The 288,358-nt window shown below is 39.5% G+C and overlaps 1 protein-coding gene across 9 annotated transcripts; it reads right to left on the reverse strand.

Moving 5' to 3' along the window:
* Positions 1–19,857: 19,857 nt before the first annotated feature.
* dock4b (dedicator of cytokinesis 4b) lies at positions 19,858–242,040 on the reverse strand. 9 transcript variants are annotated; one of them, XM_041780988.1, is made up of 54 exons: positions 241,986–242,040; positions 241,674–241,908; positions 178,486–178,569; positions 173,309–173,349; positions 169,897–169,952; positions 169,717–169,813; positions 169,021–169,169; positions 161,060–161,144; positions 148,768–148,919; positions 140,213–140,294; positions 140,017–140,077; positions 139,774–139,906; positions 134,853–134,941; positions 126,353–126,478; positions 120,687–120,811; positions 119,959–120,121; positions 116,909–117,015; positions 113,551–113,704; positions 111,172–111,269; positions 110,951–111,034; positions 107,165–107,265; positions 106,190–106,271; positions 102,542–102,712; positions 97,547–97,739; positions 96,863–96,999; positions 90,656–90,790; positions 90,088–90,186; positions 84,764–84,858; positions 84,031–84,106; positions 83,336–83,436; positions 83,065–83,123; positions 81,914–82,062; positions 80,699–80,784; positions 78,228–78,254; positions 77,736–77,831; positions 77,580–77,640; positions 72,970–73,063; positions 69,893–70,041; positions 68,248–68,334; positions 68,020–68,124; positions 67,614–67,755; positions 60,906–61,072; positions 58,330–58,416; positions 54,509–54,685; positions 51,904–51,987; positions 50,295–50,414; positions 49,784–49,905; positions 48,766–48,877; positions 43,409–43,490; positions 39,783–39,892; positions 32,925–32,997; positions 28,075–28,191; positions 27,326–27,390; positions 19,858–22,439 (listed from the first exon to the last, which is right to left on the reverse strand). In XM_041780988.1, the coding sequence occupies exons 2-54, from the start codon at positions 241,708–241,710 to the stop codon at positions 21,993–21,995; spliced, it is 5,931 nt and encodes a 1,976-aa protein (XP_041636922.1). In that variant the 5' UTR covers positions 241,711–241,908; positions 241,986–242,040; the 3' UTR covers positions 19,858–21,992. The 9 variants fall into 9 exon arrangements, with proteins under 9 accessions (XP_041636922.1, XP_041636920.1, XP_041636919.1 ...); XM_041780986.1 differs by having other exon boundaries at positions 43,409–43,514; XM_041780985.1 differs by having other exon boundaries at positions 27,326–27,387; positions 169,021–169,199.
* Between the last annotated feature and the right edge of the window lie 46,318 nt (positions 242,041–288,358).

Below are 288,358 nucleotides of genomic sequence, written 5' to 3' on the forward strand. Positions count from 1 at the left end.
AGAAAGATGCGTTTATACTTCAGGATACCTGGTGTTTTCTCTGTTTTGGTTTTTAGGCACATTTTCTGTACGTACTATTATTCTGTTCATATATTCCACTACTTTAGTGAAGCTAAGACTTTGGTAAACCTATTTCAAACACCAAAAAAATCGCCCACATAAGCGAAGGTGTGCTTTCACAAGATTCAAACATTTTCAAAATCATGAATTTGGACATCCAGGACAAAAATGGGCCTCATTATGCATAAAGGCAGAGATTGCTCTGATCATTCTGATATAAAACACCTGGGTATCATGTTATTTTCAAGTACCTTGAAAAGATGAATTAAAAAATTATGTAAAACTTGAGGAAATACCCCTAGACCTCAGAGGGTTAAGCAATGTACAGAGCAGATATGAAAAGACTGAGAGCCTTTAATAAAACAAAGTTGGGAGCAGAGAAATAAAGTCTGTAAAATCCAGAACATATTAGGACTGAATGATTTGCAAAATCAATCTGTGTTTTTTCCCTCGATATTGTGATTTAATATGCATGTTATTCTCCTCATCTATGGGTTGTTCAATGAGCACGGTGCTTAACAAATTTATCAGACCACCCTAACCCTAACCAAAGTAAGGTTTATGCCACAGCTGCCTTAAATTAACAGCATTGGTAATTACCAAAATCATTTTTGACGTTTCTGCAATGGTTAATACACCAATATGTAGAAGCTCTTTAACCCAAATCATATTTTTAATGCTAAAATATAATTATTATTGTTATCCATGAATTTTCAAATGTACTGATTTACAAAAAACTGAACAAATAGTAAAGCACATTAATACTTCTTGATTAATATGTCAAATTATAGTTATTTACTTGCATTCCTGAACAGAAAAAATAATCTTAGTGGTTGAATGCTATGCTTGATTCATTTCTGACTTCTCAGAGAAGTCCAGTGAGCCGGCTCAAATGTGGATGAATTCAGTTTGAAATTCCTCATTCCTGTTCAAAATGGTAAAATGTGGAGAGCTCACTGAAAATGAAAGAGTCCGCATTAAAGCACTTCATGATGCTGGATGGTCCTGACACAAATATGACAGGTGGTCTAATAAATTTGTTAAGCACTGAATATATTAATTACACATACATATATATATTTATTGTATCATTAATAGTAATTTAATTACATATAATTCTATATTATAACTTGCACTATATTAGATCAAATAAACTGGGGATAAACAATTAAAAATTTTTGTTCTAATTGCAAATTTGATTTAAATTGCCATATTGAAGGGGATTTTGATGTTTTCATTTTATTTACGAAAAAAGTCAACATAAACATGAAAAGTAGGATTTTTGTATCAATTCTTAAACATACACTCGAATGTTTGCATAATGTGTAGAGCATAACATCTCTGCTGCTGCAAAACAAAATTTCATTAAACTGGTATTTTGACACAGAAATATTATACTGTCTGTGATGTAAAAATTGCAGCAGGCCATATTGCGATTAATATAATTTGGGATTAATTTCCCAGCCGTAATAACTACCCTGGTGTATAAGTAAAAAGGTAGAGATCATGAATAAGTTGGGAAAGATTCCAGATGGTATAGGCATTTACAGTTATAAGCCCTTTTCGCACGGGATTCATATCACCTTGGGACCTCTGGCAAGTTGCAATAATTGCTTGGGATGTCTGTCTTTTTAATCCCATGCAAATCGACCAATTTGCAGAGTAAAAATTCAGGCCAAATGACCTTCTTTAGCACACACAGAGGTCCACATGTAATACTAATGTGGTGCAAATCAGCATCGCTTAATTTAGGGTGGCAATTACCTGTTTTTTCATGGCCTGTGTTGCTTTTTCTGGTTGAAATGTTAACCTAAATTTATTGCCAAACCTGAATACTCTCCACTACTTGTTAAGGCAACAAAATAAACATTTTGTTAATTGCTGTCTGTTCCAAAAGATAAAGCACTTCCCTATTCTCCTAACGGGTGCGCCGTGCCATGACTAGCACAAAAGTCAGGGATGCCAAAAAAGAATGGACATGAAAAGTGTTTCTCAAATTGGTTGAACACAAACTCCAAAAGCTTTTTGGATGTTAGTAAATTTGAGTACAAAACAGACTGCACTTATGCCATGCAAATGCACCATAACAAACATCAGGGGGTCATTCATAAATTACCAGAGGTCCACAGGTAATACTAATCCTGTGCGAACAGTGGTTTAGTCTGTTATATAATATAGAAAACTAGAGAACGAGACATTTTTAAGGGTAAAACTAATACAGGAATAAACTTTCTTTGGATTGAAAATCTTGAGTCCAAGAAAGTTTAAAACTTTCAGTAAAATCGGACTCTTGCAACATTACATTTGAAAAAGGCAGAGAAGATGACGCAGGTCTCAGCAGGACTCCAAAAGAAAACCTTCTTGGCAGACTCTGCAGAGTCTTCACATGTCTGTAAAAAACCTGATTAGAGAGCTGCAGCTTGTTCAAAACACTTCCAGACTTCACTAAAAATCAAGAAAGTAGAGCACAACACCCTAGATCTTTGAACAGGACTCTGTGAGTCATATAACAGATTTTCAAATGTTGCTATTGATTTATGAATCTCTGAATGATAGAGAGCAGAAATACATTTATGAATGGCTTTTATGCCGGGAATTATGCGGGCCTCTTGTCTTTGTCCTCAGACAATTCTATCAACTCTCCTCCCAGCCACCAAAAAAAGGAACAATGGGTTATTTTGAACTACATGAGAGAAAGGTTAAGCATTCAAACAGTTTTTTTTCCACATGCTTTTGCTCTTTTGTTGTTTTCAAACATCTACCCAGTCTTTTATTTCTTTTTCAATTGTTTTGCTTCTGCAAGTCTTGTCTGAAGCATTTTGAATTGCCCTGTTTTGAGTGATTCACCAGTGATGTCTGCAATCACAATTAAAGGTGTGTTATACCTGCATACACCTTTAACATACCACTTCACACACACATAATAAACTGTAAGCATTCAAATCTGCAGGGTTTTTTTTGCATAATAATCTAAAAAACATTAAAAAAATGTCCAAAAATGCCTACTGCACATGTGATAAATCTCCCACAAATGTAATTACAGTTACTTTGCATTGTTTATTATGTTCGAGGGAAAGTAAAAAACTCTGACTTTTAAAAATTCTAATTGTTTCCCACGAATGTGTTGTAGCCATTTTACAACTGTCTGTGGGGTCCAGTCAGCTTAAGCTCAGGTCACATTAAAAAAAACCTAGCCGTGGCCTTTTTTTGTTTGTTTGCCTCAAACAGAAAGTAGTTCAACAGTCTTGAAACACTTGTAGAGCCATGAATCTCAGCAGAGTGGATTAAAATGTGTCAATATGTCAAAACACTTGTTCTGTGTCAGCTATAGCTCAAGTCACATTAAAAAAATAGCCATGGCAATTTTTTGTTCGCCATGAAACAGGAAGTAGTTTTTACAGTCTAATAACACTGAGAGAGCCACAAATCTTTGCAGAGTGGATTGAAATGTGTCAATATGTCAAAACTGAGCTTTGTGTCAGCTATAGCTCAAAACAAATCTCAACAGACCAATCAGAGCAACTAAACATGTGACATAGCAGCTATCGAGCTGCGCGTATGCAGCTACGGGGAATAATGCGAAACATGGCAACTATAGACATGTAAGTACTCGACTTTTGTCGTTTTTGAAAAGAAAACAATTCACTGCTGTTCTTTGTTTTTTGTTCCGATAAAACTTACGCTTTAGCAGCATCTAAGCTTGTCTACGTCACGACTCTGCTGTGCCTGAGAGTACTGCCCCTCATCGGGCCCAAACAGTTCAGATGGGAGTTTAACAAGATGGATTCGCCAGTGAGAAACAAGGAAACGGGCGTATTCATCTGCTTTGCAAGGTTAATGAATCTTAGCAGAGTGGATTAAAATGTGTCCAAACAGTACTCTGAGGAAATTATAAGTAACACACAGAAAAAACTGTTCACCAAGCCAGTTTTACTGTTTTACAATAAGTCAAAGACTGAAGTCCTCCTTGAAAAAGAGATCTCTGATCTCAGTGGGACAAACCTGGCTAAACAGAGGTTGAATAACGAAAATAAATAAAATCATCCAAAAACTGAAGACCATTTCACTCAGAATGAAGTTAAAATTAGACTTTGGTAGGCAAAATAAACTCAAAAATGTTTAACCATGTGATATCAACTCTCCAGTTTTTGCTGTTTTGGTATGTGGTGTGAAAATATAGAGTATAGTATAAGAGTACTGTACTCAAGTAAAAGTATAGTTACTCTGGATAAAACTTAGTAGAAGTAAAAGTCCTGATTTAAAAATGTGTTCAGAAAGTTCAAGTACCCCAAACAATACTCAATTACAGTTATTAGAGTGGATGTATATAGTTACATTCCACCCCTGGTTACTACATAGCTTACTGTTTGCTTACCACTTGTATGCCCAAACAATGATCTATTACAACAGAGTATCAGAGACACTCTGAGAAAAAAGAAATGGGGGGGGGGGGGGGGATGACAGGCCAGGGGCACATATTTATGCTAAAAAAGCCTGAAAAAGTTTATTTTGCAAAACATGTGACCTTCAAATGTACCTGAACCCTGGATCAGAATTTTTGAGATTATAAAGCCCTAAAGTTTAAATCCAACAACCGTCTTCAGTTTGGTGTCTTGTAAACTTTTGACTTTACACTGTCATAAAAATATGATTTAAAAGTTAGACATTTGTAAGTTTCTAATGTCAAAATGAAGTCTTTTTAAACTCTGAAATTTAATTTTTTATTTATTATTATTATCATTATTATTATTATTATTATTATTTTAAATTCCTGACTTTTAAAACTCTGAAATGTTGTAAATGTAAGACTTAATAATCTATTTTTTTTTTTATTCCCACCCAAATTTTGACCTTTTTGATCAGAAATCAACAGATTCTCCTTTTATTTTAATCTTTTAGGTTGGCCCCTATATGCCTTCTTACATTATGTTTCTGATATATATATTTTTTTTTCAAATATGAACATCTATTTTTGACATCATCAGAGTAGACAAGATCTTTGGCACCCCCCTAGGAGTCCCTGAACTAAAGGATAATATGATAGTAGCACCAAGCAGCATTTGTTAAGTGTTTTCTGACGTACAATTTAAAATTTGGCCACTGGTAGCAATTATTAGCCACAATTTACAAAAAGAACAAGGAAAAACTAAGCAATAAAATACAAATACATTTCCATATGGAGCTCATTCATGCTATGTTGTTAAATGTTGTCAACATAAGAACTATTGGCTGAGGTTTAACATTCAGCAGATGTCCTGGAGCATCATTGAATGAGTGACTTACAGAACACGTGAGCTCACAACCTTCACTTTCATTTTCCAGTTTCATCCCAGCTCTCGTTCTCCCTGTCTTTTGTTTAGTTTTTCCCCATCCAAATGGGATAAAAAGTTAATAGAGGAGAAGAACCTCGGGGAGCAGATGAGAAAACAGTCGTCACGATGCAAGCCACATACGATTTGATGACATGACCAGAAAAATCAATAGGAATTCATTGTGAGACGCCCCCTCAGAGCTTCAGTGCCAGAACAAAAGAACAATTCAGTGCTGTCTCGCTGAAGCGGTAATAGCCCAGTAAAATCATTCTCCTGCAGGAATCAAACCATGCGTGCTCAAAGCAGTGCATTATCCTTTCCGTGGCTTACCCTCCTCGCCGCCAGCCTCCCCTTCATCACAGACCCGGGCGCTAAGTTCTGACAGCGTTAGCTTTTGAAACTCCATTTACAATTTGAGGGCAGTGGAAAAAACAAGACGTGAAATGAAAAGTTTGCAAAAAAAAAAAAAAAAAGGCACAGAAACAAAGCTTTGGTGCTGTTCTTTTGGCAGCGAGATAGCAGCTTTTGTTGAACTCTGCAGAAGAAGTCTTAACCTCTTTGTAAGGTCAAGGGAGATAAAAGCAGCTGCTGTTGGCTCTGATATCAAGACATGAATGATGGGTTTATGCACTAGAAATACCATTATTATAAACTAATACATCTAGAATATGTCCACTATGTACAGTATTGAACTAAAACATATTTAAAACAAAGAAACCACATTTTTCCATGCTTTCAAATGCTGAGCTGTTCACTTCCACCTCTGACTCATAACTGCCCTAGACCTCAGTGTCACTCAGACTGTTTAATCTGCATCTTCTCATGTAGTTTCTAACAGTATTTTATATTCCATGGTGGTGCCGGTGCCTTCCTCAGTCAAGCTGAATGCTGCAGCAAAATGTGCAAAGCTGCATCTCCCACAGTTCAACATATGCTTTCTACTGGCTCAAATCCCGGGTTAACTTCCAACATGCTCTTTACTTTCTATTTTACTAATAACTAGGTCAAAATTGCAATGTCAGCTGAAATTGCGTGGGGGTTCTGAGAGCTGAATTGTGGAAGAACTGATGAAAGTAGCCAAAAACACAAAAATAGCTGAAAATAGCATAAAAATAGCATAAAAATAGCATAAAAGTAGCTGAAAATAGCATTCCATAGCTCAAAAAAGATAAAAAAAAAAAATTGCTGAAAGTAGCCTAAAAAAAGCTGAAAATAGCATAAAAAAAGCTAATTTTGGCCTAACAGTAGCTGAAAATTGCATGCAGTTGATGAAAAAGCACAGAAATAAATAGGTGAAAGTAGCATTAAAATAATAATATTTTAAAAACTATAAAATTTTGAAATGAGAAAAGTCATAGCAGTCGAATGAAAAAGAAACTGAATTTTTTAAAGTTTAAACAGTGTTGATACGATCAAGTATGAAAGAGGAGATAGCTGGTGCGTAAGAAGAAAAATAAACAAAATGGCTGACGCGAATATCAATTAAGTGGATGCTCAGCAACACCACTATTCATAAATAGTAACTGATAGCAGATCACTGATGTGGCATACCTTACATACAGATCAGGGGTGTCAAAATGAAGGCTTGGGGGTCAAATCCGGCCCCTGGTACTGCTAAATCCGTCCTGCAAGATCATTTCATATTTCTATGTTAATAAGCCTACTGGTATGACGTTTTCTGATTTCTGCCAGTATAGAAATGTAAACTTAACCATGATGATTTAAAATATCCTTGTGAAGTCATAAAAATTTGAAAAAGGAAAAATAGCTAGATTTAAAAAGTCAGGAACATGGGAATAAAATTTATTTGTGTTAACATTTCCTTAATTTCTATTTTACATCTCACGCTCAATTTAGGATTTTGATTTTTCAATTCATAATCTTGACTTTTTGTCTCATATTTTGAAATTTAGATTCACAATTTAAAATTTAAACTCGTATTCTGAACTTTAAAACTCATGATTTTGAATTTTATCTCATATTTTGACCCTAAGAATAACAATTCTATTTTTAATGTGCTGCTGTCTGTCTTGGCCAGGACACTCTTGCAGATGAGATTTTTAATCTCAATGAAGTTTTTTCCTGGTTAAATAAAGTCAAAAAAAAAAGAAAAAAAGAAAAGAAATTTAAACTCACAATTTGCCCTATAACAGCACAATTTTGAATTTTATTTCATATTTTGACCTTGATTCACTTTTTTTTTTTTAACCTTTACACATCATGATTTCAACTTCTATCTCACATATTTGCCTTTTCATTTGTTTGTTAGTTTGTGAGCAACATAACCCAAAAAGTTGTGGACGGATTTTGATGAAATTTTCAGGAAATGTCAGAAATGGCATAAGGAAGAACTGATTAGATTTAGGTCTGCGCTGTTACCACTTTACACCAGGAGATGGCAGACATGAGTAACTTCAATCCCAGCAGCATTTTGGGTGTGTTTCTATTCAAAGTTTTGAGTTTATAGAGTTTGAAAGATGCACGCCCAGTTGAGGAGATGAGTCGGATCGTAACTGAGAGAAAGACAGCGAATTGTAGCAAGAATACTCACAATGCTGGGAGGAATAGAGGAATATTAACCCTCTGCCATGACTTCCAGTTGTCCAGTGAGACCATGGGTGCATCTGATGGCACGCGTAGCGAAGCAAAGGCTTTGCCTCACTGTGTTTCCACCCCACCAGGGAGGGAGTAATCGCAAATGCTGTGGTGGGGGGCAGATGGGGACGAATCCAGGAATTTTTTTAAAGGAATCTTCACTATTGGGAGATAGGGCTGATGGCCAAGGTCTGCACTCTCCGAGTGCTTTTCTATTTTTGACTTTAAATCTTGTGTTTTTACCTTTAAACTCATAAATTTTACCTTTTATCTATGATTTTGAGTGTTTTAACTTATTAGACTTTTGTGAAAACATCTCAAAATCATCTATCATCAGTGCTTCTTCTCTTTCCCCATAATTTATCACAGAGTAGACCTAAATTCAGAATCCGGCCCCTGTGGTGACTGAGTTTGACACCCTCTACCTTTACAAGCGTCCCAGGGCTGCCTGCTGAGAAGCATCCCCACAGCATGATGCAGCAGCCACCATGCTTTACAGTGAGGTTGGTGTGTTTGTGGTGATGTGCCAAATATAGCATCTTGTATGATGGCCAAAAAGCTCCATTTTGGTCTCATCACACCAAAGAACTTTCTTCCACTTGACCATGGAGTCTCCCACATGCCTTTAAGCAAACTCTTGTCCAGATTTAATGAGTTCTTCAACAGTGTCTTTCTCTTTGCCACTCTCCCATAAAGCTTTGACTGGTGAAGAACCCGGCCAGCAGTTGTTGTCTGCAGTCTTTCCCATCTCAGCTGCTGAAGCTTGTAACTCCTTCAGAGTAGTCATAGGTGTCTTGGTGGTCTCTCTCATTAGTGTTCTTTTGTTTCATGGTGTAATGGTAGCCAGGAATACTGATTATCCTGTGACTGGACCTAAAACAATCAAAACCACCTGCAGAAAATGTTCAACAAATATTGTAGACCAAAGTGACAATATGTTTCGTCTCACTTAGAGGGTCGGTAGGTTGAATAGCAAGAGCAAGAGTGACAGGTAACCACTGGGTCTCAGCTCAGACATTTACTCATTAGCATGTAAGGCAATGGAGAGACCACTTGCACGTAAGCAAACTCAGCAGCACTCGCAGTTACTTGTCACAAGAATCCAGAGCTCCCTTTGCTTACACCAGCATACAGTTTTATTCAATTAAAAGTTACTGAAGAGGGAAAACAGAGTCATAAGAGCCAGTGAGCCAGCTGAAAATCAGTCAGAGAACTCATTTGATGCTCAATTATCCTGGCCTGTAGCAGAGTTTACTCAAAACACTCAGTTGTAGCTCTCATATTGTCTAATAACTGTCTGACAAGATTTGCTTTAATGCAGTGATACTCAACGTGTGGCCCTGGAGCCACATGTGGCTCTTTTGTGATTATTTGTGGCTCATTTTTGTCTTAACTTTAAATATTATTCCTCCAGAAAACCTTAAAAAAAGGGAAACTTGTTTGCCGTTTTCACCATTTTTGCCACTTTAAACTAATTTAAGCTATCTTTTGCCAATAAACACCCCTTTTTTCCTATTTTTATGGCTATTTTGCAACTTCTTTTTGCCACTTTTCCCCATTTTTGCCCTATATTTAGCATTTCTTGCCACTTTTTGTCCAAATAAGCTACCTTTTGCCATTAATACCACTTGTTTCCTTTTTTCCAAAATTTTTGCCTCTTCTTTTTGCCACTTTCTTCCCATTTTTGCCTGTTTTCACCACTTTTTTTTTGCCACTTTTTGCCCATTTAAACTACCTTTTGCCATTACATACCACTTGTTTCCTATTTTGTTGCCCATTTTTACCACTATTGACTGCATTTCGCCCAATTTGGTCACTTTTCACTCATTTTTTTGGCACGATTTTGCCACTTTTTGACCATTTTTGCCACCTTTAACTTCTCTTTATTGCTACTTCAAGCCATTTTTCCACTTTTCACCACTTAGACTGTGGCTCTTGCAAAGGTATTTTTCAACGATTTGGCTCTTTGGTTGAGCAGAGTTGAGTAACACTGCTTTAATGTGAAACACTTTTTTTTTTAGGGTTTAAGACGGGACTGAGCAGCAAATAAGCAGCAAAACTTCACAATAATAGACTTCTTTGCTTCCTGGCTTCTTTGAAAGTTGGCACAGTCCTTCTGTTCATCAAACCTGCTGTACGTGACTCAAATTTACCACATCTCCTATATGCAGGGCCTCTGATCAGCACTAAGATACAGAGGTAGGACAAAGACACTGTTTTGCTAGTCACAAGTAAGTCTCAAGTCTTTGGTCCTACGGTCTAGGAAAGGATGTCAAACTCAATCACAGAAGGGGCCGGATTCTGAACTAAGGTCTTACCTAAGGGCCTAACAGGGTCCAGATTAAACCAAACTGTCAACCTCATTTTCACCTGTAATACATTATAGGGAAAAAATAAGCACTGATTATAAATGATTTTGAGATTTAAAAAGCCAAAAGGCTCAAAATCTGAGGTAAAAAGTCAGAATTGTTAGTGCAAAAGATCCAAACACAAAATTAAATATTAATATCATGCTTTTAAAAGGCAAATATATATAGATAAAAAAAGTCTTAATCATATTTTTAAGGCCAAAATATAACTTGAAATTTAAAACTGTGAACCTAAAAGGTCAACATATGAGATAAATAATCAATTTTATATAGAAAAAGCCAAAATATAAGATGAAAAAATCCAAATAATAATCTGACAACGTCAAAATATGAGATAAAAATCAAAATAATAAATTGAAAAAGCCTAAATATTAGCTAAAAGTCCAAATACTAAATGTGAAAGGTCAAAATATGGGGAAAAAAGTCCAAATATTAGATTGAAGTCATAATTGTGCTATGCAAAATTGAAAATATGAAATAGAAACAGTTTTATCTTATTATTTCTACTCTTTATATTTTTCATATTTTTCTGACTTGATGGTATTTGATATAATCAAAGTTAAATTTACATTTTTATACTGAAGGAATTCTGGCCTCATATTTTAGGGCCAGTTAAAGAATATGATGTTATCGTGCAGGCTGGGTATAACTGTACCATGTGCTGGATTTAGCCCCCGGGCCTTGAGTTTGACACCCGTGGTCTAGGACAAGTCCCAAATAAAGATAGGAAACTTTCCCTTTAACTTAAACTAACTTAACTTCAGTGCTGTAGCTCTGTCACTGGTCTTCTAACGCTAAGTAGGGCCATACATGCTAAGCTGTAAAGGTAGCACCATGTATAATGTGTAATTATTCACTGTTTACTAATTTTGTTATTGGTGTATTTGTCAGCTGGACATTTTGGCTGTTAATATTCCGTCAAAGATCGGTTGACTTGAGTCCAAATCAGCGACTGGAGCAAACATCTCTGCAAAATATCATCGACTCCTTTCATCATAAATCATCTGATTTGATTTGCAAACCATCCACCATGGTGAAAATTGGGTTGAGGTTGAATGCAGACACATTTTAAAAAAACTCCAATCATCTAAAGGGAAATTTGTGCCATTTATTATGGACCTGTTCCCAATATCCAATCCTGCCCCAGTTATGTCACTCTCCTGTCATGGGAATTCCCCTCTAAGCTAACTACAGTGTGTTATTTCTTCAGCTACTCCAGCCAAAGTGGTTTATTTCATGGTGTCAGAGGTTAACTCTTCCTCTGCCCTCACCGTACCATCCTCGCTGCCCTTATGCAACCCGAGCTCTGTTTAGCTCAACAGCAAACCCCTATAGTGACTTTGCTTGAAATCTCACCTAACCTTATGTTTATTCATGTGTGTAGGAGATACAAGAACGGCCTCTTCACAGCTGAGCCAGCCAGGCAGAACTGAGGCGATCACCCAAGAGAGCGGAGACGGCGAGAGCCCAACATTTAATTTAATACACACCCCACAGAGAACGAGAGCGAGCGGGCGACAGCGAGAGGTTAGATAAGGGCAAGAGAGTACCTTTTAGCATGGCTGGCCTGATGCAAGACTCTGTGCAGCTGCCCTCCGGTCCTGCCGTGCAGACTTCTTAACCGTGAGGTCCAGAGTGGAAGCAGGGATCGGGAAGTCTTGGTGGGCACGGAAAGCTCAGTAAACAGGGTTGCCATTTGCTGACCTTCGGAGGATGACTCACTGGAAAGGATAGGGGCGTATGGTAATGAGGGAAGTGCAGCAGTGTGGTTCAAGGGCTGGATGAGAGTCTCAAGAGGCTTTCAGCTACAGCAATGCCTGCAAAAGAAAGTAAAGACTTTTCATTATTTTGGGATAAAATGCTGTCAAAGGCAGGGTAAATGTATTGAACAGAAGTTCCTGCAACTCCACGATTTCATTTTTTTTTTAGCATTTCAGACTTACACAAGCCTTTCAAATCAAACTAATATACAGAGCCTATGACAAGTATCCACCCACTTAGACTTTTTTGACAGAAAAGCCTCTTTAATGTCGAGGTGAAAACAGATTTCTACAAAGTAATAAAACTGAATGAAAACATGCAAGGTAAAATGAAAGAATGTGTCTCAAGTGACTGTAGTATAAAGACACCTGTGTCTGGTAGGTCCAATGACTGGTTAATCCATATTCATGGCCATGGGCGTAGCACAGGGGGGAAAAAGGGTACTGATTACGCGGGCCCACAGTAGGGAGGGGCCCTTGAATGAATAGAATAGAGTGCAATGAATAGAGTGGTTTTTATTTCTTTTTATTTAGTAATTAGTGTCATTATTGAATCGAAAGCAGTTAAAAATTATTTTAAAAATAAAATAAATTCAACCATAGTAAAAATATTGTTCATGTATGGGGAAATTATGTTTGAAAAATACTAAAAATGATGCAATATTTGTTGCTTGACTTGCCAAATAAGGAGGCACTGTGTAATATTCTTTCTGGGGTCCTAAAATCCCAAGCTACACACCTGTTCCTGGCTACCGTTGCACCACAAAGAGAAAAGAACACTCAAAGCAACTCAGAGAAAAGGTTATTGAAAAGTATAAGTCAGGGGATGCAGACAAAAACATTTCCAAGGCTCTGAACATCCCCTGTAGTTTAGTCAAATACATCATCATGAAATGGAAGGAGTGTGGCACGTTTGTAAATCCGCCTAGATCAGGCCGTCCTCACAAACTGAGTGAGCGTGCAAGAAGCAGGCTGGTGAGAGAGGCCACCAAGACACCTATGACTACTCTGAAGGAGTTACAAGCTTTTTTCACCAAAGGTTTCTTCACCAGTCAGAGCTTTATGGGTGAATTGCGAAGAGAAAGACACTGCTGAAGAAAACTCAGATCCAATCTGGACTAGAGTTCACCAAAAGGCATGTGGGAGACTCCATGGTCAAGTGGAAGAAAGTTCCTTTGCCAAATATGTTTGGCACATCACCACAAACATATCATCCTCACTGTGAAGCACGTTGGTGGAAGCATCATGCTGTGGGGGAGCTTCTCAGCATCCTATTCATTCTGCAAGAGAAGTGTGACAGAGGAGATTGATTTTTCAAGAAAGATGACCTGAAGCATACGGCATAAGCTACAAATAAATGGTTTGAATGTCCTGGAGTGGCTGAGTCAAAGTCAAGGCCTCAATCCTGTGCAACCTGACAGAGCTTTAGCACTTTTGCAAAGAAGAATGGAGTAAAATTGCAGCATTCAGATGTTTGAGCCTGATTGAGATCTGTTGATTTGATTTATAACATCAATAAGAGGGTAAAACATCCAATGTGCAATACTTTTGTGCTGATTTAAAACAATCTGCAGTACAAAATCCTCACTCTGATCTGAACTGAGGTTTGCCTGATGCAATGCATCGCGGCTCTTTAGTGAGTAAAGCTGCTCAAACAGATCTATTGGAGTTAAAGTGTGCAAACTTCCCTCATTTCCCTTTATTTAAATCACAAACCCTACACTTCACCTTCCTGCAGCGGCTTGGAAAAATTCCGCAGATTGTTTCTTCCAAGACAACAGATTCACACACAGGTATGCACTTAGAAACGCACACACCTGCATCTCCCTGATCCCTTTTTGTCTTCGGCATACAAAGCATCTTGAAACTAGCAGTCAACTCCCCGTTCAGCTGAGGCAATAGTTCTCCTCTGAGGACACAGAAGTCAAAAAATTAAACTTCACTCATCGTGCCATTAAAAACAACCTGGAGTATTTGAAGCTGTCAGGTGAAAATCCCCCCATAAGCTGCCGAACACAAACAGAGCAGATATAGGGGAGTGGAGCAGAAAGATAAAACACACCATCTTTTCTTGCGAGTTTCTCTTTGAAACTTCACTTCAGTGTGCCTCTGAGATGGAGGTGCTTTGCTCCCTGCAGAGCTGCTCCAGCTTCTCTTCTCCCTGGAGAGATTTGCAGAGCGAGACAAACACCTTGGGTTTCTCTGCGGCTGTGTGTTCTCCAAAATTCGCCCCAGGCAATTTTAAATTAATACCTAGCGCTGCCTTTCCCCTGATAATTATGTATCATCACCCATGAATGCTATAAACGAATGATGTTTAGTGCTTTAATAATGGGGCTAAAGCGTTCTGCATAGCTCGTGCTGAATATAATGAATGCAGCATCTTCAGGCATGTGCTGAGCGTCTCCACAATTACAGGCTGCTCTGCAGGTTCACAATATTTACATGTTATTACCCAGCTCGGCTTCCTTTTGTTGTAAGGAAGCTATCTGTGCCCCACAAATGTGAAATGTCAACGCCTTGGATCAGCAGGAGTGTGCTGCCAGCTTAACTCTCTCCTGTCCTTTAACCAGGACAGGCTTTGTTTGCTGATGCTACAAGCTGAAAGCAGCTCTTCTCTAAATAATAGGCAGACTGACAAGCCCGGTGAGGTTTGTAACCGGCGACGATTCTCCCAGGCTCAGAGAATGGCGGAGGCAGGTCTCTGGTTGATGCCGTATGCGCCCTCTGCTGCAGGGAATCCATTTTCTGACATGATAATTGCTGTCAAATTACAGCCAGCCACCAACAATCATGATGAGCGCTGGCAGGTGAAGTGGGCTCCCAATGAGAAACACACAAAATGTTTACAGGCTAAGGGAGGGGATGCACGACGGGAACGCACATCAAACAATTTACAATTGCTCAAGGTCCTCCGGTCAAGCCGCACAGCTCCGGCAACACACGAGTGTTGTTCTGATTATAGAGCAAGCGCAGCCTTCAGTTCATCTGTGGGGGCGGAGTAATTAGATGCTTTGTGATGAACAGGGAACTCGCTCCCTCGTGTGAATGTGTCATCTATTATCACACACCAGTAACTCATCTACAGCCTCTGAACTCCATGTGCCAAGGCGAGATTTCTTCAGGCGTTAACGCTTCGCACGACTGTGGATGCCCAACCATTTGAGCAGATTAACAATGGAGCCGATTACATCATTATGTAAACTGTCAATCTGAATGACATTTGGAATAAGAGGAGTGGAATTTACAATTACATCCCTGCCATTGTTTCTAGTAAGACAGTCTTAAAGATACAGTTCCTATAAAAGAGGATGTTAAAACCTTTCATTAAATTATTTTTAAATCAGTCATGGTCAAAATAATTTGACTTAATGATGGTCCAGTCACTGGTTAATCAGTATTCATGGCTACCATTACACCATGAAGACAAAAGAACACTCCAAGCAACTCAGAGAAAAGGTTACAGAGAAGTATAAGTCAGGGGATGGAGACAAAAACTTTCCAATGCACTGAACATCCTCCAGAGTTCAGTTTAATCCATCATGAAGAAATGGAAGGATTTACATGGGTAAATCTGCCTAGATCAGACCGTCCTCACAAACTGAGTGGGCGTGCAAGAAGGAGACAAGTGAGAGAGAGTCCACCAAGACACATATGACTACTCTGAAGGAGTTCCAAGCTTCAGCAGCTGGGATGGGATGGGAGAGACTGCAGACAACAACTGTTGGCCGGGTTCTTCACCAGTCAAAGCTTTATGGAAGAGTGGCAAAGAGAAAGACACTGTTGAGGAAAACTCAGATTAAATCTGGACTAGAGTTTGCTTAAAGGTATGTGGGACGCTTCAAGATCAAGAGGAAGAACGTTCTTTGGTCTAAAGAGACAAAATGGTGCTTTTTGGCCATCAGACAAGACATCACAACAAACACAGCACCCCCACTGTAAAGCACGATGGTGGCAGCATCATGCTGTGGGGTGCTTCTCAACATACGGGCCTGGGAGGCTTTTAAAGGTAGAGGGTATTTCAGCTTTGTCTTTTTGCTAACTACAGTTTTAAACTTCTGTTTTCACTTTGTCATGATGGGGTTCTGTCGTATTAAAGTGGATAATGGTGGAAAGAGGTCCTGTAGGGGAATTCCTCAGAGTTAGCCTGGAAGAGAATTCGATGCTAGCTGTAGCCTGGAGGGCAAATCACAACTATAAGGTAAAAATGACAGACCTTACCTGTTCAGTGGGTTAAAATCTTCTCATTCATCCTAAAAAGAATCAAAAGAATAACTGGATAATTATTAGAATCAGGATAAAACATTAATAAATTCTGATATAACTAGATCAAAATTGCAATTTCAGCTAAAATTGTGCGGGGATGCTGAGAGCTGAATTGTGGAAGAATCGCTGAAAATAGCCAAAAGCACAGAAATAGCTGAAAATAGCATAGAAATAGCATAAAAGTAGCTGAATATGGCATTCAATCACTGAAAAAGCATAGAAATAGCTGAAAATAGCAGGAAATGGCTATATTTTAAAAATGAGAAAAGTCGTAGCAGTCGAATGATGAAGAAACTGAAGTTTTTAAAGTTTAAATGGTGTCGATACGACAAAGTATGAAGGAGGAGATATCCGGCGTGGAAGAATAATAAACAAAATGGCCGACGTGAAATATGGAGTTTTATTTCAAAAATTTAACACCAAAGCTTAAGCTTACTTTTCTTTTTAAGTAGACATAGTGACACTGCTGCACAATTACCACCAAAACAACTCTTCTTCTTCTCTGAATTGTGGTAAATTGATTTGGTTGTGAACCAGTATAACAATCATTCACAAACGAGTATTTTACATGTCACAGGTTAAATACAGAATTATATGTTGCCTGTTGCTCCTTTCCTATCCTCTCGTATCCACAGAAAACAGCACTTCATTGTCACTCTAGTCCAAATCCCTCTTTTAATCTTTGTTTTGGCTTTGGGTAGAGTTACTATCCCTGTAGAAGCCCGCAGACCCACACAGCTGATCAGGGGAGAACAGCAAGCTGAGGCGGAAGAAGACAGAATGCTGAAAGTTGCAGTGAAAGTAGAGCCCAATATATGAAGTGCTTTGTGTTTTATGACATTAGCATGTGAACAAACATATTGTCATGGCCCATATTTATGTAAAACTCCTCAAACTACACGGATTGAACATACCCATTTATAGTCAATATGCTGGAAGGTTCTCTGAGCTCGTAATAATTAAAGGACTTTCACATAAATCCCTGCAGGCTAATGCCACTGCTATAGCCAACTCATACGACCCTACTTCAAAAATCCCAAAATACCCCTTTAAGGCTGGGTTGAAGACAAAGCAAGTCAACCCAGTCATCCTTTTCTCCAGCTGCTTTTTCCAGCTCCTTCTGGGGGATACCAGGGTGTTCCCCAGCCAGATGGTACCAAAATCCTCCAGTCAGGTTCTGTGTTTACCCTGGGGTCTCCTTCCAAGAAAGAAGATCCTGTCCTCCAATAAATTTGAACCACTTTGAGCCTTTTCTGGCAGCCATCTTTAATCTGATTCGAGCAAAATCAAAGTTCCCTTGCAGCCTCTTCTAATCCTGAAATGATGCATGCATTTTTAATCTGAATAAATATTATTTCAGACCTGATGTGTGGAGAAAAAACCCTGGAATTTATAATAAAGGAGACATTCAAAGTCATATCAAACCTCTGCTGATGTAGAAATGTGTCAGTGAGTCCGTTTGTATTACATAGGGCAGTTTATTGAACTTGTAAATGTGTTAGGCGTCATTATGCATGACCTTAGTTTTTCTACACTCACAAAACCATAAAAGTTTGAACATTTATAATAATTTGCTGCTTCAACATTACATTCAAAGCTGTAAATTGTTATAGCTACATTTTGTTAAAAACACCATATTTACATTAATTGTAATACACAAATGTAATATTTGGCATACTTACATTAATCTCATCATATAATTTACATGTTCTCAAGTACTGATTAATGTGAATATTTAATCTCAAAAATTCACAACAAATCAAAAAGTAAATTAACCGTACAAAAATGAAACATACAAACGATACTAAAGCTAATCCCATCCCCGTCAAAAAAAAAAGTGGCACATTGTTTAAGATTGATGAATACTTTATGCAAAAATGTTCTCTATTTTACAAAACAATGTGAAATCTGCCTACACTTACTTCACTGCAGCAACACAATGTGGTTGAACTGAGCCGCTATTTATAGAGCAGTCAACCCACATCCATCTTTTTTAAACACTTAGTAAATCTCAGCTGTACAAATATTCCACAATTAGTTGTAAATATTTCTGCAATAGAGCGTCAGTCCTCGTGTTTTAATGTGACTGCTCGTCTGATTACTGCTTTGTCAAATAGAGAGTTTGTAGTAACAGTACTGGTCATCAAACACGTCTTATTGTGCTTTAGTTAGATTTGTTCGGCAGATTACATGTGAAGAAGGACTTTTTGGGTTGGAGAATGTTTGATCTGATGAGCATTTCTACACTCACAGTTAAAAAAAGAAGTCTTTACAGCACATGGTACATTTTCCTTTGGCACAATACTTAGTAAGCACGCCCCCTAAATATCTGTAGTCATGTACATCATGCAGGAAAGAGGAGCTGTGTTCACATAAATGGTCAATATCCAGTCTCTTAGCTTGTGATTGCACCATTTTAGGTAGCACTTTATTTCAGTGGGCTCCTATTACCCAGTAATTTTATAAGTGTAATTATGTAATAATTTCTCAGGAATAAGGTGGTAATTACCTAGTAATAAGTTGGCTGGCATTTTAACTAGTAATAACTAAGAAATATGGTAATTTTAAAGAAGCATTAAGCTAGTAAAAATGCATTAATTCTCAGGTAATTCCTTGCAATATTGTGGCAATTCTCTGGTAAATAGGTGGTATTTACCGTAAATCTAACCCCCTAATCCTAACTCTATCCTGAATCGATTTTGATATTTTAGATTTTCTAAAATTTTATCAATTAACCCTGACATAAGGGAGCTCCTTTAAACCACTTTTATCTTATGCATATTGATAAAATATGTGAGACTGATTTTTTTCTGAATTACAGCACTTATCAGTTACATTTCTAATCATTTATTTAACTCACTAAAGGTTTTATCTTTCTGGATTTGATCATGTTGTTTTAGCTTAAATAAATAAATACAAGCTCCTAATTTCACCACGTGTTTTCTTATAAAACATTTCAAAGTTTGTTGTGTTTGACCTGAATGACTTATTTTTATGTTTTAGCACTTTACTTCCAAGCATTTATTTTATCTTGTGTTTCTTATTATTTTAGCACTTACATTTTTTTATTAACTAATCCTATGTAGCATTTTTTAAAATTATTTGTAGCTTCACACATCAAATCAAGACAGTTATGATAAAAGCTTATTTATTAAACATGATCTGATAATTAAGGTATTTATTTGATTATTTCTTTTATTTTCAAATCATACATAAATGAACCTCAGGTCATTTCTTCAGAGTCCTTGGGTGTCTTGAGTATTTTGATAATAAAATAAAGTTCATGTTGAGTAGACCAGCAATCATAATTTTCAACCAATTTTTAAAAAACTGTCATGGTTTTAAAGCAGTTTTTAGTATTTTTAAGTTCCCAAGAGACCATGCCCCTTGCAGCGCTCTTATCATAGTGCTTTGCTTTCACCCTACCCTAACCCCCTAACCCTAACCCCCTAACCCTAACCCCCCAACCCTAACCCCCTAACCCTAACCCCCCTAACCATGACCCTAAAAATTACTTTGAAATTATTCAGGAAGGACTCACTTTAATGTAGCAGGCCAAAATAAAGAAATTAACTGGCAGAGAGACACCAGAAATTTTGTACACTATAACAATGGTTAGGGTTAGAGTTGGGTTAGGGTTATAGCAGTGGTTCTCAACTGGTGGGTCGGGACCCAAAAGTGGGTCGCGGGGCAGTTTTCAGTGGGTCATGACTGGGTGTCTGAAAACAAAAGTCCTTATTGGACATGCATTGATACCTTTTATTTTACTCTGTTTTACTCAAAATTGGGTAAATTTAGATGCTTGGTAAATATTTCAAACAATTTATCTCCATCAAAATATTTATCTCCTCTACTAGCAATGAATGGACTAACTTATAACTTTTCCATGATAATGAAGCAATTTCACAAGTTTTCTGAAAAACTGGCAACAATTGACACAAATGATGGGGAAAGAGGCTAAAAAATTTGTCAGTTTGTCCCTTTTCTTTTTTAATATCAGGCGTTTTGGTCCAGTCATGCTCCAAACTACAACATATTCAATTAACTAAACACGCATTGTTGAAAGTTTTTTGGAAACCTGGGTCACGATCTGTCGTAAGATAGACTAATGGGTCCTGAGGCTGGACCATTGAGAACCACTGGGTTAGAGGATTTGAGTAAGTACCACCTAATAACCAGAGATTTGCCACAATCTCACTGGGGGTTCCTTGATAATGAAAACATTATTACTAGTGGTGTAAAGATAAACTGATCCGGATCAGTTAACCAATCTTTACGTCAAAGGTCTGAGTGCATCGGTCCGTGGAGTACTGGATCGGTAAAAAATGCACCATGAATCTGTCTAAGCACCGGTGTTAACGTTAGAGATCGTTTCACTGAGGCTCTGCTGCTCTTATCAAACCTCGTTTCGCCATGCTTTGGTTCAGCGCCTCTAATCTCACACAACTCACAGTAACCTCTGACCTTTGAATAGGTTATGTTAGCTGTACGTATTCACACTAGGTAGCTGGATGTGTTGCACTGATCAAAAGTCTGCCAGTTACTGCTCTCCACTTCAGAAATCAATTCATATGGACTTAAAATGAAGGAAGGAAAACTTTGAAATGTCTGCCCTTCTGTAAGCTTTGGAGAGATTCAGACAATTGATTATGACTGGGTAAATACTTCCTTAATATTACCGACTTATTTCTTGGTACAATACCAACCTATTCCCTCAGTAATCACCACCTTATTCTTAAAAAAATTGCTAGATAAGTTCCACTTATTATTATATACTAAGTAAATAAGTACTACCCGAGTTTTTCTTGTTTGTTTGGTCCAGGCATGGCATTTTCTTTATCAATAGGGGCAGTTTTTGGTAAGCGTAAAATCTCAGAGGCTAAAAGGGTAGAAGAGTGTTTTTTGAGGTGGTAATTCCCCTAAAACCCTCTCTGTTTTATGAATTTCCTAGTTTAAAACCAAATGCAATTGGCCGCCATTCTTACCACGTCAAATCTGAACTTTTCATCATATAAAATGCCTAAAGTGTTATTTATTTAACTAGAGTTTTTAAAAGCTTTTAAAATGCTTTGCCACTTTCTTTGTGCCATTGCTTGTGTGGATATGACTATAGGAACACAACCTTGTCTCCTAGACTTCACTGAAATGCATACTCGAGGCCTCTAGCACCTTTTAGCCAAACATTTTACAAAATGTACAGAGTTAAAAAAAAATCGTGCAAGACTCACGGATAAAAGACTCTGTTTCCAATACTTAAGGCAAAAACAATTCTCATATATACCAATATACATATATTTCAGATTATTACATCTATCAAAACGGTGTTTTTCTAGAGTGTTCTGGTAAACATATGCTGTGATTGACTGTGGTGACTGTAATGTACATACTAGAGCTAAAAGTGCAGAATGACCAAGTCAGAGTCAATGCCCTCTAGCAAATACAAAACGAAATGTCCATTATTTGACAGTTTCCTCTGTTTATTTTTACCGCCTGTTCATCTGTAGGCCTGTGTCTTTTATGGGAGTGTGGGTTTAGACATGCCACCAAAAAAACAAGTGTGTGCCCAGTAGAAAAGTGCAAAATACGCCAGTGTGTTTCTTCAAGCTCCAGATGTGGACCCAAATCAGCACCTATAGCTGGGACACCTTCCTGGGCAGAGGTCTGGGTCTGGGGACTCGAGGGTCAGCTGTCCCGTCCAGCTTCATGCTGCCTGTGCGGAGCTGGTGAGGCTTGGGTGGCAGCGCCGGAGGGTCCACCTGTGGGGGGATGGAGAGGCTGTGGGGCAGCGGCACAGGCCTGCGTGGGTTGTTCCTCTCGTACACGCTGTAAGGAGGTGGGGTCTTGTTCTCCCGGCGGATCGGCTCGTCCGAGCTGCTGGAGACGGAGTTTGGTAAGGTGGTGGGCGGGTGGGGCGGGTGGTCACCAGCGGGCAGCTCTGTTCCAGAGGCTTCAGACACGCTGCAGCGGCTCAGGGAGGAGATGCCGCTGCTGTAGCTGCCGGAGAGGACGGGGGAGTTGGAGACCAGGCTGGCTGACTGGCACTCGGTGGGCGAGGGGGTGAAGGGTGGCACTGTGGTCTACAAGAAGAGAGAAAATAAAAAATCATTACAAGTCCTCATGTCTAGTGTCTGAATTTAATATTGTTCTGATGTATTGTATAAGGGGAAAGCATTTTAGAGCTTTGCCATTACTCTTAGAAATGGTCAAGTCAAACAAAATAAATTAAAGAGTCACTGTTTTCCTGATGGATTAATCAATAGAGAATCATCTGCACAGCTTAGAAAATAAGTGTTTTCAACAACTTTTATTGGTTTATTTTTTCTGCAGTGATCCTGAAGTCCACAATAGGTGTACTTGTTCCTCATCTTTTTACTTAAACCCCCCTACTTCTGCTCCCAAGGACACAAAAAAGTGACAAATTACAGTTGAAATTTGATATAAATGTACACCTTTGTTATTTTAGCTAGAATAAGAAGTGTGCCTTACTGAGCAGCCTGATATTTTAGAGTGAGGAAACACTTTATCACTGATAAGTGGAGATGTTAATTAGTCAATCATAAAGACAATAAATCAGTAGAGGCCATCAGGAGACTGGATGATCCTTCAGAAAATGATCTGTTGTTAAAAAGGCTTTGGATCCCGTGCTTATATACTAGCGTTTGGCAGTTAATAGCAAATTAGATTAAATTGCAATATTGCCTGCTGCAACTTACAAATTGCAGAAGATGCGATGTTTCTTTAACTTGAAATGTGTCAAAATACCAGTTTAATGCATTCATTTTTTTGCAGGAGCACACATTTTGTGCACATTATGCAAACATTCAAATGTCCATTTTTTTTTTTTAAGAATCTTCCTTTTTTGGTTTTTATGCACATGTTTCTAACTCCAAACTAGAACACAGAGGTGTTTTTATGCTCTGGATGAATACGACTTGAAAACATCGACCAAATGGGCAGAGAAAAAAGAAAAACTTTTAACTAGTTGTTGAATTACTGAGTACATAACAAACATAAGGCAGTTTGTACTGTGCACATTAAAAAAATAAAATCCATACAGTAAGACAAAATCATGCACAATGCACATTAAATGCCAATTTGATGTGTGTTGTCTCTTTCCCTTAATAATGTTCAGTATTAAACAATTACAAAAACAATACTGGTCTCCAAATCAACTACAGGCTAATTGACTCAGCTAAGCAGCTTTGTACAATGAATACCAGTGGGTTTATTTCCTATGTTCTCTCATTTGGTAGAGTTTGAAACTTAAAGTTTTCAAAGCCAATTTAAATTGGCATGCATGAAAACAACATTGCATGGTGTTATTTTTTGCAAAGCTGCTGTCTTGAAGGTACAATACAGGCTCAAAATGGCTATCTTGCAGGCTGCACTTGCAAGGAGTTGACACGAGCAGGAGCGCTCATTGTTCTAATGCGTTTCCCCTCCCAAAGTCTCTCTCTGACTATTGGTTCTATGTGTGACGAGTCAATGGTTATGCCTCCTATACAAGACAGTCAAGGTGATAATCAAGAGAGAAAAGAGGATGGACAGAAAGCGGTTGTTTTATGGAGGAATTTTACATAAGGAAGGAAAGCAGGAAGGGGACTCCTCATTATGTAAAATGTATTTATGAAACTGAAACAGTGGTTAATACAGCTTATGAAATGGAGTTTTTTTTTTTTTATCAAATACAGTCCTCAATTCAAAACAAAAGGAAGAAGATGTGGGAGAAGCTTAGCACCGCCTCTCTATTTATGTCATTGTTTTGATTGAGAGCCCGTGGCTGCAGAATTTACATACTATGCGTTTAAGTACAGGAAGCACTGTCATGGAAATAATGCCGCCATATTTCATCCATCCTCCGTTCTGCTGCTCCCAACATGTGAGCCGTCTCAGCCATACACTGCCCATAAATACTTAAAAGGCGGCTCAGTGAACAGATTGAGCCAAACTGTCCCTGTGCACCCAGACGAAAAAATACAATATGCTGCTCAAAAATCTGATCACTCAACAAAAAATGTTTTTCTAAGCAATTACACTGTGCTGCCATTAGAACTGTGAAATTTTAATTGGATGTAGTGGAGTATACAATTGATCAGTAAGGTTGTATCGTTCATGCTAGACGGGGCACGCACAAAGAGAGGTAGCCATTTGAGATGCATGATTGGACAAACCTTTTTACATTTATGGTGAGAATGATTAAAACGTGTGTCGTGACCCAGTTTTACAGCTTAATATGACTTCAACCTCTGGAGATGAGTAAAAGCAGCCCTGTCAGACTGGCACCATGTGTTTTTTTTTATTTTTTTTTTTCTGCAGGTTGTTTGTTGTCCTAGGGATGGTGGTCTGGTAATAAGCCTCTGGCTGCACTGTCTGATGTGTGTTTGACGTGTGTGTGTGTTCAAGCGGCAGATAATGGGGCCTCCTGTAGGTCCGCAGAGGCCCCGTCTCTAGCTGTGCCGTGATGGGCAGCTTGGTACTTTCGCTCCAGGGCTCTTCTTTTGCCACAAACACACTCACACATGGACGTGGCAACATGCACACACCTGACTGCACGTAGAAATCTGATTGACAGAGCATGCTGAGCACCAAGCTGTCACTCACACTTTACTCTTCTTGTTCTCTCTCTCCCTTTCCCTCCATTCTCACTTCACATGCCCAGACCACACAAAAAAAACCCCACAAATCTTGCTAGCTGTCACACGTAAAAAGACATCACACTCGCAACAGAGCAGGAAGCTTAGCAATGTTACTTGTGACAAGTCAACAAAGAAGATGATTGTTAGCAGGAGATGAGCAACAGTTCAGCGGAGTTTCAAAAACAACTTTTTAGCCTCATTAAAAACTCACTAGGCGCTTAGTTAACCTCTCCCAGACCTCTGCCGCTTCTGCAGACTGGTGTTAACAACTAAGAGGCTCATTAACAATAAATGAGAGCTTGGAGACAACGCAAGCGTAATGAGTTTAAGTGTAAATAAATGGAAAAATGGATGTTAGAAATAGTGTCTATAAAAATGATGAGCCCCCTTGGATAGTTTACTCTATTACTGATTTTACAAATCAATCATGATGAATCAAATTTGGCTTTTATGTCAAAGTGAAAACAGATTTCTACAAACTGACTGCATAAATATTCACCCCCTTCAAGTCGGTATTTAGTAGAGTCACCTTTGGCTGCAATCACAGCAATGAGTCTGAGTGGATAGGTCTCAATCAGGCTTACACATCTGGACACTGTTAATTTAACTCCATTCTTTTTTGCAAAACTGCGCAAGCTCTGTTAGGTTGCACAGCAATCAGGTGTGAACAGCCCGCTTCAAGTCCAGCCAAAAACATTGCTACCAGATTGAGGTCTGGGCTTTGACTCAGCCACTCCAGAGCATTCACCTTGTTGTCTTTAAACCATTTCTGTGTAGCTTTTGCTGTATGCTTCTGGTCATTGTCGTGCTGGAAAATAAATCTTCTCCCAAGCCGCAGATCTCTTGCAGACTGAATAAGATTGTCCAGGATTTTCCTATAATTTGCCATGAAATATTTCTTTTACCCATCACCTTTACAAGCCTTCCAGGGCCGGCTCCTGAGAAGCACCCCCACAGCATGATGCTGCCACCACCATGCGTCACAGTATTTGGTGTTTTTACCACAGTAATATGGTGTCTTGTCTGAAGGCCAAAAAGCACCATTGTGGTCTCGTCTGACCAAAGAACTTTCTTCCACTTGACCATGGAGTCTCTCACATGCCTTTTATCAAACTCTAGTCTAGATTTATTCTGAATCTTCTCTTTGACTGGTGAAGAACCCGGGCAACCATTCCTGTATGCAGGGTCTCTCCCATCTCAGCTACTGAAGCTTGGAACTCCTTCAGAGTAGTCATAGGTGTCTTGGTGGCTTCTCTCACTGGTCTCCTTGCTCGGTCACTCAGATTGTGAGGATGGTCTGATCTAGGCAGATTTACACATGTGCCATATTCCTTCATTTCTGCACGACTCAACTCTAGGGGATGTTCAGTGCCTTGGAAATGTTTTTGTATCCATCCCCTGACTTATATTTTTCAGTAACCTTTTCTCTGAGTCACTTGGAGTGTTGGTTTGTCTTCAAGGTGTAATGGTAGCCAGGAATACTGATTAACTAGTGACTGGACCTTCCAGACACAGGTGTCTTTATACAACAATCACTTAAGACAAATTCACTGTTATCAGGTGATCCCACTTTCGCTAATTGTTAGACTACTAGCACCAGTTGTCTAGACCTCTGTTGAATTAGGTCAGTCACTTTAAAGGGGTGATTATTTATGCTGTCACCTGCCTTATCTGACATTTTTTTTTATCAGTTGACACTATTTTGAAGAAATCTGTTCTTATTTTGACATTAAGGTGTTTTTTTGTCCAAAAGACAGTGTCCAAAAGGGGACATTGTCCAAAAAGGGGGGAATACTTTATTATAGGCACTGTATTTATACCTGCATTTAAGCTTCCAGTAACATGTCTGAATTCTTTAAAAGGTGGTCTTAATTTTAAATGTTTAAACTACAGCATGAGCACATGCAGCTAACCTAAATTAACACATCTTACTCTGCTCTTTGTCAGGCAGGCCAGGTGACATCCTCTCTAATCTTGGATTGTGGACACCGGTCTGCGTTAAGCAGTTCTACATTTAGCCACAATGGTTGCCCTCCAGCAAGTATCATTTTGGCTCTTCTTTTGGGACCACTGTGTCATAGAAACTACAAAATCAGCAGCAGCGGAGCTGTACGCAGCTTCACTGAACAGTAATGCGAAAGCTCCCAGGCTTTAGGTTTGACACAGACGAGGATAAAGACCCTGGAGCTGGCCGGTGAGACGTTAGCAGCACAGGATGAAAGCCCCGAGGCTGTCACAAAGCAAGGTCAGGCTGTCTCAGGAAAAGAAGAAAAGGAGAAAAAAGTCCCTAAAACTCAGAGGAAAAGAGTGACAGAGAGGGAACCAACCTTTTGCGGCGATCTGGATGCGGAGACAGGGGACTGTGACCTCATGTTTTTAGCTGAAGAGCCTGCTGACAACCAGATGAGAGAGAGGGAAGAAAGGAAAAGAGGGCAAATTCAAATTAGGGGAGCATTTTCTTCCATTCACCGTGATGACACAGAATGAGTCATGCAAACATACACACACACAGAGCTGAGAGGGGCCTGTGGCTTAAAGCATCAATGAGTCAAATAAGCCCTGATGTTGTGCAGGTCCTTTAGGCCGCCTTAAGCTGTTTCTACATCCAACAGCTGCTACGGCTTTATGCAATGAGGGCAGGAAAAAGTGAGGGGAAGAAAAACACACTCCATCTGCTTATTGCGCTAGTGGGCTGCACAATATATCATAAGGCATCAGGGAATAAGTCAAGTCTGTAAATAAGTGAATAAGTACGGTTCGGGTTGATGGAAGAGGATACTGCTGGTGAGATGTAATGGCATGCTTTTCCCAAGGTATTTTTAAACTCTTCAATAGCAGGGCTAAAACATCTCATTGCAAAAATAGCAGCATTTAAAGCCAGTAAGTACAGAAATATAACCGTTAACACATAAGAGGATGATATTAGGTGCAGAAAGCAAAGCCACAGTAGCTAAGAGCCTCAGAGAGAGAAAAAAAAAGTCACACTAGGAGGTGGAGAAGCACCAGGTGTCAAAAGCCAGAGAGGAAAATTAGTACCATTCTTCATCTGGAAATACACTGGGATTGTCGAGTTTACCTGAGTATGGCGGCCTAGGAGGAACAGGAGGGCATAGCAATTTCCCGACAGAGTCAGAGAAGGATGGAGCGCCCTCTTTGACACTGTCGAGGCTCCAGCTACTGGGTGTGGGTCTCACTTTCAGCACACAAGAAACATGACAAGTCACTTGAGAGGTTATGGGATCACACGGCACAAGACATCATGGGGAACACGGTGGGATCATGCATGTGTAATGGATGGTGCAATTACTAGAAACACATTGGAAATGGTTGGTTCTACATCAGAAAAACAAGATTATGCCTGGCATGGAGTGTAGGATTTGTTTCGTCATTAAAAGGGCCTGAAAATGTGATTTCTCAGTCAGGACAGTAGAAACGTGTGTGCATGAGTATATCAACAAGAACTTTGCAGCGCTGGGATCTTAGGACAGTTGGTATGTTGATTGGTCATTGTCACTCAACTCTGATTAAAAAATAAATAAATAAATATACAGCTCCTACAAGGGCAAATTGAATAAGTTTTGCATTATAAATACAAAACTATTCAGCTACCTGACCATTGTACCAACAAGGACTGTAATATTCAAATACATGTACTTTAATATAGAGTTGGTCCCCTTTCTCAGCTATAACAGACATCACTCTTCTTGGAAGGCTTTCCACAAGATTTTTCGAGCGTTATTGTGCCCATTCATTGAGGTCTTCGCCTGCATGGCTGTAATGCTGTTGTTCCTAAATGCTTCCATTTCCCAATAATATCACTTAAGAGTTGACTGTGACGTATCCAGCAGGGATAAAATTTCATGGATCGTCTTGCTGCATAGCGGCTTCAATCACTGAGCTCTTCAGAATGACCCAATTTGTATCACAAAAGTTTGCAAATGGAAACTTCATGGCTGAGTTGCTGTTGCTCCCAAATGCTTCCACTTTCTAATAACTGTTTTCAAATGAAGACTGCATGACTAGGTGCTTAATTTTGTACACCTTTGGCAACAAATCTGATCAAAACACCTGAATTCAGTAAAAAAACAGGAGTGGCTGAATACTTTTGTCCATATGGTGTATGCAATTTCTGGTATTTTCTTCTTTCTTTCTTTTATAAATTAATATAAATACTTGATCTGTGAAGTTGAAGGGTTTTTCAGTGTTTTTTTATAATTACATGCAGGCTTTGCAATGCTCCTCTATACTAACAAATGACCTCCTCGACTTTAATGCCACTTATACTGTCTTATTCTAACCTCTTGTTATAAAAATTACACCAAGAGAACCTGAAGTTTCTTGATATCAGATGACTGTTTGCTTGTCTGCAGATTAATTTTGTTCTTAAGTAGATATTTTATTGCTCCTCAGAAAAAGTATCATGAGCTAACATTGCACTGATTACATATATAAGTTAAGATCTGAGGACAGTCAGCTAGGGAAGAGGTGATATCAGTAGATGGATGAGGAAAGTGTGTACCAATTATAAGTGAAAAATGTCAGGTTATACAGCTTATATTTAAAGGTACAATGTGTTGAGTTCTCCAGCTGGCGTGTCTACATTAATTACTAAATGACAAAACCACCGCTATATATATTTTTAGTAAAGTACTTGCATTGCCTCACATATTTCCAACAGTTTACAAAGTCAGAGAAAATCTTAATTTCTACAGTTATTAGCAGTCCTTTTTTTTTCTTTTTTACAGTGACCTTCATAACAGCTTTTCTTCCTCATTATGTGCAGTGCAGTGAGCAGCAAGTCCACACATCATCTTTGTGACTGTTTTGACTGAGAGCCCCCTGGCGATGGAATTTATATATGATGCATTTAAAACTTTAGCAAGTTCGTTCGTTTTTGTAGAACTACCATGTTATTTATTGTTTTTTATTTCCTATGTTGTAAATATTCAAATTTAGGTTGGTTCATTTATCTTCTGTCTACTCCAAATATCTATCAATCCTTGCCTGACAGGTCCTGATAATCATCTTTAAGGCCTGCAGCAGGAAAATTTTACTTGTTGATTTTCTTGAAAACAGCTATTTGACATGGATGCACTATATGGACAAAAGTATGTGGCCACACCTCTTATTTACTGAATTCAGGTGTTTCAATCAGGTGTATAAAATCAAACACCTAGCGGTGCAGTCTCCATTAACAAACATTTGATACAAAATAAGTCCTTCTGAAAAGCTCAGGGACTCCAAGTGTGGTACTGTGATGGACACCACCTTTGCAATAAAATAGTTCGGGAAATTTCATCCCTGATGGATAGTCCACAGTCAACTGTAAGTGATATTATTAGAAAGTGGAAGCATTCAGGAGCAACAGTTGAAGCAGATGACAATGTAAAATCACAGACAGAGGTCAAAGACTGTTAGGGTGCATGGTGCATAGAGCACACTGTCACCGAACTGTGGAGCATTGACCAATCACGCATCTCTGATTTGCAGTTGGATGGGTGAGTCTGGGTTTGGCGGATGCCAGGAGAGCTTAACCTGCCTGGCTCTACTGTGCCAACTGTGAAGTTTGGTGGAGGAGGGATAATGGTATGGGGCCATTTTCCAGGGTTTGGACTTGGCCTTTATCTCTAGTGAAGGCCAACCTTAATGCTTAGAATAACAAGACATTCCAGACAACGCTATATGCTTCCAACTGTATTACAACAGTTTGGTGAATCATGTAGAAAGTCTTCCAAGGAGAGTGGAGACTGTGGCTGCAAATGGGGACCAGCTCCATATTAAAGTACAGCACATGTATTTGAATGCAATGCCATTACAGTCCCTGTTGGTGTAATGGTCAGGAAGCCAAATAATTCTGTCCATGTAGTTTTTATTTAGATATCAACATCTAATTTGAAGACACTCAACAAGTTAAGTTTTCTCTGTGCATTGTTTGATATTTGGAATTATTATTACAAGCAATTCAGGCTTTTTTCCTTTTAAATATTGAAATATGATGTTTATTATTTGGACTTTTATGGCTAAATGTGGCTTTAATTGGATGTATAAGTAGGCCTGTCAGCATTAATTATGATTAATTGAGGTTCATAATGTGTGATATTTTTGTAATTAATTTCATGCTTTATTGCCCCTTTCAGCACACTCAGTTGACAAGTCAGGAGTCATCTGAACAGTCTTTTATCAAACATTTACCTTTTTTGGGTTCCTTTTTTCCATTTCAATCCATAACAAGTTCCTTTTTCTGTAGTTTAAGTCATGTAATAGTTTTTAATCAACCTATAGTTCCTTAATGTCTTTCAAAATAAAAGCAGATGTGTATCCAAACGACAGGAAGTCAATTAGCCTTAGTCTAAGGAGTGCACAAAAACAATATGATACAGTTTTAAGTGCAAATTAGTAGGATTTACAAATGGGAAAATTAATCACAATTTGGAATTTTGATCGCTTGAAATCTGACAGTGACTTAAATCTAGATTTTTGCAGTTCAAAATAACCGTTCTAAACTAAAGGGTGAATAGAAAATGTGTAATAACAGTGACTTTTTTTATGTGGAGGCAGCATACTGTCTCTGAAGGTAGATTTTACACTTTGTCTGAGGTCTTTTATACGTCTCAAGATTAATAGGTCACATCATTTCATCTCACAAGTCCCCACCGCGAGTGTAAGAGCTGCTTCACATGCAGACTGGTCCTTCAAAGTTAAATGTAATCAGACACTGTGCTGGAATCACAGTCGGGGTGATTTGGCAGGTCAGGGAGGAGAAAGTGGAACAGCAACTGAAGAGTCACAGAAATCTTTTTGACATTGTCATTTCACAAAGACAGAATCTTGAGTGTTACATTTAACAGCTCTATATTTGATATCTGGGATCATAATATCAGCTTCAATTAAAGACAATGTGACAGATGACACTTTTACACAATCGCAGGCTTTGTGTTAATTCTGGCACCTTCAGTTACTGCCGCATGCATAAAAGGTGTCATGTCACCATATTGTACGAGTTCATCTATCTCTCGCTGCATTAGTTACCGATCACACTCGAATCACATGGAGAGGTGTGCGTTTGTGTGTGAGGAATTGCAAGGAAGCTATCACTTCTGCAATGCCGTATTTTAAGGTGTTGCTTACACAATCTTGTGAAATTACTTCACAAAGTGTTATCTTTTATGGCCGCGCAGAAGTTCAGGGAAAGTTTTTAACTTTCATAGTCATGCTGCATTTTTAAATTTATCTTTGGGGGTTGTCTACACTTAATTCACAAGCTTATCTCTTCAAGAAAATGCAAAAATGTGGCATTTAACTCCGGTATATGCTGAGACAAAACCATAAAATAAGGGCTTAACTAATAAATATGCAGTAATTCATATAAATGTCACACATCCATCAGCACTGCAGGAAATGTACATGCCATTTCGGTGCATTTTCTACAATGAGGGAGGCATAAAAGCTGCAATCTAGGCATTGTGTCTGGAGAAAAATGGACCTGCCATAGATGTGTTCATTCTTTGTGTTTCCTTCTGAGCGTTCAGAGTTAAAAAGGAACATGCTTCACATCACTTTGGTCAAACTGTCACACAAACTACGAATAAATGACACACTTGATGGTGCCGTATGTGCAGAAGAGTAAGAGAAAATGTGCCTGTTACTTCAGCAGCACACCCTGCATCACTCCTCCTCATTTAAGTTGGAATTTATTCAATTTTTCCTCAAGAGTCACGGCATGCTGGGGACTTTTAATGTGAAATTAGGGTAAAGCTTTTTGAATAGCGCCAGGAAGCACATAAAAGTAATCTAAACGTACACCTTAGAATAGATTTAATGAAAAGCATTTAGTGTTATTATTCAGCAGGAGGGGACTCCCTGCCATGAGAGTACACTTAAAGGGTTTTTGAGTGAGTGCAGAATCAGCTAAACATAGTGTTTTACCTTTCTCCGGTGCTGAAAGGTTGGGGTCACTCCTTGGTAAAGTGGTATCTCCTATCTGATGAGGAGGAGCTCTCTGCACACAGAAAAAAGCTCCAAATTAATATCAAATACATGTCCAGAATGAAACAGTGCATCTGAGATAACAAAGGTAAATGCCAGCTGTGGTGGAATAATTGAATATCGGATGGTTAAAATAAATATCAGAGAGTGAAATCCAAGAGGAATTCAACAGAATAGACACAGGCAGCTTTAGAGTCAGACAGACACAGACAGAGAGGAGGAGAGTTGAATGTGTAACAACCTTTATGTCGAGCTGCAGGGTGATATTTGAAAAAGTGCAGGAACACTCCTTCACCTAGTGCTCTTTTCATGCAGTGTTGTTGCTCTAATTACATGAAACGATGCAAGTCTTTAATGTTTCTAATTCCCCATTAGCAGCTAGCTTGAGCGCTGTCTGTTGGAAATAATTCCATGATTTTGTTTAGATCCAATGCAAACGGGTTATCAAAAACAAATGGATGGCACTAGAAGCGTTAGAAGAGATGAAAGGCTGTGGAAATCAAACAATATTTTTCTGTTACAGTAGCTTTGTCACTGAAGATGGAGTGTGTGATTGCGTTATGTGCTGCCCTTCAGATGGAGAGAAAACTGTAATATCTTGCTGTTTGTTGGCTCTTGATCTTGTTGTGGCTAGAGAGTCTTTTCTATTTTGTCTACTGAAAATGATGCAACTGACTAATGGAACTACTGCTCTTGTACTGAACTACAAAAAGCCCCAGCTAGGACAGAAGTTTACCATGTCAGATAGATGTGCTGCCATACATTAAGCTGCCCCAGTATGCTCCTTAAAGTACTCCTTTTCTTTTTAAAAGGAGCTAAAGATGTAAATATAAAAATTTTCATTTTTTCTAAGTAAGTTTGCTGAGTTTATTAGGATGCACCTATGCATCTGTTTAGCATCAGTATCAGACTGTTGCACATATCAACTGTATGGAAAAAAGCTGGCGCTATAGCTACACCAGGCTAATCATTTCATCGGCAGCCATTGTTCACCTGCTTGCAATACAGTCAAACCTCAACTACCAACAACAGTGTTTCCACCAAGAAAAGCATACAGTGTGGTTGTTTTCTCTTCTTTTAACCCACTAAGCTATTTTTAACCTTTTTGTCTCGCCTTGACTTATTGTCTTTAAAAGCTAAGACTTTTTGCACAGACTTGTTCTCTTATCTCTTGGGGACCAAAAAGTGAAAAAAAAAATAATTCTGTGTGAAAAAGTCTTCAAAATATTCAACCAAAAAAGTCATTGCATTTTTTTTTAAATTGGCTAATTATGAGCCATTATTCAAAGCAGATCCTGTCCACAGAGATGAAGAGGGATAAATCTCAGGATCCCTGTCTGAGTCATTCAGGCTCTCTTCTTCGGTTTCTAATGGTGTATACACATGCGCTGTTTGGCAAAGCATGACGTGAAGAAGGAACAACCTGCCATTGGTTGCCACAGCCCATGTGATGTCTGTTGTGGGAACCCAAAAGGGTGGCTAATGCTAAGCTAGAGGAAGAAACTGTCAAAATATGGATAAAAAGATATTCAACATCAGAGTTACTGGCGTGGATTTAATCTTTAAATGCCATGGAAAGCCACCCAAATTCCAGGCTTGCTAGAAAAGCTACCATAAGGCCAATGAAGGCATAGATAGCATCATTAGAATGATTAAACAGAGGGCTTCCAGAGGAAAAAAGAAAGTAAGTGGCTATGATTTCTGGTTTAAAAGTTATGTAGCCATTTATAGGATGTGCCTCTTCTTGCCTTTTAGCTATAGCTACATCTGTTCTAATCTCTTCACTGGCAGCCATTGTTTTAGGGGTCAGGTATGGGAGATATATGCCAGTTTGGCACTCCACTGCATCACCCTTGGTCCTACATAGATCTGGCCTCCCGATGGTCATAGTCCAGGCCTGTGCCAGGCCCATGCACCTTCCTCACCGGGTATCATCCCATCTGACTCCTCTACACCACACACAGCATCCCAACCAGCCCACCAGGTCCTTGGCACTCAGTATCTGGTGAGCTGGATCAGGAAAGTGTACTATGTGCCTGCAAAAGCACAGCTACCAGTCCTGTATTAAGCAGCTGACCGAGTACAAACAGTTTTGGTTTGAAGTTTTCCAAGATGTGCCCACCTGATGACAGACATGGAATCTGGAAATACAACTGCTTTGCACAATATTATCCCTGTTGGCAAACATTATCACTCTTAATGAGGCAGAAAAGCCTCCAAAAAGGGCTAAACCACAATTTTACAAAGTATAACAGTCAATGCACTGACGATCCTTTACAGTACTCTACAGAACCCTGTTGCATTCACATGAGCAAACAGGACTTGACTCTGTTTTTCTGAATTAACCAGATGATTATCTCAGAATTACCAGCTACCTTTTTGGAAAAAATAAAATTCTGCTCTCAGCTGATCCTGGAGAAACACCGCCTCTTCCTGCAGATCAAAACATGCTTCCTGAACAGCCGCGAAGGTGCCTGAGCAGAGTTGACAAACTACTTACAACACCATATGTTCCTTAAAGACATGAGTATCTCCCAAACAAAAATAAACCTGGATCAGACTAAAGAGTCGGGTTACCTCGAACAACCTGCAACAGAGCTTCTGCTGGGATTTTAGGGAGATAAATTCAGAAAGCCTCTTTTTTTCTCAGGTGAATGCACATGCTTCTGTAGAAGCCTACCCTCTCTATTTAAGCTATCTAAATTAACGTGCATCTCCTGTCCCATTTCTTTCTTATTTGGTTCATATTTGTTCAACTCCTACTATGCGATGTTGGATTATTTTACAGCTGTCTTTCACGTCCCCAAAAACTGTTTTCTTTTGCATTCTTCTGAGCTTTTATTGTTTTCATGTTCTGACGCAGTAAATAAAAAATTCGAAGCCACCAAATATCTATAAACAGTGCATTCAGAAAGTATTCAGACCCCCTTCACTTTTTTCAGTTTTGTTATGTTGCAGCCTGATGCTACAGTTGTTTAATTTCATTTTTTGCCTTATTTATTCTACAATCAGAATTTTTCTTTCTTTTAAATTGATATAAAAAAAAATGAATTATTACACTGATATAAGTATTCAGACCCTTTAGTCAGTACTCAGTTGTAGCACACTTGGCAGCAAATACAGCCTCAGACCTTTTTGAATAAGATATGATCACCTGAATCAAGGGATTTTCTGCCACTCTTCTTTGCAAATCCTATCAGACTCAGTCAGGTTGGATGGGAACTGTCAGTGGACACTCATTTTCAGCTCTCTCCAGGGATGTTAAGTGGGGTTCAAGTCAGGGCTCTGGTTGGGCCACTCTAGGTCATCCACAGAGTTACCCCTAAGTCACTCCTGTGTTGTCTTGGCTGTGTGCTTACAGCAATCGGAACATTTGAAGGAGAACCTCCAGCCCAGTCTGAGGTGTTGAGTGCTGAAGGACAGGTTTTCATTGAGGATATCTCTGTGCTTTGCTTTCCCTCAACCTTAACCAGTCTCCCAGTCCCTGCTGCTGAAAAACACCCCCACAACACGATGCTGCCACCACCACGCTTCAGTTTTGGGATGGTATTGGAGTCCTTCAGGTGCTTTTGTTTTTGCAAACTAAAGCATGCTTTCATGTGTTTTGCAATGAAGTGAGGCTTCTGTCTGGCCACTCTGCCACAAAGCCCAGGTTGGCGGAGGGCTGCAGTGATGGTTGTCCTTCTGGAACTTTGTCCCATCTCCACACAGGGTCTCTGGAGCTCAGTCAGAGTGACCATCAGGTTCTTGGTCTCCTCTCTCACTAAGACCCTTCTCCCTTGATTGCTCAGTTTGGTTGGGCGACCAGCTCTTGAACGAGTCCAGACTTTTGTAGCCTTCCTAAAATCTCTGCCTTACAACAATCCTGTCTATGAGCTCTGCAAGCAGTTCTTGGTTTTTGCTCTGATATGCATTGTCAGCTGTGAGGCCTTCTATAAAGAGGTGTGTGCCTTTCCAAATCATGCCTAATCAATAAAATGGACCACAGGTGGAATCCAGTGAAGGCGGAGAAACATCTCAGTAAAGACTGAGAGAAATGGGAGGAACCTGAGCTACATTTGAGGTGTTATTTCTCCTTAATGAATTTGCCAAAAATTGTAAAATTCTGTTTCACTTTTCCATTATGGGGTACTTGGTGTCGATTAATGAGAGTAAGAGTGGATTTAAACTGTATCACTGTTTCAAAGCAGCGAAGAAGAGCAGTGTTCTGCCAATGGAGTCTATAACCTTAGCCAAAGCTAGTAAAATATCAGCCCTCAGTTATTTATATTTACTAGTTAAATGCAGCTTTTTAGAAATTTAGGGTTTAGCTTAGCTTAAGTTCCAAAGTTTTTTGGCAGGAAAAGGGTGGTTTAAGCCAGCCTATGGAGCCAAGCTCAACAGTGGAAAAATTATTCAGTAATTGAAGCATATTGCAGCAGTCTAAGTATACATACTGGTAGGAGAAAAATGGTAATAAGACAGTCTCCCTTCTTGTGGACTGCTGCAGTATTGCTCAATAGACATGCCTGTAAGGAAGGATGTGTCAGAAATGACTAGATTCTGTTATCTCAATCACACTACACACGGTTGGAAGACGCATGGAGCCAAATAAGCATGACTGAAGCTAACCAACCATCTGCAAGGGCTGCAAATAAGACAAAAAATGTCTGTTCTTCGTCCATTATTCTCTTAAATAGCACACCCAGGGCCGAATGTCCATCTGCTTACAGTAAACAGTTGAAAAGTGGAAGGAAAAACGTTTTCCTCGTTCTGTTTACTCATGTCAAAAAAAATTTCCTTTGATGCGATTCTCAAAGTTAACTTAGCGACAGAGAATGTTTTTTTTTCTGGATACCATTACATACAGAAGGTACAGAAATTCTGTTTCAGGTTTTGTCTGCTACGTTGGCATGAAGAAGCTCTAATTACTGAAAAATCCATGAGTTTGGCATCTGTTGCCAGAAGGATGAAATGGTGTGCTATCAAACTCTTCTTTGTTGTTCTTTGAAGGAACAAAACACAGCCACACTGTTGCTAAATGTACCACCAATCTTTTCAGCGTGGTAATGGTTGGTTTTTGTTGACAATCAGGAATAGTTGGAAAAAAAATTCAAACTTGGTGAGTGGATTTTTCATGCCAAATTTCACCCTAGGAGTCATGATTACCTTCTCCAAATACAAATGTTCTTACTCTAGAGAGCAATGACGGCCTCGGGGAACAACTCTTCTGTGTTTTATCTCTAAAATTGTGCAGAAATACATGTGTATTTAACTGAAGGAGTTCTCCGAAATGACTTGGTCATAATGCAGCGCTGCATTTTATAACTCCAATTCCAAAAAAAGTTGGGTTGCTGTTTAAAATGTAAAAAAAACAAAAACAAAAAACAAAACAAAACAAAAAAGAAAGAAAGAATACAATGAATCACAAATCTCATAAACCCATATTTTACTCACAAAAGAACATAACCAACATATCAGATGTTGAAACCCAGAAATTTTCAACTTTCTGAAAAATATTAGCTCATGTTGGATTTGATAGCAGCGCCACTTCTCAAAAAGTTTGGACGGGGCAACAGAAGGCTGGAAAAGTAAGTGGTATGGATGAATAACAGCTGGAGGAGGGTTTTGCAACTATTCAGGTTAGCTGTCAACAGGTTAGCAACATGACTTGGCATAAAAGAAGCATCTTAGAGAGGCAGAGTCTCTCTGAGGTAAAAATGGGCAAATGTTCACCAAAAACTGCGTCACAAAAATTGTGGAACAATTTCAGAAAAATGTTCCCTGTTGACTTTGGATATCTCAAGGTCTAAAGTCCATTATTTCATTAAAAGATCAAGAGAATCTAGAGAAATCTCTGTGAGCAAGGGACAAGGCTGAAGGTCAATACTGGTGACCCCCAGGCTGCACTGCATTAAAAACAGGTATGATTCTGTTCTGGAAATCACTGCAGGGACTCAGGAACACTTATTGGTCGAAACAGTTCACTGTGCCATCCAAAAATGTAAGTGAAAGCTGTGTCATGCAAAGAAGAAGCCGTAAGTGAACATGATCAAGCAAAACTGCCATCTTCTCTGGGTCAAATCTCACTTAAAAATGGACTGAGGCAAAATGGAAAACTGTACTGTGGTCACAAGAATCAAAACTTGAAACTCTTTTGGAAAGCACAGGGGAGAGGGACCATCTAGCTTGTTATCAGCACACAGTTCAAAAGCCTGCATCTCTGATGGTATGGGGTTGCATTAGTGCCTATGGCGTGGGCAGCGTACGCATCTGGAAAGTCTCTATTAATGCTGGAAAGTAGATGAAGGTTTTATCAGCAAAGGAATGCTAGGCCACATCTATCACAACAGCATGGCTTCACTGTAGAAGAGTCTGGGTTCTGAACTGGCCTGCCTGCAGCCCAGACCTTCCAACAATTTCTAAAAAATTTGGAGCATCATAAACAAAATCCAGCAAAGATGACCCAGGACTCTTGAGCAGCAATAATCCTACATGAGAACAGAACGGGACAGCATTCCTCTCCCAAAACTTCAGTATCTAGGCCCTGTCCCATCTTTTATGAGATGTGCTGCTGTCATCAAATTCAAAACGAGCTAATCATTTTCATGAAATGAACCCAAATGTGTGAATAAAATATGAGTTTATGAGATTGAAAATCATTGCGTTCGGTTTTATTGACATTTTACACAGCGCCCCAACTTTTTTGGAATCGGGGTTGTATTTGGCAGATAAGCTAGGATCCATACTGCTCTGGAAGCTGTGCTATTTCCTCTACCATACTACAGTGCATTTGTGAATCACAGTGAGTGTTTTCACCTGTGCAGGGTCCAGGGGGTTGGGAAAAATGGCGCTGACCGGCCTCTCTCGTGGCGACAGACAGGCGTTTTCCCTGGAATGTTTGTGTTTCTCTGCCATCTGTGGTGAACCTAGAACAGAGCGTGTGAGGAGTTAAAGCAGTAACATACTCGGACACATAAACACACAAGAGCATGTGCAGCACATAAAGGACTGTATAGCAGTAAGGTGTTAGACTATTACCCACAAACACTGGCAATCAGGAAAGACCAATCTCTCATTCTCCCTGCAAGCCTCTCTGCTGTTCTTTCAGCCACTTTCAGCTGGGCTGCACAACATGATAAATGGCCTGCTTGTTTGAACACACACACACACACATAAACCTCTCTCACCCCCCCACCATCTCGGTTGGACTGGACAATCCCAACAGACAAAGAACACGTGTATCACACGCTCGGAGATAAACAAAAAAGCCCACACATGAACGCATAAAACACCTCACTCACTCTATTTCCACTGCACTTCCCTTCATGTGGTGTTAGTCACTGTATAGATCTCGATCCATTAGCCAATGTGATACCACTTGGAAGCTGATCATATGAGTATGAGATACCCATCGCTGGCTCTCATTCAGATAAAACACTAGCCATAATTCTCCCATGGCTTTATGGGTAGACAGAGGCCACTTTTATAAGGGCGCCGCCTTCTGCCAGCTGCCTGCCAAAGGGGAGTGTATCTGCTTCCATAAAAGTCTTCATATATTCTTACTTTTTTTATGATGTGCATCAGGTTTGGCGAACGAGAGATAAGCATACAGATGGGGAAGGCATTAGGTATTCACACTCCCCCGTGAAGGAGAAGCTCAAGCTATTGGGGGATACTCCATAGAGCTGTAATCGTCTCTTACTCGCTCTTGCTCCGTGTTTCTTTCAGCAGCGTTTGTCTCCACGTCTCAGCCAATTTCATTTTTCATCCTAGCTCATTTTGTATTCCCTCTATTTTTCCGTCTCTCTCGCTCCTTGTTCCTCTCTCGCTCCTTGTTCCTCTCCCGCGTGTCCCTAGCTGTCGTCTAACCCCGCTAACCTCGCCTCAACAGGATCCAGAGAACACCTTGTCGCTGAGAAGGTCACAGGATGGGTCCCCATGTCAGGTGTCTGGCTGAAGTGCTGTCCGCTTCACTTTGGATTGAATTATCAGCTAAGGGGCAACAGTTTGAAGCTTTGGAAAATGAGGCTCTCTAAGGCAGTGTTTCTCAACTGGGTCTCTGGGATCAAACATTTCTCCAGAGTAAAAAATCTGAGCCCAAATTTGGAATATTTTCAATCAATCAATCAATCAGTTCATTAAGATAGAGATAGAGCAATCTGGACCTCAGATGGTAACAAAAGTAAGAGAAAAAAAAACACTCATGCAGAAAAATTTGGTAATAATGTGTGACTATGATAATACATGATGTTAATGCAATTTGCAAGCATGATTGGGATATAATACATAAATGGTATCATGAGTCTACCTGCTTGGTTATCAAGGAAAATGCAGAAAATGATAAAAGTTTAGAAGTGTTTATGTCTTAACTCAAAACATATAGATATTAAGCAGCATAAAAAATACACAACTGGAACTTTTAAGTGTACTGCTTTCAAAAAAAAAAATTTTTTCAAACTAAAGTAATTCCTCCTCTGAAAATAAAGGTACTTCTACAAAGTGCAACATTGTTACTTTCGTAAAATTATAGGCCTTTCTGCAGGTAATTTTGGACCCTTCTACTATTAGTATAATAATAAATGCAGCCTTTTATGCAATTATGTAATTGTGCAGCCACATCATAATAACCATGCAGCACTAAAAGAGGCAGCAGAAAATATTCCAGGAAACTATCAGAGAAGATCTATGAAAGTTTCTGAGAAAAAATCCATCCTAAAAACAAGTACAAAAAAAGCTTCCAGAAAATTTCCCTATTTTCAAAAGAAAATTCATGAAATCTAATTAGCAATTTTCAGGAGAAGATGGTAACAGTTCCCAGGAAAAGTCCTCATAATTACTGGTTCATTTTCTTTAGATTTAATTTTTGAGAAAATGCCCTAAAAAATGCTGCAAACCAAATTTTATGATCGTTTTAGGAACACTATCTTAACATTACTCAATGTTACAGAGAAATTCCTCAGATATTTCAGATAAAATCACAATAACCATTCATGTAAATTTATGCTTAAATCTGTGAAGCACTTTGTGTTTCACTTCTGCTGTCAAAAACTTTCATGAAAACAAAACAAATCTGGAAAACTTTAATTTAATTTAATCAGATTCACTAAAAGACTGAGCAATTTGGACCTTAGATGGTTAAAAGGTGACAGAATAGAGAGACTGCAGAACACATCTCCAAGTTACCAGGAAAATTTTCAGAGAAGGTTCATGAAAGTTTTTGGAGAAAATTCCTGGATAAGTTTCAAGTAAGTTCCCCAGAGATTCCCCAACATTTCAAATGAAAATTCATGAAATCTAGCTCGAAGAAGACTGATGAAAGCTCCTGGGAAAAAAAAAACCTTCATAATTACTGGTAAAACTCTGTAGATTTACAAGAAAAGTCCCAGAAAAGAATTCAGAAAGTTTCTAGGAAAATGAGCACAAAATGCTGCAAAAAATTGGGGAAAATTAGATGATTTTTGGGGAATAAGACAATTTGTTGCCTTTAACCCTTTAAAGCCGATTACTCAAATGAAAGCCAGAAAATTTTATTTTATTTTATTTTTTTTACTTAGATATTATTTAACCTTCTACCAAAATCTAAAAAAAAAGGCAAAAACATTTCACATGATTTTACATTTCTGGCAATTGATAGTCCACTGGAGGAAATTTTTATGATTTATTAGATAGTATAGATTATGTTTTTATGGAAATATTTGATCACGTTGATTGGACAGAGGTCTCACAAAATCTTGTATCAAATATGATGCAATTTGCTTCAAAGGATTAAATTTCACAGAGAATATTCCCCAGACATTTCAGGTAAATTCATAACAATCATTCCTAAATAATTTAGGGGGGAAAATCTGTAAGTAATTTTGATTTCCTTTCTGCTGTCAAAAACTTAAAACCAAAAAATATTGGTGCTTAAATTTTTGAATATTTTCAATCAATTAATCAGATTCCTTATGTTAAAGATGGAACAATTTAGACCTCAGGTCTAAAGTGACAGAACGAAGACACAGCAGAAAATATCCCAAAGTTTCCAGGATAAAATTTTGAAAGATTCCAGGAAGGTTCCTGAAAATTCCCTAATGTTTCCAATGAAAATTGCTAGAATAAACTAGCAATTTTCTGGAGAAGATTAACGAAAGTTCTTTGGGAAAAAAAAAAAGTCTCACAATTACTTGTTAATTTCCTTAAATTTACAGGAAAAGTCCCAGAGAAGATAACAAAAAGTTTCTGCGAAAATGCCCAAAAATTCTGCAAAAAATGTGGGGAATTCTATGATCTTTTTGGGGATAAAACCACAAGTTTACTCAAAAGTTCACAGAAAAATTTCCTCAGATATTTCAGGTAAGATAATGCATCACAGACTCTTAGACTCAATATTTTCCTTGCAAACATTCGCAACCCACTTTCTGGTCTGAACCCACCACGGCTTTAAAGGTGTGTAATCTCACCTCTGGCACTGGAGGGGGCAGAGCTGGTGACGTTGGGAGAGGCAGAGTGGTTGGAGCTGAGGCTCGAGGTAGACGGGCTGGGCTGTAGGGGGGAACACAGCAAGAACTACATCATCATTAAGCAAAACAACATTTCTGAATCGCTTTATCCATCATACACAGTGATAGAATATCTGTCAGTCTTAATATTTGGGGTACAGTCTGTTTCCGTCCAAAGCTGCTCTGTGAAGAATTGTTTCTCGTGGCTCAGGAGAATCGTGCGTCATTCTGATGTCATACGTTTGGTGTCTCACCAAATAAAAAAAAAAAGGAGAAAGTCATTTGGTGACAGCATCTATTTTTGATTCTTCCCCTGGGAGACTTTAAAGTGGCTCCAAATCATAAGAAACTTTATTTTTTCTCCTGCCATGTTCCAGATGAGTAGAAAACACAGCACTAAGGTGCTAAGGCCTTGATTTTTTCTTACAGTAGGCTTAATATAAAAAGCATATGGCGTCATTAGCAGATATTCTTTATTGATTTTTATGTGTGCATTGTAAATATGACGCCACGGCTTGAAGCTGGTTGACACTGTTTAGCATAAAGAGTGGAATCATGGAGCGAGCTGGTCAAGGTTACATAACCACCCGACACACATCTACCAATTAAAGCTCACTGTTTCACACATATCTTGAAGTTTGATTGACAGAAGTGCAACAACATATTTAAAATACGTCTTATAATGTGCTTCTCTTAGCCCTGGGCACTGATTTCAAGAGTCTCAGCCTGAAATCTAAAATGACCTTGACAGAAGCTTAAAGCTACACAGATGCTACTGACAGCTACCGTTTACTGTATGCACACTTATCAAACTCATCAATTGGATGTCCTTGGATGTTTAAAGACTCTTGTGCTGTCTTTCTTGACTGCCGCCGTTTCTATTGTCAGTGTGTTTACATCCTTTGCTTCAGCACTGCTAAAGCATTGATGAGCCACTGCCCTGTGTCTTTACATTGGGGTTTGCATCAACATAAAGAGCAAGTTAGAATGAACATAGCTGCATTTAATCACTACAAACTAGTTGCACTGATAACTGCAGTACTGTGCATAACTTTTAGGCATGTTTGGGCCAAAAATGGCAGCTGAAGTGAGGTGCAGATGTGGCCAGTAAGCTGCCTGAGGGCACCGTTTGGCGGGAAGGAGGTTTGACACAACCCAGGTCGTGCTCTGGATGTTGCATATTACCAGGGGCATGGGGAAATATCCATCTTTTAATTTTCTACACTTCTTATCCCGTTTAGGGTCATGGAGGGCTGGAGCCTATCCCAGCTGTCATGAGGACAGCCAGTCAATCACACTCACATTTACAGGCAATTTAGAGTCACCAACTATCCTAACCCACACATGCTCAGGGAGGACATGCAAACTCTGCAAAGAAACCTTCTTGCTGTGAGGCAAAAGTGCAAACCTCTGTATGGCCCTGCAGCCCTATGTGAAAATGATCTGCTGAATAACTAACAAAGAGGAGTAATGGGTGGCAAGTAAGCAAAGTGTAGGGTACTGTCTGGGTAGCGGGGCTGCCATGAGCCCCTTGCTTTGCTGGGATGTCTTAAGGGCCCAAAAACTGCTGGCGGTCTCTAGGCATATTACCAAGGTTAAAAAGCCCCGGACAAAAGAGATGCCGTCGAGCTTGACCTTGGCTGGCAAGCGACACGTGTCAACGTGTAGTGCGCTGCATCGGTCTCCTAAAACTTCGGCACATGTCTGTGCATTTTTTAACCCTTTAAACCTACAGGATTGCCTGTGCTCCATTTGCACATCTACTTTCAACCGTGGGTAGAATTGTAACCAAATGAGATAGAGCGATAATTCTTTTTGCATATAAAACCGGAGGAGTAACACTAACATATCACCCAGTCAGTGTGTTCCAGAGTACTGTTGCCTTCTAGAAATATCCTTCCTTCTTTTGCAGAAATGTAGTACAAAGCGCACACATCATAAAACAATATAATGTAATATAATCCGGGCTATAAATGTGTTGTTTTTCTTGCAGGTCACGAGTCGCACTTGTTATTGTTCCAACATGGTCTTCTACATACACATGTATGCTCAAAAGTATCCGGCACACATAGAGATTTGATTTCACTACTGTAAATAGTTTATTTCTTCTATAGATGCTGCCTTTTTTGCAAATTGAGCACAATTTCATTTTATTTTTGTTTTCTCCATAGTTTATAAAGATGAGGGTATTTCAAAAATGAAGTTATGAACATACTCAAAATATTTTTTTGTAGTTTGTAATGATCTTGTGCAACTTACAATCACAATTTTGAAGAATACAGCTATAAAATCTCTGTATTTAGAAAAAAAGTGTAAAAAAACAAAAATGTTTTTCATTTTTCTTGTGGTTTTTGCTCTTTTGAGCAGTTCAATTTGTTACTATAGACTTATCACATACTTGTCATTACTATTTGGATTCTAAGGGTTTGTACTGATGTACAGCCAATTCAAATACTCCAAAAAATGGCACTACAGCATGTAAAAATGTAAAGATATGCTCTGGCAGACTTGTTCTATGGTAGGTCATAAAGGGTTTTAAACAAATGCTCATGATGTATACATTTTCAATTTTACATGTGAGATTATTTCATGAATCCACTGGAGATGATGATGATAAAATGGCATCAACGAATCACTCAGAGTGGACAAAGTTCTGATTCTATTCTTGTTCTCTTCTCAACATTAATGAATATGTTGTGTCTTCTATCATACAGGGGGACTCCTCGAGACATAAAAGCTTGTATAATGCTCATTTCCTGCTTTTTTTTTTCCTTCCAAAGTTTCAGTTTGTAACAATTGTTAGAGCTACTAAGAACCACAGGTTCTCCCTAGTGTCCTGTATATCGTTGTCCGGAATAAAGTTACATAAAGTCATTTTAAAAAGGAAAAATCTTCTCTCCTCCAGTCAGCTCTTGTTCAAATGCCTTAAATTATAGTGAGAGCCCATCACATCAATGTAAGCTTGTTTTTTTTTCCCTCTTGACTGTAAAAACAGGCGAGCCATCTTTTTCTAAATTTGCTGTGCTACAGCAGCTTCTGAATGGTGCTTAACCTGGCAGTCTGATTGCTGCTACCTATTAACATGTAAGCTCTGATGTAAATTATAAGGCTCTCATTGTGTTGGGTGGGCAGTGTAAAGCATCAGCTCATATTCATTTGTTATTTCAGAGAAGATTGATAAATGGTTTAATTACACAATATTTTACAGAGCTTTTAGCCACAATGTGTGAATTTCTTCAGAGTAATCTAAATTGAGGTCAAATTGATAGGTTAAATGAATAAATCTGTAGCATTATGATTCACATTCAAGGTCAGCAAAAACAGTAACACAAATCTGATTATTGCAGGCAATCGGTAATGCCCATTAACTAAATTTCTGCTATATCCATTAAAATAAAGAAGTGGGTCTTTAACATTTAGGATTTGTTTCAGTAGAAGGGCAGTGGTTTAAACTAAAGTGCATATCAAAAAGCATTCATCCCTTTGGAAGTTTTACCCTTTAATCTATTCTATAAATCAGTGGTGGTCAATATAATTTGGCTTTTTTGACAAAGCGAAAACAGATCTCCACAAAGTAATGTCAATTAACTGCACAATTATTCACCCCCTTCAAGTAAGTATTCAGTAGAAGCTTCTTTGGCTGCACTCACAGGACCGAGTCTGTGTGGATAGGTCGTTACAGGCTTGCACATCTGGACAATTTTACTCCATTCTTCTTTGCAACACTGCTCAAGTTCTGTCAGGTTGAAGGGGAACAGCCCTTTTCGAGTCCAACCACAAATTCTCTATTGGACTGAGGTCTGGGCTTTGACTTGGCCTCTCTTGAACATTCAGTTTGTTGTCTTTAAACCATTTCTGTGTAGCTTCACTGTATGCTTCAGGTCATTGTCTGACAAGAAATAAAATCTTCTCCCAATCCGTAGTCATCTTGCAGACTGGATAAGATTGTCTCCCAGGAGTTTCTTTGTTTTTCAGCATTCATTTCACCCTCTACCTTTACAAGCCTTCCAGGGCCAGCTGCTGAGAAGCATCCCAAACGCATGATGCTGCCACCACTGTGCTTCACAGGGGATGGTGTGTTTCTGATGATGCTTGTCTGATGGCCCAAAAGCTCCATTTTGGTCTCATCACACCAAAGAACTTTCTCCACTATGACCATGGAGTCTCCCACATGCCTTTCGGTGAACTCTAGTCCAGATTTAATCTGAGTTTCTTAAACAGTGTCTTTCTCTTTGCCACTCTCCCATTAAGCTTTGACTGGTGAAGAACCTGGCCAACAGTTGTTGTCTGCAGAGTCTTTCCCATCTCAGCTGCTGAAGCTCCTTCAGAGTAGTCATAGGTGTCTTGGTGGACTCTCTCACTAGTCTGCTTCTTGCACACTCACTCAGTTTGTGAGGATGGTCGGATCTAGGCAGATTTACTCATGTGCCATATTCCTTCACTTCTTGATGATGGATTTAACTGAACTCTGGGGGATGTTCAGAGTCTTGGAAATATTTTTGTCTCCATCCCCTGACTTATACATTTCAGCAACCTTCTCAGAGTTGCTTGGAGTGTTTCTTTGTTTTCATGGTGTAATGGTAGCCAGGATACTGATTAAGCAGTGACTGGACCTTCCAGATATGGTTGTCTTTATACTAAAACCACTTGAGACACATTCACTGCACTCAGGCGATCACCATTTCACTAACTGTGAGACTACTTGTGCTCAAATTGGATGGACCTTTGTTAAATTAGGTCATTTACTTTAAAGGGGCTGAATATTTATGCAGTCGCTTGTTTGACATTATATATTTTTACTTCATTGACATTTCATTTTGGAAAACGGTTTCTCTTTGATTTTAAAAAAGCTAAATTATATTGACCATGATTGATCATCCACTGAATCAAAGCTACCATATCAAATGTTATATACTGATAAATTCAGTCAGATTCCCTGAAAACAGCCTTCTTCCTTTGAAGTTTTTGTTATTCCAGGTCTGCCAGGTGCTGCAGACAGCTTGCCAGGAGTTGTCGGCAGCTTTCTGAATTGGCCAAATCTAGTTTAGATTACTGCCCAACCCCAGCAAGCTCCCTGGATGGACTGCACAAAGCATTGTGTCTTTATTTGATATAATCTAGCCAATTTGCTTGGCCAGAGTTAGCTCCAAACAAACAGGGACAGCCAGAGAGAAAAAAGTGTCAGGGTTAAAGGAGATTAAAATATAATGCAGGGAAATCTGTAGGGAGCAGGAGAGCAATGAGTGATGTCGGCTACTGCCAAAAGAGCATTTGTGTTGCTTATATTTGTCTATATAGGAGATAGAGAGGAAGATTACCTGCATGTTGAAGACTTCATCTGAACTTTCAGACTGCCCTGTGATATTACTGACTTCATTGGAGGCCTGAGACGACAGAGAGGACGAGGAGTAGCGGTTCACTGCAGGATAGCTGGGGGAACTGAAAGTGAAATAAAGACGGAGAGATTGTCATAGTGGCTTTGGCTTAAGGGAGATGGGTTGTTCTATTTAGTTTCTTTAGCTTTTTTCGGAGGTCGCACTCACCAAAAGATTCCAGCAGGAGCCCGACAAAAGGCCAGCAGCGATGAAAAAGACAAACAGAAATGGAAAATGTCAGATTTTAAGAAGATTATCAATGCGGCAATCGTAGCAGAAACTTGTCTGAAGAAAGACAAAAGTTTAAAAGAAAGGTTAGATAGAATCACAAAAGGGTTTAGAGCAAAAGACTTAAAGCAAAAATGTTTAGAAATATATGTAGCCTGGTTATATGTTTGCAACACAGTTGAAAAAACATAAATCAAAACTCTGGACGCAAAATGTCACTGTGAGATTGAGGTGATGTGTGCGTCCCTGTCCTTCCGTGTGGCTGTGCCCCCTGGGATCGCGCTTTGGAGGCAGAATGTCACAGGTAGACAGAGTGGCAGGGTCACTGAGCACATCAAAACATGCACACACCTTCACGCACACAGATTCTGTCTGGTGGCCAAGGCAGCGGACACACAAAAATATCCCTGTGGATGCCGGCCAGCCAGCCAGCCAGCAAGCCGCCCCCACTTTTTGTATGGCCAGACGGAGCCACACTGTCGCAGAACGGAAGAAGGGAGAGAGCAGAAGCATAAAGTGTGGTGTCCGAGGTGAGGTGGGGACAGGAGGATGTGAAAAAATGGAGGCAATATGAAGGGAGTGGTCTGCTGCGAAGGGCAGAGCATCAAAAAAATGAAGATGAGGCAGCAGTAAAAGTGGAAAAAATTTGCTTTTTAAGTGCTTCTTCTATTTCTAAAATATAAGACAAAAAGGGGTAAGATAGATCAATAAGAGACAGGAAAATGACCATTACCTCCGCCTTGTAACCCCTCTGCCACCGTCAGGGCTGATGATGTTTGGCACCGAGTTCCTGCATGTTCGTGGGCTCCCGTTGGTGAAGTGCACTGGGCTTGCGCGCACATAAGCAGGAAACTCCTGGGGTTTTAAATTGGAGAAGAGGTAGTGTACATGATTAAACGCTTCTTTGTGCCAGCATGAGGTGCATAAATAAAATGCTAAAATATACAGAAGAATGAAGTGTGTTTAATGAGGCATGGCTTTCTCCTTCAAGGACCGACGGGGGTCATTCAGTTGGAAGTCTAAAACACAGTGGTCGGTTTCTGTTGTTTCAAAGTGAGGGAGAGACTTTGCTAGGACTTAATGATTTGAGGAATCATTAACGCAAGTGTTTTTGTTTTAATCTTAATCAACTGGCTGTCATTACTTCTGCTTAACTTCCTATCTAAGTCCCTCATTGATCCACAAATATGAAGCAAATGGAAGTCTTTATTTAGAGTCTATCAGTATGTCTTAATGTAGCTTACCTGTATACCCAGACTGGATTTCATCAGATGGAACTGGTCCACTAGCTTCTTATGGAGAGGTCTCATGTCCTGGGGGACAAACTTTTCATGCACAGCGAGGCCGTACTCCAAAATGTGTGCCTGCAACAACAAAACTAGTTGACACATCTATCAATCTTCAGGTTAAAATCTGATAATAATCAGGGCATTCAGTGCATTCAAAAGTATTCAGACTCCTTCAGTTTTTTCCATCATGACACTCCTGGGTTGTCTTGGCCGTGTGCTTAGGGTCATTGTCATGTTGGAAGGTGAACCTTCGGCCCAGTCTGGGGTTCTGAGTGTTGCGGAACAGGTTTTCATTTAGGATATCTCTGTATTTTGTTACATTCAGCTTTCCCTCAACCCTAACCAGTCTCCCAGTCCCTGCTGCTGAAAAGCACCCCCACAGCATGATGCTACCACCACTGTGCTTCACTGTTAGGATGGTATCAGACAGGTGATGAGCATTGCCTGGTTCCTTCAGGACATAATGTTTAGAATTGAGGCCAAACAGTTCAATTTTGGTTTCATCAGACCTGAGAATCTTGTTTCTCACAGTCTGAGAGTCTTTCAGGTGCTTTTTTGCAAACTACAAGTGAGCTTTTATGTGTTTTGCACCGAGGAGAGGCTTCCATCTAGCCACTCTGCCATGAAGCCTAGATCAGTGAAGGGCCCTCAGGATCTCTGAAGCTCAGACTGTGTGACCATTGGGTTCTTGGTCACCTCTCTTACTAACGTCAATCTCCCCTGATTGCTCAGTTAGGCCAGGCAACCAGCTCTTGGAAGAGTCCTGGTTGTGCCAAACTTGTGCCATTTGAGAACTGTGGAAGCCACTGAGCTCTTGGGAACCTTCAGTGCAGGAGAATTGTTTTTTTCGCCATCCCCAGATCTGTGCCTGTCGACAATCTTGTCTCTGAGCTTTGCCATCAGTTCTTTAATCCTCATGGCTTGGTTTTTGCTCTGATATGCACTGTCAGCTGTTCTACAGAGACCTTTTGAAATCCTGTCCAAGTAGTTTCACTCAACATCGTGGGACTCCAGTCAAGGTGTAGAAACATCTCAGCAACGAGTAAGGGAAATTTGGAGGCACCTGAGCTAAATTTCAACTTGTATCCATCCTTTGACTTATACGTTTCAATAACCTTTTCCCTGCTTTGAGTGTTCCTTTGTCTTCATGGTGTAATGGTAGCCATGAATACTAATTAACCTGTGACTGGACCTTCCAGACGTGGCTGTCTTTATACTACAGTCACTTGAGACACATTTACTGCACTCTGATCCCCATTCCACTAACTGTGAGCCTACTAGCACAAATTGGCTGGACCTCTGTTGAATTCGGTCAAAGAAATAAGGTGAATATTTACACAGTCACTTATTTTGCATTACATATTTAAGTGTTATTGACATGACTATGTACTAATCTGTTTTCACTTTAACATTAAAATAATGTAATGCAATTTTATTTGTCAAAAAAGCCCAAATATATTGACCATGATTGTTTTATAAAATCAACAAAAGGAGCTGAACACCTCTACAGGCACTGACTGCATATGGGCATACTCCAGCTTAATGTCCTCCTTGCTTTACAAACCTGCTCAAACATGAGCTCTCTCAGTCGCCCAATCTTCTCACCGTCCTCCGGGTGATTCATAATATAGTCCTTCACGAAAAAGGCCTGCGTGGAGACAAAATGCAGAACATCTGTTATGCACACACCAGGAGTTTGAAGCAGTCGGCTTTCTGCACTGCGGTGTTACCTGGTTCCCCTGCTGGGCTGACACACTGAATTAGCGTCCACATGTTTTTGTTGAATCCCTTAAAATAACATTCACCGGCAAACACCAAACACGGTAAACTATCATCCAGCTTTAACGGAGCGTAATACTCTTGGCTGGGATTTATGTGTTGTGATATTAATATCAAGTTCAGGGACCAGAATGAAAAAAATACACAATGGATAAAAATAGACAAAACACTCAGCCAAATGGATGTAAGTAAGCAGAATGAAAGGATTGGTTTAACTTTGATTTAGAAGCCTATTTGGTCTCAGATTGTAAAAGCTTTTGTAAAAATCTCATTTATTCGAGCTGCTCTTTCTTGTTATAGATTAAGTCTTTCTCTAAAACATAATACCTCTTCATTATGGCAAACAAACTGTTTTTTTATTCCAGATATTTCCTCAAAAATGCCATTTAAAGGAAAGGCAGATCAGATTTAAAACTGCCCCTGTCAGCTTTGAAGAGTGATAACCACTTTTTTTCTGTGGCATCCATGTATTTAACGTCAGTTCCGTGTTGTTTACAATACCATCAACACTTGTGATGCGCCTACAGATTATACTAAATCCTTTTCAATCAGCCTCAGTGTACACAAAGAGGAGAGACGATAAAAGACCCGGCTCATAATCTGCTTTCAAATCTGCCACAGAGGGAAACGCAAAAAATAAAAAGGTAAGTAAGGGGGAGTAGACAGTAAAAGCTCCGTAGGGTTCTCAGCTGTTTATCTCCAAAGAGACAGAAGCAGATGCAGCAGGGGGAGAGAAGATGCTCAACTCAAACGTGACACACAAACACACAGACATAGATTCCTTTGATGTGAGCATGCTATCATGACATGCAGACAAAACAACTATCAATAGGGATTGCATTTAATAGAGAAATGGTTGCATTAAAAGTTGCTCTTCATGCTGCAGCACAAAGATTGCAAAACTAAAAATACAAAAGCTTCTTTAACATGAATCTTCCAAAAAAAGCTGCAAAAATAATCAATAATCCTCCACCAGTGATGGAAATTCCTTGTTGGGCTGCAGGGAGTAAGATCTTGCAATGATGCGGCTCAGTTAATGATTAAAACGAAGTCCAATTAGAGATGGAACGGCTGAAGGGGAGGGGGGTATAAATCAGACGGCATCCCCCCCTCAAGGGTTCTGACTCAAACTAAAGCAATAAATCTGAATATTAATAATGACAATTTCTTCTTCATTTGTAGCCCAGCAAAGCGCCACAGCTGTCAATCGGCATTATGCTGGGAAATTAATAGATTTATGGCGGCTTTCGTCGGGGCTGCTGCATGCGATATTCTGCCATGAAAAATGGGGTGTCGATATCAGTGGCTGTTTGTTTGCTGCAGAATGAGAGCCATCTGTGTCCACTGCATGCAGAATAATTGGAATATGTGTCGCTTTCTGCACTGTTTGATATGAAAATGCAAAGCAGAGAGGAAAATGTTTTAAGCAAGAGAAATGCCACAACATATATTTAAGGTTGCCAACAGTGTATACAAATAAAAGGCTGCTCTGTGAGTTTATTGGAGCAGAAAAACATTACATATGCTTTCAACAAATAATGGCAGCAAAAGGGGAAGAACTTGAGCGCCCCTTTCTTTTGTCGCCATACCTTGAACCTTAATAATCCACTTCAAAACTGAGGCATGCTCTTCTGCACAAAGCTAATAAACCCTTATAAACACACATGCAGTGTATTTCTGCACATACACACATGCATGCCTGCACAAAAGTGAGCATGCACCCACACATAAGTGCTCTGGCTAGAAAAGAGCGGTTGCTATGCGACACAGAGCGAGTCCTCCAGTTTGTTGAGGGTAAAACCATTTTTCTTGAGTAGATTTGTAGATGTCTTTTCTCTCATTTAAGCCCCTCCTTGTTACAAATTGTGCTATCCTGCAATAAGGAGAAGCTTCTAGAGATCAGAATCCCTCTTCCAATCTGTGTCCATGTCAAAGAATAATAAAGCAGCTGCATAAACACTCCCATCTCATTCATTCAGCCATTATTAGCCATCCAGCTCTCTATAATCCTTCCTCCCACTCCTCTATGTGCCATTTTTTGACCTGACCCCTCTTTCTCCCTACATCCATCCTTCCATCCATTGACCCAACCCTCCATCCATCCGCCTTCCATTTCGTTTTCCTGTTTCCATCCCCTCCCTCTCTCCCATCATCTACCCGTTCCATCCATCCACATTATCTGTCAAACCTTCACCCGACCGTTTCACACATCCATCCATCTGCTCCTCCCTCCGCAAAACGCTCCCTGTCCATACATCTCCCCCTATGCTCTAACCCACCTTCATGCATCATTAGGAAATCCATATGTCTTCGCTCCTGCACTCCTGCATCGGTCTCTAAACACCCTCCACCCTCGCCCTCCCACTTCCCATCTATCCATGCGTGCGTACCTCTTGGTAGCGGGCCAGCCCCCCGTTGACTGCGGCGTCGATGACCCCGTTGAGGCACATGGTGAGGGGGTTGATGTTCTGCATCTGCCGGCTCTGACACTGTGTGATCAATGTGCGGAGCTGCAAGTTCTTGTTCTCGATCACCTCGATGGCGTTCTCCAGCGGGCTCACCTCCACCTGGGGAAAGGGACGATGGAGAAAAATGACAGGGGGCATTTTTTTTCAGCTCTATAGGAAGTTTTTCGACATTTGAAGGCTAGATGAAGGTAAAAGATGTGGGCGAGTTGAAAAGAAGTTGGCATTTATCAGAGGTACAAAAAATGCTACTGAGGTGCATTATTGGAAATGTAGGATCTTTTAATTTTTGATGGGATCTTCCCTCCTTTGATGCTTTGATTTTGACCATTCTTGAATTTTTAATGCAGCTCTCCTTGTTCGTACAACTTTGTGGAAGCAAAAAACTACATGTCTGAAGGAACTATCACTTATTTTTCTTTTTTTTATGTCAATCAATTTCTTTGTTTTATTTTACTGATCCTTTGAATGTTACAGGGATCTGATGAAATTGGTGTCCTTTGTTACTTGCTTTATTTTATTTTTTAAAGGAAAACATAAGGAGATTTCTATAACTGTTTTTATTCCTAGGTTATTTTGTGTAATATTTGAAGACATTTTCCACTGATAATTAATTTTCAGTCACGGAGAAATAAAGAAATTGGGATACTGGCTGTAAACAGAACCAGTGTTTAATTTCCAGCCGGGCGCATTTACATTTGCTTTTAGTAAACAGGTTTGAAGTAATGGTTAATGCCTGACGAGGTGTCCAGTTATCAGGGATTAATGGACGACGTGGAGGCCTGAAACATCCGACGCTGCCTCCAGTCCATTCATCCCTGATGAATGGACATCTCATCAGGCATTAACCCGCTTATAACATGGCCACTTACAAAAGAAAATAGTTATTGAAACAACTTATTTATCATTTTATATATTTTGCGATCAAAGTGGGAAGTTTCACTGAAGCAGCAATTCCATTTCCCTAGCAACAGGAAGAGTTGACTAATAACTGGAATAATCATTCCAATCCCATAATGTTCTTTGGGAATGTAAAAACATTAACTACTTCAGTAAATAGGGCCGGCCATAGATTAAAAGCTGTAACGATACAAAAAAAGTAGTCCGCTCAGCGCACTTTCTCCACAGATTAATCAATGAAAAGGCATGAAGATGAGGGAGACGGCGAGTTGTCCGGGATCAGACTGTTAACCTGTAAGTTAACATGGACAGTTGGTCGTTTTTAGCCCACCAGCTCTGTTTGAACAAATAGAATAAAACCTCCTTTGCAGATTGAAAAAAATCTTTTTATAATAACCATTATTACAACAGTGTATTAGCGCCACTCTAGAAAAGAAAATTAGAAAGAGGTTCTGTTAATTTTCAAGAAAAGTGTTGAACTTCTCAAGTTCAAAAAGTTGATAATGTAAAAGAAAGCCCCCCCAGTAAGTCATAAATGTGTGAACCAAAATGTAGAATTTTTGAGATTATGAAGTCAAAAAAACAAAAATCCGACCACTGTTTTCAAATTGGTTACCTGTAAATTTTGACTCTACACTTCTGAAGACTAATCATTTTGATAGCTTGAAATTTTTGAGTCTCGAATGCCAAAATTTCAGATTTGTTGAACTAACAAATTTTCAGTTTTTTTTCTTACAAATTAATGGCTTTTTAAAATCTGAAATTCTGAGTTTGTTTTCTTGCAAATAAATGACTTTATAATCTCAAAAAAATCTGTTTTCCCCAAACATTTTCAAACATCACCAGATGAAGTTTGAGAAATCTCATGGCGTTAATAACACCCCGGACCAAAGTCTGACACTAAGGAAGAGGAGACTCACGTCCTGATTGTGGACGGCTTTCTGTTTACATCTTTGACCCTTCGATCGACGTGCTGAACCAACGTTACTTTATTTCTATCCTGTACAAAGAATGCAAAAAGAGGGGATGCTCTAGGAACTACACGGTGCCAGATCCAACCGATGGCCAGGTCTGGCCCATGTATTTGAAAGACAAGTACATCCCTCATCTTCTTTATTTTTTAAAAATGTGTTTAATACACGCTGTCACACATTATGTTTCTAATTAGAGCTGAACAATTTGGGAAAATAATCTGTGATTTTTTTCTCAGATATTGCGATTGCGATTAAATATGCAATTATTTTTAGGATCCTCATCTTATATATAATTCAACAAAATTAAGCTTAAACCATTCTTTATTATAACCAACATATTATTAGAAAAAATATCTAATTGGGATTTTGGCTCATATGGCAAATTTGAAATCGATTGCTATACTAAAAGGGATAATAATTTTTTTATCTATTTATCTTATTCTCATTTTGATCAAGAAAATCATATACACAAACAGGAAAAGTAGGATTTTAGTCAACTATTCTGAAAAAAAGACACTTGTATGCATGCAAAATGTGTAGGGCATGAAATCTCTGCTGCGAAAAATTTTATCAAACTGGTATTTTGACACATTTCAGGGTTAAAAACTATTGCACTGTCTGCGATTTGTAAATTGCAACAGGCCATATTGCAATTTAATCTAATTTGCAATGAACTGCCCAGCCCTATATCTCATCATGATTTGACAAAAATATATATCGCTGTCAATCACCATTTTTCATTATTTTAATTTTTTACATAAATTAGTGCTATTAGTCACCCTTTCCATCTGTCAGTGGGTTTTAGCCAATTTTAAAGTGATAAAAGATGCTCCCTATGACCATTCAGTGTTAAATTAATAAAAAGATAGAGGTTTTTGCCTGATTCCAGGGATATTTACATTTTAGTTTGAGAATGCAGAGCAGGCAGGGCCCCACGCACCTCCTGGGATCCTTGTTGCCCCCTAGAGGACCCTGGACCCCAGGTTGGGAACCACTGTTTTAAGTAAACATCTCAAATTTGTTATCTTAAAGTGGCCAATGTGCACATCTAGTAGACTCATATAACTTTATATTTCATCTGGATTTATGTTCTTTCTTCCCAGTGAATGTGGAAAAACAAAATAACGGTGACTTAATATATAAAGTGATACACTCTCTTGTTGTAAACACACAATTAGTTTGTAGTGACTGTAGCGTGTGGTTTCAAATGCATACCATAATTCTTCCATCCTGCATTTCTGCCACTCCTTATTTTCTCATTTCTACTTCTGCCTATTTCTTCCTCCTTTCTCACACAAAGCCTAATCCTCTCACTAATAGAGCTTTTGCTGGTTCTGTATTTTATATGCTATTGCACTGCACAAAGCATAGTAGAATAACACTGGCTTTCAAATCCACAATTTCACACCACACTCAGCAGCTATGCGCTGAAGAATATGTGCTTAGACCAAAAGAGGCAGACATTGTGTTATGTTTTTGCATACGCTGGACAAAACAGTATTTGAATTCCTCCCACTCTGCATGAGAAGATCCAAGTCTGAAAGATTTAAAGGGATTTATTTGACAGTGATTTCAGGCTTAAAACAGGGAGCAGGTACTGGTAGAAATTGTCTAATATTTTCTGCAACATTGGACATGTTGGTAATCAAAGTAAGGCCCTATCAAATAAAGGAAACAAAATACATCCAATAGCCTGAAACCCATGACCCTGATCATTACTGTTCAAAGTAATGACTAGGATCAATACTCTGGTATTGGATGGCAGGGCTTTAGACTGCAACGGCAAAATAAAAGCATATTACAGTGTCCCCTCTGAGGGAAGAGTGTTAGCTGCTGGTATGTCTTCATGCTTATTTCATCAGTCACACTCACCAGCTCTCTCTTCTCCACTTCAAACCAGCGGGAGATGCCTGGAAGACTCTGCACCAAAGTCAGGGTTGTCCTCTCCACCCACAGGCTCTGCATTAACAAACATCAAGCCACGAGTATTAGCTGATTGCAGAACGCACTTAAAGAAAAATCCATAGCTACTTATGCACACATGCACTTTATCTCTGGCAGACAGTATACAATTTAATTAGCGCTACATAGTTTGAGATGAGAAAAAAAAAACAAAAAACATGTTGAGTACACCTACTGCCAAACACCCACTTGTAGGTGTAGGTTAGATGTCATTCCTTATATTTCCTATCATCATTCATGTTCCACCACTTACACTGTCAGGAAGCGTGCTTGTCAATACGCCAACATCCTGCAAGGTCAAACTGACAGCGTGTAAACTATGGAAACTGTAGCACTCGCTGCAGGCTATTAACATAATAGATCAACTGCAGTGGAGCACCTGCAGCTACTGATGTAGAAAATATAAAGAAAACATTAAGAATTCAGTATTTAAGCAGTTTAATTGCTTTATTTTTAGGAAGCAATCTTTCTTTTAAAGCTCTGGTGAGGGCATTTTGGTTTGAGTTGATTTGGCGCCCCCTGTGGACAAATCAGTAAATATTATGGCTTGTCTTGTGCTCGCGTAAGTATTGTACTAGCGAACAAATGTCATCTAATTTTGGTTAAAATACGAAATGCACCACTCACATTGCATTTTTGCTACAAAAATTGTACTAAAAGGATGTTTAGCAGTATGCTGAATGACACAGCTAACTTTTCTTGTCTCACTCTCCCTGCATCACTGACTGTTTTTATTTTAAATATTTGAACGATTTGTCTTATTTTCGCAGATTGTTTATCGATATACTGTGTTTATTAATTGGTGTATAATGCTCGCGGTTCATCTGATTTTTTTCTTTAAAGTTAAAATGTTGATTTTTTAACACAAAATTGCTTATTTCTCTAAAACGTGACAAGCCATGGTGCTAAATATTGATTTCAAAAAATATCCTGGTGAATTATTCTGCAGAGAGAGGGGAAAAGGTGCAGACATGAGGGAGTGAGTATGAACATGGACAGAGACCTCTTGATGCTTACTTTACAGCCATCATGTTGTTGCCATCGCTGTTTTCTGGAAACGCCTTAAAAAACCATAACTCCTCTCTTTGTGGATTAATTCACATCTTCTTCTTTTCTTAAAATACTTAGGTGTAATGCTGTTAACTGTAACATTGGCAAGCATTATACACAAAGAATGATCTGAGTTGTATAACGCCGGCTACAAAATGAAGATTGGACAAAGACCTCTCATTAAAATCAGACTTCAAGACTTCATAAGGCCTTAAATTTCAATATCCAATTTAAGACTTGTCAAGGCTCAGTGTGAACCCTGTTAAAATAAACTACACCTTTATCCTTGTAATAAATAAGAGCCTTACTACAGTTCTATGTGTTGCCTTCAGCTAAATGCTAAACCCAGCATGCTAGCCTCTGAAAATCATTATGTTATTACTTTTGAACTCTCTCTGGACATTCTGTTTTCTGCAGGGCATTTGAGGATAAATGCACCGATACAGCAGAGTTTAATTTATCTCCAAGCTCAGTCTGGATCCTTTAGTCTTGCTCAAGGACACTCCAGACGAGCAGATGAGCACTGACATGTGATATTGATCCTGGGTCCTGAGGTTGAAGCAGGGTCTTCCGACACACTACAAAACCCCGATGCCCTTTATTGATTTCCTGCTTTTTAAGGCCAAGAAAAACCCACCTGAACACCTCTTTGGAAAAAAAAGAGAGACATGTATTACCGTTTAAGAGCTGGAAGTTGAAAGGAAGATGTGACAGAAATGAAAGTCTTGACCTTTTCTGTGGGTTTTTTTTTTTTCAGCAGTTCACAACTTTTGTCTGCTTTTGGAGCAGTTCTCCTTCCTACTTTATTATGACTGATTACACTACATCCTGGCTGCTGCACGCTCATGTCCCCATGCAGAAGTTTACCATCCCTAATATGCTCACTTGAGGCCAGAGATAACCAGCTCTGCAGTAAATGTAATATGATTAAATTTGTCCAAATAGCTTTGATGGAGCTGAAATGAAATGACTGCATGTAGCGAGTATATATGTGTTAATACTGAATATTTATGAGCAGAATATCAGGGTCTATTTGGTGTATGTGTTTAGAGTGCGTGCAGCGCGTGTATAATTAGTGATACAGAGGTCATGATGAATAAAACATGGGCTACACACAGACTTCTACCTGAGTGCAGGAGAAAAATAAAGCTGTTTTACAATGATCTGCAGAGAAAAAATGCTAATGATCATCGATAGATTACTTCGAATCCTGACATATTAAAATAAAAGTACTTTTTTAACGGCACGTGCTGCAGTGCAGAATTTTAAGTTCATGATTTCAATGATTAGTTTCAAAAAATCTACAAATTTATAGAGCAGCAAAAGGAAAAACTGGAATGGCTGCATGGGATTTTCTGCAATAAATTACCATCTTATCATGCCAATATGCTGCATTTATGTCTTGGATCAGTTTTAGCTGAGTCTTTTTGCCCTACCTTGAACTCATTCTCCTTGTCTTTGGTACCCTTGTGAAAGGGCCGGTCGTATCTGAACCTCCAGATATGATTGAACTTGTAGAAGCTTTTGATGTTGTCAGGCACTCCATCTCTCTGCAGCACATCCTGACTCTCTGGGATGGGCGTCACGGCGTAGATCTGCAGGTCTGGAGGCAACGGAAGTTAAGGGAAGTGCAGTGGAGTGACAAGAGAAAGCACTAAAGGAGAGGAGAATTCTTCAATGACCTGAAAGGACGTGAGAAATCAAAGGTATACTGACACAGAAGACAAGGAAACACGAGAGCAGGGGTCAACAGGATGATGAAGGCTCAGTTTTTGGACTGAAACATCCCAAATCTTTAAAAATATGGTGCCACTTATTTCTCTTTGTTTAGGATCAGAGCAGAATCCTGTACGTTGCCAGCTAGTTTGACTTTTTGTCTCCTCTATTTTTGACTTGTACACGAGCACATCCAAAAACATCTCACACACCACAATCAACACAATCAATGCGCTAAAACCACAAAAGAGGAAACAAAAGAACAAAACAAGAAAGGAGCCAAAGAAAAGAAAAAGTCTTTCATGAGGGAAACAACAAAACAAAACTTGTCACTGTGAGCAAAGGAAGGGGAAAGAGGAACGACTCAGTGTTGTTGTGCGCCGCTCATCATCAGACTCACAACAGCAACTGTACACACATTGGTATGCACAACTGCTCGCGACAAGGATGTAAAGATGGGTGAGCATTCTGAGAGACTCCATGGAGTAGCATCATCAGACACAGCAGTGAGCTAATTGATTCAAACCATCCCTGTCCTTGTTGAGTGGGGAAGCACACGTCAAATCACACATCAACATACTGAGATATCAGATCGATAAACCAGAAAGCAAAGATGCTTTCTAATGTGCCAAAGACTTTTCATCCCAGTATCTTGCTTAAGACAAAAGGCTTCTTACATATCGTTGTCTGTATTTCTTCTCAAGTCTACTGAATTAAAAGGCTGAGGGAGATTAGTCAGCAAAGATGTATAGCCCGCACTGGATGATCACTGGTATCTTTTTTATGTAAAACATGTGCTAGATAGCCAAAAATGAAAAGATAACCCGTAGGCTACCATTGTTGTTAACACTGCAGTGCATGCTGGGAAGTGACATTCTTTTCATGTAGCCTGGTTAACTTCTGGCAAATACTGCCAATTACCTAGTTTTACATGCTGTCTCTTAACCTCCTCAGTCCCTGCATGAACATAAAGGATCATTACATTTAGGCTTCTCTACCACATGATAATCATCTCTGCTAACAGAATCTTTAAAAATAATTGTCCAGAGGGTCCATTAAGGGTTAAGTAGCTTGCCTGAAGAATTTTCTGTGAAATTCTTGTGAATATTTTAGTAAACATGGTTGGATATTTCAGGGAATTTGCTCAGAAATTTTTTTAAACCTACACAAGGAAATGGGAATTTGTGCAATGCACTTAGATGCTTGGGGCATTTTCCTCAAAACTTGTTGGTATTTTCATGGAAATTAAGGAAATGTATTTGGAATTTTTGGAATTTTTTTAACTTTTGTTCGGGAAATGTTCTTGCAAATTGTTAGGTAGTTTCATGGAACTTTAGGAAATGTATTTGTATTTATTGGAACATTCTTTCGACTTTTTGTGGGGGGGGGGGGATTTGCTTTGAAATTTGTAGTTATTTTTATGGGAATTCAGGAAATGTATTTGTAAATTTGATGTTTTGGGGTATATTCATGAAATTTTGGAAAACGTATTAAGATATTTGCAAATTTTATTTGATTTTTGTTCAGTAAGGGGGTTACATTTTAATTTGTAGGTATATTAATGGAAATTTAGGAAATGTATTTGAATTTTATTTAAATCTTTTGGAGAAATTTGCGAATGTTTTTCATGGAAATTAAGAATATTAATTTTAAATTTTGGGGGGAATTTTATTTTAATTTCTTGGGGAAATTTGCTTTGAAATTTAAAGGTATTTTCATGGAAATTAAGGACATCCATTTGTAATTTATGGTTATTTTATTAGATTTTTTTTGGGAATTTTAAGGTATATCCGAGGACATCTAGGAAATGTATCTTTTTTTTTTATATTAGGGGGGATTTGATTTGAAATGTCTCTGTAGTTTCATTGAATCTGATGTTTTTATTATTATTATTACTATTATTATTTTTATTTACCGAGGAAATTTGCCATCAATTGTTTTTTTCTTCCATGGAAATTTATTGTAAATTTGGGTGAATCTGACCTAAGGGGGGTCCTGTAAAATCCTGAAAATTTATGGAAATTTCAGGGAATATGCATTGTATGTTGAAGTGAATTTGAATGTTTTCCTGGAATTCAGGGAATTTTTGCACACTTTTGAAATTATAATACATTTTTTTGGGGAGATTTGCAAAATGTTTCAGGAAATTTTATGCAGTTTTTAAAGGGACCATTTTATTGAAATGGGTAGGCTTTATAAAAAAGATTTTACTGAAACATTTAAGAATTGGCTGAAAAATTTTGGGTAGTTTTTATGGTATAATAATGGTATGTTTAAGAATTTTCACAGACATTTTAGTTCATTTTTATTTGAAATTGTTGTGATTCTTTTGTGTATTTTGGAATAGAAAATGTTCAATAAATCCAAAAGTTTTAGTGGAACTTTTGTTCATGTTTGGGCTTAACAAGTTCTTGTGTTCCATCTGTGGACTTTGTTTTTGGCAAAAACTATTTCCTGTTCAAAGATGAGGCTGAGCTTTTAAACTAAGCAGGTCCTACTGATCCCAAATAAGAGGGAGAAACTGAAAATAAACTAGAAACAAATGCTCTTTCTGTGAAGGCTACATCTTAGTGCATTATTGGTGTCAATAAATGTTGTGAATTTTGCAATTACCAGCAAGCATTAATCAGTGCATGAATAATGCAGCAGCATTAGGTAACCAATGTTTCATAATGTGAGTCTCTGATCATATAAGAATAAAACAAAGGAAATAAAGACATAAAGGACAGTATAATTAATGCACAGATTGTGCTCAGTCTCATTATCATTTCATGTTTTAATGGTAATTGAAGGTAAATGGGCCTCTGTGTTTATTTGCATATGAAGTGGGAAAGTGCTCAGGTGATCACTGGAGACAACCAGAGATACGGTAATCTAGCCAGGAATGAATAGCCGTGCTTAGAGCTATGAAGATATGACCATCAACGACACACCACTTCTATCAGGTGGTGCTCCAGCTCCTCACCTCTTTGATTATATTCACTCATATGTACACTGTTAGTGACTTCTTCCTTATTGCGCTCTTCACCAACACTTCGATTAAGTTAAAAAGGCTTAACGGATGACGATCATGTAGGGAAAGAGTCAGGGGAAAATAATGAAGCAGTCAGGAAACGTCACCACCCAGCATGCACTGCAGTGTAAACAACAGTGGCAGCCTACAGTTAATTATTTCACATTTCCTTAAAATATAGATATCTAGATTGTGTTTTTGTACAACATTCATATTAAAGAAATTGAACATAATTGTTAAAAGTCTGTTTAATTTACTGTATAATCACCTGATGAGCCTTGTGTGCAAAAGTGTCTGTTAATAGAGGTTTCTGACAGAAAAACTTGACAAATAGAATATCCATTTATGATGCACTGCAGCTGAATGTGTGATCACAATGGGTCAAAATTTTCCCTTCAACTTTATCTGAATTTTTTCTTGGCAGACCCAAAAACAGGCAGCAGTGATGATGTTTAACTCTGCAGCTGATGTGCAAGCACTGCAATCTTTATGCACGTTATGAAGCACATAGCTATCCTCATTTGGGTGAACTACCTGCTCTAGGAGACATGTAAATAAGGGACACAGGAAGATTTCAGGGGCAAGTTGCCTGAAACATATTTAAAGAAAAAAGCTTTAAATGGATAACTGTATTTCAACAATACAGTCTATAAAGCTGCACAGCTCTTTTTTACTTCCAGACATCTTCTATACTAAATCTTCTGCTATGTAATGGTAACATTCAAAACCAATGCTATCAGTTAGCATTGTATGGCAACTAGGGCTATCGAGATTAACCCCATTAATCATAATTTACTATGATCTGCAATTAGTGCATTAATTCTTTATAATCCTGAATTAATCTCATGCTTTGTTATCCATTTCAACAAACTTTGGTTAATCTTTGTCAGCGTCTCTCTGCAGGCACGGTGAAGTAAAATTAGTCCACAACAGCTCACAGAAAGCTCAGTACACAAGTCGCTTATTTCTTTTCAAGCCATAAGTTATTTTTTCCAAGGCTAAGTCTTCGATTTATCTATAAATGCAGGTCAGCATCCTAATAAGTCCATTATCCTCAGCTATGGACAAAAATGACACATTAACAGTTTTAAGTGCAGAACAGTGAAATTTTTGAATGTGTAAAAAAGGGTGTGAATGACTGCAATTAACTACAGAAATCCTGAGATTAATCACAATTACAAATTTCAATCTTTTTACAGCCCTATTCGCAAAATATCCTCAAAGAAACAATTCAATGCTCTGCTATTCTTCTGAATGCTGTCAGCACTCTTCTACTCAGAAATGTTCAGTAATGGAAGGGCCATCACAAATTTCCTGTGCTTTTGAAAACACAACACCAAGAGCTGGAGCTTTGTAACCTGACACACCAGATGGATGTGTGAAGCACATCCATCTGGGAAAAGGCAGAGGATTTGGAAGAAACTCGGAGTGTGAGTGGATGAACGTTCTGTGTGTCACATCTTTACAGGCCAATCAGAGCAACAAAACACGTGACGGAGCCGCTATCGAGGTGCGCGTGTGCAGTTACCGAGGAATAACGGCAACCATGACAATCTCTTTTAGTTGAGAATGCTTAAAAAATAAATAAACAAAACATAAATTTGGTAACATTTTCAACCAAAAGCAGCCATAAGTAAAACAGAGAGCGCACCGTGTTAACTGCCTAAATATATTATCTCCATAGCTGAGATGGAAAATAACTAATTACACTGACTCATGTTAGGGGAACTGAGTATTTTTTGGGGGTACTCGTACTTGTAACTTGTACTCTTGTCCACACAATAGAGAGAATTATTCCACATCACACTGTAAGTAACTCCTAAGTAGATACTAAAGCTGGGAAACTGATTGAAATTTAGATTTAATCGCAATATGTCCAGGCGGGATTTTCAAATTGCAGAAGTTGTAAAATGTATGTGTATAAAAAATGTTTAATACAATTTTTTGCTTCAGAGATACTATGCTCTACACATCATGCAAACATTTAAGCATCAATTTCTGCTAGAATAGTCTGCAAAAATGTAAGAACTTTTTTTTGTAAATGTTTTTCTTATCTAAAATGAGAATGAAATAGAAAGCTGATCCCTACAACTCAACAATTCACACTGCATCTGTAATATGAGAAAAAAAATCACAGTTAGATATATTTTTCAGACTTGTTTAGTCCTTGTTTTTATATTGAATGCTTAGAAGGCTTAAAGTTAAACAAATCAGTCAATTTACTACGGTGATCCAAGTAGATAAACAAAGATTTGTGATGCATATTGATTCATGCATCATGTTATGTCATTCTTACATATAGGCCTGACCTACAGGAAAGAACTAGTTAAGTTAAATCTATTTCATATTGTGCTGGTTATCAGATAGAATGATTTATTGCTTGTGTTTGCTGTAAAACACACAATTACATTTTCAATCACAAAATTGAAAAAAATGCAATTATTACTATTATTAATCAGTACTTAAAGGAAACTTTGAATTTAATACTTTTTTTGTACTTTAATAGATTTAAAGATCAGTACTTTTACTTTTTTCCAGTGAATTTTAACCTGAATAACTCTACTTTTACTGAGTAGAATAGTCTAGTTTGCTTCTTACCAAAAGATTGCTAGCCATTTTTGCAATTTAGACAATTTGAAGGAGTTTCTAACAATTTCTGTCAAATAAAAAACAAGCATTTAACGGTGCCTATGAATGCTATTTTAATTGCCCTTTATCATAATAGGTATTGATTTTGGTTTATTTAATTTTTCTGGTATGACATCTACATTCAAATATAATAGAAGTGCTTCATTCAGCTTCTAGTCCAGTGTTTTCTTATGTTGCTCTGCTTTCAAACATCCAGTTTACCCACTGTCCCTTACACTGGTGGAATTATCTTTACGAGTCTTTCAGCTTTTACATAACTCACTGCTGCATGTAAAGATCATCAATTTAGCTGTAGCAACCCAGATGACAGTCAACATTTCTCCTCATCTGGAGACTAGAAAGCAAAAGGATGGTGCTGTGAGTGAATCATTACACTGTGAAAAAATTCACTGTGAGAATCGAGTGCTTTGGTTTGTGTCTCTGCATATGGATGAGGGTATCTGGTTTGATTGTTTTCTTGTGTGAGATTCTGCATACTCCAGGTAATATGAAATATATTGAGTGTGTGCACTTTCCTGTAAATGTGCCTTTGATAATGACAAGAAAGAGATGAGGCGAGAAAAAGATGGAGTCACTGTGCGTGGAAGAGCGTACCTCATTACAGGCAATTTTTGTGTATGTAAACACAAAGAATGCTGTGTGACAGCTCATGTTTGTGTGCAAATGTGCATGTGTACTGTGCCGCTGTTGTTTTCGTTGCACTTTTTTCTGATTAGAATGCATGCTCTCCACCTGTGTGCGAGTATTTTGCATCTCTAAAGGATACACTGAGCCTCTGCCTGGTATATGGTCTGATCGGGCTGGTTGACGTGCTGCATGGCGATGGCGTGGGGGAACTCGTTAAGCATCCGCTGCTGGAAAGCTTCCAGCCTCTCGTAGTCATGGCCGCGGCACACAAACTCCTTATTCTGCAGAGGCAGGAAAGCATGGAATTAGTTTGACATCTAGTGGTCGCACGCTGCAGCTGCAGCCTCCACTGCAAACCTTTACCAAGGACAGCTCATGTTACATCATTAAATGGCATTGAATAAGAGTTGCTGAATGTCACCTCACAATGGAGGAGTCTTATGTAAGAAAAGTTCATTCTTCCCGCAGGTCTGTTTCTTCTTTGTAGAGGTTATTCTTTTCAACTTAATATTCATGACACAAGGGGAATATGGAGATGTCTTTACCCGTAGGAAGAAAGGAAACTTCTTGCCGTAGAAACCCACTCGGAAGAATTCAGGTTCTAGTCTCTGCTGGTCCATGATCTTGTCGTAGAGAGAGGCTTCCATCATCTGAGGATTGGAATAATAAACCAACTATGTTATGCAAAATATTTAAAAGCAGATTATTTAGTGAGTGCATGACAAAATCATGTCACAATTCTGTGCATTGACTGTTAAATGTGCAGAACTCACCCTCATCTTGCTCAGGTTCCTGTAGTCATAATAAGACTCATACTGGTCAGCCAGCTCTCTGCACAGGATAATCCCATTCTCCCAACACTGAAATAGAAATACTCATTTTCATTCTTCTGATCTCTGATTTTTAGTGAGGAAAATATAATTTCAGGGAATATATGTGAGACAGAATCAATATCCCTAATCAGTAAAACTGATTTAATGCTCTGCAGTGCTGCTGAACAACTCTCTCTCCCCACTAGGGGGCACTGGTGAGTCAACAATATCAAGAAAGCTCTCCATGCAGGTACATGCAGCACCCAGCCATCTTGCTAATTAAATGAAAAGCTTTCCTTTCCTGCTGCCTTCAAGTCCCCGCGCGGCAGCGCTGGCAGATGGCAAAGCTCATGAATGTGAAGGAAAATTGGACTATGAGTAACGAGTGGAGCAGTTTTAATGATTCCGTAGAGCTATCTTTTTTTCTTCTGGGATGATGAAGTTTTATTTTAGTGGGTGTGAGTGATTTGGAGGGCTTCCATGATGCCACTTTTCAGTGAAAGTGCAGAATGAGGGCAGAGGTAGTTAGGATAAAGAGTGGAGCAGATCAGTGGGAGGAATAAAGAAAAACACAAGTGAAGCAAATCCTGCCAGTCTTAGTGTTTATTCTCAGCTGAAGCCCTAAACTGATTCACAGATGCAAGTCACGCTTCACCTGTCAGTCTCCCCACTATCATGCCCTGCAATATTTCTTATAGGAGTGAAGCAGGACGATACAGATCCCCCTTTAATTACAGCCGCCGGCTTTTCATCTGATTAAACCGAGGAGGTGTTGATGCCTCGAGCCGGTGTCACAGTTCACAACAGGAAGATATTAAATGTCTGACCGCCAGTGACATATATTTCTGCTTTTTCTTCTTAAAGGATTTAATTTGTCACATCTGCACAAAAGAAGCAGCCCTGTAATCTTCCATCCTGTTGCTTCTTTCAGCTCACTATGTGAGTGCACTTCTCCATGAGAGTTAAAGTCATGTATTATTGAGGAGATTTTAGTGATTAATATAGCTGCATGAACTTTGGTTACTCTAGAATATGCATGAGAAGCTGACATGGTGTTTCAGTATGGTAAAAAGTTTTCTCGATGGAGCTAGAGTGCGCTATCGCTGCCAGAGAGGAGTGATGCATTCACTGGCAGTAAGCAGTGTTAAGAAGCCATTAGTCCATCTGGTTTTAAAGCTCATGTCTGAAGTGTTACTCTGAGCTGGCGTCATTAAAAACAGAGCTGTTCCTTCGATTACTTTCCCGTAGCACAATATGATCAAGGAGGGAGAAGCTTTGTTTTGCAACAATGCTTCTTAACATAAAACAATTAAAAGTTCCTAGCTTTGGGGTGCCAGCGGTCTAGCTGTTATATCTGTTGGCCCCATGTAGAGAGGCTGTTGTCCTCGAAGCGGGAGGTTCATATTCTAATCAATCAATCCCCCCTCCAAAAATGAACCTTTTTGGTAGCAATTGATAGTAAAAACCCTATATGTTTTTAAATATACAGAATACACCCGTGAAATTAGTGCCAAAGCAGTGAGCAATACACTATCTCAAAAGAGGAATCCATGTTTAAAATGTTGCAAAATAAAAGGATGAAATCGTGTAAAGATTTTGCTTTTACCTTCCCCCGGTCAAAGTTCTGGATGATGGTAAGATGCAGATACTCTTTCCTCTGCCACTCACTCTGCATGGGGTAGTTGAGAAACTCTCTGAGCGGCCTGTCTGACCATTCTAATAACTCGTCATACAGCAGCAGGGTGTAAGAAGCCTCTGCAAACAAGCAACAGATCACACATGAAAGAGCAGCAGGAGAAGCAGGAAATACAGGTGCATCTCAATAATTTACAATATCCCAGAAAAACTGATTTTTACAGCACCTCAACTCTAAAGTGAAACTCATATATTCCATTGATTCATTACACACAGAGTGAAAAATTTAGTGTTTGATTCTTTCAGTCGTAATGATCATGGCTTATAGCTTACAAAAAGCCAAAGTTCAGTATCTCATGAAATTAGATTACTGTTAAAAAGTTCAACATTGTAAACTAATGGTGTCACACCAAAACATCTGATAAGGTTTCTGAGCCTTTAAACCAGGGTTATCAATTACACATTCAACTGGGCCAAATTTTAAAATCAAGAAATGTAGCCGGGCCAGACATTTTTGGCGCCCAGTAAGCAGCTGGTAATGCCAAATTTCAGACCATACAGATCAATTTGATGAAAAGGATGCACTTTTTATTCATAGTCTCCCTTTTAAATTTGGCAACATGACAAAAGCACAACAAAGAGTGCATGAAAACACAACAACAGAGCTGTATTCTAACAGCCTGAGGTAGCAGAAAGGTTTTTTCACTTGAATAAAAATAAAATAACTGGAAAGAAAAAAAATTAAATTCTGTAAACAATGATTTTGGTCACATCTTACCCAGGCAAATCTTAAAGTGCAGAAAAACTAAATTTTCACAGTTGTAGCTACAGTTGAAAAGGACATGTTTTATACTCTGTATCTTGGGGTTACTTCTGTCAGCATTGCTGGCTACGCTTCAAAACAAACGCAGTGCATCGTAGGTAGACTGTTGCTAGGCTACATGGAGTGTTGCTTTCACTGTCTGAAGTACTGTGGGAATTTATGAAAACTTGTGAAACAGGTTGCCCTCTGCATCTGTTGCATGACCACAGGCTGGGCCACTTGGGGGTTGGTTCTGGGCCGCATGTGGCTCCTGGGCCGCTAATTGAATAGGCCTGCTCTGAACCATTGGTTGCAAATATTGACTTGAACCATGATTAAGAAGTTATTTCATAGTTTATACAAAGGTGTTTAGATACTTTTTAGGGTTTTATCTGTGAAATAGTTAAAATCTATGATGTTTTTTTGGCATCAGTGTGTCACTTTTTCTTCTCTCTTGGGTCCTTTGGGGGACTGCTCTTCTTAGGTGCATATGACAGGGGGGCTCCAAGGACAAATGGTTGGAAAACACTGCTTTAAATGGTCTCTCAGTCTGGATTAGTGGGATACAGTATCATAGAACCAGAGGGTAAGCCACAAAAGGTGAGTATCCAAAGTTGCTGGCTGTTCACAGAGTGCTGTATCCAACCATATGAACAGAAAGTTGAGTGGAAAGTTGAAAAGGTGTGGTAGCCTTGAGAAGGGAAGACTGTCAAGCAAAACCCATTCAAGAATTAGGGAGAATTTCACAAGGAGCGGACATATCAAATGAGGAAATATGATTTTTATGTATTAATTCCATAGAAAACAAACTAAAACTGTGAGAACTTCAGTGGAAAATAAATTATTCTGAAATGACCCAAAACTGGGCAATAAGTGGCAAAATGGGTTAAAAGTATTAAAAACAGTGGCAAAACTTGGTATTAATTGGAAAAAAACATGTCAGAAATAGACTAATACTGACTAGAAGGTGTCTAAACTAGGTTAAACATCCAAAAGACAGCTCATATGGATTACAAGGGCAAAAGCTGGTGAGCATCTGTTATAAATGGCAAAAATGCTTAGAAAAAAGTGGCAAAAGCATGCTAAAAAAGTGGCACAATTTAACTATTTAAACATGAGACCCAATAAAAGACAGACTTTTCAGCTCCAAAACAAAGTATCTGTTAGCCAGGATGCTAGCACCAATGCTACTGGTGCAACACACATAGATGAATATCATCATAAATCACAACTGTGATCACAAATCACAACCAGAGACAACATCAAAGGTGTAGAGAAAGCACTGGACTGTTGTTCATTGATCCGAAGTCCTGGTTTCAAATGAAAGTCAATTTTGCATTTCATTTGGAAATCCAGGTCTCAGAGTCTAGAGGAAGAGATGATTGGCACAGAATCCAAAGTGCTTGAGGTCCAGTGTAAAGTTTCCACAGTCAGTGATGGTTTGAGGAGCCATGTCTACTGCTGGTGCTGGTCCACTATGTTTTCTGAAGTCTAAAGCCAACTCAGCCATTTACCAGGAAATGTTTGAGCACTTCATGCTTCCCTCTGCTGGCCAGCTTTATAAGGATGCTGATTTCATTTTCCAGTAGGACTTGGCACCTGCCCACACTGCCATAAGTCCCAATACCTGGTTTAAGGACCATGCTTGACTGGCCAGCAAACTTGCTGAACCTAAACCCCGTAGAGAATGTCTGAAGAATGTCAAGAGGAAGCTGAGAGACACCAGACTCAAAAATACAGGCGAGCTGAAGGATGCTATCAAAGCAACCGGGCTTCCTAACACCTTAGCAGTGCTTCAGGCTGATCGCCTTGCCACGCCAAACTGATGCAGTAATCTATGCAAAGGAGCTACAACCAAGAATTGAATGCATATAAATGAACATCCTTTCCACAAGGCTAACATTTCTGTATTAAAAGTCCTATTTTATTGGTTTTATGAAATATTCTTATTTTTTGAGAGACAGAATGTTTAGTTTTCATAAGCCATAAATTCAAATAAAGACTTTAAATATTCCACTCTGTGTGTAATCAATCTATGTAACATACGAGTTCCACTTTTTGAATTGAACTACTAAAATAAATAAACTTTTCTAGGATATTCTAATTCATTGAGATGCACCTGCATTGTGCATCAAATGTGTAGCAGAATGAATGAAAATGTGTATAAACAATGTATGTAAGACCAGTATAATGTTTAAAATTTGTTAACACCCACAACCTTACAAACTTCATTCCTTTAGGCGTACCTGTGTAGTTTTGTGCTTTCAAGTGCAGGTCGTAGAGTTTGTGAATGTAGCGGATGTACATCTCCTCTTTGTTCAGCTCCGTTTTGTAGAAGTTCTGGCAGAAGAAGTGGGTGTTTCGGTGGCCAGAGATCATCACAGAAGAGAGAGGGGGAGGATGAAGGAGGGAGGGATAATAAAATTCACGGAGCAAGTTAGAGATGCAAATGACAGGCAATATTAAAAAGTAACAGACTGCTCTATGGAGAGGTGAAACGTTATATTTTAGCTGGAGATTTGCAGTGACTCCTGATCCATCTGCCTACACAACCAGGTGCTCTTACAGATGGCTGCTGTTATGTAAGGAAACCTAGTGGGCAGAAGAACTGAAAAATTCAACAAGTAGAAAATAAAAGGAAAAATACACTTTTTATGTCTGAATGAGTCTCACTTTGACCTAGAGTATACAAGCATGAGCTAACCATTGTCAAACAAAAAGGCTGATTGGGTATTCAGCAATTTCCCTCAAAAAATTAAGCCTGTTAAATTACTTATGATGGCTGAAACTGAAGAAATTAAAAGCAAACATGCTCTGTTCTGCTATTTTCAGATAACACATCATCAAGAAAATGAGGGAAAGTCCATAAGACTTGAAGCTAAAGCAAATTAAAGACAGAAAAATCATTCATGGTCTGTACTTCAATGTCTTAAAAAGCAAACTCAAGACCTACCTTTTAAGTCTGGCTTTTGCCTGAATTTAATCTACTCATCTTAATGTGTTTTAGTAATTTAAGTTTTATTTTATTCAGTTTTAACTTCAGAATGATCTTTTAGTGGGTTATCCTCTTGTTTTATCATTTCCCCCCCAAGTTTTTTTTAAGTGTTCTATTTCTCTATTTGAGCATACGGCTTTAAGTTACCTTTTAGTGTTTTAATTCTCATTACAGCACCCTTCTATTATTTATGTTTATTTCATTTTAATTTTATTTGATGATATTTTATTCTACACTTTAACCTAACCTCTAGAGTTTACTCATTTTAAACCTTTAAGATGGCGTTTCCTCGGTGCGTACTGGATACAAACATTTCCTGTTCTTATGGATTCTTTCATTTATGATGCATTTTGCCAATACTGTGTATGGATTGCAGGGTGGGTGGGTTAGAGGGTTGGGTGGAGTGGGTTTGGGTCGCATTTCCTTTTATCTTTTTTTAATTATCTGTTTGTAAAGCATTTTGTGCTACATTGTCTTGTATGAAAAGTTCTATATAAATAAAGTTTGACTGATTGATACTTCATTGGCTAAATTGGTTAAATACTGCAAAAGGGGTGAGTCAAACAAACTGAAACCCTTGTTAAATTCTCAAAATGTAAAGGTACAATTTATCTTTTGGGAAACAAATTCGCTTAATTTCTTGCCAAGAGAGCAGCAACTGCAGCTAAGAGTCATCAAATACATCAGATCTCGTTTGTTTACTTTGATAGTATGTAAAGAGCAAGTTATAGCTGCATGTGAGTTTAGGGTGCCATGTACTTTATGGTTCAAGCTTGATTTCAAGTACTAAGGCAGGTAAAAATGGGGTTAGCATTTGGAGCTCACTTTTATTTCCAAGGTAATGTCTTTTATTTAGTTCAGAAAATAAATTTTTGCTCTTTGCTGGACTTCCACATAAAAGAATGGTTTAACTACTTTAGAGGTACAACACTCATAGAGAGTTGATCAGATTTATTTCATAAGGCATGGGTATTCACTGGGATTTTCTTTCATAGCTCTTTTTCTTAAACAGATGTAGATTTAGACAGAAACTTAAACTTTGCATTATCCCTTTTGTCTTGTAAAGCTGTTTACTTGTTCTTCAGCAATCGGGGATGACGCTGCAATGGAAGCATGCCTAGGTGTCTCTTTAAAAGTTGATCCCTGTGCCGTCCTTCATAAGACTCATTAAAACAAAGGTTAAACTACATGCTTTAAGCACTATTATAGCCCAGTCTGATAGATGTGGGGTTCAGGACCCATCAGCTCCAAAAATTCAGCCATTTCTTTGAGAAGCGTGTCATAGTGAATGACAATCAAGGAAAGGTTTGTTGAGCTCTGGAAATAAAATCCCTGACTTTATAATGCTTTGTTGAAGGACTACCACAGGAATAGCAGATCATACTTCAGCACCTCATTGAGTTACTGCTGTAAGCATTTGCATCAACTAGTGTATATCCATTTAAATGTTAAGACAGAAAACAGTTTAGCTGTAACTGCAGTTTGATTGTTTACATTCTTCTTTGTGGTTGCTATCTTGCCTGGTCAAAGCAAGGCTAAACAACACCAGCTGATGATGTCTGCACTGAAGAAGAGGAGTTCATTGTTGTCACCTCAGAAGCAACAACGCAGTTGCAGCTCAGGTCTGAGACATTGTTTGCATTTTAAGTACTCACTGTTAGGCAGGAGAACCCTGAACGCACTCCTCCCTTTTGCAACATCCTACCTGTGTGAGTTTTTTTTTTTTCTGCTAGACAAAATACAGATCAAAGCTGGACATCGAAAATGACCTGAAAGCGTCAGTCTCACAGCTGCATCCAAGACTCAAGAAGACATGTAGGTTAAACAAGCCCGCAGTAGTCACTGAAACTATTGCAGGACACAAGACGTAAATCTTAAAAGATTTTAACTAAGTTTTAGTTTTAGGGAATCGTTCATCTTCAGAGAGTCAGATTTTTAAAACTCTGTTTGAGGTGATGATTGTTGTTATTTCTTCAAAGTTTTGAGGTTTTATGTGACTGACATTTTTACACATAGATGTATTCGGCAAGGGCTATGGGGGCCTGGAAATATTTTCATCTGCCTAAGGGACGCCTGGCAGAAAAATCCTAACCCTGCTGTGTAAAATGTAAGAATTACAACTGATTTGTTTGGCAAGAAATCTATTCAGATTAGAAATAGAAATTATAACAATTATTTGTTTTATAGGCAACTGGACATTTCAGGCTTTCTTAAATCTCTTTTTAAGTCTCGTGAACAGTAGCCGAAGAAGAGAGCAGTTTATCTGCGCCTTATACCAGTGTATCACCGTCTGCCCCTGAGTCTTATAGTTACAATAGCCTTTGTATTATTATAATAATAGCCTATGTTAGTAATAATACCTGAAGCTGAGGTATCACATCAACTCTTCTCAGTAGGCTGGCTTCATTCTGTTTGATGCAACTTCTTTAAATAGCAAAAACACACACACACATATATATATATACCCCCAAATTCAGATCTGATCATGTTTTTTAAACCCAAATGTAAAGAATATTGATCATATTTTAAACTGAACATGAAGAATTATGATAATATAAATATACAAGTTATATATAAGGGACATATAAATTAAATGTTTGCTTATCAGCTGGAGATGTAATATTGCTGTTACCTGCATCAGGGATTTTCTTCCACACGCTGTGTTTCGGATTCACTTCAATGTCATTTTTTTAGGCTTAAAATCAACAAATATTTAATTTTCTTTTACTTCTCTGACTTGAGGACTGAAACCACAATAGAGAGAGCAGGTATTTATGCTCTATTACGTATCTCCATGCAGTAAACTCTGGGGGCAAGGTTGGTTTAACTGCTAATTTACAGGGGCATGTTATAGGGCTGGGCAATTAATCGCAAATTAGATTAAATCACAATATGGCCTGCTGCAATTTTCAATTCGCAGAAGGTGTAATATTTCTTCAACCTGAAATTTGTGTCTAAATACCAGTTTAAAACGTTTTTACAGCAGAGACGTTATGCATTATATATTATGCAATCATTCTAGTGGCATATTTTAAGAATAGTGTACAAAAAAAATCCTATTTTCTCTATTTTTTTTGTTTGTTTTTCTTGTTATATATGAGAATTATATTAAAATTATCATTCCCTTTAAAACATTAGTTCATATCCAATTTGCCTAATGAGTCAAAATCATTACAATTACATATTTTTTCAAAATTGCCCAGCCAAAGTTTTTGTTGGAAAATACATGAGATGAGGAACTTCAGACCTAACCGCATATTAAATCACCATCACAACACTGGGTAAAAAAATTGCAATTAGATTAGTTCCCAAATCGTTCAGCCCTAGCATGTTATTTAAACGACGACTGTTTTAAGCCACTGCAGGTTTTGCAGCCGCTCAGTTGTACGTTGTGATTGACCAGATATGCACGTTTTATAAATCACATGTGGGCGCTGTTGTAAGAGGATTTCTACACCCAAATCTACGCTGGTTACACAAGTTTGATAAATGAGTGCCAGTGAGACCTCATCTATGTCTCTAAATAGTGCAAAAACTCCCCTTTAATCTGCCTAAGTTGATTCAGAAGCTGTACTTTCCATCTCCTTCTATGCTTCCTCTCTTTTCTTCTTGCAGTATAATCAACAGCTGCTTGTAATATGCTCAGCTGATATGGTTTCCTGCACACAATCAAGCAGGAAATGTGGCAACAGGACAGAACTGGCATAAATACGGGATAGCTGAGTAGCATTTTGGTGGAGAATCACAGAGCACAATGGACACACCAATGCAAAAATATGTGGTGTTAACAACAGTGTAGGCCACTATAGTGATGACTCTATGCAGAAGCTTAAACCAGGCCTAAGAGTCCTGATTACTCACCAGTAAACTGACAGTACATCCAATCTTTTTCCCATCAACCTCTCCGAGCTTCATACAGTCTCTGAAACATCATCAAAGAAAGTGTTAAGGAGATTTGGGGACCGAATTTGGATAAAGCATGTATGCATGTTTCTAAGAGGATACACTTTCACTTGCCTGTAGTCCAGCAATCGCTCCATTAGCCGAGTGACGGTTGCAATCAGAGAGATGCCGCTCTCCCTCCACGTCTCTCTCTCAATCTTCTTTAGCAGGCTGCAGGACGAGATACAGAGATGTAAGGATCAAAAGAGACAGGAGGAAAGAAGAGCACATGGGAAAGGAAAGGTGGCAAGGAGGGGGAGGGAAAAAGAAGAAGAAATTACTGCAAAAGAAAAGGAGGTGAAGCAAAGAGGAAATTAATCCCAGTCACACTTTTTATCACCTATGCTTGTTCGCCTGCCTGTGAGAGCTGGCACAATAAAATACCCACAGAATATCACAAAGGCTGCCCTAAATAATTTTTTTTTTGGAATTGATTGGTTATCTCGACTGGGCCGGGAGGAGAAGACAAAACACACCAAACACAGCGAGACAAGCAGCTTTTTGCCCTTGCCGCCGTTTCCCCTCACACAGACGACACAGAGAGAACAAAGAGGAAGAGCGTCTTACCTAGGGTACGGACCAAACAGAGGAATTCTACTCCAGGCGGGAAGCATAGGCGGAATAAATTAATATTAATACGATTAATATCAGCACACACACACACACAGGTTAGTTTTAGGGGTTAGTGGAGTTAGTAGCAGGAAAATAAATCAAGGAACAGAATCAAAACAATCAATTAAGCAAGAAAGGAGAAAAACGGCTAAAACTGTAAACATTAACTCCAATTTGTATTCTGCCTTTTCTACATGTTGCTATTTTCATTATTGTGATAAATGTTAATTTCATATTGCACATTTTTAGTATGTTGTGTTAATAATATGCAACGATACAGACTATTTTTAACATGTAAATGATAGGAAGAATGATTGACTATGAAACACAAGAAGGACAATTACAGTTTAGTCTGTGGAACAGAATTTCCCCCCTTCCTGATTTCTCTTTTGTTTGCATATTTGCCACACTTAAATGTTTAAGAACACCAAACAAACGTAACAGATAACCTGAGTAAAAATGAAATTCTGGTTTCAAATGATGATTTGATTTATTTATGAAAAAAGCAATCCAACCCTACCTGGCCTATGTGGAAAAAGTTATTACCCCATCTTGTAAATCATGAGTTATTTTGGAAAGCTGAGTTCAATTTTCCTAGCCACACTCAGCCCTGAATTCTGCCAGACCTGTTGAATCCAGAATTCCCTTCAATAGAACCTATCTGACAAAATGGAGTAGATTAAAAAATCTCCATGGAGCCACGGTGAGAGCCATTGTCAACAAATGGGGAAAACTTGGAACAGTGGTGAACCTTCCCAGGAGTGGCTGGGCTACCAAGATGGCTCCCAGAGCACATTAACTACCCATCCAGGAGGTCACAAAAGAACCCAAACAGCATCTAAAGACCTGCCCTCCAGCGAACCATGGTGAGTGCCAGTAACCACGAATGGAGAAAACTTTGAACTGTGGTGAACCTCGCAGGAGTGGTTGGCCTACCAAGATGACTTCAAGAGCACATCGACTACTCATCCAGGAGGTCCCAGAAGAACCCAGAACATTTAAAGACCTTCAAGTCTCCCTTGACTCAAGTTAAGGTCAGTGTTCATGGTTCAACGATGAGATAGAGACTGGGGAAAAATGGCATCCATGGGAGAGTTCCAAGGCCAAAGCCATTACCGACCAAAAAGAACACAAAGTCATGTCTCACATTGGAATAAAAGCATCCTGATAATCCCCAAGACTTTTGGGAAATCTGTGGACTGACATGACAGAAGTTGGACTTTTTGGAAGGAGTGTGTAGTGTGATTAAGCTGCTTTGCTGCTTCAGGACCCAGACAACCTGCTGTAATTGATGGCACTATGGATCTTGCTCTCTACCAGAAAATCCTGATGAGAGTTTCCAACCAAGCTAAAGTGCACTTAGGTTATGGAAAAGGGTAATGATCTGAAACACACCAGCAAGTCCATCTCTGAACAGCTTAAAAAAAGAAGGTTTAGGAGCAGCCAAATCAGGAGATCTGGACTTAAATCTGATCGATAGTTTGTCTTTGTCTAAAATAAAATAAGTTTGATGATCTGAAACATTTAAGTGTGACAAATATGCAACACAGAACATAAATCAGGAAGGGGGTAGATGCTTTCTCACAGCACTGTATGTATATTGATAAATACTTATCAAGATCACACTTGGATTCACATTTATGTTATAGACATACAGTGTGAATGTGAATCACAATTAGAATCAATTAATTACAATGTCTTTGGACTCCACATATAGTTAGTTTTTGTCAAAAGGAGTGTAAACACAAGCACGGAGAATACACACGCGCTAACACAAACATAAAGAGTGAATTATCAGCATGCAAGAAACACAGAAGGGGCGAAAAGACAAGGAGCGGCCAAACAGGAAGTGTGAGTGAAGATAAAGGTGACTCAACACTGATGACTTACCTTTTACTATAATTGAACAATACAAATACACCCTTTACTGTTCTTTTATGCTCAGACAACACTTAGTGAACATTTTCCTCACCATCAGCCTGATTTTAACACTTTTTACAGTGATTCTTAGCTGCCTTTGAGCATTAAGGCTTTTTGTTGTGTTCTTGGGTTTCAGTGTTAAAAGCTCAATTTCAAAAGACGAACACTCAGACACTCCACTTATATAAAAATGGATAAAACAGCTATTTACTCAGAAAACAACCTGCAAGTCGATTTTCGCCTTGTGTGGGCTGCATCATTTAGGTCATTGAGACAGCTTTTTTGTCTGCCAGAAGAAGTGTCTGAACATCCTGATCAAGCCTTCCTATTCAGTCCTTTAATGTAAAGCTTTCTGTAGCTCTTGAGAGGATAAAGTTACATAACTGACTGGGCTATTGGCCTCATCTGCTTTCCTTTAAAAACTAGAGTTATTAAGACAAGTCAAAGTAATAATCCACCTGTCTTTGTATTTTGCATTATTTATGCAGTGCTGTTCTCTGACTCACATGCTGTTGAAGAGCTCCCTGTACGTCTCGTCTCCTTTGCCCTCCGACATCAGGCTGTCGAGCTTGTCGATCAGTTTGGCCTCCACCTGTCACAGAAAAACATTTAATTTTCAAAGAAATGGCAAATATAATTCTTAAAATGAATGTCAGAAAGAGCAGCAAGTGTAAAAGGAAGATAAAAATATACGAAGCTTCAGAGCAATTGAGGACCACCAGCAACGGAGAAGGACAAGCCAAGGGACTTGTCAGGGGATAGTTTTAAAAACATGGTAACCACATCCATATAAATACGTGACTGCATAAATATTCACCTCCTTTAATGTGACTGACACAGTTCAACAGAGGTCCAGTCATTTGGTGCAAGTAGTCAAATAATTTGTGAAATAGGGGTCACCTGAGTGCACTGAATGTGTCTCAAGTGACTCTGGTTAATAAGTATTCATGGCTACCATTACACCATAAAGACAAAAGAACACTCCAAGTCAGGGGATGGACACAAAAAAAATAAAAAATCCAAGCCATTGAACATCCCCTGAAGTTCAGTTAAATCCATCATCCAGAAATAAAAGGAATATGGCAAATGTGTAAATCTGCCTAGATCAGGCCGTCCTCACAACTGGGCGAGCGTGCAAGAAGGAGACTAGTGAGCAAGGCCACCAAGACAACTATGACTACTCTGAAGGAGTTACAAGCTTCAGCAGCTGAGATAGGAGAGACTCTGCATATGACAACTGTTGGCCAGGTTTTTCACCAGTCAAGGCATCATGGGAGAGTGGCAAGAGAAAGCCACTGTTGAAGAAAATCCAGATTACATCTAGACTAGATTCCACCAAAGGACATGTGGGAGACACCAAGGTTAAGTCGAAAAGAGTTGTTAGGTCTGAGGAGACCAGAATGGTGCTTTTTGGCCATCAGACAAGACGCTAAATCACTGCACATCACCACAAACACACCATCCTCAATGTGAAGCACAGTGGTGGCAGCATCATGCTGTGGGGATGCTTCTCAGCAGACAGTTATGGGACACAGATGGCCTTGTTGTTGCATCCCATGTAGGCAGCTTATTTCCTGCATGTCTCTCCCCCACACTCTCACCACTGTTTCTGATTCTGTCCGCTGTCTGCCTCTCTAAATAAAGGCATAAAAATCCCCCAAAATCTTTCTTAAAATGTGCAGTGAAGTATGAGTTTCAGTAAAGTAAATCTGTTTTCTTACCTGCTTGAAATTGCCGCTGCGCCTCTGCTCCCAGTCCATCATGTCATGGAAGATGGGGATCATGACATTCCTCAGATCAGGCTGAGGCACCAGTGTCACCTCCAGGAACGGACCAATCATGGCCGGGATGAAGTTCAGCTTGTGCTCTCCTGGAGGAGAGATGGAGGTCAGAGGAGAGGTGAGGCTTTCACTTTATACCTGAACACAGCAGATTGTTTCTGTCTGAGGCAATTTGGACAACTGGAGAGAAGTCTGGGCTCTGGCAAATTCTACTGCACTCACACCCGGGCTTAACCATGTGTTTAATAAAGCACCCAAGCATAATAAAGTGACTCAGTAGTGGATTTTAAATTCACTAGAACTGGAGATTAAAACACAAAGTTAGTCAATCACAGACTCAGACTGTGCTAAAGTACAAAAGCATCCACACAAACAGAAAGAGGCTACCAGCTGGCTACCATGGTAACAAATACTTCTCTAGTTCAGAGGGGACTGCTGAGTGTTATTTTAGTTTCCATCAGTACAAAGAAATACTGAAGAATTTATCAGCCTTTAGTTTCTCTGACGTATGTGCAGCATACAAACTGAGAGCACAGCTTGTGCATCAAAACAGAAATAAAAATAGAGACATTTATGAGCTTGCTTTCATCGTGCTGGTAGAGAAATGTACTGCTGGGATGGAAGAGAGCAAGCAGTACATTGATTTGTACCAACACTCAGAATCAGATAGGATATAAGTCAATGTCAGGGTAAATAAATGCAGTCTTCAAAATTTCCTGACATGGTCCGGATGAACACAAAAGGCTAGTGTTCATCCAAATGTTAGTGTAAATTCTACGCAGTGTTTTGCAAATGAAACCCCTGAAAATGTCCTGAAAATATCAGGAAAGTCATGTATGCAAAGAGCTGAAATAGGAGTGCCAGTGGCTTAATGATAATGTCTGTTTTCCCCAACATAAAGAGGCTGTCATCCATGATGCAGCCTATTTTAAAGGCCAGCTGTGGCTCCTCTCCCTCATGTTAGTCCCAATCTTGCCTTTATTCTCTCCACCTCTCCCCAGAACTAAATTGGCATCAAATCCCCAAAACATATCTTATAAAAATGACTTAAACAGACTATTCATAGTGAGACACTGGTGTTAAGGTCTTACCTAAATTCTGCCACATACTGAAGATCTCACAGCCCATCATCACCCTCATGTCTCCATACCTGCACGATAAAACATCAGGGTTAGAAATGAGCACTCGCTGCAGGCAAAATAGAGAAGCTGCACAGAATAGCATGTTAAGTTCTTCTCTGCGTTGCCTATTTTTCACTTTCCATGCTACTGCAGCAGGATGGAATAGCACACAGCTCCTTAGAGATCATCCTAACACTTTCAGCAAAGAACAGCCAGTGTACACGTGAATTTTAAAACTCACTTTTCCAGTATCTTCTTCCTTTTGGAGGGGGAGAAGGACTCCAGCTGAAGACACGGCTGGTTGATGAATATTACAGACAGATAGAAGTATGAATCCCACACCTGAAAAACAACATGGAAAAATGATAAACACACTGCTACTACTGCAGTTTTCAGGGATACAGACAAAAAATCTGGTGTAGTTTCAGTGGGTTGTGTGGTATTTTTATTTCATACAGCTAAACAAAAGTGAAGTTAAGATTAGCAGATATTAAATTATGCTTAAAAATCTTGAACATCCTTCTAAGAGTATTATCTAAACACATTAACAAATGAAACTTGGATCAACACTAATATAAAACAGGGAACAGTAAATCCTTACCCTAATTAAATTAACTCCTCTTTTTAAGAGTTCTTACTGCTGTGCTAATACTTTTTTAGCTTTCAGCTAATTTAAAAATCAGCTGTAATCCCCTGTTTAATGGTATTATCTTTGTATTATGCTTCTGTATCTGTGGAAGCGTTTCAAAAGTGTAATAAATAAGTCATTGATATGTACTATGAATAAGGATCTGCCTGTTTGCTTGTTTGTGCATTTTGGTGCACTTCAGCAGCTGCTGCCTTTTAGAAGTGAGACCGTTTGATTGTCTGGCATCTTTGCTGCATTGTTGTTTGGCTCAGATGTACACAAACACAGACGCACAACATTCTTCCTACCTTGTAGTCAAACTTGTCATTGAGGAAGTTTTTCCTCAGAGCGTCAGAAAGGTAGAGGACGGTTGTGATGATGACACTTCAGAAAGCAGAGACGGAGAGAAAAAGTTGAAGAGGGTTATTTTTCTTGCCTTGGATGAAAATGCACCATTTACCTCTTTTCAAATGATCCATTTATGGAGTACTGTGTGAATAAATATTTAAAGTGGTGAAGCAGAATGATTTGTGATGATTACTTCTATATTTTTGTTCTTGCAGGCCAAATACAAAATACCAGAAGTGAACCAAACATGCAAGAAAGTGAAGTAATTATCTTCCTCTGACTCATTAGATAGACGTTTTTATACATCAGGCCACCCATGGGCAGAATTTGATTGTGTTCTCATAAGTGACTCGGAGCAGGAGCCTTGGGTTTAATGAGAGTGCTACATCAAAAACACCTTAATCCAGAATTAATATGATAAAGAGATATCCCCGTGGATCACTGATGGAACTTAATGACATTTTAGGAGACTTAAAATAGACAGAGAACACCGTCCATCGAGAAAACAACACTATGTGTACACTTTAAGCAGATTAAAGCTCTTTGTTTGAACAAACTGGGAAGCTATTGTTAAGAATAGCTCCTCCAGGGGGTTCCAAAGTCTGTCTGAGACTTTGCTCCATGCCTTGGTCCCAGATGTACCTAATATTTTTAATTTCATCCATGTTTTGCTGAGTCATACTGATGTCTTACTTGTTTGTAACCAACCGCATCACAGTCCAGTCTTTGGGAAACATTTCTGGTCGGATTAGGATCCTGAAGACAGTGAAGATCTGAAGAAGAAAGTCCTGAAACAAAAAAGGAAATGAATACATAGTGATGTTAAAATGTGTCTGTATCAAAACAAATACAGCTTGAATCGCTTAATGACAAGTTTTTAACCCTATTAAGAAGAGTTAAAGGATTATTCAGGGGTGTTCATGTGCATGTACCCTCAACTGGCTCAAGCAAACACATTTTTACAAGTCGTATTTTGCAATTTAGGAGAGTGTTAACTACAAGATTTTGGTGTTTTTGAGCAGGTGTTACAGACAACAACAAACGGACATACAACACCTTCTGAGTAAGAAATGACAGTGGTGGGATTCGAACCCACAACTGCTGAGAGACTGGAGCCTTAATCCAGCACCTTAGACCACTCAGCCATACTATCCTCAGGAGTATACGACACCCTATAGGATAATTAGAGTATGGTAGGAGAGACTGGATCATGGCGAGGCACCATAGTCTATGAAATCAATAGGAAACACTGTAAAATATTCACATATTTATGAGACACTGCTTCCAAAAAAATGGTTTTCATGACATCAGAGCTTTTAGAGTGGCAAAAAATTTGCTGGAGGCGACCACCTCGTTATTCTACATGCAGGAAAAAACCCTTTTATTGGTAAAGAACAGGTTTTAATTGAATTTAATTGAAGGATAATGCAATCAAATACTGTGAACACTTAGTCTCTCTCCATGGTGCTGAATATTTTGTTCTGTTTTACCTTGTGCTCGTGTAATAAAGGTACTTAAATAAAACCATGACAACAGTCCTTCTCAGATAAGTAACCTTCAGCTTACAAGAGCATTTTATCTGCCTACTCATCCCTAAACTCAGCAGGTTGATATTTCTCACTGAGATGAACTCATGGCCTTATTAACTTTCTCTGGCTCTCTGAGTCTGTTTCCATCTTTCTGCTCCTCTTCATTATGCATCCTACGGTATCACTGCTGACCTTGCACAAATGTATGCACGCAGAGGACACAAACAGTAGCAGGTACAGTCTATAAACATGTTTTTCAGAAATCTCTGCAAGCACAGCTGGTGAGTCACTTTGAAAGTGGAAAGTTTTTGGGAAACTATTTAGAAAAAGGCTGAGAAAGAAGCAGAGACAGGGAGGCAGAGAGCATGAGCAAGGACTTGAGGAGGGAAAAACAAATGTTGTAGAGAAAACACTGATTAGAATATCAAATTAGATTGTACATTGATGCCAGTACTTCTCTATATTGCTACTCAATATTTGAATATCATAGCAATGCACACAAAGAAAAAAAAATAACCAAATATGCTTGAAAAATAATGAATATAGTAAATATTGACAGGGTGCAAATGTAATCTAAGTTTTGCAAACACATCACTTTGTAACTCCCACTCTTCATATTTACATTTTTGTATCTGTGGGTCTTCCACTCAAACATTTTCACTAGTTAAACTGAACAAAACTAGACAGCAAATTCAAGCAGCAATCTGATTTCAGTTAGGTGTTCTCTGGTGCCCACCAAAGGTCTCTGATATCCTTTTTCCACCAAGCCGGTTCCAGGGAGGATTCAAAGCCGGTGCTTAGACTAGCAGCACTTCTTTCCTTTTCTATAGCCAAATAATTGGCTCTGCGGCAAAAAAATACAGTTTCAGCATGGCAGCAAATCCTTGCTGGACCAAGTGAAGGAACCGGTTTAAGATCAGGGCTGTGTGCTTACTTAAAGTCCCTGTTCAGTGATTAAAAATATCTGTATTTTACAGTTTGTTTAATGACAGGTGGCTGTGTTCTTAACCACCAGACCAAATATTAGTCATGAAAAATATCTCTTAAGTATATATAAAGAAAGATCATGAAAAATTAGGCGTTTGAATGCACCAAAGCACACCCAGTTATGAAAAATAAAATTGTCTCTCAAAAAAAAAAAAAAAAATTGCTACAACCTAAATGGAAAAAGGTACAGTTTCATATTCTCATCCTGTATCCAACACTTCAGGTATTCCTTACTTCTCATTATATATTAATTTTGATGTTACGGTATGTTTCTCAGTTGTTTATGCGATGCGTTTGTTAAGCTGCTGCTAAAACACTTCCTTTTCTTATGTTGCTCTTCAAAATAAAAGTCTTTAATGATTAGAATTGGAGGCTTTTACTGTAACAGAGTTAGCAGGAAAAGAACGTGTCAATTGTTGGTTACTTGACTGAACTTTAGCAGACTGGAGCTGAGAGGTGGGATTGAATTGTTGCTGCTTTGAGAGAGACAAAGCCACAGCCTGCTTCAGCAAATCATTCCGACTAATCACAAGTGAAATATAGATTAAAACACATCTTCAGCAGGTAACATGTTTGTTCCCACTGCCCCTTGTTGAAGTAAAAAATAGACAAGCACTCCAGCAATTAGATGGTCTCTTGACCTTACGGTGACTAGTGCATGGCTGACCCGTAGACCAACGTGGCAAGTAGTTTTGGCCCAGTGATCGGATTTTGTTGTAGCTTTAGGGGAGGCAAGATAATTCAAACAGCACCTGTTTACAACATGGGGCGCTACATTTTTTCCCTGCTCAAAATAAACCAAGCTGCAAAAGTGGTGAAAAACATTCTGTATCAGGTCTACATCCAAAATACAGTCACACAAAGAACTGGGTGTTTTGATACGTTTACAGCAACCCAATTCCAACACACCTAGTTTTGACCAAAGACTGTAAAGAATGAGCTTGACTTCCTGTCAGCTGAGCTTGCACTAAATCTATCCTTTTGGTTGACAGGTAGCGTCTGCCTGTCAAGTTATCTGTCAATCAAATGAGATGCGCCAATCAGTGCACAGTGAGGTTTATCCTTAACATAATTAAAACAATTGTGGTACAAAAAAATTCACCCCCAGTACATAGTGTGCACATGAAGACATTAGCTAATGAGACATGCTTCGTTTTTTGAACCAGGCTGTGAAACAGTTTATTTCTAGAGTGAAAAAACAGCTTTTTAACATGTGTTGTGTACGTGACTTCTGGTGTTTCTGCAGCCAACCTCAAATGGACACTTGCCGTATTGCAATTTTTGCACTTCCGCATTGGCTTCATTTTTCAGGACAGGAGATTGCTGCTTGGTTTTGTTACAAATTTTGGATTTTATTTACAGGGACTTTAAAGTTGCAAGCGTATAAAACCAGCTTTAAGATCAACAAGGAAATAACTATTTGGCGTTAGGTGGATTTATCTTTTTGATTGTATGCAAGCTTGAGACATAAGTCAGGTGAAATGACCTTACGCCCCTGGTGAAGCTGCTCTAGCCTAAAATTATGTCTCAGTTTGTCAATAAAATCCACAGGAACGTACACTCTGCCGTCAGATTGCTGGTGTTTTCTTCTCTTCCATCTCTAGGCCTCAGTCATTAGCTCTTCTCACAAATGTTCCTCTAAACTAGGAATGGGCGATATCCTATCGTTTGCGATATACCGCGAAAAAAAACTTTCCACGATGAGAAAACAGCCTTTAACGAAAATAACGATAAACTATGGTTGATAACGTATGTGTCTGCGATTGTCGTGCACACATACGTCATCAACTGTGCCGCATTCGTAACTCACATGCAGAAACATAACAAACATGGCCGAAGGCGGAGATGAAACGGAGGATGAGTTTGTTAAACGAGGAGCTACCTCTATTATCTGTAAATAGTTTGATTAGAGGAAATCAGACGTGGAGCAGACAATGGTCATTTGCACAGTGCGCTTTATTTTACGATCCCCTATTCCTCCATTTTACAGCCGCAGAAATTATGCACGGTCCCACAGTTTATACGAGGAAATAACGGAACGCTTAGTCTAACATTTAGAAAGATGTGAGTAATAAACTCGCATCTCATGTAGATTTCCTATAAGGTTAGCAATATATAACATTTACAACAACATAGAATGTACATGATATGATAGATAACATGATGCAAGTTTATTTTGTTAGGTGCATAGGTGTCTTTAGTACACACCTTACAGACAGACAGACCGACAGAAGTGTATGATGGAGGGACAGATAAACACCAAACTGTATTATATCTGAAAACGTGATTATAACTACTACTACCACATTATAAGCTTCCGTCTTATTATACATCATGGACTTAATCAAACTTAGTTAAAAATAATTTATCAAATTTACTTATTCTTATTTTTATCAATTTAACAACAGAAGTTTTAACTTGGACTTGCATTGAGTGACTTATCTCTGTAAAAGCAAACATGGTGGAGCCTGGCAGCTCTGCTCCACTGAAGGACCCTCCAGACTTAAAAGAGGATATCAGACTGTATTTTACATTTAAACACTAAAGATAGAGGCAAACTGGACAAAAAAGACCATATCCTGGAATGGCCATATGGAGGTAAAATAGTGCTGTAAATACTTCTAGTTTAGGGTCAATTTTTAATGCTGACACTTAAATTTTTAATAATCTGCCAAGTTGGAACATTATTTGTACTATTTCCAACTAAATTTCTCTTTGAATCTCTTAAATGTAGAAGCAACATAGTTTTTTTATTTTTTACTAAAATATCCCTACATTAATAGATATCTATTTATATAAATATAGAAATATTTATATATCTATATTTATATATGTAGCTGGTGTAGTTAAGCAGCCAATTTGATACATATTTCCTAGTCAGAAAGGTTGTGTTGAATGGTGCTATTTTTTATCGTGATTTATATCGTTATCGCAATAAATACAGCAAAATATCGTGACAATTTTTTTAGTCCATATTGCCCATCCCTACTCTGAACCTACCCAGAAAACTCCTGACATGCTTGTCCACCTGTTCCTCAAAGCAGGAAGCAGTTATGTGCAAGTGTGGATAGGGTTACTGCATGAAAAATTACAGAGATAAGGCTAACTGTCTCTCTTTAGCTAAAAGATAATGTGCCATTCACTAATACCCACTTCTCACAAAAGAGCCATGAAAGCAGGTGACTGGGCCTGTGAAACTGGCCATTCTCCCTGTTCTAAGTGCTTATACTGTTGGAATGACTTTGAAACTACTTTGTAAAGTCGAAAAGTTGCATATTGTTGCTTAAATTTTGATATTTGCCTAGTTTATGTATAATTTATGAGACACAGGCTCAATTGTTAGTGATCTGGCTTTGTGTGGTACAGCTTGTGCCATTAAAAGCATACATAACCACTGCTACTGAGTTAATTTTCAGAATATATTTGGAAGTAGAGCACAAAATGAGGCACTGCCTGGGACTAACAAATATATACAGAGAGAAATAGAACTGTTGCTCTCACCCTCAGGTTGTCTTTGCTGTTGAACGCCTGCAGCAGCTGCTGGTAGTGTCTGTCGCTCATCTGTCGCAGGAGGGCCAACAAACACGCTACAAACTCTCCCTGACAGGACAAAAACACAAGAAGGGAGGAAGAGAAGGATGTGTTTAGTGACTAATAATGCTGTTTTACATATCAGGGGCTGTCCTGAGGAAATTAGTTTAGAAAAATGAACTCTGATGCTACAGGAGGAGGAAAAATAAGTACTTTTTTTATCTGGTTCACATAAAGCCTTTTCTTAACCTGTTCTGGTGATTAGCAGAGCTCGATTACACAAAGAACAACCCCTCGCCTTCAACAAAGTGATGACACTGATGATCTCATTATCATCCAACTCACCGTTCCTATTTAGTGCTGTGCTGTATCATAAATCTTAATTATTGCCATTAATGTTAATAATGTTAGTCAAATTAGGGCCGCCATTGCAGCAACCTAATTTAAAATCTATAATTACTCTTGCACATCTTGTTAACTCCCAAAACAGTTTGCATTGAAAAGCACACAGACACAGTGCACAAGGTAGAACACATACAGTGACATCCTGAAACTGCAGTCTCATACTGGGGCCGGCAGGCTGGGGCCTGTTGCTGATTTCCAGGATTGTCCGCAGTAAAACTCCCAGCAGGCTCTCGACGATTAGCTCCACCTCCTCAGAGACCATGGGCTCCTGCACGAAAGAGGTAACACTCATGAATCACAGCATTTCACTTTATTAACATGTACGAGGAAAGAAGAGCCTCTTCTAAAAGGGTCATCCTTGAAATTCAAGTTGTAAGACTTTTATTCAGCAATTTGCATCTTTTTTTGTGTTTCTTCTGCCAACCTTGAACCATGATAGACAGCCGACGTCAAAAGATCCAACGTATGCATCCTGCACCCTTTGATTATACTGTTTTAATGAGTCTTAACCCTCAAGTTTGAGAACTTTTAAAAGTTTCAAGGCTAAGTGCCACATTTTGAAACTCTTAATTCACAGGGAAGGAGGAGAATTGAAAAAGAATAAAAGAAGGTGAAATACAAAGGAAAGGGAGACAGATAAAGATTAAAAGCAACTCAGAGAGAGTGGAGGATAAACTGATGGATGTGTGTGTTTGTGTGCGTGCATCTCCCAGCAGTCTCTACCGCTGACAAGACAGACAGGTCTTGGACAGAGCGATAATGAGAAGGAGCCTCAGACTGGCACACTGGCTGCCACTGCTGTCACTTCCCTTTGCATGCAGTGCCAGTCTCTGTGTATGTGTGTATTGTCTGTATGTGCGTGTCCTACTGGGCGCCTTTACCACTAGCTGCCCCTCTGGCACACACAGTTCAAGCCAGGCAGCCCGAGATACAACACACAAACACAGGCGCAGAGCTCCAAGTGACTGCCACCTCAACAATGCCCACTGCTTAATTGATGGGACTCATTACTGGACCGCACGGCTGCCAACATCTCGTTACCAAGACTAATTGACCATACACACACAATAAAGCAATCTGCTATTGCAATGTATTGGCAAAGAAATTGCCTTTAGACTGATTCCTCCAGCATTCACTTCCTTTTAAGTTATTTTCTGGTTATTATGTTGGTAATTCTCTTCTACAGGCTTGTAGAATAGCAACAATAATTCATATTAACTCTGCAAGATGATGTGAGAAAATCCCTACTGAGGGGAAAATGGATTGAGGTTAAAAACTAATGAGCAATAATCAATGTGAAAAGACATGTAGGCTTTGGCATGTAACATATCCCTTTTCTGATTAGACAGTCATATTTTTATATATTTTATATATATATATGCATGTCAAATGATTAAAATTTAACCATAATAAAACTCAGAATTTCTATTGATTGCAAATTTTTTTTTTTTTTTTTTTTTTTTGCTGCATCCAAAACTGCACTATTTTGCATTTTAAACTTTAAAAAATCAAACTATGTGTAATGACTCAAGACCAGCATTTATTCTGGGTTTAACTGGGTTGATTAAAAAACAAATAAATAAAACAACACTACTTAAGCTAGGAAAACTAAACTTTTTATGGATTAAGAAAGGAAAATTAAATAACCATAAAACAGTGAAATGTATGCTAATATAAAATGCAGATGATTTTTGACTTGTCCACTGAGCTGTCTGTGAGTTTTTAAACTAAAATGAGACATTAAGAGGGAGTGGTGGACTTATTTTACACGAGGATTAACTGAAGTGTTCTGAAAAAGGACAATAAAGCATGCAGTTAATGAAATCTATGGACCTTAATGGCGATTTAATGCAGCCCTAGTTTAAATTTTGTTTAACGGTGTCCCAACTTTGTATGCTGCTATGTAAACAAACATGCCTTGCCTTGTGTGTTTAATGATCATAATAATGACAATAACAATAATATCTTTGATTTAAATATTTAACATTAAGATGCCAATATGGCAAACAAGCAACTATGAATTTATGCATTTAGACAGGAAACATCTTTGCCAAAGTACTGAGGAGGAAAATCAGCAATTCTTTAAGTCCTAAAGCAGCAGACAACAATTTAAAATTGTACTAAATTATCTACAGCCAGTGCTGAACACTAAATTATCATGTCATATCAAACACAGGGCAGAAAAATGATACATCCAGGCAGACTTTACAGACAATAAAAGTGCACTTCATGTAGAAGTTTAATTCATGCTTCACAACGCTGAACGATGGACAATGACTAAGACAAGGCTTAAATATTTGTTTGGCTTTAACAACTCTGAATAAGCTTAAAGTTTCATGTCTAATAAATTACCATTTTTGATTATCTAATGTTATTGTAAAAGCAGTTACAATGCTAGCGGTAACTCCAAACAGTTGAATGTTGGATGGCTCGTTCATCAAACTTTTAAACTGCTACTATTAAAAATCTCATTTTGCTATTAAATGTATCATTTTTTACGCCTTGCATTTCTAGAGCTTTATCTTACTTGTATTTCTCCCTCTTCTTTGCTACTTTACTGTTTTTACTGGCTCTCGTTCTGTTTCTCTTATCAAATCTGATTGCCTTTACTCTCCTTTTACTGTTTTTATTTCTCTTGTTGTTTTTATCTCTTTATGTCTCTTTAACTGCTTACTCCTTACATTTTGGTCCTCTTGGTCTCAGCTTGTAGCTGGGTTTCTGTGTTGCCTGAGTTCCTACTGTTTTAATAATGCCTGCGCTTTAATGATGTCTATGATATCATGGTTTGGACATTTACGCTCTGTTGTCTTAGTTTATCATCATGTTCTTTTGTTCAGGTTCTTGAACTGTTTGGGTTCTGTTTATGTTTCTGGGTGTCATTGTTCTGATGTCTCTGTCTTTTGTTTGGGTTTAGTTGCTTTGTTCTTGCTGCTACAAAGCACTATGTAAACCCTTGTTTATAAAAGTGCTATACAAATAAAGTAATTATATAATTACTGCTCCAAGTAATCTGTGCAATAACTATTTATATGTATAATCTGCACAGATGGTTATATGTATATATTTGTGCATGTATATATGTGTATGTAGGTGTTCATATAAATACACTATATCACTAAAAGTATTTGCTCACCTGCCTTGACTCACATATGAACTTCAGTGACATCCCATTCTTAATCCATAGGGTTTAATATGACATCAGTCCACCCTTTGCAGCTATAACAGCTTCAACTCTTCTGGGAAGGCTTTCCACAAGGTTTAGGAGAGTGTTTATGGGAATTTTTGACCATTCTTCCAGAAACACATTTGTGAGGTCACACACTGATGTTGGACAAGAAGGCCTGGCTCTCAGTCTCCACTCTAATTCATCCCCAAAGGTGTTCTATCGGGTTGAGGTCCGGACTCTGTGCAGGCCAGTCAAGTTCATCCACACCAAACTCTCTCATCCATGTCTTTATGGACCTTGCTTTGTGCACTGGTGCACAGTCATGTTGGAACAGGAAGGGGCCATCCCCAAACTGTTCCCACAAAGTTGGGGGCTGAAAAACAAGCCCACACCATAATCCCCCCTCCACCAAACTTTACCCTTTGCACAATACAGTCAGACAAGTGCCGTTCTCCTGGCAACCGTCAAACCCAGACTCGTCCATCAGATTGCCAGATGGAGAAGCGTGATTTCTCACTCCAGAGAATGTGTTTCCACTGCTCTAGAGTCCAGTGGCGGCGTGCTTTACACCACTGCATCCGATGCTTTGCATTGCACTTGGTGATGTATGGCTTGGATGCAGCTGCTCGGCCATGGAAACCTCATGGAAAACTCTCTACACACTGTTCTTGAGCTAATCTGAAGGCCACATGAAGTTTGGAGGTCTGTAGCCATTGACTCTGCAGAAAGTTGTCAATCTCTGCTCACCATGTGCCTCAGAATCCGCTGACCCCGCTCCGTCATTTTACGTGGCCTACCACTTGGTGGCTGAGTTGCTGTCATTCCCAATCGCTTCCACTTTGTTCTAATCCCACTGACAGTTGACTGTGGAATATTTAGGAGCGAGGAAATTTCACCACTGGACTTGTTGCACAGGTGGCATCCTATCACAGTACCACGCTGGAATTCACTGAGCTCCTGAGAGTGACCCATGTTTTCACAAATGTTTGTAGAAACAGTCTGCATGCCTAGGTGCTTGATTTTATACACCTGTGGCCATGGAAGTGACTGGAACACCTGATTACAATTATTTGGATGGGTGAGTGAATACTTTTGGCAATATAGTGTATCTCCACTATACCCAATCTGTACTATGTCTAACCTGTAAAAACACAAATGTATAAATACTATCTATAATTTGTAAGCCGATATTTTATATTCCATATTTTTGTATTCATAAATGCTCTTGTAACACTACTTTTAATTGTCCTTTATTTCTATTGTGTTATTGTCACCAATGGCCTGCTTCGTCTACACTACTTTTTGCTGCTGTGAATTGGACTTTCCCTTTGTGGAGAAGAAATATCTTAGGAATATCTTTTCTTATTACAATTATTATTATGATTAAAAAAACTATGCATAAAACAACCACCAGGGCAGCTTCATGACAAAACTGTGTAACATTAATGTTTGATTTCACACAGATGTGTCTGCTTTTCCTGAATAATTTCAGACTCATGGCCTCTCTTGATATTAATATCAATGTCTTAATACTTTTAACAATGCCTTCCATAGGTATATGATGTGGTCAGCTTGTTGGATAAAGTAGTCAGGAAATTGCAAGGATCCAACACTTACTTCCCTGCAATCTGTTAGGTTTTAAAGCAACAATTTGTGGTGGAAATTATTATTAGGTGAGGAAGACAGAGCTAATCATAAATTAAAAATTTAGCTACTTCATTGTCAGGATTCACATTGTCACACAACATGGCCTGCTATTTCTCACATGAGGATTTAAAAAATGAGTAGTTTTACATAAAAGACAACTGTCACGAGAGAATTGTGTTTTCCAATTCAAAAATGTATTATAATAATTGTAGCATTTAGCATGTAGCATGTAGCAAACCTATGACTTTGATTTTACATAACAGCATAACACCAAGTATGTGAGACATTTGTTTGAAGTTTATATTGCTTAGAAACATTTAAATCTTATTATTGCTTTAAGCTGATAGATTGTTGAAATAAATCGAAATACAGAATCATTTGTTATTCAAACGACACTTGTGGAAAGCACCGCTGTAATGCAATTCTGAAAATAACTCATACTTTCAATACATGTCCTTAGATTGTGCATGGTTAAATCTAACCCATTGTGCAGAGCCATTGTAGCAGCAGCTTCTCAGCTGGTCTTTAAAGCTTTTACATTTCCTCATAGCACACAATGTCAGGATGAAGTGTGGGAGCATTGTGAAGGTCATTAGGCTTTGAGCCCTTTGTTTTGTAAATGGGCATGTGTTATATCAATACAAAATCACTGTATTGTAGACTTAATAAGTGAGAAAAAGGACGGACCAGGTCCTTTCATAGCATAAATAATTCATTCAAGTCTACATGAAAAATAGTTTAGCAACATGGTTTGTATCTTATGTCGCAAATAAAGAAGTAATCCAAAAATGCATTCAAAGATTAGTCAACTATGAGCAAAATCTGACCAATCAGACTATACTTTATAAATCTGCAGACAGGGACAGTCTAAATCAGGGGTGTCAAACTCAATCACAGCAGGGGCTGGATTCTGGATTCAGGTCTAACCTGAGGGCCGAACAGGGTCACCTTAAATAAATAATAAATAATAATAAATAAATATGGAATTAAAACACATATAAATTCATTTTCCCACATTCCCTTTTATCCAAATATTTTTAGTCCGTACTTTTTCAGATTTTATAAATTAACAAGGATAACTTGAATCATCAAGGATAAGTTCACATTTTTATACTTAAGGAAATCTGCATACTGATGGGCCAGTTATAACAGAATTATCATATGATCTTGTGGGCCAGATTAAACTGTTCCACCGGCTGGATTTGGCCCCTGGGCCTTGAGTTTGACACCCCTGGTCTGAATGGTTACTAAAGAGACTTTGGTATTCATTAAAGTCTGTTTAATAACCAGTTAAAAACTCCTCATACTTCCCTTGAGTATAGAGCTTAATGAAATGCTGGTAGGAGGATTTTTCACCACTGACAGAGCAAAACTAGCTTTTTCCTTTCTGTATCTTGTTTTAAAGCATAACTCACTGGTTCCAGATAAACGATACAAATATGTGTATTAATCTTCTTATTGAACTTTTAATGATTCCACAGGATTTCTGCATCTCTAGGAATGAGTTGGACGGAGCTCTCCACTCACCGCGGTGCCGTTTTCCTCCTTCTTGATGAGCGACAGCATGCTGGTGAGGATGCGTGCACACATGACCAGGTCTCTCTGCTCCTGCATGTGCGCCTGGAGGACCCGGAGCACCACTGGCAGCAGGATGCACCGTGACTCTGCAACACGTACACCCACATCAAACCACACATCAAAGAAATGGAAATAAACAGTAAGAATCCTAACAGGAGCAATGTCACTTTAATATGATAAAATGTATCTGGGTGTTAGCCTTTATTTTTTACTTTAATACAGTGTGCATGAGGGATGTGTTCTTCTCTGCATGCAGCCTTTAGCAGCAATTATAAATTAAACAGTGACAGTAAATTGCTTTAGTGTACCTCCCTTTAAAACACAGATTTAATGACATGGAGTCAGCTTCACTGCAGGAGCACAAACCAGTAGTATGATATGGACTAATAGCCCGTTTGGACATAATGGATGCAAACATACAGCGTACTGAATCCTGTCTGTATAAAGGATATGAATATAATTGTTTGCTTCCCTCTGTTCTGTTTATTTTTCTTGTGTGTTTATACTCTGTATGCAAAGCTTTTTGTGTTCTTTGCTCACAGATTCTTCCATGTTTGGTTAACAAGCTTTAATTGTGCATTCAAATCAAATTGAATATCATCTGTGCATGTGTTTGTGTGTCTCCATCTTAACCTGGGTTTATGTAAAGCTGGTCCTCCACTGTTTTGGCAATGCACTGCAGTTTGACAGCCTCCAGGGGGCAGTCGGCGTGAACAGTGGTTGGCAGGCTGCCCAGTGTCTCCCTGACAAAGCCGGCCACCTCTCGCACTGTGAAGATCTTCAATAGCTCTCCGTAAACTGACGGGAATGTCCTCAGGAACACCGCCTAGGCAGATCAGGGCGGTGTTTAATCATTCAGAGGCTAAATCGAACAGACACTATGAATCCATTATCTTATCTTTGAACAGCTGAGAGCGTTCAAGATGCAAAGTAGACTGAGCAGAGCTTCTAAAGGCATAGAGCTGCATGTTTTAAACACTTCACATGCTGTAATTTCAATGAATTTTTCACTTCATCTGTGTATTAATCTTAAAAGGGGCCACAGCTGAAAAAAAATAATTTTACCAACTCACTATGACTCTCATACTTTCTTTCATAATCAAACATTTTGAACTCAAGTACAGAGGGATTATGTGGAAGGCGACTCCAGTGGGATTGCCGTCTGTTGCTTGGTTTTTACTTCTCTATCTGGTGCCATTTATTCATGTCAAGTTCTGTCAGGGTCTGGCGGCACGACTGAAAAATGATGATTACAAAAATTTTAGCGAGATGAGTCACAGCATCATTTTTCTTCTGTTTACCTTCATTTTTTCAGAAAAGCCTGACAGAGGATAGAAGCCAATTTTCAGCACTGCTTTGTATCACTGTCACAGGCTTTTTACTTTTGATAAAAGAAAAGTTCAAGTTGAGGAACAAGAAGATCCATCGTTCTGCTAATTGGCGGTAATTTAGAAGGTTTCCCTGCTTTATTGAGCCTATTAACAAAGGTGGGAATAAATCATAAGCACTGACCTCAAGTAAAGCAGCTACTCTGATTAAACTTTGCTCCAGCAGAAGTAAAGTTGATTGTCTAAAACTCCACTAAAGCAAAAATAAAAAGTGATTTGTACACTATAATTACTAAGTAACAAGCAGTTGTTTTTATGTCTGCTGGGGTTGAACAATTATATCCGTGCAGTGCACAATCTAAAGACAAATACAAACCTCCAACCAGGCAAATAAAGGGGACATATTTTACCCTTTTAAGATAAGTTTATATTGTTCTCAGAGGTCCCTAAAACATGCCTGTGAAGTTTGTTGCTGAAAAAACACTCCAGTATTGGATTTTTGCATGTCTAAAAACCCCTCTGTTTCAGCCCTGCTCAGAACGAGCAGTTTCCGTGTCTGTGGCTTTAAATGTTAACGAGCTGTCTGACTCCGCCCCTGACCACACCCCTCTCAGGGAATGAATGCGGCTTAATTGATGTGGCTCTTTTGATCCTCTTAGAGGAAGATCAGGAGGGGAGGGGGGGCGGTCAGCCTGCTCCACATCTATGGCATTATGTTTAAGTGCGTGTCTGCTCCTCATCCTCGCTGCTCTTCTATCGTTTAACAATAAATAGAGCACGTCTGTATCACATGCTTCTGTGTTGCACTTACTAAGCACTCATCTAAACAGACTTTTCATTTAAATAAATCTAAATTCTAAAAAATAAACATTGAAAAACGTATTAATCCTCAGAATGGAGACGTCAAGATACAAGAGTTGGGAAGTTAAATATGACACTGACACGACTGAAAGGGATTGAATGAATGGGCCATTGTTTGGTTTGGGAAAGGATAACAGATTATTTAGCTGCACTCAAATATATAAGGTCATCACAATGGAGTCTAATCGCCAAAGACTTTGCACATTTCTCTTTCATTAAATTAGTGAAATAAATCATTGCTAAACTAAGTCTTAAGTCTCTTCTGATTGAAATATAGTTTAATAAAATTACCGTTAGAGTGACACGCAGGGGCAAGCTTTGAGAGAATGCACAAAGGCTTGGGTAGGGTCAGGCCAGAATTTGAAGCCTGTTCTAAGCTAAGTTTAACTTTTAAGTTCAAATATTTAACCATGCTTAGCATCAGCAGGTATCCTGTTTTGTTCAGGGTTCTATCTATGCTCCAGCTAGTACTGAGCAACAAATTAGCCAATACTGGCAAGTTAAATGTACACACGTGGACAAAATTGTTGGTACCCCTCTGTTAATGAAAGAAAAACCCACAATGGTCACAGAAATAACGTGAATCTGACAAAAGTGATAATAAATAAAAATTCAATGAAATTTAACCAATAAAAATCAGATATTGCTTTTGAATTGTGGTTCAACAGAATTACTTTAAAAAACAAACTCATGAAACAGGCGTTGACAAAAATGATGGTACCCTTAACTTAATATTTTGTTGCACAACCTTTTGAGGCAATCACTGCAATCAAATGATTTCTGTAACTTTCAGTGAGACTTCTGCACCTCTCAGCAGGTATTTTGGCCCACTCCTCATGAGCAAACTGCTCCAGTTGTCTCAGGTTTGAAGGGTGCCTTCTCCAGATGGCATGTTTCAGCTCCTTCCACAGATGTTCAATAGGATTTGGATCTGGGCTCATAAAAGGCCACTTCAGAATGGTCCAACGTTTTGCTCTTAGCCATTCTTGGGTGTTTTTAGCTGTATGTTTTGGGTCAGTATCCTGTTGCAAGACCCATGACCTGCGACTGAGACCAAGCTTTCTGACACTGGGCTGCACATTTCTCTCTAGAATACCTAGATAGTCTTGAGATTTCATTCACAGTAGGGACAGTGTTCTTCTCTTGGTATGCTTCATTTTTGCGTCTGTGAACACAGAGCTGATGTGCCTTGCCAAAAAGTTCCAGTTTTGTCTCGTCTGTCCATAGGACATTCTCCCAGAAGCTTTGTGGCTTGTCAACATGCAGTTTGGCAAATTCCAGTCTTGCTTTTTTATGATTTGTTTTCAACAGTGGTGTCCTCCTTGGTCGTCTCCCATGAAGTCCACTTTGGCTCAAACAACGACGGATGGTGCGATCTGACAATGAAGTACCTAGACCTTGGAATTCACCTTCAATGTCTTTGGAGGTTGTTCTGGGCTCTTTTGTTACCATTCGTATTATCCATCTCTTCGATTTGTCATCAATTTTCCTCCTGCGGCCACGTCCAGGGAGGTTGGCTACAGTCCCGTGGATCTTAAATTTCTGAATAATATGTGCAACTGTAGTCAGAGGAACATCAAGCTGCTTGGAGATGGTCTTATAGCCTTTACCTTTAACATGTTTGTCTATAATTTTCTTTCTAATCTCCTGAGACAACTCTCTCCTTCGCTTCCTCTGGTCCATGTTTAGTGTGGTTCACACCATGTCACCAAACAGCACAGTGACTACTTGTCACCCCTTAAATAGGCCGACTGACTGATTACTAATTGCTAATTACAGATTGCTAATTAGAAGACACACCTTGGTTGAACATGTCCCTATGGTCACATTATTTTCAATCTTTTCTGGGGGTACCATCATTTTTGTCCAGGCCTGTTTCAGGAGTTTGTTTTTTTAAATAATTCTGTTGAACCACGATTCAAAAGCAATGTCTGATTTTCATCGGTTAATTTTCATTGAATTTTTATTTATTATTACTTTTGTCAGATTCAAGTTATTTCTGTGACCATTGTGGGTTTTTCTTTCATTAACAAAGGGGTACCAACAATTTTGTCTACGTGTGTAGTTGATGGGAAGCTTAGAGCTTCTTTTTGCCTCGGTATTTGTTTTTCAAATTCAGTTATTGATGCTTTTATTTATTGCAAATACAATACTTCTTCTATAACATATTTAAGTAAAAGTAAATATTGGTTTCAGATAGATTTGTTATTTTCCACCCCTGTCTATTACTCACTAAAAGCATCAATACTTAAATTGTAATGAAAATGGGAAAATAAAGAACAAAATCTTTAGTTTCACACAAGTTAAGGGGATAAAATGTTTATATGTATTACAAGAAATCTCTCTCTCCCTGCATAACTCACCCTAAAGAAAATCTACCTGTAAAGAAATCCTAGCATATATTTAGGTACTGCTTATTAAAGATCTATGGTATTAAAGAACAATCTCCAACAGGCTGCACGTGCTAAATTATGCATTCATTGGCATTGCTGTACTAGCAGGTAACTTCACCCACATGCTGCAGATTAACTGAGATTAGCATGAGCCTGGCGTGCATCTCTCCGCAGCTATTGTTGTGTTGAGAATACAGATCAGTCCGGCCTCAGGAGTCAGCAGAGGGATGAAGTGGAGCTTTTTCAGACAGCGTGGAGAGGCCACGGCTGGAATAGTTAATGTTACCCTCGCTCTTCTGGTGTCAAAATGAGGTGAAATTTTTACACAGTGACCGAAAGAGACTGCAGGGTTTTAAACAAAAAGTGCCGGTTTTGACATCTCAACTCATTCTGTCAGTCTCTGGGGGAATAATTGTTCACCTGAGCTGTGGGAGGAAAAACCTAATGTAGTAATTGAAAAGATGGTAGAGGGGAACAGACGCTTAAGGTTCACATGGGAGTAAAAACAAGGTAAGAAATTATTCAAGAGAATGAATACACATAGGCGTTACACGCAGGGTTTGTCTGACTTGAGCACTGAAAGCGAGCTGGATTTTATCGATTAAAAGGCTACAAGACCCTAACAGACTTAAAAGGAGCGACTGGGTAAATGAGACAAATGAGAACCCACTAAAAAGACAAAACAAGAGGGAACAAGGAGCAGACAGAAGTTATACAGGTGTTCTAGAGGGAAAAACAGCCAGTTATTTCCTTGGATGAGTAAAAAAATCGACACACAACCAGCTGTTTCTGGTGTGTAATTAGGATTTTAGCTTATTTGTTTTGGTCTTGTTTGAAAACAGCGGAGGCGGCTACCCCACTGTGCAGATCTCCCAGCGGAAAAAGAAAAAGCTGCCACAAAAATTTCTATTCCAGCTCCAGACCCCCCGGCAGCATGAAATTCAATTACAGACAATTTCTCACCTATCACAGCTACATTAAGAGGAGTCCTTGAGATAGAAAACAACACGATTTACACACAGACGTGACTGTAGAGGCGCACATACCTGTGTTTGTGCGACGGGGCTGGTGCCTTTGTTTTCCTGCGAGAGGAAGAAGCGGATGGACATGAAGAGCTCGTGGATACAAACTCGGAACTCCTCCTCATTCTGGCCTCCAGTGGCTAATGAGAAGAGGCGGCGAGACTGGATGATGTACTTGAAGATGTACTCGGTGGCCTGGAGAGAGACAAAGAAGATCCATCATTTATTATCTGTCTGGTGAGGACAAAGTGATGGAAGCTGATCTAAAGTGTCATTTTGACCTCAGACAAAGTTCATCTTTAATGTTATGATGGGTGTTTCTGCAGTAAAAAATATGGGAACACTTCTTCATTTTTCAGCTGGATACTAGAGAAATTGTGCTACCCTCAAATCTGGAACACAAGTCTTACAAATATACAGTAAAAATGCAACTATTTTAGGAGGGAAAGAGGGCCAAACCATTTACTTGTGTGGAGATTTCTACAGTAGCAAGGGAAGCCAACAACCTTCTGTATCAGTGCATCTGTGTAGCTCTTTTAGTACCATTAGTATGCTGCTATGTAGAGATTTTTATCCTTGCACCTGCTGCTGAGCTCTAAGCCTGGGAGGAAATACTGATAATTGTGAAGTACAGATCCTCAGACCACCTCCAGTGGTCTTTTACTGTCTTTAACTGAGGAGTCTTTTCAGTCAATTCGTCACTCTAAAGAGTTAAATTGATCAAAAGTGTCTAACTGTGGGTGTCAGAGGTCCCAGTGGTTAGGTTGTACCCCATGTGTGCAAGAGGATCTGGCAGCAGACCTCTACAGAGGTTATGGAAAGTGGCTATTTTTCACAAAAGAAGAATGCCATAAATAAAAACCTAAAATTTACTGGGGGGATAAATCAAAATTCAACACAATAAGCTACGGAAAACCCAAAGAGGGTTATGGTTAGTCACCCAAACCCCAATGGTTAGGGTTACGGTAAGTGGGAGGGGGATAAAATTAAAAATAACACACCACAAACCAAGCAAAAACCCAACAAGGGTTAGTATGTTACTTCCTGCCCCACGGTGGAGGTTGCCCCATTGAAGAAGTCTGCGACAGTTGAGCCGAAAACGCCCTACAATAGAGGTCTGCAGCCAGATACCTACGCCTGTGACTCATTTCCCATGTCTTCTTCTGCTATCTTTAAAAAGTATACAACTTTCTTCCTTTAAATGCAGGATTCTGACTTAATGAGTGAGAAAAGCTGTCAAAAAGTGGCACCACCAGCCTGGTCTGCGTTGCTATACATCCCAGTAAGTTTTGGACACTTACAATACATAATGAACCCCATGGAGGCTGTACCACCCTTAGTATGCAAACATTTCCCTGATCTGTTTACACATTTTTATTAACTTTAATAAGGCTTGGTAGGCTGTGAAACTGAACTACCCTTCTGAGATAAAGTGTCTGAATCTGAGTATGAACCCGTCCTCTCTTGAGCCTTTCCTTAAACCCTCTGCAAAAAATCTCAGGGCGATAGTAGTCAAAAACGGACCAGCAGAGGGATTTATTTGTTGCTAGCCAAGCCTCTATTATTGGTTTACAGCTTGTCTTTTACATAAATATGACCACGTTTTAGGCGCTTTTTTAGGGTTGGGTATTGTTTGTTTTTTTCCAATACCGGTGTTAAATTGATACTTTTTAAATGGTACTGGTGCCCAAAGCGATACTTTTAGGAGGAAAAAAAAAACCAGCCCTTCTGACAGCCCTGAGGTCAAAGGTGAAGCTCAGGGTAGCATCTACATCAGAGCTCTGGAACGATCTCCCCCTACACATTTGGCTAGGGCAGATAGTTCCCCCACACTGCCTGTCTTTAAACAAACCTAAAACACAAGTTAAGACTCTGGTTTTTGACTCTGTGAGAAAAATGGCTTTTTGATCCTGTCTTCTGCCTCTATGTCTTAATATTCAACATTATTATTTTTGTTAAATTTCCTGTTGTTTATAAATTGGCACTGTGTTTCATTGTACCTTTTATTGTTCGGCACTTTGGTCAACTATTTGTTGTTTTAAATGTGCTTTTAAATACTTTTGGACTGGACTGGCTGGAGCATGGGGGGAAATTCAGGCTTCGTGCCCTTGATTATGATGCTGGCATCACTTTGTTCATAGAGGCACATGGCTCTGAAATTCTGAACTGCTACATTAGACTCACCAGTATATAAGACACAGCCCAATATTGAAATGGGAAAAGAAGGAAAAGTGTGTCATACACACTGGATTAAGGTAACTCTTTCTCCAAAGTGTCTCACCTCATTTAAAGCTACTGGGGGGTGGCACCTCCTGCAGAAAAAGTTAATGTCTAATCTTTTCCCTTACATGTGTATGTAGTGTTTGATGACTGAAAACTTCTGATCTTTCTTTGTGATGAATGTCTAACGTGCGACTCAAAATGAATATCAGGCATAGAATCTTTTCTGAAAGGCTTTCAGGAGTGCTTTATACTCTTTCTTTGAGATCTACCCTCTAGGGAGAGGTTTTAGGCACTAGCACAAACTATTCAGGAAAAAAAAAAACTCTCCTTTCTTGATAGTCTGGTTGCTTTTTGTTGCTTGCATGGATGCTTCAGTGTTGATTTCACTCAGTTTCATAACCAGCTAAAAACCCACAAGAGCAATTAGTAAATATGGCAAACATTTAACAGCTCTAGTTTCTCAAATGTGAGGATTTTCATATCTATTTGTTCTGATATTTACAAGACAGCCCTATTTTTACATAAATTCAAGAATGTTTTTTGAGTGTTATAGACTAGCAGTTCCCAAAGTGGGGTTAGGACCCCAGGGAGGGTTGTAAGACGCATAGGGGTCAGGGATGCTTTCCAAAAAAGCAAAGACAAATTGAGAATGATTTAAAGTGGCATATTTTATCCATTATTATAGCAATATATCCTTTAAATTACTTCAATTTAAATTAAGTAATATTTAATAAGTGGGATTTGTGCTAAAATGTTAGTAGTGTGTTCAAAAACTTGGTGCATTATGCACTGTGCAACATAAAATACTTTAACCACATCCAGGGCTAGTGGGGTCCCCGGTCTCTGGTTCCGGCAAGTTCTGGAACCCCAGCTAGAGACTTTCCTGTAGGTTTGATGGTCAAATTTCAAAACTGTCTTGCATGTCACTGACAAAACATGCAGCTGACAAAAGATACAAATCATCATTACATTACTGTAAGCGTGTTTATGAACTGATTTAAAAAACCTCATCAAAGACATCTACCCTGCAAACATATCTGCAGTGTATCACTTATCTTTTATTTACTGCATGACAGAGTAGAATTTACTTCTGCAGCAGAACGTCTCCTGTAAATGATAAATGAGAAACCACTACAGGAGCCGCAGTGTGCTTCTCTGACGGTGCATCTGCATGAGTCATTAGAATAATGTGATGTGGATCCCCAACACCGGAGGCATTTCTGCTGATTAAAATTGCATGCGGCGTAATAGATTGAGGAGGAGAATAATGAACAGTGGTGAGATGTGTTTGTTGCTGATGTGGAGGAGAAATTAACAGGACTAGCAGAGAGAGGTGGGAAAGTTTGTTTGTTTGTATTTAAAGGTGCGTCTGTGTTGGTGTACTTCGCCGTGTGTCTTTAGCAAAACACCTCTCCGGCTGCTGGAGTGACGTGTGTGCTAATTCCTCACCTTGAGCACCTGCTGGATGTGATCCTGGTGTTCTGCGTCAACAATGCGGTCCACGTACCACTTCAGAACTTTGATCAGGTCCCTGGAGAAGACGCACGTAGACACAAACTTAGTATGATTACTCACCTCTGGCTAGATCACACATAACATCTCTCACTGGATTTAGCAAAACAGATGAGGCAATGCTGCGTTTAAACTTGAAACACGATATTACAAAAAGTTTAAATCAATTTCAAGATGAATGCCCAGATATTTTTCAAGAATCAAACCATCCTAAATGAGAAAAATAACCATCCGACCTGATAAAAGGGTTTTATTTATTCTAAATTGGTTCAATTTTAACTGGCTATTGAAATGCTGGCAGGTATTTTCAGAGGTATTTCATGCTCTTTGTGAAGCAGACAAAGAAGGCAGGCTGAATGAAAGGATTTTCTCACTCTGAATAACACATTGGGAGCCTTTAAATCATTAAAAAAAGCCTTGTTATGCATGCAGAAGTTGTAGCGTTTATTAATGAAGTTGTGACACTTATAATGAAACAATATCACAGGTAGGACAGTTTAAAACAGATGGTTAAGGAGGCATTATGAGAGTGTCTGGAAAAAAGGTGAAGAAACATCAGCCACACGGCTTCTTGACAGGTACAGAGAGTGTGAAGATGACAGTAGACTGTGAACATTTGTGTGAATGCACGCCATAGATAGGAGAAGGCATGAGGTGAGAGGAAAATAACATATTCCTCTTTTCATCAGCCAGGGGGCACCATAAGCATACATGATTCCTCTCCCAGCACGGAGCTGAGCAGGGCTGCCTCCGAGCGCTGACGCAGGTTGGCCTCCGTGGCTGTGTGCTCATGTGATGCAGCATGTCATTAAAATGCAATACGCAGCCCAGGCTGTGTCATTATGTGCTTAAGGTGCTGCTGTAGCCTTGTACATTAACATTTAAAGAAGTGAAGGTTGAAACATCTCATACCTGTAGGACAACGCTCCTGCAAAGTGGCTCTCTATGTAAGTGTCCATGACTGGTTTGAAGTGTTGGAATTTGCTGTCCTGGAGGAGGTTAATGACATGGACCTGGAAACAAAAACAGAGTATGAATTATTCTTTAAAGCCCCTGTGGGGAGAATTTAGCTCATGGTACAGCAAATTGAAATCAATACAGATCCCTTTATATGTGCTATAAAAGCAAACAAGACCATCAGAGAGAGGAATGATTATTCCTTTAGATTTTTTTATTTATTCTATCATCCTTTCCAAAGGGTAAGCTTCAGGGGAGATGGCTAAGATCAGCTGTACCAAACTAATTTTATATCTCTTTTTTCATTGTGAGATGCATGTTGGATGTTTAAGATAGCAAAGGAGGGGATTTTCTGCAATAAAACATTAAATACACAAGTCAAACTGGGATCAGTAAAGAGAAATTGTCCCACTTTTTCCACAGGTGTTGCCAAAGTTGATACAAGTTCCTCAGAGGAGATTTAAAATGAGAGATTATCCTTTTTTCAACACTCAAAATGCAATATATTCTCCTTTTTCCTTGGAGAAAGTCAAGAGAACAACTGATTGAATTTTGTATGATGGTTTATATTGCTTTTATGTATAAGCTACATGTTTATAGACAGTGAAATATTAAAAGTTGGAGCGCCATGCTCCATTTAAAAGAAACATTAGGATGTTTTGTGCATTACAGGGGCTTCGGGGAGTTTGGCGATCCTTGTATTTTCTGCACATGACAACCCAATATGCTTTCATGGGTTTTGCACTGTGGAGAGTCTTCAGTCTAGCCACTCTCCTATAAAACACAAATCATTGGAGGGCTGCAGTGATGGTTGTCCTTCTGGAACTTTGTCCCATCTTCACACAGGATCTCTGGAGCTCAGTCAGAGTGACCGTCAGGTTCTTGGTCACCTCTCTTATTAAGACCCTTCTCCCCTGATAGCTCAGTTTGGCTGAGTCCTGGTTGTGCCAGACTTCCTCCATTTGAGAATCATGGGGGCCACTGTGCTTTTGGGAACCTTCAGTACAGCAGAAATGTTTTGTAGCCTTCCCCAGACCTGTACCTTGCAACACTCCTGTATCTGACCTCTGAGGGCAGTTTTTTAGACCTCATGGCTTGTGTTTTTTCTCTGATATGCATTGTCAGCTGTGAGGCGTTCTATAGAGAGATGTGTGCCTTTCAAAATCATGTCCTATCAATGTAATTTACTCCAGTCAAGGTGTAGAAACATCTCAGCAACCATCAAGAGAAATGGGAGCAACCTGAGATAAATTTCAGACATTGCCATGATGAGGTACTGAGTGTAGGTTAATGAGGGAAAAAAATAATTTAAATGATTGCAGCATCAAGCTGCAGTATAACAAAGTTAACAAAGGTGAAGAGGTTCTGAATACTTTGTGAATGCACCATACAGATCAATAGATCTGGTGAACAAGCTGCAGAAGCAACAGTCTGACAGTCTGCATCAGTGGAGTTACATTTATATCATAATTAAGCCATTTAACTGGACCACTGCATACAAGCACTAGGGTAGAATCCATCTATTGACAGATGTATGTTTGTCTGTACCACAGTAGGTGGTAGGTGATACGAGCCCTTTCAGCCTATCTAATACTGGACCATCTTCAATTTGACCATTCTTACCAAAGTAGCAAGAAACTACCTAATTGTATGTTAAATGTCAAGAAAATGCAAAGATTTACAGCAATTGTTATTCTATGCTCTACTTGCACAAATGCAATACAGGCTAGGATAAGGCAGTATCCAGTGTTCAAAACCTTAAACCATTGGTTCCCAACCTTTTCCTGAGGCCCCCCTACTCATGTCTAAGAGGAGTCCCCATCCCACCCCACCCTCAGGACCCACTTGGAAGAATTAAACATCAATTTAAATTGTTTTCATTCACAAAATCCCAACAAAAAAGGTATTGTTCTAGAAAAAGGATCTATTTATAACTATCTATTATTACAACGGTGTTTTAGGGCAACTCTAGAAAATAAAATAAGACAATCTGCTCATTTGCGAGAAAAAAAAAAGAAATTCTCAAGTTTAGAAAGTCAGAAAGTTACAAGAAAACAACTACATATTTTTTCCTTTAAATGTCATAATTGTATATGAACCAAAACTTTGATTTTTTTTTTCAGATTACAAAGTGGAAAAGTCGAAAATCAACCCACAATTTTGAGTTCAGTTTCTTGTAAATCTTTGATTTAACTCTGTTGTAAAATTATGGTTTTTAATTCTTTAAATTTTTGAGTTTCTAATGTAAAAATGTATGGCTTTTTAAACTCAGAAATGTCATAAACTACGAAAGTATGAGTTTGTTTTCTTGTAAATATACAATTTCATAATCTCTAAAATTTTGATTTTTTTATTTGCTATGAAATTAATAACTTCCATTATTCATTATGTTTCTAATCATACTTTTTAAAAATTAAATGCACATCTAATTTTGACAACATCAGAGCAGATCCTGTGCCCCCCTGAGATCTATGGTGGCCCCCCTGGGACGCCCAGACCTCAGGTCTGCGTTAAACCATACTAATTTTACTGGGGTAAAAGTATCACCACCAAGTTTTAAAAAAAATTGCATTACACAAGAAGCAGGTCAGACCAAGCATCTGCTGGCATGCACCTTCAAGCACAGCAAGCAGAATGTACACCTCTGCTTCTGTTTCATTTAATCCTTTAACAAAATGCATTGAATCAAGTAAGATTTTAAAAAATGACGTTTATTGCAGGTGTGCATGAAGCGATTTAGATCTGCAACATGGTTTTCACACTTCATAGGCAAGTTCACTTACATTAGGACAGATTATCAGACATAATTCTGTCTCTTTTTTTCAATCTCACTCTGTGCAGAATGGTGCAACTAAGCTCTCTGTCCTCCTTTGAGGAAAAATATGTGCAGAACACCTGGTATTTTTTTCTCTTTTAACTTGTTTCATGTTCTTACACCAAATGTCTTTATTTTGAGTTTCATTTACACTATATTCTTTTTGTTCTGTAGTTACTTTGCAGCTATAAACACTGAAAATATCCCTGTGGTGGAACCAAAGAGAGTTTATCTCATCATAACTACCCATGGAGCTTTGGAGCCCACACAGTGTCTTTTGAGCTATGTCATATAAAGTGATTCTGCTTTGTCAACAGAGGAAACACAACTAAAACATAAATAACAGTGACTCAGACAGCCACATATAAAAGATGTGAAAGAGAATAAAAATAGACATCAGGTAATACAGGTTTCTAAAAATATAACAAAAACAACCAAGGTTTTTCACAGTGGCAACACTTGTTAGTCTCTGTTTTCATTCTGTGAAGGCTTTTATTTTGAAGTGCTTGAAGTCGGTCCCAACACAGAAGACACAAGTCCGCTTGTCAGACTTGTTGGATTGATCTCAAAACCACAAAAAAGGAAACCTGATGACCACAACTGGGCTCACTAGCCCGTTTCATCATTGATAACATGCTGCACTGAGGGCTGAGTGTGTTCATGTGTCAGTGAGGGAGTGATGGAGAGAGAGAGGTGAGGGGGGGATCGATCACCTTGCTCTATCAGCGCAGTGCAGCAGGACCAGAGAGAGATTGGTTCGGTGGCTGTGTAGCGTTACATCACACAATCTTTCCATGACAGTGAGTTTGTCCGTCTGTTTTTGCACTCAAACAAGACGGGATTGAGGTCGACATATGAGGAAAAGAGGAACCAGGAAATAGAAAAGATCTGTGAAAACTGACTGACCTTTAGAGCAAAATACTCACCAGAGAATCAAATACTTTGAGGCCGTACCGCTGAGAGCTTTCATCCAGAATACCAAAGAGAGTGTCCAGGGTGTCTTGAAGAAACTGTGTGAGGAGAAAAACAAAAGGGGGTTTGTAGTGATTTCCACTTGAACTTTAAAAACACCTGAACTGAAATCAAATCAATCCTAGAAATGCCAGGTTAGCAGAAAAAAATCACAGCTGAAAATCTGATTGCCTACTTTGACAATCTCAGAGCCATCAATTTCCTTCAGCTTTGAGAGGCTGTCGTTGATTCTTTCAGGGTGGGCTCGCCACTTCAACAGGTCCAGCATATCACCTGGGGGAAGGACAACAAGAGGAGATAGTGAAAACAAGAGCACAGATCAAAAGAAGTCGCAGCGTATCGCATGTTTGATGGAAAAGATGCACCTCAAATCACAGAGTATCACCACACCCTTCAATTACAGCCCCGAAAAACCCGTCTGAATCCAAACAAATTATGACATTTTCAAGTGCAGCGGGGATAACACAGATAAAAAGTCATTTTACCAAGCTAGGGTCCCCAGACATGTGCATGAATAAAACATCAGCCTGAAGAAGAAAGTCTTTGAGCTGTCTCTTTGGATTCGGTTCAACCAAAAGCGTGTCTCTGTTTTTTGCAAGTTTCTGTGTGAGTTTCTGTGTTTGCACGCATTTGAGAGCATGCATGAGTGCATTTGTCAAGCATATTTTGTCAACGCAAGCTCTGCAATATTTTCTATAACCAAATCAACAACAAAATCAAATGTATGCTGGAAATGAACAGCTTGTTGCAAGACAAATGTGCCTGTAGCTTTTATGTTTAAATATTCTATGACTAATGAAGTAAAAATGATTTATCACTCAGTTGTCTGCATTTTTAAACAACAAAACAATAACAGCATCTCAGAAAAACACAGAACTTAGAGGTCTCCTTTGCTGCATTATTCATATGTTAATCTAGGATTATTTTGTCCATGGCTTTAAAAGCAAATGATGATTGATCCAAGCCTGCATGATTTCCAGAAGCAGAGAGGTCAAAATGATATTTAAGTATTTTTTAGTTAGGTGGTAGAAGGTACTTGGCCATGGTAGTGGCATTAGCCTCCATTAATTTCAGTGAGCATTGCTCCTTTAAGGATGTGGTTTGAGCTAGGCTAGCACTGATCATCAACTGGAGGCCTGGGGGCCAAATCAGGCCTGCCACAGCTTCCTATCTGGCCCCCAGAAGATTATGAAATTCAGAAAATGTGTGGAAAATGTGTTATGGTATTTACAGTGTTTTTCATTTTTAAAAATCCCTACAGCTTTTAAAGGAACCCCCAAATTAAGGGAGAATTTTTTTCCAGATTGGCTTGAGTTTCACAAAAAACCCCTTCACCAGCTATTTTAGGTAAATAAGATGCAAGACAAATTCATACTCATCAGTCCATTCTTGATTCAAGCTGCTGGTTACAGTATCAACCCACCATTTCAGGCACTTTGAGAATGTATTTTCCCCTTCCTGGATATCAAAAACAAAATACATGCATTTTTTTTTCACCAATCAGAATTTGACATTGTTTTTTGGAGGTTTGGGTTTTGACAACCCCAGTGATGAACAGTGGGACAGCTCTAAAACATGTGGCTAAAATATCTCCATCGCCCTCTTGTGGCTGGCTGTAGTACAAGCAAGAAGGACTGGATTCACTGCTTTTTTAATATTTTAAACTTTTTAAAAATTTTACTGCTTTTTTTCTTATTATTTCTACTCAGTTTCCCTCCAGTATCCTAGCTTGTTTTCCTCCCAATTTTACCAACCATTCATCTCGGTCAGTGATCAACTGGTGGCCTTGGGGCCATGTCAGACCCCCAAAAGGCTCCCCAATCCGGCCCCAATACATGATTACATCCAGAAAATGTAAGGAGGAAAAAAGATGTGTTTTTTAGGGCATCTTTTGTCTATAAATCCCCCCAAAATGATCAAAACTGCAACAGTTTCATCAGGAATGACTTAATTTCGATCAGTATTTTTTTTTTTTTTTAATAAATCCGTCAGCTGTTGTAAGTAAATATGAAGCACTTTTCTATGATTAAATCAGCAGTTTCTGTTTCATCTTTTCAACCCAGGCTCTTGAAGAGTGTCATTTTCTTGCCTGCAAATCAAAACAATAGACCTGTTTCCTCCATTTGTTTTTCTCAACAATCAGGATGCAGCATGTTAATGTCAAACCTGGAGATGGACAAAGTTGATCTCCTAAAAATATGTGGCTAAATAGGCAATAGAGACTTGTTTCTCTGTTAATGCATACAAATTTCTTACATTCTGGGACAAAATACAACAACTAATACAATCATGTTATCGGGACAAAAATCTTTATTTGATTGTAGTTAATTTGAAAGTCTGGCCCTTGTACTTATGAAGCTGATGAGACCTGGTTTAGGTTTTAGTAAATTTTTTATACCTTTTTGCAGCAGTGAAGGTTTCGTGCTCTACCAGCCAAAGCAAAGGATCAGCTAGTGCATTAAGGTTGCTACAATGTGACAGACGTTGGTGCCTATCAGCCAAAAACACCTCAACCGCTGAGCAGCCAAAATGTCAATCTCCGAGTCTTGTTTACCGTTTTGTGTGAGCTTGGTAGAGCAGAGAAAGCTGGTGATCCAGAAAGACTCTTTGGTGCCTTTCAGAGTCTGGTTGTTGGACGGGAGGTTGGCTTTGGAGAAAGGCTGCTTCAGGTAGCGTGAACAGTCTGCCAAGCTGGTGTTCTCCTCACACTGGAGGAAAAGGAGAGGGAGAAAAGAACACATTTAGTGAGCTGGCACAGGGAAAAAGCAGAGGGGCCTGAGATTATCGAAATGCTAAAGTTATGCAGCAGCTCAGTACTAAAACATTTCTTTCACAACATTAAATCAATAATGTAATCTTGCTGTTATTTTTGGATTTTAAAGTGATGCTTTCATGCACAGCTGAGGCTGCTCCAAAGCTTCCACACACTTTGGACTGATTCTTCCGTGTCTATTTTAGGTCTGAGGAGAAACTAGGCCATGCCAGCTTCATTGAGCTTTTCAGCAACTTCCATCTGGCATAAGAGTGGGGCCTTTTCCCCCTCTGAGCGGTGGGAACACACCAGGCGAAACAGAGCTGTCCTCTAAAACTGGCAGGCTTAAGTTAGGGAGAAGTTATGTAAGACTAAATCTGGGAACCTGACATGAAAAGGGGGCAATAAACAGAGTTTTTGTGTTTTTACACTGCTACAGAACTACTATAAAGTAGAGAGCAAAATAAATAATCAGACTTTGGGTCACTGTTGTGCCTCACTGCCAATAAAATGTATGCACCAAGCTTTTCTGTCCTCTGCAGAGCCTGAGGTTTCTGCACACACCCTTCGCCTCCAGCTGAGGAAAAGCATGTAGTCTGCAATTATTCTGAAATTACACCCAGGACGGTCTTGCAGAAGCTTTTTTAAAAGGGTGCACAGGACATTTTATTTGCTTTAGTCTTTTCATGTGTGCTGAGGAAAATGTGTGAAAAGACAAGAAAGGCATGTTAATTGCATTAAAATCGCATAAAAGTTGTTCTAAAAACAAAGACGGGCACAGAGTTGACTCAGGAGCAAGTTCAGTACCAGCTGACTTGTGTGCACGCGCTAGCAAACACTCATACATCAGCGCTCACTCGTGGTTAAGTAACTGGACATTACTCACTGGGCCGTCAGCCTGTAATGGAGTGGTGTGAGCTGTTTATCAGCCCCCAGCTCCAAACTGTGCGATAAAAGAAAGACTGCTTTTTCCATTCATAACAAATGATTCACCTGATTATATACAGTACGTAATCCCCGCTGAAGCAGTGACATCAGTGTGATGCAAAACGGTTGTGGCTCACTTAAGAGCATCCCAGGGTTGTAATTTACCAAGAAGCTCGATGAATAATGATGTTGCAAACATATAATGTATTCATTTAAGTCTTTTGTTTTTCATTTTGCAGATTCCAAAGCTCAAAGGTTTCATAAGCCTGGTGGGACAGTTCAGGGCTTGTGTCCTTTTCTGGTTGGGTTTTCAGTGGTGGCAGACAAAAAAAAAAAAAAAAAAAGCAGATTCCCTTCGAAATACCACATCAAATATGTCACATGAGGACCTAATGGAGGAGTTAGCTCAAAACTGCCATCATCATTATATGTATCAGGTAATCCAGGCTCCCCCCAAGAAACTCACAGTTGAATTCAAGACCTTTTAAAAACTTTTAACAGACCACTTATGAAATTTAAGGCCATGACAATATGCAAAAGGTTGGAAATGCCAATCAAATCTGTATTGAATTTAATACTAAAGCGCCTTAGTCTGAGGATATTAAAGCATTTTAAGACCTCCTGTGTACCCTTTGATTGGTGCTGTATTTTTAGCACACAAAAATTGACTTATTTCCTCCTTTGAAACACTAATCTTCACAGAGGATGAAAGACGTTGGATTTTTGGTGATATCCAATACGTCGATATTTACCAAATAATTCCAGCCAATGTGAATATCGATACAGATATTTAAAAGTAGTGCAGACCTTAAACTTCAGTCCCAAACCACACGTCACTTCACACTTCAGCTGACATAGGTCTATTGGTAATGTCTCAAACTCCACTAACTTATTTGCTCATACAGCCAACATTTACAGCTGATAAAGGCAGATTTTCAAAGACAAACTATCAGTCGTAAATATCTTTAGAAATGTTAAAATCTGCTGATACTAAAAATTCACTGTTTAAGCTCATATCTGATAACATATTAGCAATAATACTGTGCACCCCTAACTAGGGCTGAACGATTTTGGGGGGGAAAAAATGAACAGAGTGGTTAATACATATTGGTGGTTAATACACCAATATGTAGAAGCTCTTTAACCCAAATTATATTTTTAATGCTAAAATATAATTATTATTGTTATCCATTAATTTTCAGATTCACTGATTTACAAAAAAACTGAAAAAATAGTAAAGCACATTATTATGTCTTGATTAATACGTCAAATTATAATTATTTACTTGCATTCCTGGACAGAAAAAATAGTTTTAGTGGTTGAATGTTATGCTTGATTAATTTCTGACTTCTCATAGAAGCCCAGTGAGCCGGCTCAAATTTGGGTATAAAAAGGTGAATTCAGTTTGAAATCCCTCATTCCTGTTCAAAACGGTAAAACGTGGAGAGCTCACTGAAAATAAAGAGTACGCATTAAAGCACTTCATGATGCTGGATGGTCTCTGAGACAGGTGGTCTAATAAATGTGTTAAGCACTGTAGTCTCAACAAAAACATGCTATCAATAATCCTATATTATAACCAACACAGTATTAGATTTGACAAAGATTCCGCTGCTCTTTCACCTGTATGCTTAAACCTGCTGATCTGTGATTGGGCAATACAGCTCAGACTACAAACATACAAACAGACTTCATAACATGCTGAAAATCATGACTTCCATACAATGACTCTACTATGTAGATTCTGTAAATAGAGATTAATGTCTGTTTATTCTAAGGTGCATGGCTCATCTGAAGGTGAGGATTCACCTTTAGTCCAGAGCCAGGCCTCTGGCAATGTTTGCACCTGTTTCTGAGGGACAGTTTGCACCAGTAAGCACTCAGTATTAGGCATGCAAATGATAATAAAAAGACAAATGGTGCTGGAATATCTCTGATTAATGTTGGGCAGCATGGCACACCAGTAAAGCCAAGTGGCCTGAATCATCACACAAAAAGTCGCTCTCGTCACTGAGGTGAAAACGATTCAACAAAGAAATTTCCTCTAAGTGGAAGAAGAAAAATATCTCTTCTTTTGATTAAAAATGAGACCCAATCTTGGATGGAAGCACACATCAATCTGAATATTAAGCATTGTACATCTGCCAGAAACAAATATCCTGCAGAGCACACCATTATTTCTCTTCCATGACATTCAGTGCGAGTCTTATTGGTGAGGGTTTGCAGGTTTTACCTTGTGGATAATGAGCTCGTGGGTGCCATCTGGCAGAGTCCTGCCATCCTCCTGCATCAGAGGAACAAAGGAGTAGCCAAACAGTTTCTTCTCTCCCTTGTCTTTAGCTGTCAAACAACAACACATGGACATGACATTGAGTCCAAAATACACCGGCACAGGCTGCAAAACAATAAACAAAACAATGGCTTGCATTATGAAACTAGTTATGCAATGATAATGAATAGGAACAAGGGGATCTGATGCTCTGAATTTTAAGGAGCATTCATTGTTTTCAGTCTTGAAGTTGTACCTTAAACCTTTAAAAGCACTGACTGTCAATGCTGGGTGTGGTCAGAATCTGTAACACCGCTATTCTTTAGGGTCTACAGAGCACACCACAAGCAAAGGCATGAGTTTAAGGACCTCACAGAGCGCCTGATTAATATTCACTGCTGTGCTTTTTTAAGAAGCTTTCTGAAAGCATAATTTGCATTATGAACACATGTAATGTGATTTATCTTCTGCTATAGCAATAAAGTGCTAATGCGTGCACAGCGGGAAGTAACAAGTGCAGATCTGTTCTTTCCTTTCATAGCAAACACCAGTGATTCATTTAAGGCAGCATCGACCAGTCCCTCTGTGAGTGTGTTCCAGTGTGTGTCTGTTGTGTGTTCACTCTCCAGGGAGAAGAACGACTTGCACTGAATTAAACCCAGAAAATGGTACAGTGCCTTGGCCATTTTCTTGCTTTGCTGTGATTATGTTTTACCACCAGGAGGGTTATTTCTTACAAGACTCAGGAGTGTTCATTTTTTGTTTTTCAATGCGTGTGGTTCTTTTTGGACTGGTTTTCTGATCTATAAACCTTCACAGCCTTGGGTGCAAGAAGATTAAAAAGATTAAGAGTTACTCTGTGAAACTCAGGCCAGATTAAGCTTAGCAGACCAGGTAGGAATTGATGTTTGTTATATCTTGAAACCATACTTCCCGTCTGTAGGGGATGAAAACATATACCTTCTGCTCCTATAGCAACAAGAGTCTTACTTACAGTGCTTTCAGAAAGTATTCAAACCCCCATCACTGATTTCAATGTTGTTATGTTGCAGCCTGATGCTACGGCTGAAAAAAAAAAATCATCATAGTTAATTAATCTACACTCAGTACCCCATAATGACAATGACACAGCTGACAATGAATATCAGAGCAAAAAACCATCTAGCTAGGTGCTCCATCTAGCTTATCCTTAACTCTGACCAGTCTCCTAGGCCCTGCTGCTGATGGTGTCAGGCAGGTGATGAGCGGTGCCTGGTTTCTTCTAGACATAACATTTATAATTGAGGCCAAAAAGTTCCATTTTTGGTTTCAACAAGCAAGATGATCTTGTTTCTCACAGTCTGAGAGTCCATCAGCTTTCATGTGTTTTGCATTGAGGAGAGACTTCCATTTAGCCACTCTGGCATAAAGTCAAGATCAGTGGAGAGCTGCAGTGATGGTTGTCTTTCTGGAACTTTGTCCCATCTTCACACAGGATCTCTGGAGCTCAGTCAGAATGACCATCAGGTTCTAGGTCACCTCTCTTACTAAGACAATTCTTCCTCTATTGCTCAGTTTGGCAAGGCCACCAGCTCTTGAAAGCATCTTGCCAGTGCCAAACATCCTCTATTTGAGAATCATGGAGGCCTCTGTGCTCTTGAGGAACCTTCAATGCAGCAGAATTTTTTGTAATCTTCCCCAGATCTGTGTCCTGCAACAATTCTGTATCTGAGCTCTGCAGGCAGTTCCTTTAACCTTATGGCTTTGTTTTTAATCTGATATGCATTGTCAGCTGTGAGGCCTTCTATAGAGAGGTGTGTGCCTTTCCAAATTATGTCCTATCAATTAAATTTACCACAGGTGGACTCCATTCAGAATGCAGAAACATTTTAGAAAAGATCAGGAGGAATGGATGAAACCTGAACTAAATTTCAAATGTTTTTGCAAAGGGTCTGAACACTTGTCAACATATTTCATTTATTTCTAAAATTTTAAAATTCTGTTCTCACTTTACCATGATGGAGTACTGTGTGTAGATCAATGAGAGAGAAAAAAAATCAAAACATTTTTCTCCCAACTGTAGCATCAGGCTGCAACAAAACAAAATTAAAAAAGTGAAGGGGGTTTGACTACTTTCTGAAAGCACTGTATGATAAAACCACCATTCTGCAGCACATTGTTACAATTCTCTAAAATATGTATTAAACAATTAGCTATCATATAACAGTATAGTGCACTGCTGATGCTAGCAGATCCTCACAGCTCCCTTTAGCACCATTTAGGAGCACTGGACTCCCTAAAAACAAATTACAGCTACTGCATAATGAGTGCAAAAGTGAAATAGCATTTAGAGCAAATTCATAGCTTTCTGGCAGCGCCTAATTGAAATGAGAGCCTCTGCTAATCATATTTTTCCACACAGGTTGACTCAGAGCCCTAATAGTACATGCAGTGTGGTCTCCTCAGTTTGGTGTCACCACAGGCTCAAATTGGGCTCTTGATAGGCACCACTTGGGCAGCAATACTAGCACTGCCAGCAGTAATAAGGCTGCTATATCTACAGCGCACAGACGTGCAGCCTTCCAGCTTGGCTGGAAATGGCATAATAATATCATGTTATGAGAGAGGAGACGCAATGTTCTCACTGAGACACAGACAGGGGACGGAGAGAAGAGTTAAGTACAGGGTAACATTTAGTTCATAGTTAAAGTTTTGCATCATTAAAAGGTGAGGAGTTAGACAAACTAATCTCATTATGAAAATGCTAAAATAAGCACACTCTTGGACTTGGACTTTGACGGGTTTTGTTTGGCAGAAGCCTCGGGGCTTGTGGCCGGAAGGAAGGCTGGCTGAATCAAACAGACGGGGAGGTGAGTGCTTGTTTTGGCTCCACAACAACGCCTCTTTACCTTTAATTGCCCCAGATAATCAACTGAAAATAAAGCAGCACCTCAGGCATTCCCGGCTGAACAGCTAATGCCTGAAACCTTTCCCAGAAAAATAAAAAGGTTACCCACGATCCCATTCCCACTTACTGGAGCAGTGTCTGAACTCAAACCGGACGTGTGAACCTCGGAACATGTCCACAGGGATAGGAAGCTTGATCTGCTCGGCCCAGCGAGGGCTGTTGTTGTGGTACAGCACCAAGGAGTGGTACTCGTCTGCTCCTGGTTCTCCGGAGCCGGCAGCCACGTGACTCTGAGGGATGGAAAAAAGAAGAAGGTGGAATTAAGAGATAGAATGAAAGGGAAAAACAGGGGTGGAGGACAGGAAACAAGAATCCAAGCTTAATAGAAGTCAAAAGTAGATTTAAAGGAATAAATAATAAGTCAGACATGAATAAATCCTAATGTTACACAAAAGCCAATAAACTGAGAATAACACGGTCAGCATGCTTGTGTTTATGAGTGTCAGAAGGCTGCATGCCATGCAGTGGCAGCAGCAGTGGCAGCAGGGTTATATTTGAGTCTATTTTCTGTCCGAGGCCGAGGCAGAGCAGGAAACCACAGAGGCAGACTGTCACAGCGCTGTACCAGAAACGGGCAGCACACTGGAGAGACGCTTAGCTTTCACATCTGGGTCAGCGATATTTTAATGAACCGTTAGCACCAAAATAAGACATCGCTATTAAGAAAGAAAGAGTTAAATAAGGGCTTTAATGTAGCATTTACTGCCCTTACAGAAAGTTTCTGCAGCTTGTGAATGTTGTGATTTAACGAGGATAGAAAAGCTGTGACATACAATTTTCAAAGGGTGTTTTTACCTTCAGGATCTGTCCATCGATATCCAGCACATACACAGTGATCTCTACATTCCTGGCGACGCTCTTCCCCCCCTTGTCAAACTCGCCTTTCTCCAGAGTGATGTAAAGGTCATTCCTCATCTCTCCTGCAGGAACAGGAAGTAAAAGAGGCAACAATGCATTGATTAGGCATGCCAGCGAGCATTACTAATGACCTCTCAGCTGCTTGGCTTCCTTTTTAGTGCAATACTTCATGGCAAGGGTGGACAGGGTTTGTATTAGTAGTATTTAATGATGAATCTGCTGCTTACAGAGAATCTGTGCCTGCTTTGAAAACCCACTGGGTAGCCTCTTTTTAAATGTTCTCTTCAGTCAATAATTTACACACTTTTGTCAACAGAACACATTGGTAGGAGTGTCAACAATTACGGTGCATTCATAAAGTATTCAGACCCCCTTCACCTTTTTCAGTTTTGTTATGTTGTTGCCAGATGCTAGAATCATTTTAATCTATTTTTCTCCCTCAATAATCTACAATCAGAACCCCAAAATGAAAAGGGAAAAAAGAGTTTTAGATTTTTTGTAAACTATCAAAAAGAAAAAACTGACAAATCACATTGACATAAGTATTCAGACCCTTTATTTAGTACGAAGTTGAAGCACCATTGGCAACAATTACAGCTGCAAGTCCTTTTGATTATGATGCAACAAGCTTTGCACACCTGGACTGGATTTCCTGACATCTTTCTTTGCAAATTCTCTCAAGCTCAGTCAGGTTGGTCAGTGGAAATTGACTTTCAGGTCTCTTCAGATATCTCTAGGGTTCTAGTCGAGGCTCTGGCTGTGTACTTAGGGTCATGTTGGGTCGGGAATTTTCGGCCCAGTCTGAGATCTTTAGCTCTGCAGATTAGGTTTTCATTGAGGATATCTCTGTACTTTGCTATGCACAGCTTTCTGTGAAAAACACCCCCACAGCATGATGCTGCCCCTACCATGCTCTACTGTTGGTATTAGGCAGGTGATGAGCAATCATCTGTTTTCCTCCAGATATAACATTTATAATTAGGCCAAAAAGTTCAGCACAGAATCTCAATTCTCACAGTCTGAGAGTCTTTCAGGTGCTTTTTTGCAAACTCCAAGCAGATATTCAGTTTTTCAGTTTTGCACTAAGGAGTGGCTTCTATCTAGCAACTCTGCAATATAGCCTAGATCATCGGAGTGCTGCAGTGGATGTTTTCCTTCTGGAACTTTTGCTGTGTTTGATTTGTCATCGTAAATCGTATTCTGACTTGTTTCTCGGACTTCCAACCAGAAGTGGCAAATGCAACATCTCCCCAAGTCATATGTACAACTCGTGAACTTGTTCTTTCACAGAGAACCCCAGTGTAGTAAAACTGTGATTTTGACCTGTTTTCAGAACCTTTTGCTGTTTCTCAGTGCATTTTTAGATATTGTAGACACAGCACTATCCTGCAGTTTCATGTAGTGTGCAGCAACATTCTTTTAATACATGAAAGACTGCACAATGTGTTGTTTTAAAGGCTCATCGGCTAGCAACTGGTCAGTGTTGCCAAAAACAATGACTGTCTAACGCAAGAATCGCATCCATTGTTTTTCCAACTCATTGTGGTAGTGACAAATGGAAAACAACTGGGAAATCTGTTTCTCAGAAAAACATGACGTCATTCCCAGTTTTGACATCCGACTTCCAAGGTAAATGGAGCGCATCATTTGTCCCATCTCCATACAGGATCTCTGGAGCTCAGTCATGGTGACCACAGGGTTCAAGGTCACCTCTCTGACTAAGGCCCATCTCCCCCAATTGCTCACTTCGGCCAGGTGATCAGCACTTGGAAGAGTTCCGGTTATGCCACACTCTATGGAGGCCACTGTGCTCTTGGGAACCTTCAGTGCAGCTGAATTGTTTTGGTACCATGCCCATATCTGTGCCTTGCAACAGTCCTGTCTCTGAGCTCTGCAGGCAGTCCCTTTGACCTCATTGCTTGGTTTTTGCTCTGATATGCATAGCAGACAACCTGTCCATTGCAAAGGGTCTGAATGTGATATTTCAGTTTTTTTTTCTCTAAAGTCCTGTCTCACTTTGTCATGATGGATTACTGAGTGGAAATTTAGAGATAAAAACTAAATTTAAACAATTGCAGCATCAGGCTGCAGCATTACAGAATGAAGGCCTCCTTCACTGAAAAAGTGAAGAAGGCCTTTTTTTCAAAGCTGGCTCTGCAATCTACCAAAACACTAAAAGGAAAACAATACCAGGAAGTAATATCCTTCATCTTTTTGTTGTAATTGCACCTGAAAGTACAATTACTGGGCAAGAAGCATGTTTATTTCCTTCTTTAGGGGAACTCAAAATGGTGCAAAGCGCTCTGGGTAAGAAAGAGGATAGGCCTGTTTCCTCTGCAGCTGAGCTGCGGTCAGACACGTTGTAAAATAGGTTCCCTTTATAACCTCTGCGACTGTGTGAGTCTGTGTGCTAATCATATTTCTATCTCTAGGGTCAACATTGATTTTTCTGCTCTTAACAACAGCAACCATAGCAACATACAGCAATCTAAATCAGCTCTTACTGTACCCGCATACACGCACAAAGAGTCCAGAGAGGCAGACACGCTACAACACAGGGGCAGTTTCTTAATACACAATAGGAAAAAGGGAAGTGGAGAGGGCGGGGCAAGAGGAGCTGAAGTGGAAAAATGAGGAGAAAGATACAGTCAGATAAAAATCCAGAAAAAGAAAGGGTGTTTCCATAGCCCAGGGGCAGACTTTAACAGAGAGGAGTGAGAGCGTTCAGGGTTTACACTCAGACAAAGACAAAGCCTGAGACAGTGAACATAAATCTGTGTTAGTGAGGCGCTAGGGGACCCGGAGTCTGTGGTTCCTCTTTATCCGTGAGACCAGACAGCACACCTCGCCTGGCTAAAAGAACAGCTCCCTAAACGTCCAGCTCTCATGAATGAATGAACGGACAAAGAGTCACAAAGCTCAAAATGCACTGGACATGTATGTGTGAATGTAAGCATGTTTAATCTTGAATTTAAGTGGTTTTACATTTGTAACCATGGCAACAAGACCCCATCCAGGTTAGCCTGAGGGCCTCTGCAGGGATCTGTGTCATTTAGGTAAGACGCTTTCTGAGTGAGGCTTTTCTACCTGAAACAACCTGAATATTTTATCTCTCTAAGAGCACCCTGAGGTTGAATTTAAATCTCTCTGTCACGCAATAGGCAAGGGAACTACAGGTGATATTACTTGGATTGATGTGTACAACACAAACACTAGAAAAGCTTCCAGTTATCTCAAGATCTTCTGTTGGTATTTTACACAAAAATCTATGTTTTATTACTTAAAAAAAAAGTTTATGTAAGGAATAAAGCATTTTAGAGATAAACAGTCACATTTTTAAAGAGGTTCATTTTAAAAAGGTTCATAGTAAATCTTACTACTATATTTGGGGGCTTGTCTGTCTGTCTCGATTTACACCCCACACCGTTGCTCCAGTTATCCTTGATACCTCTCAGAAGACTTCCTGGGTGTACTTTTTCAAAACTGGTGCCATAACAAAATCATACATATGTAGAGATTTTCTATAAAATCCAAAATAGTTGCGTCTTTCGATTCAGTTTGCCTCCGTCTTGTCCCCTATTACATCACTACCCCTGTATAACCCTGACTCCACCAAAATGCTGAAGAGAAGATGGCCTTCGCTCTCAAACACACTAAAAAACAGAAACAAAACCGGGCTCATGAGTCTTGTGTTTATTTATAACTAAGAGAGCGAAAGTGACAGAACTGGGCTTCGTTGAAACACGCCCACAGGGAAACATATTTAGCAGGCCTGGATGTGATGATACACCTGCGCCCAGATAAAAGTAATCTCTCCGTAAAGCACTTCTTGTTGGTGCTCATTTAAGATAACACAGGAGTGTGTCACACGATGCTGTTAAAAATCAAGGTTTATTTACTGTTATTGTTAGCTGCAATTGGCAGTGCATAAACATGTTTGAATATCTGTCTGTCTCTGTGGAGCTAAATGATGTGATGCTTTATAAACACTCCACAGAAAAAGTGTGCACTCTAAAACTTTGTAGATAATTCAAAAGGCACAGCCTTAATGCTACCCTAACTCTGTCGTTGGCTGATCACTACAAACATGCACCGGTGTGCAGAGATGCTGAGCCATTACGCAGTTATTTGGGGAAAAAACTCTTTCAATTCCAATTGTTTGTTTTGTTTGTTCGTGTGTTTATCATTAAGCATCTAATGACGAGGTAGGTAACAGCCCGGCGTTAACGGAGTAAAGATTAGCCTACTGTCTGGGAGAGCTGATGGAAGCGTACGGCAGTTTTTATGACGCACAAACTTTCTGGAGATCATGAAACAATTCCGCCTCTGTATGACTTTAACATTGGAGCGGGAGAAAAAAAATCAATTCTTAGATGCATCGTGATGCGGAGGTGGAAGATTCTGAATCAATTTATAAATTTCCAATGATTGATCATTCTTCAATTATTTAAAACTATGGAATAATCAGAACAAAAAGGGGAATCTCTGACACGCAGTGCATAACAGCAAGATTTAGATTACCAGTTGTTAATCTGTGAAAAAGGGCATTTTTACATTTGTAATTTTAGATATTTTACAAGGAAAGGATGCTGCCACCTTTGGTTCAGTGCACTTGTACATTTCCAGTTTACATATATCTTCCATTAGAGGATAGAGGAAATCTGATTCATTTCTTTTTTTCTAAACACAGATGTAAGTTTTGTATTAAGTCTGACTCAGTGAGAATAACAGAAATACACATAATAAAGCCCAAGTGCATCAGAATGCATTTATAATCGATTAAGAACGGAATCGTAGCCCTATGAATTGTAATCAAATCAAATCGAATTGTGAGGTGCCCAAAGATTCCCACCTCTATTTAATATAAATGGTAAATGATGTTGGTAAATATTACTTTCATATTTCTATTACCATGCCAGAACAAAAAGATGAATAAGTCTGAGACTCTCAGCTGCTTTTTTAATGCATGTGAGGCACCGTTAGGATGAGGATGTGACTTTTGTAGTTGTTTTCTCAGAGTTTCCTTCATTCAGGGACGAAATTGTGTCAAGTTGGCGCTTCAGTCAACACATTAATTGACCTTTCCTTTAATAAAATGGACTGTCTGTTATTATGAATATTCAACATGGATTGTCAGAATCCCTGTGCGATGCGGGCAGGAGTGGACAGACCTATTGCCGGTGCAGACAGGAGTGTACATGGTGTGCTGAGGGAGTGAGTGGTAATGGTTAGAAATCAAGCAGGATAGGGATTAAGAAAAGTGTCCCATGCAGGGCTTTAGTTATCACTGTGATTTAAGAAATATTAGTCCTGTGAATAGTTATTTCAGGCATAAATTGGACAGACTGAGCTCTCAGTACAAACAAACAAAAGAAACTCAAAGGACAATATGTACAAATGTGGTGCAATTTTGACAGCAAAAGCGGTCCAAAGGATGTGAAATAACACCACAGCAGAGGTCATTAAGCATTAAAACATCTGCAAAGACAAGGAAATAAGTTGGTGCTTATGATCTCAATCTGCAACTGTTCAAGTTCTTCAAGGGCTTATAATGAAAGTGGCATTAAATTGCTGGTCAAAGTGACCTTTAAAAAGTGGCCTACCTGGCATGATTACATCAGAGAAGCCCAATTTTCTGGTAATGGACACCCCCCGAGTGAAGAGGACCATGTACTCTCGCCTCAGCTGCTCTATATCCCCGTGGAGGAGCTGGAGCGCCACAGCAAGACCTGAAAGAAAAGAAAAACTTTAGTATCTGGGGTTTCATATTCTTGTATTATTACCGAAACCTTGATTTTTCCCACATTATGCCAAAGCTTAAGCAACTCAGAACACTCAAAATATTCCCCAGCAGTAAAAACATTCTAGTATTGGTGAGAAGAGAAGAATTCATAAGAGCATATTTATTTAAAAAAGCATGGATTTGCAAACCAGACAACTAAAGTTATATGAGTCAACAGAAGCTCTTATCTGTATGGAAAGCAAGTAGACGCCCACACGTACATAAACAAAATGCAAACAGCCTCTGAGTCATTCTCAGCACTTTTTATTAAAAGGAAATCCTACATAAAGGCTGTCGTCTCAAATCAATATTCTTATGCAATGACTCCAAATGTCAGAATGGATAAATTAAAGCACAGGTTTATTATTAGAGATCAAAATGCATCTTCTTGACGCCCATATGTATGTGTGTGTTGAGATCATGAGGAGGAGAGGCGGAAGCACAAACAGCAAGGGAGCGGTACTGTAAGAGAAAACATGATGATGATTGTTATTATGGTGGATGTTTTCTGGAAGGTTTGGAGGCAGTGGTGAACTGGTTCATTAGCTGCGAGAGGTTGCAGGTGATGCGAGTCAACAGAGCAGCGTGACTTGTTTGCAAACCTGCTAGCAATATGCCAGAATACATTACTCTGCAAAGTCATACATCAGTGAAAAAAGACAGAAAAGATTGAAGAGGGTTTGTTTAGGTTTTCCGGCTTGTCACAAAATTGTGTATGAGATATTAAGGTTGATGCCTTGTTATTTTAGGCCCCTAAATAGTTATTGTCATAAAACTTACATATTCTCAGAAAAAGAGTCACAAGGCTCTGAGGGAAACGCAAGTATATCTCCAGATATCTTGGTATTTATTTATGCTTGCTTGCTTCAACACTGTTTCAAAAACCCTGCTGTTTTTAAACTATTATTTATATAATGAAAAGATGCCAAAATAACAAGAATACGCACCATACTGGGTGCAGGTTTATCTCAGTGATGCCAATATACAGAGGCTATAGTCCTCTACACACTGGTTGCACATTGTTGCATGCCCTCCCCCACTCTTTTTCTGCATTCCTGTCTTTCTACATCTATCCTATATAAATAAACACAGTGCAGTATTGTGCAGAACTTTTGGGCATATGTGGGCCAAAAACTTATGCTGGATTGGCACAACCTCTGTTGTGCTCTAGATGTCTTTGCACATTACCGTTGGAAGTTGAAAAAAAAAAAAACACTCATTTAGGGTGGAGTAACGAATGGATGTTGCAAGTAAGCACAGCCTAGGGTACGTACAGATGACTATAAAGGGTTGCCACAAGCCCCTGGCTGTGCTGTGGATGTCCCAAGGGCTTAACAACCGCCAGGGGTTTCCATGAATGTTGCCAGGGGTGGGAAAGCCCAGACAAAGAGAAGCCGTCAAGCTTGACCTTGGTTACCTAGCAACATTTGTGTTGAAGTGTTGTTCGCCAAAGCACATCATTTAACAACAGAAAACAGCCAAAAAAAATTAGTTTTATTTACTTTAAAGTTTAGCTAAGGCTAGCCCAAGCCACTTCTGTAGCTAGCATACACTTGATATAGCGCTATAACTACACTTTCTTCCTTGTAACAGCAAAGCAAGCTCAAAAGGACACATATTGAAAACCAGCCAGGTAGCAGTCACCAAAGCAAGCTAACACTAGAGCTACTGTACTAAGTTTAAGATTGTTATTTTTGGTAGAGAGTTAGCAATAACTCTGTAGCTTCAGCTGTCTATTTAGTAAAGCTGAGCAATTAATCAAAAAATAATCCAAACCAACATTTAGAGCCAATAACAGACGAAAACCTGCCATGTCAATTATTTAAAATTTTTCCCTTGTAAAACATCTCTCTACTAATACACCACCCCCTTAAAACAAACTACTAGCTGTATAGTCACATGATAGGCAGCCAGGTAGTTTCATTTCAGCTGTGTATTTTGATTTCAGTTGTCCCAATAAATAACCATGGATTGTTAATCTCTGCATGTTCCTCTCTCCTCTATTCGTTTTAAAATTATTCAGTTATTCACAGAACAAACTGAGTCAGAGGTTGGGGTGGAATAACCGTTCATTAATCATAATTGAGGTAAAAAGCCCAATTAATCGTGATTTTGATTGTTGCCATAATTGCACAGTCCAACTATTTAGCTACTTCAGTGACACTTAAGTTCACTGACCAGGCTAAATGCACATACAAATCTTATCTAACACAACCAGAGTACAGCAAGCTAATACTACCGCCACCATGTTTAGTTTAAGATCATTTCAGACAGTGATTCTCTACTAGTGGGTCGGGATCCAAAAGTGGGTTGTGGAGCTGTTTTAAGCGGAGAAAACTGGATCTAAAAGTCCAAGAACTATGGAGGGCCAGAGACAAAATACGTTTGTACATTTTATTTTACTCTGTTTTTCCATGATAACGTGTACATTTTAGCAATTTTCTTGAGATCTAGACTTATTTAACTCCTTTTCTGAGGAAAACAAAACTGGCTTTCTTGCTTAAATGTTGTAAATGATGCTATTTTCTCAGAATTTCTTGAAAACATCCTAAATATACACCTTATCATAGGAAATGGAATAACATACAATTCGTGCATGCATATCAGTTTAGGGTTTCTATAATGACATGCTTGTCCTGTCTCTTTCTTTGGTCACATTACATTCCAAATACAATACAAATAAAATGAAAAATAAATTTGATTTGTTGAAAATTTTAGGAAATTGTGGTCCCAGTTGCTCAGTTGAGATCCACTGGTTTAAGATACATTTTGTAGAATATAAAAGATTATTTTCTAAACCTAAATATCCTTTTAAAAACAATGTGGGTTAAAGAAAATAAAATGCCAGTCATCTTTCAAGCTAATCTTTCTATTAAAGGTAACAGTTAAAATTGCTTTAGCTGGCTTTTTCTCTGCAGTGGAATTAAACAGGCACAAATTTAGATTAAAAATACTAATACAAACAAGAGCGTTAACTACAACCTTAGTAGTAACACTGCCCACGATTCCTCTAGGTACGGTACCACAGGTTATTGAGCTTCACTTCATTTTCATTCAGTCTTCATGTAATCTTTTTATAATTTAGATGCATTTTCATGTATTATACACTTCTGCAGACTGATAATATTATAAGTCAGTACGTCTGGTTGTTACTAACATATTTTGGCCTACACCCAGACAAGGTCAAAGGCATAAAAACAGAGGGTAGAGGTGATATAATTGAAAGATGAACCCCACACAGTCCACCAACCGTTTGTTAAACCTGGCACTAAAAGCTAATAGGAAATGAAAGGAGGCCCCCATTGGGTTCAGGGGAGTTTTTTTCTACCCCAGCCTAATCAGCCTAACCCCCTAATTCGGAGCCTTTGGCATTAAAACACACATAAATGAACGCTCACACATACTCGCTCTAAAAGCTACTTCAGGGCTACAATTAGGCAAAGCCAGCTTCATTACTATTCCGCCTGGTAGATGTAGCTGACGCTGACAAAAACACCCTCGACCTCTCCTGCCCTCAGCCCACCCAGCCTGCCTCTTCACCAAGTCAACAAAAACAGAGGAAAAATAAAAACACACGCAAAAAAATGGAGTTGTCACAGCCTCTTCTGTCACTGCCTACACTCACACGGAGGTGGGAGATGAATTATCCACCTGACCTGACTCATACTGAGCCAGATTCTTATAAAATCACTGTTACGGACTACTGCGCAACATGTAAACAAAAACCAATCACCTCTCATCAAATACTGCTCTCATCTTTAAATTTCTCTCAAGGCCTCCATGACCCTGACACACAAGAAAAACAAGGTAGTCATTAGTGAGCATTTGAAAGAAATACTTGTCTCCTCACACAGACTGTCTCTCAGCCTCTTTATTTCCCAAACATCTCCTTTATTCTTTATTCTTTAAGGCCGGTGAATTCATCCTCCCCTGCTAATTGGCTGCAAATGAGAGACTTCTGGCTCACTGCCAGGGCTATTTAAAAGCCAGACAACTTCAGATGCACACAAAAGATTGGAGTTGTGCAATGTACACATATACACACACAAACGAACGTTACCTTATCTCACTTCACTGCACACTTGTTTTAATTGCTCTCCCGGCACTAAGTGTAATAAATTGCAGTTCTTTAATTATGCATGGTGTTCCATAACTCCTGCACGGACGTTTTTACAGGGACGAGCTGGAGAGGAGACACTGACCTGTTTGCAAGGGATGAAATATGCACTACACTTTGTACACTGTGGTGTCAATGCTAGACAAGGGTTATGTTTTCTGCAATGCTGCTCTGCAGCCTTTGGGAAAAAATGACTTTTAAGAGGATGTACACAGTAAAAATGTGCTGAAAATGATTCTGTGCAAAGCTGCTCTCAATGCAGCGGTGCATTTAAAGTTACACTATATGGACGAAAGTATCTGGACACACCTGTTTCTTACTGATTTCAGGTGTTTCAATCAGACCTGTGTATAAAACCAAGCACCTAGCCATGCAGTGTCTATGTGAAAACATTTGTGATAAAAAATGGGTCATTCTAAAGACCTCAGCGACTTCTACTATGATGGATTTGCAATAAGACAGCTGGGATATTTCACCCCTGCTGGATATTCCACAGTAAACAGTAAAGGACATGACTGGAAAGTGGAAGCGTTTAGGAACAACAGCAACTTAGCCATAAAGCTGAAGACTAAGTAAAATCACAGAGCAGGGTCAACGACTGCTAAGGTGCATGGTGTGTAAAAGTCGCCAACGCTCTGCTGATTCCACAGCTGAGGAGTTATGAACTTCCACTGGCATTAATGTAAGCACAAGACCTGTGAGACAAGAGCTTCATAAATGAGTTTCCATGACTGAGCTGCAGCATGCAAGCTTCACATCACCAAGTCCAATGCCATGCATCAGAGAGAGTCATGTAAAGAACACCGACACTGGACTGTGGAACAGTGGAAATGTGTTCTGTGGAGTGAGGAATCACGCTCCTCTGTTTGGCAGTTGGATGGGTGAGTCTGGGTTTGGCTGATAGTAGGAAAACATTTGGTGGAGGAGGGATAGTGGTATGAGGCTGTTTTTAGGGTTTGAGCAAGGCCCCTTACCTTCAGTGAAGGCCAATCCTAAAGCTTCAGCATACCAAGACATTTTGGACAATGCTATGCTTCCAACTTTGTGGCAACAGTTTAGGGAAGGCCCTTTTTAATTCTAAAATAAAAGGGCCCCAGTGCACAAAGCAAGGACTATAAAGACATGGTTTGATGAACACTATCGAGCACCTTTGGGATGAACTGGAGCAGAGATTGCGAGACAGGTCTTCTCATCCAACATCAGTGCCTGACCACATAAATGCTCTACAGAATGAATGGGCACAAATTCCCACAGAAACACTCCAAAATTTTGAGGAATGGCTTCCTGGAACTGTCGAGGCTGTTAAAGCTGCAAACGCCTAATCTAACCATGCAGATATGTTCCTGTTCATGCGTAAGAAGGGCTTCTTAATGATAAAAAAAATATTCTTGCCATATTTTAAGTCAAATGTTTCACTCATTGTGAATCTTCACCGTAGGCAAAGTAAACTCAGTCAGATGCTGAAGGAAGCATGCCGTTTTAGTCATAAAATCATACAGACATAATAAATCTACACTCTATGTCCCTGTTTGTTTTGTGGTTTTTAAAGAGGCATCAGTCTTACTTCTAGTTTGATAAATGACCAGCTAGAAACTCCTCACAGTAGCTTAAAAGACATGCAAGAAGTGAAAAGCAGAACAGCCAATAAAGGCCTTGAAAAGTCAGACTGCCAGAGCGAACAAAATCATAATGAATTAATTTAGCCAAGGCAGACAAATGGTGCCCAAAAACACACAAATGAAGTTCATTATCTTAGAAATTGTGATTAAAGCCTTTTCTCTTTCATTCCATAGGATCAATGTCAAATTCAGTTAAGTGGTGGAAATGCAATTTTGGAACAAACTCGCTCCAATTATGCATGCCAGAGTGTTGTGACAAAAGACCCTCAGCTCTCCTCTAATGCAGTTTGAAAGAGAAAGCAGTGAGGCGAATCAGGCGTTCGGCTGGATCAATGTCTTTTAGCTGACAGCGACTCAATAGCTGACATCCAAGTGTTTGTGATAAACTGCAAACAGCAGCCAGAGAAGGGAGGAGGTCTCTAGAATAATTCACTTACATGTGTTAATGACGAGTGTGCCAGTGTGAGCGCTGGTTTGCATAATGCTGTGAAATGAAAGCCTGAAGGAGGCGCTTATATGTTGCATAATGTAAAAAAAAAAAAATTGTCTACTAAGACAACGTGCTGAGTTTTGCAGGTGTTTGTAATTGTTTTGAATACATTTGCTATGTCACTGTCATGCATCAGGTGTGAAAAAGTGGCTAAGCTCCATGTCTGAAGGGTTATCTGGAAAACATCTCTGAAGTTTAGCATCCACATTTTATCTGTATGGTTTATCTGTAATTAAAGTGATATGTAGCCCCTGATTATACAGCAAGTCTACAGATAAGGCTGCAAATAAAGCTGATATAAGAACTTGATTAAGATTTTCCTCAGTGCAGTGTGAGATAAGGGCGCAGTTAAGTAAGTGTTCATCCTTATTTCTCAGCTGCTTGATTTAGCATGAATGAATTCAGATTTTTCTTCTTCCCAGTTGAGCCGTGCAAACCTCCAACGTCTCCATCCATTCAGTGGAAAGAAGTCCTGCTTGATGTTTTGTGCTAAACCAATGGAGGGTAAAGATGCTGCTCAGATAAAGCTCACATCGCATTGTGTCATTCAGTTTAATTGCTGTCTTACTCCACAGTTATGCAAGACTATTCATGATTATGGATTTGTATGCTTTCTCCTCCAGTCGTTATTGTTCTTCTGAGGAAAGGTGTGAAAGTGGAGGCTGAGTCAGTAGATCAGTCTCACAGATTCCTGATATTTTTTTAATCTCCTCTCTGCATTTGCATGCAGTGATAGCGCTTACACAATTAGCAACCTTTTTTTTAACTGAGCCTGCTTCCTATAAGAGTACAAAAGGGAGATATAAAAGGCAATGAACTCTGGTAACTATTTTCATGATGAAAATAACAGCCTGCAGGAAGATTACAGCTTCATTTCACCACTTCTTTTATGTAAATCGGCTTGAGGACAAACTGTTGATGAACTTTTGCTGATTGCATCGAGGGGTAAATGTTCACAACAGTAAAGCAAACAGCTGCAGTTTAGCAAACACTGTTTGCTTCTTGATTATGTGTTGTCTCATTTTATACCCCATTCAGGCTTCCTTCACACAACATGATGCATTTAAAAGTCCTTATCAGAAGCTTATCTTAGGTTGTTATTTCTGCACATAAAATAGCTGATGAAATAATTCCTCTAACAGCCGGGTCTGTGCGGCTCTTTGCATCATCATTATCAGAAATAGAATATGGCACTTACAGATGAGGATGCAACTATTAGCCCCCCTATTAAAATGTCATTTTTTAGAAGTATTTCCCAAGAGCTGTTAAACACAGCAAGGATTTTTTAACAAAGCTTCTCCAGACATTCTCGTTTTATTTTGGATGCTTACATTATTTTACTTTACACACAGAAACAAAATTATGTTACAAAAAATTTAAAAAAAATCACTACATGGGGTCAGAAGCATGTCAGCATGTCAGCAGGCCATCAAATCTGAAGGAGCTTGAGAAACTGGATTGAGAAGAACGGGCTACGACTCCTCAGGAGACGTGTTTGAGACTTTTTGACAACTACAACAAACGACTGCAGGCTGTTATCCAGCAAAAATGAGAAACAACTGATTATTAGCATTAGGGGGCTTATTATTTAGACCCTACTAGTTTTTGTTTTTTTTTGCAAATTATTTGTTTCTGCGTGCAAAGAAAAATAATGTAAGCATCCTAAATAAAACATAGAGGAGTTAATAATTTCATCCTCATCTGTGTTGCATAACAACATTTTTCATATATCACATGTCACTTCTTTGGTGTTTGAAGAACTCGGTGTCCTGATTCCTCCACCGACCTGTTGCTACGGGAAACTGCTGATGCCGTTGTTCAGGATGATGCAAATACATCTATTTATAAAAATCATCTGAATGCATTTCAGCTTCCTGCAGACACAACCGTGTGAAGACTGATCCGCTCCCCTGAAGAGGAACTTTATCCCAATGTGAAAAAAAAAATGACTCAGACTGACCGGAAACTGACTCACACAGTGCGAGACTTGTGATCTGAGTTGCTGACTTTGCCGTGTCTAAATTCTTCCTCTGGAACATATATAACCAAAGTGGTAAAAGTGAGAAAAATACAATAATACTGGAGTGATTCTTACCTGTGTTGGAGCCTGACAGGTTGTATCTTGAATTTGCCTTTTTAATGATGTTCTCGTGGATTTGGTACCACTCACTCTCAGTGTTACACCTAAGACGGAAAGGTAAGGAGGACAAAAAGAAAATTAATCCTTTCTATCAACATTAAATTAAAGAAGAGAAATTCTGAATCCTTCAGTGTCAAAAACTTAACCAAGTAAAGACTTAAGCCCATCTTTCGGTGCCCACGTCTTTAAAAGTCCATGTCACCAGCTTGTAACTTATACATTTCTGTTTTAAATAATCATCTTCTTGCACTTATTGCAATTGTTTTTTAAGGCTTTATAGTGTCTATTTATATGTAAATATATATGGATTTCTGCCCTATTGTATCTATTTATTTGCACTTGCAGCCATCAGTTGCATCTAATGTTAGCATACGTAGCATGTACTGAAAGATCTCCTGTAACTTAGACTGCAAATGATGGAGGTAAAGGGTATGAGTTTGGCTGTGAACTACATCATAGTCCAGTTGTTTGTTACCTGATTTAAAACTTAACTAGGCCATATCAAGTGAAAACAAGTTCCTACTGTATTTTCTGTGATGCCTTAACCTAATTCCAAAAACATGCAGCTCAGTATGTTAATCCTAATCCGACCAAAATTGCTGGTGTAACTGCAGGTATAGGAGGGTGGTTGTATTTTCTTCTGTTGGCCAGTCACACTGATCCAGCTCTAATTTAGGTCAGAGCAGTGTGCCAACAGAAGTCTTTTCTGTCCCTCAGGGCACTGTGTAGACCAGGCTGGACAACAAAGTGCTTTCAAGGCCAGTGTGTCGAAATACAACAGGAAGCAGGGCTTTGTTTTTGTGCAATAGCTTTAATAAAATTGCACTATTTGTTACCAGCTAATAAGACGACCTCAGCTGAACTGCTTTGTAGCTACATAAAAGGGAACTTCAGTGCTGGGAATGTCAAGACTTGTACTTGTTTCTTCAATATTAAACATTTACTTTAAGTGTCTTCAAAATAAAATTTCAATGTGAGTTAACCTGTGGAGAGAAAGGATTTTTAAAGAAATAGTCTAATAGTTTTGGGATTGTCTACATCAGTTGTTCATACACATCTAATAAAGCTGAAGCTAGCAGACAGTTAGCTTATTTTAGCATGAGGACCCACAGCAGAAACAAAATCTGTGATTTTCCCACTTACCGTCAAACACAAATCAAACAAACAAGATAAAAAGGATAACAACAAAGTTTAAGAGAGACTAAAGAAGCTCATGAGACTGGGGCTCACAGGAAAATGACAAGACAAGATTTCAACTATTTTTTAGGAAAACCTAGACAACAAAAACCAGAATAATAGTCTAAGGCAGTGGTTCTCAACTGGTCTAGGTCAGGACCCACCACCACCTCCGTGTCGACCAACTGCAACCCAGATTTCTGAAAATTTCCAATCATAATCAAGAGTTTTTGATGAAAAAGCTGCAGTTTGGACGCTAAATGGAGGAAACCATGAGAAGGACAAATAACTGGCTTAAAAATTGCATTATCATAGGTGCACATTACATTTTAATGGATTTTCCTCAGACAGCATGGAAATTTGGTCATTTATCAAGGAATTTCCCAATTATCTTGGGGGAAACAATTTTATATTTGGGGGAAAAATATAAATAAGTTGAAACCTTGAGAAATAGACTTACATTTCCTCATTATCACTGGAAAACCTGATAAAACACAAGGATGTACTGTATGTCCACATACTTTTGAAGACTATGTTTTCTTGGCACCCATTCACGACCCACTGGAGAGAGCTTTGCGACCCACTTTTGGGTCCCAACTAGGGCTGGACAATTATTTGAAATTTGATTGTGATTTCAATTTCGGCTTCTCACGATCATAAAAACATTATATAGGAAGAAAACGATTAATGCACCTGTGTTGCGTGCGCAGCTGCAGCAAGCGTGTGACATATGTGGATCAATAATATGAGGAGCGAGTGCTTAAAAACATGACAGAACGGCAGCCTTTGGTTGATAAGAAGGGTAGGACATGGTAGGACAATTTGCATGTTGCAAGTTTTACAGGAGTGCATGTAGAGTGGGTATTTAATTTTATTTACTGTTTTTTATTGCTATTATTTAAAATATTATTATTATTTTACTTGTTACCAATTTATTTTTCATTGTTCTTTTAAGTTGTGGTTCAATAGATACTCAAGTTTTGAAATCAATGAATGATCATGTTTATTGATCGTGATTTCAATATTAGTCAAAATAATCGTGATTATTATTTTTGCCATAATCATCCAGCCCTAGTCCCAACCCACCAGTTGAGAACCACTGGTCTAAGGCACAAAGGCAAAATAATGGTGTATATATTTTAACGAACTTCAAACAGCTCACAGATCAGCTATGAACAACTTCTAGCTGCCACAGATAAGATCTAAAAGTGGCAGAAGCATCTCCCATGTAATTTCCAGTTCGACATCAGACCAAGTTTACTCTCAACAGCTCTGTTTCTGCATCCAGCAACAGAGCTGGAGGATGTGAACACAACGGCTAAATGTGTTAAATAAAAGAATGCCCTGGAAGTCAACTATCCATTATAGCATTTTGAAATATCAACTCTATAAGGTTAAAATGTAACACTAGAAAGGGCTGACTGTTAACAATGAGAAAGAGTTCACTTAAGTTAAACAAACTATCAGAGTATAAGAGCCAAAAGATCAACTCCTTCAGAAGAGTTATTTCAACTCAGCCTTAGAGTTATCAAACGCTCTCGCATGTTCTTTCAGATTAAGTTGATTCAAGGTCACAGAGTTTATTCCACACAGTAAAAACTGAAGTGTTGGATTTTCAGTGTTAACCATTTCAGAGTTGATTTTAACTCTAAAAGTGTCTGCCAACTTCAGCTTCAAATCTGAGGGTTGGAGATTTTCCATCATGCCCTTGGGTAGAGTGTTTACCCACTGCTTGGATTCCTTCACTTATGTTTTGGAGAGCCATTGTTTATGATGTTTAACACTTCTGCACCATGACAGAAGTTATCTACTGAGTTGGTCACTGACACGTAACCTGACACACCAGATAGACTTTCATATGTCCATAGCAAAGATGAATAGTATTTCAAATTCAATATTCATCTGCTTTTGAAAGGGCAGAAGTTTTCATAAAATTCTCAGTAGGTGATTGGATGAATGTTTTGTCTGTCACATTCATGATGGGCCAATCAGAGCGACAAGACGAAATAAGTTTGTAGACATGCATATCTCCAGAGCTCACCTCAGCTATACAGGCTAAACCTATTACTTCAAACAGCGGAGCTTATCAGTTGTTAAAGTTTATGCAGAAGCCTAACAGGGTACATGCAAAAGCAACTTTTCTGCTAAGAGAACAGTGTTAATTTTGGCAGCTGTTTTTAATTTCAGTCTTAGTCTTAGTCTTAAGACAAAATGTCTTTTATTTTTAGTCACATTTTAGTCATTTCTACCCTTTTTAGTTTTAGTCTAGTTTTAGTCGACAAAAACTCAAGACATTTTAGTCTAGTTTTAGTCCATAAAAAGTCCTCACATTTTAGTCTTAACATTTATTTTCTTGCCTTAATTTGGTACCAAGTCATGGTACCAGAGTCATTTGTCATTTGTTCTCTGCACTCTGCCAAACCTGGGGTCCCTGCTTTCTACAGCTGAGAGGCAGAATAGATACAGCTGCATTGTTTTATGACAGACTGACCACCAATAGAGAAATATCACAGATTTTGAATGTCTGATGAAAACCACATTACATTTTAGTTTAGTTTTAGTCATGTTGACAAAAACAAAACTTACTTTTTGTCAGTTTTAGTCATCACAAATCTATTTTTTGTTAGTCTAGTTCTTGTCATAGAAAAGAAGGCTGTTGATGAACAATTTTAGTCATAGTTTTAGTTGATGAAATTAACACTTTAAGAGAAGATATCAGTGTGATTCTTTGCTCTTATTTCAATAAAGCAACATGGTTGAGGTCCGATTAAACTGCCGCCATGCTATGGCTACATCCAAGCTAATAGCTACACTGGCAGCAGCCACAGCAACAAAACCCTGCTCACAGCTACCGCCTCATTCTCATCTGTCTTCAGTTTGGCGCGAACGATGTGGTTTGGAGCTTTTTAAGCTAGATTCACCTGATGACAGTCATGGCATCTGGCCGATCTATCTGCTTAGTAAGGTTATTATTAACTCAGAAAATTTGTTGAATTTAACACTATGGGAGTTGTATTAATGTGTTGGTTTTGCTGAATGCAGTGTCTGAATAACTCTGGTTCAGGGTAAAAAATTAACACTTAGAAAGTGTTGATTTAATGCTCAAAACAAACTTTTCTAGTGTTAGATTTAATGCTCTGTGTTAATTTGCTCTTTGTCTATGGACCACCATCGAGAGCCAGTTTTTACCTTGATGAGAAATTTTTGTGACATGTCAGTCTCACAGGAGGAGATCTTGTTACACTCTAGCCTCACCAGTTTTTCCACCCCATCCTTCCTGTTTCATCCGCAAATGTCTGCCAGAAAGAGAGCAGCAGACACTTGCAGGTGAAAAAATCTCTAAGATTTAAGATACAATATCCATCTCAAAGATAAACTGATTTCCATCTATTTGGTTTTTAGGCCAAAGTATATATCTGTTTGTTTAATCTCTTTTAGTTGTACTATAGTGATAGTGTCCATCATTACAGCTGAGAAACAGTGGAGGGGCTGTCATAAACAGGCCGAAGGAAGTGCTGTCTCTCCTGTGTGAACAGAGCTAAAAACAACAAACTAGAAGGACTCCACAATTTCCTTACATGAAGGGCATTAAATTCTTGCTCTACTGATATCCAGAATGCTTCAAAGTAAGCCTTTTAGTAAAGTTTTGTTTACCATTTGGAAGAAAAGACTTTAAAACGTGTCATTTTCAGTGACTTACGCATAAACCTTGAGCAGGTGGTCATCCTTGGAGTCAGCAGTAAGGAGATCTGCAATGCTGACGACAGCACAGCCAAAAGGCCGCCTGTACTGTACGCTACACAAGTTCTTCTTTTCTCCTGCTCCCATTCTCCCTGCATGCACACAAAAACAAAAAGAAGCTTCTTCAGTCATAACAGCCCTGCGACAAAAGCCCAAGAGATTTAAAAGACATGTAGCGCTCTGCAGGAAAAAACACTCCCACCTATTCTTATGATGTGAACAACGATGTAGACATCTTTTCGCAGATCACTGCTCCCCAAATCCTGTCAAAAAAGGAAAAACATACTTGAGCATCAGATTGGATCATAGTAAACAAGCTACAGGCTGACGTAGAGTTCAGTTCTCAGGGTAATAGAACATGATTGCTACAAATACATCTTTGAAAATGCACCACTCACCACAAATAGTGTGCATTGTCTCTCTGTCTTCTCTGGAGACTTGGGCAGCCCGCTCTTATTCAGCTTCACAAAGAACCTTTCACTGTAAAAGACGAGAATCAGAGGCAGAGAACACATATTGAGATGAAAAAGGTCAAGAGTGATGTCTGGGTGTCATCATAAACAGCTAAATCCAAGCCACCGCTAACAGGAACAGAATAAAGATTAGAAACAATGTCAAAAATGTCAAGTTCTTAGCAGCGGGCACTGGAGAAAACGCTTCAAAGTTCAAACTTCAAACTGAAGCAGCCTGAAAGAGGACATGAGGCAAGAGAGACAAGCAAAGAGGGAGTGGAGACAGAAGGATAGGAGGAGAGAAAAACATATACAAAGCTTGAATTACTGAACCGAATCCCCAACCCGACAGATTGTCTGTAACATATCCGACAAGAACATCCTCACGTTGCTCCTCCGCAGCTCAATAAAATATTCAGCGTGCTTTTGCACACTGTGGATTCTTTCTGACACATTTTAGACACGATACTGGACTGTCAGCAAAAACAGTGACGGGTAAGAGAAGAGAACGTGTAACCTCAGTCTCATAACAGCCAGGCTTGTCATAAATCCTTTTGTGGTGACAGGGGTAGAGTGAAACCATTATTAAATGGTGAAAACAGACAAAAGGAGAAAATTACCCTGCTATATGCAGGTAAATGTGACAGATACTAAGCTGTCTTTTTGATTCAGCATTAAAAGAAACTGATGCCTGCTGTCCAATAGTCGATAACATCTCTGGTCCGTCTTAGTGCATGATAACTCGTCCACAGCCATGCTAACGAATCTGGAAATTGCCGTTAGGTGAACAGCTAAGCTGTGAAACTCAGTGAGGCACATAGGAAAAGAAAACATAAAAATAAACAGCTCTGAACACAACCTGCTATTTCAGAAACAAATGATGATTTCACACATTTACAAAACTGCTGAATATTCAAAAGTGAAAACACAACTTCAATTTGCATGAACTTTTCCTTCCAGTCCCATAAAAGAAATCCTAACTGAAGTCAGGATAAACCACAGGCAGGAAATTTTCAGGATATGCATTGGGAGTAAGGGTGCTGGGTTTTTGGATTTACATCACTTGACCAATGCACAGTCTTTGCAAAAAAAAAAAACTGTTGTTCTGCCATATCGGCTTTTATCATGTCTTGCCTTTTAAGAACCCCCCAAACTCAACCACCTTCCCCAGTGCTTGCACAATTGAGCAGCACCACTCCAGGCTCCTCTGCAGCCATCTGTTGCGAGACTAGCTAGAACACTTTGTTGTTCCTGACAGTGCTGTCCAGTTCCCCTTGTATCTCCGCTTCACCAATGATATCTAGGAAGGTCTACCTCACAGGTAGTCAATGAGGTAGCTGACATTTGCAGAATGACCTTGAAATTGCTCTCTCAAAATTCAAGGAATATTTAAACATGGCCCATGTAACATTCGAGTATATAACATTCAATTCAACTCTACTCCCCCTCCCTTCCTGCTCTTCTTCCTGTTTGAGCTCCATAGCTCCACTCATCTTCTAATATACCTCCTTGCGAATGTGCACATCTGCTGAATCGAATACTGACGGTGGCAAAGCTCTCGCGGAGTGATTTTGCGCCACTTTTCCACTGAAATCAATGGTCGGATTACAGGTTAGAAAACACGTCATCTCAGCGTGAACAAATTCTACATAGGTCCAAACACCGCCGGTAACTCCGCCATTGTATAAACTTCTCACTGAGCTGAGGCACAAGCACACCTACTACAGCGGCCAATAAGAACGCTCCCTCGGTCCTGAGCCGTGATTGGCTGCGAGTACTAGCCTCCTAATTGGCTGGAGCATCGTCCCTTTCTGGTTCTCCTCAAGTGGGAGTGCAGCACGAGGAGGCATTGCAGAAGTGTGTTATTATTTTAGATGGCTTCAATAACAAGATGTTTTTGTGGGCATACAACACTAAAAATAAATCGCTTACTACAGCTTTAATAGTTATTATGGGACATTTCCCAACTTTGACAGGAGGAACTCTACAGACTGAAGTGAACTGTCTGTGGAAATGTACCATGATGCTACTTCAAGGCAGACTGGTACTCTGGGCTACATACTCCAATCCACTCCTAATATGGAAATTTAAAGCAGGTATTTTACCTGTGGTCATCGTTCCAGTTCAGCACACCAACAGGGATGGCCATTCCACGCTGCTTTGCAATGCCTACTAAAATGTCAAGTTTCAGCTCTTCCGATTGCATTCATCAGCAGTAAGTTCTAAGAAGACATTCAGATAACCTCACACACCTAATTCACCTTTTTCCAAATTTATATGATTCTCACAGGTTCCAAGTAATATCAGCACTTTGGAAAGTGTTAGTATTTTAACTCTCTTGTGGTATTAATTTTTAACACTCACAGTGTTGTTTGTTATACAATAAAGTGCACTTTTAACACAACATCATGCTATTTCCTTTCACTTTAGGTGTTATTTAAAGTCATCATAATTTTGAATTATTGACAGTGCATTGCCCTTTCCATACTTAATAAAGACTACCACCTCGCATTCAACACATGAAGCTGTCAGGTGTCTTACGGCAAAGATGGAGCAAAGAGAGAGACGATGATCTGGAGTACGCCCTGAGGTGTAAGTCAGTACACCAGCATAGATCAGCTGACTCCCTGCAGAGCTAGACTTGCACTGAATGGATTAGCTCTGTTAAATAACTCCAACACTGAGGGCCATTTCACTCAGAATGGAGTTAAATTTACACTCTGGGAGTTAAAATCAACTAAATCTGAAATGTTTAACACTGATACGTCACCACTCCAGTTTTTGATGTACATCCTAGAGTGCAGAAATACAGGATACTAGCAAGAAGCTGATAGGAGATGATAAAACCACAGCTTACAATGCTTCATTTTTAACATCTGATGTGGTGCCTTAGTTGGTGCATTTATAAGATGAATGTACTAGTGGATGTCTCTTGGGTGCATAGATGACAATTACAAACACATTTCAATAAATTGGTCAGAAAATATACCTGGGTGTTTTATGTAAGTACTTTCTACGAGTGGTGTTATAATGAAATTTCAAACACCATACCATCTAAAAATGTATTCAGATACAAAATGAGCAAATAAACATTTATATCAGGTAACAAACATGTATTTAACATTCTATTTTGGGTTATATTGTAAGTTTGTAATAATGATGATACCCTTGGTTGAGCCATTTCCCTTGAGATATAAAAGGTCATCCTGCTGGCTGCACTAAATGAAGAAGCAAGGGATCGCCCAATCATCAGGATTCTCCCTCTGGAGTAGCATGAATATCTGTGCTAAATTTCATGGTAATCGTTCCTGTGGTAGTAGAGACTTTTCTGTCTAGACAGAAGTAAAGCGACTAACAAGGATACTTTATCCTCCCTGAAGCTATAATACCAGTGCGGCTGTAAATAAAAACAATAAGCAGCCACACTGAGATGACTGGAAAAGTAAACTGTCTGGCATCAAGTCCAAGCACCACTGAATCATTCTGGAAACACTGCCCATACTTATAATAAGAGGTTCAAGACCTTGACAGAGCAGACTGAACTGTCTAGAAACAAGAACCCTGGCCTCAAATGCCCCACACCCACTCATTGTGCAGGCTAGAAATTAAGCGCATGTCGGTCAGAAACAGAAAAGGACGGACACGGCTCGCATTTTCATCCTCTTTGTACTCTGTCCTCTTTCTGTATCTTGCACACACGCTCAAAGAGAGGCAGTGGACGCTTCCTGCTGGGCCCCATCTCATCCTGGCTGGCGAGCTGAGGGCTAATCCAGTTAGGTGACTTTCACAGTCCACCGATAAGCGGGGAGAAAACCTTGTAATGCAGCCGGGCCTGACAATGAGCCAAGGCGCTGGCACCGATAGCCAGCGCCAATTCAGACAAGAGCAGAACATACCCGACAGATCCTATATAACTCGACCTCATGCTGCATACAGCTACAATGGATTAGGATGTTTTCATAATAGTCAGGCTATTAAAAGCTCCTCTTACAAGCTTAAAACTTACCATGTCTGATGTGAATAAGCGGCTGTTTCTTGCACTGTATTTTGTGTATGTAGGGCATTGGAATTGAATTCATTAAGTTTCTGATTATTAATTATACAAATACTTGTGATTTTTCATACATGTATTCCTTCTGTAAAGTTTTCTCTCATATTGGAATGACTCAATTGAAAGCACACTTGATACAAAGTTGGTTGTTCCTCATTAGTTGCTCTCCGGTACTTTCCAGACGATTCCACTGTCCGTATGGAGACAGATTCCTATGCATTAGACATGAGGCTTGCTCACGTTTTCCCAAACCCTAATTAGCACCTTATTGTCGAAACCCCAACTGCCAATTAACAGCCACTCCTGCAAGCCCAAACACGCACACACAAGTCTCATACATGCTCTTCTCCCTCTCCACAGCTGCAGCGTGTTGATCACCACTGTCCCCCCAGTGGGACCTTATCTCCCTCTATCACCACCCGCATTAACATAACATGAATGGCCCATTTCCCTCCCCTCTGGGCCCACAGTGCACTGGCTATTCCCTCTCCTGATATCGATGATTGCATTAGGAGCCATGTGCTCACTCGACGAAGGGGGGAGGAGGGGAAATGGGCCAATGAGCGACTGGTGTGTAAAATAGTGGGTAAATTAACTGCCACTGTTGCCGCCAACATGCCAAGAACCTGAAATCTACCCAGGAGGCTGAGTTGAAGGAAAAGAAAATACTCCAGAATGCAGAAGCAATGCGAAAAAAGCATGCAGAAAAACATGCACACACTCGAACACACTTCAGTAATTATTTTGCAGACATCACAATGAAAAGATGCAGAAATTTTGATTGTTAAATGACACAGAGATGGCAGCAAACATGACCTGGAATAGCCCCAAATGTTATAAAACAAAAGAGCAACAGTGTCAGCGTGCTACATTGCCCTACAGTGTTTGTGTGTCCTGCAGAGGAGCCAGACAATGAGCCTGTATCACACACAAAGAAGCTGCCATGATGCACTGGGGCTGCTGGTGTTGGCATAGTACAGAGAAGATGGGTCGGACCCCCATCTGGTCTGACACACACTCAGAAACACTTGGAACCCATGGAGAGCTCAGAGGGAAGCTCACAATGGCTCGGTGCCAGGCGACTTGTGTGAATTTGTGTGCGTCTGACCAGACAGTGGGAGATAATGCTGGCGAGCTGCCATGGTGAGATTTTCCTCGAAGATAGAACCTCTAAGACACAATGGTGAAGCCCTCTCACTGCCTTTATCCCCCAAAAACTGTAATTAACCGATTAAAGGAACAAGCCATACAGCAGGGAAAATAGCTTTGTGTCTGTCTCATACTAGAATTGTGCTGAATTTCTGGACTTTAGTTTAAAAATTATAGCATGTACAGCATTAAAGGGAGATGTTTGAGCTTAATAACAAAAGCTGGCTTCATTCTGTTCAAGAAAAACAAGATGTAAACCTGCTCCAGATGCATGATCGAGTCCAATTACTCTTACCTAAGGTAGAGGAGTGTTCAAAAGCAGGAGCAGAGATTGGGGCTTCAAGTGGAGCTTGATATGATACACAGTGGATGCTAATCAACCACTTAAAGACAAAGAGTGGGTTGGGAATAGAAGTGAAACATCTACCTTCATTATTTCTAACCCATGCATCAAGTATTTACATATAATAGATAAAAGAAAACAAGTGCACACTTAATGGGTGCAGTATGTAAAATTGGTAATATAAGTGATACTGAACAATCTGATTTTGATGCTCCTGTCTGGTCGTAATCTGTTATTTGATCCCTCCATGGTACTGTAGAAACATGCACAATGCAAGATAGTGGACTCCATGGATTGATCCCTTCCTATGTATGAATATAATGCTTAACCTAAGCATCTGTTTTCCCATTCGACTAAACGCTCATTTAATTTTGTTTAACCGACCAGTCTAAAGAGGAGAAAATATTTCAAAAACAGTCAAATTCCTCACAGGGTCATTGTGTCAGAGGGTGTGATGTTAGCCTGATAAACTCTAGAGTGTGGCTAACATTAAAAGCTAGCTCTGCCAGCCTTTGCTCCTCTTTGCAGTTTGATATCGTGCTTTGATTTGTGGCCTCTTTTCAATTCAGTTAAGCAATATATATGTGCATACAACCCTCGACAGACTGCATACCACTTTATTTCTGTTTACTACTTGATAAACTGTCATACGGCGATGTTCCCACTACATGCTAACCGTTAGGCTACCACTAAGCTTCTCAAAATCACGTCCAGGGATTGAAGTGCCAGGGGAAAGCTCAGACAAGAAGGCATCAGCCATCGACTAAAGCTACAGTGGCCTCTAGTGGCGGGAGGTTCATTACAGTTTAAAAGAGCATTATAGAGCAGGATTTCAAGCCTGTGTTTATAAAAAATTATTGGTAATAATTGATAACCAGTCTTATCAACTTGTACACCTAACCCGTGCTGGCTAATTTGAAAAACAAATTTAACCATCATACCGTTTAACACATGCATTTCTAATTCTAAGTTAAAGGCAATAGAACAACTGCATACATTCAGGCTGTTAAACACTAATTTAGATGGGTCAACTTTGAAATATTAAGTTTCATTTTTTACAAAATTTGTTCCGCTCCCCTGTGGAAAAAGCGAAACTGTGATTGGAACACATGTCAAAATTTGTGTTAAAATACAAGTTCAAAACTTATTTTTGCAGCAGAGACGTTGTGCATTATATATCATGCATTCTTTCTAGTGGCATATTTTGACATATATTCTTCATTTTGTATGTTTTTATTAAATATGAGAATTATTTAAAAAGTATCATTCCCTTTAATACAACAATTCATATCCAATTTGCAAAATAAGTCAAAATCATCACAATTAGCCTAGATATTTTTTTCCAACTTGTTCAGCCCTGATTTTATTTAATATCATGTTGGCTTTAGTATAAAATGAATTATTGATCATTTTTGTTGGAAAATACATGAAATGAGGAACTTCAGGAATAATCGCATATCAAATCGCAATCGCAATTTTGGGTAAAAAAAAATCGCAATTAGATTATTTTCCCAAATCGTTCGGCCCTAGTTGGTTACAGTAAAGACTGAATTATTGCCTGTTTTTGTTGGAAAATACTTGAGATGAGGAATTTAAGAAATAATTGCATGTTAAATCGCAATCGCAATACTGGGTTAAAAAAAAATGTGCAATTAATTTTTCCAAATCGCTCAGCCCTCGTCACGTTTGATAATCAAAATATATGCATTGTGTTACAAGAAACTATGAAAACTCAACATCAAAAAGGTACAACTTCAAATGAAAAAGCAACATAAAAAGAGATATGTTACATTTTCATTTGTCATAGAATTAATATTAAAAATATCTTTGTAAAAACTGCAAAACTGCCAAAAAGGACTTAAATTGTATCATGGACTGAGTATAGTGATATATCTTGAGTCAAGTCTACCTTCTACCCTCTCTGACAATTTACAGGCGTTAATAAAATTAAGCAGAAATAGTCGATATGGTTCAAAAAAGCCTTCTTTGTCTTTGTGGATCATAAATAACCAATTATGCAATTCTCAGTCTGTTTAAGGGTCAATTAAAATGTCTAACAGGAGCTTAAAGTGTCTTTAAAACAAACTAGCACATCATGCATGTAGGTCTAACTTGTTAGTGAACCTCTTCTTTGTGATCCTGATTTATACAGAGGAAGAAGAAACCACAGATAATCCACACAAGGTTTAGAAAAACTCAGGTCAACCAGGTTCACATAATAGTTTTATTTGATTTGATTTTTATTCCATCAGTGTGATGAATAATGAGTCAGATTTTCAAGAGCAACATAAGTAAAGTTACTGCACGCTAAAACAAAAAAAGGCCCATCACTGTCACCCTTGTTCCTCTGATGTGACCCTGTGGGGCGGAGAGGAGCGTGGAATGCAAGCATGACTTATCAAAAGAAGCTTCAGTGCTCATTTCTCAACCCACACGTTTTTTTCTTTGCCTGATGAATCCACTTTGTTTGCGACTTGAAATGGAATTTCTTCGCTTTGAACTGTGAAACCGGGGAGTTTAAACACAGTCCTGTTTATGGCCGACGCCACATCAGGGGAATGCGGGTGCTTTTGTGTTTGTGTCTCATGCAGACTCCCGTGGGTAATGTGGACAGTGTGGACAGTTTATGGGAGAAAAGAGCATGGCCTTGCCCATTTTTATACGTCAATTTGATCTTAAATAGCCTGCTTCATTTAATTAATGTTGTGAATATAGTTAGCAAGGCTTCCAGAGATCAAAGGGGATCCAGTCAAAGTGTCACCCTGCAAATATCTTTCCACCTCTCACACATTGCTTTGGACTGCACATCAAAATTAGTCTGGGCTGAGAAAAAAATCATATCTGATCACACATCACAGTGATGGAACCTTACAACGAAAGCATAATAATTAAGGAATCAGTATTCAAAATGTATGCAATTTTCATTATCACTTCAAATCTTTTCATTCAAATGCCTACCTGAGTGGCCTGTTCTCCCGTCCATCATAAATGTGGAAAAAGACTTCCAGCTCCTCCCCTAGATTGGCGCTCATCAGACTCTTCATGTGCACAAATAAGTGATGGGTGCTGGCGGGCGCAGGCGTCTCCTTCTTACGATGCCGGTGTTCCATCTGGAGAAGAGGAGAAGACAGATTTTCTAAATGTTATCTTCTTCATGTATTGAACTTAGTCTGCAACAACACACCTTGTTGGACCAAAAGTCAAATGCATAAAGCAGAATATTAAAAATCTCTGCAAAAATATCAAAAAGAAAAAAAATATCGCATTGGCATAAGTATTCAGACTCGTTGCGTCAACTCTTCCACTCCCACTTCTCCTGATCTTTGCTTAAATGTTTTAAACCTTGATTACAGTCCACCTGTGGAAAATTACATTGATTGAGGATGATTTTGAAAGAAATACACCCCTTTACAGAAGGCCTCACAGTTGACAATGCATACCAGAGAAAAAAATCAAACCATGACGTCACAGAACTGGGACGAATGTGAATGTCCTAGAGTGGCCCAGCAAGAGCCCTGACTCAAATCCTGAGAAACATCTCTGGAAAGACCAGCTAAAATTTCAGAAACTCTGTTTCACTTTGTTATGATTGGGTACTGAGTGTAGATTAATGAGAGGAAAATGAATTTAATTGATTGTAGCATCTGGCTGCATCATCAGGGGGTCTGAATACTTCCTGAATGCACTCTATAATGTTATACTGCACTGGTGTAGATTTGGGATTTAAAGGATGGGTTCAGAATGGTTAAAAAACAGTAAAAACCCTAAGCCTTTAAATCCTGAAAGATCCCCAAATGTAGGATCAAAGCTCATCAAATAGAGTTAATACTGAGGGTAAAAACAACATGTGGTTACATCCCTTTAAATACCGACCAATCACATTAAAGAGATGCTGTATTTAAGGTTGAGTTTCCTTAATCAAAGACATGAAATAATCCTAGGAGACACCTCACTGTTGGGGGGAGCTCTGCTGCAGATTTGCATGGATATTTAAAGATGAAGATATAGATTTTGGTGAGTTAATATAGCATGTAATATTGAAGACTGTGAACAGCACCAGAGGCCGTATTATTAGAGCTGTATTGTCTGCCTGTTTCTTTGTTGTAACCTTGGTTACAGTGGAAAAATGGGACAAAAGAAAGTGAGCTAATTTCTTACACAAAGATTTAAAAGGTAATAATATTATAACATATTCACTCATCAAAAGCACCAAAATATTGACTCTCTCACATTTATTTACCTCAAGCAAGTAGTCAATTAATTCTTGACACAAATATTTAATGGTGTTGTTATGATTTACATCCCTTTCAAGTGAAAAATACATCCAAATTCACACTGAATACAAATGAAAGCAGAGCAACAATCAAACAATGCAACATAACTTCACACATCTCCGAGTATTGGCAGTGATATGACGTGCTATGTTAAAGTCGATCTGCATTAAAGAGATCGATAAAGCACCACACACAGCGTTGCGCAGTGGTGTAAATAGCATCAAGATTAACACACACATTACAGCTCTGTTTATGATAGGTCCATCCTAATCTGCTGTCAACATCCCAAAATACAAGGACAAACACACACACTCATGAAAACACGCACACACCGAGCACCAGATGGCCAGTAGAGCCACAGCCAAATTGTGCTCCACATTTGCCTCTGTAGTAGGATGTAAAGAGGTGGGGAGGGGGGAGGAGGGCATGAGGAGGGTAAGGAGAGAAGAAAGGGAGAAGGATGGAGGCAATGCAAGAGTGAGGAGCAGAAAAGCATCCCTGAGTGACAATAAGCACACAAGCAGACAGTTATAATACCTGAATTTATCTGAGGAAATTTGCAGCATCTTAAAATGTTAAAAGAAGGATTTTTCTATCCTTTTTCAGCATGAGACATACTGGTAGATCATGTTGTAGCAGCAGCCATGTTGTAGTACTCAAGTCCATGCCCTGGGCTGAAGTAATACAAACCAGTCCTACTTTAAAGACACCTGATTTGACTTGGACTTGAGCGCTAATGACTCAGACTTGGACTCAGACTCGAGCAATGATTGCATTAGAATTCATAACATGGAGAGGGTGACTAAGACTCAAGTCTTTATTAAGACTGCTTAGTCATTTTTTGTTTGTTTGTTTGTAAAGGCCCTACTGCTGTTTTTCCTTTAAGTTTTGAGACAAGGCTGGCATGTGTTTGTCCTCGTCCGCAGGTTTGCATGCTGTCTTTCTTAGAGAAGTTAGAGTAGTGTTTTGCTTTTAGGGGTGTAAGGGTACTTGTGTAAGGAGTTGACCTATAATGGAAGGATAGAGACAGAAACAGGGATGAGCGTATAAGGGAGAATCAAACTTTAACCTGGGGTGCCTGCAGACATAGGGTGTGATCTAACCGCTGTGCCATCTGTGCTCTTTAATTCAGATTATAATGCATTGATGTGCCCATGATCACTGTACTGTTGCAGCTTATCAATATAGCCTACTCTAGGTGACTCATAGTGATTTTAAAGTCCCTGTAAAGTTATTTTAAAAAATCTGTGTTTTAGGTTTGTTGTATGCCAGGCCACTGTGGCAGGAACCACCAGATCAAATTTCAGTCAGGAAAAACATCTCTAAGTTTAAAAAATTAAGCTTCAAAATCATGAAAAATGAGGCAGTAAAACCTGCTCTGGTGTGGGCGTGTCAGTTGAATTAGCTGAAGCCACGCCCACTCAGGAGATATACAATCCCCTCAAATATTAAAGGAAAAAAAAAAGTTTCTGATCAGATCAAAGCTGCTTGGCTCTGTGCCAAAGCAGAGACAGAAGTTGGGGATAAAATTTACTGTTTTCTGGTACAATTCTCTCTGTAATGATTCTTTAATGACTTATATGCCACTGTGGCTGATAGATTTGGGAAATTTACCTCATAATAAACAAACACACACATTATGTTGCGAACTGTTAACTTTCAATGAAGGCAGTGACATCAGCTAATATGCACTGAAATGAACTGCTCAGTGATTTTATTAGGGCTGGGTATCGCCACTGGTTGCCTGAGTCAGTTTGATTCCAATTCACAAGGTCCGAATTCGATTCAATTCAAGTTTTGATTCAATCCAATTTTATATCGATTCATGTAGGCTTATTTTAGTTACATAACCTATATTGCTTCACATTTAAGACATTCTCAGAGAACTCCAGCTGGAAATAGAACAAAGAGCGTTTTAACTTAGCACATTATTAAAAATGTCAGGGTTTGCATTAAAATCGACCACCCAAACTAGTAGTATTTACATCATTATTTTATGGCCTTTCTTTTGTCCAGTTTACCTCTGTCATTGTATTGTTAAAATAAAATGAAAAAAAAAAAAAAAAAAAACAAGGTTGTGCTTAACATTAGCACAGTGGGCTATGGGGTGAATCAGCTGATCAGCTCCTCACCAGTATCTGACGCTGTGAAGTGAGGGATTTCTCATTTGCTAAGGTTCCTCTCTACTCGTGTCTCTTCCTCGCATCTCTCTTTCAGCTAAGACATGAGGAAACAAGGCGAGCAAAGGAAGGAAGGATACCAAAATGTCAACTGAGAAGGAGCTTATGTTTCTCATCCGTTCTTGGATTTCTTCAGATGGCAGCATGTGTTGTTTTTTTTTAGATGTTTTAGCCTACGTCACTTAACCAGACAGGTTCTGTTTACAGGATTTAAGTCTGGTAGTAATCAGGCCAGGGTGGGGCTAATGAAATTGAGTCTGAAAAAATGTGGTTAATTACAATTAATTCATGATTTAACAAGGAGTGGGTGCTTTGACTTTTTCACATAGGCCGAGGAAGGTTTGGATGACCTTTTGCCGCTAATACATGAAATCAGAATTTAAAAACTGTGATTTGTATTTTAATTAGGTTATCTTTGTCTTATATTCAAATTTGTTTGATGATCTGAAACATTTAAGTGTGACAAATATGCAATATTGAGAAATCAGGAAGAGGGAAAATACTTTTCACAACGCTGTACACACTTTAACAACATGAGGCAGCTGACTTTAAAAGAAACTGCAATGATTAAAACTACCAAGAATGCAATATGGAGTGTTTACAAACCAACATGAAGGAGCTTAGAGAAGATTTGAGTCTCAAAAAGCTGATTATGCTATGGTGACACAACAACAGGGTAAGAAATCCATCTAAAATACATGAAAGTCTCGAGATAAGAGTTACACTAGAACTACAAATTTATGAGAAACCACTAACAAGACTTTTACAGGCTTTAAAATTACACTATGAATCATTTTACAGCTGCATTATGTGTCACAATGATGAATATGTTTTGTTTTGTTTTCTTTTGTCGTGACTGCTCTGCCCTTTCTAGGATCCCAGAAGACAACACGCCGGAGAATTAACGACAACAAGGCAATTACTTTGTTTTTACCACACCACTTACTCTCATCACAACAGGGCTGAGCTCCTGGTTTCTGTCACAGGCGACTAAGACCTTAATGTATGTCCCAGGACTTTATTATGAGGTTATTTTCAGTCCTGCCCTGTTGTAGGAGTGTGTGGTCGTATGACAACTTCAGCATGACTGGGCAAAAAGAGTAGACTTACAGCCCGACAGCCCCACTGGGAACGAAACGCTGAAGGCAGAGAGAAGAGCATGAATGAGGTAGAGTGTGACCATGTGGGCTCGCCCAACCGTCTTATTATTGTTCACTCAGTAATCTTTCCTAAACAGCATGAAGCAGCACCAAATCAAGCAACAGTGGAACTACTAGAAGCTTCAAAAAGGAGGACAAGGGGTCAAACTGAGGACGCAGAAACTTCTCCATCCTTCCATCAGAGCCTTCTTTTCATCCCTCACTTCTCCATCACCATTTAAGCCTCTTTCAATCTCTCGTTTAAGCTTGTGGAAGGCAGACCTGTGTCAAGAGAAGTGTGTGTGTGCAGTCTTTAAATGTGTGCTTAATGTTTTAGTGATAACTGAAATCACAGCGGTAATTTTACGACCACATGTCCAAGGCCAGGCCAGAGCAATCAATCACTGCTGCCCGATCTGACATGGTTAATGAATTCATCACTCTGGGATCTAAACTCTGCTCTGTTCTGCTCATGCTCGGTATTAAAGCCCTCTTTCAGAGTAAAGGAAGATGGAAAGCTGAGGCTGATCTGCCTTTGCACAGGAGACAACTTAAGCAATAGAGCAGACTAAGCATGAGACTGGGGAACAAATTAGGGATTTCATAAAGTTCTTTAAAGCTACAACAGACTAACATGCTTTAAATGGTGTTTTCAAAGTAGAGTCAAATGAGTCAACTAAAAACAAGCCCAACTCAACAAAGACAAGCACCCTTCAAAAGAAAGGACAAGCCTGTGTCCTCTCAGCTAACGGCCTCAGGCTGTGCAAAACTTTCAGCTTTTCAGTGGAATATTTTAGTTACCAAAGCCAAAAACGTTCAATTAAAACTTAACGCTAGCAAGCTGGTTCATGGAGTTTGTTTGCTGCGCTAAACTGGATTGAACAAAGCACAGTGGCCTTTAAATTCAAAAGTAAAAGTACTGAGGTAGCTAGATAACTGCTCAAGAAAGCAGGCGCTACAGGACTTTCCTACTAAAATGTACTTTTTGCTTAAGTGAAAATTAAAAGACTGAGCCTTTTCTTCTCATACCAAAACGCCTAAGAATGAAATGATCGTTATGAATGAACTGCACAACTATTAACATTTTATTGAAGCCTCATGTTTTGTGATCTTTATTACATCTTTAGTTAGCAAATTTGGACAAAAGGTGAAGCTGGAGTTGATGCAGAATTGGCAAACCCTGAAAGCAAACAGTCTATATTCAAGGCTGATTCATTAACTGGACTACATAAAGAGCAGCTTTCAAGTCTTTCCTCCCACCTAAAGTGCTTCTACGATGTGATTTATTCATTCTCACACACTGATGGTAGAGGCTGTGCCCATCAGTCTTGACTAATGCCACTCTTACGCATCCACAGATCGCTGGTTTCGCCACTCAGGAGAAGTTTGGGTTTAGTGTCTTACCCAAAATTATTTCAACATGTTTGTTGCAAGAACTGGGATTGAACCAGAGAGCTGACTTTACTATTTAAATCACAGCTGCCCCACTTGGCCGATTGGCAAGTTAACAACATATAAAGTATTCTGAACACAAACGCTTATAACAACTGATTACTATCAAAATATTATAGAAATATTGGTTGAATTTCACTCACCAACAAAGCAGTGTAGCAAAGTCTTATTTGGTATGACTGTAAGTACATTTTATGGCAGTGATACTCAACGTGTGGCTCTTACATTTCTTCGTTTGAAATATTATTTCCCCTGAAAACCTTTAAAAGGTCGACGCTGACCTCAGAAATGACCTACTGCAAGTAACATTAATCAGTTTGTTTCCCACTCTTACAGTAGGCTTTAATCGTCAACGCTGTATATTTCCATTGCCCTCATTCGCCATTTTTTTCTTTTTTTTCCTGTTTTTTGCCACTTTTAAACTATTTTTACTGCTTTTTTAGCCAAAGTTTGCCACTTCTTTTTGCCCTTTGTCACCAGTTGTTGCCTTTTTTATCTTGCTTTTATCCTCTTTATCGCCATTTTTGCCCCTCCTCACTCACCTAAACTGCCTTTTTCCATTAAATGCCACTTTTCCCCATTTTTAAGCCCATTTTAGTTTCTTTTCATTTATTTTCACCATTATTTTGTCCATTTTTGCCACTTTTTCTCACCATTTTTGCCAATTTTCACACTTTCTTGCCACTTCTTTGCCGCTTTTTGACCATTTTGCCTCTTTAACTTATTTTTATTGCCACTTATCCTGTTTTTGGCCCTTTTCCCCGCTTAGATTGTTGCTCTTGCGAGGATATTTTTCAACGATTTGGCTTTTTGGTTGAGCAGGGTTGAGTAAGACTGGCTTATGGCATAGCACAGAGTATAATTGTCCCAATATTTGCATATGTACAAAAGGCACGTCTAAAAACATTGTCTCTTAGGGATGTAGCACAGGGGGGTTACTTTTTTTTTTTTTTTTTTTTAATAATCAGTGTCATTTTTGGATCAAAAGTAACTAAATGAATCGGTCAACAGACTGAAATTTGTATCAACTAGAGTAAAATACAGTACGGGGGGGGGGCTCTGCTCCTTCTTTAAAAATGTCCAAATGGTGTAGTCCAAAGCTGAAAAATAATGTGAATTAGTTTAGTTATAGTAGAAATAATGCTCATAAATGGGGAAATAGTTAAAAAAAAATGCATTAAAATGCATAAATATTTGTTAAAAGGATGCAACATTTGTTGGTTGGCTAGCCAGCTAAGGGGGGCCCTGTGTGATATTCTTTCCAGGGGCCCAATATCTCTAGCTACGCCCCTGGTGGCTCTTATAAACTTAAGGGAATGTTAACAGACAGCAGAGGTACCGATAATTCAAAGTATTGTGACGTATGTCGCTAGCAAACACTATAAAAGCGAAGTGAACAAAAAGCAAATGGTAAACAAAAAAACATGGACAGTGCAATCAGTGTCTATGCTGCAAAAAATAAGTTTTCTTTTAAGTGCATGATATAAAACAGCCTTCAACCACTGAGGAAATAAGTCTGCAGGCAAGGCACGCTTGCACACAACAGGCTGTCCCATTCCTATTTGCACCACTTCGACCCCTTGCAGCCTCATGAACTCAATCACTTTCTAGGTGCAACCAATTAAGTCCATAGGGCTCAGGGCTTAGGAAGGATATTGAGGTTTGCGTGTCAGTGCCACCCAGTCCTCAGTGTCGATTGGCTGCTAGCTATGTGACATCAAGCCAGTCAGATAGAGTTGTGGGCTGATATTAGATGGGACTGTGAAGGGTGAAAATAAAACTACAGAGGAAGACTTACCATGCAGCGAAGCCAAAGTAGCACTCGTTTGAATTCATTGATATTGGATGATAATTGGAAAAATAACATGCTGACAATCTGTTCAATGTCAAATATCAGCATCCATATTTATCTAGATAATAGCCCTCGGTTACATTATCTTCTAGTGCTGATTGACAGAAGAGGATAAAAATAACACAGTGGGCCACCCACAGCCCTGTGTTATGATTTGAGAGTACTGGAGAACTGATTAATTGTACCTTGTGAGTACTGGAGTACTAAAATACAGTAAAATCCCATCCCTAGTATTTACCAAACCACAAAATATAAAATAAGCCAACCCAAGCCTTTGTTAGAAGTGTCTGCCAGCACACAATCTGATAGTCTGGGATAACCAGTACAGATAATGTATTGATGAATGGCTGGATATCTCTATCGTTTTCTTATTCTTGCTCCATTCGTCCCTTTTCCCCTGCTTATCTCATTCGCTTTCCAGGTGATACTGTTTATCAACTAGGTCTGGGGTGCTAGTGCTGAACTCAGAGATTGATATGGTATTTTATGTAAGTACAGATTGATTTGCAAATACAAAGACATTAAAAGTATCCCTATTCTCAAATAAAGCCGTATTATATTATATAATTATTATTATATTTGATGTAAAGAAATTCTGGTTAAAACCTCCTTGTTATATACTAAAGTCCAAAGGTCTTTTCTGTATTCTTCTCAGCTTCCTCCTTATTTCTCACTGGACAGAGATCATATAACTCTCTTGATTCTCATAATTCTCCCTCACAATGTAGCAGCGAGGCTACATTTTCCCACAGTAGCATCCCACTGACAATTCAGAACACACACAGACCCACACATACACGCCAGGTAATCCCCATCCCAATTCAATTAAACCTCACTGCAGCAGCAGAGCACAAGGCAGAAACAAAGAAGCTGCTCCAATAAACAAAGATCTCACTGAAAAAAATATTGACGAGATTTGAGCTTGGTGTTACAGTGCGTTGTGTTTTGGTGTGAGCTAATGTGTTGGTATGTTTGTGTGTTTATGCGCGAGGATGGCAGCAGTCTCAATATAAGGGAAATTGCAGTTATTTGCTCATTTCATACGCCTTTTAATGAAGGTAGCTTTTATTCTGCTACGCCTCCTTTTGTTTTGACAAACAAACAAAAAAAAGAAACAGATGGATTAAGAGCTTCAATTACCCCTGCAAAAGGAAAGCCGTCACAGTGTGTATTCGTGTGTGTGTGATACTATTCTCCCCGCACTGTAACAGGGCAGAGAAGTGGTTGCCACGGTAACAGCGGATGGGGCTCGGAGAAAATAAGAAGGGGAAGGTGGGAGCAAACAGTAGGGGAATGAAGGAGAGAAGTGCAACAGAGGCACAGAGAAAGAATTCAATTAAAGAGATTCAGACATTTAACTTTTGAGGTCATAGCCAAGTGAGCAGGAATCACTGAAACTAAGACTGGTTGGGATGGGACAAAAAAGAGGTAAGGCAGTGTGCATCATCCTGCTTTGAGTGGTACTTAATAGCACCGATTGTGGTTGTGGCACAATTACAGGTAAAGTTGACTCAAATTAAATAGCCAAAAAAATGACTGTTGGTATGATGTAATGCTGATGAAAAGCTGTGTTAGTTTACTACAGATGAACAATCACCTTATCTGAGTCAAGCCAGGCCTGCAGGTCTTTAGGAATTGTTTTAGGGAGTTTTGTGACTTCCTGGATGACTCCTCGATGCATTCTTGGAGTAATTTTGGTAGGCCGGCCACTCCTGGGTAGGTTTACCATTATTCTAAGGTTTTTTCCATTTGTGGATAATGGCTCTCACCAAGGTTTGTTGGAGTCCCAGAGCCTTAGAAATGCATGTGTAACCCTTCCCAGACTGATACAGGCAGATGCACATTGACTTAATGTCTCATCTTTTCTAGAATTTCTTTAGATAACACCATGACGTGTTGCTGTTTGAGATGTTTTAGCCTACTTCACTTTGTCAGACAGGTTCTATTAAAGAGATTTCTAGAATCGACAGTTCTGGGAGTAATCAGGCCTAGGTGTGGCTAATGAAACTGAACTCAGCCTTGCTAAAAATATGGTTATTCACTGTTAATTAGAGATTTAACCTCCTGAGACCTGAGCTTTAGTTTTGGAAGCATTTTAAGTTTCTCCCATTTATTTGGAATAAGTAGGATTTGAGAGTTTGCCTGATCTTTGAACAGGAATTTCTTGGAAATTTTCCTTTCCAAAAATCCACTCAAATTCTCCCAAAAATCAAGGAAATTACCCAGAACTTCTGTTAAATTTCTTATTTATAAAGTATTCCATAAAAAGTACTCTTAAGTTTTTGGAAAGTCCTCAAATGTTTCAGTGAAACTTTATCATAAAGCCTTTTCTAACAGTTAAAAGGTTAAAAAAATAATGTGAATCCCTTAAAGAAATCCCCAAATTTGAAAGCAACTACCCCAAAAATTTCATAGCTAATTCTTAAAAATTAACAAAAACGTTCTCCAAATTTTCATGACAAAGACAAAACATCCAAACATTCAAACAAATCCTTCAAAATTTCCATGAGAATTCTTCAGCATTCCAAGGAACACCCCCCAGCTCCAAGTTCCTAAAGAAATCCAAATTAATTTCCTTGATTTACATAAAATGGCCTGAAAATTTCCAAACACATTTTCCCAAACATCCCCACAATTTTTTTCATATTTCCCTGAATATGCCAAAAGAAATATTCAAAGGATATTTCCCCCAAAACTTCCAATCCATCTCTCTTTCCATGAGAATACTTGAAAATTTCCAAGCAACTTCCCTGAAATATCCAAACGGCATATTTGCTCCAAATTTTAAGCAAACTCCTTAATCTTTGGTGGACATTCTGGACAGGTCTTAGGAGGTTAACAAGGGATATAGGGCAATCAATTTTTCACATGGGCAAGGTAGGCTCGGATGACTTACTACCCTAAATAAATGAAATCATCATTAAAAAAAACTGCATTTTGTGTTTTCTCAGGTTATCTTCATCTGATATCAAAATTTGTTTGATGATCTGAAACATTTAAGTGTGACAAATATGCAAAAAAAAAAAAAAAAAAGAAAACAGGAAAGGCGTACTTTTTTTGTTCATGGCACTGTAGCTTAAAATTCCTATCCCAATTCTGATGTCAAAGATCCAAGTACATCAGTCTATCGAGCCCTCGACTGGTAAGAAATTTAAAGCAAATTAGTCAGGGCATCAACTGTAACATTGAAAAACTGGTTTACTGATTTACTGGTTTGCTCTGCTGCTTGTCTTCTTAGCTCATCCCATCATGCTCTGGCCCAGTAACTTTAATCTTGTAAGACTTGTGCTGACCATTTACCTTTCCATGACAATTACACTGGTCTGAAACACAGAACAATTGGACCAAATTGAATCAGACAGGGCCATATAGTTCTATATTTCAAGGGATCATCAGTGAATTGGATCTAAGACTGTGAACTGAGATTTGAATCAAACTGTGTTGCAAGGAGCAATTCACAACCCAACTCTAAAAATAAGCTTGAATTTTAAAGAAAACATTAAATGACCAAAGATTATCATTTTATGATAGAATCTCTCAAAATAAACTTTAAAGAAAAGATGGAAAAGTAGCCCTTAATAGACTGAGAAAACTAAAGGATGAAGCATAATCAGCAGGATCAATAACCACAGATTTGTGCTTGTGGCGGGACTGCTTTGCCAATTGCTGTTTCCATCCTCATTGGATGAACTTTCAGTCCCAACTTAGATCCAACATGGCAGAGAAGTCCAAAAAGAGCTCAGAGGAAACAGATATTTGAACGTCTATCAAATCTTGAAAACTAGGCAAACAAAATACCTCAATAGAAAATGTGTGACAGACTCAAATGTGCTGCAACAGCTACTAAAGCAATGTCAAAACATGTCAAAGAAACCGGTAATCAGAAAGACTCCTCACTGTATCCCTGTCCAGAATTATTCTGTTCTACCAAAGATAAAATTGAAAGTCAGTTGCCGTTTCCTTTGCTTGGTGAGGGTTTAACACTGCCTGCAGTTCCCACAACTCCCTCTACCACCTGCCAGCTTTGAGATAAAACTTTTAAGAGATCGCTGCCAATGATGGACAGCTTCTGACACCACTTTAGAGCATATATGCTGGATCACACAAAGCACTGAAAGAACAAATTGGTGAAACATCCTTCAACTGTCTGCTGCCATCAGTCAGAGATCGTGTGGTATAAAATGTTTGCTTGAAGCAAGAATCAGCTGTTAGTCTCTGACAGATGACTTCAAATGTTTTCATTTCATCCAGAACTCTACAGAAGACGGCTGATCTCACTACCCAGGCTCATAATTGAGGTGTAACTGTGGAAAAAAAGCATCTTATGTTGTAGAAGTTGGAGAAGTCACTCACCAATCTGTAAAGCTCTGTGACGCTGATTTCGTCGGGGTCTACCATGCTGAACTCTCGCCTTGGGACCAGATCCAAGCCGAGCTGTCTGTAACACAAAGATTCAAACAGAAAACAGAAAACACACAGTGAGAAAAGGAATAACACGGATTATCTTACTAGCTTTTTTAGTTAGCCCACCACTAATACTAGCTGACAGAAAAACAACAGTTGTAGCTGATTAGCTGATGTCCCACACAGAAAACAGTTGCTAGTGGTGGCTTGCGTGCCTGTTTGTGTGCATGCAACAGTGTATGCTTGTGTCTGTCAGCCTGTCTCTGCAAAGCTCTGACAGGCTGACAACAGAGGAGTAGGAGAAAGATGCTGCAACAACACAAAAAGGAAGCTCCGCGTCAGCTGATTGAATTACTGTCTCCACTATTCTCAAAAAAATCACAGCTCATTCTCTCAAGGCAGATATTTAAATTTGACTTCCGTCTCACCAGTGCTGATCAAAGAGCAAAGCTTCGCCTCCACCACCCCAGCCTCCTCCTTTCTAGCCTGAGGCCTTTCTTGCATCTCCTCATTTGCTTTTATACTTGAATAATGAATGGCGCAATGCTTAAATACATTTCCTTGTACTTAAATGCAATGGTATTTTATGTTAGGAATGCACCAAGCTCGATTTTTGCCAATACTCGATATAGCAATGTTCCTGAACTTATTTTTGAAATACCAATATCAATACCGATATGCATCATGCCCCATTCCCCATTATTTACTTCAGAAAGTAACGTTTCTATCAATTCTAGATTCATCTTATACAAACAGAAACATTTCAAGATTTTGTCTCAATCTTGATGATTACGGTTTACTCAGGTTTAGTACACACAACCACAATCATGGGGAAGACTGCTGATTTGACTACTGCCCAGACGGCAATTGTTGACACCCTCCACAAGGAGGGCAAGCCACAGAAGGTCATGGGTGAAAGGGCAGGCTGTTCTCAGAGGCTGTATCAAAGTATATTCATGGAAAGTTGGAAGTGCAAAGTTTAGTACAAAAAGGAGCACAAGCAACATGGATGAGTCGGCCTTCAGAGGACTGTCAAACAAAGCAGATTCAAGAACTTAGGGGAGCTTCACAAGGAGTGGACTGAGTCCAGAGTCAGTGGATCAAGAGCCACCACACAGACAGGTCAAGGAAATGGACTACAAGTGTTGTGTTCCTAGTGTTAAGCCAATCCTGAACCATAGATGTCATCAGCTTCTCACCTGGACTAAAGAGACAAAGAGCATCATTGCTTAGTGGTCCAAAGTCCTGTTTTTAGATGAAAGTGCATTTTGAATTTCATTTGGAAATCAGGGTCCCAAAGTCTGGGAGAAGATCTGAGAGGCACAGAATTCAACATTCTTGAAGACCATTGAAGTTTCAACAGTCAGGGGTGGTTTGGTGTCACATGTCATCTGCTGCTGTTGGTCCACTAGTTTGTATCAAGTCCAGATTTAACCCTGTCAGTTGTCTACCAGGAGATTTTAGAGCACCTCATACTTCCGTCTGCTGAGAAGCTTAATGGAGATACTGAATTCCTTTTCCAGCAGGACTTGGCACCTGCCCACAGGGAAGCCACAACAACCAGAGACTGGTTTGATGACTGTGGTGTTACTGTGTTTGATTGGCCAGCCAACTGGTCTGACCTAAACCACACAGAGAATCTCTGGGGAAACGTCAAGACGAGCTAATGGCTGCTATCAGAGCAAACTGGGTCTTGTAACACCCCAGCAGTGCAAAAGGAACTCCAAGCAAGTACTGAGTGCATAAATGAGCATACTTCTCCAAAAGGTCAGAGTTCTGTATAAAATTTTGGGATAGTGGATTTCAAATTTTTGTGAGCTGTAATCCATAATCATCAAGATTAAAAAAAAATGTAAATATTTCACTAAGTAATGATGAATCTGGAATTTATAGAAGTTTTACTCCTTCATTTAAATCAAAGGAAGAAAATTAACTTTTCTGTGATGTTCAATTGTTTTGAGATGCACCTTTATATCTATAGCGGTGGGTTAGCAATACACTACTTTCATTGCAAAGCAAAACTTTACATCCATTTTGCTATAAATGTTTGAATCTATGATACAAATTGAAAATTTAGGGTTTTGTTTCTTTTTTAATCAAATGGTTATTTTGGTACAAACATTTCTCCACACTCTGAATTTTCCCAACCAAATGGAAAATGAATTTGATGTTTGTCTGGTGTTAATTATGGGCCCTGATTTAAATTGTGTTTTATTCCACAGTGGAAGCAATTAAATTCAACTTTAAAACATGATTCTTTATTTTCCACTCCTTGAATGTCTCAAAAACATGTTTGTCCAATGTCACAAGTGTTAGTCTTGAAAAAAGAAATGTGCAATATTAAAATGCAAACATAGCTGAAGCATCCTGTTGCAACATAGGATGCTAACAAGGCAAATGGACAGTCATAGTGCAGGATTTTGGAGTGGCACCTCAGGTGGCTAAACAGCTTCTAGGGGGGCATCCCACCCTGTTTGGATGAGACCCTGCTAAGTGAGAAAAAAACATAATATAGAGCTGTCAGCTCATCTATTTAAGGCCTGTAAATAAACTTGACAGATTGTCCTTTTCTTTAAAGAGGGATAAGAAAGAAATATCCTCTCACTTTAGCTCCCTGCTGTCCTCTTTCTACCTAAAACTGCTCCCCTCTATCTTCCTCAGCCTCTTAACTCACTCTTTTCCTTCATGGCTTTCTATGAACAGCTCTTCCTCTCACTTTGTCCCTTCATCGTTCTCCTCTCCACCTCTCTATCCTCCTCCAGGACAGCCTTTCCAGCCAACCAAGATGGGGACAGTGTGTCTCCTTGTCAGCAATAAAAGAGACAGGCCTGGTCGACCGGACTACAGCCTACAGCGCAGGACTGTCCACCCGTCTCCCCACTAAAGAGATGTGTGTGTGTGTGTGTATATGCACGTATGTGAGGAGAGCCTACAGCAGGGGAATGAAGGAGAGTGAAGGGTAGGGACAGATACAAAAAAGGAGAATGACAGAGGCAGGGAAGGTTTTTATTATTTCAGCCCCATGGCATGGAAAGAAAAAAAAGAGAGGAGAACAGAGTGGATTTGATTGAGTGAGGAGTGGGCCTGCAGGGATGGAAGGTGACAATAAAAGACAGAGGAGAGAAAGAGGAAGAGAGGGTATGAGAAACCTCTAGGAAGTCATGAGAAAGTAAAGAAATGTAGCATGTTTTATGTCTTTCATAAAATATTCCAAAAAATGAAACTTTTCTATTTCAATCAAGTTTGAGTGTTGATAAGGCCAAACTGTAATTTGCATGTGATTTTTGGAGAAAAGATGGAGTACAAAAAATGCTGTGGTGCAGATCAACGCTTTTAACTACTCGATAACACAACCAACAAGTTAGGTTAAAGTGTAAAGGAATCTACATCCTTTCACCTGTTCAGTTAATGCAAGTAAATAGCTGGTTTCATCTAAACTAGAGCCTGATAGCACAATGAAGATAATGAGCAGGGTCCACTAGTCCCAAGAAATTAGAGCATAAACAATTTATTTTCTGCATTTTAGTTCATTCCTGTGCAGAAATGTGTGGCTTTTCTGTATATTTTCTGATGTTCATTATACTTTTGTCTGGAAAACATAACCTTATCTCTAACTTTTCACAACTACCACTCACTCAGATAATGGATCAGTGATTCTGACCTTATTTACAGAACTCTGGACTCTTGCAGCTCTGCTTCACCATACTTTTGTTTATGGATCTATCGCTACTATTTTTAAAGTCAGCATGTGTGTAGTCAAGAATTAAATAATTATTTTGGCTTCATTATGCACAAACAAGCCAATTACAGCAAAATCCGGTGTTTTATTTATGACTTTAAATCATTCTGAATGACCCGCCATTAAATTAAATGAACTAACTTCTATAAATACCAAACCACATCATTAGTAGTCATTCTCTTAAACTATGCTTCCCCCCTGATTGATTTAAATCCTCCTAAGACAGAAATAGTTTTCCCCAACAGTGAAAACAAAGTGATTTATTTTGTTCATTAATTTTGGGGGAGATAATGTAGTTCTGCAGGCTTGGAATGAATTAACTGCTGTGCATACAAAGAAACTTAAGCTTTAAGAGCCAGTAGCTTGGACACAGTGATTAAAAAATCTCTTGCATTTCTGATCACAGTTATTAGTTTTCTAAGATACTGAATGGATGCAATGCATCCAAATATATTTATATTTAAAAAAAACTTATTTTCTTTAAATTTTAGTCAAATGTTCAACCAGCTTGAATAAGGCAAACCCACTGCTGGCCTTCTCTTCATTGCACCCCCCTCCCCCACTAAGGCAACAGGGAATTTGTTGGTCCTGATTCTCCAGCGACCCTGTTAACATAAACTACTTCACAGCATTTTCATAGAAGGTATTTTGCGATCTAAAATTTCCTATGTAAGAGGAAGATTGATCCTACATATTCAATATGCAACGCCAGGGGCTCACAACCTATCTTTCTTAAGAGAACGAAAGATCGGCTACTTCTAGAAGAAGGCTGGTACAATCAGGACTCTCCTAAGAGCTGGTCGCCCAACTAGACTGAGCAAATCGGGGGAGAAGGCCCTTAGTGAGAGAAGTGATCAAGAACCTGAGATCCTGTGTGGAGATTGAAGTTCCAGAAGGACAACCATCACTGATCTGCACTGAGGAGAGGGTTCCATCTAGCCACTCTGGTTAGATGGAAGCCCAGGTCAGTGAAGGGCTGCAGTGTGTCCCATCTCTACACAGGATCTCTAGAGCTCAATCAGAGAGACCATAAGGTTCTTTGTCACCTCTCTTACTAAGGCCCCCTGATTGCTCGCTTTGGCTGGGTGACCAGCTCTTGGAAGAGTCCTGGTTGTGCCAAACTTCTGCCATTTGAGAATTAAGGCCACTGTGCTCTTGGGAATGTTCACTGCAAAGAAAATGTTTCTGTAGCCCCCTGCAGATCTGTGCCGTGCAGCAATCCTGTCTCTGAGCTCTGCAGGCAGTTCCTTTGAACTCATGGCTTGGTTTCTCCTCTAAAATGCATTGTCAACTCAGAGACGATCAATTTAATTTACCAAAGGTGGACTCCAGGTAGAAACATCTCAGCAATGATCAAGAGAAATGGGAGGTACCTAAGCTACATTTCAAGTGTTGTTGCAAAGGATCTAAAATACTTGTGTCAGTGTTCAACACATTTGCAAACATTTCTTAAAGTTTTTTTACACTTTGTCATGATGGGGTGAAGAGTTTAGATAAATGAGAGAAAAATAAATCTAAAAACTGTAGCATCAGGCTGCAACATGACAGAACTGATAAAAGTGTAGGGGTTCTAGAAACTTTCTAAATACACTTTATGTGCATAACAGACTGGAGCAGACACTCAAATAAGCCCCCCGTTTGTCACATATAGGGAACATACTGTGATTGGTCTGAATGAAAAATCAAATTGTCGATTTATGAGTCCAAAAAGCAAATAATGCACCACCCAATAAGACGCAAAGTGATCCATATTAAACACTTTGTCTATGCCATTGTGAAATTAAGTGTCTCAGTTTAGTGTGATATCAGCTGCATTCACTCAGCCATGGTGGAGCTCATATGGTGAGATAAGACATTTTAATTTAGAGGAAAGAGAAGACTGATATCAGATTAGTAAGCAGTATCTGCAGATATAAAATTGAGCTATTGGGAAAGAGGAGCCTGTTCTGGCTATTGATCTTAAGTGTTGTTTCCAGTACCAGAAAGGAAGATATAACTAGTCAACGAGATTGATTCATGCTGCTCAGTGCTTATAGTTTGATTCCTATTTTAGTTGTTGAGTTCTGCAGCTCTACCACTCGTCACAGTTATGCAAGTAGCAACAAGTGGTTGCTTGATACTAATAAATATGGTGCCTGTGAAAGTATTCACCCCATGGAGGTTTTCTGAATGGCTATAATTAAAAAAAAAATTTAAAAATGTGCAATAAAATAAGTGACTGCATAAATATTCACCCCCTTCGGGTTAATAATCTGTAGATGCACCTTTGGCTACAATCACAGCACTCAGTCTGTGTGGATAGGTCTCAATCAGGCTTACACATCTGGACACTGTCATTTTCCTCTATTCCTCTTTACAAAACTGCTCAAGCTCTGTCAGGTTGCACGGGGATCAGGTGTGAACAGCTCTTTTGGAGTCCAGCCACAAATCCTCTATTGGATTGTGGTCCAGGTTTTGACTCAGCCACTCCAGAACATTCACCTCGTTGTCTTTAACCATTTCAGTGTAGCTTTTACTGTATGCTTCAGGTCATTGTCTTCAGGAAAAATCCACTACTCTGAAGCCATGGCTCTCTTGTGGACTAAATAAGACTGTCCTCCAGGATTTTCCTATATTTTGCTGGACTCATTTCACCCTCTACCTTTACAAGCCTTCCAGTGCCAGCTGCCAAGAAGCAACCCCACAGCTTGATGCTGACACCACCGAGCTTCACAGTGGGGTTAGTGTGTCGGCGAAACATGACATCTTGTCTGATGACCAAAAAGCTCCATTTTGGTCTCAACAGACCAAAGAACTTTCTTCTACTTGACCATGGAGTCTCCCACATGCCTTTTGGTGAACTCTAGTCCAGATTTAATCTGAGTTTTCTCCAACAGAGGTTCTCTCTTTGCCACTCTCTAATAAAGCTTTGACTGGTGAAGAATCCAGCAAACAGTTGTTGTCTGTAGAGTCTCTCCCATCTCAGCTGCCAATGCTTGTAACTCCACCACAGTAGTCATAGGTGTCTTGGTGGACTCTCTCACTAGTCTCCTCTTGCACGCTCACTTAATTTGTGAGGACGGTCAGATCTAGGCAGATTCACACATGTGCCATATTCCTTCATTTCTTGATGATGGATTTAACTGAACTCAGGAGATGTTCAGAGCCTTGGAAATGTTTTTGTATCCATCCCCTGACCTATACTTTTCAATAACCTTTTCTCTGAGTTGCTTGGAGTGTTCTTTTGTCTTTGTGGTGTAATGATAGCCAGGAATACTTATGAATAAGACTGTACCTTCCCAGGACAGTGGTGGCAATACCACAATCACATGAGACACTTTCACTGCACTTAGGTGATCCTATTTCACTAACTGTGACCTTTTTTTTTTGTATTTTTTTGTCAAAAAAGGACACATTATATTGACAATGACTGATTTATAAAAGCAATTAAAGGGTAAAACATCCAAGGAGGTGAATAATTTTTGGCACTGAATTCATTCATTCATTCAAATCCTCCAAAAACACACCAAGGGAGAAACCTTACTCACAGTGGTGCTGTAGCTTTAGACAAGTCAACAACTGAATTCACTGAAATGGAGCAGAATCTAATTCATTACAGCTTTGTATATTTCTGGTCAGGCAAGTGGAAGATGAAACAACCCCTGTGTTTCATCAGTAACATTTCTTTGTTTCATCAGGGACCTGCTAAAATTGCTCTGAGTTCCTTCAAAAGTTTGTGCTCACAGGAGACGACAAACAAAAATCCAATATAAATGACGTGAAAAGCATGAGAGGAATTTTGCAGGATCTTTCATTAAAAAAGATCACTTGAGGAACCCACTACCAAATCAATGCTGTCAGATTTTTATTGAATCCACCAAAAAGTTTCTGGTTCACAGCTGCATTACCATGCATTAAAAACTTCCTTTAATCTTTTTATAAAACATAAAGCTGACAGTGTTCCCTGTGATGGATCGCTGCTCTCAGGAAAGCCTTTCTGTACCTGTATTTGATTTTTATGGGATAAAATATGGAATCCAAGGGTGGAAAAGTGTAAAAAAGCTGGCAGGAAAGTTTGACCGATGAATAATCAATGGGCTTAGAACTAAAACACAACAACAGATATGGCCTTTGAGATGGAACAGTGAAACATTTTGATTGTGGGTTTTAAAAACAAGCCCTGTCTACTTACTCGTTGCCCCAGTCCAATCTCGCTGTGATGTGCTGCTTGACGTCTCTCATGCGGTCATGGGTGAGGTGGCCTACCAGCACCTGCCTCCTCAGGTCCAAGATTTCATTCATCACGTGCCAAAGCCGGTGGAACAAATCCCCCTCATTCTTCTGTGGAAGAAGAGAGGCAGAGGGGGAAAACTTGAGTGGAAGAGGCGGCAAACGCCGATGAATGAAAGGGGAATTGACGGAAAGGAACGACAGAATGAGGGTGAAAGATAAGGAGGAGACACAGATAAGAAGATGAAACTATACAGTCACAAGCCAACCCAAAAACATTTGTGAAAAGGAGGTGATGGTGGAGTACAACCGAGGGAAGGGAGAGAAGCCAAAAGAGGGACTTGTAACAGATTTGTGCAAATTAGCTCCAGTGTCCTGCTGCTTTTTGCCACAAATGTACGCACTTTGATCTGTGAGCATTCATCAAGCTCGATTTAATCAGCACCCCAGATAGCTTAACAGGCTACAAACACAATCAATCCAACTAATGAGTGTGTAAGAAAAAGCTTTAACTGTTTGCAGCTTAACAATCACCCAAAGGCCAAACATATTCCCTTCATGAGACACCTAAAGAGGCGTCTCAGTTTCGGCACTTGTGGAATTAAATCAATGCAATTAGCGTGCATTTTATGGAGTATTCATGGGTGTGGATTCCTACCACATAGAGTTGTTTCCACATGGCGCCCCAGTCACGCAACGTTGACGTCATTTCTGTGATGACGGAGTCCTCAACAGGGATGACGGTCTCAAATTGCCTACAAACAATCAAGAAAATGAAGTTCAAACATCGACAACAATACACAAGAATGGGAGAGCGTTAACACATGGCACTATTTACCCTTTATTCTTGACGTGGGCATTCTTCAAGTGGATGTAGCTGGATGGGAAGATCCCCTTTGGGCACAAGATAAAAAGGTTAATGAGAAGCCATTAGCACACAGAGCTGTTAGCATTAAACTGTCAGCGTGCAACAATGATGCACAAAATCAATACAGAGGTAAGTGTGTTTGTGAGGTTTTTTTCTCCCCTAAAGAAGAAAGGCAAAGTGAGAAAGGAGCAGACAAGGAGAGAAAAGAAGGGAGCAATGGGATTTAGGAGACAAAAGATGAAAAGTGTTGATGTGTGTGTCCTTTTTGACGCTAATAAAGTGAAACCTGCTCCCAACTGACTCAATGATCAAAGAAGAATTATGCCGAGATATCTGAGGTTAAGTGCAACGCACACACAAAGAGAGCAGTTTGAACTCTTCAATTTAATCCTCTTTTTTATCATCATGTGTTCTCCTGAATAAAAATGTGTAAAGCTTTCATCTCATACCATCAATACTGATGTCATTCTTGACAACACAATTTCTCAGTGTCAAAAGTGAAGCTTAAATAAGCGGTTACAACTCAGTTTACTTTTACATTTTTTGGTAGGGCTGGGGACAAAGATACTTTTTTAGATTAAACATTTTGGACATTGTATTCTATATTGGATGGTCTTTTTTTGTCAATAGGTAAATTTAAATAATTACATTTAAAAAGTGTTAAGTTCCTCAAGTTTACATAGTTGTCATGTTTATTTTTTTTTTCTTTTTTAATTGATTTCATTCAGTTTAATTGTGTTGTATTATTATTTTTATTTTTGTTTATTTTTATCTTTTTTAAATATACAGTTGTGTTTTTTTTAAATTTATCTATTTACTGATTTACTTATTTATTTATTTACTAATTTACTTATTTATTTATCTTATTTTTATATATATCATTTTTTGGTTTGCTATTTGTGAAGATGTGCCAAGGGCTGAGGACTTGGATCTGTTTTTTATTTATGTATGCATGTATCAATATTATTATTATTATTATTATTATTATTATTATTATTATAACTGTGTTGTATACATACTTTGTGGCTCAGTTTGTTTTGTTTTTCTGGAAAATAAAGGAACAGGAAGTCTTATTCCCAAGATGTGATGTTGAATGTTATGGCTCTGTACTTAATACAATTTTAATTCAAAAAATAAATAAATAAAATAAAAAAGTAAGTCATAAAAGCTCTTATCTCTTTAGACCCTTAGTTAGAAAGTACAGTGTCTGTAACAACAGTCAAAACTGAACCAGGCAAACAGGTATTTAATTTTGCTGCTCCACTTACTTGGAGCAAGTTACAAAAAGCCTGGACACCTAATGAGCTCATCTCATTGGATGTTTCCAAGAAGGTATAAAATGACAAGGAGGCATTCACATTTGGCTATGTATGTTAAATTGTGATACATTTTCAATTGTAGATGTTTTCACAGATATTTAATAGTCTGCATGTTTTAGGTATCTCTTTTCACATATATCATGTACAGTGCATTCAGAAAGTATTCAGACCCCCTTCACTTTGCTTCCATTTTGCTATGCTGCAGCCTGTTGCTACATTTTTAAAAAAATGCCTTTTTATTCTCATCTACCCCATTATGACAAAGTGAAAACAGATTTTTGACATTTCTGCAAATGCATTATTTTTTAAAAATGCATTACATTGACACAAGTATTCAAACCCTTTACTTATTACTTATTTAAAGAACCTCTGAGAGCAATTATATCCTTTAGTCTTTTTGAATATGATGTAACAAGCTTTGCACACTTGGACCGGGGAATTTTCTGCCATTCTTCTTTGCAAATCCTCTCAAGATCATGTTGGATGTTGGTTTGGTACTAGTCAGGGCTCTGGCTAGGCCACACTAGGACTTTCAGGGGTTGCCTAGGGTCATTATCATGTTGGACAATGATCCTTGGTCCGGTCTGAGGTCCTGAGCACTACCAAGCAAGTTTTCATTAACGATATCTCTGTACACTCCATGCAGCTTGCCCTCAACCCTGACCAGTCTCCCAGTCCCTGCTGTTGAAAAACAGCCCCACAGCATGATGCTGCCACTACCATACTCCACTGTTGGGATGAAATTGGACAGGTGATGAGCAGTGCCTGGTTTCCTCCAGACATAATGTTTTGAACTGAGGTCAAACAGGTCAGTCTTGGTTTCATCAGCCCAGAGAATCTTGTTCTCACAGTCTGAGAGTCCTTCAGGAGTTTTTTTGCAAACTCCAAGCAGGCTGTCATGCTTTTTCACTGAGGAGAGAGAGGTGTCTGTCTAGTCACTCTGCCATAAAGCCTAGATTAGTGGAGGGGCTGAAGTGATGTTGTCCATCTTCAACTTAGTCCCATCTCCACACAGGATCTCTGGAGCTCAGTCAGAGTCACCATCAGGCTCTTGGTCACTTCTTACTAAGGCCCTTCCCCCGATTGCTGAGTTTGTCCAGCAACCAGCTGTGAGAAGATTCCAGATTATACCAAACTTCTTTCTTTTGAGAATTATGGAAGTCATGGTGCTCTTGGGAACCTTCAAGGCAGCAGAAATGTTTTTTAGCCCTCTTCAGATCTGTGCTTTGCAGCAATCCTGTCTCTGAGCTCTGCAGGCAGTTCATTTGACCTCATTTGCTCTGATATGCAGGTGGCAAAACATCTCAGCATATATCAAGAGAAATGGGAGGAACCTGAGCTAAATTTAAAGTGTTGTTGCAAAGGGTGTGAATAATTATGACAGTGTGGTATTTCAGTTTTTATCTTTCTACCTGCTCAGCTCAAATGGCACCCAAGAGTTTTCAATTTTTAGTTTTTTTATATTTAAGTGCTAAAATACTATATATTATACCTTTAAGTACCTTGCAAGTGTTCAAAAAAACCTAAACAACTGATGAATTTTTGTTGGTTACTCTTCTTTCTATGTTATCAGTCAACTTTTGCAGCTCTAACTTTTTAATTACTTAGTTTCAGCCAGAAAAAGAGAACTTACAGAGCACAAAATATAGACACCTACACAGCTCTTGAGAAGAGCTCTTGGGTAAAATAACACAAAACAGCTGTGGCTATGCGGCCTAAGTGTAAAGAGCCTTTCATAATTAACAAATGAGGGGGCAGCTGCTAAATACAAGCAGCATATTACCACCATGCTGAGGATTTTAACCACAGAAGTGTAAAGTTTACCCACTTGACAGCATGGAGTATTTGGTAAAGCACAGCAAATGAAATACGTCACGGTTACTTGTCATTTAATCTGTCTAAACTGTTTGTGGCAGCTGTCCATAATAATGCTGTGTGTGACTTTTCAGTTGACGCAGCAACCACTGGAAGCTGTTTGTGAGAGAAGGCATCAGAGGAGAGGGTGAAATTAAGGAGAGAAAGATAAGCAAAGCATGCACACAAACTTGAAAAACTTTCCTCACCTTGACATTTGGATTCTTCAGGATGAATCCTCGGTACCAGCCTGAGGAGACAAAGCACCAGTTAAAATTGCAGCACGTTTATATGCATATTACTTATGTCTGTCCTAGACTGCAGGGTATGCATGAAGAGGTGGCATGGAGAGTGTGGAATATTTAATAAGAGAAGGACACTAAGGGAAAAGCATGCATGTCTGCTGTGACTCCACACGTACAAAAAGTAATAATAAGCCCACCAGGCATTTAGTTTTAATTCAGTTGAGTGCCATGTGAAAAAGATGGCTGACTAGTTATTTCACAGAAGAATTTTCCCCTGCAAGCAGAAATGTCAAAACCATTTGAGATTTTTTTTTTTTTTTTTTTTTTTTTTTTGTGGTAACAGCCCTCCAGAGCATAGCCGTACAAAGCCACCTGATTTTTTTTAGCAACTTGTGTTTGCAGCAACCACAGGCTAATGAACAACAGTGTGGAGAGGAGATACATGTGAAGCACAAAGCCACTGAAAAGCCTTTAAACTTCACTATGACTATGTCTGAAAAGGTGTGAAAGAAGGGCGAAAAAGCTGCATACGCTTTTCTCACACCATTACACACTCTGATCTGGCCTCAAGCCAAATTAGGATGTGTTGGGGCTTTCGCAGTGATGGAAACTATCTCATACGTTTCTATTTGATTTCCCGATGTGATGATTTAGCTCATTGCACTGTTGCGTTCACTGTACATCCCCTCAGATAAGAGCATTAGCTAAATAGCTCAAATGTAATCACTGCCTGGGTTGGTGTCAGCGTGTGTCACTTCTGCAGTTTTCAGCATGCACAGTCTGAGGAGCATTGAGTAATCTGTCTGGGTCTGAACTGTGGAAAACAAGCTCAGGATTTCCTAGATGAGTCACTTCTTCAGTAGCAGAGGTCGTGTTATGTGACACATTTTCTTTTAAAGTAAAAAGTCAAAGTCAAGTGCGAGAAATTATCAGTAATCATCAGCAGGACATGACAACAAAAGGCTGCAAACACATGAGAAGGTGAATAAAAACTCACATTTTTTAGTAGTTATAATTCCCCATAAAAAACTACAGCTGACGAGGATGAAAATTAGTGTAGCAGTGGCCTTCAGTGAATACCTGCAGTGCTAACTGCTAGGATACTGAAACTCCTTAGGATGCGTCCCTATTTTAACTGTACACATTTTTAATGAACCCTGCAAATTAGGGCATATAAACTTTACCGGATGAACATGAAGGTCTTTGTTTTTATACCAAGCTGTTAATTAGTGAATTCAGGTGATCAATCAGACTCATTGCCACAGGTGTATAAAATCATCACCTAGCTATGCAGTCTCCATTTGCAAACATTTTTTATACTAAATGGGTCGTCCTGAAGAGCCGTGACTTCAAGCGTGGGACTGTGATGGATGCCACGTTTGCAAAAGTTAGTTCAGCTGCAAGGGATACTATCAGAAAGTGGAAGTGTTTAAGAACAACAGCAACTCAGCCACAAAGTGGAAGACCACGTAAAATCACAGAACAGGGTCAAAGACTACTAAGGTTCATGGTGCATAAAAGATTCCATTACTGAAGAGATCTGAACTTCCACTTGCATTAATGTTAGCACAAAAACTGAACAGTGGGAGCTTCATGAATGGGTTTTCATGGCAAAGCAGCTGCATGCAAGCCTCACATCACATCCAGTGCCAAAAGTTGGATGTAGTGGTGTAAAGCTGTTAATTTCGTCTACTAAAATTATGACTAAAACTATTTGTCGACAGCCTTTTAATTCATGAAAAAAACTAGACTAACAAAAAGATCTGTGATGACTAAAACTGACAAAAACTACGTTTAGTTTTCCTCACGATGACTAAAACTAGACTAAGAGGTTATGTAGTTTGTGTCAGGCATTCAAAATCCATGATAAGTAAATCTGTCAAAAATAATGCATCTGTAGCTATTCTGCCTCTCAGCTGTAGAAAGTAGGGACCCCAGGTTTGGCAGGTGTATAGAGCACACTACCATGATTTGGTACTAGATTTAGGCAAGAGAATAAATGCTTGGACTAAAAATAAAGACTAAAATGTGAGGACTTTTTATGGACTAAAACTAGACTAAAATGTTTTTGAGTTTTCGTCGACTAAACTAGGCTAACACTAAAAAAGGGTAGAAATGACTGAAATGGGACTAAGACTAAAAGATATTCTGTCTAAAGAGTAAAATTATGACTAAAATAAAAAAAATGGCTGCCAAAATTAATACTAGTGTAAAGCACACCTATAGTGGACTGTGGATCATTGGAAATGTGTTCTGTGGATTGACAAATTACGCTACTCTGTTTGGCAATCAGATGGGAAAGTCTGGGTTTGGCAAATGGCAAGAGATCGTTACCTGCCTGACTGCACTGTGCCAACTGTGAAGTTTGGTGGGGGAGTGATAATAGTATGGGTAGGGAATGGGTATTGATGATGACACCCTTATCAATACTCCTTACTGAGCCGAGTCCTGATACTTTCTCTAGTTTGGTGGTAAGACAAAATTAGAGCAAACATTTAAACTACACGTGGTCTTAGCTGAGTAGTTCTTGAGTTAAAAAGTTATGATTCAGTCTGTAACCTCTACTTTATATCCCCCAAATATAAACACATTCTTCATATTAACAACTGTATTTATTGAAGTATCTCGTCAAAATCAAAATTTTCCCACTTTTATGTGACATTTGAAGACATCATAACATAGAATACAGTCGTCTAATTTACTGAGGTTACCTGAACACACCGCGGGTTTCTACACTGGATTAATATTTTCAACAAACAGGACCTGCTACAAAGTTTCGGAACATTTATCTGAGCAGCTGAAGAAGAAAACTTTCCTTAAGCAGCTGAAATAGTGGTATGAGAGCGTGCTACTCCCAGCACAGGCAGATATGATCGCATGCGACTCGCAGGCGGAGTCTTTCTTCCTCAAGCAAGCAGTTGAAGGCTCCACATTCTGGTGATGCACAATACCGATGTGCTTTTAGTTTATGTTCCCCTTGAAAGAACTGATGTTTTTTTTTTACACCAGTTATATATTAAAAGGACATTACGTCACAGAGCCTGTGAGACTCAAAAGCAGTATCGATAAGCTGAAATGCTATTGCTTTTCGGGTATTTGAAAAACACAGAACCAGGTTCGTACGGACCTGGGTTTGGATCCCCATGCCTAGGTATGGGACTGTTTTTCAGGGACAATCTAAATGCTTTAGCATATTAAGACATTTTGGACAAAGCTATGCTTCCAACTTTGTAGCAACTGTTTGGCGAATGCCCCTTTCTATTCCAACATGAATGCCCCAGTGCACAAATCAAGGACTATAAAATCACAGTTTGATGCGTTTGGTGTGGAAGAACTTGACTGGTGATTCACTGGCATTTGTGTCAAACAAGCTGATTCTTTTAATAATTTCTGGTCTTTTTATGGCTCCATCAAGCGTGATTATCCACTAAAACACTGGTACATTTGTTGTCCATCGTAGTGAGTAACGTCGAGTCATATGTCTGCAAAAGGTCAGTACAATTTAATCAAAGCAAAAGCCAATCAGTTGCATTAAAAGCAGGAAACTGAGAGCTAAATAAAGCAGATGAAAGGTTTAAACTTCTGAACTCATTGGCCTGTGCAATATGAGGAATAAACCATTTTCTCATACCAATTACTGTTTTAATACTGGGTAAAGTTTCTCTGTCTTTCTGCTCTAAAGCCCAGTGCCTGTTTTTGTAATGAATTATCACTCCTAATCTGTTATTTTAGTTCTCTGTTTTTCACCACAAGGCCACTCTTCTTTCCATCTTTCACTAACAAGCTAGTTAACCTTGCAGTCGCTACCAAATTGAAAACAATTTATCTGAGTGGAGCTGTATGCAAGCTGCTGCTGCATGGCCCATGTATGTGGCGTTAAATCTAAAAAATGCATTCTTGTGCAGTGTGTTAACTGTCTATGTTTATGTTACAATAATTAATTAGCATTTAGCAATTGTCCAAATTCGCTGAAACTTCCCAACTTTATTTGTGTGGACAAAGTATGATGTCAAATCTGGACACACATTTGAAACTTCATGTGTTAAGCGGTGATAGTAAGCCATCACTGTTGGGCTGCTGGGGTACATAAGATAAAGAAGTTTGCATAGACATTACTGTTTAACTATATGCTTCATAATCAGTGTGATGTATTCTGGGAAAAATTCAAGAGCTACTGAAGCACCAAGTCAGAATTCAATAACTGAGGCGGTGCCTTTACAGACAGGAGCCACACGTCGGTAAAGACACTTTCACACAGTAAGCTGCTGCGTTTTGAAGTGTCAGAAGTATCAACATGAGGCAGACCCATTAGTCTGTCTCCTCTGCTGTCAGCAGCCCCGTCTCTCAGCCCCCTCACTACTGCCAGGATTTTTTGATTTCACTCCTCCCTCCAGGACCACGCTTTCCGCTGGCAAGTGCTATAGTCTACTTCCTCTGGGCCTTTAACCGCAATATCACACCGCTTTGAGTATCTGTCTGTCTGCATGACTGGCTGACTTTCTCTCTCTATGTGCTTCTGTCTCCCAGTAGGAAGTGAGACAGAGTGTGTCAAGAGCTCCGGATGAGGGGAAGCCTGTATGTGCTCGTGCATGGCTGCTCAAGGTGTGAAGGGGAGTGTGGCTGTTTAAGTGATTTTATATCACTCTGTAAATTTAAAATGGGACTATAGACAGACTGAGAGGGAAGGACAATGCAGAGGAAAAAAGGAGACAATAAACTTCTGGATAGACAGTAAAAGAGAGAGTGTAAGAGAAAACAAGTAGAGGAGAAAAACAGACACAGCGTGGGCAGGAAGGCGGGAAAAGCAGCCAGTCTGTGGTGCAGGAAACATGAATTTCCACAGGCATTCATCAGACATGACTCTGCTCATTTTGTGCACAAAATCCACCGTGCAAGCCTTAAAGAAGACATACAGGAAGTGTGCACGTCACATTAAATTATATTTGATAGATTTTATGAAGGAATACCACTCCTACAGCAGCTCTCAGATGGATTCACTTATCCTGACTAAAAGAGGAAGTGTCCCTAATGTTATGAAAGCTTGTAATTGCATATTTTCACTTCACTGCTCAAGTGCTTCTGTTTTATTTCCAATATCCCTCTCAAAAAAAGAGCTAAAGCGTGAAATGCATGTACCGTACCTTCACATTTCTCCAGGATCTGCACCGTGTCTCCAATTTCCAGCGGGAGGCCATGCTGGACAGTCCCTCGGAAACTGGCCAGTACTGCAACGAAAAGAGAAAAAACACCCACATGAGTCTTGTTTTTGATGTTTGAGCTTTGATATGCAGGTCCTAAGACATAAGCAGAAAAAAACAAAGATAGAGGTGGGTCAATCAATACTCTGTGTAGGTGAAATATAAATAAATCACTGTGTTTCTGATCTAAAATAGTAATACGCAAAACAACATACAGAAATATATTCTGTATCCTGCAGAAAATATTAGGATATAAAAATATGGGGGATTCTGAAGGATTTGACCCTGAGAGCTCAGAGGTTATAAAGTATTCTGCATGAAAATCGAGAGAAGCATCAGCCTGTTTGAACACTTCTTTACAGCAATGATGTATGCCCCTACAAGAAAGTCTCCATGTTCTGCAGGCCTGAAAAACAACCCCACCATACTTCTATTATTGAAGCATTGAGAGTGGAACAGAATAGCAAGAGATTGCGTTATTTTCCTGGGTCACATGCACAAATGTCGAGTCTTTTCTTAACAAATCAAATCAAAAAAGACAGAGAGCAGATGTAGGGATGGACTTAAAGGGCCACTCCACAGATGTCACACATAAAAATCAGCTTAAGCATCATGGGGAACATTATCCGGCCATCGAAGAGAAGGGCGAGGACCTTTTAAAAGTCTGCTAATGTGATCAGGGTTATCTCAGATGAAGCATGTATTACAAACAATCGGTGAGATTGGCAGAGATTTCTAAGAACCACTGCAGGCATGGTGGATAAAGTAAAGAGATCTAATTCATATAGATGTTACAATGCCGTTTTTCAGTTTGGATTTAGATTAGAATACTTAGAATCATGTATCAGGCAATACTGAGAATCCCTCCATTACCAGGCGATACATATTATCATCTTATAAAGAGCAGTATGGATGTGATTGTTGTAAGTCTGGCCCTGCGCACGTACAAAATCCTGACCTCAAAACAAGGTCAGAGCCTGGAAACAGGTGTAGACAGTCACTGTTTATGCAGCTTCTCCTTGAATGAACGCCTGACTCAGCCTTGGTATTACAAACAGACCCTCTCTTCAAACAGAGTTGCACTATGGGAAGTTTGCAGTAAAAGAAAGAGAATTCTTTACTAAAACAGTTTAATCCAGAGTTGTGAGTTTTGACCAAAACTAAGAACTTGTGGCACAACATCTCTTTTCACTTTTTTGTAAGTCTGATTTGGTGAATTATGAAGAAAAAGGGTGCTTTTTAATCCAGTGGACCTTAAGGCAAGTCTAGTTGTGCCGTGGGAGTTTGGTCCATACATTATTACTACAACTTTATGGCAAGAACTGTAACCAGGCCTGCCCACAGATCTGGACCCCTGAAAAACCCCAGAGAACGGGCATCGTGATCTACTGATGATGTCGGTGCATGTGTGTTGGATCAGTAGCATTGGTGCTAGCATCCTGGCTAACAGTTACCTCGTTAAGATCTGATAAGCAGGGCAAGCTACTATTGGGGTGAAATTGGTGTTAAAATTATTAATTTGTGCTATTTTGGACCGAATTAACCAATTTCTCTACACATTTTTGTCCCTTCTTTATACAACTTAAACCATTTTGCTGCTTTTTAGCATTTTCACTATTTCTTATTACTACTTTTGACCCATTTTTGCCACGTTTTTGGAACTTTTTGCCACATTTAACCCATTTTTGCTACCTTTTTGCCACTTCTCGCCCAATTCTGCTCTTGTTTGACCATTTCTTTCCATCACTTTAACTCCATTTACCACATTTTCCCCTTTTTGCCACTTTTCTGCCACTTGTGATCTATTTTGCCTCTTTAATTGACACTTTTAACCCATTTATGCCATTTTTGCCCACTTTTTTGCCCAATTTTGCCCTTTTTTAATCACTTTTAACCCATTTTTACCACCATTTTACACTATCTAACCTTTTAAGACCACTCGTAATCCATTTTTTGCCACTATTTTGACACTTTTAACAAGTTTTTCCCCATTTCAACCCATTGTTATGCCATTTTTTTTTTTTTTTGCCAATTTTCGCCCATTTCTGACTGTGTCTTGCCATTTTTTGCCCACTTTCTCCACCTCCATGATTCCCCATGGCTGGGCCCAGAAAGCTCTCCCCTTTATCTCCCCTTACAGGCCACCTTGACTGTAACATTATTTAAAGAGTCTATTTTGTATCGATTTAAATACGTTGTGCCTTGGGCAAAAAAGTTTAAAAATCACTGTTTTAATCACATGAATTTGCACATTGTTTCATGGGATAGTAGCCTTTTAGGTCGAACATTAGATCTAGCACATTTCAGGTTAAGTAAGGAGGTAGGAACAGGGATGCTGATAGTCCATTAGCAGAGAGTGTGCTCTAAGATGTGAGAGTATAATAGTCTCAGCAGAGAGTGTCAGTTGACAGCTCTTCAACCGCTACCCACAACCTCACACACAAACTCAAACACACATACACATGCAGAGAAATTAACCCACACAGTTAGAACTGCGAGTACCCACAGATATGTCAACCTCTGCACACTGATGTTCCTGCAAACACAGACACACGAGCGCTGACAGGAGCCCTCCACTCGTTTAAATTCACACAAGCAGCCTATTCAAATGAGAACGTATGCAGCAGACACAGACATGCATTCAGGAAAAAGGCTGCCTCAGAGGGATTTGCAGTGGAAACGTCTAACAAGAGTCCCTGCCATGCAAAACTAAGAGGGATCCCCCTGCAACTGAAGTGTTTAGAGGGAATTTCATTAGGGCTTGTCCAGTGCACCTGAACGCACCATCCCAACAGCACTGAGAGAATCTGTCCCGCTGGAGAGGGATTATATTTAATCCAGCCCAATTTAAAGACACACAGAGCTGCACAGAGAGAGCCAGAGTGCAAACATGGTGGGCACGCAGCAGGTTTTAAGGATACTGCGAGTCCTTATGTGCTCTCATTTACAGCTCAGTCAATACAGAAAGTTAAAAAGATCCGTCCATGTTAGTCCTAAATACATAGAGCTGAATTATGATCTTTGATTTCTGCTGTCTTTGTCTCTTTTAAACTCCATTTAAGAACTTTTGCTTTGTGTTGAATCTGACACCTTTTAAAGCGTGCACTTACACTAGACAATTCATATCATGCCCAAGAAAGTTTAACACTGGTGCGACTGCTCTGGATCCCACTCACTGTCACTGAGGGAAGAGATGGGAACAGAAGCACAGGTGCACAACAGCTCACCATCCTGACCACACTTCTTGAAATCGAAGCCACACTTGTGGTGGACTATAACGTGTGGACATGTGTACAAGAGGAGTAACTGGGCTTTGCACCCTTAAGAAAAAAGTTTTCAAAAAATCTTTTTGAGCTTTCTTTTACATACATCTCCCATCAAAAATCTTTGCCATGGAAAACAGTTTTCAACAACGCAAGTTCTCACAGGAGCTTTAAAATCAATGTGTTATGTAGATTTGATGATACATTCTGAATTCCAAACACCTTTTTGCCAATATCACATACTTTCAAAGACAGGAAGTGCATAAAACCATAAAATGTATCTCTTCATTCAATATTTCTCCCTTACCTTTTCCAGCAGAGACATTTTCTTCAGCTAAAAGTGCACACACGGGCTAAAGAAACAGTAAGCTCCATTTCAAGACTAGCCGAACTATCAGACATCATAAATTATTGCTGCCTTTGCAGATTTTCATATTAGCCAGAATGTGACAACCATACAAGACAGACTCACTATGAGCCATCTGAGAGTGAAATGAAAGTGTATGATCATGATCAAGTTGTATTATGAAATATGTCTCGAGGAAAGCATGGTTAATTCATAACGTCAAGAAACGACATTCTTTTAACCAGAGAGGATTTAGATAGTGAAAAAGTTGTAACATCCTGTAGAAGACAAAAGTGTAACAATACATATTTCAACATTTTCACTCACATTTATTCATAAAATCATTTCACTTTGTCTAACTGGTCATATTTCTGCCTTGTAAAAAGTCTCTTATATGATTCAACAGCTAGATAGCTAGATATACCAGCTGCCAAAAGACCCATACAAAAAAGCCTCTTGAAAACATTTTACAGTAACTTAAGTTGTTGTATAGTTGTAGTAATAATGTATTCTACATCTATCCAGGGCACACCAAAGCCTCATTTCCACCTGGTGGTCTGGTTTGATTGAGTATGGTTTGGTATGGTTCAGTACACGAAACCCCAAAATAGTTTGCGTTTCCACAGACGCCAGTGCTCTCACTTGGGCGGATTGTAAAGGCGATGAATGTGAAGTCACATGCAGCGCAGGTCTGCTGGTCCAGCTGCAGAGTTATAGAAAGAATGAGAGACAGAAATCAGTATGGAAGCCGGAGGTGCTTTTTAAAAAAATTACATCTTAATTATGTTAACAGTGGTCAGTAAAAATCCTCAGCTGATGGAATACGTGTAGAGAAACGTTTTGAGTCGTAACGGTACGTTAGCATATCTAGTCTAGAACAGTTTAAACGACATAAAGCAAAAGCTTAGAGCTGGACCATATCAATAAGCCACATTAAAAATAAAGATTTAGGCTAACTGGTGTTAATATCACACTAGATCACAGGTGTCAAACTCAAGGCCCGGGGGCCAAATCCAGCCGTGGAATAGTTTAATCCGGCCCGCAAGACGATCTCATATTTCTGTAATAACTGGCCCATCAGTCCGAGGTCTGCAGATTTCCTCAAGTATAAAAATGTGAACTTATCCTTGATGATTTGAGATATCCTTATTAAGACATAAAATCTGAAAAAGTAAGCAGTAAAAATATTTAGATAAGAAATCAGGAATGTGGGAAAAGAAATTAATTTGTGTTTTAATTTCCCATTTTCAATTTAGCATCTCACAAATAGGGCTCAAACTTTGGATTTTGACTTTTAATTTCATACTTTGAGCACTTCACAATTCTAATTTTTAAGTGATATTTTGACCTTTCAACCAATTATTTTGTATTTTACCTCATATTTTAAACTTCAAACTTTGACGTCATAATCCCCTCGTTTTACCTTTTAGACTCATGATATTTTGACTTTTGATTTAATGATTACAAATTTAATTTCATATTTTGACCTTTTAAACTCACGATTTTGACTTCTTTATAATATATTTGCCATTAAAAAACATTGTTTTTCAATATCAATTTTATTTTTTGACCTTTTTAAACTGATAAATTTACTTTTCTCAGATTGTGAGCCTTTAAACTTATCTTTCTAACTTTTTAAATGTCAAAATCTTTTATCATCAGTACTAAGTTTTTTTTGGTTTGTTTGTTTGTTTTTGTTTGTTTTTCATATTTTATGACTGGTGAAACAAGATTGACAGTTTATGGTTAAAAAGGTGACCCTGTTAGGCCCTCAGTTTAGTCCTGAATCCAGAATCCGGCCCCTGCTGTGATTGAGTTTGACACCGCTGCACTAGATTAAGTCAGAAATCCTGGGTGCGCTGATCTCATTTTCAAACAGGCTGCAGCCCGAAGTTTTATAAAGACATTTAACAACCACAGAGTGATGTTTACACAAGTTACCTAAAGTAGGAAGTAGATGAATAACTATCTGCCATACAGAGAATCAACTGATCTAAAGCAGTGGCTCTCAACTGATGGGTTGGGACCCAAAAGTGGGTCGCGAAGCTCTTTCTAGTGGGTCCTGAATGTGTGCCAGGGGAAAACAAAGAAAGTGACAAAAACTCCATCTTCACAACATACAGTAATTTCATACATGTATTTTTTGTCAGGGGTCTGTGATTCAGAGTAAAATTCAGTGTTTTTCTCAAGATTTTTTAACTATTTATCTCCCTTTTGTTGGCAATTACAGCTGGTTTACCCAACATAAAAAGGAAATTGTTAAAGAAATCACCAAACTTCCATGCTATCTGGGGAAAATGGAGTAAAATAAGGTGTATGCATGCAAATCCTTCTGTAATGAAGAGCTTTTCTAATGTGCTTCTTTTGTCCCGTCTCTTTGTTCACTAAGTTTTTCTATTTGGGGTCCAAATACCAACATTTTTGGAGTGTTCTTTTGTCTTCATGGTGTAATGGTAGCCAGGAAAACTGATTAAGTAACATTCACGAAATAAATGACGATTTTTTTTTTTTTTTTTTGGGGTCATGACTTCTCTTAAGGAGGAGATGGTGGGTCCTGATGCCTGACCAGTTGAGAATCAACTGATCTAGAGCTTCATGTTCACAAAACTTCAGCATTAATTTAGTTTACATCCATGGTGGATAGACCAGGCTGATGTGAGCCTTCAGGCTCTGCTTTGTGTTCTTAAAATCAGGTCCAGATAAACGTCAGGAAAATTGATATCAGTACCAAACAGTGTTGATTCCAAATATCCCCGATTTAAACTGATACTAGTCTGTTTTTCTCCCACTTTCGCCCGCTCCTCCCAGAGATAGTCTCTGCATATTTCTAATGCAGACTTTGAATACACAAATGTCAGGAGGATTTGGATCCTTTATTATAAACAATGCAATCCATGTATGGTTCCAGATGAAAAAGATGGTCTTGGGGTTTAAATGTTCTTGAAAGTAAAATCTCAGCTGTAAATCTGAGATCAGTTGCCACAGGTGCTTTTGTTCTTAAGTTTTTTTTTTTAGCTGAATGACCCACAACTCAGCAGAGAACCGCATTACCCATCCACCCACTATCTCCTGTTGACATTGAGATCAGGTCTGCAGAAGAAATCAAACAGCAGCTTCACACTCTGGTCTGTCTGTAACTTCGTGTATGTGCGAGTTTCCCTCTGTGTTTCGTGCTCAAGCCTCGCCAGCTCCTTGTTAGCTGCAGAAACACTATCTGTACCAGGGATTTGTCACAAGTTCACATTTGACTTTGTAATTCATTCAAAGACCAACCGCTTGCACACGCGCTGCAAAGACTAACCCAAAACTTGCCTACTTTCCTTTGTAATTCATTCAAAGCCAAATCACTCACTCGCACATGCACATGCAGAGACAATCATAGCAAACACACTCACAAAGTGTGCCCAATGCATGAATTATCCAAGCGACTTTCCCAGCTGCAGTTCACTAAATTATTCAGATTCAAGGCCCTTACTGTTTTTTTGCAGCAAAATGAAAGCATCCCGCCTGTCGATCCATAAGCCAGCTGCTGTCTGTCCGTCTGCTTCTAGCTGTCTGTCATTCGCCGCCTCTGTTTACTGTCTGGGTTGAGGAGGTGCTTTACACTTGTGGGAATTGATCTGATGCTTTGTCCTGTTTGTTGGAGTTGTAAATTTGTCACATTATGCCAGAAAATAAAGAAACAGCGAGCATAAATAGGGGAAAAGATGCCATTTGAGGATGTTTGACAGAGCAGTTGCTGCAGGCTACAAGAACAGGCATAACAGTGGGGAAAATCCTTTAAATGGACCGATGCACCGCTCACCACACACAAACACAGCGCATCGAAGTGGGTTCCAGTGGTGCATGAATATCCGATCGCATAAATTGAATCAAAGCTGACCTGCTGATGCTCAGATATGACATAAGCGCACACTTGTTCTCCGTCTATTGAACTTGTCAGACCCAGTTTTTTGTAGAAGGACTGCATGAGCAGCGTTTCAAGCCACCAAAACGCAAATGCTGATCCTTTGTGACACACCCAAACATACACAGTCTGATTCTATGTGACACCAGCCAAGTGGGTCATAGCGAGGACACTGCTATTCTTGACCAAACTATCGCCCCCGAAACTAGACGTTACACAAAGACGGCAGGCTGGAAAAGTCGAGTTCATGTGGTGTAAACAAACAGAAAACTCAACACAAAGAGGCTCAGGCAGAGGAACTATCTATAATGTTGGTTTTATTGAGACAAAACAACAGAAGCAAGGGAACTGAGACTGACAAATGTGTCAACAGAAGAACAGAGAACAAATATAGAAGCCAAAAATAAAACTAATGTGCTCTCCAGGCAGAGGGCTGCTTATTTAACACTGATGCAGAGTGTCAGAGCGTCTTCACAGGGTTAACAAGGGAGCTCTCGTCTTCAGCACACTTGGGAATGCCACTTTGGGCTTTATCACATGTAAAGGTCAAAAAAGAGAGGATTTAATAGACTTAGAACACGAAGAAAAGGTCAAAGACCATCATGTAGAATTATTTTCACTGACAAGAGTGAATTTAATTAACTCACCCATAAATTTTGATCCAACTGTGTTACAAGGGGAGAAAAAAAATCGCCAAATTCAGCACATCTAGAACACATGAAGCTTATGTAGCAGCGTTTAATACAATATTGTGACCATTATACCTACAGGGTGTCACAATGAGAACTTTAAACTTTGAGATGATCTTGTAAAAATCAAATAATGTTGAGGGATGAAATGCTTTAAAAATGCATGCAGCTCCTGCACCGTTGGCCTGCACAGATGTGGATTTTCACATGGTTGTGCACAAATATACACCACTAGGTGATGTCAGCTTAAGTTGCCCATCCTTTAACCGAGCATATAATGGAGACATGAATTGTAAACCTTCAGTTTAATGTCTCAGCAACAGAAGGAGAGCCGTGAAATTTGGAATCCACATGCTGCAGGCATGAACATTGTTACTCCATCATGACTCAATGACATAATATCTATATAAATATTCTACACAAAAAGTAGAGTTTGCACATGCAAGATTAGACTTTGGTTGGGTAAAAGTTCAGGTAAGTTTTTTGTCTGAGTAGAATTGACCAATCGTATCAGCAGGCTTTGGTATACATGAGAAAGTAGTCCATAAGGAGAGCATAAGCAGGCAATACACCAACTGCAATGATGACATTCGGGTTCCCATCTGGGCTACTTTTGCAGACAGAAGGGGGCTAATTTCTCTCTATTTTAATCTGAACAACATGGCCAGTTTTTAAGTTGTTAACTGAACTGTAAATGAAACTCTCAGCAAAGGAGGTCTGAGCTGGATAAAGGAATTAAGAAGAATTTGCCCATGTTTCTAGAGGAGTACCTTTGTCCAACATTGATGATTTGATAGTCCACCTGTAAAGTGAATGGCATTCCCATAGGGAATCCCATAAGCCTTTGCTTTACAGTGTTAGCATCCAAGCAGGCTAACAAATTAAATTTCAGGGTTTCTCTCTTGGCTTTTGTGCCACTTGATGCCACTTAATCTAAAAGTTTAAGGTAAATCATGCTATGTTATGGTAAATGGAAGAAAAAATGAACCCTCATGCATTTTAAAGGTGGTTGACATTGTGCATCTTAAATAGAGTCTGTCTGACAAAGTAAAGTAGGGTAAAGATCTCAAAGGCATCCATCCATCCATCCATTTTCTATACTGCTTATCCTGTTTGGGGTCGCGGGGGGGGGGGGCTAGAGCCTATCCCAGCTGTCATTGGGTGAGAGGCAGTGTACACCCTGGACTGGTCGCCAGTCGCAGGGCTGACATATAGAGACAGATAATCAGGCACTCTCACACTCACACATACGGCCAATTTAGAGTCACCAATTAACCTAATGAGCATGTGTTTGGTGGTGAGAGGAAGCCGTAGTACTTGGAGAGAACCCACGCGTGCACGCAGAGAACATGCGAGAACATGAACTCCGCACGGCAAGGCCCTGACCAGGAAGTGAACCAGGGACCTTCTTGCTGTGAGGCAACAGCGCTAACCCCTGTGCTGCCGTGCAGCCCACATACACACTTTGTGTGTGTGTGTCATAAGAAATTCAAGAACAGATGAGAAAAAGAGCCACTAAACATCTGTCAGTCTTGAAAGGGTTACGAAGCCATTTCTCAGTCTTTGGAACATCATTGAACCACCCTGAGAGCCATTATCCACAAATGGGGAAACCTTGGAACAGTGGTGAACCTTCTTTGGAGTGGCTGGCCTTCAAAAATGACTTATGACTAGAGTGCATTTAGGACAAATCCAGGAGGTCACAAAGGATCCAGAGCAACATCTAAAGACCTGCAGGCCTCACTTGACTCAGTTAAAGTCAGTGGTCATGATTCAACCACAAGAAAGAAATGGAATCCATGGGAGAGTTCCAAGGCCAAAATTACTGCTGAACAAGAAGAACACAAAAACTATTTGACAAAAAAAAACTTCTTGACGATCCCAAGACTTTTGGGAAAACGTTGTATGGACTGATGAGACAAAAAATACAACACTAACACTAATACAGCATTTCAACAGAAGAACATCACACCAACAGTCAAACATGGTGGTGGTGGTAGTGTGATGATGTGGGGCTGCTTTTACGCTCAGGACCTGGACCACTTAACCATGAATTCTGCTCTCTACCAGAAAATCCTGAAGGAGAATATCAGGTGATCATTTTGTGTCTTAAAAGCTCAGGCATACTTGGGTGTTTCAGCAGGACAATCCCAAACACACCCTCAAGTCCACTTCTGAATGGCTTGAGAAAAATGAAGGTTTTGGAGTGGCCATTCATGCTGGAAAACCCTCCAATGTGGCGGAATTAAAACAATTCTGCAAAGAGGAGTGGGATAAAACTCCTCCACAGCGATGTAAAATACTCATTGGTGGCAGTTGTTGCCACAAAGGATGGCACAACCAGTTTTTAGGTTTAGGGGGAAATGACTTTTTTGTATAGGGCCAGGTAGGTTAGGATGTTTACTCAGGTTATATTTGTCTAATATTAAAATTTGTTTGATGATCTGAAACATTTAAGTGTGAAATATATGTAAAAAAGAGCTGTATCTATACCAACAAAGTTGCAATGACAGCAAGTAATCTCCCCATGAACATCTTCCAGGTCATTGTCTGCATCTGGATCTCTTTAATGCACTCTCACCTCGCCTTAATCCTTAAGGACTTTGTGTGTGTTCGCTGGTTTAGTAGTGCATTCTGCTGAGTCTGTCGAGTTCCCTAGAAAGCCCCAGCTGGGATTAAGCTTGCATGTGTTTCAAACTGCCACTTGGAGTCGAGGGCTGTCAAACCGCGTTACGTTCACTTTGCTCGTTGCTCTGTCTAAGTCTTTTTAGAAGAACAAACACAGCCACGGGCTCAGAATATGAAGAACACCAACGCTCCTCAAAAAAAAAAAAAAAAAGCCTGAGCTCTTTCAAAATCAGCAACTAGAGGCAGCAGGTATAGTAGTGATCAAAGCTCAATATGCTGCTGCTGAAGGCTCAATTTTACACAGATTCCACTAGTAAAGCAAAGAAGAAACATTTAAGAAGCTTGCGCTGATTTCTGTCTCATATCCCACAGCTTTTACGGGCTTTTTTATGCACTGAATAGCATGGCAAATTCGCTTCAAAGGACTCGTTAATGCGCTTTCTAACCTCATTAGCCTGACCCTTTCTTCTTCCTGACTGATCTGACAATGGCTCACGTGCATTACCCACTCCCGCATGTTAATTATGCTGCATTTATATCATTAATATGCTAATGTGGCGACACGTGCAACTGGTGGTGCCCTACTGGCCTCCAATGCTGCCAAATGCAAGGATCATGAATATTTCATTTGTGCGTGGGATTAAAAGTGTGAGCGTTATGAAACAGGTAGTTGTAAGGATGTTTAAAGAAAGAGGTCAATGAGTTTATTCTGAAGGAGGGTTGAGATTGACGTGAAAAAAGGAAGCAACGTAAGCCAGTTCCCTTTACATTCACAACAAAAAAAATGAGAATTGAGAGTTTACTGTACCAATAAAACTCACTTCCTCATGCTGGGCATTCCAAACGTCCACAATCTGAGAGCATAACACTGTCAGAGCTGCACAGGCCAAACCAAAAGTACCCCTCATTATTGCAATGTGACTAAAACATTCCATCTCAGACCAAAAGTAGCCCAGAAATGTTCTGCAAAGCCAACTCCATACAGAGTCTTCCTTACCAGAGGCTTCCAGCTATTAGCTGTCGATGTGGTGAGGTAAAAGGGGCTAAAATGCCTCCAAGATGTGTCAAAATATTGTAAAAATACCCATTACCTCACTGCCTGGTTACAAACAGACTCGGGGAACATGTACTGGAAGGAACCACAAAGATGTTTTTGAGCATGTATGACAGAGCCTGAGAGGTATCTGACTGCCTTTATGCCAGCTGGAGACAGATAAAGTCAGCGTGTGCATGCAAAAAACCCACTCATTTTTCAGGTTGAACTTGCTGGAAAGATGGCATCATCCATTTTAAAGCCGGGGAATCAACGAAGGTCTGGAGAGGGAGTACAGAGCTGGAAAGCAGCATTGAGAAGGGAGTGAATAGGTGCAAGCTGGCTGTCCAGAAATCACACACGCACGTGCAGACATCCAAGTCTGATAGGCAAGCGTGGACAAAAGCCAGGCCGGCGGAATCACCCAGGAGGAACGGCTTTCATTTCGCCAGTCGCCGATTCCTTTGGCTGCCTTTGTGTGTGTGGAGATAGCGACCTAACGGGCATCACAAAAACCGCTCTCCAGCAACAATAACCTTTGCTCACATCACGCCGCTGGAGAAGGAGCTTGCGAGGCAGAGTCATGTCAGGAATGTTATTACTTTTCCATGCCGGCTGTGCAGCTCATGGTTAAATATCATCTCAGCTTTGCTTCTCTGCCACAGACTCAATCTTAAACCTTATCTGATGCAAAAACACGCTACACTTCTCAATCATGCGCATAAGTTAAAATGGCTTTTAAGCTCATATGGAGCAGAATTAAAACAGCACAGGCCTCGTTCAGGCGGTGGTAATGGCCCGTGCAGGAGAGAACTCATAAATGACTCAGATTAAATAGAAATATAGGTCAGTGCACTAAAACCTCACCTCATTCCCAGGCATTAATCTGAGTCTGTGTGTGTGTTAGAGTGTGTGTATTTAAAAGCTAAGTGTGTGCACTAGATGAGAGATGAGATGATTTTTATAATCCCTTGAGAGGTTTTATCTCACCTGCATAAATATGTCATTTTCACCGTTATTTGTTGCATTCATAAATTGATTCTATCAAGACTATTAAATATGTGTCACTGTGATCTCTACATTAACATCAGTAATTATTCCTGAGTGGTGAGCATCTAATTAATAAAATAATAGGGATAAAATGATCCATTTCCCTTCCGTTGTATGCTCTGGGATAGTTAGTCACAGGTGCAGGACAACATAAGGGATACTTCCTGTGACCGGGTTGGATTACATTCTTGCCAAAAACAAACCAGCCCAGACTTTCAGGAAGTGATCCGCCGCCAATTCTCCCCAGAGAGAATGAGAGGACACCTGTTGAGAGGCCACCAGATTTAGCTTGAGTGTTGTTATGTCTGCAAATGAACACTCCAAAGGGCACTAGACAGGTCAAGTGTGGAAAAGAACTCGTCATCTTCATGGAGTACGTCGCGTATTCAAAGCTCTGTTTGTTGGACTCATAATGAACACACCATCCAGAAAAAGCGAACGTCCCTGATGTGTTAGTGAAAAGTTGGTTGTTTCATCATCCAGCAGAAATTTGGATCTATTTGGAGCTATGCCATGTCCACAAGGAAAATGCAAGCCCTGCATTTGAAGAATGCTCGGCTGTGTTTTATATCAAGATGTAAACTGTGTCTGTCTGCTGTTTGGATAAGTAGAGAGGAGAGCGCTTTTGGTTTTTGCCAAAACAGCTGCAGGGAGAAAGGATTGATGGAAGTAAACAAAAACATGAAAATGGCAGGTCTCAAAGAACCAAAACAATGACTTTAAACACACTAAACTCTCAGCATTGCTTGGGAACGATGCAAAATGGGTCTGTAATAGCATGTTAGTGACAGCTATGAAGTCATTTCAACAAGGTAAGAGTATAGCATAGATAAACAGACAAAAAACTCAACAAATCATACAGCAAAAAGTGGTCAAAACTGAGCACAATTCATCTAAAATTGGTCACAGCAGCAGCTAATGAGCAGTGCTAAGTTGGTTTACAGAATGTAGCCACTGTTAGCAATGTGCACCGCCTGTCTTTGATCCTCTTTGCAGGTTAGCCTGATGTAAACAAGGTGAACTGATAGCATCGATAGCATCACAAGGAAACAGTGTAGTTTAACACTATCTTAACCTAAATACAGGCATAAAGTTGTACGTAGGCTAGGTCAGAATTTGCTCACAAATAACCGGAGCATTTGAGACAATATTCCTCACAGGAACGAGGGCGCTAAAGGGCATTACAGTAGCATGGCAGTAACCAGAACGACAGAGGCCACAAGGTGCACTTGGGATGGATTGTGAGCCTGAAATGGTAAGAAAATGTACATAATTTGTTTAACCGACTAGTTTTTTTAACAAGAAGTGATGCAGTTTACAAAAACGTGAACAACTTTTGAACCATACATCGTAGCCTTGTACTTTTTATTCTTTTGAAGCTAGCTCCAATGAAGTTATCCATGCCTTTAAAACTCTTGTGGATGCTTTTCTAGCAAGCCTGGAACTCAGGTGACTTTTCAGGGACTTTAAGGATTAAATCCATACGGGTAAAATCAACATCTAACATCTTCTGAACAATTTTTAATCCATTGTTCAGAATTTTTTGGCAATAGCTGCTATGCTAACCGCCATATTTTTTTCCTGAATGTTCTGTGATAGGCTGTTCCATCGTCCTGTCATACTGTGCAGCTCTAACTGCACAGACCATGGCAGAGATCAATTGATCTATCATCTATCTATCTATAGACAAGAACTGCTTTGAGAAATGGCACAAATTCAGCCAATACAAAGAGGCACAAGGAATTTTTGAAAGCTGTCAATATTTTGAAGACTCTTTGTCAGAGAATTATTATGTTTTCACTTTTTGTCTTTATAGTCCCATGACTATTTCAAAATTGAAGTGACATTACTGCAGCACACGCATTCTTAAATCCCAGGTTGTCCTGAAAAAAGGATGTTTAGGGCTTCACTGCGCACCACAGGGTTGATATTTTACAAGCTTCTAAAGACGATAAGTCCAGGTGAGACTAAACGGTGAAAACTTGCTTAGGGCTTGAAGGGTTAACTGTTAAGCCAGAGAAACACACACATCTCTGATTTCATTCTGTTTATATCAAAATCAATGCATCTTCACAGATTTAGCCTTATGTCTGACCAACTTTAGCACTGGTTTAAGTGACATGAATCCCTTTCACACATGCACTCTTGATGCTTTCTAGATCATCTCTGTACATTCAGGCCCTGATGTTATTTCAGGAACCGTCCTTTCACACATTTACATCACACCTGGAGACTGTGTTCAACACTTTCAGCAAAAATGAAATACTGAGGTTTAGGTGAGGGGTGAGTGGTGATGCATGCAGAAGGAAGAGGATTCCACCATGGGTGACTGTGTCTGAGTAAACAGGGGAAAACAATATGAAGAGATGAACAGAGCAGAAAAACACCATCAAACCTGAATAAAGCCATGATCATGCTAATTGCTCCTGGTGGACTTCTCAGCGCATGTACTAAAGGGGCTGGGGCATATGTTAAGAAACATTACCTTGAAAGTAGTATTTGATATAAAACAGTAAGCAAGCATGCTAGAAATGTCAGGAATAATACCTTTAACTTGGCACAAGTTAGCCAACTATTATGCTTGTTTCAAATGTAACGATTGAAAAGCAAGACAGAATAGCAGCTGAGATTTTACAAAGCACCCTGAAGTCATGAAATACTGTATTGTTATTTAAATCAGTGTGGCTCTTTTGTGATGATTTGTGGCTCTTTTATGTCTTAATTTGAAACATTATTCCCCCAGAAAACCTTAAAAAGGGAACCTTGACCCCCAAAATAAACCACATTGATCAAGTTGTTTCCCAGACTTATTCAGAAGGCTTTAATTGTCAACCTTAGTTATCCCATTCATCCCATTTTTTCCACATTTATCCCATTTTTGCCCTTTTTTACAATGTTTTGCCACTTTTCACCCAATCAGGCTACCTTTGCCATTAAATACGACTTTCTTTCCTATTTTTTGCCCCATTTTGCCACTTCTTGTTGTCACTTTTTCCCCATTTTTTGTCACTTTTATCCCATTTTACAGCAGTTTCAATAATAAATGATAATTGCACTGAATGGAACTGTAAACAATTTCGTTGCAGCTTGTATAATGACAACAACTGATTCTGATTTTTGCCCGTTTTCACCATTTTTTGCCATCTTTATTGACATTTTTGCCCTTTTTCATCACTTTTTGCCCATTAAGCTACCTTCTGCCATTAAATACCACTTATTTCCTACTTTTTGCCCATTTTTGTAACTGCTTTCTGCCACTTTTATCCCATTTAAGCAACATTTTGCCGTTAAATACCTCTTTTTTCTTATTTTTTTGTCCTTTCTTGCCACTCTTCACTGTTTTTTTGCCCACTTAGTCACTTTTCTGTTACTTTTGCCACTTTTGGACCATTTTGCCACCTTTAACTTATTTTCATTGCCACCTCAATCTGTTTTTGCCACTTTTTACCACTTAGATTGTGGTTCTTTCAAAAGTATTTTTCAACAGTTTGGCTCTTTGGTTGAACTGGGTTGAGTAACACTGATTTTTATTATACTCTGACTGAATGGGCACAAATTCTGACAAGGACACTCAAAAATCTTTTGGGAAGCCTTCCAGTAAGGCCCCATATTAAAGTACATGTATTTAAAAAAAATGCCATTACAGTCCCTGTTGGTGTAATGGTCAGGCGGCCAAATACTTTTGTCCATAAAGTGTATATGCTGCGTAAGTGAGGGTTGATTTTCAGCCGCAGCTGAAGGCACACCGTCACCGGTGCCTACACATCCTCCCACAGTGCTGAAAGAAAGATGGAGAGAGGAGGAAGAAAGGCTAAAATAAACAGCAGGGCAGGAGAGAAATGAATGGTGTCAGTGTGGTAGATGACAAAGCAATATATGAAAAGGATTTCAAGAGACAAAGAGAAACTGTGTAGGGTGATAGAGTGAAAGACGATGGATAAGTGGTGGTGTAGGCTGAGTCTCTGACCGAGGTAGAAGTAAAAGAAGAAAGATGAACAAACAAAAACATCTGCTTTTTTATCCTTCTAGGTATGACAGTTAGAAGTGGGAGTGTTGGAAGTGAAACCTAATCTGTCTCTCTCACTCTGAATCACTTTTTATTCAACCAGCCCTTTACTGCTGTCTTTTGGGGAAGAAGTGTGACTGACCTCTATCTGCACTTCAAGCTACACTGAATCAAATTACGACAAATTACACACTTGTGCTGCTGCAGCACGACCAGATGTGAACACACGCATAGAGCTGACAGGAAATCAACAGCAAACACGTGAGTCTGTGGCCTAAAAAGAGCATACCTGAGCGTGTCTTTGACCTTTGGGAGTGCAACAAGCGCACACATCTGCATAGATATCTGCTCTTATTTGTCAGGTTGTATGTTTGGCTGTCAGCAGCTGCCTGGCATCACGTCTCATCAGAAACGGAGCCCCAATCGCCACTTTGCTCCGGGCTATACCAACCAAAAACCGCTGTCAGGTCCACATCGACTCAAGGGTGATGAAGCTATGATGAAAAAGTGGTGAAACAAAATCCAGCAAAAACAGCATCTGTGGTTTAGCTTGCAGCTGCAGTTAGCTAAAAATCAAACGCTGTAGGTGTGGCATTCACTAAAAAACGAAGAGGAGAGAAAGGGGGGGAAGTGCTGCCCCAAGGTGAAGCTAAATCGATCAGATCTTATGAGCAGAGCACGTTAAACTGCAGCAGAGGCTTGTTTAAATTTTTATTTGTGTTATGGGCTGTCAAGAGGGTTAAAACAGGAGAGACGGGGCAGTGTAGCCTACAGCCGCAGCCTCGAGCTGAGATGTACAGACACAAGAGAGATTTGTGCTGACGAGGGAGCAAAAGGAGAGTCTGGCATAAGAGACAGAAATAGAGAGAGTGAGACTGATAAACAACACCACGGAGAGAAACGATAGAAAAGCAGATACACAGACGGAGAAACAGAGAAAGTGACACGGAGTGATTCAAAGACGGACGCAGGAGAGATAAGTAGCTGTCAGATCTGCTGTATCTTGCTTCACTGTTTGCACCTGTACTGGATGTCAGCTCGAGGGGAAGAGAGATGCTCCCTGTCGGCTTTCAGACTCATGTACAGTGAGACAGCAGCAGAAAGAAGTGCAGATGTGAGAAGAGAAGGAACAGCCGGCAAATCTCCACTAATATGAAAGAGGAGAAAATGGTTGGTCTGAAAATGACTCACATAATTATATAAATATTAACCACTTCTAACAGCAAGGTACCTTACAGACAATCAATGCATGACATGTTTGAAGCTGTGCATCTTCACTGGTCTTCGCTGTGCATCAGGGTTTATCAAGATGGGCTGCAGGATTTTAAATTTGAGCTGAAAACGTGACAGGAGCATCCTGCGTTATTTGAAGGGTATTTATATGGACGCTAACATTGCTTTAAGGGAATATTGTTGGCACGTTGTTGCAGGGATTTTGATAGAGTGAGGCTTTTGGTAAATGGATCATATTTGGCTACTACATTATTTATTTTCCATGTCATCTTATGTATGTTTTGTCTTGACATTACCACATTTAATGATTGCAACAGTGCCAAAGCATATTAGACAAGCTGGTGTTGAACTGTCAGTGGGGACCATAAACGTATGTGAGTCCATCCATTCTCAATAAGAAATAAAAAGTGTTGTCTTTTTTTAATTCTCCCATGGCTAAAATCATACCTCCATGTTCTTGTTAGCAGACTCCTGAGTGTTTCTATGTTCACACGCCTACCTGCTCTGAATGAAGGATTTGATTGGCTGATTGATCTCAAGTGTGCTTGGTGCCACTGTAAACAAGAAAAGCTGCACCGTTTAAAAAGCATCAAAATCAGCACTTTAAAAGGGAAACAGTTCTTTTTTTTGGTTCAGCTGAAGAGGAAAATCTACAAGCAAAATCTTTGTCTCTCAGCGCTACAACTATTCTCGGCTTTCAATTCTTTACGGTAATTGTACAGCTTGGTTCATTTAACTGACATTACTGTCAAAATCCAAGACTTACCGTGTATCTAAATCATCTGTTTAGTGTTCATTTTTGTGTATAGACACATTAAATTATAAATTTTATATTTTTGTTAGACTTCTGCTTTTTGCCTTTTGTAATGCTGCCACTCTAAGAGTCTTGAATTGCCCCCTGGAGACAAATAAAGTCTTCTGAACTGAACTGAAATTAATCTACCTGAATTGAACTAACACGGGGCAACTTCAATATGCACCGAATATGTTCTGTCTCTGAATCAGTGCAGAATCGTCCACATCCGCATGGAAATTACTGTTTTTGACACCTCCCAGTCATATGAGGTATTCTTTAATGTAAGTCAAATACGAAGTACACATTTAAAATCATATAGCTTATGCTTTTACACTGAAAGCTGCAATAGTATAATATTGGTTTCCCAGTGTGTGATTTTACATAGCCTTAAGGTTCTTGCACATATACTAATACATTGCACAAAATTAATTTCATTCAAACATGTAGCAGGTCAATACAAGTGTTCACACCAGCAACGTAATTCGCTGTGCAATTGCAGCTAATATTTTTTAGAAATGTGGTCCGTTTTTCCAAAGTTTCGCTCCTGACAAGTACATATCTGACCAATCAAAACACTGGCTGTTGTCTATGGTAGAAGAGTTTTAAGTCGGACAGAGGAGCAAAAACGTCCTCCACAGCATGATGCTGTCCCCTTTATATCGATTGATATTTGTCTGTAGCCAGTGTTAAGTTGTTTCTGTTTGTAATCTGATACTATGTAGCCCGGATTGAGACAGGCAGCAGGCAGCCCAGTATGTCCGCATGAATGTAAATGCACTTAGGTCAAAGCTGCAGCTGTTTCCAAACTAACTAGACTTTACTCCAATGAAAAATGTAAGTCTTCTCTTACCTAAAACAGCTAATCAGTACTCCAGCTCCCTTAAATTACTCCTCTGACAAGTCCACAACACACAACCTTCCCTCGCAATGAACCTCGAGTTTGCATTTAATTCAATTATCAATATTATCAAACTTAGAAAATGAATACCGTACGTACGGGTGTCTTTATGCACAAATCGGAAGAGAGAGACATTAACCTAATTTTATTAATTTTCTTTGTTTACCAGAGAATAGTGCAAACGCACTGCAGACTTTTGCATCACCAGTGTTTTTTAGAATGTGCATAATTTTTGCAAAAAATCACATTGCTCCTGATGTGCATAGATGTGTCAAAATTTGCCTCAGAATCATTCTTATTATGCTGTGCGGTTAATTTGCATCATCTTTGATGTGCAAAGGCCTTACAGTGTTGCGTAAACTTGCATAAACAATCAAAAAAACAATACATTGACTTGGTATTGTTAAGTCACACAGCTTTTTTCTTGAGTTCAAATAAGCAGGAAGCAATGCTAAATCTGTTAGCTTGTAATGGCAGTTCCCCTTATGTCATCATGAAGCTGAGACACTCAGCTGTACATCCTGGTCCGTCTGTTAGAAGTGCGTGCAGCTCTGGTTGCTAAGCTATGGCACAGCCACAGAATCACCGCGCTAAAGGTCAACCGCTGTTGTTATTGAAGAGACGCACTTTCACTCTGATGTGTACAAAGCTTTAAGTTTGCAGATTTAAACATGCAATTTTAACCACTTCTTCCTGCAGGAATAATGCGTCACAAACTAAAATCTAAATTGTTCTGTGCTTCAGTTCATGTTCAAGTAAAGGCATAATCAGCAGCTCTAAAGATTTTCACTGTGACGTCTGCTTCAGTTACAGAATGTAAAAAGTCGGTTAAAAGCATTAGTCTCTCAATCAAAGGACTGGACTCCTGCAGCTCTGGCAAAGAGTGACATTAAAGCAGGGGGGCAGATCAGAAAATAGCAAAGCTCCTACTAGTTAAATAAAAGAGGAGAACACTTATATATGAGAGAAACTAAGGTGGAGACATTGTCAGGGAAACAGCAGGTTTCTCAAAGCCAGGGTCTGGCTTTTATGATTGATAAAACATGCAGATGGATGATTGTCTCAAGGGAAAAAAGGTGGGTAAAGAATGATGAAGTACAGACAAAGAGTTATGAGTAGCAGTAAGACAGCACGCTCAGCCACCATCAAAAACAAAGTACCATCCATGATCAGCTGTCCTAGATTGTTGCAGTTATGTGTTAAGTCCTTTGGAAGTAGATAACTTTTTGGCAGATCATAGCTTGTGCATCTTATGGTGTTTAAGATTCAACATCATGTCAATATTTTTTCTGTTAGAGTCCTAACTAATGCATGATTGATGTTTCCACTGATTACAAAGGCACATAAGAAGACAATTTAATTATGCCATGAAATGCTTGCCGCCTACTGCTCAAACTACATAAAATTCCCCATAGACTCCAGTACAAGAGAAAGAGGTAGGCACGTCAGCTGTGGCATAAAAAGAGCAAGTTCTGAGCTGCACAGTGTTCCAGCCAACTCCAGCTGCCTAGTTAGTGTGGCTGGAACTTTCCCTCCTGTCTGTTTTCTTACTCCCCGTCACTCTCCCCTGACTCTTCCACTGATTTTTTGGTCCTCAAGTGTTGATTTTTGCTCGGCTTCTGGCTTGAAACCATTGGTTTAAAAAACACTTCACTCAACTATTTCGAAGGACAAAATCTGTGCTTCAGCCTGAGTGGCTGAAACACTCCTTGGAGTGACAGAGGTAACCCTGCTGGGTTTTTTCCAGCATTTGCACCCTCAATGTCTTTAATTCTAAAGGTTATTTAAAGTGTAGAGTATTTTTATGACTTTATGGACAAAAGTATTTGGCCACACCTGTTATTATAATTACTGAATTCAAGTGTTTCAATCAGATCCACTGCCACAAGTGTATAAAGTCAAGCACCTGGCCATGCAGTCTCCATTTGCAAGCATTTGTGATGCAAAATGGGTCACTCTGAAGCTCTCAGGGAAGTGTGGTATTGTGGTGGATGCCACCTTTGCAGTAAGACGGTTCCTGAAATATCAGCCCTGCTGGATATTCCACAGTCAACTGTATGAGTGATATTCTTAGAAAGTGGAAGCATTTAGGTACAACAGAAACTCAGCCACGAAGCAGAAAACCATGTAAAATCACAGTTGTGCAGTCAGATGGATAAGTCTGGGTTTGGCTAATGCCAAGAGCATCTTTGCCAACTGTGAAGTTTGATGGAGGAGGGATAATGGTATGGGGCTGTTTTTTTTTGGGGGGGGGGGCTAGGCCCCTCATCTCTAGTGAAGACCAATCTTAATGTCTAAGCATATAAAGACATTCTAGACAATGCTATGTTTCCAACTTTGTGGCAGCAGTTTAGGGAAGGCCCTATACTACACCAACATGACTGTGCCCCAGTGCACAAAGCAATTAGGGCCTTGCAATTAATAGAAATTAAGATTAAATTCCAATATTTTCTACTGCAATTTTCAAATTGCAGGTAGTGCATTATGTCATTGACATGAAATGTGATGCAAAATACCAGTTTAATACAATTCTTGCAGATGTTCTGTACTACATATCATGCAAACATTCAAGTGTACTTTTTTTTCTAGAAAGGTTTGCAAATCAGTTTCTTTCTGTTTTTGTACATTTATCTTACAAAAATTGATGTATAATCAGTATTCCCTTTATTAAAGGTAATATAAAGTTTTCAGTTCGAGTCAAACTAATCAGAATTAGATATTGCTTGATTGCTGAGAAACACACAAGATAAGGAACTTAAGAAATAATTACTAGAAAACGAGACGTCAGCACTCAAAAATGTCCTTTTAAGTAGTTTTATGTGGGCAAGGCACAACAGACGCATTTTGACAGCGTGACGCTGAAGAAGATCACGAGCTGAGACGCATCTGTTGTGCGTTTTTGAGTGCTGACATCTTGTTTTCAAGTGAGCCTTTTTCTGTCCTGCTCCTTAGGGAGTTGATTGTTCGGAGGGTGCTCCTTTTTTCGCTTTCACTTAAGAAATAATTGAATAACAAATAGGGATGCTCAATATTAGATTTTTGATGATATTTGATTTGCCGATATTTACAGATTCATTTTAGCTGATAACAATATTCAAATATGCTTTTCGGACAAGAAACTTTGGCCCTGTTGGACACACTTGAAGGTTTGAGGATGACCAAGGAAAGAGACTTCAGCCCTCAAAAATCCCTTTGAAGTTTAAAGAATGAGGATAAATATAGAAAAAGACCTCAACTGACATGGGTCTGTTGGTTCAGCTGAAAACTCCACTAATTTATTAGTTGATGCTGAAATATACAGGCAAATTATCGGACGCAAATATCAGCAGGAACTTTGATATCTGGCGACACCAATATTTGCGTTTTTAAGCTAATATCTGCTGATACCAGGCCGATAATATTGTACATCCCTAATATTAAATCCTAATCACAATATTGGGGAAAAAACTGCAATTAGACTATTTTCCCAAATTGCACATACCTACAAGCAAGGTGTGGAAGAACTTGACTGGCCTGAGCTCAACCCCATCAGGCACCTTTAGGTGAACTGGATCATAGATTGCGAGCCATGCCTTCTCATCCATCATCAGTGCCTGACCTCGTAAATTCTCTACAGAATTAATGGACAGAAATTCCTTCAAGAAACACTCCAAAATCTTGTGGAAAGCTTTCCAAGAGGAGCTGCAAAAGGGTTATCAACTTTATATTAAAGAACATGTGTTTGAATATAATGTCATTCCAGTCCCTGCTTGTGTAATGGCCAGGCGGCAGAATACATTTGTCCATAAAAAGCATTTTGAATCTAAGATGGAAAAAGCAGGAGAACAGTCATTTTTTATGCTCTTGTATGAGTTGGACCTTGAACCGTGAAGTGTTTCCTTTTCAAGCCTGAGGGCGATGCTCGCTGTGCATCTCAGGACGTCTCTCATCTGTATACTCCGTGTGTGTTACCGCGTTAATGTGCTGGTATTACACCATTTGATTCTGTCATATTCAAACTGGACAGCTGGTGCTTATCACCTCATTAAAATACCCCCCCCCCACCCAGCTCTTATGAAAAGCATGTTGTTCTGCACACATACAGCATCTCAGCAGGCGCACATGCATGAGATGCACTCATAGGTTTGCAGAGGCATGTAACTCACAAGCACACCCACATGCATGATGTAAGCCACCCAGCATCTCTGAATCTTCACTGAGCCATGAACAAGCATATGGAAGCTCTCTACTGAGTTAGATCTACTGGAATGTCACACAACAGTAGTCGGGGAACAAGTTGGACATTGCAGAATGCAGAATGTTTTCAACCGTGATTGGTTGTTAAGGCAACATGCCGCCACAACATCATTCTCAATTGTAGGGTGAGAGCAGCGGCACAAAAGCCCGCAGACAACGTAAGGACTTCCAGTAACTCCAGAGTGCACACGAACACCTCCTAGGAGCTAAAATTAAAACTATTGTTCAGCATTCCTCACTGCAGAATACATGCATGTTTCCCGGTGCTAAAAAAAGAGCAGATAAAAACAAAGATGAGCTTTAAGGGGTAATCCTCACATGCATGCTTGGTAATAAAGAGCGGTCTGGCTCTCAAGAGCCTAGGGCCGTGTTGCTGTGGGTACAGATGAGACAGAAAAGGGGGCATTTAAAGCTCGATTTCTGTGAAAAACCACAGTCTTCCTATCAGCACACTTTCGTATCTGTGGCATCTGAACGCCCACAATAGGATGTAAATATGTCTGTCAAAGTGCACCTCTTGCATCTATACAAAGAGTTCAGCATGTTTGATTAGCAACCCTCTAGTGATACACAAACATGCAGGACCAGAAGGTAAAAGGTTCACCTGAGTGGTAAATTGCCAGGTTGATGAACAGCAGTCACTGATTAAATGCGAATGGAGGAATGAGAAAGTGCTACAATGGTGCAAAGAAGGAATTAGCTGCAATGTGGAATCTGGAAGATGAAGAAGAAAGCAAAACATGGACGAAATGAAAACTAGTCATTCAAATGTACATCAAAAGGAGAGTGAAGTCATCAAAATTTTCAATACTTCAATTTTCTTTCTATACTGTGCTTGAAATAGAACAATATCTGTTACTTTTACCTTCCATACAAATGAAAGTACCAAACTATTGAAGAAAAAGACGTACATTTTGCATTTCAACCCACAGAAGCCATCAGTGGAGAGAGACAGCACACAGCCACAGGTGATCAGATGAGAACGTGAGCTGGTGTTGTGTTGCTATAACCATGTGAGGATATGGAGATGTTATTTCCTGATTGTTTCACAGCAGTTACACTCTATAGAAGTGAAAAAAACACACACACCAACACCTCTACACAGATATGAAAGCAGATTTAGGGTTTTGACAGGGAGGTCTCCTGGCCCCTTGAAGTTGTCATTTACAGCCCAGCCTGCAGACTCATGAAAGCCTCGCAGCCCTGCACAAACACTGACCCCCATAAAATCACCAAAATGACTGCATACACTTCTTCTGGTATATGAAAAACAAGTCCATCAAGAAGAGGAAACATGAAAAAATGTTTCCTCTTTTCCTACAGATAGATATTTCCTATAGATTGGGGTGAGTGAATACTTTTGGCAATATAGTGTATTTCCTATAGAGTCCTAAAGACATCGATAATGATATTCAAATATGTAAATCAGACCTGAAACAGCAGTCCTTTGAACAGATTTTAATGTATAAGGATGAAAAAAGAAACAAACTTGAGTACTTAAAATTGAGAAGAGCAAAGAAAAAGACCTAGAGCTGTTGGTCCAGCCTTAAACATCACAAATATATTAGTACAAATAGCAGAAATTCACAGTCAATATATGCTGATAATCATATCCTAAATATCGGTTATAAATATCAGCAAAAATCGTAATATCTAAAGATACAGATAATCGCCTTATTAAGCCAATATCTGCCAATACCAATATCAGGCCAATAATATTGTACATCCCTCATCAGTGTTGTTTGATTTTAACTAGTATCATCTCAAAATTCTAATTCTGGCATTGTGACAACTAGAGGAAAGTCATGACCAAATATCCTTAATGTCAGCAGTGAACTGCTGCTTTAAAGCTGGCTTAAACCTCAACAGTCAATTTATCCAGTTCTCCTGTAGACCAAGTCTTCCTGTAACGAAGAGTCTGACTGCTTCAGCTATTCACACAGATACGTTGTCCCATGTTCCTTAACGCTTAAGATAAAACCAGAAGATGCTATGAAAGAAAGAGAAAAATAGGGGAAGAAGTGAAAAGTGACTGTTTTTGAAAGGTTTGAAACTAATTACATAGTTAGACAATTCAAGCCGTTACATAACCTGTTTCTGTGTCTGCTCAAAGCAGCCAACAACTTTGAATTTTACTTTGCAAAGTTTTTCTAACAAGAGAAACCAAAAAAGGGCTGAAAGAAGCATCACAAAGGAGAAAGAGAGAGAAGACAGTCGTCCTCATTCTATATGTTCACTTCACATTCTGACCTAGTAGCCGTCGTTCAGTTCAGATTTAACAAAGAGCTCAGTGACAAGAGACAGAGTGAGTGTATAAAGCAGAGAGAGCGCTGAAGCACAAGTGAGGGATTTGAGTCACTGAGGAGTGCATGAAAAGCACAAGAGAGAATGAAAAGACTGCATTGTGGCTCGTCTGCGCAGAGCTAAAGTACCACTAGCTTCAGGTCTGCATGTTCGACATGCGATCAGCTTTGCCGCATGGGGTGGAGGTGATGACTGAAGCATGCCTGGTCACACAAACATGACATGTGCATGCATGAGTAGGGTGGAAGGATGCGCACACAGGCCCACTAACAGACGGCGATAGCCTCAGAGCACAGCCAGGGCAACTGAACACACTTCACAGGAAGTGGCAGCGTGGAGCACCTCAGAAACACACAGACTCGAACACACATAGCTGCCCCACTCAAGGACACACAGATGGCAGGTGCTGCACAAATACAAGCTACTGGAGCATGTCTTATAAGACAGCCAGCCAGCTAGCCAGCCAGCCAGCTAGAGAGTCTCTGCTTCACTGCTTTGAATATATCCTTTAACATGGGAGAAAAAGCAGCTAAGCTAACAACTTGAAGAGGGGAAGCTTTTTTAAGCAGCACGTTAAGCAAATTTGTCTGTGTGCAGGCAAGAGTAGTGAGACGTTTCTTAGACAAATTTGCGGTTTGTGTAGACATTTTACCACTTATCTATTTCCCATAAACCACGCTATAAAAAACACACTATAACTCAGTGGAAGTTATCAGCCAACTTAAATCTCGTGAAATCAGAGTGGAGAAATATTCAAAAAGATGCAAAACACCACTAGTGAGAGAGAAAAAAAAGGAAAGGAAATTATGAGTGAAACTCATCAAGGTCTATGGAACATGAATACATCAGACTCAGCTGCCCCAGGCTTAAGACAAAAAAACAGTGTGTAAAGCAAAGAAACATAAAACACTGAACACCACACATGCAAGTACTACTTTATTTATATGCCTCTCTGTTTAAATTTGCATCGTTTCTCACACGAAGGCCATACTTGAGTGTGCCACCCAAGTGTATTTACAGCCACCAAAGTACATTTGCCACCCAGTTTTTTCTCTGAAATACATATTTTGCCACCCTTTGCATGTATAACAGAGGCTTTCACCTGCACATCCCTTCCATAAATGTACCAATTGAAGTGTGACATCTCATGTTAAAAATTAAGTTTCGTATGCTGTCATATCAACACCTTCTGTAGCTTCTCACAATGATGATTGCAATACGCTTCCTCAGTGAGCCTTCACACAAGCAGCTCGCAGCTCATCTGCTATCATTACAGAACATCGAGTAGAAAAGTTATTTCAGTGTCTTTATACCATATACTGTTGATGACTACTGTCAAAAGAACAGAAACACAAAAAGTTCAACATCCCTACAACCAAGTACACTGTCATCCTGTGGGAAACAATGACATGGAGTGTTTTTTTCCTGGTTTAATTGCACAATTCTATTGTTGAGGCAGCTAAAAATGTGCAGCATTTGAGACCAAGCCAAATTTTCCTTAACCAACAATAAGTATCCTCTCCTATCATATTCTATTGTGTTCTTTCTTATTGTAATATTGTATCCTTTAGTACCAAATCAAAACATTTTATATCCAAAGCCTTACATAGGATATGATACAATAGAAAATAATAGGGTGCAGTACAGTATAGGGGTGCACCGATCGATCGGCCAAGATCGGTATCGGTATCGGCCTCGATTTCCTTAATTTTGGGAGATCGGCGATCGGTTGATCCTTGTAAAATAAGGTCGGTGGGTAAGATCCGTTTCATATGCCTCTACCTACTAAAATGCGAAAAATGAAAGACTAAAGAAACTGATATTAATTTAGTAGTTTGGACAGCAATGCTTTAAACTTTTCATTTATATTTGAGAGAACTACCTCATGTGCAGTTAAAACAACAAGTTTGTATTGTTTCACAGGTATTGTTCAATGTTATTCAATAAAATAAGATTGGAACATTGAAGGTGTATGCTGTCAGTCATAAAAAAATCGTTATCGGCCAAAATCGGAATTGGCAGGTCAGGCTTTTTAAAGATCAGTGATCGGTGATCGGCCAGAAAATTGCAATCGGTGCACCCCTAGTACAGTAGGATACAATAACACACAATACCATAGGGTCCAAGGCACTGAATCTGTACAACCATGACCACTGGTATTTTTGGATTCTATCAATGATCAAGATAACCACTGTTAAATTTACAATATCATAAGGTATCAAAAGATTCAAATATTAGACATCCTCTTATACAGCTAGATTTATGTCTGTGTTTTTGTGTATTTTATCACTGCTATTATTTAGTATGCATATATTTTCAGTAATTTGGTGTAAAAATGACAGATATATATAAACAGGTACAAAAAGGTTTGGATTGGCTACAGCAGATTGCTTGAATCAGCAAAAGTGAATAAGGCTGGTATGGCTAAAACCTGTACTGCAATAACGTAACTTTAAGCATTTGTTTATGTAGTTAAGTTGTTCCCAACTACTAGGATAGGATAGGATAGGATAGGATAGGATAGAATAGGATAGCATAGGATAGGATAGGATAGGATAGGAAGGGATGGGATAGGAGGGGATAGGAAAGGATGGAAAAGGATAGGATGGGTTGGGATAGGATAGGATGGGATGGGATGGGAGGGGATGGGACGGGAAGGGGCAAGACGGGACAGGATAGTATCGGATAAAATGAAAGAACTGGATCCCATGATATCATATTGCATAGCTTCTTATCATATTGTACCCTTAGGTATTAAAAGGCATTGTAATGCATGGTACTATACAATATTCAGTGGTATCGTATGGTACGGTATGGTACAGTACGGTACGGTATGGTATGGTATGGTACAGTACGTTATGGTACAGTATGGTATGGTATGGTATGGTACGGTATGATATGGTATGGTATGGTACAGTACAGTATGGTATGGTATGGTATGGTATGGTACAGTATGGTACGGTACGGTATAGTATGGTACAGTACAGTATGGTATGGTATGGTATGGTATGGTATTGTGTCATATTCCAACGTCTCATGTCTTACAATGTCATATCTCACTTTATTTCATCTTTTTTAAATGCAGTTCTTAAACCAGAACAATATAAAGTGTAATAGTTTGTTTTATAGATAACAGGTCCATTTTATACTAAAGACTAAAAAAGTTTAAGTACCCATATACAAAGCACAGGTGATAGATAATATAAGACATATAATATAAAGCTAAACATAAGGATGCTGGGTATATGCTGACAATCTTCAGTCTCACATTACCCTTGTATGTTTGCCTCTGACTAAAGAAATGATATAAACCAGTGATTTACGGAGGCAGCAATTCTTGCATTCAAGTTTGACTTAAACATAAACTTTTCACAGTATACCACAGCAATCAAAACCTAAGTAGAGATTAAACCCTTTCCCAGTTGTAACCTTCCAATTATAAGCATTTAATTACCTTCAGTGTACAGTCTGATTTCTAATGCAAATCCATTTACTCCTCCAGTTTAAGGCCTCTGAACAAAGAGCCATTCAACAGTGGCATTTCCTAGTACAGAGTGTACCACTGGGTATCAGGCGATTCTATGCAGCAGCTAAAGTTTTTAAGCCCTGCCACAAGTCCTTCTGAGCCCAGTGAGGCAGAGAGAGCAGAGGAAGCCATTAAACATGGAGACCACAACAGAAGTCTGCAAACAATGACAAGATAGTGACAGCGGTGAGGGGTGAGCGGACCAAGAAATATGAAGAGGGAGGAATTTGTCTGCTTAGCCCAAGCCTCAGAACAAAAATAAAATGTTTGCATGTGATGTGTATTCTGCTTTCCATGAGCCACAAGATATGGAGAATGTGTGTCTGAGTGTGTGGGTCCGTGTCTATATTGGCACCAGTCCTCATTCTTTCCTATGAGGAGAGCTTCACATGCCAAAAACTGAAAAATGATGGGTTGGATTCCGCGGCTTGTTAGCATGCCAGTCCTTCAGACATCTGCAATAACTTAGGCAGATCAATAATGGATATCACACACTAGGCCTGGATAAAATGGCCACAACTGATACCACAGTATTTTTTAGCCATTTTCAGTCAAGGTATTATATCATAGTATTACACAATCATATGAGATAATTAACTCATACAACCCCTCTTTGTTACTGCACATGTAGTTATAAGTTTCCTTTCTCTCCTGCTGAGCTGTGTCGAACTGTGACTGGCCACATTTCCTGATGTGGGCATTCACAGTAAAAGCCCTTGATAAAAATAACAACAAAGGACTTTTATTGTGAAGAACTTGTTAGAAACACAATGTTTATTAGAGACATTCAGAAGTTGAGGGAAACTTTGACTTAAAAGCCTCATTAATGAGCCTAGCTGCTCTTGTTAACTGCTAATTAGCCTTGTGTTGCATGTGGATGAAGACTGGTGTTTCTGCAGTGTTTTACCTGATTATAGCTTGCATGGCACAACCAGCTCTCAACTTTCTGGTATTTGAAGAAACCCAAAATAATCCAGTATCTCTGCTTTGGTGAGTGAGATGTGAGCTGCATCATGCAGTCTTATGACTGCTGCCATCACCAAGATGGGGGATGTATATTTCAAAACTGCTGCCACAGCATTTACGAATATATCCATTCTGTAAATCTGTATCAATGTGTGTATTGGTAAGGTGTGTGTGAGACGATAAGATGCCATATCAATTTTTTGAGCTTAGGCCTAGTCTTATGATGAACCAAGTCGATCCACTGCATCTCACAGCCTGTGTTAAAGCCTGAAGAGAGGCCAACAGAGACGCTCTGCAGAGCAAGCACACTTGCTTCATGTTGCTGTTATTATACTAATTACATGTAGGGAGAAAGAACACATTATAACTCATTGCTGTGCTTCATGTTATTTACACTGACATAAACGGGTGATGTTGGGTTAGTACTGTAATGTAGCTGCTCTTTGGTGTCAGAGCTAAACATGCAAATGAATGGACTTAAACTGGGTTATTGTCTGACACCTATCACTCGCTAACTGCAGCATCAATTAGTTCTCATGTGTGCATTTCAGCACAACCCACATTAAAGGGGACATAAGCAAAAATCACCTTTTCAGGCGGCTTTATATTTCAGAAAATGTGTTCTGAAACAAGCTGTTTTCAGATCTTCCCCTCATCACAATCAGAATCATTTATCCTCATTGTACACAGGTACAACGAAATTGTACACAGTTCCATTCAGTGCACGAGTAGTTCCATTCAGTGCAATTCTTACTGAGGGTGGTAGTTGGAAAAGGTGATGTACTGGGTGGGATGAGTCGTTCAGGATGCCTAGGGCCTTCCTGTGGCAGTGAGACCTGAACAGCTCCTCTAAGGAGAGGAGAGCACAGCCTGTGATTTTCTGTGCTGTGTTGATGACTCTGGAGTGCTGTCTTCTCCTGAGCAGTGCAGCTGGAAAACCACACTGGGATGCAGTATGCTTATGACCTCATGTAGGGAGTTAGCACCGCCCCCAGGTTCAGTTGGCCCTCCCCGCTTGGAAGAAAGCCCTCCTCTCCTGATCTTCCTCTCAGCTGCCAGCTGAGATGCTGGATAGCTCAGTGGATTACCGAGCTGACTTTGGTCTGGGAGATTGATGGTTCAAATGCCAGTCAGGATAAAAGTGTAACATTGTAACATCAGGAGTGGCACATCCATTTCCAGAGAAGGGTGTGGTCAGGGGCGGAGTCAGACAGCTCATTAACATTTAAAGCCACAGAAACAGCTCATTCTGAGCAGGGCTGAAACAGAGAGGTTTTCAGACATGCAAAAATCCAATACTGGAGAAAACTTCACAGGCATGTGAACCTCTGAGACCAATATAAACTTGTCTTAAAGGGTAAAATATGTCCTCTTAAAACTGGTGACAGCAGTGTTGCAAAAATCGATTCTGTAGCAGAAATTCTACCGGTGATGGTACTGATACCGGTTTACTGCCCACACCATCAAGTCTATTTCAATCTGCCCCATCTTCTCAGCTCTCGGCAGGTGGCCGTTCACCATAAAGTTTGGACCTGCTGCATTTTTCTGCCTGTTAAAAGAAAGGTTCTCCTTGCTTTGAATACCAAGTGCAAGTGGGTCTGTCAATAATATTACAAAAGAGGAAAGATTTTCTATCCAACACTTCATTTTCTACCTGTTTCGTGTTAAAAGAAAGTTTCTATTTACCAAACTACTATGGACACAACTGTGACTGTTTTAACTGTGCTCCACTTCCTGTGCGTATTTTGTTATTGTTGCCCTCTTTTCATGTACTTATGTCTTTTTATTTTATGTTTGATCATTTTTAATTGCATCTGTTCTTTTTTAATGAACTCCTGGCGTCGTTGCAAAGGACAGCATGTTCTCAATTGAGATCTTGAGATTAATTTAAGGTTGAATGATTGAATTAAAGAGGGAACATAGTTGCCAATTAATGTATAATAGAGGGTAAAATTTGGTCTCTATGAAGAGATTAAATAAGTTTCTCTGCGTCAGTTTTTTTATCCCACTTTTTTCCAGAAGGCTGTATATAAATCATATAATGTTGATGTAAATACATAAATCTAGATAACTGATTGTTAGAGGTATTTCAAAAAACATATCCCTCACTGAGAATGATCAGGTTATGATTCTTGCGTTTTAAAAAGGTTAGGGAAATAGTTTGTGTTTCAATGACTTGTGGCTCTCTGTAGGAAATGGGTTTCCTTCCTTCTGAAACGCTGCTCGCTGTCAGGAAATGTAGGCCTCAAAAAAAAAAAAAAAGGCGTCTTGCAGATTTTCTTTCATGTTCATCCGGAGTTGAAATAAGTGTGAGCACCATTTCTAATGTAAACAAGGGCGGGTGGCTGGTTGTAACTGATTCCAAAACAAACACCTCTAGAATGAAACGCACTGTACTGCCTTGCACTGTGCTGCACTATGTGTTTGAATGTATAGCCTGTGAGAGTGTGGATGCACGTGGTTGAACATTCCTTCCTGGCTGACGGGTTCAGCTGTCGTTGGGGGCTATTTTCCTGTACGCTGCATGCCGTTGGTGGATCAAGAAGGATTATATCTGAGGTCGTAGAGAACTGTGGACTTTGAGAAATGGAGAAAAAAGGACAAAAATGAGGGAGAACCACTATGGCTTGGAACACTCTCACGTAGGAATCAAACTCATGGGCTGCGACTGTCAAAGCAAACCACATAGGAAATGACACAGCCAAGAGCTACATACAGCGAGAGAGAGAGTGCCCACTCAAGCCATCCTGCCGCATAAAAATAATTAACTGATACTCAACTGTCACATAAGAAAGCCCCAAGTGACTGCTTTGAATTTTGCTGTAGCTTGAGGAGCCGCTTCACACGATGCCTTAATCTTGTCCATTACTGCCAGGACATCAGCGCGAACAAAGTGGCTGCTTTCAAATTTTGTTTTATAATGCCTCTCGTTTAGCCAGGGACCCTAAATGGATGAGATTCCCAATTCCCCTGCATATCCTCGAGATTAAATTGGGAGGAGAGAGAGCTGCGGATAGGCTAATTCAGACACAGCAGCAGACACAGAGAGTGGGAAACTTATGGCAGCGCTAGGCTAATGTGCTCTGCTCCCGTCCAAACAGTAAAAATCTATAGAGCCGAGTAAGAAGTTGGAGGAGGCCAGAAAAAAACGCCCCACTTTCCTGATTTAGGTCAACGGCATTTGTGTGCACCCTCATGCTGTCTGTAATTAAATAAAACTAGTTAAAAAGTCTGCAGAAGCTCAGAAGTCTAAGAGAGAGAAGAGGGATGAGAAGAGGGGGAGGGACGAGGCTAGAGTGATTAATTTCATCTTTGTTTTTCTCCTCCCACAGTTGCAAGGGAACACCATCATACAAAGTAGAAAGGTAGCCTCATTTGTGTGCCCGTTCAACGCCTGGCGCTCCCCTGGGGGAAGAAAGTATAAAGATTCTAATGAGCTACAGAGAGAGCTCCTGAAACACAAACGGGCAGATAGAGACACACAGGGACGGTGCTCTGCCAGCCTTGGCAGCTCAACTCGAAGGAGGAACTCCATGCGGAGCATCAATTGACAGCCCATCAACCATCACGCTCCATGTCTGTCTGATTTTCTCCGCCTCGCTGTTATCTCCTCCTCCATCTCACCCATTTACGTCTCTCTTTTCTATCTTGTTTCTCTCAACCATCCTGTTCTCTTTCCTTCCCTTTAGCTGGGTAGAGAATGACAGATCATGCTTGGACATGTACAGTTGAGAAAATACACCAGTGTACCAGCAAACCATCACCATCTGCCAATATTAGCTTTAACACAAGCGACAATGTCCAGGAGGGAAAAAATAAAACTGCAGTTCTTTAAATCACCTCTGCAAGCAAGCAAGATACTGCTCCTGTCCATCTCAGCCATATTATCCAAATATACTTTAATTGGAAAATGCATTTAGAGGACCACTACTAAGCATTGCTCAATTTAAGCATGTAATGTGTGTCTGTGACAGCAGTTTTGAATGATACTCATCTATCGTGCAATTCAGCCAACAGGCAGCACTGGAGGGTCAACTGCAGGAATCAGCTGAAATTTCTAATCAGAACAAACAAGCAGGGATGACAAACTCTATCCATTACCAGCAAAACATAAGAAAAGTCCTGTTTTTTTTTTTTTTTTTTTGGAAAATATCAGAAAGTCAGGATTTGTCCATGAGCCATGAAATGTGCAAGCTATGCAAAAAAGAAGGTAAAACACTGAAGCAACACCACCAACCCCCATTATAGTGCAAGCTGCTAGCAATAGAGGGTATGCAGGACATTACTGCAAAGTCAGACCTACTGGCAAAACCCAGCTGTCTGCACTATGCAGACTATATAAAAACTAGAGAAAAACAGACTAATACCCACTTAAATTTGGACTCCACAGTGATCCATACTGTTGCCTGTTCTGTGAGCATGATATGTGGCTACAAATTGGGTTTCCTGATGTAAGTGGACTGGATCTTAGGAACATGAAGCAGAGCCTGAAGGAACACATCAGCCCGGCTCATCAATGATGAATGTGAAGGTGAATTAATGTCAGAGTTTTGTTAATACAAACCTTTAGATCAGTTGTTTTTCCCACATTTCAGTGATTCTTTATACTTAAGGTAATCTGTAAAAAGATCACTCTGATTGTTAAATCTGCTTTCACAATTTCAGGGTGTAAATTAAAAGAGATCAATGTACCCCAGTACTTAATTTAGTTTGATTTTAATGCCACTCAAACTTTCATTTTACTTCTAAGGTGACAAATTCACATGGTTAATTGACAAAAGCTATTTTATTTAATCTGTGATAAATATAAATGGACTTTAAAATGTTAAATTACAAAACCAGTCAAGTTAATCCAACATCGCAGGAAAATATGTACACATAATATGTCGTAATTAAGTGCTTGATACCTCTGATATTATTTTACTGTATGGTTGATTTGCTGAAGTTTAGGGCCAGAATTTTCCTTTAAGGTAAAAGAAAGGGGAATAGTGCAGAGTTTAGATTATATTTATCACTACCTGAATGCCTGTTGTAGCTACTGGAATAGCCCAGCTTCATCTTGTGTCTTTATTAATGCACCATTACGGCTCCAAATATTTCTATTAACATATTCCATCAGCCGAGGGTCTGTACTGATTGTGGTGAACGTCATCAAGATACAGGACCGAAATGACAGCACTTTTCAGCTAAAATATCCTGATTACTGATTTCTGTCAGCAGTTCAGACTTTTCTGCCACTCAGCAGGTGGACCAGCAGAGACCCACGCTGCCTGGGACATCACATACAAACCCTCTATAATAGCTAGGCTCATACACAGGGCCAGTGTGTGCCGTCCAACTAGCACCAATAAAGTCAAGATTTCCCTCAACATCTAAACTGAAACGGAAGATCAAAGGAGGGTATTTTAGGTGTAATAGTTAAAGGATATTGTATTTGTACTGATCAAAAGCTCTGGGATTACATACAGATTACTCACTTCTTGACCTGTATTTAAGGATATATTTAACAGGATGTCCTTGCTGTTATTCCCTACAAAAAAACAGCTGTTGTATTAAATACTGTGTAGGGTTTGGCTGTTATCCAGAATCAGTGTGTATTTGGATACTGATATCTTCTATACATCTTAAAACCATACTTGTGGTGTAATAACACTTACAATATAGGGTTTCAAACTCCAAAACATTTAATATGCAATATTAATATACTAATAATCTGCTCTACTTGTTATGTGTAACATCCAATGTGCAATTTTATCCTTGTACTATTCAGGGTGCCCTGAATGTATTCAACCTTTCTTAAATTTTTTATCCCTCTAGCATAGCTTTTTCTAATTCTAATGTGGAAGGGCATGAGTGTGTGGCTGAGTGTAACTGATGGTTTACTTTTTGTTTTAGAGAAGCAAAGCACATTTTATTGCACAAAATACAATAAAGGCAAGGTTCTCTATTCTGATTAAGTGGGGCAAGATTGAAGCTCAAAACTGTTACAAAAATATCTAATAACTTGGTTTGAATTACACCGTCCAATAGCAAAGGGAGGGCGAGTTTTGTCACTATCCCAAACAAGCTCCACCATTCAGCTGATTATGTTGGGCTTAATTTATAAATGGTTCAAGATGATGCTGGGGGTTGTGGTAGACAAATTAAGTGTTTATGCACTGACAGTGAGGAGCTATACAGAGGCCACATTGTGACACAAAAATTCTAACAAGTGATCTTTTAGAGTATGAATAAAGATTAAGAATAAAAGGCTTAATTTAAGTTTGGCTAATCTGGTATTTGCTTCCAAACTCTCAAGTCTGATAGAGGCACCAGTATTGTGTTGAAATACACTGGAGACATAAATTGCTTGCATATACAAGTCTTACGGGTGATGAAGTGTATCCACTCTAACAGCTCCATACCAAACAGGCTCAGTCACAGCCAGCCATTGTCCCCCTGTCGGTATTCTTATAGGTGGTGGTGAAGCTAAGGTTACTGGTGCATTAGCACAGCGGGTGCAAAGAGGATTATGGCTGCTCTCCAGATGAGGGTCCGGGGGGAGCTTATGGGTGACGCATCACCACTGATGATGCCTGGAAACGTTCCACTACAAATCAATGGCCTGCTTCCCAGCGCCCATTCAATCACCACCATTACCACACTAACCTTTGAACTACTACAAGCATGCCCAAATATCAAAGATGCATCTGTGTGCCTGTGGTGGAAACGCTCAGCGTTACGGTCCCAGGAAAAGAAATCCTACTTTTTCTGCACCAGGAGAACACAGCAGCATCAGCAGCTACGCTAAAGCATATGTCATAAACGTGTGCAGCGCTGCATGCTCCATTTGTGCATCAGTATTTTTAGCATCCCCATCGTCGTTCTGTCCACACGGCACCACAGTAGAGGGCCCGTGCTGGTCTGGGTGAACAGTGAGGCACAGGAAGGAAGACACTGTTCTGCTTTAACTCGAGCATCTGTTTCTCCGGCACACGAGCCACTTGCATGTATCCTGGCTGTGAAGAATGTGTTTTTCTTTCCACTGCTCCTATTAGGTTAGATTTTAGGGTGATGGGAAACAAGAGCTCTTGAGTTTCTGTGTTAAAAAAAAAGTTGGTGAGGAGAATGGGACACAAGACAAGGCATTAATCACCAATGTTACGCTATCTGCTAAGCTACTCTTTCAAGTTAAACCATTCAAACAACATGAAAGCATCTTACTTCAGAAAGCTCATAGTGTTCAAAGACTGAAAGATGATACCGCGCTTTGTGATGACCATCAAGGTCAAAATGAAACGTATGACAGGTCATTAGGCTGGAGATAAATAGGTAGGGGGATACATGATCCTAAAAGAGATTCCTTTATTGATTCATTAACAGCAGAGATGACTCCACAGGGAAAATACTTGGGGTGTGATTCTATTTTTGACTCCAAATACCCTTGAGAATGACACGGTGTATTCCTTCACTTGATCAGCAAAGCCATCTGCTGTTCACAGGGTTTATCTGGAATAAAAACAAGTAAATGTCGACATTTTCTCACTGTTGTCCAAGCTTTTGTACTCCATCCATGCCAGGGTGTACATTTTATCCGAGGCCAGCTCTCAACACAAATTGCTTGTTAGCAAGAATAGCCAGAGGCCCCACAAGGTATGAGAGCAGTCCTCTGGGAGGGAAGCTGCTATAGGATCACGCTTTGTGTACATAGCCAGCATACATACAAACAATATCTCCACTCCGAGGTCTTTTTCTCCGCTGTATTCCACCAAGTGCCTGAGGTGCTCATCCGCCATCATCGCCAAGACCGACTGCTTTTTCTCCCTGGCACAAAGGCTCCGACAGTGGGGGGTTTTCCTTCACGTTTCCCCTCTCGCCCCCACACAAAGGGGATCCATTTCAACCGCTTTTAGCAGCGCCACTTTCCGCTTTTAGTTCTGCAGACTCCCTCCCCTGAGGCGACTGCGACTGATGGAAAGAGGAAAATAAAGACACCAGGTGGATGCTTGGTGAGAGGTTAGGTTTGTGGTAAATAGGGGCCACTTCAAGCCAATCCCACTGTGGTTGACTGTGGTCTTTTTTTGGTAACGCCTGGCAGGAGGAAAAGAAACTAACACCAGTGCCTGGAGTTACCCTGATGTCTGATTTAGTGCTGTGTTGCTTCATGTTATCTCAGTGGTGGTGCAACATCAGTAGATAGTTGAAATTTGATACTGATAGGGGATATGCCCTGGTGGTGTTGGTCCACATCTGTAAGATTAAAGAAAATGTGCAGAAATACAGATGAAATGAACAGAGAGAACAGAAAGAAGGCTCCATCTGTGTCCGTATGCTTATCAATGTAGAGCTTAAATGAGCTTTTAGGCATTTTATCCGATTGTTTCTAGCACTTTTGCTCTAGAGGATTTTATAATCAACACATTCTTGATACTGTCTCAGTTGACTGTGATTTCACTAACAGAGAAGACACTTTTTCAGATTGGCTCATAGTAATTACACTCCACAGGTCAGGAAAACCCATCAAACATTTCTTAGGTCTGACTCAAATGATTGGACTCTAGTATCACAGATTAAACTATCTGAAGCATAGTTTGGGGTTTGTTAACAAACAAATGTAATGTTCAGTTCATCAAGAAAAGGAAGGAATATGGCACAAGTCTAAATCTGCCTAGATCAGGCCGCCCTCACAAACTACGTGAGCGTGCAAGAAGAAGACAAGTGAGAGAGGCCACCAAGACACCTATGACTACTCTGAGGGAGTGACAAGCTTCAGCAGCTGAGATGGGAGAGACTCTGCAGACAACTGTTGGTCAGGTTCTTCACCAGTAAAAGCCACTGCTGAAGAAAACTCTGATTAAATCTAGACTAGAGTTCACCAAAATGCATGTGGGAGACTCAACGTTCAAGTGGAAGAAAGCTCTTTGGTCAATGGGACCAAAATAGGTCTTTTTTGACCATCAGACAAAACAACAAACACTTCACATCACCAGAAACACACCACCCCACTGTGAAGCACAGAGGTGGCAGCATCATGCAGTGGGGATGTTTCTCAGCAGCCGTCCCTGGCAATTTTAATCAGTCTCCAAGAGAACTACAGCTTGGGTGAAGATTTATTTTCCAGAGAGACAACGACCCGAAGCAAACACAGAAATGGTGTAAAGACAACACGGTGAATGTTCCGGAGTGGCAATCCAGTACAGAAATTGTGGCTGGACTTGAATAGAGCCGTTCACTCCAGATCCCCGTGCAAGCTGACAGAGCTGGAGCAGATTTGCAATGCAGAATGGAGTAAAACTGCAGTGTCCAGATTTGCAAGCCTGATTGAGAGCTGTCCACACAGACTGTGATTGCAGCCGAAGCTGTGTCTGCTAAACACTGATTTGAAGGGAGTGGATAAGTATAGTCACTTATTTTACATTGCATATTTTTATTTAACTGGCATTGCTTTGTAGAAAAGTGTTTTTACTTGGTCATTAAAGGCTTTTGGTAATCTATTTTTGTCAGAAAAGCCAATAATATTGACCATTACTGATTAATATTGTGTTATAAAATTTTTAATATATTTTTGTGCTTTAATTCAGAGAGGACAGTGGCCGTGTAGCAGCTAAGTAACACAACATTAGCTTCATTTCCATTACCTTTAGAAATGCACTAAACTAAATAACGCAATAAAAACCTGGTAATGGAAACACTTGAATATCGAAAAACCCCTTAAATATCGCTAAGAAGTTTTTAACGCTCTTGTGAGGAAGTTTTTAATATCGAAGGTTATTGTAAAAGTGCAACGGAAACACTTTTTCTACATTTACAGGTCTCAGGACGTGACGTGCTGTGTCACATGACCAGTCAATCTGAGACAACACGGCGTGGTACACGTGTGGACTTAACATCATACTTACACCCTTATTTCGTGGCTTTTGCCATACATACAGACTTTGCTTTTGAACCATCATCCGTTACCTTTGTCCTTTGTTCAAAACAATCAAGGCAACTGCTGTAGATGTAATATACCATAACTGTACCAACACGCAACAGGTTTTGGGCGTCCAGCTTCCTTGTAGAGGACACTTGCAAGATGAGATTTTACGAGAATTATAAGGCTCATGCCCGAAACGCTCACCAATGGAAATACATTCAAAGCGTCATCGTGTACTTTGTCAAAATTTTAGAAATATTGCTAATGTTGTAGAGATTTATTCATCAAGTGTAGCTCTGGCATCTGTTTGGTGAATATAAAGTTGCTTGTCAGATTGTTAACAAGCCTTGAAAAAAATGATCTTTAAAAGAAGATTAATGAAATTAGAAAAACAAGAACAAAGCAAGCAAGTTTCTCCTAGTGTTAACTTCAATACTAGACTAGGCTATCCATCTTCTAACTAAAGTACCACGAGACATAGGAGACAAGCATGAATCTTCACACTTCACCCACAGTAAGAGACCAAATAAGCAATGAACTATTCAGTAAACACATTAAATATCTACTCCATCTCTTTTCACTTCTCTCTTTGACCCAGTCCTGAATCAACAGAAAGAATCCTCTGTGTAACTCCAAGAAAAGAAGCACGAACAAAACAAACCTTACAATGCACAGCAACGCCAACAGTGTTAATAAAAGGGCTGAAAAGGCCCCATTCAATCACGGATGATAGGCAGGAAGAGTGGAGACAATCCTCTCCCTTCAGACAAATAGAACTTAAAATGATCCAACAAGCTCTGATGTTGGTGGAGGGGGGTTATAAATTCAAAACAAGTATTTAACTAAGAAATCTGTTTCTGTCTCAGTGTGGTTTGAAGGCTTTCCCCTTAGCTGAATAAACACTCCAAATAGGAACAGTCTCCGCTGAGGAGTTGAGTTGAAAAGATGAGACGTAAGAAGTGAAGTGGGTCGCAGTTGGAGGTTTAGTCAACCTGATGAATTAAACAGAATCTCGGAGGCAATAACACTCTACAACATGCACACAATTAATTTAGGCATTCATGAGAATCCCCCGGCGAAGGGAAAACCAGTCCTTTCTCGAAGTAATCATATTTTGGAGCAGAGTTACTCATTTCAAAGCTGCTCTTTTGCCCTATAAATCTAAATAAAGAAATTCCCACATGCAGAATATATCCATATACCTTTTTCTGTTATAGAATAAAGCATTTCAATCAGCTGTGCAGCCTTGCGTGCCCAAAGAAATCAATTGCAATTGGGCTTGACGCTTCAGTCTTAAATTGACTGCAGAAAAAAAAAAAAAAGAGCTGTGACGAAAGGGAGTGAGCGGCAATGAAAAGCCCTTTGAAAGTCAGTCTGACATTAAACTGGCTTTTCTGTGCACGGGAAGGGAGAAGAGGAAGTGAGGGGAGCTGACAGAGGAGAGGTGAGGAGGACGGGCTGAGAGCCAGCACCTCGCATGCAGCAGGTTGACATGCAGAGGAGAGCTGGGGTCTTCATCTCAATAGCACGACGAGAGCAGGAAACAGATCACTCTCACACATGCACCAGTCTCACAGGGGTGCAAAGATCGGATGTAGAGGCCATATATACACAGCGTTGACCGCAGTAGAGGTGTACACGCACAGATACACACATCGGGCGGGTAATGAGACAGCTAACAGCAGCCAAGGTCGGAGAGGCTGCAGCCCAGAAATCAGCCAAGCAGCAGCTGATCCTCCTGTTGTGATCTTTAGAGACGGAGAGAGCAATGGAGACGTGAAAACAGTTCAATCTCAGAGACGGCAGTGCTGAAGCGATCGATGTCAATGCCACAGCTCTTGCGCCTGAAGTCAATAAACTCTACAACTATGGCATACCTGCCGTGTGCGCGTGCAAAAATCACTATATGAAGCACAGATTTTCATGGTCAGTTCTGAAATAATCATGCCTGAAACTCTGATTCAACTAACAGCAAACATGACGTAAATAGAGCCACAAAAGAAGACATACAGCTGGAAAGAGAGAACAAAAGTTAGCAAAAAATTTTTATGGAGGCAGAAGTAATCAACAGCAGAGCACGCAGCCTTTTTAACGTGGTTTCTGCACTTGAGGTTGCAAGAAAACAGCTGCCTTCTCCACAATAAATGATAAAATAGGTAGTCAGAGCAGAAATAGAACAGGCAAATTTAGACAGAATCCAAATCAAGGAAAACATACCATCTGTTGGCTTCTGCAAGCATTTAAGTGACAGATTTATAAGATGTTAAAATCCTGCATCTTCACATTGACTTTTCTCTATATCCTTAGCTCCTTTAATACTTTTGCTTGTGCTTCGGTTTCCTGTTAATTCACAGGTTTACCATTCTGATTTGATAAGGCAATATCTATCTGTGATTTCACACAGAAGACAATAAAGCAGGCTTCTCATTTCAACCAGCTACTGTTGATTTTGACGACTGCAATCGCACACACCTTCAAGATATGCAAGCTAGCGATGGCCATAGGCCACTGGTCTTCAACTGGCGGCCCAGGGGCCATATCAGGCCCCCAAAGCTTCCTGTTTGGCCCCCTAAAAACCATTAAATTCAGAAAAGGAGGAAAAGAAGATGTTGTGGTTTTATGATCATCCTTTGGATTTAAATGTCTGCAGCTGTTAAATCCACCCCACAAACAATTAACATAGAAATCGTTTCAGAATGACTTAACACTTGATATTTTTTACAGAAATTTACTGTCATGATTAGTAGATATTTTTAAAAAATGGTTACGCTTGGCAGAAGCTGTGCAAAAATGACCATATGAAGTGGTGAAAAGGGGTTAGAGAGTGGCAAAAATGGGTGATAAATGACAAAATGGGGGGTGGAGTGGCAAAAAAGGACAGATGTTGGCAGAAAAAGAGGTTAAAATGTGGCAAAAATGGGTAAAAGAGGAAAAAATGGGGAAAAAGTATCAAAAACATCTTACAAATGACAAAAAATAGTGCAAAAAAAAGTCATGAAAAGGGGTTAAAAAGTGGCAAGAAATGGATAACAGTGTCACAAAAGGGAAAAACATGCAGGACAGTGATCTAAATGGGTAAAAGAATGGCAAAAATTGGGTTAAAGAGGCAAAAAGTATCAAAAATGGGTTGAAAGTGGAAAAAATTGGTTTTAAATTTGCAAAAATTGTTGAAAAAATGTCATGAAAAGGGGATAAAAAGTGGCAAAAATAGAAGGAGAGTTTCAAAAGTGGTAGAAAGAGTGGTACGAAGGGAATGCAGTAAAAGTGGTTCAAAAGAGGGTAATATCTTGCAAAAATTGAGTTAAAGAGGCAAAAAGGGGTTAAACATGTCAAAAATGAGTTAATAGTGGTACTAAATCACAATTTTTAGGGCCAATTCTCTGGGATTTTCAGGGGCCAAGCCAATTCTGTTGTCTCCTTGTGGCCTGCTGCATTATAGATAATAGGGACAGATCTTACTGGGAATGCCTAAAAATGTCCTGTGTTTTGAAAGAAAATATAAAAACTACTAAATTAATATTTTAATCAGACCAAAATATTTATTTAGTTTTTGTGTATTTGAAAGTCCGGCCTCTCAGAGTTTCTGTCGAGACTAAATCTGGCCCTTGTGCAAATGTTCTTGATGACCACTGCCCTAGGCTAATAATCTCACATCCAGTAAAATGCAAATTATAATAAATTATAATAATTATCATAAGACAACAATCAGGAACTAGTCAAAATCATGTGCTGTTTATTTAGGATGGAACCACAATGCTCCTTTGAGATGCCACCGATGTTATTAGTTCTCCATTGTTTACACTAGAATAAAGAACATTATGGCAGCATAGCAGTAGCCATTTAAAGGATGCTGGCATATTTTTGAAGTTAGGTTAAATACAGAATTTGGCTATAATGATGGCAGCGCTACAAAGGGGTCCAATTGCTCCAAGTAACTTAGTTAATTTTAGGTAAAAACAGGTTAAAAAACAAACCACAATGGACTCAAATGTACATAATATCCAAAAATTCTGAAGCGTGTTATTTCTTACACCTCAGAGTACTGTTTTAGTCAGAGCAGCTGTTTGGGTGTGCTGGCTTTAAAAGAGACAACAGCAGCAAAGTAAACTGAAAATAGACTAAAAATGACTCATTTTGACTCAACGGTACACAGAGGAAAAACTTTGCAGATGGAGACTCAGCAGGTCGATAGAGAGAGGGGAGAAACTTCAGTGGACACTGGTGAGCAGGAGAGATATCAAGTTACCTGGTGGTGTAGGTGTGCAACCTGTGAAGCCATTCCCACAAACCGGGACAGCTACTGTTCTCACAAGTGGGAATTCACAACACTTCTTCAAGACATTTCATTTTTATGACAGGACGGCCACTCATGGACACATGCAGCCTGCATCACTCCTCATGTAGAGTTCCCTGCCTTTAGTAAACACCAGTGTTATAAGGACATTCTTCAATGTTATGAAGATAAATTAGAAAAACCAACCCCGACTAGAAGGGCTGAATGGAAATTTGTCATTTGTCGTTTTGGCTAACCTGACACGCCAGATGGATTTGTTTCACACATCCAAAACCAATCAAAACCTCCCATTGACGGTGTTTGGGAAAGGGCGGAGCATTTGAAAAAAAACTCCGAAGGGGACTGGATGAACGTTCTGTCTGTCACATCTTTACGGGCCAATCAGTGAAACAAAACACGTGATGTAGCCCCTACTGAGGACTAAACTCCATAGAGAACTGCATAACATGATTCATGGCGACTGTAGACATGTCAGTACATGACTTTTGTTGTTGTTGTTGTGAAAGAAATGACTCAATGCTGTTTTTTGTTCTTCTTTTACCAAAGAAATGTCAAGTTCTGATAAAACTGGCCAGGCAGCATCCACGCTAATCTCAGCCACACCCAGAAGTACTGCCCCTCAACACCGATTGGTCCTGTCACTTTCTAACCGGACCCAAACAGTTCAGACGAGAGCTTTGCAAGATGGATTTGCCAGTGAAAAACACGTAAAGTGACGTATAGCCTAGCCTCCTTGCCAGTGCACCTGGCGTGTTCTCCTTAAAGGAGCACGGTGAAATCCGGTGAAGGCTAACGCCATTACTATTGCCAAGTACCCTATACAACCCAACTTCAGAAATACCAAAATATCCTGTTACGAACAGCTACAGGGGTAACTAGTGGTGGCAGCTGTGTTATAGCTTCAACCAAGCATTTGACCAGGATTTGGGGCCTGAACAGATATAAAATATTATCAGTTAGTTTAACTAACTAATAATTCTTGTGCTGACTGTGGAGGGATCTGAATTTAACTGTTCAGGTAGGTTACATCATGCATCACAGTTCAGACAGTTATTTTGTTCTAACATCTCCAACTTTGGATGCAAAACTTACGGAAGACATGGCTGTACAATCAACAGAGCTTATCAGTATCATAGAAATGCTTTATGTGTGTTGAAGTTTATAGGGATCTCTGAGAAAAAGGCTGTCATGCATCGGTCAAATGTTATTTTTAGTCACCAGTTTTCTCAACTTTTTCAAAATAGTAAAGCATTTTAGGTATAAAAGGATTTCTATTTTGTCCATCTTGCAATGGTAGCCTCTTCAAAACAACAGTCAAGAATGCTTCCTTTCACAGGGAAGCCTGTTCAATAGGATGTGATGGAGTGCCGAGTATGTAGCACAACAAAGAGACGTACAACATCACAGCTAAAGCCCCACTCCCAAGCCTGTGGGGCATCTGTAGTGCTTTATCATCCTCAGACTTCCACTCCACTGAGACTGCTGCAGACACACACCCCGAAATACTACCAAAAACATGCAAACCACCTACAAACCCACAAATGCAACATACAGAAAAAGCACAGCCACAAATAAGCATGGATTTTAGAGCACAGCAGCCAAGCACACAGCAGGATATCTAGGACAGGTGAGTATGGATCGAGAAGAGAGAAAGATGCATGTGGAAAAGAGATAAAGGTGTAACAGACTGCAGCACTGATAGAGGAGAGTGGGCTATTAAAGGAGAGATATAGGAAAAATGCCAGGCGGGGAAGGAATGAGTGAGCGATAGATGAGAAGAAAGAGGCAGCAAATGAGATAAGGAGACCTTCTGTCTCTGGAAACATTTCACTAAACAGGAGTGTGACGAAGAGTGGCAAAAAGATAGAAAAGGAAGCAGAAGGAATTGATTCAGAAGTAGAAGAGAGTAAACCATGAAGCCAATAAGGTGTGGACAGCAGTGTGGGTGAACGCCCAGTCAAGGTCGAGCAATGGCGTCTATGAGCTTACTGTCTGAAGACCTTTCACCCTCTTCTTTGCTCTGTTTCTCTCACTGACATTAATCCTCACCGTCGCCAAGATGGGGAACTCCTGACGGTGTCCTCAGTGACCTGAACAGGACTGGGATGCTTTCAGTGAAGCAGGTTTTGAGACACAGTTTTATTTTAAGTGCCTTGGCATTCAGATGAATCTAGGCTACGGCACCTTCAGCCCTTAGATGAAACGTTCTAGTCACACTAAGCTTGTAATAAATTAAATATTTTAACAAAAATGGACAGCAGTTTGATCCAGACTGAAACATCTCAACTATTAGATGTACTGCCATGAAACTCTCTGTGGAGATTCAGGGATTCCAGCAAATCTAGTAGGTTTTTGGGATTCCCCTTTATATTCCTAGTGCTACAGTGAGACAGGCATTGATGGCAACACAACATGACCTGGGTTTAATGCTTTGATCCCCTGACCTTTAATCTGTAGGTCAGTCCTTCCAATATTCCTGTCTATGATCAAATCCTTCATACGCAAAGCCAACACTATTCCTAACAGTCTCTTTATATTCTCCGCAAGATATCAAATGTTTGGATGCTAAAAATTTAAGCTACAATAGCAATAAAAGCCAATTTTTTTTAAATAAACATACAGTAGCATTATCACTATGCTCAAAGACAGCCTCCCCACTTGGCCGTAGTATCCTACTCTTGTTTAAAGTTGGCATCAAGGGAATGCAAGAAATAGTCATATTTGATTCACACTGAAGGGGAAAACCAGCCATTACCCACAATGCCAAACTGCCTCCGTGTAGCCTAAATTTAAAGTCCCAGTCTTTATATATTAGTCTTATACAACCCAACCAAAACACAGAGCCTAACAGGAGAACACTGTGACCGCAAGACATCTGGTAGGTGGATGAGCTTTGTCAGATTATTGTATGGAAAAATCCAAACCATTAAAACTATGATGGTTTGATTAATCATACTACAGCAAATGTACCAGGGGATTCCACAAACAGCAAAAGGTATCTGGGAATGACACTTTGGGACACTGTGAGATTACTTCTTCAGTCTTTTATAACATACAGACAACAATCTGATCTTAATCTGTAGAGTTTATTAATCTATCCTTCTTTGTCAACTGAGAACTTGTTAGCATTGGCATCAAAGTTTAAAATCCACACATTCACAGCATTGCAAGCTGAGGGAAATTATTACTTTCTCCCATGGGATATCCCACTCCAACTCTATCTATTGCCATCTCAAAAGCAGCAGGACTACACAGGTAAATGATGTTGTGATATGCCAAAAAGAATACCAGTAATAGCTTCACATAATATCAGATTTACACAAAAACTATCAGTGTTTTGGGGTTTGTTTGGCTCAGTTGGTGGAGCAGACGCCCATACACTGATGTTATGTACCGATCATGGGATTCCCATGGACGATGCTATAATTCCAACTTTGTGGCAACAGTTTGGGGAAGGCCCTTTTCTAGTCCAACATGACCGTGCCCCAGTGCACAAAGCAAGGACTCCAAAGGCATGGTTTGACAAGTTCAGTGTGGAAGAACTTGACAAGCCTGCAGGAAATCCTGACCTCAACCACTACGCACCTTTGGGATGAACAGGGATGGAGACTGGAACCCAGGTCTTCTCGTCCAACATCAGTGCCTGACCTCATAAATGTTCTACAGAATGAATGGGCACAGATTCCCACAGAAAAACTCCATCTTGTGTAATCCTTCCAAAAAGAGTGGAAGCGGTGGCAACTCCATATCAAAGTACATGTATTTAAATATATGTCCCTTGCAGTCCCTGGCAGTGTAATGGTCAGGTGACCAAATACTTTTGTCCATATATTGCAGGTTTAATGCCTTATTTTGCACCTTGATTTTACCCCAGACTTTTCCCTGCCTGCCCCTTGGTAAAATTCTATGTCAAGTCAAGGTTAGCCAAACCCACCAGGAAATACTCAAGAAAATAAAATGTAAGCGAGTGGGTGGGTTTTGATTATCACATAATAGATATACAACCAGGTCATAAGAGGATTTTTATTTTAATTTGTGTGTTTGTAGGAAAAACAGCTTTTCTAATTAAATACAAATGAGATATCTCTCAGACAGGAGGTAGAGGAGTTGGTTTACAATAATAAGGCAATTTTCTGTTGTAGTGGCATTCTTGTGGGGATATCAGAGGTTGGAAATACACCGGCATCAGCATGGACATGTCCTTTATGTCATCATAAAATCAGGAATGAATGAAGGGGAGTTTTCTCTCACAGGGCCAGTCATCCCCACAGATAAATACTTGACACTGCAGAAGCAAAAACAGACAAAAGGCATAAAAAAAACCCCATCTGGCTGCATATCCCTCACTTTAAGGTCATATCTATATTCAAAAATTAAGGGGATAATCAAAGACAAAGACCCTCCCTATTCTTAAATTATTCATTCATTCGTCCTTAAAGCAAGACTTGACTCTAGATTAGCAATCAATAATGCATTTATGATATAAGACTTGTACTGAAGAGATCATAACTTAACCTTTTTATTAGCATGTTAATAATACATTAAGAGGTAGAAGTAGCTCGCGCTGATGTAGGGTTTATGTGAAAACAGAAGCCTTGAGGTCATTCTGATGCACTGGGTCAGCCACACAAACGCTCACACAAATCAATGTACACTTCCTTTAGGGTCAATACACACAGGGCGGGATTACAGCCATATTACCACACAGATAACCGATTCTGGACCAGAGCAGGGAATCATTTTTCAACTGCAAATGAAGCCTCTCTCTCTCTTTCTGTGAATAAACAGCTCCTCTAGGCTGCCAATCACCGTGATTGTCATCGGCAGACGCCCTTCGTTTATGAATATGGCATGTCAGTCATTTCTCCCTCGGCCCACATGGATGCCAAAAAACATACACACCAATACACACTACCACAGTCTAGCCTCCACTACAGGAGAGGCACTGCTCAGTTGAGCTGCTGAATTTCTAATAGGACATATCCCATTAACCTCTCTCATGCAGGGATCAAGGATTGATATTAGAGAGGGGAAGCACAACTACAACACAACGGGACTGCAGGAGACACCTAGAGCTTTTCATATTCTGTATTCAGTCAAAAACATTCAACGGTTTGATCAAAATATACAAATTACTTTCAGCTTCTTACAAAGACGGAGAAATCTCATCTACAAAAATGATCTTAGCTTTCTTTTCACATGCCAAGTTTTAGTTTATCAATCCAAATGAAACGCAATGTTCCCTGACATTCTTGAAGCATTTTCATTAAAAACAAAAGCAAGCCTGTGAAAGCTCTTCATAAAATGTGAGAGATGGCTTTAACACTAGAACCGCCGTGGATCTGTACATACCTAAAACAGCCAACGGGTCAAATTTACCTGTCATCAAAGTGCCTTGATTTTCATAAATAGCACCAATCAAGGACTGTTAGTTAACCAATGACATTGAACAGCTTATTAACCACAGATAGCAAACTAGATCACGGTTAGAAGACGATCGGTCACCTAGAAAATCGTCTTTGGACCGATTGCTGATCCCAAAACTTCTTCATTAAAAGCACTTAACTTACATTTAACAATGGTAAATGTCTTTTTTCCCTGTTGTGTGTATGAAACAGTGGAAAAATCAAGGCTTTCTTATGGGGTAAATTTGACCTGCATGGTGGTTTTAGATATAAATGTCATAAAAAAAATTTGGGCTTAGGCAATGATTTTTTTATGACACCAGGTGCTATTTAACCCTTAGGCCCTCCTTTAAAAAAAATCACACTCTCCCTCTTAAAACACTTTTAGGACATTGGATATATTTAAAGGTATTAAAAATGAATGAAAAAAAATGTTTGTTTTTTTTTTTTAGTCCTCAACACCAGTCCTCGTCATGTATAGCATGATGTGAATTATTTTTCATCATTTTAAATCTATAAATACCAGTTTATTTACATAATGCCACTTTTTTAACACAAAAAACGAATTATTTTCTATTTGAAAAATGCAGAGCAGATGTTTTTTGTGCAGGGATGATCAGTTTTGGATATGTCAGTGATTAGCAGCAACACTGATTTTGATGCACTATCAAGTTTTGTGTAATAACAAAAATTAAAAAAAAAATCACACTCTCCCTCTTAAAGCCCTTTTAAGACTTCGGATATATTTAGAAATATTACACATGAAATAATTAATTTTTTTTTTTTTTTTTTTGGTCCTTAACTCCGGTCCTCATCATATAAAGCAAATGTGAATTCATTTTCATAATTACAATTTTTCACATGACTCTGACATCCATAGAAAACACCCAAAGTAGTTTTAGATAAAATAAATTAACTCCACTTGCCTATAGTCACTGATATAGCCTATCAGATCTAACAAGGTCATTATCTCCCACAATGCCTCTCTGCAAACATGGCAAAATTTGGCAGCATTTTTTGGTGTGCAAATATTTTTACCTCTGAATTACAGATGAATTAACAGGACTTCTTATTTCTGTATTGCAGTGGCAGTAGAATGAAAATAAGTGGTTTTAATGGTAGTCAATGAGGCCTAAAAGGGCTTTAAGAGGGAGAGTGTGAGTTTTTTGTCCACACAGTGAAAAATTCTGTCAACACTGTGTGGTAAGAAAATTTCAAAAATTCATTAAAAAATGAACATATTTGTCAAATATCATCATGTTTGCATGATAACTGCCAAAGTAAGAGCAAAAAATACAATTAAAAAACCCTAAAAGGGCTCTAGGAGGGCCTGAGGGTTAACAAACTTTTTAGGAAAAGTCTTTAAAACTACACACAAAAAGTAAGTTACAATTAAAGAACAGCCTTGGGTGGCTCTAGTGTTAAATTTCTTGTTTTATCTGATATACGAGTCACAATATCAGCAATAGTTGTAATTTCTGTCAAAGTATGAAGACAGTAGGACAATTTGGGCTGAGTTTAAGGGCATTTTAATTACAAATTTGCATGCATGCTAAAAATGTTTTTGTTTTGATTGACTTATCCACGGAGGAAAAAGTAAGCCTCTGAGAAAAAACACTGAAAACCAGTCATCTGAAAGCAATCATCTGTATAAAGCTAATGCAAAATAGCAGCTATTGTTACATCCATGTGCATTCTGTTAAACTGGAAACCGCTCGGCCATCTCCAAGAAGCAGCTTCAACTCCCTACAGCGAGCACACAAGACTGCTCTAGTGGAAACGCAGGAAAGCTCCCCCCTGCTGCCTGTCTCTACAACATACAAGGACACTGACAGACAATTACAGAATATTGGTTTGTCCGCGTCGCCAGCCCCAGTGGGATCCAAAAGGGGCACCCCCGGTGTGTACAAGCACTGACAAAGAAGTGAAAAGCAGAGATTCATTTTCAGTTTCCAAAAACACAGCAGAAATGACATAATGTTGTAGTAATCCGGTGTGTAATGCTGTTAGATCTGAGCAGGCATACAATGTTTGTGTTGTTTGAGTGTTTTGTTTCATAATTGCATAATAAATAGAGCATGATTTAATTGTATAAAACAAACGAACCAGCCATGGCATTTCTCCAACTCTGCCGTCACGTCTGTTTGTTCCACAATGGTTATTATTGTCAGGCTGAATCAGCAATGAATGAGGCTCGTCATATGTCACATGTCCGTGTTGATTTATTTAACCCTGTCGTGATGCACACACCAGAGAGCAGCTTGTGTATCAGAGTGGGCAGGATGGTTAACTATCTTGCTCTCTATTTTTTTCTTATTTTCTGCATCTGTTCAATCCCCAAAGGGCCCTCCTACGGCCTCCTGCGCTGGTCGAGTGGATGTGCGCATGCATAGGAGAAGGGGTGCTATCTCTGCAGATGGAGGGGAGGAAGCAATTACAAGCTGCTAGGCTTCACCTCGCCACACCCCTCCCCCCACCCTTCCTCCTCACATATATCGCCCTGGGGCTTGCTGCATTAGGGAGTCATGGGTATAATGGTGGAATGGGCCGCGGGGTCTCTCTCCAAAACAACCTGCTAATCCCCCGTGGAGCTGAAGGGGGTGCAAAAGGGGAGGGGAGTGTTGAATTTAGGGGTAACAGGGCAAGGCGGACGCCCTGACAATGAGTCCACCCCTGACACGCGTCGGCACCCATCACCCCTCCCTCCCACTCCCTCATCAACCGCAGCGACATTCCCCTAGGGAGAGGCAAGTGATGTCAGCCATAGGAGAAGCAGGAAACCCCCCAGGCCCAACATTGGCCCTTCCATCGCAGCCAGGCCTCTAGCAGGAGCGTTCAATCAGAGCGATGCTACAGTCTGCCTGCATCTGACTCTCCTTTTAGCGACAGTATCACAGAAGGGAACAGGGCTGTATTCATGCCTTTCCAGTCACTGGTAGGGAACTCAACACGCACGCACACGCATGCAAACAGGCTCGTTAAAACGGTTTAATTATGTCTTGGAATTATGATGAGCAATGACATGCTTGATTGGTTGTATCAAAGGGTTTTAATGAGGAGAAAGGCCTCACTCTGTCTGCAGCATTAACTCGACGTCTGCTCAAAACACGACACAGTGAAGCCTCAAGTATGCTCTACAGACATTCTGATGCTATTTTCTCCTTCCTGACTGACTGATAGCATTGCCAGCACAACTGCAACTAATGTCGAAAACCAGGGTTATGAAATACACCTCTAACTCCAGTTGACACACAAAGCAGTAACACTTCACTATTTTTGACTTGGCAAGTCTGTTATTCTCACACAATAATTTACTATTAACCAGTTGAGTTTCCTGAGCTTTGGGTTGCTGCTATAACAGAAATACTGGCTGATACCTGATGCACCTTTAAGGCAGCGTTGAGGGCCAAAATACCAACACTGGTATCTGTATCCCGGCCCGCAAGATCATATCTTAATTAGAATCAGCCTGCTGCTGTGAGGTCTGCAGATTTCCTCCAGTTATAAAAATGTAACTTTAACCTTGAAGATTAAAAAAATCCTTGTTAAGTTATAAAAATCTGAAAAAGTGTAGAAATAATTAGATCAAAATTGCAATTTCAGCTGAAATTGCATAGGGAGGATGAGAGCTGAATTGTGGAAGAACTGCTGAAAATAGCCAAAAGCACAAAAATAGCTAAAAATAGCATAAAATAGCATAAAATGGCATAAAATGGCATAAAAGTAGCTAAAAATGGATGGCATTCAATAGCTCAAAAAAGGATAAAAATAGCTGAAAGAAGCCTAAAAAAGCTGAAAATAGCCTTAAAATAGCTGAAAGTAGCCTTAACATAGCTGAAAATAGCATAATTATAGCCAATTTTGGTCTAAAAGTAGCTGGAAATTGCATTCAATGGCTGAAAATAGAATGAAAATAGCTATATTTTACAAATGAGAAAAGTTAGAAATGAGAAAAGTCACAGCAGGCGAATAACAAAGAAACTGAATTTTTAATATCAACAGTGTGGATGCTCAGCATCCCCAATAATTAGATAAAAAGTCACAAATGAGGGAAAGAAATTAGTGTTTCCATTTCGTATTTTCATTTTGCATCCCAAGGTTATGACTAAAACTTAGGATTTTGATTTTTTATTTCATATTTTGACCTTTAAAATTCATAATTTTGACATTTTTTCTCATATTGTGACCTTTTAAACTCCTAACTTTGACTCTTAATCCCATGTTTTCACTTTTTAAACACCTGATCTGGAATTTTATCTCATATTTTGACCTTTTAGAGTCACAATTCTTAATTTTATCTTCTATTTCGACTTTTTAAACTCTTGTAATTTATCTCATATATTTACCTTTAAAAACCTTATTTTGACCTTTAGGACTTATAAAGTTGCCTTTTTATCTCAGATTTTGAGCCTTTAAACTCTTATATTTATTTATTTAGCATTTATTTGACATGGACACTCAATAACATTGATGCTGTGATATTTAAACATTTTGACTGTTTTTTATTTTCAGAAATCTTAATCATTTATCATCACTGTTTAATTTCCCCCTAAATTCATTAACTGTGAAAACACAGTTTCAGTTAAATTTTGACCCTGTTAGGCCCTCGGGTTAAACCTAAATTCAGAGTTCGGCCCCTGCTGTGACTGAGTTTGACACCACTGCTGTATCAGAAGGCCGCCTAATACAAATGTGCAAACCTAGAATGGAGTATTGGTAAGTACCTTGTACAACTCTAAAACTAGTAAGATAAAAATATGCTCACTTGTGATGTCATGGATCTTGCTGCCTATTGGTCTACACAGCTTGGCTGTGGGGGGCAACAAGTACCATTTGGGAGGGTAGGTAGTGTCTGAGGTATGCATGGATAAAGCTGGAAAAAGCTGACATTACAACAGTCTTTCTTTCTCTGACATTTTGTGACTATCTTCATTACAAAAGAGGATAATAATCCAGATGAATGTGGGATTTTTTTAAGTATTTATTACATTAAAATCTTTTTTTTTTTGTTATTTAAATCATTTTTAGATTTAAAATATATCAACCCTCTAGCAGCTACTCTGACAAACACATGTAAAGGGGAGAGAAACAGGTGTACTGAGTGACTTGCGTCTTCCTAAACTTTACAAATTAACTTGTTTCTGGGTTACTTAAATGGCATCAAATGTTTCAAGTCCCTTTCAGACATCATAATCAGTCCATGAGAGTAATTTAAGACCAAACGAAAGCTCACTGTGTCAGAGCACTAAAAGACTGTATATTCAGGAGGACTGGGACAGGGTGCTGCTGATAGCAGGGATGCGTTCTACCTTGTGCGTGATGCTGTCTGTGACAGCAGCAGCATCACCTATAGCCTGGACCATTTTAACATGCAGGAGACACGCTGGCTCATGCGCTCAGTTGTCTGACTAATAATGGAGATTTCAGGCGGACATTGATGCATATTAGTCACAGAAACAAGAAGACTTTTTTGCCCAAGTCACACTCGATATCAATGCAAAATCTCAAAGCATGCCATATTCCTATCTATGCAAAATAGCCACTAAGTAAAGTCTTTACTTATTGTATTGTTGTAGCAATAATAAAAAGGTGTACACATTCCCAAGGCACACCAGTGCTACAGCATGGTACTGCAAGCATTGGAGAAAGATGGCATTACTGGTGTTCTTTTTGACAGCAGCTCAATCTACTAAAAGTACTGAAACAACTCAGTCTGAAGTCACTTAATACAGTGATTGTTTTCAGAGAAATCAGACCTATTTTTAGTCAAATTGTTATGGAAAATCTGACATTCAGCCACCATGCATCTTCATGCCACCCCTCCTGTGCTCCATTACATGATCTCATCATTTTTACTGCCATCCAAACCCATCTTTCTGCTCACAGGCCCAGCTTTGATATTCTCCCTCTTGGCTCCATGTAATGTCCCCATATCCCAACTCCATTTAGGAGTCAGAAATTAACATCATCTCATCAATCTCCCAACCTTCTTGCTCAGGGTTAAAAACCAGTAATCACCGCACTGGTGGGCTAATGGGCGCCTTAGCATCAACTCGCTGAGAGTCCATTCATATTTCATCACCAGCAGTGGCCCCCTCTGTCCTCCTAGAGCCCCGCTTCACTAGTAAGGCGAATCGACATCAAACGCCTCAACCTTCCAATTAACCAGCGAGACGCTCTGATCTCGTCTCCATTTGGCCTGAGATCAAATGTTCCTGTAAGGATCCGAGGATTTCCAAGGCCTTTTAGTTCACCAGCCTCCCTGTCAAAAGGGGATAAAATGTTCACTGAAAGCACCTTGAGGAGATCACATTAAAAATGGCTGAGGCAGGGACTTGCTGGTACCAATATTTAGATATCACAGCAAATCTACAGCATGGATATTCACGAAATACCCAACAGGGTTGAACAGTTAATTCTGAACAGATGTGAATCAATGATTTTGACTTTGCCGGGGTGTGATTAAGCTCAGCGCCATTTCAGGTAATGCTCTGCTATAAGATTTTGAGGAGACCTGCAGAAAGGCAACAGATGTCCCTGCTCGCATGAATAATTTAAGATGAGATTCCAACTGGGGATGAATGGCCATTACTGGTTTATGGTTATTTGGAAACAAGGATAAACATTTGGATATCCTTTTCTCCTGCAAAGTAAGTGGGCAATTTAGCTGAGAGGCGGGCTGATATAAGCAAGTAATATCCAGCTTATATTGCTCTGTCCAGGACGTATATGTATCAGCTCACATATTTCCTGCAAAGTGACATTATCAAAACATAAACCAGTATCGGAAAGGTAAAGAAATAATGTCATCCAGTCTTCCATTTCTAGATAATGATGCACCACCTCAAAGATTTAAAAGCACTTGCATAGAGATGCACAGATTGGTACAATCAGTGCCAATACACACACCAGTGTTTGACATAATTTAGCCAACTCTGATGATGACGCCAATACCAGTATGGAAACCGATATATTTTCATTACTTTTTTAATTTTATGGGCTTTTTGCCTTTATTTTGATAGGGCAGAGACAGGAAATGTGAGGAGAGAGAATGGAGGGAAACATGCACCAAACATTGGGAATCGATCCTGCATCCAGAGCGTTGAAGACTATTGCCTCTGCATTTGGGTGCCTGCTCCACCCACTGCGCAACATCCACTACTACGTCCTGAAACCAACTAAGGTGACATCTAATGTTAAATATGAAGCACTGTGTGCACATTTTTCATCAGCTTCTTTTTCCAGATGTTATCCTGCACTCTAGGATGAAGGTTGCAACGCACAACCTCTCTAACAATAAGCCTTCACATACTTATCTGTTATGGACAATCAAGTGAAAGAGATTTTGTCTGAGCATCTTTACACAACATACTACTAGCAATGAGGGGTAAACCGTTATCACTACCATCACCAGTAAAATTCCTGCCATGGCATGGATTTTTGCAACACCATCATCCAGTTTAAAAGCTTGTGCTGTGGTGCACACATGAGACATAAACAGTGCAGCCGCTAGCGTAACAAAGTGCTACATGCAGGGATGGTTACAGTGCTTTTGTCGACTAAAACTATGACTAAAAATGTTCGACAGCCTTTCTTTCCATGACAAAAACTAGACTATGACTAACAAAAATAGATCTGTTATGACTAAAACTGACACAAAGTAAGTTTAGTTTTAGTCAAGATGACTAAAACTGGACTAAAATGTAATTTAGTTTTCATCAGACATTCAAAATCCGTGATTTTTCTCCACTGTGGGCAAATCTGTCAAAAAAACAATGCATCTGTAGCTATTCTGTCTCTCAGCTGTATAAAGCAGGGACCCCAGGTTTAGCAGAGTGCAGAGAACACACTATCATGATCTGGTACCAGATTTATGCAAGAAAATAAATGCTTGGACTAAAAGTAAAGACTAAAATGTGAGGACATTTTACAGACTAAAACTAGACTGAAACGTTTTGAGTTTTCGTTGACTAAAACTAAAAAGGACAGAAATGACTAAAATGTGACTAAAACTAAAATGCATTTCATTGTAAGACTAAAACTAAGACTAAAATTAAAAATAGCTGCCAAAATGAACACTGGTTGGGTATTATTTGGGCTTCTTCCAATAAAGGTGCTAAATAAATACTTTTTATATGCTGCCAGTGCCTAAACAGTGCCTGAATCGATACTTTTGAGGGGAAAAATGTGTTGAAAGTCAGCAGGAGAATAAAAGCTGTCTGGGTATCCTAAATAATTTGCAGGGAGAACCTTAGTAGGGCTGAATGATTTGGGAAAATAACCTAACTGTGATTTTTTTTACCCAATAGTGCGATTTATTAAGCAATTACTTCTTAAGTTCCTCATCTCATGCATTTTACAACAAAAAAGAGCATTGATTCATTCTATACTATAACCAACAAAATATTAGATTAAACTGGGCAGAACAATTTGAACAAAATTATCCAATTGTGATGATTTTTTACTCATTTTGCACATTTGATATGAACTGTTTTATCAGAGTGAATGATCATTTTTATATAGGCTAATTCTCATATTTAATAAGAAAATGTGAATATTCTTGTACACTATTCTAAATAAATGGCACTAGAATGACCGCATGATGTCTAATGCATAACGTCTCTGCTGCAAAAAAAAAGTTCTAAACTGGTATTTTGACACAAATTTCAGGTTAAAGAAATATTGCACCTTCTGCGATTTGAAAATTGCAGCTGGCCATATTGCGATTTAATCTAATTTGCAATTGCCCAGCCTTAAATCTTATAAGGTGTCAATCAAAGATGGGAAAAGAAAAGGAAACCGGTGTAACTTAACAAATAAATCACACAAATTCCATAACGTATTTCTTGCCTTTCACAGGTTGGCCGGATATCAAAATGAAGTAACAATACCAGTTTTGGGATTCGGTCCGGCAGGTATCGGATGTGTCAGTACCGGTTTTCAACACTCATCCCCAGCTATATGACAGACAACGACTCAGTCTGAGTCTAGTCAAAAGCATGTTTGACTCTTGCACCAAAGAGAAGCCATTTAACAAGACAGACATCACTGATTTGTTTCTGCGTCATTTATATTAAGCACAGTAATAAAGTAAAAGATGTGTTTTCTCCTGCTGAAGTTTGATGTCTGTTACAACAGCAATATAAAGCAAGCTTTCGCCTGTCCGAGGCTTTAATACGAGCTGGGCTCTAGACGGTTTGTGTTCTGACCAGCACTGCAGCAACTCATATTACAACGGCATAAACAACCATTTTTAGGTGTGTTTGATCCAAGTGGCAACCTCCGTTCCTGAAAAATGAAGCCAACGCAGAAGTGCAAAAAACTGCAATACAGCAAGTGTCCACTTGAGGCTGGCTGCAGGAACATCAGAAGTCCCATCTGGACACATGTTAAACAGCCATTTTTACAATAGAAATAAACCTGGTTTACAGCCTGGTTCAAAAAAACAAATGTGTCTCATTAGTTAATGTCTACATGTGCTGTCACTGTACGGGGGGTGAACTGTTTGGTAACACTATCGTTTCGATTAAATTTAGGAAAAACCTTACTGCGCACTGATTGGTGCGTCTAGTTTGACTGACAGATAACTTGACAGGCAGGAGCTACATTTCTGTCAACCAGAATGCTAGCTAGCTAGCTGACAGGAAGTCTAGCTTAGTGGGCGGGCCGTTAGGTTGATCCAAAGTTCGGTTGAGACCGCAATTTCAATATGGAAACGGATTGGCTTCAAGAGCTGTTGAGTCCGCCTATTGTAAGCAGACAACTGATGCCACACAGGCTTTGTCCAATTCTTTCTACAGTCATTGGTTTAAACCGATAATTTGCCTGTTTTAAGTCCACAACAATTCTTAGAGGCAGCGACAGACAAGGTCAGAGAGGCAGCTGAAGAATCTGCATAGCCTAAACTTGCTAATACCTCTGCTAAGCTAAGCTAAATCAATGATAGACATGGTGTGGTGACAAATCTTTAACAATAAAAGTAGGTACTTGTGGTATTCCCTGAGTGCTTTTATTGTGAATGTCCACACCAGGAAAGTGCCGTTTATTTAGCAGCTTGACACACCTCATCTCTTTTAAATTTGTAATACCAGGGCAGGGCTGCAAGGTGGTGCAGGGGTTAGTGCTGTTGCCTCACAGCAAGAGGGTCCCTGGTCCACTTCCTGGTCAGGGTCTTCTGTGTAGAGTTTGCATGTTCTCCCCATGCGTGCGTGGTTTCTCTCCAGTTACTCCGGCTCCCTCCCACCACCAAAAACATGCTCATTAGGTTAACTGGTGACTCTAAAAATTGGCTGTAGGTGTGAATGTGAGCGTGCCTGGTTGTCTGTCTGTATATGTCAGCCCTGGAATCAACAGGCAACCAGTCCAGGATGTACCCGCCTCTCGCCCAATGACAGCTGGGATAGGCTCCAGCCCCCTGCGACCCTGAACGGGATAAGTAGTATAGAAAATGGATGGATGGATATCAAGGGCAAAAAAACACGTTATTTGGGCTGCATCTTCTACTGATGAACACTATCAAAACAGCAGGCAAAAATGAATGCTAACAAGGCAGGGCAAAATGGGCATCCCTATCATCCAAATACAGTGTAATTCTGTGAAAAACACTGTTGTCCTTCTTAGAGAGTCTGATATGAGTTAAATCTACCACTACTTTGGTCAGGTGTCACTTTTCCGTGCTTACAAGTAAGACCGCAGACTTGTCTGAAAATATGCGCCATGATTCCCTTTGTAAAGCGATTTACATTTATTTATTTTCAGTCTGACAGGAGCAAACACTATACTTTAAAACTGGGTCAACAGCAAGCCATACAAATGTTTCCTTTATCACATAACACAATACCTTTAATACGCTGCAGGCGCTCAATAGTCTCTCTAACATCTCCATTGATTCACTAAACAGAATGAATGAAATTCTCAGACACCGAGGGAGAATGTACAGCACACACAAACCCAAAGGCTGAGCATTAGGCTGAAAAAAGGTTTGAAATCCCCCTGTTTATTATGACTAAATCTAACCTTTGCCAGTAAATAGCTATCTTTGCATGCATGTGTGTGCATCTGTGTGACATGTAACCTCTGATTTCGCAACAGGAAAACATCCAAGTTCCTTCCTCAAAAAAGGAGCAGGCCACAATGACGCGCACAGCTGCCAAAACATGTGTTGAAACAAAAATCAGAGTCAATTAAAGGAGTCTTGCTGGGGAAAAAAATGGATAAAGAGTGTTAATCCCATTAACAGGGCCCCCTTTAGCAATCTAGGGACAATGGCAAGCCTTCAAAATAGAAGTTGTCCTTTTATCCAGCCTTGTAAACTTTGAGGGAATGGGTTTAAGATGCTAAATGGAATAAATCTATTCAGCCCTGTCAAAATACCAGCTCTGTGGGCTTTGGAGCACTCTGCCCTGCACAGGATTAAGTTATAATATAATATATCCGCACAGTGACCAATGTCAAACCCTTACATGGACAAAGAGGGGAAACAAGTCTGCACCAGGGGAGAATTTAGCAAAGCAGTCAAGTGACCGGACTGCAGAGTGTGACAGAGAGAGGCCAAAGGCTAGTTTTCTGGTTCACTGTGCTTCGTTGATTTCAGGTCATGGCTGCAAGGTGGCACATAGTGCTTTTTTGGCGGTAAGCAACATTTACAAGAGGCCTGAGGTGGAATTATTATGCAACCAGATAGGACGCAAAATAAAGAAAGCACAATAGGAAAATATGTGTTATTGTACTGGAGTTACAGTAGTCCTGTGAGGGGGTTTCTGGCCACTTTTTCCTGGCATTTGCAACAATCACAAAATGATTATTGGCTCATTTTCACTGAGGCTCACAGGGACCGGAGCATCATACACAGAGCAGACCAGTATCTCAGGGGAATACAATTATGAGACATTTAAACCGCCCCTCCACAGCCGCATCTCAATGAGCCCCTTTTTGTGGGCAAAGACAAGCAAAGAAGAAATTCCAACCACACCAACAGGACAAAGTCTGTGTGGGGTTTTTTCTCTCCCCTTCACATTTGGCATTGGTTGCCTTGTTGTCGCTTGTTTGTCTCACTTCAGGGTTTTGATCCAGAGCCCCCCAGCAGCCTGGAAACAATACACACATTTCCAGGATCTCTCAAGGTCCACAGTAATCTTAATCCTAGATCAATTAAAACGGGCTCTTCTTTGTTTCTCCACTGATTCGTGTTTCTCTCGAAGAATTGGCAAGGGGGTGAGCGAAATAAACAGACATACAGCGACTGTCTGTGCCAAGGAACTGATTTTTTTCCCTCCTCATTCATTCAAATACACACAAAAAAAAGAGAGAAAAACAAACCCCTCTTGTTTATTTCCTTACAGTGCAAAGAAAAATATTGCAAAACACTTAAATCGTGCCTGTTCATTTAGTAAACCATGGGGGGGTCAGAGCGACAACCCTATGCTTTGCAATGTGGCAGTCAGATGAAAACCAGTCTCTCATCCTGGACTGTTTGAATCAGAGCTGATGCTCCATAACATCGGCTTTTCAGAAAACTAGTAAACCAGTTTGCAGTGCTGGAAATCAACGTGAGTAGAGACAGTCAACCTCCACAAACACATCCACACATGCCCTACAACTGATTGGAGTGAACGTAGAGGACAGCAGTGTAAAAACCATAAGGGCAATAAACTTACCGACGCCGTATTTCTCATGTTCCGTAGGTATCCACATGTTTACGGTGGGCACATTTAAGTGAGTGGTCGGAATAGCAGCGAAATGCAGGTTTTTGGTCCCGTGTAACGCATTCTATTGGTGTGCTTTCCTCCGGTCTGTAGTAGGAGTCATTGTTTAGGTTACAGGAGAGAAAGCGCTGCTGCCGCCGCTGCTGCTGCTGCTCGTAGTGGTACGGAGACGTGCTGCATTCAGGGGCTGTCGGGAAATGTGGACATTCTTAGGTTAGCGCGCTTGGAGAGCACAGAAAATAAATGCAAGATGTGTGTATTTACCTGTTTAAATTTAAGCTGCCACTAGAAAAGTCCTCGTCTTTCCAACCACTTAAAAAAAATTCCATATTTTATCCATAATCAATCCTGACATTTCATTTCTTTCTGCAGTTTACCCTACTCCGACAGTTAACCTAGTCAAAGTCATAGTGTATGCTGCTGAAATAAAGGTAGTTAATTTCCCCTTCATCAACATTTTGAGTGGAAAAAAAATCCAAGCTTAGCTTAAGCGCCGCTAGCATAAAATCATTTTATGCTAGCATTTTAAATGCTAGCAACCGTTTCACCCGCGCTACCTTAAACTGTCTGTATTCGGTACAAAATTGTCAATTTCATTTGCATAAATTGTGTAAAATAGTGAGTAAAATAAATACAATTAGCTAGCTTTTTACTATTTTCCTGGTCTCACCAAGCCATTGCTTCTCCAAAAGCATATCAGTTCGCACTTCTGCCATGTCAGCTTGTGTGACCATTACAATGTACGTCCAACTTCAGTTTGTAGAGAAGTATTTTGACTCTCAACATCTCTTTTATCCCTAATAATGACATAAACATGTTGCCTAGCTCATAATTAAGACGTTCTTGCAGTGGCCATTTCCGTAGGTGTCGCCAAATACACCGCTCAAAAATACTGAAGTTATACACACAGACGAAAACGTATGTAAAACATCTCCATTATGCAGCGTTTTTTTAAAGTAACGGTCCGTTTCGTTAGTTCGAATATTACTCATTCATCTGTGAGTAAACCGACCTCTGTTTGACACAGCAAGTATTGAGTTTACAAGTGGCAGTTTAGAAAAAAAATCAAACGTGAGACTCGCCGAGGAGTACCTGAATGCACCGGCATCCTCAACCCAACGAGAAACGAGAGCAAGGCATTCTGGGATTTGTAGTAGATCACAGGACCGTCAATTTAGACAGGAATATTCCTTAAAAATCATAGGATTTTTCAGCCAGTGGAGCGTTTTTTGAACTTTCTTTCAGTGGAATAAAAAAGAAAGAAAGAAAGATGTTTCTCTCTTGAATTTGAAGCAGTCATTAGGGCATGTTTTACCCATTCACCCATTTTTGTCACTTATTTTTGCAAGTTTTTTGTCAGTTTCAACCACTTTTTGGCAATTTGTTTCCACTTTTTACCCATTTTTGCCACTTCATCTTGGTGCCATTCTGCACCCATTTTGCACACTTTTGGTACTCAGTTGCTACTTTTTCCCCATTCACCCATTTTGCCACCTCTTTTTGCCAGTTCTTTTGCAAAGTTGTTAATCTGACACGCCAGATAGACTGTTACAAATATCCATTGATCTGTGATCTGTGTAAACTCCCATAGGAAGCATTTGGGAAGGGCAGAACTTTTCAAAAAAACCTCAGAAGGTGATTGGTTCTGTCAGTCACATGTGCTTTCTTTAGCTGACAGGTTACTGCTGCGGTAGATTGTTAACAGCAGAGCTTCTCTGTCAATAAAATTGATGCCAAGGCCAGTCAGAAGATGTGCAAAAGCATCTTCTCTACCAAGACAGTGTGGCTCTTTGATCTTGTTATATAAAGAGATGTGGACCAGTTCCGAATGAACCAACAGCTACATCAGAGCTAATAGCTACACCCACTCACACATCAACCAGCCCTTCCCACAGTAACAATCACAAACTCATGCAGGTCAGGACATGTGTGATAACATGCATCCCATCATGTTTTTTTCTTTTTATTTCATGCAGAAACATGGTCAAGTTCTCGTCAAACCCAAAGCCTTTGCAAACAACTTTGCTACAGTTTCAGTCTGCTACAACTGAACCCGCCTGTAGCTACCGCCTCATAGTCCTAAAATGATGCTTATCGGTCCAAGCAGCGCTTGGTTTAGCACAAACATTGTGGACTGGAGCTTTTCAAGATGGATTTGCCTGATGACATAGATGGAGTCTGGCAAATCCATCTGCTCTTCAACTTCTCTTGCTTCTTTTACCAATTTTTGCCACTTCTTGTGCTGCTTTTTGCCCAATTCTGGCCACTTTTCAACATTTTCTTTTGGCCTTTCTCTCTTAAAATCAAATCATTAATTCGGGCATTAATATAGAACATGACCTTGTACCAGTGGAGAGTTCCCAGTTGGACACATAGCCCCTCCACTGGGACAACTGGGGCATGAAAAATACATAAGACTACATGTGAAGAAGCCTGGAACTGGAGGGAGATGCACAGTGAAAATGAAAGAGTACATCACATTGCCCTGAGTGTGTGTAGATGCATAAAACAGTGAGTGTTCACATTCCGGCTACACCCAAAGTCACACATTTTTATGAGCCGGCTGTCCTATATCATTTCACACATCCATAGGATCCATACATTCATTTTTCCAACTCTAGTAGTCAATCTTGGTGCAGCTAGTGATGTGTTTAAGCACAGAGAATTTTTCTAAAAATCCCTTCTAATGCATCTTCATTTTCCATGCTGCAAATGGCGCATTAAAACGCTTTGAAGTGTCAAATGTGCCTCTCTTTTCTTTCTGTCTCATCACTTGTTCGCTTGTCCGCTTACCCATCCACCTTTGTAGTTTGCATGGTGAATTATGAATGGGGATGCCATGAAAAAGCAAGCAACCCTGGGCTCCATGCAGGCTTTGTAGGTTATAATGCTTACAGTGGGCTTAGGGCATCATGGGTCGTGTGTCATCCCCTTTTCTTATCCTCCTTCTTTCTGACTGTACACAATAGTAAAGTATGTAGATTCAATGCAGAAGGAAAACTGCATTTAATTAAAATGGAGACTGGCAGATATAGCTGGATTAATTTTGCAGTGTTGCACTGCTTCATCCCTGTGCGGCCTCCTTCGATATTTCTGATTGGAGAGGTGGGGGGTTGTGGGTGCAGAGTGGGGGTGTGTGGGGGGATTGTCGGAATGTTCTACTCCACATATGAATAAATCATAAGCCGGGGAGCAAAGTAAGACAGAAACCCCACGGATTCATCCCTGCGAGGACAAGAGATTGGAGCCAGTGTGCGCATTTAGAAAGTGGAAACTAGACTATGTTCTACATCAGTGGATCGTTGCACAGACTTCAGCTGCCGTCACATTCTGGGTTTGACGATAGACATGGAAAAACATGACAATATAAACAAGAAAACTGGAATGGAGCGGATAAGAGAGGCAGAGCTGACTGCCTAAATGTGACCTGGCTGAAATGAGTTTTATTGTCAGACTCCTGCTCCAATGATGTTCACACAAAAAACGGGACATTTGTGTTTTTGTACTGCATTTATTTGTAGATCAGATTTAAATACGATTATTTTTGGATTATGACCAACAATAACACAATAAAAGAAAGAGGGAATCTACAGAATGCAAAAAGTGGGTGTAGAGATTATAATCATGTTTCTTTCAGCTCAATAAATACAGACTCAAGCAGATTGTTTTGTGCCGAGCAAGCACAATAACTCTCAATCCCACTAATCCAGTTCCAGGGCTGGTGCTGGACTAGAGCTGGAGCTGGTTCACAGTTAGTACTAGCTAAGAACTGTTGGGGCACCGCTTTGCTTTATCCCAGGCTGGAGCTGGTCATAGAGCCATGACATGTTAGAGATTCACTATTGTCGGTATCATTGATTGTATCAATGCATGTGTGTTATCAGTAGCATCGGTGCTAGCATTGTGGCTAACAGGATGCTACTTCATTTTTGAGCTGAAATGTGTGTGAAGCTATATTTGGGTCCTGATGTTATTTATTCGTGCAACTTTTTGCTAACCTATATTCAACACTTATTTTAGCCTTTTTTAACCAGTTATTGCTACGTTGTTGCCCATTTTTATGCTACTTTTCACCCATGTTTGTGACCTTTAATGCATCTTTTAACCAATTTTTGCAGCTTATTACCCATTTTCCCACTGTTTGCCCCATTTTTGTTAATGCCTTTTGCTACTTTTAATCCATTTTTGACCCTTTCTGTCACTTTGTTGCCACATCTTTGCCACCTCCAACCATTTTGACACTTCTTTATACAACTTTTTACCCATTCAGCCATTTTTGCCTCATCTCTTTACCACTTATTTTGCCACATTGTTGCAACTCCCATTGCACTTTAAATTACCTTTTACTGCTTGTAACCAATTTCTAATTTTTTTTCTATGCCACTTTGGAACCATTCTGGCCACTTTTTGTGCTACATTTAACCCATTTATGCTACTTCTTTCTGCAACTTCTAACCATTTTTTTGCCACATTTCAACCATTTTTTAACATCTCAATTTGCTAATTTTAACCAGTTTTGCTGCTTTTTGTTACGTTGTTGCCAATTTTCACCTACATTTTGCTACTTCCTTTTGCCACTCTTAACCAGTTTTTGCCCCTTCTTGCCTATTTATTTCTTCTTTTAATTCTTTTTAGCCACTTTCTGTCACTTTGATGCCACCTTTGTCACTAAATATTGTAGTTTCTGCCAATTCCCTCTGCCACTGTTAAAAATTTTTTGCTGCTTTTTGCCACTTTTAACCAATTTTTAATTTTTTCTATGCCACTTTGCAACCATTTTGGCAACTATTTGGGCTGCACATTTTTCTACCACTTCTCAGCCATGTTTCTTAAGACCTGCAGCCCTCACTTGACTCAGTTAAGGTCAGAGTTCATGACTCATCAATAAGAAAGAGACTGGGCAAAAATGGCCTCCATGGGAGAGTTCTAAGGCCAAAACCACTGCTGACCAAAAAACGCACAGGCTCGTCTCACATTTGACTAAAAACATCCTGATGATCCCCAAGATTTCTGGGAAAATGTTCTGTGGACTGACAAGGCAAAAGCTGAACTTTTTAGAAGGCCTGTGTCCCATTATATCTGGAGTTAAAATAAGACAATGTTTCATAAGAAGAACATCATACCAACAGTCAAACATGGTGGTGGTAGTGTGGTTGTAAAGGCCTAGATTTAAATCTGATTGAGATGCATGAACTTAAACAGGTCGTTCATGCTTGAAAACCATCCAAAGTGGCTGAATTAGAACAATTCTGCAAAGAAGAGTGGGCCAAAATTCCTCCTCAGTGGTGTGAAAGACATTGCCAGCTATTGCTTGCAGTTGTTGCCGCCAAGGTTGGCACAACCAGTTATTAGGTTGAGGGGGCAATTACTATGTCACATGTAGCCAGGGAGGTTAAAATGTGTTTGATGATCTGAAACATTTAAATTTGACAAATATGCAAAAAAAAAAAAAAAAAAAAAAAAGGAAATTAGGAAGAGGGAACGCACTTTTTCACAGTAGTGTAAATGGAGGAACCCCCTTTATTTTGTTGAGGGTTAGCCTTAAATGCTAAGGACAGGGGTTGCAGGTTAAGCTCAGTCCTCTTATAATAGCCTTGGGGTTTTCAAACCCTTGGCCCTTTGTTGCATGCAATCCCAGCTCTGCTTTCCTTATTTCCTGCTTGACTAGGGCAAAGAGGCCAACATATCTGACTTCATGATGGTGCAAGATAAAAAGTCAGTGCATGGTTAACATCCTTAGAGTTCATCCTCTGGGTACGATTAATGCCATAGAGGAATTTTCTGCCCAATTCATTCAGTGGGTGTTGAGAAATTTGCGTCAGATGCCATCTAGAATGACACTGGATAAACGAAGGAATCATCAGCATATATAGGAATACATTTACCACATTGTGCACTTTAAGCCTCAGATGGACACAGAATGATGAAGAGAGCAGAGAGGCTGAAGACAGGAGGGGAAAAAGGAAGATCATATCCTCCCACTGACCACTGTGAAAGGATTATCTTGATGGATCAAGGACAGGTCGAGTCACCCAGCGGTCTGTTTAGCTGCCCGGGTTCTTTCTTCCTCCCTCCTTTCATGTCTTCGCCAGCTTTTTCCTTTAGTCCCAACCTTTCTTCATATTTACCCCGAGTTTCATCAGTAGGTCCCATATGTCACCTGGAGGGTGTCATAGCTGAGAACGGCCGAAGGTGATGGAGGGAAGATGCAGTTCCACTAGCCCAGATGGGCGCTGAAGATTGCTCAGCATTTCAGTCTCTTTTCATCTCTGGTTCACGGTTACCAATAAATGCAACATCTGTGACACATAAATCATATAGAAAAGATTAATTCACTGTAAGCTTGGACTCCATTACTTCAGGAGCATAAAACAAGTTGTGCCCATAAAAAAGCATCACATAATATGACTACAATCACTTTATTGTTCAAAAATTGACACAAAACAAAGCTGATTTACTCTGCCAGCTGGAGCAGAAATGACCCTGGCTTATCTCAAGACACCGCCGCCTATCATCTCCACTCAGCTTTGATTTAATTCACACCAGGAAGTGTGGGTCAGATGGGGGAAAAACATATGCCTCCCTCTGCTCACACGCAGCAGGCACTATCCTCACCTCCTCTAAATATAACCAAGAAAAACACCCCGCCTTTCTGTGTATTGTACCATATGAAGACTGCATTTAACAACTCAATGCCTCCAAAGAGGATTTTCATGCATTTACGGTGGCCTTAATTACTTTGCCTTTCCTAGACAGCCCATTTACAGTATTGGCAGGTTTACTGTAGGGATTAGTCATTTACTCTTTCTATAGCATGTGTAATGCCTTCTTAAGATGTAATCCACACATAAATAGGCCATTCATATTCTCACAAACATGTGAATCTACGCCCACGTGTGTGTTTTACACTTCCATAGACACATATTGTTAGAAAGACATGGATCACACATGTTCAAGAAAAGCTTTTCTCTTGCTGTGTGTGGGTATTAAGCCAATATAGTAGAGCAAAACTGTGAAAGTATGGAAAAGTGAGAAAATGTGAGCTAAATTTTTAAGAGGGGAGAGAAAATGCCAAACATTTTCTTATGCATAAGGTAAAAGTAATAGAAAGTGGACACAATTTAGAGATAGGACTCTTCCAAGAGCTGGTCGCCAAACTGAGCAATCAGGGGAAAAGGGCCTTATAAGAGAGGAGACCAAGAACCTGATGGTGACTCTGACTGAGCTCCGGAGATCCTTTGTAGTGATGGGACAAAGTTCCAGAAGGGCAACCATCACTACAGCTCTCCAGTGATGTGGGCTTCATGGCTGGGTGACTAGCTGGAAGCTTCTTCTCAGTGCAAAACACATGAAAGTCAGCTTGGAGTTTGCAAAAACGCACCTGAAGGACTCTCAGACTGTGAGAAACAAGATTCTCTGGTTTGATGAAACCAAGATTGAACTGTTATGTCTGGAGGAAACCAGGCACCACGTATCACCTGCCCAATATCATCCCAACAGTGAAGCATGGTGGTGGCAGCATCATGCCGTGCGGGTGCTTCTCAGCAGCAGGGACTGGGAGACTGCAGGGTTGAGGGAAGGCTGAATGGAGCAGAGATATCCTGAATGAAAACTTGCTCCACAACACTCAGGACCTTAATCTGGGCCAAAAGTTCACCTTCCAGCATGACAATGACCCAGAGACCTCAGCCAAGACAACACAGGAGCGGCTTAGGGACAACTCTGTGAATGTCCGAGAGTGGCCCAGCCAGGTCCCTTACTTGAACCCCATCAAACATCTCTGGAGAGACCTGGAAATGCCTGTCCACTGATGGGGGATTTGCAAAGATGAATGGCAGAAAAAATTCCCCCAGTCCAGGTGTGCGGAGCTTTATGGGTCACATTCAAATAGACTCAAGGCTGTAATTGCTGCCAAAGGTGCTTCAACGAAATTAATGCACTGTATACCTGCAAAGAGCTTTACGTTATTATGCTTGCATGTTAACAAAAACACTAATTTGCTGGTTTTTGGCTGGTATAATGCTCTATTGCTTACAATGCATTCTTGAAAGAATCAAATAAAAAAGTTAGAACACCCTGGGAAGCAGTGTTAATTTTGTTGACTAAAACTATGATAAAAATGTTCGTAGACAGCCTTTCTTTCCATGACAAAAACTAGACTAAGACTAACAAAAATAGATCTGTGATGATTAAAACTGACAAAAACTAAGTCCAGTTTTGTCAGGATGACAAGAACACACTATCGTGATTTGATACCAGATTTAGGCAAGAAAATAAATGCTTGGACTAAAAGTAAAGACTAAAATGTGAGGACTTTTAATGGACTAAAACTAGACTAAAATGTTTTGAGTTTTCATTGACTGAAACTAGACTAAAATAGAAAAGGATAGAAATGACTAAAATGTGACTAAAACTAAGATTAAAATTAAATATAGCTGCCAAAATTAACACTGCTTGGAAGTCAGAAAAAATGTTGGTTCTAGACCAGCGAATTCGATAAACTTTGCTTCCAATAATGCAGGAAAAAAATTGTGAAAAGACTGATTTTTGGTTGATGTCAAGAAAGATTTTCTTTGCCTTATTAAGACTTTTTTCAGAGGCGAGACAGTGGATAAGAAAGAATACTGGGAGGAAAATGAGATATGACATGGGTAAGGGGCCAAGGGTTGGAGTCCAGCCTGGGTTACCCGCGTAGGGGCAATATGGAGTGCATGACCTAACCACAGGGCCAACTGGCATCCCCAATTTTTGTTTTCTATTCAACTTTTTGGGCTTTCATGCTTTTCCAATAGAGATGGGAGAGCAGATAGACCCGGAAAGTGTGTAGAGATAGAGACAGTGGGGAATGCTTTGGCAATCACAACCTTTATGTTCTCCTGCTGAATTGAGTTGAGAGTGGGGAAGGAAAGGAGCCCTAGGCTGGATATGAATGCTTTGAAAACAACTTTTTCTGCACATGGAGCATGCAGACAGAACAAGTTGACTTCTTGTGCCACATGTCTTTGGGTTTTGATTGCATATAATGCCTCATATCATTAAGAGTATTGCCAAACATCAAAGTGTTGTAAAGCTCACCAACACTGGACTGTGGAGTAGTGGAAACACGCTCTGTGGAGTGACGAATCACACATCTCTGTTTGGCAGTCAGATGGGTGAGTCTGGGTTTTGACTGATGCTGGTGGGACGTTACCTGCCTGAGTGCCAACTGTGAAGTTTGGTGGAGGGATAATGGTATGGAGATGTTTATCAGGGGTAAGCATTAGGCCCTTTGTCCTCAGGTTTTAATGCTTCAGCATGCCAAAACATTTTGGACAATACTGTGCTTCTAACTTTGTAGCAACAGTTTTTTTTGCCACTTCTAATTACTACTTTTGACCCATTTTGCCACTTTTTTTGGAACTTTTTGTCACATTTAACCCATTTTTGCTACCTTTTTGCCAGTTTTCACCCAATTTTGCTATTGTTTGGCAATTTTTCCCGTCACTTTTAACCCCTATTTACCACCTTTAAGCAACTTTAACCCTTTTTTGCCACTTGTCTACTTGTGATTTATTTTACCACCTTTTGACACTTTCAACCTATTTTTGCCATCTTTTTGCCCTTTTTTGCCCATGTTTGCCTTAGATTGACGTCTTTTTTGCCCAATTTTACCTTTTTTTGATCACTTTCAACCCATTTCTGCCACCTTTTTGCCAATTTTTGCCCACTTTTGCCTTTCTTTGACCACTTTTTTGCCCAATTTTGCCCTTGAATAATCACTTTTTGACCCATTTTTACACATTTTTGCCCTTTTTTTGCCCATTTTTGCCTTTGTTTGACCACTTTTTTGCCTAAGTTTGCCCTTTTTTGATCACTTTCAACCCATTTCTGCCACATTCTTGCCCTTTTCTGCCCACTTTTGCCTTTGTTTGACCACTTTTTTGCCCAATTTTGCCCTTGAATAATCACTTTTAACCCATTTTTACACATTTTTGCCAACTTTTGCCTTTGTTTGACCACTTTTTGCCCAATTTTGCCCTTTTGTAATTATTTTTAATCCATTTTTGCCACTTTCAACAAGATTATGCCAATTTCAACCAAATGTCGGACCACTTTTTTTTAAAACCAATTTTGGCCCATTTTTAACTGTTTTGTCACTTTTTACCCAATTTTGCCACCTTTTCCCCACTTTTTCCATCTCAATGATCCCAAAGTTGGCTGGGCCCCAGAAAGCTCTCTCCTTCATCTCCCCTTATAGGCCACCTTGACTGTAACATTATTTAAAAAGTCTATTTTGCATTGATTTAAATATGGTGTGCCTTGAGATTATAGCTTAACATTAGGTATACCTTGGACAAAAGAGGTTTGAAAACCACTGCTCTACAGAAAGAATGGGCACAAATTCCCTAGAAACACTCTGAAATCTTACGGATAGCCTTCCAAGAAGAGAGAAAGCTATTGTCGCTGCTAAATTGAATATAATGTAATTACAGTCTCTGCTGGTTTAATGGCCAGGCAGACAGATTCTTTTGTCCGTATAGTGTATGCAGTGGTTATAGAGATGTTTGAGTCTAGACCAGCCAGCCATTATCTCCACGCTACACCTCAAACTGCTTTCCAAACTGATAATACCAAATATGTGTGCAGTGTTTGTGACAGTTTTCCTGTAAATAACAGGACTTGTAGAGCAGCTTCTGCAGATTCTGGGGATAAGGCTCACATATCAACTCAACTTTTTTTCCCCACACTCCGCTGGGCCTTCACATCAAACCCCGTGTTTTGGCTGGATGTAAAAATAGACCTCCTCTGTCTTCCTCCCTAGCATCGACAGAACGCACCAGTCATGGTTTTTCATTGGTTTGATATGCAGAACTGCACTCAGAAGTGATGAAACATGACGTGTAGCTCTAGTCACCTGTAAGTGGGAATCAAACGCTTCAAAAGTTACTGTGTTTTTTTCTGGTATGTTCTTTCTTTTCTACTTTAACAGCTTCTTTGATACTTCCTAAAATGTTTACTATCAACTTCTTCACACCATCAGTATTTTTTGTTCCCTTTCAGCTTTCAGTTCTTGACATATTCCCAATGATCTTTGATGCCCATGGTATAGGAGCCCTGATCCTGTTGCAAGATACCAACAAGTGGAGTTAAAAGAAGCGGGCTCAGTCATTTGTTATCTCCTCCAGCTTATGAAGTGGTCTTTTTCATCCGCTTTGCCTCCAGGAAGCCACAGGAGAGACAGACAAGCTCTCCTGCCACCCACAGCTATTTATCATGTGGTCACTGGCCACCCTGGAAACAATCAAGACTTTTTCATTTAAACACTTGCTCCACTGCACAGTGTAATTGTGAGCGGCTGTCTCGTCCGTGATGAGAGTAAATGCTAACAAGTGCGTCTCTGGTAAAGTCCCACTGTGTATAGTTCTTTTTAGATATGAGCAGAGGAGCTCATGTTAGATTATCTCTGCAAAAGCGTTCAGTCTGCTTGTTAAAATGCAGACGTTCTTAAATCTCTGCTGACTACTTTACAAAAACATGGCCGAGTGTTGGAGATTCTTGGATGTTTTTCAATCTTTTTTTCTAAGCTTCCCATCACTTTTAGTATTCTATGACAAGCAGACAAATGCAGCTTGACAAATCAAAACCATTTCTTTCAAGAAACATAGAAAGATATTTCTCTTTAACTGTCAAAGTCTTGTTAAAATTACAGATATACCTAGTTAAAGTTTTATGGGGCAATTAGAACCACCAAACTATGATCTTTTCAGACGCACAACCCCAATTCCAAAAAAGTTGGGCCGCTGTGTAAAAGGTAAATAAAAACAATGATTAGCAAATCTCATTAAAACATATCTTATTGAACATAAGCAAGATATCAGATACCTTTTTATGAAAATATCAGCTCATTTTGAATTTGATGGCAGAAACACATCTCAAAGAGTATGAACAAGGCAATAAAAGACCGGAAAAGTAGACGGTACAGATGAAATACAGCCGGAGGAGCATTTTGCAACTAATTAGGTTATTTGGCAACAGGTATGTGACATAACCAGGTATAAAAGGAGCATTTTAGAGAAGCAGAGTCTCCCAGAAGTAAATGTGGGCAGAGGTTCACCAATCGGCCAAAACTACTTCTAAATATTCTGGGACAATTTTGTGAACAATGTGGATTCTGTCCTGGTTGTGGGACAGTAGACTGGCTCCTTGAGGGATCATGGGAGTTTGCTTATCCTGTCTACATGTGTTTTGTGGACTTGGAGAAGGTTGTTCGTGTCCCTTGGGGGGTCATGTGGGGGGTGGAATATGGGGTTATGGGGTTGCTGCAGCAAGCGATCAGGCCCCTGTATAATCACACTGAAAGTCTGTGTCCATATCCAGCACACAGTTGGACATGTCTCCAGTGTTGACCTCCGCCAGGGCTGTCCCTTATGATCAATTCTGTTTGTGATTTTTACAGACAGGATCTCAAGGCGAGGGTGGAGGGTTTCAGTTCGGGGAGCTCAGAATTTAATCGCTGCTGTTTGCAGATGATGTGGTTCTGTTGGCTTCCTCAGCTTGGAACCTCCAGCAGGCGCTGGGATGGTTTGGGTCTGGATATGAGAATAAGCACCTCCAAGTCTGAGGCCATGGTCCTCTGCTGGAAAACCATGGATTGCTCCCTCTGGGTCGGGAGTGAGTCTCTGCCCCAAGTGAGGGAGTTCAAGTATCTCAAGGTTTTGTTTGCAAGTGAGGGCAGAATGGACCATGAGATTGACAATCATCTGATCTGGTTGCCTCCCTTTGGAGGTCTTCAGGGCACATCCAACTAGGAGGAGACCTTTGGTAGACCCAGAATTTGGGATTATATATATCCCATTTGGCCTGGGAGTCTCAAAATCCCTCAGGAAGAACTGGAAAATGTTGGTAGGTAGGATGTCAAAGTTGATTTATTTCATCTGCTGCCACGGCAACACAACCCCAGATAAGTAGAAGAAGATGGATAGATGTTCCTCAAAGTAACATTGAGAAGACATTGTCCCATCTACAGGACATGGTATAAAATTTCAGAAAATTAAAGAAATCTGTGTTCAAGGGACAAGGCCTGATGGCAACACTGGATACTCATGATCTCCGGCCCCTGAGGTGACAATGCATTAAAAATAGGTATGATTCTGTACTGGAAATCACTGCATGGGCCCAGGAACACTTCCAGAAATCCTTCTGTCAACATAGTTGGCCATGCCATTCACAATGCAAGTTAAAACTGTAGATTGCAAAGTAGAGGCCATATGTGAACATGATCCAGAAACACAGCGTCTTCTCTGGCCCAAAGCGCAGGCAAAATGGAAAACTGTTCTGTGGTCAGATGAATCCAAATTTGAAATTCTGTTTGGAAACCATGGCTGCTGTGTCTTGTGGACCAAAGAGGAGAGGGTCCATTCAGCACACAGTTCAACAGCCTGCTCCTCTCATGGTATGGGTTTGCTTACACACTGAGTAACGCAAAATAAATGCTGAAAAGTATATATTCTGTGTGGTGTCATCTGCAAAGAACCTATTGAGGATTAAGAGCAATATGCATTCCTATCCAGACAACATCTCTTTTGGGGAAGGCCTTACACTTTTCAGCAGACAATGCTAAAACACACACTGCATCCATCACAACAGCGTGGCTTCACAGAAGAAGAGTCCCAGTGGTGAACTTGCCTGCCTGCAGTACAGATCTTTCACAAACATAAAACGAAAAATCTGGCAAAGAAGACCTGGGACTGTTTAGCAGTCAGGATCCTTCATCAGACAAGAATGGGACAACATCCCTCTCCCAAAAGTCCACTATCTGCGCTCCTCACTTCCCAGATGTTTACAGACTCTAGATAAAAGAAGCGATGATGTTACACAATGGTAAACATGGCCCTGTCCCAACTTTTTTGAAGAGTGTTGCTGCCATCAAATTCGTAATGAGCAAATATTTTTCAATAAAATGGTAAAATGTCTCAGTCAACATCTGATTTGCTGTTTTTGCTCCATTGTGAATAAAATATGGGGTTCTGAGATTTGAAAGTCATTGCTTTCTGTTTTGTTTTGTTTTGTTTTTTGCATTTTACACAGTGTCCCAACTATTTTGGAATTAGGATTATAAGTTTGTATATCCATTTTCCTCCTGTAGACATTGAAAGAGACAACAAAATTACCTAATATGAAAATTTTCTCAGTATGGTCATGGTGTCTTTTCTCTCTAATCAACACCCTGTAGAGGTCCAATGGTTATTTTTTCAGGTTAAAGAATTAAAACAAACTATTTTAAGACAACAACAGCACTTCTCATGACTCACAAACAAGACTTATGACCCTGAATGCCACATTTTTCTCAGGTTACAGCTCTGATTCCCAGTAACCCCAGGCCCCAGACTGGGAATCTATAAAAGCTTTTTTTACGACTATCATGCTCTGCAGGGCCTCCGCATCCCCCTCGCTGTTGCACACCGAAGGCGCAATATTACAGTACACCACCACCTGGACCCCGACACCCACCAGCAATAACATAATTGTGCCTGCAAGTGTATGGACACACACAGACGCACAAGGATGCTGGACAGATGGCTGTCATAAATGGCTGTATCTGTTAGCAAGTTGAAAGCAATTCTTGGCAATGTGTCCCCTCCCTGCACCTACCCACCGACCCCCATCCATGTTTGATCTCATTTACTGGCAACACAATCACTCACACATGCAGGGGGATATTGGCACTAAAGTCACACTTTGCAACTTCAAATAAGAATTTTAAGACTAAGAAATAAGGATATATCTACACTATATGGACAAAAGTATTTAGCCACTTGACCATTACTCCATCAGGGACTGTAATTAAATTAAATTTGAATCCATGTACTTTAATTACTTTAAACTACCCTTTTACAGCTGTAACAGCCTCCACTCTTCTTGGAAGGCTTTCCACAAGATTTTGGAGTGTTTCTGTGGGAATTCGTTCCCATTCATTCATAGAGCATTTATGAGGCTATGCACTGATGTTGGACAAGAAGGCCTGGCTCCCAATCTCCATTCCAGTTCATCCTGAAGGTGCTCGATGGGGTTAAGTTTAGGGCTCTGAGCCAGCCAGCCAAGTTCTTCCACAGAACTCATCAAACCATGTCTTTATAGTCCAGTGTTTCCCATCCATTTTTCCTTGGAGCTCCTCTACTTGTACCTATAAAAGCAGAGCCTCCCTAGGACCCACGAGAGAGAAAAAGTGAGACATTGCCGTCAAAACTCAACATACATTTTAACTGTTCCTCTGATAAACCCATAAAAAAGCCTATGCATACTTTTCTTATCAAAAGACCTTTGTATAAACTACTAAATAACTGCTTTATCATGGTTTTAGTCAATATCCAGGCCAGAGCAAGCATCAGTGACAACAGAATGACACTGAGTGGGGCGCAGGTGGCCGAGTGGTTGAGGCTCGCCCCATGTGCGTGGACGGCCTGGGTTTGAGTCTGACCTGGGGCCCTTTGCAGCATGTCTCTCCCCCGCTCTCGTCCCTGCTCCCAACTCTATCCACTGTCCTCCTCTATCAAATAAAGGCACAAAAATGCCCAAAAATAAATCTTTGAAAAAAAAAAGCAAAAAAAAAAAAGGATGACAATAAGTGAGTCAGAAGTAGAATAAAGGAGGAGCTGGGGTGGAGGAGGGTTGCAAGAGCAGTTTGCAGAGAGAGCAGCAGGGCGTACACAGGCAAGAGCAGTTTAGGCCCCGTCCACAAAGAGACGAATTCAGGAGTAAACGCAAAAGTTTTTTGTCATATCGTTGTTGTCACCCACATAAACGCTACTTTTTGAGAATGGGTCCCAGAGTGAACAAATCTGTAAACGTTTATCGTTTGGTCTCTGTGTGGACAGCCAACTGCATCTTTCTTGAAATGATTTTATCACACATAGCGTTGTCCTCGCTGTCGATCCAAAACAACAATGGCGGATTACAGGGTTGTGTTCGTGCTGCAGAAGCTACTGAGCTCATTTTGGCTTTTACAGCAAAATCTGTTGCTCCTTTACCAACACTGAGAACAGCAGACACCAGATTAAATTGTGGTATGTCTAAAAAAATCATATCTAACAAAAACAACGCACTTTCCTGTTTCCAATAATATCCAAAACAGGAAGTGACAGGTTTGTGGGGCTAAAATTGGATTCATAGGAATAAGGAAGTAGATGTTAAACAAGGAATAACTTGGTAAACTTGAGCAATGATCCAAACCATCATAGCTATTTTGAGGCATAAAGAGTGATAATTACAGTTATGTAATGCCAGACCAGGATAATCTCAAACTGCACACAGTTACCTAAAATGACTCACTTGTTTTGGCTCTTATGCAACAAAAGAGTCATCACCAGATTAAATAACATGTACTGAGTCCATGTTTAGCAGTGCACAAACATGCAATCTTTTGTTTCAGTGCTTAGTCAACCGTCTTACTCATATCTGTAAAACCACAGACTGGCAGTAGCCCTCTCCGCTAAGCGCTGTTTGCTCTTTTCTGGTCGGTGTGTAGCCGTTCCTACAGCCTGGTGGTCTGTGGGTGTTGGTGTGAGGAGCAGTCTGTGCCGTGATGAGTGTATCACCGCCCCACCTACATCCTGTAATCCGCATAAAGAGGTGGCGTTTAAGATTCACTCACGAGTGAAGCTGATAATTTCTGCTTTTCTGATGCATTAAAAACGCCACGAGGGGTGTGATTACCAGGGCTGCATGTTTACATAGTCTAATAACATAAAAACATGCTGACACATTTAACTGCAGCCTGTGACACTGGTGACACATTCAGTGCTATCCACCTGGAGGGCTGGAATCACATATTATAATTTATAAAGCTGTGATTTATTTGAGAGTCAGCGCTTAGGTTATCAAGAATAAAAACATGGCTGCAGAGAAAATGAGTGGATACGGAGAAATATACGAGGCAAATGTGAATTTCCATTTCACTCTGCATACATTAGAGACATCATAATGCCATGTGGTCACAGTGGAGCGTGAAAAGCCCTGCGAGAACATATAGTCTGCATGTTGGATGATTCAAAAACAGGCCACCTTAACTTCAAAATGTCTAATTTTCCACCCTAATTCCAAAAAAGTTGGAGCACCGTGTAAAAGGTCAATAAAAACAGAATGCAAAATCTTAAAGTAGAAGATAAACAACTTGCCAGATTTTGAAACAATTTGCAATTTCATGAACAAATTTAGCTCACTTTGAGTTTGATAGCAGCAATGCATCTTGAAAAAGTAGGGACGGGGCAACAAAAGGCTGGAAAAGTAAGTGGTACTAATGAAAAACATCTGGAGAAGTATTTTGCAATGAAATAGTTTAATTGGCAGCAGGTCTGTTACTTGACTGGATGTAAAAGGAGCATTTTAGATAAGCAGAGACTCTCTGAAGTTAAGATGGGAAGAGGTTTATCAATCTGCAAAAATCTGCATCCTAAAATTGTGGATCAATTTCAGAAAATTTCTCCTTAAATATAATTTTATAAACTTGGTTCAGGAGCAAATACCACACCTCTACTTACATTTAGCTGCCTAACATAAATGAGCACGCCTCACTTATCCATATTCCTCTGACTCTGCCTTCACATTTCACACCTAAAACCACTAGGGGCTCCTTACTTAACCGTCAGGCATCACTTTAACAACACAAGCACAAAAACTAATGAAATAACAGGCTCTTCATGCATAGACCTATAATGGGGAAATGGCTGATTTTAGTGATGAATAGTAAAAATTACAAATTTGACTATTTTTCTCAAAAATGAAACCATAACATTACAGAATCCATGGTTATATCATGCAATAGCTATGAGATTAAAATATATGTTTTGAATGGGAGTCAATGGACCGTTTTTGTCCTTAATGACTCAAAAGGGCAGAAAAATTTTTAATCGGATGCTACACAAAAACTAAGAATGCATCAAAGTCAATTTTTTTGGCTAACTCTGAGAGACCCAAGACTTATTAGTTAGTTGTTTTGTGTGTTGGATGAAATTACCATCCTGTTATCAAACTGGCATTTAAAGGGTTAAAATCTTGAAAATTATTCAATATTTGACTGTTTTGATCAGAACTGAAATTGATCAAAATATTTGACAAAAAAAAAATCAGAAAAAAATATTCATGTATACTATTTTTATTGCCAATTTTGGAAGTGGACGTTTTTGTCCTTAATGACTGAAAAGGGTAGTACATTTTAAATCAGATGCTACACAAAAACTAATAATGCATCAAAGTCAATATTTTGGCTAATCATTGAAATGTCCAAGCTGGATTTAGAAATAATGCCCCAGCCATTCAACATTTGGTTTAAGAAAGATAACATATTTTTTTGCATTTTTCATGGAAAAAAAAAACAAAACACTTCACTATAAGTAATCAAACTGGCATTTAAAGGGTTAAAATCCTCAAGATGATTGAATATTTAATGGTGTTGTGCACAGCTGAAGTTGTTTAAGAGATTTATGCAAAAAAAGCAGAAAAATATCAATCTGGTAAGTTTTTATAACAGTTTTTTTGGGTTTGGACAGTTTTGTAATTAATGACTTTAAAGGGTTGTAATTTTGTTTCACAGTGTTCCCCTGACCTATTAGAGCAACTGAAATTTGAGTTCCAAAATTTGCCAAGGGTGAAACTTTGCTACAAAAAATTGGACAAAATGCACTGACACAGCCAAATTTTTGAGCAGATAAAGAGGAAAAATTTGTCCAAATGGACAAAAATGTCCCGAGTGATGCCTGAGGGTTGAGCAACAATGAAACCCCCCCCCCACCCACCCAAGCCAGTCTGTCATCTGTCTTAGAATATAACCAGTGCAACCAAATCAAGTCTTATCAAACCCGCCCACTTCAGCCCAAAATCATTTAGTTCCTCTTGTAATCACAACTTCAGCCCTCCATCCCACGACCCTAAACCTCATCCCCTCTTTCCACCCTCTCTCAACTATTACGTTACTTCAATATTGTACTATTTGAACCTATTTCTGTCTAGTATGGTCTTTGTTGAGAATCCTGAGAAATTTCCACCTGAAGGTCAGTATTGGATGATCGTCAGGCCCTCTGGCATGATTCTGTACTGGAAATCACAGCACGGACCTGGGAACACTTCCAGAAATCATTGTCTGTCAACACAGTTGGCTGTGCCATCCACAAATGCAAGTAAGAACTATCAATCAATCAATCAATCAAACTTTATTTATAAAGCGCTTTTCATACATGACATGTAACTCAAAGTGCTGTACATAGACAAATTAAAAACATTCCCTCAAACCAACCCACCCCCACCTTTTGCGTAATATAGACAATTAGAGTCATTCCCTCACACCCACACACCCACAACCACCCTATCCCACTATCAACCACCCTACAGACAACAGTTACATGTGCACCCACTCACACCCACTCACACACACAGTTTCACACACACACACACACACACACCCACACACTAAAATAGTGGACATTAGGCTGAGTACAAGAGGCTGAGTACAGATGAACCAGTTGAGAAAGCGCCATCAGAGGGGCCGTCTGCACCAGGAGCAGCGAGTCACCCACAGCTACAGGACACCGACGCAGGACCCAGAGGAGGGATGAGACAGAGACACCAGACCTCCACCAGGAACCCACGAGACAGACCCCTGCAGCCATAGCCGAACACTGCTCCCGGTGCAGAGGGCTCCCCCAGAGGAAACACTGGAGATCCTAAAAATGATAAAAGGATAAAAATAAGTAAAACCTCAGTACAAATAAAACCTAAGAACTAAAATATAAAATAGCATAACTAAAAAATTAAGGTAGGAAAAGAATAAAATTCATAAATAAATACAGATTGAAGGCCTAAAATAAATAAATATCATAAATAAAATAGATAAATATTAATCAAAAGCTAAGCTAAAAAGGTGTGTCTTGAGCCTGCTCTTAAAAACATGAACGTTCTCTATGATGAAAAGACAAAATGATCCAGAGATGTTGCTGTCTTCTCTGGGCCAAAGCTCATTTAAAATGGACTGAGGCAAATGGAAAACTGTTCTGTGGTCAGATTAATCTGAATTTGAAATTCTGTTTGAAAACCACAGATACTGTGTCATGCACAGTAAAGAGGAGAATGACCGTCCAGTTTGTTATCAGCTCTCAGTTCTAAAACCTGCATCTCTGATGGTATGGGGTTGCATTAGTGCTTATGGTGTGGGCCGCTTACACATCTGAAAAGTCTCTATCAGTGCTGAACAGTATCCCGTCCTGACAACATCTCTTTAAGGAAAGGCTTTGACTTTTACGGCAAGACTGTGCCAAACCACATACTGCATGCATCACAACAGCATGGCTTCACAGACGAAGAGTCCCAGTGGTGAACTGGCCTACCTGCAGTCCAGACTTTTCTCAAATATATAATGAAAAATCCAGCAAAGAAGACCCAGGATTGTTGAGCAGCTAGAATCCTACATCAGACGAGAATGGGACAACATTCCTCTCCCAAAACTCCAGCAATTGTGCTCCTCACTTCCCAGATGTTTACAGACTATTGTTAAAAAGAAAAGAGGTGACGCTACACAATGGTAAACATGGCCCTGTCCCAACTTTTTTTGATTTGTGTTCCTCCCATCAAATTTAAAATGATGAAATATTTTCCCTGAAATGGTAAAATGTCTCAGTATCATGATCTGATATGTTGTTTATGTTCTATTGTGAATGAAATGAGATTTAAAAATCAGAGCATTTTGTCTTATTTTCATTTTACAAAGTGCCCCAACTTTTTTGGAACTTGGCTTTATTCTGAAGTAGTAAACATACTTGTGTTACATTCCTGCCCTTAATTGTATTTAACAGAAATTTAGTAGAGAGATAACCCAAGGTCATCTGCTCGGTTAATTAGATTTTGGTGCAGATCTAAATCTGGGGTTTCCGGCATTATATGATAATTATAATGAGGACTCACAAGCTAGAGGGAAGGTTTACAGCATCCAGAACTCTGTCATTGATAAATAGCTCAATCCCTCCTTGTATTGGCTAGTAGAATCGTTTTTGGTTCGTCTGCGTCCATGTTTCTGTCTTCCAGTGTGCATAAGAGCATGTCAGACAAGAATGAGTCCTATAGAGTGGTGCCTGTCAGCAAAACCCAGAAGCAGGAAGGACTGATGTGAAGAGATAAGTCAACAGCATTACAAATCACAACAGGATGTAGCACAGCAGAGATTTACTGCTCTATCAGCCATACTGTATCATACATAGCACAGAATTTAGAGGTCTTTGTGCCGGACAAGCCATAAACAACCGACGAATAAGACGAGAACGAATCTCAAATTTATGGTTTCTCTCAGCATCAAACATGCGCTAGAGTGTTTGTGTACAACAGAATATAAATCCAGCACCGTGTCAGCGTCTGTTAATGTCTGCACCATCACAATCAACCCAGTGAGCACCAGCTGCAATGCATGATGGAACTTTGGTTGAGACTGGGTGAATTAGGTCTGACAGTCAAAGACAACTGCGTCCAAACTTTTTTCCACAGAGGATGAGCGGGCTGCTTTTTTTGTATCAGTCATAACAAAGAGGATTTGTATATTTTCCAGGAAATCTTGAAATTCTAAAGGAGTGAGAATTCAAAGTCATTAATTTATGAGAGAAAATGGACATTTTCTTACTTAAAAATGTACATTTGTAACAAAACTTTGAATTGTTTATATTTTCAGTTGGTTTCTAGTGAATGTTTGGCCTAACATGCTTGCAAATTTAAGATTTTAAAAACTTAAAATTTTGAGTTGAGTTACAACTTTCTGAGCTCTGAAATTCTGAGTTAGCGGTCTTGTAAATGAACAACTTTGTAATCTCTTATTTTTTTAGGTTGACCCTTAAACATTGTTTCTAAGCATGATTTAAAAAAATAAAATAAAATAAAATCTATTTCTTTAAACGCTGAAGCAGACAGGGACCTGTGCCACCTCTGAGATCTTTGGTGCCCCCCTTAGGTGTGCCCCATAGAGGGAACTTTATATTTTATCCCCTGAAAGGGTACATAGGAGATGTTATTTATTATCATGTTTTATCCACTGGAAGGGAACCCTAGAGGACACTTGATCACCTTTTGTCCAAAAGGCCTCCTGGTGGACACTTTATCATTTGTTTGTTCAATGAGGAACCTTAAAGGTCACATGTTTTAGCTTTTTTCTACTGGTTTGGCAACCTCAGAGAGAATTACACAATATTTTGTCCACTGTGAGGGAGCTGAGTGGGCACTTTATCTCGTTTTGACCGCTGGGATGAGACCCTAGTGAGCACTTTATCACATTTTGTCTACTGGGGGGCACCCCGGAGAATACTTTACAACACTTTGTCAACTGGAAGGAAAAACTTAAAGGGACTTTACAATGTTTTTTCACTGTAAGGGCACCCTAGATGGAACTTTAATTTGTCCACTTTATGGGTACTAAGTGGGCACTTTATCATGTTCTGTCCACTAGCAAGGCACTGTAGAGGGCACTCAATCAAATGTTGTCTTCTGTAAAGGAATCCTAGAGAGCACTTTATCACCATTTGTCCACAAGGCCACCCTGGTGGTAACATCAATAGGGTATCCAAGAGGGTGATACACAGTGCTTGGTGCATTGCATCAACAACGCAGAGGGAACTTTAGAATGATTTTTCCACTGGAAGGTGACCCTCAAGGGCACTTTTGTTTCTTTCCATCCACCAGGAGGGCACTTTACCACATTTTCTGCATCAGTAGGGCATCCAAGAGGGTGGTATACAGTGCTTTGTGCATTGCAATGGCAACCCAGATGACAGTCAAACAAGTTTAGTCCAGAGGAAGGGCGTCCCAAAGGGCAGGCATATACAGTGAGGGCATCCTTGAGGGCACTTTACCATGTCTTGTGCAGTATAGGAGGCATCCAAAAAGACATTTTTTGCACTTCCTCCAACATTATAGCAACCACTGCATGCACAAGCATCATTTGACCTACGACAGAGGTTTTAATTCATCTTTCATCCTTTCTGCATGAGTTGTTGAAGCTTTCACTTTTCTATGTCACTACTTCCAGCACCCAAAAGCAGCTTTTATTTTTCTCTGATCTGAGCAGTTGGCATGCATAAACAGCACAGTCCTTGCCATTAGGATTGCACTTTTCTCTCCAGTCATTCTTTGTGGTGACATGACATCATCTGCAAAGAACATACATCTTCATTATTTGCAGTTCTGGTGCAAATGCAATGCATGCTATCCCTCCAGCTCAGTGATACTCAATGCATGACTCTAGAGCCACATGTGGCAATTTTGTGAGGATCTGTGGCTCTTTTATGTCTAAATTTGAAATCTAATTCCCCCAGAAAACCATGAAAAAGGGAAACTTTGACCTCAGAATGGTCCATTGCAGTTTGTTTCCCACACTTATACAGTAGGCTTTAACTGTCAAACTTAACTGTCAACCTTTATTTTTTTTTGTCTGTATGGTTCCAGTGCCTTTATATGCAATTTTTTTTGGCCTTTTTGACCCTTTTTGCCACTTTAATCCCATTTTTGCCCTTTTTCACCAGTTGTTGCCTTTTTTATCCTGCTTTTCATGAATTGCATTTTTTTCCTTTTTGCCACATTTTGCCCATTTAAGGTGCCTCTTGCCATTACATGTCTATTTTTCCCATTTCCCCCCACTTTTTTTGCTGCTTTTTGCCAATCTTAGTCACTTTTCATTTATTACCCCTCACTTTTTCCTGCTTTTGCCAATTTGAGTCACTTGTCACTCATTTTCCCCCACATTTTTGCTGCTTTTTGCCAATTTTAGTCACTTGTCACTCTCCCCCCACCTTTTGCTGCTTTTTGCCAATTTTAGTTTTTTTTCCACTCATTTTCTCCCACCTTTTGCCACTTTTTTACCATCATTGCCACCTGTAAGTTGTTTTTTTGTCACTTCTCAACCATTTCTACCACTTTTCTTCACATTTTTTGTCCCATTTCACCCAGTTTTTGCCATTTTCTGCCTATTTTACACCTGTTCACCCATTTTTTGCCACTGTTTTTCAGCTTTTTCACCTATTTTGCCAGCTCTAACTTATTTTTATTGCCACTTTCACCCACTTTTCACCACTTGGATTGTGGCTCTTGCAAAGTTATTTTTAAACAGTTTGGCTTGTTGGTTGAGCGGGGTTGTGTAACACTACTCTAGGTTAGGGCAGACAATATGAGACTTCTGCTATAATTTGCAAGTATACTGGTTGACCTCCAGTCAAAATCCTGGTGTGGAAAACCATGGCGACTTTGAACAATTAGACTAATTGTGATTCCAGACAGACTTACATGCAAAAGATTTGTACATCCTCTAAATGGTGGTCTTAGATGTCTAATATTATTTTTAAACAGAAAATGCTTGTAGACTTTTTTCTAATCTTTTCAACACTTTACCCAGTGCTGCATCAGCTCTATCTGCGAACAAACAACACTTCAATCAACTCCTGTCAATAGCAAATAATTGTCTCTGAAAAATCAACATTCATTACCACTCTTGGTGCTAGTGCATGTGTGGTCTTTTGCAGCACTCTGGGGCACAGATATTCCTAAAAGAAGGTTAGAAATTGGGGTTAATGTGCAGTAAATGTGCTTTTAGTGCACACATGAAAGCAGGTATATCTGTGCCTCCTGGCTCAGCGGGAGACACCAAGCTTTCCTCTGATAACCCTCTGACAGTGGGGGTGAGGGGGGCTGTGAATTGCTTCTCCACTGGCTGCACACAGGAGTGCAATAGTGAGATACCCGCTACCGGCACATGCACGCTCATAGGGCCTATTTCAAACATGCAGGAGCATCCAAAATACAAACACAGAGAAGGGGTAGGCAGAGAGAGAGAGAGAAATTATGAAACAGTCAGAAACAAAGAGAGCGGTGCAGTGAGAGGCGGAGAGAGACATAGCTCCATTCTGCCTCCCACATCAAAAAGCCTTCTCTAGCAAATGTCAGGGCAGCTGGATATCAGGCCTGCCTGAGCTTCTGAGTCAGGCTTTTCTGCCCTTGTGGTTTGATTTGTTGTCCTTAAACCTTGACAGAGAGGTGCCTTGCAACCAGAGCATTCTTGTCGACTTTAAATATTTTAAAGTCAGCCGCTTCAAAGGCGGAAATGCAAGATTGTGTTTGTGTGACAAGAAGACGGACGAAACGTCACCACAGGGAAATCTTCAAAGGGAAAAAGTGGCTTTGTTCCTATGATTATGATTTATCACCTCATGTGGTGTATGTTTAATCCAAATGGACCAATCTCCCTCAGAGCATGGAGTAAATAGATTGTGTCCCACATGCCTGTTGTGTGAGAAATTCGTCAATTTATTCCCTTGCCAGAGCTGGGTGCTGATGCATGTGCCCCAGAGGGAAATCAAAACCTTTCTGCTCTCACCAAAAATGACAGTCCAACCTTCATTTCAAAGATAAAAAAAGCATCGTTTCACTTTCTCTTATTGTTGCTATCACTGCCATTATTACAGCGTCTTATTTTAATCAAACACACGGCTCCTATCTCTCTCGGTCTCTCTATCTCACTCCCTCATCTCTGGCCTGACGGGCCGAGCCGACTCCTGGAGGAGATTCTTTTCTCCTCCGACTGTCACAAATGATGACATAACCTTTAAAAGCCCTTTGGCGAGGTTTCTTACATCAGTCCGCTCCATTTCTACGCTGCACCCTGCTATGATTGCTGCAATTTTTCACTCAGAGCTCAGCGTGCTCTATTATTAACTGAATATGACATAAGATGCTCTCAAATAAAGAACAAATCAATAAAATGAGTGGAGCGAACTGCAGTGCCAGGAAATGGTACGATGCACCTTAATATGACTGTGGGTTTAAACAGCCTGTCGATAGCAGAATCATGCTAGCTGACGTATGTGGACCAAACATTATAAACAGGGCATCAGCTCAGGCTGGCTTTTAGAGCATGTAGAGCAGCTTTTGTTGAACTACACCAAAATTTCTCCACTAAGAAAAACACTAAAGAGGCAGATCATCACATGACTGTAGATAAAGCACCAGAAAACAACAGAGCACTGACCCTGAATAGTGGAATATTTATGACATGCACAACATGTTACAATGAAGAACGAATGACTAGTTAATCATTGGTTAACCATAATTAACCATGAATGAATTACTACCAGCTATTAACAAATATATAACTATTTACTAGTTAACCATTAATGAAAGCCTAACTAAATACTAGTTAATCATTGGTTAACCATAATTAACTATGAATGAATGAATTACTACACACGATTAACAAATATATAACTATTTACTAGTTACCCATTAATGAAAGCCTAACTAAATACTAGTTAATCATTGGTTAACCATCGTTAATGAATGAATGAATTACTACCAACTATTAACAAATATATAACTATTTACTAGGTAACCATTAATGAAAGCAAAACTAACTACCAGTTAATCATTGGTTAACCATAATTAACTATGAATGAATTACTACCAACTATTAACAAATATATAACTATTTACTAGTTAACCATTAATGAAAGCAAAACTAAATACTCGTTGATAATCAGCCAATTAGTTACTAACTGCTTGTTAACCATTATCTTCTAGTTTACCATTACTACCTTTTAATAAACTACTAGTATAGATTAGGAAAGGTAAAACTAACATCTAGTTAACCATTAATAAACAAGTCATTAACAACCAGCAAACCAAACAACAAATGCAGACCTATCTACGAGTTAACCACTGAGAAATGTATAACTAACTAATAGCTGAATATTAATGTTTGTACAACTAGCAACCAGTTAACATTACTGAATGTATAAGTAACAACTAGTTACCGATAAATAAACTACTTCGTAACCATTAAGGAATGTTACACTAATAACTAGTTAATTATTAACAAACGAGGAAGTAACTTACAAAGCTAGTTGACATCAATGAAAGAGTAAATAACTACTTCATAACCATTAACCACTAGTTTACATCAGCAATAAATTAACTAACCACTTGTTAACAATCAAACTACTTGTAGAGATTTGGAAAGTTCAGACTAACACCTAGCTAACCATTAAAGAAATAGCAATTATCTACTAGCAAACATTAACAAATGCAAACCTATCTACACGTTAAGCACTGAGAAATACATACCTAACTAATAGCTGATTATTAACATTTGTACAACTAGCACCGATTTAACATATATAATTTATAACTAATTAATGGTCAACTGTTAAGAATAAGTAACTTTCTGCTTTTTAAAATTAACCACTGGTTCACCATTAAAAGTAACTATGTGTTAACAAGCAGCTATAATTGGCATTAAGAAATATAACACTAACAACAAGTTAAGCATTAACGAACGAGTAAGTAACTTACTACTTGTTATATAATAGCTACTAGTTAACCATCACTGAATGTATGGGTAACCAATGTGAAGAGTTAATGACTATTTGTCAACCATTAACTACTAGTTTACCATTAACACATAAGTGACCTACTACTTGTTAACTATTAACTACTAGTCGACCATTAACAAATGGGTAAGTAACTTACGACTTGTTAACAGTTAACCACTATTATACTATTTGAATTTATAACTAACTAGTTACCCTTTCGGAAAATAGTTACTAACTAGTTAACCATTACAAAATGTCTAACTAACAACTAGTTAAACAATAGGAAAAGAGTTAATAACTACTTGTTAACCATTAACTACTAGTTTGCTATTAAGGAATGTAACACTAACTACTAGTAAACCATTAACAAATGGGTAAGTAACTTACTACTTCTTAACAATGAACTACTATTATACCATATGAGTTTATAACCAACTAGTTACCCATTAAGAGACAGTTACTAACTACTAGTTAACCATTACCAAATATTAGTAACAACTAGTTATCCAGTAAGGAAAGAGTTAATAAGTACTTTTTAACCATTAATTATTAGTTTACCATTAACACATGAGCAACTTACTATTTGTGAACAACAAATAGATAAGATGGTTGGTAGGTAAGGGTTGAATAACTAACTAGTAGGTAACCATTTCAAAGGAGTTACAAACTAGGTAACATCAAGGAACGTATAACTATTAGAAAATGAACTACTTATTACAAGTTAACCTTGATGAATGTTTAACTAACAGCTCGTTAACGTTTCGGTAAAAATAGATCAACTCATTTTGCATTTTTAGTAGGTAACTACTGGTTAACATCAATGAATGGTAAACTAACTTTATACTATAACAGGAAGTTAACTCATTTGTTACCTACTTAAAACTCAAAATATTATCTATGCCCTAAATAATGATTGACTAATGGTAACTAGCCATTAGTTCTACATCAGCAAATGGTAACCAAGTGGTAAGTTATGCATTTGTTAATGTTAACTAGTAGTTGGTTATTCATTTGTGAAAGGTTAACTGTTAATTAGTTAAACATTTGTTACCTCCTCACTATTCAAAATGTGTGTACCTGATCTCCTTTTTCACTAACTCTATTTGTCTATGGTTAACTACATTCAGTAGTTAGTTACTTATATTGTTTATGGTTAACTAGTATCTAGTTTACTCATTTGTTACCTACTAAGTACCAGATCTATTTGTTCAGTCATAGTTAACTAATGATTAATGTTGGTAAGTACTTAGTTGTACATTTAGAACCTACTAACTACATAAGTGGTGTGTCTTCTCTGTTTGTTTAGTCATGTTTACTCATTGGTTACCCACTAATAAAAGTCTGTCTTCTAGTAAAGTGTTTATGGTATGTTCAAAGAGCCTCAATACCTGAAGTGCTCTGGTCAAACACCTGCTTAAATGACAAGGCTCATTTCTCTACATGGGGTAAATCAGTGGTTTACATAGTTTTGTCTGATTTCTCCAAATAAATCACAACTGAAAGCTTATCTTCGGATAAACACCAACTTATCCCTATTATTAGTGAAAGTTTGAGAATAAAACAAGCACTGTTAATTGATCTCCTCTGCAGCATGAAATGATAAACCAAGTGATTAAGCTAAATTATTACTTTAATTCAACTCAGCATGTCTCCTTGCAGTTATTCTTTGTTATTTAGAAGTGGTTTGGTGTCTCTTATCTAAGCTGTAGCTGTTCTTTGTATTTGAATTTGCAAAGAAAAGTTTGATTCATGTTAATGTGAGGAACACCCTTTATTCTCCCTTTATTCTTTGATTTATTGCATCGAGTGAATCACAATAACTTAAGCTTGAATACTACAAAAGGGAATATAGGTCACATTTAGCTGGCTGATCAGTCACATTTACCTGTGCAAATCCTTAGCTGGGAATCTCCCAATATGGCACACAACATAGAATAATAAAGATTTTGGACATATATTTATGATATTATCATCACAGGTATTTCACTAAATCTAAAATGGTTAGTACCATTGTTTTAATTGAACCTTGTGATTAATCATGTCTGTTTAAATCATGGAAGCTGAATAAAAAGTAAATTCACAGTTCCAGACCTTCCTAAGATTAATCAAGACCACATTATTATTTTGTTTGTCTTTTAAACAATGACAGAATACACAAAAAAATTCTTATCATGTTTCGGCAACACTGCAAGTGTGATTTCATAGATTATAGGGTGCCGTTGTCATGACGTCATCTGCCGTCCTTGTGACTTTGCATAAGCTCAGCAGTCACTGGAGAGGTGAGTCAAGGAGTTCCAGTCATGCCTACTGCAGAAGCGCTGCTTGTGTGCTCTGAGAAGAAGAAAACAACGAATACGTATCAGGAGGAGGACAGCTGAGACCGGCCGTCCTTCTAACTGAGTGTGATAAGAAGAAGGCAGGTCAGGGTGTCCAGCAGGTACAGGTAGAGATGTTAATTTCAGTGTTCAAGCTATTATTTTGAATTAAGAGTGTTAAAGATCAGTACTCTGACAGACATATTCCTTTACACATGCCTGATAAAGACATAAGTGATAGGCTGGATACCTGAAAATCCCAGAGAATGGGCCCTCCCCACTTTCATTTATTGATGATATCAGTATCTATGTGCTTGATCAGTAGCATTGGTGCTAGCTATCCTGGCAAACAGTTGCCTCATTTTGGAGGTTTAATTGGATTCTGATATTTAAATTATTTAATTGTGCTTTTAAACCATTTTTTACATCCATTATTGCCACATCTTTTTGCCACTTCTTTTTTGTTGCAACTTTTATCCGATTTCCGCAATTTTTTCATGACGTTCTTTTTGCATTGTTTTGCCTACTTTGCCTGCCTTTTATCAATTCTTGCCAATATTTCCCACTTTTAAAAACTTTTTTGCCACCAATATCCCATTTATGCCCTTTTTTATCCTCTTTGTTACTTTTTGAGCTACTTTTTGTCCCTTCCTCCCGTTTCTGCATCATCTTTTTGCAACTTTTTGCGTACTTTAGCCACCTTTTGTGTTTTGTTGCACATTTTGCCACTTCTAAAAATGTTTTTTCCAAACCCATATCCCGTTTATGCCCCTTTTCACCCATATTGTTACTTTTTAAAACCCCTTTATCTCCTTTTTCCCATTTCTGCAATATCTTTTTGCAACTTTTTGCCCACCTGAGCCATTGTTGTCCATTCTTGCCAGTTTTTGCTGCTTTTAACCCATTCTTGCCACTTTATGCTCATTTCTTCCCACTTTGTTAATTTTTTTGTAAATGTTTTTTATCATTCTGAGCCCATTAAGGCATTTTTTCTTTTTTGCTATTTTAACCCATTCTTACTACTTTCTGTCAATTGTTTTGTCACTTTTGGCCTGTTTTTGTCACTTTAAGGCATTTTTTTTCCTTTTTTTTTTTCCTATTTTAACTTATTTCTTTTTTTTTTATTCATATTTTAACCCATGCCATTTTTCTGTTTATTTATTTCACTATTTCAACCCATTTGCCCCCACCTTTTTTTTTTTTTTTTTTTTTTTTTACTATTCTAATCCATTCTTGCCACTTTTCACCCATTTTTTCCCCCTCTTATCACAAGTATTCCATCATTTCCTATAATTCCAAAAAAGTTTTCTGTGTTTTTTAATTTTATTTTCTGGCATCCTGACATCTGTGTAAATCATGGCCAAGCTAAAAAGTCTGACATTACTTTTCTCATAGATCAGTGCACCGTCCACACTACTAATAAAAAGGCCATTCTGTTTTAATGAAATGGGTTTACAGTTTGAAAAAACCTGTACTGTACTACAGCACAAACAAATAAAATTCATGATATGTTGCTGTGGTAAGAGTAGTTATTATTCAGATTAAAAAGTATAATAAGATATGGTTACCACAGCTTAATTTTACAGTTGACCAGGATTTTGCTGACCTCTATGGACCCCCAGTTTGTCTGGGCACCCCTTTATCCCCCTTATGGACGGCCTTGGTGGGAGGCAGGAAGACATCAATGAAAATACTAGATGGTGACTGGTAGAATCTGATATTCATTTAGTACTGTAGAACACATGATTCCAAGTGTTTTTCATAATATATGTCATACCTGTAAAGGAAAATATCACTCATTTTGTAATATTAGTAAGCACCAAAAACATTGTGAGGATATCTACATGTCACATTGTCTTTAGCTGAGCACCCCCAGAGTTCTGAATTAAGTTATTCCTTCCTGCCATGTAGCAGAGTCAAGGTAACAATGATAGCGTATGAGAGCATGAGGGAAACAAGTTTCCGTTTTATAACTGCTAGCTGTCAGCACCCTTCCTGTATATATTTACTGTACAGAGATGGGAGCAGTAACCTTCTGCTCATCTACAGAAACAAAGCTTTTCTACAATGTCAAACTATTAAATCCACACATGGAGCATAAAGCAATGCATTCTACCTATTTTTAGCCTCAAGGCCTGCTGGGATATGCTAACAGGACGTGCAACATGCCAGGCAGGATTGTATTTACTTGGGGTCAGGAGACTGGAAGTGTTCTGAGGCTGCACATGAAACTGATTCACCTTCATTTTAAAGCGCTATACTGTGACTGCATGAAGGCAGCGCATACTGTTTCTACATCTGACATCAAAACCCATGATTCCTTGCCCTCTTGCCTGGGGCCTAGTCATGGCGCGTTTGAAGATACGCTTACATGCCTGTTAGCAGCTCACATACATGTAGGAATGCACACACCAAAATGTCATCTACTGTATGTATCTTTGATCTCTGTGCCGCCTGCATACATTACCAGGCGGGATTTGTGGTAAAAGCACCTTGGAGGAGGAGAAGCATGAAAATTATAAATTCTCTGGCAAATCTCAGGAGGGAGTTGAGGTTTTATTATACATGAAGCATGATGGGGGTGGGGGGTTGTCATTTTTCTGCAAAAGATGGAACACCGAAAACAGCATGTTAACAGTTAGGTATCAGTGATTCCAGTCAAATTCCAACTTTTTTGCCGATATGTCGCTATTGTCTGTGGAACAGTTCTTAAGAACAAACTTTTTTTTTTGCTTCTTTTGCTGTAATTTTCCAATCAATATCAGACCTGGTCATAAATATCAAATATTGATTAATTATTTAGGAATTTAACCCTTTAAATGCCAGTTCAAGTGCAAAAATTTAATTAATATTTTTCACACTCTACATACAAATTGGATTTCCTTGCAGGATATTATCACAGCTTTGATTATGTTAATAATGAACATCAACTTTGATTTTTAAACATTGTTCTTTATAAAAAAAAAATCAGCATTAAAAAAATGAACAAAAGATGGACGCTAGGCAAAAAGCAAACAAAAAAAAGTTTTAAAAAAATGCAATAAATATACTATACATCAAAAAACAAACACAGAACAAAAACAACAACAACAACAACACTTTTTTGATTAATATTTCATCATTATCTGACCTGAACATAAACAAATAAACTGATTAATTAATCAATATTTGAATATTGATTAATTTCCAGGAGGTTTAAACGTTAAATGCCAGTTTAACAGCAAAAACACCTGAATGTATGTAATGCACCAAACACAGAAAAGCAAATATTTTTCATATAATACATGCAAATTAATTTCTTTGAAGAGGATTATTACAGCCTTCAATATGTTAATAATAAGCAGCAACTTTGATTTTAATACAGTATCTTTTGTTTTTATTTTTAGGTTTTAATAAACGGTTACACTCAGGGTCTTTGTTACCAAAAATGGATGCCATACATTAATCGAAATAAAAAAAATTACTAAACATAAAAACATCAACACTTTCTTTGCATGAACTTTTTGATTAGACCTGCTCATGAATATCATATATGGATTCATTTCTAAGAATTTTACTCTTTCAGTGCCAGTTTAACTGCAAAACCCCTGATGTTTGTGATGTTCAATCCACAAAAATAAACATTTTTATATACTACATGCAAAATGGATACCCTTATATATCTTAATAATGAGCAACTTTGATTTTCATGCAGTACTGTTTCTTTTATTTTTGTTACACTCAGGGTTTTTTTTTTTTGTGCAACTTAGACTACAAATGTATATAACAATTAAAAAAAAAAACACATGCATTTGTATATATTTTTTTCACCTTTTCTGCATCCATTTTTCCATCACAATCAGACCAAATCATGAATTTGACACAATGATTAATTATCAGGAATCTAAATCTTTGATAATAATCAAAGTGTGTTTATTGATTTTTCATATTTGAACAACAAACATCCCATTCAAATGAAGACAACAAAACTAAGAACATACATCCCAAATACAAGTCTAAACTACAGATGAAACAGTAACAAAACAGGTCATTCTAATACCAGACATCAGACATACCCACCAGGGTGCAGCAACCCTGATTTATGTCATGTAAAAAAATCACAGCCTTGAATATGTAAATAATGAGCTACAACTTTCATTTTTATGTATTTTTTCATTTTTATTTTTAGGTTTTAATAAATTGTTTCACTAATGACATTCGTGACAGTAAATGGTAAAATGGTAAATAGACTTGAGCTTGTATAGTGCCTTCCTAGTCATCTGACAACTCTGGTGAATAATGTTTGGTGTTGGCAGAGCAGAATTTGAATTTCTTTTGCAAATTTTTCATAGGCGCTACCCACATACTCAGCTCTGCTGCTCATCCCACAAATGCATGTTCCTTACAAATGTGGCACCGTTTAAAAGGAAAATAAACAGGTTTTCCAACAGTATAAGATTTATCACCCAGAAGCATTAAGAAATAACCTACAAAACATTAATTTTACCCATTTTATTTTTCTCATTCAGACTGGATTCCTTGAAGGGAATTCTTACAGCCTTGATTGTGTTAATAATAAGATTTAAAAAAACTTGTCAAACTTCATACTGAGGGAGTTTGTAGCAAAAATGGACTTCATTCATGAATAGCAATAAAATGAATAATATAAAACAATTTTCCAATTTTTTTGCAAAGATTTTTCAAACAAAATCAGACCTGATCCATGAATCAAATCTTGATAAGTTTTAAAAAACTCAAAAAATGAAATATTTTCCTCATACTACATGCAAACTTGATTTGCTTTAAGGGGATTATCACAGGATTGGATATGTTACTTATGAGCATTTTTTCATTTTTATGCAAATTTGATGAATTGTTACTATAGCAACCCTAGTGATTCTCAACATTGGGGTCGGGACCCCATAGGGGTTTTGCGAGACGCTGAGAGGGGGTCTCCAGATGCCTCAAAACAACAAAGAATATTTTAACATTTCACACATTTCATACATTTGCCACTTTTCTCCAATTCTGCCATTTTGTTTTGCCGTTTTCATCACTTTCTCCACCAACTTTTCCAATTTTAGCACATTTTTGCCACTTAAAACTACTTTTTGTCAATTTATAACCCTTTCCACTGCTTTTTTCTGCCAAGTTCTGTCACTTCTAAACCAATTCTTTCCATTTTCTGCCTTTTGATTCCCCTGTTGACATATTATTGCCACTGTTAACAATTTTTACACCCATGTTTTCCCATTTAAACCACTTTTTATTATTTTTTTGCAAATTTTTTCCAGTATAACCCATTTCTGCTTATTTTTCCTGCCTCAATAAACCCATTTTTGCCAGTTTGAACCAATTTTTCTTCCCATTTCATCAAATTTTCCATCCATTTTCCCACTTTAAACCCATTTGGCTACTTTTTTTTGCCATTTTTGCTACTTTCAAAATCCCATTTCAACACCTTTTCCACCAATTTTTGCCATTCTAAACCCATTTTAATTCTGATTTTAAGAAAAAGTACTACATTTTTGAGAAGGCTATTTACTACAGCACAAAAAACAACAATACAATTTTTTTTTTTTTTTATGAATGGTAATTATTCAGGTTACTATAAATAAGGATATCACAGCTTATATCTACAACTGACCATGATATTCCTGACCTCCATGGCCCCCAACATTTGGCTGGGTCCCAGAAAGCTTGCCCATTTATCCCCCCTTATGGGTAGCCTGAACATGACTATTCTTGATTGTGCATGGCTGTGTTCATCCACTTTCAGGTACAGTGGGGGTCCCATGTCTCTGGCACCTTTATTTTGGGGGTCCCAGGCTGAAAAGTTTGAGAACCCCTGCTACAGGAAATGAAGAAAAAGCCATGCAATTTTGCCTCTTACCAAATATGGGTAAATTACTAACATTTGATAACAAACTAGTAAAAACATGCAAATTTGAAGCAATGACTCCAGAAAGATCCTAATATCATAAAATGCATGTTTTTATGGTTTTAATTGGATTAAATGTGGCATTTTTAGTCACACCCTCAGTCCAAAACATGAACAGTGATTATTACTGACCTGTTACAGGCATTTACACTGTCCAAATAATTTTATTAAAGCTGAAAAATGTCCTCAACACCCTTCAAGAAAACATCTGTAGGGACTGATTTCTACAGTTAAAACATATATCTTATCTCTTTCAGTAGCTAAATCAGGACCAGAGGGGGGTTGACACACATGTGAGGTGAAACACATGTAAGCAAACAGCCAGCTGCATGAGCAGGAAATAACACAGTCTCAAACATGTGTTAGTGCTCCAATCACAATCAATAAAAGGTGGAAGGAAAGCAAACACATGGGGAGTCAGATAAAGTAAGTGTAAGTCAGAGAGGCAGCGGGATAGATCCAAACACGCTGCAGATAAAGGCGGTAACAGGGGGAACATGAACAGACACAGATGCAGGCGAGGAACCAAATCTGACATGCACAACAATAAGCTTTGCTGACTCAACGCCAGGAGTGTTTACGGAGTTTCCTTTAGCTGAAAGCAGCCAGCCAACAAAGTATCCAGGTGGGAAAAGACAAAGCCTCCTAAGCCAGCTGTTTACTCCTCAACAACAATAAGTGCTTCTATTATTCAGCTTAGACACCAGAGCAGTAAGAGCCCGATTAAAGCTCCTGTGAGGGGGTTTTAGCTGATTATGAAACAGACTGAAATGAACACTGATGTCTCTTTGTGAGTTACAAAAACAAACAAGAACATCAGAGATGGGATTAATACTTTTTTTAGAGTTAATTTTAAAGCCTGTATCTCATGTGGTGGGGTAGGTGTCAACAAAGGGATTAACCAAACACAGCCAGAGATGTCTTTATTTACACATTGTAAGGAAAAGTCTCTCAGTGGTCGTGTTACTGCACGGAGGATTTCACCCAAAATCAAGCACCCTGAGAGTGTACGCTATAAGGGTCAGAGCCAAGATGAAACAGCAAACATCAGAAAGATGGCCTCCAGTGTTGACCTGCTGAGTGAAAACCCTAGAAAGCAGAAACCAAAGGGAGAGCAAGGAGCCAGAGGAGCTGTCCTGGAACGACATGTACCACCGAAAGACTGAAGAAGTAGCTGATACCAGAAAGATCTACCAATGGAATGAAGGACACTAATCATCGCCACACAAGACCAGGCCCCAAGCAGAAGATCTGTGGAGGCTGGGGTCTACTACATCAGACAGTACCCCAGAAGCAGACTTGGCAAAGAAGCTCCTGAGACAGTGTCGCACATCACACCAGCTGGTGGACAAGGCATGCATGGATCGCCGTCACCAAGTTGCCCGGCATAGTGCTGAGTATGGACTGGAGGTCCAAGGATCAAGATGGTCCTGGGAAAGACTTCCAGATCCAAACTGTTGGTGGCAAATCATCTAGACATAGTGGTGGTCGATGGACAGCAGAATCAGAAGGAGCTTTAGAAGTTTGAGGAATACCAAGTGCTGTGGCAACGGTGAAACCAGTGGTGGTCGAAGCACCCGTGGCTTTAACACCCAAATTGGTAGAGTGGCTCCGGGAGACTCAAGGAATAACATCTGAGATCTTTGTCCAGAAAAGAGCAATCCTAGAAACTACTAGTTTAGTTATGCAGAATCCAGAGGCTCCCAGGCCTTTGGTAGAGGACCAGAAATTGAAGGACACAAAAGACCGTCCAGGATGAGTGAATGGTATTTTTAAACACACAGTTGCATGCAAAAGTTACAGGCATGTAGGGTGCTAAGGGTTCACTTGGGCCTGACGTGCCATGACCTGGGGCTGGAGAGCAGCAGCTTGACTGCATCTCTTTTGCCTTTTCAGGCCCATGGGACATCAAGAGCATTACCTACTACCAGGGGTGTAGCACAGGGGGAGAAAGGGTACTGATTACCTGGGCCCGCAGAAGGGGGGGGGCCCTTAAGAAGCATGCAATGAAAAGGTATTTTTATTTATTTCATTAGCATTTAGTGTCATTATTGAATCAAAAGTGACTAAATAAATTGGTCAACGGACTGAAATTAGTATTAAATAGAGTAAAATTTAATACTTGGGGCCCCTACTCCTCCTTTAAAAATGTCCAAATGGTGTGGTCTAATGCTGCAGAATAATACAAGTAAATTTAGAGAGAATATTGCTCATAAATGGGGAAATTATGGCTCACAAATACATTAAAATGCAGAGATATTTGTAAAAATGAGGAAACATTTGCTGCTTGGCTAGCTGCCCTGTGTAATATTCTTTCTGGGGGCCCTTAATCCCTAGCCTCGCCCCTGCCTACTACCAACCTGGGCGGTCCCCTAAGCTGTGCGTACTTGCCATACCTGCTGTAAAAGTATGGACTTTGTTATTTTTTCAACAGATAATGTTCCCATGTCCCTGGTAATATGCAAGAACATCCAGAGTATGACCAGGATTGTGTCAGTCCTCCTTGGCGGTGACCTCAGGTGGCTTACTTGCCAAATATACGCCATAAGTCAGCCTCAGTTTTTGTCCTATACATGCCTAAAACTTATGCACAATGTAAATGTAAGGATATACCATGCACATGAAAGCCATACATCAACAACATCCACGAGCACTGCTGTTTCCTCTAGTCCAAGCTCATCTGAGAAGAACTGACAGTGGAAAAGTGTGCTGGGGCCTGGTGAGTATGTGTACCAGGGGTTCCAAAACCTGAGCTAATTCAACAGAGGTCCAGCCACCTGAGTGCAGTTGTTGTTTAAAGACACCTATGTCTGGAAGGTGAAGCTTTGGAGATGGTAAATCACATGTTACAAGGCAAAACAGTCAACACCGCGTTGAGCTCTCTTGCCTCAGCTACCATTGTGGTGTCCTGTTGCCTCCATCACGTCCAGTCTCTTGAGATCCTTGTCTGTCAGTCAAAATCTGGTACTGTGAGGTACAAGTACAAAGATTTCAGAGGTAGTCTGATCTGAAATTTGTACAATTTTCTGGACTGGACATGTGAAAAAAACCCCAAGAGCCTCTATTTAATTAAAGATACAAGACAGAAGTTTGCAACCTTGTCTGAATAATAGAATAAAAAAATATGTGAATGCATTCATGAATTTACAGTTTCAGATATTTATCAGTGAACACAGTCAACACTTTGATTTGTGGGCTGCGTTCAGTTTGTGTGTGCATGTGTATTTCTAGCTGAAGGCAGCAGTATAGTGATGGTTTTGGGACTCAGAGGCCCATTGCAAGCCTGGCTTCTGCCCACGGCATTGATGATCTGCTCTGCTACAGATCTCAGTGCTTTTTTTCTTCACAGTCACACACAGACATACACACAAACACTCTCACACACATATATTTTCTCGGTCCTTCTCTCTGAGAGAAGGGAGATAATAGGAAAATAGAGTAAGGAACAATGCAATCAGGCAATTACATCTTAAAATCCTGATATGACCACTCAGCAGCCAAACAGTGACTATGATGACCACTCAGCAGCCAGTGACTATGATGACCACTCAGCAGCCAAACAGTGAATATAATGACCACTCAACAGTCAAAGAGTCACTCTGATGACTACTCAAAAGTCACAGAGTCACTCTGATGTCCACTCAACAGTCACAGAGTCACTGTGATGACCTCTCAACAGTCACAGAGTCACTGTGATGACCTCTCTACGGTCACAGAGTCACTCTAATGTCCACTCAACAGTCAAAGAGTCACTCTGATGACCTCTCAACAGTCACAGAGTCACTCTGATGACCTCTCAACAGTCAAAGAGTCACTCTGATGACCACTCAACAGTCACAGAGTCACTCTGCTGACCACTCAACAGTCAAAGAGTCACTCTGATGACCTCTCAACTGTCACAGAGTCACTCTAATATCCACTCAATAGTCACAGAGTCACTCTGATGACCTCTCAACAGTCACAGAGTCACTTTGATGTCCACTAAACAGTCACAGAGTCACTGTGATGTCCTCTTAACAGTAACAGAGTCACTCTGATGACCTCTCTACAGTCACAGAGTCACTCTAAAAACCTCTGAACAAAGAGTCAGTGACTATGATGACCACTCAGCAGCCAAACAGTGACTATGATGACCACTCAACAGTCAAAGAGTCACTCTGATGACTATTCAGAAGTCACAGAGTCACTCTGATGTCCACTCAACAGTCAAAGAGTCACTCTGATGACCTCTCAACAGTCACAGAGTCACTCTGATGACCTCTCAACAGTCAAAGAGTCACTCTGATGACCACTCAACAGTCACAGAGTCACTCTGCTGACCACTCAACAGTCAAAGAGTCACTCTGATGACCTCTCAACTGTCACAGAGTCACTCTAATATCCACTCAATAGTCACAGAGTCATTCTGATGACCTCTCAACAGTCACAGAGTCACTTTGATGTCCACTAAACAGTCACAGAGTCACTGTGATGTCCTCTTAACAGTAACAGAGTCACTCTGATGACCTCTCTACAGTCACAGAGTCACTCTAAAAACCTCTGAACAAAGAGTCAGTGACTATGATGACCACTCAGCAGCCAAACAGTGACTATGATGACCACTCAACAGTCAAAGAGTCACTCTGATGACTATTCAGAAGTCACAGAGTCACTCTGATGTCCACTCAACAGTCACAGAGTCACTGTGATGACCTCTCAACAGTCACAGAGTCACTCTGATGACCTCTCTACAGTCACAGAGTCACTCTTATGTCCACTCAACAGTCAAAGAGTCACTGTGATGTCCTCTCAACAGTCACAGAGTCACTCTGATGACCACTCAACAGTCAAAGAGTCACTCTGATGACTATTCAGAAGTCACAGAGTCACTCTGATGTCCACTCAACAGTCACAGAGTCACTGTGATGACCTCTCAACAGTCACAGAGTCACTCTGATGACCTCTCTACAGTCACAGAGTCACTCTTATGTCCACTCAACAGTCACAGAGTCACTCTGATGACCACTCAACAGTCACAAAGTCAGTCTGATGACCACTGAACAGTCACAGAGTCACTCTGAAGACCTCTCAACAGTCACAGAGTCACTCTGATGACCTCTCAATAGTCAAAGAGTCACTGTGATGACCTCTCAACAGTCACAGAGTCACTCTGATGACCTCTCAACAGTCACAGTCACTCTGATGACCTCTCAACAGTCAAAGAGTCACTCTGATGACCTCTCAATAGTCAAAGAGTCACTCTGATGATGACTCAACAGACACAGAGATACCCTGATGTCCACTTAACATTCACACATGGCAGACCTTTAATTCAGTGGGATGTTATACTACTCATAGGTGTGCCACCAACTGCTGCACTTGGCCCATAGTTCTGCCAACAATACCCAAAGATGTACCAAAGAGAAGTCACAAAGGAGTCCACCATGCACCTCTGGCCATCAGTCAGGGTCTCATAGGAGTGAAGTAAGACCAAGAAGACCAAGGACTGAAAGACTGACTTTCTTCTGCATGCTTAGATACCGTGAGCACCAGACCATGTTCCCCCACGAACTCATCGCCCCATGTATAGGTCCAAGTCTGCAGTTGATCTCAGCCTCCTAGTGAGCAGTTAAATGGAATACACTGCCAAGTTAGGTGAACTGCTCTACAACGTACATGCTCTTACCATCCACACCCAGTCATCTTTGACTGTGCAAAGAAATAACTTCTTCTGGTGTGTGGTATCTACATTTTCTTGACTGTTTCTTAGAAGTTGGAGTGGGAGGGAAGCGGGTCTTGGCTGTTATGTATGCCCAGTTGGGGCACTTGGTCCTTGCAGTCAAATTAAATATCCATAATGAGCTATAACCATGAATTTTCTTAACTGTGCATGTTAGTGTAATGAGTATGTAGTTTAACAGGCTCTGCTCTTATCTTTCAGGCTTTTTCTCTAATTCTCTATCCTCTGTCTTTGCCTCTGTCTCTCTGAATTACTGAGTGCCCATTGGCTGAGAAGACGAGCAGCTCCAGTGAGCACACAGTGGTGATAATTCACAGCCAATCTGTGCACTGGACCAACACACACTCATTTAAATACTGCCTACAGCCATTACGATATCTCTCTGTCTCTATCATTATCAGCATCTCTATTCTTTCTGTTTTACTCACTTGACCTCTACATGCTTCCTGCCATGACTGCCTCTTTGTTTTTTGTTTTTATGACTCATTTCTGTATAACAAGCATCACTTCTTCACCTTATGATAATTATTCATCAGTATAGCTTCTTTAATTTCTCTATCTTGTATCAGGGTGAAATTGCCAGGATGCCAAGGAGCTCAGATTTACTTTTCTTTCTTTGTGGCCCCTGGCTTTTATGTAGGAGATCACAGCCAGGGCCGTGTCAGTGAAGGAAATTAGTATGCCATCAAGATGCCTGGATGCACATACTGGCTGAATACTGAATGAATGTGTGCAGAGTGACATGTTTAATACATGTACAGTCTTCTTTCTTTTGTTTGTGTTGCACTCAGTATGCACATTTATAAGACCCTGTTGTTTTCATGCCATCCATCAGCAAATACAGCACAATATTACACTGAGATATCATGCACAGGTCCCTGACATCACTCTCTGGGTTTATATTATTCTAGAAGGCTGAAGCAAATCTAAAATTCACCACTGATATTGTTTTCTTTAGCTGTAGAGATGATAAAGGAATACATTCTGCTTTGGTGCATTCTCTTTTCTATCTCTAAAGGAGGATGTTTTGGGGAAAACTGTGATCTATTTATCGACTGTCTAATGTCAGACTTTGCTAATTAATTTTGATAATATGATCAGGATTATCTTGTTGAGAAACAACAAGATAATCCAGTAGATGAGGGTGTTACATGAGTGCTTCCTGTTTTATTTTGGTGTTTCCTTTAGTGACTGCTGATGTCACCTTGTCTGCACCTGTGGTTAATGACCCAGAGTCTATTTAGTCAGGATCTGCTAACCAGCTCACTCTCTCTCTCCACCTTGCAGCAGCAGCACCTCCAGCAGCAGCACCTCCAGCAGCAGCACTTCCTTTGTGTGCGCTCAGGTTTTGTTTAGTTAAACATTGGTTAAAACTTCAATAAAAGTGATTATTATTTAACCCATTGAGTGTGTGGTTTCCATTGTTATGTTCGGCATTTGAGCCAGCCGTAACATAATAATGGGGGCTCGTGGTTGAACTTGGTTTAGTTTTGCCCCTAGATTAGTTTAGTTTGTTCAGGTTTTTTTTGTTAGTTTTGGAGGTGTGATACAAGCACTCAGGCAGTTTCTGCTGGGAGTCTTCTGGTGAGTACGTTTGGAAGCACATGGTCTGAGTGTATGGGATGCCAATTTAGAGGTAATTCTCCCTGGTTTAGTTAGGAGGGGTCTTGCTGGGCTGACTTCGGTCGTCCTTCCATCGGCCTCTCATTTGTTATTTTCATTTCTTTCACATTTTTTCTGGTAACCCTGGGGAGGGGGTGCGCTGGATTCAGTTTATTGTAGTTGGTCATGTCTGTGGCCTTCTGCGGTATTCTGGGTCTAGTGATGCCTCGAGCCCGGCACGCCAACCAGGTAGGTTTAGAAAAGTTTAGGTAGGAACCAGGGGAGTTGCTTTTTTTTTTCTGTATACTCAGTAATATGTTTCCAGTACTCAGTGGAAGATGTTTTGTGTTGGCTAGGTAATTTTGTGTAGGTACTCTTCTTTATTGTGGGGTATTATTGACTGTTTTCTAAAGCCTAACTTTTGTGTGTTATACAGTGCTTGTATTAGGCTATTTTGTGGCATCAGGTGAAAGTGTGTAGCTTGTCTTTGTGTGTAGGCTAGTTCTCCCTGAGTTTGTAGCTTAGCTTAGCTTAGCTTTTGTTGACCAGCAGGTTACATTTGAGGTAATTTGCGTGGGTAAATTTTGTGTGCTACATTAAAAGTTCAAGGGGGATTAAAGTAGTCCTGCTTTTGTGTAGTTTAGCACTGAGGTTCTCTCAGTTTAGTGGAAGGTGCTCTAGTTACTCGTGTGGGTTTTTCTTTTTGTGTGTGAGCTGTGATTTAGTTGTGTCGAATAGTCACAATATAGCTGCAGCTTTGTGGCCCATTTTTGTGAATCTCTGTGGAGAAATTTGTGGTTTAGTGATAAGTGTGCCTTAGTGTGTTGCTATTATGGCATTTGAGTTAGACAGGTTTGTTAAGGAGCCTGATGCTAAGCAACTTTTTGTTTGCACAAAAAAGGATCTTCGTGCTGTAGCAGACCATTATGGCCTTGCTATTCAAGGTAATCTTAAAAAAGATGATTTCCGCTCTAAAATCATAAATGGGTTACTTGAACAGGGCATTTTGTGTGAAAAATTTGAACTGCCCATTGAACATCAGATGCTTTTTCAGAGGAAGAGCAGGAAAAGCAGAGTGAGATAGAAACGTCAGAAGTTTCTGTAGACAAAGCTTCAGGATCAAGAGAGCTTGAGTTAGTTACAATTAAGAAAACTTGAATTAGAGATAGAGGCAAAGGAAAGAGAGCAGATCAGAAAGCATGAGCTGGAGCGGGAAAGAATACGTCTTGCTCATGAAAGAGAACTTCAGGAGATACAGTTGAGGGCTCAGACAGGGAGTAATGCTACTGATAAATCTGGCTCCTCTAGTTTCTCCAAATTTGATGTTGGTAAAAATATAAATTTGGTGCCTCCTTTCAATGAAAAAGATGTTGAGAAGTATTTTTCACACTTTGAGCAGGTGGCGACCACCTTGGAGTGGCCTAAGGACTGTTGGACTTTGCTTTTGCAGTGTGTTCTTTCTGGTAAAGCTCAGGAGGTGTATTCCTCACTAACTTTAGAGAAGAGCTTCGACTATGATACTGTTAAAGGGTCCATTTTGCAGGCATATGAACTTGTGCCAGAGGCTTATAGACAGCGTTTTCGTAGCTATTCCAAAGCTGAAAAGCAAACTTTTGTGGAAATTGCGCGAGAAAAAGAGATTTTGTTTGATCGGTGGTGCACCTCAACAAAAGTAGAAACAAAAGATTTGCGACAGTTAATTCTCCTTGAAGAGTTAAAAAATTGTGTTCCAGAAGTTGTTGCAACCTATTTAAGTGAACAAAGGACAGAAACTGTTGCAGATACAGCTATTTTGGCTGATGAGTATGTTTTAGCTCATAAAGTTTCATTTAGTGACCAGCCTCAGACAGAGACTAAAACTCGCACTACTCCTCAGCGTCCTCGCTTTTCAAACAAAAGTTCTGCCAGTTTCTCAGGTGGTAAAACCCCCAGTTCTAAAACCAGCAGTTCAGAACGTGTTTGTTTTTACTGCAAAAAGCTTGGCCATATGGTAGCTGACTGTCCAATTCTAAGTAAGAAGCAAAAACCTAAACCAGTGGCCTTGATTGGTTCTGTGAGTGGCCCACTTCCTGTTATGAAAACTGAGCATGATCAGTCCTGCAAAAATGTCTCTGAACCATCAGGTTTCGAACCATTCATTATTGATGGCTTTGTAGCACTGTCCGAATCTGACTATGCTGTTCCAGTCCTTATCTTGCGGGATACTGGTGCCTCAAAATCTATTCTCCTTGCAGGGAGTGTTACCTTTGTCTGACAAAACTTTTCTTGGCGGTGATGCACTGATACAAGGATGTGAAATGTCCTATCTCAGAGCCCCTCTGCACACAGTGTATTTAAAATGTGGATTGGTCACAGGGCCTGTTCAAGTTGGTTTGCGTCCCTACATTCCAGTAGAAGGGGTCAGTCTCATTCTAGGTAATGACCTTGCTGGAGGAAAGGTGTTTCCTTCACCAGTTGTGACAGACAACCCTATGCTTACTGAACAGTCTGACTCTGACCAAAGTGAACTAAAAACAGATGCTTGTGTTTATCCTGCTTGTGTCGTAGCCCGAGCTCAGGCTCGTAAAGCTAATGAAGCTAACCTTGCTGATACGTTTATGGTTGACACTTTTGACACTGATAGCCAAGTGCTAGTGGCTAGTTCTGATGCTAAGCCCAACAGAGAAAGTAGTAGTGGTTCCCCAGCTACTGTCCCAGAGGTTATTGAGTTGACATTGTGTGATCCTGATGTGACTGTTAGCTCACTTCCATTAGGTAGAGAACAGCTAGTTAAGTCACAGAAAGCTGATCCTTCGTTAGGTAAGTGTTTTGCAGCTGTTAAGCCTAAGGAAGAATTGTTGTCTGTTCCTGTTGGTTTCTTTGTGGAAGGTGATGAACTTATGCGTAAGTGGACTGCTGTTAATGATGGGTCAGACTGGAGTACCACCTACCAAGTTGTTGTACCTTCTGTATATCGTGCACAGATATTAAAGTTAGCTCATGATAATGCTATGTCTGGTCACTTGGGAGTTACAAATACCTATGACAGGATTCTGAGACACTTCTTTTGTCCAGGTTTAAAATCTTCAGTGGTTGAGTATTGTCGTACTTTTCATGTGTGCCAGTTAGCAGGCAAGCCCAATCAGGTGGTTCCCCCTGCACCTCTTCAGCCTATTCCGGTGATAGGGGAAACTTTTGAGAGACTCATTGTTGACTGTGTAGGCCCTCTACCAAAGTCAAAGTCTGGCTCTCAATATCTTTTGACTATTATGTGTGCTAACACCCGTTACCCTGAGGCAATACCCCTGCGTTCTATGAAAGCTAAGGTTGTTGTGAGGGAACTTGTGAAGTTCTGCACTACTTTTGGTTTACCAAAAATCATCCAGACAGATCAAGGGACGAACTTTATGTCGAAGGTGTTTAATCAAGTATTACAGGTTCTTAGTGTGAAACATCAGGTTTCTAGTGCCTTTCACCCTGAGAGTCAAAGTGCCCTGGAAAGATTTCACCAGACCCTTAAATCTATGCTTCGCACCTACTGTCTTGAACATGGTCCTTAATGGGATGAAGGTATTCCATTCTTGTTGTTTGCTATCCGTGAAACTGTGCAGGAGTCACTGGGTTTTAGCCCTGCCGAGCTAGTTTTTGGTCACACAGTTAGGGATCCTTTAAAGTTGCTGTGAGAGAAACTGCTCAGAGTCCTCAACAAAAGTAAATGTACTTGACTATGTGAGCTCCTTCCGTGA

The sequence above is a fragment of the Cheilinus undulatus genome, linkage group 23 (assembly GCF_018320785.1).
Source record: "Cheilinus undulatus linkage group 23, ASM1832078v1, whole genome shotgun sequence".
NCBI classification, from domain to species: Eukaryota; Metazoa; Chordata; class Actinopteri; order Labriformes; family Labridae; genus Cheilinus; species Cheilinus undulatus.

Coding starts and splice junctions, on each gene's coding strand:
- dock4b (XM_041780981.1), bottom strand. CDS start 241,710: ATGTGGATACCTACGGAACATGAGAAATACGGCGTCG. Junction 68,125..68,247: donor GGAACCTGAGCAAGATGAGG/GTGAGTTCTGCA, acceptor TCCAATCCTCAG/ATGATGGAAGCCTCTCTCTA. Junction 50,415..51,903: donor GAGAGCTCATGTTTGAGCAG/GTTTGTAAAGCA, acceptor TTGTTGTTGCAG/GCACACATTTTGGAGTACGG.